This window comes from Bufo gargarizans, chromosome 5, assembly GCF_014858855.1.
Source record: "Bufo gargarizans isolate SCDJY-AF-19 chromosome 5, ASM1485885v1, whole genome shotgun sequence".
Taxonomy (NCBI): Eukaryota; Metazoa; Chordata; class Amphibia; order Anura; family Bufonidae; genus Bufo; species Bufo gargarizans.
The window spans coordinates 217,626,783-217,915,140 of NC_058084.1; the positions used below are offsets into that span (position 1 = coordinate 217,626,783).

The 288,358-nt window shown below is 42.9% G+C and overlaps 3 protein-coding genes across 11 annotated transcripts; 2 read left to right on the forward strand and 1 right to left on the reverse strand.

Moving 5' to 3' along the window:
* The first annotated feature begins 2,633 nt into the window (after positions 1 to 2,633).
* On the forward strand, positions 2,634 to 4,878 carry FIGNL1 (fidgetin like 1). 2 transcript variants are annotated; one of them, XM_044293531.1, is made up of 2 exons: positions 2,634 to 2,690; positions 2,768 to 4,878. In XM_044293531.1, the coding sequence occupies exon 2, from the start codon at positions 2,906 to 2,908 to the stop codon at positions 4,595 to 4,597; it is 1,692 nt and encodes a 563-aa protein (XP_044149466.1). In that variant the 5' UTR covers positions 2,634 to 2,690; positions 2,768 to 2,905; the 3' UTR covers positions 4,598 to 4,878. The 2 variants fall into 2 exon arrangements, with proteins under 2 accessions (XP_044149466.1, XP_044149465.1); XM_044293530.1 differs by having other exon boundaries at positions 2,640 to 4,878.
* Positions 4,879 to 93,226: 88,348 nt separating this feature from the next.
* Positions 93,227 to 240,755, reverse strand: IKZF1 (IKAROS family zinc finger 1). Of its 8 annotated transcripts, none has more exons than XM_044293516.1 (9): positions 240,343 to 240,755; positions 207,998 to 208,051; positions 183,912 to 184,031; positions 146,105 to 146,164; positions 142,068 to 142,328; positions 123,180 to 123,347; positions 119,926 to 120,051; positions 113,881 to 113,985; positions 93,227 to 94,881 (listed from the first exon to the last, which is right to left on the reverse strand). In XM_044293516.1, the coding sequence occupies exons 1-9, from the start codon at positions 240,482 to 240,484 to the stop codon at positions 94,178 to 94,180; spliced, it is 1,740 nt and encodes a 579-aa protein (XP_044149451.1). In that variant the 5' UTR covers positions 240,485 to 240,755; the 3' UTR covers positions 93,227 to 94,177. The 8 variants fall into 8 exon arrangements, with proteins under 8 accessions (XP_044149451.1, XP_044149450.1, XP_044149453.1 ...); XM_044293515.1 differs by having other exon boundaries at positions 113,851 to 113,985; positions 240,343 to 240,754; XM_044293518.1 differs by having other exon boundaries at positions 113,851 to 113,985; positions 142,164 to 142,328; positions 240,343 to 240,750.
* Positions 102,680 to 105,892, forward strand: LOC122938168. The gene is made up of 4 exons (XM_044293523.1): positions 102,680 to 102,800; positions 104,226 to 104,288; positions 104,364 to 104,443; positions 104,598 to 105,892. Exon 4 carries the CDS (start codon positions 104,605 to 104,607, stop codon positions 105,739 to 105,741), a length of 1,137 nt encoding a protein of 378 aa, XP_044149458.1. The 5' UTR covers positions 102,680 to 102,800; positions 104,226 to 104,288; positions 104,364 to 104,443; positions 104,598 to 104,604; the 3' UTR covers positions 105,742 to 105,892.
* Positions 240,756 to 288,358: the final 47,603 nt, after the last annotated feature.

Sequence of the window (288,358 nt, forward strand, 5' to 3'; positions counted from 1 at the left end):
CAGCCACTGTCTAGCCCCCTCCCGTCACCTTACTGACCGTGGCCGCGGCCACAACTAAGCATTCTGTATTCAGAATGCTATTATTTTCCCTTATAACCATGTTATAAGGGAAAATAATACAATCTACACTACAACTAACCCAAACCTGAACTTCTGTGAAAAAGTTCGGGTCTGGGTACCACAGCCGGTTTTTTATCACGCGAGTGCAAAACGCATTGCACCCGCGCGATAAAAACTGAACATCGGAACGCAATCGCAGTCAAAACTGACTGCAATTGGGTACCTAATCGCGCTGGTTTGCCGCAATACACCGGGACACATCCGGACCTAATCCGGACACGCCCGTGTTAACCCAGCCTTACGAATACGATTTAGAACATTGGCATAACACAGTCAGCCTGTTACTGTGCAAATAAGGAACTATCCCGGCAATTCAAGCCAATTTCCGTGGACCTTGCCAGATATATTTGGTGGTGTTAGTTTTCATGAAGTGTATTTTATTATTTACTTGATCTTATTGTATTTTATAGTATATTGTTTTAGATCTCATTTTATTATTACATGTTATACACGTGTGCAGTATAAAATTGTGTGATTTAATTAAATTTAATAAATCGTACAAGTCCAAATGTAGTGTGCTCGCCCAATATTATAGCTTTTATGATATGCAACTTGTTAAAAAAAAAAGTCCTTTTTTTTTGGAGCTTGTGAAAAACGCAGATGAATTTTTCCTCAGAGTTAGCCCATGCATACTGAATGCGGGGACCAGGAGGTGAGCGGGGTAAGTATATTCACTGTAAGGAGCCTGGCATATGGGGGGAGTTTATAGTATTGGATAACCCCTTTAAAGAGGTTGCAGCGCTAACACAAGCACCACATCCTTGTAAAACCACTGATCTGATATTGATCTTGATAATATCATGACATTGCACAACCCCTTTAAAGCGAACATATGTCCACTGTTGAGGCTACTTTCACACCTGCGTTTGGTGCGGAACAGTCTTGTATCTGCACAGACGGATCCGCACCAATAATGGAAACGCTTGTATCCGTTCAGAACGGATCCATTCAAAACTGTAAGTCAATGGGGGGAGGATCTATTTTCAATTGCACCATAATATGTCATTGAAAACGGATCAGTTCCCATTGACTTACATTGTAAGTCAGGACGGATCCGTTTTGGCTCTGCATCGTCGGGCGGACAAGAAAATGCTGCAAGCTGCGTTTTGGTGTCCGCCTGAATTGCGGAACGGAGACAAAACACAGCCAAACTGATGCATTCTGAATGGATGCTTATCCATTCAGAATGCATTGGGGCTGAACTGATCCGTTTTAGGCCGCTTGTGAGAGCTCTATATCGGATCTCACAAGTGGACGCAGAAACGCCAGTGTAAAAGTAGCCTGACGCGAAACATGTAACACGTAACCACTGTAACAGAAATATATTCATACCCCTACATTAACTGAGACCCCATATCAGATGAGCAGTTCAGGTCTACATCTGATGATTGTTTGGGGCTATTTCACAGGCTAAATGCACCACCCATTAGCTGGGAGCAGAAAGTAAATGCAACACTGACCAGAACATTGGCTTAGAGCCAATTTCATTATTTCTTCTCCTCGCTTCTAGGCTGCTCTTCAGGGTTTGTGCACTGACGCACTACATTCTGTCTCTGGAAGTGAGGATAAGGACTGTTGTGCATTAGGCTACTTTCACACTCTCGTTAGGTGCGGATCTGTCATGGATCTGCACAGACGGATCCGTTCAGATAATACAACCGTCTGCATCCGTTCAGAACGGATCCGTTTGTATTATCTTTAACATAGCCAAGATGGATCCGTCTTGAATACCATTGAAAGTCAATGAAGGAACGGATCCGTTTTCTATTGTGCCATATTAGTAGTGAAAACAGATCCGTCCCCATTGACCTACATTGTGTGTCAGGATGGGTCAGTTTGGCTCGGTTTCAACACACTCCAAAGCGGAATGGAGATGGAAAGGAGCCAAACTGATGCATTCTGAGCGGATCCTTTTGCATTCAGAATGCATTAGGGAAAAACTGATCCATTTTGGACGCTTGTGAGATCCCTGAACGGATCTCACAAACGGAAAGCCAAAACGCCAGTGTGAAAGTCTGATCTATTTGCTAATTCTATAGAGCAGGACTTCTGAAAATTACCTTTCTAGACTACTACTGGCAGCAGCATTGTCCTCCTGCCCAGCCTCCCCCACTGACCGCAGCATTGTCCTGCTTTCCACTCCTTCCCCATTAGCAGCACCCTTTTCAACTTCCACACTGACAGTGACATGGTCCCCCTTTCCACCCCTCCCCAACTGGCAGTGACATGCTGAAAGGACAAGTATCAGAAAAGCTTTGAACCTGTGTAATCATGGCCATGTCACCTCGGGTCCTTCACTCCTTAGGAATATCCTAGGAAACTTCATAAAATTTTGCACTGACAGACCAGCCCAGAAAGGGAATTTGCCCTGCAGAACAGATTACCAATGCAGGTCTGTCCCCACCACAGCAAATCTAATAAATTAGAGTGCTATTTTACTTTGTTAGGCTAGCTTCATTTATTATAACAAGTGTATATAATTTCAATTCTATAGTGTTTTTGCTTATTCTTTGCAGGCAAAGCTATGCAGACACCTGACCCCAGCGCTGCTCACCTAAGTGACTGGCAAAGTAAGTTGTTTGCTCTAAATTCTCCCACCTGCTCCCCTGCACAGAAGGCAGATGCATATCGTGGTTTTATTTATCAGATTCAGTATGCATGGGCTAACTCTGAGATCTCCCAGGCATCGGCATCCCACCTGTTCAAGACGTACGCAGAAAGGTATGCTGCCATCGTTGACTCTGACAAGGAGGGGAATGGCCTAAATAACTACGCAGACAGCATTATGTCATTGGCCAGATGTCCACGCAATGACAGTGACAAGTGGCAGTCGTCTTTGACTACCAGTAATGTTTTCGAGTTGAAACGTGTGCAGGAAATTTTTCAGTCTGCTCAATCAGACCTGCAGTCCCAGTCGAGTTCTGCAGATGCATCACTTAGTGAAGATAATGGGGTCAGTACCTTTGGAGATTCATTGGTTACAAGTAAAGACCTCAGCAGTTTAGGACATACAAGCACAGAATGTGACTCTGAAGAGAAAACTAAAGGAAGCTTATTTCAAAGTGCAAAATTACCCACATCATCCAATATTAAATGCACAGATGCAGATATCCAACCAACTGTCCCACATACCAGTAAACAGTTGGTCACAATGCCAGTATTTGCAACTGCTTATACAAGTGTAAGTACTGCTCCTGGGCAAAGCATGTTTTCTGCTGGAAATTTAATAAATGCTGGGAAGAGGAAGAACCTTTGTGCAATCGAGGATGAAGATCAGAGACCAACAACGAGCAAAGCAATCCCAACCATGTGTGGTACACTTGAAGAAGGCGCCTTTAAAACTGCAAAAGAACAACTGTGGGTTGATCAGCAGAAAAGGTATACTAGTCAGTCCCGCAACACAGGTCCCGGAACATATAGTACCGGAAAAAAGTCACTGGGGGCTGTACGGTCTCGTGGACTGCATGGGAAATTTGTTCCTCCAATTGCAAAGAAAGATGATGGCGATGGCTATACCGGTCAAAAAAAAGCTTATTCAGCTAGTAACAGTGAGTCAAATGTGCCGTTTGATGAGCGTTTGAAAAACATAGAGCCAAAAATGATTGAACTCATCATGAGTGAAATTATGGACCATGGCCCTCCACTTAACTGGGATGATATTGCTGGTTTGGAGTTTGCCAAAACTACCATAAAGGAAATAGTATTATGGCCAATGCTGAGGCCAGACATATTCACTGGACTTAGGGGTCCACCAAAAGGCATTCTTCTCTTTGGACCTCCAGGGACAGGAAAAACCCTGATTGGAAAGTGTATTGCATGTCAATCAAGAGCTACATTTTTTAGCATCAGTGCATCATCGTTAACTTCCAAATGGGTCGGTGAGGGTGAAAAGATGGTTCGTGCCCTCTTCACAGTGGCAAGATGCCACCAGCCTGCTGTAATTTTTATAGATGAAATAGATTCCCTTTTATCACAGCGTGGTGAGGGAGAGCATGAGTCTTCAAGGAGAATTAAAACAGAATTCTTAGTACAGTTAGATGGTGCCACAACTTCCTCAGATGACCGCATACTTGTGGTTGGTGCTACTAATAGGCCTCAAGAGATAGATGAGGCTGCAAGAAGGCGACTTGTTAAGCGGCTGTACATTCCTCTTCCTGAAGCCTCAGCTAGAAAGCAAATTATTGTTAGCCTGATGTCTCAAGAGAATTGCAGCCTCTCTGAGAAGGAAGTGGAATCTATAGTTCTTCAAGCTGAAGGGTTTTCTGGTGCAGACATGACTCAGTTGTGTCGAGAAGCGGCCCTTGGTCCCATTCGCAGCCTTCAGATTTTCGATATTTCTACCATTTCATCTGAGCAAGTCAGGCCTATTGCCTATGTTGATTTTCAGAATGCTCTGCAAACAGTGAGGCCCAGTGTGTCGAAGCAGGATTTAGAATTGTATGAACAGTGGAATAAAACTTTTGGTTGCGGGAGATAGAAACCAGACAGTCTAAATATCAAAAGTGAGCAAATGTCCAATTTTTCAGTTCCAGGTCCATTTTTCTTTTAAAGATGTGTTTTTGGGCAAACTTAAAGGCCGTACAGAAATGTGCTATTAGTCCCTCTCTCTTCTTGAAAACCAATTATTTAATGGCAAACAATAGAAATGTTAGTTATTGACCTGCTAGCTATATGATATGTTCAATATGATCTTATGTGCAAGAGTTTATACAATTTATTTGTGTTTCAAATGTCAAAATAAAACGCATTCTAGTTTCACTTTGCTTTTCTCCTCATTACCTACAAATTGACATTACCTAGTTGTATTGTGAACCTAACATGTTTTTACCATTTTCACGTACGATGTCTTTCCATGTTTTCAGTACCTCAATCCCTATAATGACCAGGTCTGAAAAAGCCTTAGGCCTCTAGCACACGAACGTTCTGTGCCCGCATACGGCGGGTCCACAATACACGGCCACCGGCCCTTGTGCACTGCGTATCACAGATGTTAACCATTCACTCAAATGGGTCTGCAATCGTGGAAAGCACGGATCAGAACCCATAGTGCTTCCGTGGTTCTGTCCGTGCCTCCGCACCACAAAAAAATTTAACTTGTTCTATTTTTTTTTTGCGGTGCGGACGGATCACCGACCCATTCAAATTAAATGGGTCGATCCGTCCTGGCCGCCGCACGGACGTTGCCTGTGCATTGGGGACCGCAAATTGCAGTCCCCAATGCACGGAACGGATGCACAACGTTCGCGTGCAAGAGGCCTCAAAGGGAGCCTGTCACCACCTTTTCATGTCTTATAGTGCCATAGATTTCAGTCTTTTACGCTACAAAACCAGATGATAAATTTGCTAGTCTTGCCCTCTTGAAAGTAGCAATGGTGGTGTAGAAACATAAGGTTTGCAGGTCCCCTAAAATGCCAGGGCAGTATAAATACCCCAAAAGTTACCCCATTTTGGATAGACACCCCAAGATCTTCCGTGAGGGGTATGGTGAGTTCATGTAAAATTTTATTTTTTTGTCACAAGTTAGTGGAATATGAGACTTTGTAAGAAAAATAAAAAATCATTTTCCGCTAACTTGTGACAAAAAATAAAAACTTCCATGAACTCACTATGCCAATCAGCGAATACCTTAGGGTGTCTACTTTCCGAAATGGGGTCATTTGTGGGGTGTTTTTACTGTCTGGGCATTGTAGAACCTCAGGAAACATGACAGGTGCTCAGAAAGTCAAAGTGCGTAAATTCGAATTTTTGCACCATAGTTTGTAAACGCTATAACTTTTACCCAAACCAATAAATATACACTTATTGCATTTTTTTAATCAAAGACATGTAGAACAATAAATTTAGAGAAAAATGTATATAGAAATTTATATGGAAATTTTTACAACAGAAAGTGAAAAATGTTGTTTTTTAGCAAAAATTTCAGTCAATTTTGATTAATATCAAAAAAAAGTAAAAATGTCAGCAGCAATGAAATACCACCAAATGAAAGCTCTATTAGTGAGAAGAAAAGGAGGTAAAATTCATTTGGGTGGTAAGTTGTATGACCGAGCAATAAACGGTGAAAGTAGTGTAGTGCAGAAATGTAAAAAGTGGTCTGGTCATTTAAGGGGGTTTAAGCTAGGGGAGCTGCGCTGGTTAAAGGGGCTATCCTAGAAATGTAATGCTTTTTAGTTAGGGCAATTTCACACAAGTGTATTCAGTCTGTGAAATACACTCCATGTGAGAAAAATTTTTCACTGGCTGAACACTGCTCCTGTGACATGAACTCCCAGTATTATAACGATTTAGAATGCAGTGTTTTCCTGCCTGACCTTGAATCCACTGAGCCGTATGCAGTGAGTACAGTTCAGTACAGCTGTGGTCAGACTGGACACAGGAGCAATGTTCAGCCTGGGAAATAATTCTCTCACACAGAGTGTATTTCACGGACTGGTTACACACCTGTCTAATTGCCCTTAAATTTCTGAAGGTCCTCTGTGGGTGGGCAGAACCATATTAAACTCTGTCATTGTCCAGGATGCATTACAATTAGCTCGTGTTCGTCTCCTGCCTAGAAAATAGTACCATAAATATCGCCCCAGAGATACACATGATGTGTAAGGAATTCACAATTTCTTTCTCCGCTGTCTAGAGTGAGACATAGATACATATTTGAAAAAAGAAGTTGAGAAAATCGAGCTCCACTTGGATAAAGGAATATGCTTGCGGTTAAAAACTCATCCAATGATTACAAAATTAGCAGTCTTGTCTACGCGTTTCGGGCTATCACAGACAATTCCAGCCCTTCTTCATGACACGGAAAAACATTAAAAGTGAGACCTTTTATAGGGGAGGGTGCAACTGTGTTCACTAATTGTTTCCACAGGCCTGTAACCGCCCCCAGGAAAAGGTGCCACACCTTCAGTTAACTCTTCTCATGAAAATTAAATGAAAGAAAAAACAAAAATGTATAACCTTATGTTTGCATAGAAAAAATATATGAATAATAACTATGCAAAAACTATGCCATACAAGGATATACATATAAAGAGGATACATGGGATATAAGCTGGATATGTAACAGTATTTTGGCAGGATAAGGTGGAACGTAATGGAAATCAGATCACCAGAGAATTAATTACTATGACATTCTCAGAAAAAGGAGAAATTCACATGTCAAAGCATTAGTGTGTGAATTATTGCTGCATGATCAGATCTAGGCGTTTGTTGAGCCCCTCAGGTTGACGTGTGTTCAGAGAAAAAATCCAAAAAGATTCTCTGTTTAATAGTTTTCTTCTATAATCTCCTCCACGCTTGGCCAGAAAATGGCTCTCAGAAAATGGCAACACAAAAACAAGATTTTGTTTTCAAAAATGCTTTTACTGTGTAAAACTAACAAAAATAAAGACATATTTGGTATTGCCACATCCGTAACAACCAGCTGAATAAAAATATCACCTGATCTACCCTGTCTTGTGAATGCTGTAAAAATAAATAAAAACTGTTAGAACTGTTTTGTCACCTTGCCTTACAAAATGCTTAAGTTCGAGTGATCAAAACATCATTTGTACCCCAATATAGTACTAATGAAAATGTCACCTCATTCCGCAAAAAATGAACCCCTACATAAGACAATCGCTCAAAAATTAAAAACCAACGGCACCTGTAAACCAATCCATCAAAAGCCATATGGCACTCCCTACCTTCTGAGTCCTGCCATGTGCCCCTACAGCAATTTACCCCCATATATGGGATGTTGCTGTATTCAGGAGAAAATGGGTAACAAATTATGGGGGGGCCCAAATTCTAAAGAGCTCCTTTAGGATTTCACAGGGCATTTTTTACGCATTTCGATTCCAAACTACTTCTCACGCTTTAGGTCCCCTAAAATGCCAGGGCAGTATAAATACCCCACAAGTGACCCCATTTTGGAAAGAAGACACCCCAAAGTATTCCGTGTGGGGTATGGTGAGTTCATGTAAAATTTTATTTTTTGTCACCAGTTAGTGGAATATGAGACTTTGTAAGAAAAAAATAAATAAAAAATCTTTTTCCGCTAACTTGTGACAAAAAATAAAAACTTCCATGAACTCACTATGCCCATCAGCGAATACCTTAGGGTGTCTACTTTACGAAATGGGGTCATTTGTCGGGTGTTTCTACTGTCTGGGCATTGTAGAACCTCAGGATACATGACAGGTGCTCAGAAAGCCAAAGTGCGTAAATTCACATTCTTTGCACCATAGTTTGTAAACGCTATAACTTTTACCCAAACCAATAAATATACACTTATTGCATTTTTTTTTAAATCAAAGACATGTAGAACAATAAATAGAAAGTGAAAAATGTCGTTTTTTTGCAAAAATCTCGGTCAATTTTGATTAATATCAAAAAATGTAAAAATGTCAGCAGCAATGAAATACCACCAAATGAAAGCTCTATTAGTGAGAAGAAAAGGAGGTAAAATTCATTTGGGTGGTAAGTTGTATGACCGAGCAATAAACCGTGGAAGTAGTGTAGTGCAGAAGTGTAAATAGTGGTCTAGTCATTAAGGGTGTTTAAGCTAGGGGAGCTGCGCTGGTTAATGATGGATGACTGTGTGATTTATAAATATGTGATTGATGTCAGGCATGTTCTTGTAGTCTGGTACAGACATTATTCATGTAACATACATATTTCACTAGCATAATAAATGCTGACAGACTAGCTGCGCAGAAAATACAGTATGGAAAGTCTCTGCTGTGATGTCTTTTTAGCATTGGTGATAGATGTGCATACAGCAAAAAATCTTGTACCCGAGAAGTCAGAACTACTTGTATTTATTGCGGTCATCAAATCAGAGTTTCAGTGAGTAATATAAAGTGTTACACGCTGCAGCACAATTCCTGCTAAATGTGGGAGCAGATGAGTTGAGTGGGTAACAGTGGTGCAAATTTTGTTCTGTCAATACAGCTTTATTCTTGATATTTTTTTATTGTTACTAATACTTTGAGTAACTGCAAAAAAAAGGGGGTCAGTCAGCACATCCCAATGTGCAGGTGCACACTGCCATAGCTAGAAACATACAAAAAAAAGAGACCGTGCAGCAGCACAAATAAAGTACAATAATGCCAGAGTAATAGAAAAATTCTACGCTTATTTTGCAAATTTGAGATTCTTGGCAAATACATTTCGTACAAAATTATTTGAGTCAGTCTGCCAAATGTCAATGCGATCTCAGTAAGACTGAAACCTAACAGTAAATCCTACCTGTTATGTGCCATAATGGCTACCATCAAATTCAGTGAGTATAGGTTCCACATGCATGCTGAGTCCACACTGCTTTTTGCCATTTTTTGATGCCATAACTGCCTCCATTAAATCCAGGGATGCAGGTGCCTGTCTGCCCCATAGGCTGATTTTAGTTAGAGTAAGTATAAAGCTGTAGCCTGCTCTCACTGTATTTATTGGAATCCATTTGGCATCAGGAGAGGTATAGAGTGGGCTCACCATGCATGTTGGTACCTGCATTCCTGGATTTAATGGAGGCCGTTATGGCACCAAAAATGGTAAAAAGCAGAGTGGACTCAGCATGCATGTGAAACCTACACTCCCTGAATTTTATGGTAGCATTATGGCACATAACAGGTAGGATTTATTGTTAGATTTCCTTCTTACAGAGATCGTCTTGATGTTTTGCAAACGGGCCCAAATAATTTTGTACAAAATGTATTTGCCAAGAATCTTAAATTTGCTAAATAAGCGTAGCATTAGCACCAGAATATTTTCTATAATTATGGTATTATTGTACTCTATTTGTGTTTGCAGTGCTGCTGCACTGTCTTTTTTTCCTGTAATACTTTGAGTAACACATTTCTGTTCAGAAAAGTCATTGCTGTATAATTTAAAAGTGCCCACAAGGTGGTGCTGTGTAGTTATTTACGCTGTTTCTTATAGTTCCTTTTTACACCATTTCTCCTTACTATTTTGACTACAAGTCTTTCTTAGTTGGAATCTACTTTTACATAAATGTTCAGTGGTGAAGAGAAAAACATTTGCGTAATGAGTTTTAGTAGTACGCTTTAGCAATTTTATTTTTCATTAGGAAACGTTTTGCTAGTCCTATGACAGTATGGATTCAACCCAGAGTTTAAAATCTGCACCGTATATCAAGTTTATGTGCGAATTCCAGATGTGCTGTCCACAGTAGTCCTCTAACTTAAACCCAGTAGAGGTGGTTTGGGTTAGTTGAGCTGGTATGATAGAAAAGGAATATACATTATCTTGCTCACGCTTTTGGTTGTGTGCTGGACAGAACAACCAGTTCTGCACATAGTGCAGTCACTGAGGGTACAGGCATCTTTGCAGCGTTGTTCCAGGATCCGACTGTCCTGAGGTAGGAGCTCTATGTCTTCAGTCGTGTTTCTATCTGAAACCAAGAAATACATATTTATTAAAGGGGTTTTCCTGGATTTCACTTAGGAAGAGGCCACAGTGCTCACCAGAGCGTCATGGCCTCTTCAAACATCTGATCTGCCCGGGTGTCCGATCCCCCCCAATAGTCTATCCTGAGAATAGATCCTCAATATATAAATCTGGGAAATATTTTGTCCGCTGCCATAGTAGCTGCTCTAGATTACAATACAGGTTGCAATAAGGCTTATTATAAGACAATATAGATTAGTGTGAATTATGCCTTTATATGTAGACTGTGAAATAAATGCAGCATATTGGCAAGATTTCTTAGAAAACCACATATGGGAGACAACTAGCTATAGAAGGCAAAAAGTTTTCCCCATATTTTAGAACCCTAATAAACTCATCAAAACTATGCACTGACTAAATTTGGATGCGTTCACACCACTGCTTCATTAGATGAGCAGAACAATAAAAATAACGGAAGTGCCCGATTTGGCACATAACTGACCTAAATTCTAGGGATGAGCGAATCGACTTCGGATGAAACATCCAAAGTCGATTAGCATAATATTTTGATTTGAATACTGTAAGGATAAATTAACTGTTAGATTGATAACTATTTGGCGTACTAAGGCTACTTTCACACTAGCGTTTGGGCGGATCCGTTCAGAACGGATCCGTCTGCATTAAAATGGGAAAAAAAAAGCTAAGTGTGAAAATAGCCTCGGACGGATCCGTCCAGACTTTCAATGTAAAGTCAATGGGGGGACGGATCCGCTTGAAGATTGAGCCACATTGTGGCATCTTCAAACGGATCCGTCCCCATTGACTTACATTGTAAGTCTGGACGGATCCGCACGCCTCCGCACGGCCAGGCGGACACCCGAACGCTGCAAGCAGCGTTCAGCTGTCCGCCTGTCCGTGCGGAGGCGAGCGGAGCGGAGGCTGAACGCCGCCAGACTGATGCAGTCTGAGCGGATCCGCTCCATTCAGACTGCATCAGGGCTGGACGGCTGCGTTCGGGTCCGCTCGTGAGCCCCTTCAAACGGAGCTCACGAGCGGACCGATGAACGCTAGTGTGAAAGTAGCTTAAGGTGTATAACACTAACTGCCTGAATAAAGTACGTTTAAAAACATTTTATTGAAAACTGAATAAAAATTGGTTCTCCACCAAATTCAAAAATCAGGCTGGTGGTGCGAGTTTGAGTCTGGAATCTTGTGTGTGTGTGTGTGTGTGTGTGTGTAATAAAAAAAAAAAATAATATATATATATATATATATATATATATATATATATATAATCAGCTCTGCAAAACTCTCACCCCCACAAATATCTCGGTGAAAAGATATAGGGGCTGATAGAAGCCAACACATAAAGTGGGGTGCTTGAAGTCCAGGCCACTATAACTTGGTCTGTCCTAATACAATAAGTGGCCCCAATATAGATTGGAGTGAAGGTACAGCCACTAGTTATATTGTTTAAATGGACCCCCTACCCCACTGAATAAGCGGCTCAACCTAGGTGTGTATCAACTTCTACTGAACATAACAAGGCGCTCTGTATTGCTCAACGCGTTTCTCTGCCGCTATTGCGCGGTATATCCTCAGGAGCAACAGCAACCTAATCATAGAGGGCACTGTTCAGTTTCAACGACATCACTCAGTGGTGAGTGTGCAGTAACATGTATTTCGTTAGACAAAACAAAAACGCTGCACGCCTCTGGTGGTGTGCATGCAACAAGGTACAGCCTCCGGCACTATGACGGCCGCAGTGCGGGCGATTCCAGCGCTGTTTAAATGGAGAACTCTCCGCCCCCGGACATGCCAAGCCTCCAAACCAGGAGCCAATGAGGTGTGTCCGTACTAACTACCACACCTCCTCCTGTCATCATGCTTATGCTATCGGCGTCCAGGGCTCTTGTGTTATTGTGATTCATGCTTGGGTAACCTTACATCTCAGGGAACGGTCATCCACAGGTACAGACCTAAATCTAATAGCGATCTCATATATCCCAACAACAGCTATTTGTAACATGAGGTATACATGTAGCGCTTTACAGATGTATTTGAAAAAATATATATAAGCGCAGCATGTAAAAGATACATGAATAATTTATAGTGGGGACTAATATATATATGCATCAATCTCAATAGAGATAGTGTACTATATAATCCAGGGGAAACTAGTGGTATATAAATGCCACAGTCTCTTCCTGAAGAAACCGCATGTGGAAGGCTGAAAAGTCAGCCTGAATTTGTGGGAGGGGCATCTTACCTTCTTAAGCTCCAGCTCCTCAGGGCGCTTCTGTTCATAAATTTGGTGTGTTCTGAGGTGCACAGGCCGCATGTTACCTCGTTTGTCCAGGTTCAGCCACGGCTGATACTATACTTTGTTTTTGTTTGGTTACCTGGATCGCCCAGGCCGAGTTACATGTTGTGTGTCACCTGGATCGCCCAGGCCGAGTTAAATGTTGTATGTCACCTGGATCGCCCAGGTTCAGCTACTGCAAATACCATGCTATGTCATTTGTCTTGTTACCTGGATCGCCCAGGACAAGCTAAATGTTGGGTGACAACTGGATCGCCAGGTTCAGCCGCTGCTGATACTACGCTAGATGTCATGTTTTGTTGTTAGAATAAGTCTCTGCCTTCATGTTTGCGTTTTATGGTTCGCGGTGGTTAGTGTTTTATGTATGCATGTGCTTCGGATTACTAATGTCTATATTTTCAACGCCTGTTGGCAGTTATGTTCCTTAGGCCACCTTCTAGCCATTCCAATCATTCAAGCCTCTGTATATCCCATCAAGTCCGGCTTACGTTTTAATTACTTATCGTCACCACAACGTCATCGTTCTGGCTTCGGGGGCCCTATGACTGATCCGGCCTCATGGCTCCTGGGGCCCCATGACCGTTTTTCATGTTTTGTTTTGTTTGTTAGGGGTACGACATGGTTGTAGGCTGGTCAGTGTCCCAGGTTTGCTGTTGGAGGGGGTCATGGTTATGCGAGTCCCCAAGGCATTCTGGTACTGCATAAGTGGTTTAAAAAAAGAACATAAGAGGCTCGCCCGAGTGGCTCTTCGCTTATAGGACCTCACGATTGGCACCGACACTTGTAGTTCGCACGGCCATCTGATACTTTTTTCTGCCATAAGAGACTCGCATGCATGGCTCCTCTCATAAAGACTCGCATGAGTGGCTGCTCGCTTATAGGACCTCACGACTGGCATCGCCATTCGCAGTTCACACGGCCATCTGATACTTTTTTCCGCCATAAGGGACTTGCACGCATGGCTCCCGCCATAAGGGACTTGCACGCATGGCTCCCGCCATAAGGGACTTGCACGCATGGCTCCCGCCATAAGGGACTTGCACGCATGGCTCCCGCCATAAGGGACTCGCACGCATGGCTCTTGGCTTAGAGGATTTCACAATTGTCATCGAGATTGGTAGGTCATACGGCCATCTGATCCTATTTTCCATGGCACACCTTTCAGAAGTTTTCTTTGGTTCATTTATATTTTACAGATTAGTACTTGCGCCTCCGGCCCGGGCTCCATGTTCCAAACTTCCGGGGTCCGGATCAGCGAGGTTTTTGGAGTGAACACACGCCGATTCTTGCCGCCACACCCGGGTCGCCCGCCCCACTTACTACTCTGGACGGGTGGGCCCCGGTCACCCCCCTGCACATTTCTATTACGAGCCATCTACTTCCGGGGCTTGATGGCGGTGCGTTCCAGGATGGAATGCACGTCAAAACAGGCCATATACAAAGTAAATAGGGGTATCTAGCCCCTGGGCAACAACGGCCCATGTCTACAAACAGCAAAAAAAAAAAAAAAACCCTCAGCAGGATTATCCAACAACCAGCCATCTCATACGCGATCCCGCCGTGCCACGCAGCGCTAGGTGGGAGGAAGACAGTCCTCCTCAGTCCCCTCGTACAGGGGGAGGGCTCCCGGGTCCCCGTTGGGCTGGAAGGGCGCTATTTTCTGTGCGGCGGTCAAAGAGAGCTGGGGTATCACCACGAGTAGGCTAGGTCGTTATCACACGCCATACACGACCAGCAGTTACTAAACGCTCACTGCAGTCACCTGTCCTATGGTGGCGACAGGGCCACATGATATATGTATGTGCTTTCACGTTATATGCTGTTGTCTCCCTGCTCTACTAGTTCGCCCAGGCTCGCACCTACCTCTGCCTCCTGGTTCGCCCAGGCTCGCACCTACCTCTGCCTCCTGGTTCGCTCAGGCTCGCACCTACCTCTGCCTCCTGGTTCTCTCAGGCTCGCACCTACCTCTGCCTCCTGGTTCGCCCAGGCTCGCACCTACCTCTGCCTCCTGGTTCGCCCAGGCTCGCACCTACCTCTGCCTCCTGGTTCGCCCAGGCTCGCATCTACCTCTGCCTCCTGGTTCGCCCAGGCTCGCATCTACCTCTGCCTCCTGGTTCGCCCAGGCTCGCATCTACCTCTGCCTCCTGGTTCGCCCAGGCTCGCACCTACCTCTGCCTCCTGGTTCGCTCAGGCTCGCACCTACCTCTGCCTCCTGGGTTTGCCCAGGCTCGCACCTTCCTCTTTCTCCTGGTTCGCCCAGGCCTGACATCCTCCCCAGTTATGTTCTCTTTCCCTTACAAACTTTATGGATTTGTCCCCTCAGGAACGTGTCCTGACCGTTCACTTGTACGACATTTAGACCAAGGTCAGGTGAGTAGCCTCTAAGCCCAGGTACGTTACCCAGCACTGCGCCATGCTTCATAACCCGAATGGAGGTTCCATTTTTTGAGTGCAGGCAGTCAAAGCGGCCCTTAGGGGGATCCAGAAGTGCGGGAAAGCACCTCCAGCCCGTAGGCAGCCTGTCTCCGGCGAGATGTTTAGGAGACTGTCGTCCGCGCTGGATGGACATCCTTTTGGGCACTCTCCTAGTTTAGTTATTAAGGCAGCCATGTACCTCGGGTTTTACGGGTTCCTCAGGCCAGGTGAGTTCACCAGCACCTCCCCTAAACGTCAGGGATTGCAGGTACGGCAATTGTCCTGGGTCCATGACCATTTTTGTCCTCTGGCTCCCTTCCACGAAGGCTAATCAACATGTACCTCCCTCGGAGGTCAGGTTCTTTAAAACCTCGAACGATTGGTGTCCGGTCATGGTCCTCCGTCAATTGGTAGCCCTGTTGCAAGATGCCCCCCTAGATGGCCCGCTGCTTCCTTGGCGTGGGGGTTTCCTGACGTCAATCCCGTTCGTGTCCCTCATCAGAACGATGGCTTCAGGTCTCGGTTACAACCCGCTGGCCATCACAGGACACTTGCTCCGAATCGGGGCCCCGTCCTCATCATCAAAAAATGGGGTCCCGGCGCACTGATTAAATGCATGGGTCGCTGGCGCTCTTCTTGCTTCACGAGGTACATCCGGAACCCGAACGTAGAGATTTCCCAGGCTTTCTGTAACCTTGCTCTCTGAGAGGAATTAAAGGTTTTTTTTGGACACTACTACTCTGCTCTCCTCGTCTATTTTTGCCCACTACTAGGCTTACCCTCGCTCCTGGCTTCCGGCACAACACAGCCAGCTAGGTCGGGGGAAGCGCTTTCCCCCTCATCACAGTCTAAGCCTCTCCCATAAATATTATATGCCTATGTGATAATAAGTGTGAACAATGCTCTGCAAACTCCGCTTGCAGCAGTCCACACGCATAGGAACCCCACTATATATACCATATAAATCATGATCATGTGGGACAAAGTACAGACACTCCCCCTCAAATAAAACATGCATAAGATATTGAATCATTGAGGTGCCTTGGTTTAATCGTGTCGAGGGTGAAGGTCCATTAGGCCTCCTTTCTCAGGAGTAAAATGTCTATCACCCCCTCTGGGTGATGTCCTTACATGTTCTATACCCTGGAACATAACACAGTTTCTCATTGTGGGATGGTTGACCGTAACATGTTGTGCAATAGGGAGGGGTATCACTACTATTGTTGATCTTTAATAGGTGCTCCCCTATTCGCCTCCTGAATTCACGTTTTGTTTTGCCCACGTATTGTACGCCACAAACACATGTTGCCAAATATACAACTCCCACTATTCTGCAATTGACGAAGGACTTGATGTCATAGCTGCGTCCAGTAACAGAGCTCATAAACTGACCTCCTTTTCTCATGGCCTTACAGGCAACACAATTGCCACATCTATAAGTGCCATTCGGTTTTCTTGAGGTCAAACAGGTTTCACTAACTGGAAAGCTGAACGCACTATGGACCAATTTGTCCCTCAAATTCCCTCCTCGGCGATATGTCACCCGGGTGTATTCACCCACATCTGGGTCAGATCTCAAAATATCCCAGTGTTCTTCCAAGAGCGCCTGAACCCCTCTATGTGCTCTATCATAGGTCTCTTCAGGAAGAGACTGTGGCGTTTATATACCACTAGTTTCCCCTGGATTATATAGTACACTATCTCTATTGAGATTGATGCATATATATTAGTCCGCACTTTAATTTATTCATGTATCTTTAACATGCTGCACTTATATATTTTTTCAAATACATCTCTAAAGCGCAACATGTATACCTCATGTTACAAATAAACAAGAGAAAAGACAAAAAACACAGCGCCTCATGTGTGGTACCGCCTTATAGATAATATAAATTTATGGTGCGTATTTCGCTTACCGGATTCTGTTGTGAGGAGTCACAACAGCTGGATGTGCCTTAGCTGGTATATTTCCCCACCAGCATCAGGGGATGCCGTGCTGCTGCCTGGGTCTCTTCCTGTCCCAAAGGTTTCAGGAAAGTAGATATGCAGAAAATCTTAAAAATGTCAGACCACTATCCGGCGCTGCAGGCATAGAAATCAGTCCTTGAGATGAATAAGATTCTTTTTATTTAAAGTCAACGCGTTTCAAGGGCGAAGTGCCCCCTTCGTCAGGACAATATATAGAAACTGTATATGAGATCGCTATTAGATTTAGGTCTGTACCTGTGGATGACCGTTCCCTGAGATGTAAGGTTACCTAAGCATGAATCACAATAACACAAGAGCCCTGGACGCCGATAGCATAAGCATGATGACAGGAGGAGGTGTGGTAGATATTACGGACTCGCCTCATTGGCTACTGGTTTGGAGGCTTGGCATGTCCGGGGTTGGAGAGTTCTCCATTTAAACAGTGCTGGAATCTCCCGCACTGTGGCCATCATAGTGCTGGAGGCTCTACCTTGCTGCACGCACACCATCAGAGGCGTGCAGCGTTTTTGTTTTGTCTAACGAAATACATGTTACTGCACACTCACCACTGAGTGATGTAGTTGAAACTGAACAGTGCCCTCTATGATTAGGTTGTCGTTGCTCCTGAGGATATACCGCGCAATAACAGCAGAGAAACGCGTTGAGCAATACAGAGTGCCTTATGTTCAGTAGAAGTTGATACACACCTATGTTAAGCCGCTTATTTAGTGGGGTAGGGGGTCCGTTTAAACAATACCACTAGTGGCTGTACCTTCACTCCAATCTATATTGGGCTCACTTATTGTATTAGGACAGACCAAGTTATAGTGGCCTGGACTTCAACCACCCCACTTTATGTGTGGGCTTCTATCAGCCCCTATATCTTTTCACTGAGATATTTGTGGGGGTGTGAGTTTTGCAGAGCTGATATATACAGTGCTGCCCATAATTATTCATACCCCTGGCAACTTTTGACTTTTGATGTTACTTTTATTCAACCAGCAAGTAATTGTTTTGATGGGAAATGATATAGGTGTCTCCCAAAAGATAATAAGATGATGTACAAGAGGCATTATTGTGGGGGGGAAAAAAACATTTCTCAGCTTTTATTTACATTTGAGCAAAAAATACAAGATGTTACGCACTGTGGAAAATCTCAGAGGACGTGGTCGGAAGCCAAAAGTGACACCTGTGCTGACCAGGAGCATAGTTAGAGAGGTGAAAAAGAATCTAAGGATCACCACCAAGGCCATCCTGGTGAATCTGGGCTCTGCTGTTGGCAGTGTCTCAAGGCAGACAATCTAACGGACACTGCACAATGCAGACCAAGGAGGATGCCACTTCTCCGGATAAGGCACACAAAAGCTCGCTTGGCCTTTGCAAAAGCTCATCTGGACAAAGACGACTTCTGGTCTTCTGTGTTTATGGTCAGATGAAACAGAAATTTAATTGTTTGGTCAGAATGAGGTTTCCTTCACTTGGCGTAAAGAAGGAGAAGCCTTCAACCCAAAGAACACCATCCCCATTGTCAAGCATGGTGGTGGCAACCTAATGCTTTAGGTTTGTTTTTCAGCCAATGGACCAGGGAACCTAATCACAGTAAACGGCACCATGAAAAAAGAGCAATACATGAGGATTCTCAACGACAACATCAGGCAGTCTGCAGGGAAACTTGGCCTTGGGCACCAGTGGACATTTCAGCATGACAATTACCCAAAACACATCAAAAGTGGTGAAGAAATGGTTAGCAGACAACAACATTAACGTTTCTGAGTGGCCCAGCCAGAGTCCAGACTTGAATCCAATTGAGTATCTGTGGAGGGAGCTAAAGATCAGGGTGATGGCAAGAAGACCCTCCAACCTGAAAGATTTGGAGCTCATTGCTAAAGATGAATGGGCAAAAATACCTGTGGAGACATGCAAAAAGCTGGTCTGCAATTATAGAAAGCATTTGCTGTAATAGCCAATAAAAGCTTTTCTATTGATTATTGAGAAGAGTATGAATAATTTTGGTATAGACACTTTTTGCTCAAATGTAAATAAAAGCTGATAAATGTTTTTTTCCCCCCACAATAATGCCTCTTGTACATCGTCTTATTATCTTTTGGGAGACGCCTATGTCATTTCTAGTCAAAAAATGTCTTGCTGGTTGAATAAAAGTAACTTTAAGTCAAAATTAGCCAGGGGTATGAATAATTATGGGCAGCACTGTATATGTACGTGATTCCAGACTCAAACCTGCACCACCAGCCGGATTTTTGAATTTTTCAATAAAATGTTTTTTAAAGGTACTTTTAGTGAGGCAGTTAATAGTTAAATACTGTATGGAGCGAGCGCTCTGTACAGTATTAGAATGTATTGGCTCAGGTAAGCTGAAGTTTATTACTTTCGTGTTCGGTTCCAAGGTACCACTCGGAACCAAACCAGAGTTCGGGAAATGTGTTTTTTTTTACAGTAGAAATTTATGAAGTTATGCGAAGTCTCGCGAGACTTTGCAATGTAATAACTTCGGCTCCTCTGACCCAATACATTCTAATACTGTACAGAGCGCTCGCTCCATACAGTATTCAAAGTATTATGCAAATCGACTTTGGATGTTTCATCCGAAGTCAATTTGTTCATCCCTACTGAATTACATTGACTATATAGAGGTCATTTCAGTTTCTATTCGGGATCCTGCTTTTTTCCACTGTTATTAACGGATGCCCCGAATGAAGCCTCCATCAATCATCTCTTAAGCAGTGACCAAAATAAATGTTGATTCAGGACTACTACAGATAACCCCTTGCCTTAATATAAGGCATGAAGAAAAGAATGTAAATATTTTAGTGTAAAATGTGGCATTTAGCATGTCTGCCAGACCAGGGAGCTTCAGATGATCAGATGACTGCAGAGTGCATGTAGTGAAGAACATGTTAAAGCTCTGGTCACACCTGGCCATTATTTGTTTTCTGACTATCCTGCCTTTTCTCTTGGTTCATCCTTTTCATGAAAATACCTTATCACTTGATGTGCAGGAGGGATGTGGGCCTCATGTCACCGGCATGCTATCATACAGCAGCATGCTATAACATGCTTACTACTGCTTTTCTGTAATATGAAATGGGAGCACACACCATTTACCGTGACGTTTTACATCGTGTGTATCTTGTATTTATATAATTATCAGAAGAGAGGTGAGTGCACATTAAATTATGCTTCTGGCCATAACCTCAGGACTGCTTGGTTAGGGAGTCCCTAAAAGGGGCTAATTCAAAGCCTGACAGTAGTCACCTTAAAATGATGCTCTTCCCATTGGGCAGGCTATTAGTTGGTGATTTCACTGGTTCTATTTACTAGACTGTAGTGATGTCTAATTACAGGCAACCGCTGCAAACATTCTTGCCACTATCACTTTCCCTATATTGCCTCTTGAGGCAATCCAAACTCCAGATGATATAAGGCCCCTGCTATCATTAGATTTGGGCTAGCAATTTAACCCCTTAATGATGAAGCCTGAAAAGTATTTTAATGACCAGACTCTCTTGCATTGTTGTACACATGACGGCTATAACTTTATTTTTTATTTTATTTTTATTTGTTGAGCTACCAAAATAATTTTTGGTCAATTTGTTTGGGCTGTTTATTAATGTTTTAGGTTATTTTTTTTATAATTTGGGGTAAACTACAGGGAAAAAATTTAAAGTTATTTATTCTTTACATTTAGAAACTGACACCACTGACTGACAACTTATTATAAAAATGGGTTCCCTAATTTGTGACTTTCATATTTCATATAGTGCTGCATGAAGGAGGCAGCTGTGACAATGGTTTGGGTTAGTGTGGGTGCTGTTTTTCCTTTTAGTATTTTTGTTTTATTTTCAGGTTTTGATATTTTGTCCCCCAAGAACTAACCAAAGTCCTTTGGTGGATGCACTTTTCTACTCTAACTGGGCCATCCATAGGAGCAGTTCTACTGCCCGAAGAATATTCAGTGATCACATGATAATCAGTTTCACTAGAGGACGTGCAATAATATCACTTGATAGCGGAATATCAAGTGACTTCATGAATTAACTCGTTGCAGTGGTGGCATCCTACTATAGTACCACACTCTCACATTCAGTGAGCTCTTTAAAACTACCAGTTCATTCACAAATGCTTGTAACTGTGACACGTGGCAATGGATGAAACATCTGAATTTGATAATTAAGAGGTGTCCCAATACTCTTTGTCTATATACTTCTCATATATGTGAAAGTTCACATTTGTGGCGCAGAATATGCAAACCTAGACAAAGGGCGAATTTACTAAGCCTCATTTCATACACTGATCTAAGTTCGCAGTGCCCAGAAGTAAGATGCAACAAATTTATTAAGAGGTACAGGGCACCATTGCCTGTCCATGCACTGGAAAATCAAAAGTACACCAACTATGATCCAGCATAGGTTTGCGCTATGAGTTACAAAAGTTGCAACAAAATGCACCAATTTTATATGTCAGTTTCTGGTGTATAGCTAGGCTTAGTAGCATACAAAAAAAATAAAATAGGACAGCAACGCTTACTAGGACAAATGGTCCATGATATGGCGGCGGTGCTCGTGGCGTCAGGTCTCAGCCTCAGGGACCCCTCAAACGTAGAAAAAACTTGAGAAAAGTCACGGCACTCTTAATCTTGAATCAAAACGTAATGTTTAATCACACCGAGAAAATACAGCAACGTTTCGACACAGGTCTTTCTCAACCTACATGTGGTTTACAAGTGAACTTCAATTCCCGTAAAGTGCGCATATTGCCGCTCCTGCTGTGCCCGGAGGAGGTTTACTAACTCCTGGCATAGCATATGGGTACCCTGTGCCCATGCGTTATGCCAGGATTAGGCTAATTTCACACTGGCATTTTGGCTTTCCGTTTGCAAGATCCTTCTAGGGCTCTCACAAGTGGAAAAGGATCCGCTCAGAATGCATCAGTTTGCCTCCGGTCAGTCTCCATTCCTTTTTGGAGGTGGACATCAAAACGCTGCCTGCAGTGTTTTGCTATCCACTTGACGAAACAGAGCCAAACGGATCCGTCCTGGCACACAATGTAAGTCAATTGGGACGGATCCGTTTTCTCTGACACAATAGAAAACGGATCCGTCTCCCATTGACTTTCAACAGAGTTCATGACGGATCGGTCTTGGCTATGTTACAGATAATACAAACGGATCCGTTCATGACGGATGCATGCGGTTGTATTATTGTAACGGATCCGTTTTTACAGATCCATGACGGATCCGCCTAAAACGCGAGTGTGAAAGTAGCCTTAGCTGAGTGGACTCCTGCTTCTGCCTGCTCCGCTAAGCTAAGAGCTGACATGCAGTTCTCTTAGCTTAGCGGAGCAGGCAGAAGCAGTAGCCCGCTCAACTCGGCTAATCCTGGCATAACACTTGGGTACAGGGTACCCATGTGCTATGCCAGGAGTTAGTAAACCTCCGTCGGGCAGGAGCAGCAATATGCGCTGCTGCCGGTACTCACTGCTGCGGTCCCATTCATAAACTTCACAGTCCATACACCGCTGAGCAGTCAGCAGTGTACAGTAATGTCAATTTTAAGCGCACAGGGAATGGTGCATTTTTGATGGGGGGGGGGTGGTGTATGAAAAATACAAAATCCATTAATAAAGTATATTAGAAAAACTATTATTAGGGCATTAGGAACATCTTGGGCTCCTTTCACACCTGCATTCAGGTGTCCGCTCGTGAGCTCCGTTTGAAGGGGCTCACAAGCGGCCCTGAACGCAGCCGTCTGGCCCTAATGCATTCTCAGTGGAGGCGGATCCACTGAGAATGCATCCGCCTGCCAGCGCTCAGCCTCCGCTCAGTGAGCGGACACCTGAACGCTGCAAGCAGCGTTCGGGTGTCCGCCTGGCCGTGCGGAGGCGAGTGGATCCGTTCCGACTTATAATGGAAGTCAATGGGGACAGATCCGCTTGAAGATGACACCATATGGCTCAATCTTCAAGCGGATCCGTCCCCCATTGACTTTCAATGTAAAGTCTGAACGGATCCGCTCAGGCTACTTTCACACTTAGAACATTTTTCTAAGTTATAATGCAGACGGATCCGTTCTGAACGGAGCCACCGTCTGCATTAATATGAGCGGATCCGTTCAGAACGGATCCGATCGAACGCTAGTGTGAAAGTAGCCTTATTAAAATTTTACTCAAAGGTTTAGTTTAAGCAAGATACAATATGAAACATTTGCACATCTGTTTTAATGTAAAAAATAATAATCTCATAATCAGAAAAACACATGTTGCTACTTCCTCTAAGCTTGACAAACCAGTATGTAATATTCTTTTGCTTATAGGCAGGTGTTTAACCACCTCAGCCCCCCTAGCTTAAACACCCTTAATGACCAGACCACTTTTTACAATTCTGCACTACACTACTCAGTTTATTGCTCGGTCATGCAACTTACCACCCAAATGAATTTGACCTCCTTTTCTTCTCACTAATAGAGCTTTCATTTGGTGGTATTTCATTGCTGCTGACATTTTTACTTTTTTTGTTATTAATCGAAATTTAACGACATTTTTGTCACACATGTGGTATCGCCGTACTCGGGAGAAGTTGGGTAATGTGTTTTGGGGTGTCATTTTACATATACCCATGCTGGATGAGATAAATATCTCGGCAACAGACAACTTTTCCCATTTTTTTTATACAAAGTTGGCATTTGACCAAGATATTTATCTCACCCAGCATGGGTATATGTAAAATGACACCCCAAAACACATTCCCCAACTTCTCCTGAGTACGGTGATACCACATGTGTGACACTTTTTTGCAGCCTAGGTGGGCAAAGGGGCCCACATTCCAAAGAGCACCTTTCGGATTTCACAGGCCATTTTTTTTACAGATTTTGATTTCAAACTACTTCGCAGTCATTTGGGCCCCTAAAATGCCAGGGCAGTATAACTACCCTACAAGTAATCCCATTTTGGAAAGAAGACACCCCAAGGTATTTCGTGATGGGCATAGTGAGTTCATGGAAGTTTTTATTTTTTTGTCACAAGTTAGTGGAATATGAGACTTTGTAAGAAAAATAAAAAATAAATCATCATTTTCCGCTAACTTGTGACAAAAAATAAAAAATTCTAGGAACTCGCCATGCCCCTCACGGAATACCTTGGGGTGTCTTCTTTCCAAAATGGGGTCACTTGTGGGGTAGTTATACTGCCCTGGCATTTTAGGGGCCCAGATGCATGAGAAGTAGTTTGAAATCAAAATCTGTAAAAAAAAATGCCCTGTGAAATCCAAAAGGTGCTCTTTGAAATGTGGGCCCATTTGCCCACCTAGGCTGCAAAAAAGTGTCACACGTATCGCCGTACTCAGGAGAAGTTGGGGAATGTGTTTTGGGGTGTCATTTTACATATAACCTTGCTGGGTGAGAGAAATATCTCGACAAGAGACAACTTTTCCCATTTTTTTTTTTATACAAAGTTGGCATTTGACCAAGATATTTCTCTCACCCAGCATGGGTATATGTAAAATGACACCCCAAAACACATTCCCCAACTTCTCCTGAGTACGGCAATACCATATGTGTGACACTTTTTTGCAGCCTAGATGCGCAAAGGTGCCCAAATTCCTTTTTAGGAGGGCATTTTTAGACATTTGGATCCCAGATTTCTTCTCGCGCTTTAGGGCCCCTAAAAAACCAGGGCAGTATAAATACCCCACATGTGACCCCATTTTGGAAAGACACCCCAAGGTATTCAATGAGGGGCATGGCGAGTTCATAGAATTTTTTATTTTATTTTTTGTCCCAAGTTAGCGGAAATTGATTTATATTTTTTTTCTCACAAAGTCTCACTTTCCGCTAACTTGGGACAAAAATTTCAATCTTTCATGGACTCAATATGCCTCTCAGCGAATACCTTGGGGTGTCTTCTTTCCAAAATGGTGTCATTTGTGGGGTGTTTGTACTGCCCTGGCATTTGAGGGTCTCTGCAATCATTACATGTATGGCCAGCATTAGGAGTTTCTGCTATTCTCCTTATATTGAGCATACAGGTAATATTTTTTTTTTTCCATTCAGCCTCTGGGCTGAAAGAAAAAATTAACGGCACAGATTTCTTCATTAACATCGATCAATGTGGATGAAAAAATCTCTGCCAAAAAAAAAAAAAGAGGGGAAAGGCGTCTGCCAGGACATAGAAGCTCCGCCCAACATCCATACCCACTTAGCTCGTATGCCCTGGCAAACCCGATTTTCTCCATTCACATCAATCGATGTGGATGAATAAATCATTGCCAGGATTTTGTATTTATTTATTTTTATACAAAGTGTTTGCCAAAGCATATGAACACCGCCGCCTCCTCAGCTCATATGCCTCGGCAAACGTATCTTTTACTGCAGAGGAGAAATTTCGTCTTGCAGCGCCGCATACACCGACTTTTGTGTAATTGACAGCAGCGCAATGCTTCTGTCAGAATGCACATCAGTGCTGCAGCTAGTCGATCGGTTGGTCCACCTGGAAGGTAAAAAAAAAAAAAAAAAAAAAGAAAAAACCAGGCCGCAACGCAATGAATTTTATTAACTTTATAATAACATTTGAACAGAACATATAAACTTTATTTAGCTTTTTGAACTGAACGTTAATTTTTTTGCTTACCGGTGATTATTATTATTTTTTACCTTTTATAGGACAAACCTCTCCTTCCCCATGGGACAATGTGCACTTTGTCCCAGGTGAAAGGAGAGGTTTGCAGCAGCTGTGTGTGAATGGGCCCTAATAGCCATGTATGCCTGTCCTGTGAGATGCAATCCCTATGCTAGGTGTACCTGTGTGTGGTACTTCCGGAAACACTCCCCTAAGCATAGGGCAGGGTGGTCAGGGCAGTCAGGACAGAAATAGCGGGTGTCACGCCTTATTCCACTCCTGCTACAGACACAACATTTTTTTCGGGGTGGCGGTCGGTTTGAGGTACCAGCAACGACACTGGGGAAATGTCGCTCGTGTAGACTGCTCACTACACTGGTGGATGGGGCCACGGAACCTTTTGGATACAGGAGGTTCTCGATGATCTCTTCCTGAAATTTGAGAAAGGATCCTGTTCTCCCAGCCTTACTGTAGAGAACAAAACTATTTTATATACAGCCAATTGAATTAAATATACAGACACCTTATACCAGCGTCTGGTCCTGCGGGAAAGGAGATAAGGAGCCAACATCTGGTCATTGAAGTTCACCCCTCCCATGAGCGAATTATAGTCGTGGACACAGAGGGGTTTTTCAATGACACTGGTTGCTCGTTCAATTTGGATTGTCGTGTCTGCGTGAATGGAGGAGAGCATGTAAACGTCACGCTTGTCTCTCCATTTTACCGTGAGCAGTTCTTCATTACACAAGGCAGCCCTCTCCCCCCTTGCAAGATGGGTGGTAACGAGCCGTTGGGGGAAGCCCCTGCAACTAGGTCGCGCGGTGCCACAGCAGCCAATCTGTAGTCCCAGACTGTCTTCCCACTGCTCCCCAGGTAGTCAGGGCAACCGACCGGCTCCAGGGTCTGATCTTTACCCTCAGATCCGAAATTTGTGGGTATAGCCTGTGGCCCTTTCACAGAGCTTATACAATTTGACCCCATACCAGGCGCGCTTGCTTGGGATGTATTGTTTGAAGCCAAGGCGCCCGGTAAAATGTATAAGGGACTCGTCTATGCAGATGTTTTGCTCAGGGGTATACAAATCTGCAAATTTGTTGTTGAAGTGATCTATGAGGGGCCGAAATTTGTGGAGCCGGTCAAAAGCTGGGTGGCCTCTGGGACGGGAGGTGCTGTTATCACTAAAGTGCAGGAAACGCAGGATGGTCTCAAATCGTGTCCTGGACATGGCAGCAGAGAACCTGGGCATGTGATGAATTGGGTTCATGGACCAATATGACCGCAATTCATGCTTTTTGGTTAGACCCATGTTGAGGAGAAGGCCCAGAAAAATGTGAAATTCGGAAACTTGGTCGGGTTTCCACCGGAAAGACTGGGCATAATAGCTTCCCGGGTTGGCGGCTATAAATTCAGTGGCATATCGGTTTGTTTCTGCCACAACTAAGTCCAAGAGCTCCGCAGTCAAGAACAGCTCAAAAAATCCCAGGGCCGAACCGATCTGAGCTGTCTCAACCCGAATTCCAGACTGGGTGGTGAAAGGGGGAACTAATGTTGCGGCTGAAGTTGGGGACTGCCAATCAAGGTTTGCCAGCACCTCAGGGACTCTAGGGGATCTACGGGCCTGTCTGTGCGGTGGCTGCGACGGGGTAACTATTGCACGTGCCACCGTACCAGCTTCAACTGCCCTTCTGGTGCTCGCCACTTCACCATGTTGTACGGCAGTGCTGGTACTAGGTCCAGGATGGGCTGCGCTGCTGGTGTATCCCACACCACGTAATCCGACAGCCCTTGAAGCGGATCCTGCGCAACCTGTGGTCTAGCAACACAGGGCCGGGTACGCCTGGTGCGGGACCTCAACCTCCTCGTCCGAACTTTGGGTCAGACTGCCACTGCTTTCTACAGGTTCATATTCTGACCCGCTAGATTTGTCATATGAGGGTTCCCATTCCTCATCCGACTGGGTCAGAAGCTTGTAGGCCTCTTCAGAAGAATACCCCTTGTTTGCCATTTGGTCAACTAAATTTAGGGGGTATTCCCTGAGACTACCCAAGAAAAAAAGCAAGCCTGTCTTACAAATGGGAGGGTAGCGAAGTACCGGAGGCCGCTGCGATTGATAAAAAATATCAAAACTGATTTTTTTATCGCCGCAGCGCTTGTAAAGTAATTGTGCAGTGATCAAAAAAAAAAATTTTTGTCACTGCGGCGGGGCGGGCGTGGGTGAACGCAGGTGTGGGCAACCGATCAGGCCTGATCTGGCAAACACTGCATTTTGGGTGGAGGGTGAGCTAAGGTGACACTAATACTATTATAGATCTGACTGTGATCAGTTCTGATCACTTACAGATACTATGAAAGTACAAATGCTGATTAGCGATGCGCTAATCAGCGAATCAGTGACTGGGGTGCGGTGGGCTGGGCGCAAAACGATCGCTAAACTACCTAACCAAGGGGCCTAATCTATCCTAAAACTATCAGTCAATATCAGGAAAAAAAAAAAAAGTGACCGTTTACACTGATCACTTTTTTCCCTTTCACTAGGTGATTGACAGGGGTGATCAAGGGGTTAATTGGGGTGCTGGTGGGTGATCTGGGGCTAAGTGTAGTGTTTGGTGGCTACTCTCTGTGATGCCTGCTCCTCTGCTGAGACCAACCGACCAAAAGGACCAGCAGAGAAGCCATTTAACACCTTATATTTATAAATATAAAGTGTTAACTGGTATCTGATTTGATTTTTTGAAAATCACCAGCCTGCCAACCACGATCATTGTCTGGCAGGCTGGTGACGAAATACAACTCTAACTTTTGCGTCTCGCGAGATGACGCACCGGCGCGTCCACCCGGAATAACAGGGCTGCCGCCAGGACGCAATCCTGCGTACGGCGGTCCTGAGGAGGTTAAAAAACAAAAAAAACACTAGAAGCAAGTTTAACCCGTAGGATACCAGCACCGTACGGCGTGGGAAATGTAAATTAAATCCTAGCGCCGTACAGCTACGGCGCTCTGATCGGGTGGGGGCAGGAGTTGCGGCCGCCCGATCAGCAGCAGGGGTTCGGCTGTTTCCATTAGCCATGCCCCTGCTGCATCCGTCTGCATTGGTGAAAACACGGATGCCGGCGCATTAACCCTAGCTGTGCTGCAGTCCGTGCAATGTCTTTGTCGGGTCCCAGTCCCCATCTGGTCCTTGCGCTACGGTGACGGGAACTCGATGGCTGGAAAGGCAGCCCAAAGCCTTCCATAGGCATGGTGCGGTCTTCCATGTAAGCCTGTGAGATCCAGCACCCTGGGTCTCACAGTCTGGCTGTAAGTGTATTACACTGTGTAATGCACTTACAGCTAATACATTACAGTACAGATGTATTGTAATGCATTGTAGAAGGGGATCAGACCCCCAGAAGTTGAAGTCCCATAGTGGGACTAAAAATAAAGTTAAAAAAAAGTTTTAAAAATTGTTTACATAATAAAAAAAAATTAAGTTTCAAGTAAAAACCAAACAAAAAAAAAGCCCTTTTCCACAAATTAAGTTATATATAAAAAAAAAATGAAAAATAGACATATTAGGTATCGCTACGTCCATTTTCTGGTCACCTTGCCTCTAATACCAAGGGACATCAAAAAGGCGTATGTACCCTAAAATGATACCCATCAAATCGTCATCTCATCCCGCAAAAAATGAGTCCCTACCTGAGACAATTGCTCAAGAAAAAAAAAATATATATGGCTCTCAGAAAATAGCAACACAAAAATAAGATATTGTTCTTGTCAAAACTGCTTTTACTGTGTAAAACTTTACTGTGTAAAACTATTAAAAAATAAGACATATTGGGTATCGCCGCGTCCGTAACAACCTGCTCTACAAAAATATCACATCATATATTCTGTCAGGTGAACACTGTAAAAATTAAATAAAAACGATGTCAGAACAGTCATTTTTTTTTTTGTCACCTCGCCTTACAAAATGCATAATATTGAGTGATCACAAAGTCATATATACCCCAAAATCGTACCAATGAAAACATCTCCTCATCCCACAAAAAATAAACTCCCATATAAGACGATCACTCAAAAAATAAAAACCAATGGCACCCGTAAACCAATCCATCAAAATCTGCACTGCAAAAGCCATATGGCGCTCCTTCCTTTCTGAGTCCTGCCATGTGCCCCTACAGCAGTTTAACACCAAATATGGGGTGTTGCCGTATTCAATAGAAAATGGGTAACAAATTATTCGGTGCTTTTTCTCCTGTAACCCTTTGTGAAAATGAAAAATTTGGGGCTAAAGCAATATTTTATTGGAAAAAATGAAACTTTTCATTTTCACAGTGAAGTGTTTCCAAATTCCATAAGATGGTTATGGGGTCAAAGTGCTCAGTACACCACTTAATATATTCTTTGAGGGTGTAGTTTCCAAAATGGAGTCACTTTTTGAGGGTTTCTACTGTAGGGGTACATCAGGGTCTCTTCAAATACAAAATGGTGTCCAAAAACCATTTACCAAAATCTGCCTCCAAAAACCATATGGGGCTCCTTTCCTTCTGACCACACTGCCATGTGCCTTGACCGCATATGGGTTATTTCTGTAAACCACAGAATCGGAGTAATGTATATTGAGGTTTATTTTGCTGTTAACCCTTGCTGTGTTGGATTCACAGAAATACCACTTCATCTAAAACATAACCTTTAATGATCTAAAAATAAAAAGCCAATATACCCTTATTACAAATGAAAGAAAAATAATCCAATTCCATTTGATAACTATTCCATTATCAGATGAATGTAGAAGGATTGGCAGTTATGTTATAGGCCTTAGTTGGGCGCAATAGCCCTCGTTCTAGCCCTATATCTGTTGCCTTGCCTGCAAACGGAATAGCCGCCCCAATAGGGGCGATCCCGTGTCTTGTGCCTCCTGATAGCCCTTGGATGACCCTGACACGGGGAGGAAGAAAATTCCAACAATGTGGAATAGGGCCCTAGGTAAGGGCCTGGACTATTCTAAATATCAAAATAACAAACAAGTACCATGCCCCAGGTGGGGTGACAAGAACCACCCAATAAAGAATATAAAACAGTGTAACAGAATAGAATAAGGTGTCCGTAGAAATATCCTAATTGGTACCTAAAAATAAAAATGGGCCCGGGCCTTAAGATTTGCATATTTAGTAGGGTGGAAGTGGTAATTAACTCTTTTCTTGTAGCTTTCATGAAATTTATGTTTGACTCAGCAAGAAGTCTCGCCCAGAGTGAGAGAACCATTTTGAAAGATGATCTTGATTTTTATTTTTTTTGTAATAATGGAGTGTAATTTATTCTGATCATGTCTGACATAGGTATGCGGACCCCCAAATATTTGATATACCGCATTTCCCACCTAAAAGAGAAGCCTACATCTCCTTGACTGGTAGGGTAATATTCAGGATCTCTGAAACTTTGACCCTTCCACTGGCAGCACAGAGGGACATTATAGGGGTTGTCCAACAACTTTTAACGAACCCTTTTAGACTAAGGAAGTGAATTTTTTTTATTAGATTTTTTTTTTTTTTTTTTTAAGGTTATGTTGCTTTTCAGACCTTTCCCTCTTCATTGTCCTCTCATGACAAATGAAGATTCCTCAGATTATGCATTTAAGAGTTTGCCATAGAAAGGCAATACTAGTCTAATCTTGTTGGTGGGTGGAGATAAAAGTGGAAATGACTTCAGACTAGGGGTGGGCGATATAAATTTGTGCCACGATATGGATTCTGTGCATATCGCCGGACCGCGATATGACCACGGAGCGGTAGTGAAGATTGGTTACCATGACAGCCAGGAGTCACGCTACTGAAGTCCTGGCTGCCATGGTATGTTAGTGAGCAGCATTATACTCGCGTGCACCGTGGCCGCCGGTCGCTCCTTCTTCTGTCTGTGCGGCGCATTGCTAATGCTTACAGCATTAGCAATGCGCTGCACAGACCTGTGAGAAGAAGGATCGCCCGACGGCCACGGCGCACGTGAGTATAATTCTGCTCACTAACATACCATGGCAGCCAGGATTTCAGTAGCGTCCTAGCTACCATGGTAACCGATTGGAGCCCCAGCATTACACTGCTGGGATTCCGATTGGAACTGCCGCCTGCCACCAATGATGGGGGGGGGGGTGGAGGGGGACCCTGTGGCCACTGCCACCAATGATTAATACTGGGAAGGGAGGGGGTGGGTTTCAGTTACCAGAGCGGGCTGATAAGAGAGAGAGGCTGGCGGGCACATGAGAGGCTGGCGGGCGGATCAGAGCCTGGGGGGCTGATCAGAGGCTGGGGGGGCACATAAGAGGCTGGCTGCCATGGTCAGGCACAAAGCACAGGGCAGCGGGGAGAGTGTTAAGTCTTATTCACCCTAATAGAGATATTACCAAAAAATGCATTCCTGAGATATTACCAAAAAATACATTAGCCAGTAGAAGCTTGGTCACATGACCCTTATCAGCCAATAGAAGCTCGCAGGTCCTCCAGCCTCCACATACAAAGTTTTACTCCAGGTTTCCATAATAACCCAGCCATTTGTTTTCACTGCTGTAGGAGAGCTTTAAAGGAAATCTGTCACAAGGATAATCGCTATTGAAGTAAAGCCATGGCCTAATAGCACTTAGTACCTTATTTCCAGATGTGCCTTTGTTCCAGCAATAGATGTTTTTATCCTCTGAAAACAGTTTATTGGAAATGCAAATGAGCAGGTGCATCACTCTTGACATATAGATAAATATGAGTCATTAAGTAGCCCCTTCTGAATTGCCCTAATAATGGCGACATATAGATAAACATCTCTCTCACACCACCATTGTATTGCGCTTCAGCTAATGGCCCCCAGCTGTAGGCAGTGTGCTCCGCTTAGACGCACATAAGCGTCATTGCTGCCAGGGAGCAAGGTGGGCGATCACATGACCGGACTGCCTCTAGAGAGAAGAAAGGGTTACAGAGCACATGCGTTAGCGCTCTGGGGCGGGCCGGCTCGTGGGTTCACAATTACGTAACTGCAGTGAGCCGTATTGTACTTTTATTAGTTTTACACATTTGCCCCATCGTTTTAATGAATTTATGAACAAACCTAATTTAATATATAACTATATGCATTTTCAAGATGATAAATGGTTGATTTTCATTATATGCTATGATACCTGGGGCTAGCCCCTCCTACCTAAGGGCAGCCTTCAGGTGATTTTGTTTTTGGCGGTTTTTTAACATGTATATAAACCTGGGATTATTACTAGGCATTGTGATTACTTATTAATCTGATGAAGGGGACAATTTGAGCCCTGAAACGCGTTGTTCTATGTATATACGTTTGTTATGGAAATAAAGAAGATTCACCTTCAGAGACCGACTTGAACCAGTGATTTTGCGCCTGACCAGAATTTCCTTTACCACAAGCACCCTTTGGGGCATTGGGCAAATAGGAATGCTCTCCCATTCTTGTCTAATACAGGCCTCTAACTGTTCAATCGTCTTGGGCCTTCTTTGTTGCACCTTCCTCTTTATGATGCACCAAATGTTCTCTATAGGTGAAAGATCTGGACTGCAGACTGGCCATTTCAGTACCCGGATCCTTCTCCTACGCAGCCATGATGTTGTGATTGATGCAGAATCTGGTCTGGCATTATCTTGTTGAAAAATGCAGGGTCTTCCCTGAAAGAGATGACGTCTGGATGGGAGCATATGTTGTTCTAGAACATGAATATATTTTTCTGCATTGATGGTGCCTTTCCAGACATGCAAGCTGCCCATGCCACACGCACTCATGCAACCCCATACCATCAGAGATGCAGGCTTCTGAACTGAGCGTTGATAACAACTTGGGTTGTCCTTGTCCTCTTTGGTCCGGATGACATAGCGTCCCAGATTTCCAAAAAGAACTTTGAATCGTGACTCGTCTGACCACAGAATAGTCTTCCATTTTGCCACACTCCATTTAAAATGATCCCTGGCCCAGTGAAAACGCCTGAGCTTGTGGATCTTGCTTAGAAATGGCTTCTTCTTTGCACTGTAGAGTTTCAGCTGGCAACGGCGGATGGCACGGTGAATTGTGTTCACTGACAATGGTTTCTGGAAGTATTCCTGAGCCCATTCTGTGATTTCCTTTACAGTAGCATTCCTGTTTGTGGTGCAGTGTCGTTTAAGGGCCCGGAGACCACGGGCATCCAGTATGGTTTTACGGCCTTGACCCTTACGCACAGAGATTGTTCCAGATTCTCTGAATCTTCGGATGATGTTATGCACAGTTGATGATGATAGATGCAAAGTCTTTGCAATTTTTCTCTGGGTAACACCTTTCTGATATTCCTCCACTATCTTTCTGCGCAACATTGTGGGAATTGGTGATCCTCTACCCATCTTGGCTTCTGAGAGACACTGCCACTCTGAGAAGCTCTTTTTATACCCAATCATGTTGCCAATTGACCTAATTAGTGTTAATTGGTCTTCCAGCTCTTCGTTATGCTCAAATTTACTTTTTCCAGCCTCTTATTGCTACTTGTCCCAACTTTTTGGGGATTTGTTGACACCGTGAAAATTTGAATCAACGTATTTTTCCTTTAAAATGATACATTTACTCGGATTAAACATTTGATCTGTCATCTACGTTCTATTACAAATAAAATATTGACATTTGCCATCTCCACATCATTGCATTCAGTTTTTATTCACAATTTGTTTAGTGTCCCAACTTTTTTGGAATCCGGTTTGTGTGTGTGTATATGTATATGTCTGTGTATATGTGTGTGTGTATGTATATATGTATAAATATATATATATATATATATATATATATAAATCTATATCTACAAGTCTACAATAGAGTTGTCTATTATTAGCACAACCCTAAAAGGTGAGCGCCTTTATCTTTTCAATCAATTTACTTTGCTTTGAATGTACTACCCTATTGTGCGCCCCCACCCTCCTTTTTGTTTCTCTATTCCCCTCGTGACCGAGTGGAATTTAGTCACCCGTGGTTTTTAAGACTCTTGCAGGAAGGAGCCCAGACACTCCTGCCACAATGTGTCCACCATCAAAAGACTAACTTAAAACCCCGCCCCAGGTCCCAATAAGCCACGCCCCGATTCTGGTTAGGCCAGGCCCCTCTCACTCCTTAGCTTGCAGGGTTTGAAAAATTGAAGTTAAAAATCAACTTCTGTCAGCTGCAGAGGTGGGAGGGAGGGTGACTTTCTCCCTGCAGCTCACACACAGACAGCACAGTGCTGCTGTCTTAGACTGAGCTGTTCAAAAGGCAATGCCCGCTCCCACTCCTCAACCGACAGGGATGGAAAAAATGAAGTTAAAAATCAACTTCTAGGTCACGCTAAACCACACCCCCGGTTGTTAGGCCACGTCCCTCCACTTAGCCAACAGGGATTGAAAAATTGAAGTTAAAAATCAACTTCTGTCAGCTGCAGAGGTGGGAGGGAAGGTGACTTTCTCCCTACAGCTCACACTCAGCACAGTGCTGCTTTCTGAGAGTGAGCTGTTCAAAAGAACATCCTTGTGTCCATCCAGGCCCTACGCCAGATGGAGGACAGGGAGTCTGAAAGTCGGACTGTCCAGCCTAAAACTGGACCTCTGGCCACTCCAGTGGCAGGCTGCTGTTGAGGTCACAGTTAAGGGGATGGTCTGCAATTGAGGTCAGTGTTAAGAGGCAGATTGCTGTAAAGGCCACTGTTAAGGGGGTGGGCTGCTGTGGAGGTCCAATTTTAAGGGACGGGGCACTGGGGGGGTCAGTGTTAAGGGGTGGTGGGCTGTGGAGGTCACTGTTAAGGGGACGGGGTGCCATGGATGACATTGGTATAGTGGATAGTGTTGATATCTTTTAACGACACACACAAACATGAAAGGAAATAGATTAAATATACCCGAGCGAAGCCGGATCCTTCAGCTAGTGCAAGATAAATATATAATCTGTCCTTGTGTAGATTCTAATCACTGCGAGACCTCAGCACACGTCTTGTCAAGCGGCTTTTGTGGGTGCACGTCCCCTGACAGGTTCCTTCCACCCAAAGAGTTAATGAGTAGCTAGTATCAGTGGTTCGGAGACAGCACACCAGATTCAGCAAATAGCTTTGAATTCAATCTTTATTTTACCAGTGGTACGATCTCATGATAACATTTATTGCTTATTGCAACGTTTCGGGACCAGTTTGGTGCCCTTTGTCAAGCTGTGAGGCCAGTCATTTCATTTTCACGGCGTGCAGGCTGTGGAAATGAAATGACTGGCCTCACAGCTTGACAAAGGGCACTGAACTGGTCCTGAAACGTTGCAATAAGCAATAAATGTTATCATTAATCATACCACTGGTAAAATAAAGATTGAATTCAAAGCTATTTGCTGTCTCTGCTGTGCTGTCTCCGAACCACTGATACTAGCTGTTGTTGTGTAGATATTATGCGCATCTGAATGAAAACTGTAGTCCTTCTGACAGGGTGAAGAGTGTTCACAGGTCTATCAGTTGCATATTTATTAACTGTTTCTGTGACCTACTAACGCCTGCCCTGAACACAGACGACCTACCCAAAGAAGATTCTAAATCCTGATCTATAACCAAATTGAAGTCGCCTCCCAAAATCAGATTTGTCCTTTCTGCAATGGAAAATATACATCATCAACATAACATTTTTCCCAGACAAGCCAAGTTTCAGAAACAGTAAGGGTACTTTCACGGCAGAGGATTCCAGCAGGCAGTTCCATTACTGGAACTGCTTACCGATTCGGCAGTCCGGACGCAAACGGATGGCATTTCTCAGACGGATCCGGATCCGTCTGACAAATGCATTGAAATACCGGATCCATCTCTCTGGTGTCATCTGTAAAAACTGATCCGGCATTTGTTTTTTTTCACCAATTTTAAAGATCTGCGCATGCGCAGAACGGATTTGTCAATGCAGCAATTTTAGTCCGGCACTAATGCATTAACGGAAATTAATGCTGCATCCGGCATTCCGGCAAGTGTTCAGGATTTTTGGCCGGAGAGAACTATACAGCATGCTGCTGTATTTTCTCCAGCCCAAAAACGTAAGAGGGACTGAACTGATGCATACTAAACGGAATGCTCTCCATTCAGAATGCGTTAGGATAAAACTGATCAGTTTTTTTTTTACGGTATTGAGCCCCTGTGACGGAACTCAATACCGGAAAACAAAAACGCTAGTGTGAAAGTACCCTAACCTTGAACTGGAATTAAAAAAAAAATCTCTTCTAGCACCACAGGTGAGAAGGAAGAATGAACCTCTATGAAACCTCCTGATTTAGCTTGGTGATTGAGGCTATTATGCCATGTCGAGTAAAATGTGTACTTAGGGTGCATTCACATGACTGTTTTGCAGATCACGAACGACAGATTCGCAAAACACGGACTCTGGCAGTGTGCACCCTGCATTACAGTGTGGACCCCTTGACTTGACTTGAATGGGTCCGCGATCCGCACAGACCCAGAAGCACACAGGAGCCTTATTAGAAGATAACTTGTGGGTCTGCAAAGAGACCAAACCTACAATGGAGACCCAAATCTCTACACTGACAACTAGAACAAATTAGTAAGGCCTTTCAGCAGGAGAAATTAAGTAGGTCGAATACAATCAAGACTGCCAGAACAACAAATAAAGATCAACACTAGTGTTGAGCGAAGAATTTGAAGCGGAATTCTGTCAGAAGTTTAGGAAAACTTTGATTCTAAATGAATCCGAATTTCCTTGCGCTTCGTGGTAACAAATCATTTTTGTTAAAATGACAGCTGCAAGTATTAGAAAGTGAAAGTAAGTGTGGAGGAGATCAGCCTGAAAATGAGTGTCCATATTAAAGGCAGGTGTAATATATTGCTGCGTGCATCACTGTGTACTACACTGACCTTCATAATTTATCAGTTCTGTTAGCGAAATAGTGACTGTGCATCAGTATTAAAGGCAGGTGTGATATATCGCTGTGTGCATCACTGTGCAGTGCACTGACATTCATAATTTATCAGTTCTGTTAGTGAAACAGTCACTGTGCGTCAGTATTAAAGGCAAGTGTAATATATCGCCATGTGCATCACTGTGCAGTGCACTGACCTTCATAGCTAACTTGCTCTGTTGGCAATTCATTTGTTATACACTTTGGCCAACCGACAGTTGCCTGGGCCCTCCCAAAAAATTGGCAGTGGCAAAAATAATGCTTTAGCCAGCATAAATAGCAGCAGCGGAAGAAGCGGGCGGGGGGGGGGGGGGGGTTGAGTGGCAGCAGCCACAACAGACCAGAGCTGCCACTGTCATCCAGCGGTAGGTTTTGACAAACAATCCCGCTGTACTGGAATGGTTGACTCGCTCTTCGCAATTATCTAAAGTTACAACAGATACACACAGCAAGGAATCGGTGGATTCTCTAACACCATACTTAGTTGACATGGCCCAGGAACTGCCTCTGTCCTGAACCTGCTTCTTGCTTTTGCTGCTTCTTCTGCTAGCCAAGTAATCATAGCCGCCTGCTCTGCTCCGCTTTTAAGCAACGATAAGCTTTGTAAGGACAGTCAGCATGTCAGGTCAGCCCAGATTTGGAGAAGAGGTCCGCTGCGGACTTCTTTAGGCGTGGAGGGGTACACTGACTGCTACTCGGGAGACTACCTATAAGGAACAAACTGGCAGTGCATGGGTTCATATGAAAGAAAATAGTCCTTTGCAATAGGCTTTTGAGTTGGCAAGGAGACTGCCAGTGTTGGAGAGAGACCATAGAGAAGTCAGCAGTTCCTAGAATGCTAGACAGGTCACCCCGATATTCTGATGTCCCATTGTGGATGACCAGCAACTGAAACAGGATTCCCTAATGATGAGGAATCCCTTTTTGTTTCTTTGGGAGCCCCCTCCACAGATGATTTGTGCATATGGCAGTTTTTAGTATCATTCAGTTGACTAGTAATGTTAGCAGAGATGAGTGCCCCTCTAAAGTAGCTTGATACTCAGCTATGTGATTAGAGATGATATCTTTAGTTGAGAGATGGCTCCGCCTCCATGGAAAGGAAAGTGTAGCATAAAAAAGGTGGAGCCACTCTCCCACCTCAGTGAGGTTTCCTGGAGCAGGAGACTTGTAGCTTTTTTCTAGGGACCCTTGACCGGATTATTCTTTTTTTCAGCAAACAGTGCTCAGCTCCAGATCAGCTACTGGTGAGGACCTAAAACAACGATCTTTTCTGGTACACTCGGCTCCCAGGGAACATGTAGAACTCTCTAAGGAGAGGTGCTGATCCCTGCTTCAGCTTAAATTTGTAACCTCTTTGCCCCTAGGAGTAACATGGAGGAGGTCAAGAGGTCGGAAGAAATAGAGACAGAAAGGCAGACGCCAAAGCTTCTATACCGGCGCCTGCCTTTCTGTCTCCATTTCTTCCGACCTCTTGACCTCCTCCATGTTACTCCTAGGAACAAAGAGGTTACAAATTTAAGCTGAAGCAGGGATCAGCACCTCTCCTTAGAGAGTTCTACATGTTCCCTGGGAGCCGACTGTGCCAGAAAACATCGTGGTTTTAGGTCCTCACCAGTAGCTGAGCACTGTTTGCTGAAAAAAGAATAATCCGATCGCCCAGAGAATACTGATATGTGGTTGTGTATGCCGTTATGCCAAAGAATGTGCCTTATGTAGATGCCCCTTGTCGTCTTCCTATCCTAAAAAATTGTGCCAGCAGTGTATCGAGTGGACGCTGGCAGAGGAATCCCCAAATTTTATGAAGGATATTAGGGCCTTGATTAGGTCGGAGTTTAAAGATTCTCTTAAAACATCTAAGAAGTCTAAAAAATGTGAGGAACGGGTGTATTCAGAGGTGGAATCTTCAGGTGATAGTGAAGATGATGGGGAAGAAGGGTCCGAGGATTCGTTTTCCTCAGAAGAGGACAGTGAGAAGAAATTTCTATTTCCAGTAGGTGACACGGATAAACTACTTAAAACTATTAGGGCTACTTTAGAGCTAGAGGACGTTAAGGAAGACAGATCGGTTGCGGACGCAGTCTTTGAAGGATTACGTGAAAAAAAAAATGTTTTCCCTTACATAAAAGCATAACAGCCCTAATAGAAAAGGAGTGGAAAAAAACAGATAGGAAGGTCTTTATAACCAAAAATTTTAAGAGGAAATATCCCTTTGAGGAGGAAGCCTCTACATCGTGGGATAAAGCACCTAAATTGGACGTAGCAACATCTAAATTTCAAGAAGGTCTTCCCTATCATTCGAGGCTATGGGTTTCTTAAAGGACCCATTAGATAAAAAGATAGACTCCTGTCTAAAGAATACATGGGAGGCATCTACCGCTTCCTTCAGACCTAACATAGCAGCAACAGTTACTGCCAGATCTTTGACCATTTGGCTTGACAGGCTAGGGGGGCAGATAAGAGATAAATGCCCTAGGGATCAGATTTTGGCCTCTTTGCCGACTTTACAGAAGGCAGCGGATTTTTTATCTGACACTTCGGTGGAGGCATTCAGATTGTCGGCCAGGTCTACTTCTATTTCAAACTCTGCCCATAGAGCTTTATGGCTTAAGAACTGGAGGGGAGGAAACATGGCTTCCAAACAGCGTCTATGCAGTATTCCCTGCCAGGGACCGTTCCTGTTTGGCCTAGACCTAGTAGAGATGTCGCGAACATAAAATTTTCCGTTGGCGAACGTGAACTTCTGCAAATGTTCGCGAACGGGCGAACCACCATTGACTTCAATAGGCTGGCGAATTTTAAAACCCACAGGGACTCTTTCTAGCCACAGTAGCGATGGAAAAGTTGTTTCAAGGGGACTAACACCTGGACTGTGGCATACCGGAGGGGGATCCATGGCAAAACTCCCATGGAAAATTACATAGTTGACGCAGAGTTGGATTTTAATCCATAAAGGGCATAAATCACCTAACAATCCTAAATTTTACAACAACGTGGTTTAAAACATCCAGTGTGTGTATACGATTCAGGTATGATGTTGTATCGATCAGGTAGTGTAAGGGTTACGCACGCTTCACAGACATTGACAGACCAAGCTCCCCTTTTAATGCACCGCAAACAGTTCATTTGCCCAACCGCAAACTTCCCATTTGCACAAGGTTGGATACCAAGCTAGCCATGTCCCATTGATGTCATTGAAGGTTTCTTCCTCCACTCAGCCACGTACAACACCAAGGGTCCCCGAAAGGTGAATTTAATTGATTTTTCGAACGGGGAGATGGTTAAAAAAAAACGCTGGCTCCCTCCCCTTTGTTTGAATCCACGCCACGGTCACTGCGTCTGCGCCATGCAATTTACTGTCACACCCGATATGAGTGGTATTTTCTGTAGTACTATTCTCATCAGTTTAATCCCTGTTACGTCCCATATCAGGGATTGCCTTTTGTGAAAAAAAATTTAGGCCGGGTACCTTCGACTGCCTTCACAGTGACAGACCAAACTCTGATGCACCAAACTGAATTGATTTTAGGAGCCGGGAGATGGAAAAAGCAGCTTGGTCGGTCCTCTTACTCCCAAGTTGGGGCACTGCGCGTGCGCGGAGCAATGTACTGTGACACCCTATATGTCTTAACTAGTACTATTCCTATCAGTTTAATCCCTGTTACGTCCTCTATCCGGGGACGTGTGTCGAATTGATTAATCATTGTCGAATAAACAACATCCTGAAATAATTTTGTTCTGAGCTCTGTACTTGCTTTGTATTGGAATTGATGGGGATTTTTTAAATTGTCTGCATTATTCCTAATAAACTATTAAGAGACTTTATTATGATTTTTTTATTTTATGTATTAAAAACCCATACAACTTTAAAAAAAAACTAAAATAATGTTTTTTCTATGAAAAATTATCCAGCCGATCGCTTTTAGTCTGATCATAATGAAGCAACGGCCTTATCTGGGGTGTGGCAACATTGCCAACACACTCATAGAGGTGATGATCGCTTCATTGTGAAACACAAGCCCGTTCACCACAACAAGGTACCGATCACGAAGGGTAATTGACACATGTATGTGCCTTTTTTTTGTTTGTTTTTTGCAGCCACAGTGCAGCACTAGAGGCCAGAAAAATTAGCTATGTACACATGTCTGAAAAATTAGGTATTGTTGCAGCCGCTGCTGTAACAGCGGCCGGAAAAATCGATGTTTTCCAGGCAGAAAGGTGACTAAAACATTGCGGCTTGAACCCTAGTTGGTGGCGGAGAATTCACGAAAGTCATCCGGTATGCAGACATTAAATACAGCAGCGTGGGGACCATTTTGAGGCCAAGGCATGTCATCAGGCCTTTTGTTAGTCAAACGTATCCCCCACTGTCATTCCCTTCGGGATCCATGCCTCATTCATCTTAATGAAGGTGAGGTAATCAACACTTTTTTGACCGAGGCGACTTCTTTTGTCAGTGACAATGCCTCCTGCTGCACTGAAGGTCCTTTCTGACAGGACACTTGAAGCGGGGCAGGCCAGAAGTTCTATCGCAAACTGGGATAGCTCAGGCCACAGGTCAAGCCTGCACACCCAGTAGTCAAGGGGTTCATCGCTCCTCAGAGTGTCGATATCTGCAGTTAAGGCGAGGTAGTCTGCTACCTGTCGGTCGAGTCGTTCTCTAAGGCTGGATCCCAAAGAGCTGTGGTGATGTGTAGGACTGAAAAAGCTCTGCATGTCCTCCATCAACACATCTGTAAAGCGTCCTATCCTTGCCGCCGTGGTCGTGGTAGGAGGAGGATTACTTTCACCGTTGTGCTGTGAGATCCCCCTTATAAGCTGTGTAAAGCATATTTTTTAGTTTGGTTTTGAACTGCTGCATCCTTTCTGACTTTTGGTAATTTGGTAACATTTCCGCCACTTTCTGCTTATACCGGGGGTCTAGTAGCGTGGCCACCCAGTACAGGTCGTTCTCATTCATCCTTTTTATACGAGGGTCCCTCAACAGACATGACCGCATGAAAGACCCCATTTGCACAAGGTTGGATGCCAAGCTACTCATTTCCCGTTCCTCGTCCTCACTGATGTCATTGACGGTCTGTTCTTCCCCCCCAGCCACGTACAACGCCACGGGTCCCAGATAGAAGACAACAACGAGCACCCTGGGATGCCTGCTGTGGTTGGTCTTCCTCCTCCTCAAAGCCACATTCCTCCTCTGACTCCTCTTCCTCATACTCCTTTTCCAGCGTTGCCGCAGGTCTGGCAAGTGATGATGACAAGGCTGTTTCTGGTGGTGATGGTGAACACAACTCTTCCTCTTCACGCTCATCTACAACCTGATCCAGCACTCTTCACAGGGCATGCTCCAGGAAGAAAACAAATGGGATGAGGTCGCTGATGGTGCCTTCGGTGCAACTGACTAGGTTTGTCACCTCCTCAAAAGGACGCATGAGCCTACAGGCATTGTGCATGAGCGTCCAGTAACGTGGCAAAAACAATTCCCAGCTCCGCAGAGGCTGTCCTAGCACCCCGGTCATACAAATACTCGTTGACTGCTTTTTCTTGTGGGAGCAGACGGTCGAACATTAGGAGTGTTGAATTCCAACGTGTCGGGCTGTCGCAAATCAAGCGCCTCACTGGCATGTTGTTTCGGCGCTGAATGTCTGAAAAGTGCGCCATGGCAGTGTAGGAACGCCTGAAATGGCCACACACCTTCCTGGCCTGCTTGAGGACGTCCTGTAAGCCTGGGTACTTAGACACAAAGCGTTGTACGATGAAGTTCAACACATGTGCCATGCAAGGCACATGTGACAACTTGCCCAAATTCAATGCCGCCAACAAATTGCTTCCATTGTCACACACCACTTTGCCGATCTCCAGTTGGTGCTGGGTCCGCCACTGATCCACCTGTGCGTTCAGGGCGGACAGGAGTGCTGGTCCGGTGTGGCTCTCTGCTTTCAGGAAGAGGATGGAGTAGAGGAGGTGGCAGTAGGCCTGCCTGCAAGTCGTGGCGGTGTAACCAACTCCGCTGCAGAGCCACGCATTCCATGCTTGGCAGCCGTCAGCAGGTTGACCCAATGCGCAGTGTAGGTAATATACCTGCTCTGACCGTGCTTTGCAGACCAGGTATCAGTGGTCAGGTGGACCCTTGCCCCAACACTGTATGCCAGAGATGCCATGACTTCCTTTTCAATCACTAAGTAGAGGTTTGGGATTGCCTTTTTTGAAAAAAAAAATTGTCCAGGTACCTTCCACTGTGGTGTCCCAATAACAACAAATTTTTTGAAGGCCTCAGACTCCACCAGCTGTTCCGTCAAGCCAGCTGTCAGACGCCGGGCAAGGGGGTGACTCTGTGACATTGGCTTCTTATGCTTAAACATTTCCTTTACAGACACCTGCCTGTGGGCAGATGAGATGGAACTGCTGAAGGTGAGAGACGGAGTGGCGGGTGGTTGAGAGGGGGCAAGGAGGACAGCAGTGGTTGACGTGGCTGAAGATGCTGGACCAGGAGGAGGTTGGTGGCTTTGAGCTTGTGTGCTGCTTCTACTCGTCATCATGTGTTGATCCCATAGGCATTTGTGATGTGCGATCATGTGCCTTTGCAAAGCAGTTGTACCTAGGCGGGTGTTGGATTTCCCACGACTCAGTTTCTTTTGGCACAGGTTGCAAATGGCATCGCAGTTGTCAGAGGCAGACACAAAAAAAATTCCACACTGCTGAGCTTTGCAATGACGGCATTTTGGTGGTGGCAACAGCATGCGTTGATTGGCGTGCTGTCTGGCTGACCCCGGGTGCCGATACATGCTTTCTGACTGTGCCACTAGCTCCTTGCGACGACCTCCCCCTGCTTCCATCTCGTCTCCTCCTTCTCTCTGTCTCCCCTTCTGAACTTTCCCCCTCTTCTTCTTCTCTTCGAGCAGGCACCCACGTGGCAACCACGGACACATCGTCATCATCAACCACTTCACTTATATCTGACACCTCAGCAAAGGAAGCAGCAGCGGGTACAACATCATCATCACTCACACTATACGTCCATGTGTGTAATGCTGCCTGACTGAGACATATCCCTGTTATCTACATCCTCTGGCAATAATGGTTGCGCATCACTAATTTAATCCAACTGATGTGTAAATAACTCCTCTGAGGGATCAAGTGAAGCGGCTGTGGTGGCGGCGGGCGGGAGAGTGGTAACTTGAGAGCAGGTGACCAAAGCTGAGCTGGAGCAGGATGGTGCATCAAGGTTCTTAGCGGAAGCTGTTGAAGATTGGGTGTCCTGTGTAAGCCAGTCAACTATTTTCGCAAAATTTTTTGAGTTCAGGGTACGTGCCCTCTGAACACTGGGCATTATTCCAGGGCCAGTGGAAATTACAGCACCACGACCACGACTGCCCCTGCGGGGTGGCCTGCCTCTGCCTGTCATTTCTTTTTAGATAAGTGGTACTATGTGTGCAAGGTACTGTGCCACCCTATATAAGTGGTGGGCACAGTACAGTCTGTGTGGGCCTGACATACACGGGCTTGCAACTGTGATTATATCACAGAAAAATATTAAATATATATTTTATATCTGCAAGGTATTTGAGTGAATGACACTCTGTAACGTTATGAGTGGAGGCCTAGCCAGTGGCCACAATACAGTCTGTGTGGGCCTGACACACACGGGCTTGCAAATGTGATTATATCACAGAAAAATATTAAATATAATTTTTTTTTTTTTATCTGCGAGGTATTTTCTGTCACACCCTGTATGAATGGTGTGCACACAGTGCTGTCTGTGACTGAGCTTGCAGCCTCTCACACACGGGCAGCCAGGCAACTGCAATATACACTCACCTAAAGAATTATTAGGAACACCTGTTCTATTTCTCATTAATGCGATTATCTAGTCAACCAATCACATGGCAGTTGCTTCAATGCATGTAGGGTTGTGGTCCTGGTCAAGACAATCTCCTGAACTCCAAACTGAATATCAGAATGGGAAAAAAAGGTGATTTAAGCAATTTTGAGCGTGGCATGGTTGTTGGTGCCAGACGGGCCGGTCTGAGTATTTCACAATCTGCTCAGTTACTGGGATTTTCACGCACAACCATTTCTAGGGTTTACAAAGAATGGTGTGAAAAGGGAAAAACATCCAGTACGCGGCAGTCCTGTGGGCGAAAATGCCTTGTTGATGCTAGAGGTCAGAGGAGAATGGGCTGACTGATTCAAGCTGATAGAAGAGCAACGTTGACTGAAATAACCACTCGTTACAACCGAGGTATGCAGCAAAGCATTTGTAAAGCCACAACACGCACAACCTTGAGGCAGATGGGCTACAACAGCAGAAGACCCCACCGGGTACCACTCATCTCCACTACAAATAGGAAAAAGAGGCTACAATTTGCACAAGCTCACCAAAATTGGACTGTTAAAGACTGGAAAAATGTTGCCTGGTCTGATGAGTCTCGATTTCTGTTGAGACATTCAAATGGTAGAGTCCGAATTTGGCGTAAACAGAATGAGAACATGTATCCATCATGCCTTGTTACCACTGTGCAGACTGGTGGTGGTGGTGTAATGGTGTGGGGGATGTTTTCTGGGCACACTTTAGGCCCCTTAGTGCCAATTGGCCATTGTTTAAATGCCACTGGCTACCTGAGCATTGTTTCTGGCCATGTCCATCCCTGCATGACCACTGTGTACCCATCCTCTGATGGCTACTTCCAGCAGGATAATGCATCATGTCACAAAGCTCGAATCATTTCAAATTGGTTTCTTGAACATGACAATGCGTTCACTGTACTAAAATGGCCCCCACAGTCATCAGATCTCAACCCAATAGAGCATCTTTGGGATGTGGTGGGACGGGAGCTTCATGCCCTGGATGTGCATCCCTTAAATCTCCATCAACTGCAAGATACTATCCTATCAATATGGGCCAACATTTCTAAAGAATGCTATCAGCACCTTGTTGAATCAATGCCACATAGGATTAAGGCAGTTCTGAAGGCTAAAGGGGGTCCAACACCATATTAGTATGGTGTTCCTAATAATTCTTTAGGTGAGTGTATATAAAAAGCAGACTGATGTACCAGCCCTGAAAATGGCTTTTTGGGGTGCTGTCAGGATGCTGTTCTTACAGCAGATGAGTCTGTGGACAAAGAACACTGCCCTAGCTAACGCTTTCCCTATTGAATAAGCAGCAGCAGCACTGTCCCTCCTCTCACTGAGAATGCAGCTTCCGAATGAATCTAATATGGATGCTGTCCAGGAGGTGGGAGGGTCTGGGAGGGAGGGTCTGCTGCTGATTGGCTGGAATGTGTCTGCTGACTGAGGTACAGGGTCAAAGTTTACTCAATGATGATGTATAGGGGGCGGACCGAACATCGCATATGTTCGCTCGCCGCGGCGAAAAAGCTATGTTCGCCGGAAACTGTTGGCCGGCGAATAGTTCGGGACATCACTAAGAACTAGATGCCCTTTTAGAAAAGGCAGCAGACAGGAAAAATAAATTACCACAGGAATCCTCTTTCTCACAGTTTAGGACTTATAGGCGTCCCTTTCGTAATTCCAGGGGATAGAGATCAGTTTCCCAGGGCCAGAGGATCAGGGAGTAAGGGCTTCATATTTGGGAGCACCTCCTCTCAGAAAGATAAACTGTCCAAAAAATGACGCCAGGCTGCAGTTAGGAGGAAGGCTAAAAATTTTTCTCTCTGACTGGAAAGAGATTGCAGGAACTTCGGTCAGAAATATTATGGCAGGCGGCTTAAAATTTAAAGGTTTATGGTCACAAAAGAGTCCCCAAACTTGTCAGCAGAAGTGGATCTACTAATGGACAAAAAAGTGTTGATACTGGTACCAAAAGCGGAGTGGGGGAAGGGCTTCTACTCGACGCTTTTCTTAGTAAAGAAACCGGACGGCTCTTTCAGGACAATTGTACATTTAAGACAACTGAACAAGTCTGTAGTTGCAAAAAAATTCTAAATGGAGACCATAAAGTCTGTAATTCACCTAGTTTTTACGGGGTGTTTTATGGCAGTATTGGATTTGAAGGATGCGTACCTGTATATGCCGATGCATCCTTCTTTCCAGAAATTCCTACGAGTAGCTGTGGTAGGGAACGAAAGGACCAGACACCTCCAGTTTCAGGCTATGCCCTTCGGGCTGTCAAGTGCACCAATAACTTTTACCAAAGTGCTGGCGGAAGTAGCCTCATTTATTCGCAGGGAGAACATTCTTTTCCTGCCCTATCTAGACTATTTCCTGATAATCGCGAATTCCCAGGAGAAGTTTCAGAATTCTATTCAGCAGGTGATTCAGATTCTGGAAGGTCTAGGATGGATAATAAATTTAAAGAAATACAGATTAGAACCCAGCACAAACCAAATATTTTTAGGTTTACAGCTGGACTCCTTGCAACAGAGGACTTTTCTTCCGCTAGAAAAGATACAGAAAGTGCGGAACGAAGTTCTAAAAACTCAGGAGAATCTGCGTATGTCTGTCCGGAAGGTTATGTCTCTACTGGGATTAATGACAGCTTGTATTCCAGCAGTGCAATGGGCGCAATTTCATTTAAGACAGCTTCAAGGAGAAATCTTGGAGATAACAAGACGGGAAGGGATAACCTTGGACTCCCAGATGATGCTCTGCAGGAGGTCTCTTATCTCCCTCAACTGGTGGTCGGAGGTAAAGAACTTAAACCAGGGTATCCCATGGAATTACCCAGACCCTGTGGTAATCACGACCGATGCCAGCCCTTGGGGGTGGGGGGCACATTTTCAGGGTCAGTTGAGGCAGGGAAATTGGTCCTTGCTTCAGAGAGATTTCTCCTCCAACAGGAAGGAACTAAGAGCAGTATTGTTAGCCTTAAGAGCAGCCCTTCCAGAGATACAACACAAGCATGTCAGAATCATGTCAGACAACAGAACAGTGGTGTCATACCTAAATCGCCAGGGAGTTACCAGATCCCGATCTTTGATGAGGGAGATAGAATTAATATTCTCAGAAATACAGGTTCAGATAACACACATATCTGCGCTAAATATAAAAGGGAAAGAGAATATTCAGGCCGACTTTTTAAGTCATCATCGGTTAAGACAGGGAGAGTGGTCCCTGAACCCCTTAGTGTTTGCAAAGATTGTGGAGTTATGGGGAACCCCGGAAATAGATATTTTCGCCACCAGGGAGAACAGGCAGGTGGAGAGGTTTTGCTCACGAATCCCCGTTTGGGGTGGATGCCTTTCTCCTAAAATGGAAGTTTCGTCTGGGGTATGCCTTTCCCCCGCTTCAGCTTCTTCTCAGAGTTCTCAGGAAAATAAGAGAGGAGAAATCAGATATGATAGTTATTGCCCCATTTTGGCCAAAGAGGGCATGGTTCTCTCTTCTCAGGTCCATGTCGTTGTTGGAACCCTGAGTTCTTCCCAAGATTCCGAATCTCCTGGTGCAGGGCCCAGTAGTGCACCCGGAGGTGGAGTCCTTACATCTTACGGCATGGAGATTGAAAGGGCACATTTAGTCGATGAAGGGTTTTCTGAAGCTCTAATTTCTACCCTACTTAAAAGCAGGAAAAAAGTGACTAACACTATTTATGCTACTATTTGGAAGAAATTCCTATCCTTTGCGGGCCTAGAAACCAATGTTTGGCCAGACAAAATTTCTACTAGACAGGTGTTAGAATTTTTGCAGCGAGGGCTATCTTTAGGTTTAGCTAAAAGCGCACTATAGGTTAAGGTTTCGGCCCTCTCAGGATTAAGCGGTAGAAGCTTAGCTATGGATCCCTGGATAGTCAGGTTTTTCAAGACAGTGGATAGGGTTGCTCCAGTTAAGGGACCTAGATTTCCCCCCTGGGATTTGAACTTGGTGTTGAAAGCATTAACTAGTCATCCATTCGAGCCTATTGGGAATAGTTCTATCAAAATGCTTACACTGAAATTAGTTATCTTGGTAGCTCTCACTTCAGCACAGAGAATTTGTGAGATCCAGGCCCTGTCTATGACAATACGTGAGGATAGAGTAGTGATGAGGCCGGACCCTAATTTTATTCCTAAAGTCCCTTCCAAAACCAACTGATTACAGGAGATAGTTCTCCCAGTTTTCTTTCCAGAAGTGAATGAAGATTAACAAAAATGGCATCTTCTGGACGTAAGAAGGTGTCTGATCCAGTACCTAGAAATAACCAAGGACTGGAGAAAATATTCATCATTATTTGTCTTGTACGCAAGGGCTAGGAAAGGTAATGCTGCCTCAAAGAGTACCATCGCTAGGTGGATTCGAGAGCTAATTTCCTTAGCATACTATTTTTCTGGTTCTTCTCCTCTGCTTTCCTTGAAAGCTCACTCTACTAGGGCAGTGTCTACCTCCTGGGCAGAAAGGGCCAGTGTGTCAATTGACCAGATCTGCAGGGCTGCCACTTGGGCCTCTCCCTCTACCTTCTATAGGCACTATAGGCTTCAGCTCGACTCTATCTCTGACCTCCTTTTTGGCAGAAAGGTGTTAGAAGCTGTTACCCACCCTTGATTTCCATGTAATCTCTCTCAGTGGTGCTGTCGTGGGGGAGGGGAAAAATGATTACACCCGTCTAATTCCCTCCCTAATGTGGTGGTACTGTGTGGAATTCACGTGGTGAGATGCAAAAAAAAAATAAAAGTAAGCTGTATTAACCAAAAGGGGAGTCCCTCTCATAAACTCACTGAGGTGGGAGAGTGGCTCCACCTTTTTTTTTTTTATGCTACAGGTTTCCTGTCCATGGAGGCAGAGCCATCTCTCAGTGGTGCTGTCGTGGGGTCAGGAAAATCTGATTACCGGTAAGTGTAATCATCATTTTTGATACCTGCACCCTCCTGTTCCATGTCCTTCATGTATGTACCCACCATGGCTGTACTCTGCACCATCTTACCTTCTTCATTGGGACTACGTGCTTATTGACCAGAGCTGAAAAAGGGCTCCAGAGTCAGCCTTTTGAGTTGTGGCAAGGAGCTATGGTTTTTCTCTGCCCGCCCCTATTTTAAACACTCTGTGTTGCAAAAAGCAACATGCAGGAGCTGCAGCCCATCGGTATCTTTTTAGCAGCATCGCTGGGTCTCCTAAGTGATGAATACAATACTAGCAGCCAGTGATTACAGTGCAGTTACGTCTTCTCTGATTGGCGCTGTCTGCATCCCAAATGGTGACTGCAGCAACTAAGATGTTTGACAGAGGAAGACCATGCATGCACTTGCTTTCTGAGCTAAGCTATTGCATAAACAGCTAACTTTAATCTACTTGGGCTGTAGGTCCTGATATGGACCTCACATGAGTTATTATATACTACTACACTATTGAAAGGTAGGGGTGGAGGTGCAATGTAATCCTCTGTACAGCCCAGGAGTCTCACTGATGGTAACCTTTGCAGCTGCCCATCTGCTTTGTTCTCCATAGCCTCCCTTCCTTCATGGCATACCTCTACTTTGCCAGAATAAGGTTATTCATATACTTCCTGACAGTGGGGAACGTACAGCATTCTATACATCCATAAACCTTCATCCTCTGTCTCCTCCACACTAAAGGTGGTATTACACTGCCCGATCTTCAGGCAGTGTGAGCGCCGATGGATGATCTTCAATTGGCGCTCGTTTGCCCGGGCTGATTACACATTCTGATGTAAAATTTCTACTGTAGTTGCTCCTCTCTCATTCTCTTCTATAGATTATCAGACATCTTTCCACCCGAGAAAAGATGCCGATGAACAATCTTTTGCTGGTTGTTTGGCTGCTTGATTATATGGGCCAATTATTGGGTAGGAGAGTTCGTATCCCTGATAATTGGGCCAAAATTGTGCAGTCTAATAGGGCCTTAAAATCTCAGTGCACCAAAAGATTTATGCTAGATCAGAAAGGAGACCAAAGAAGTACAATCAACCCGAGGGGGTCAGAGGACCCCAGCTGAGAGCCCAGTTGCAACTGTGACCACTGCAACAATATAGTTATACCACTGGTCCCTTGTTCAGGATTCTTGTCCCTTGACCAGAGGGAAAGAGCAGCTAAAAAGAGTATACTGTATCTTACTATGGATATGTCTTTTCTGCTGCCTAGTGATTTAAATAGGCACAGTATAATCCTTTAGTTTCCCCTGTCATGGTACTGCAGGAAAACAGAACACATACTACCCAGTTACACCTGATTGTTATGGGTTACAGTAAGAAGATACTTTGCAATAGACTTATTGTCAAAGGACTCTTCTATCAAAAAGGGATTTTTCAAATCGGAGAACCCATTTAAGAATTGTATTTCTATTGTATCCCTATTAACCCCTTTAATATTGATGAGCTATGTAAATTTCCTTGGCAAAACATTATTTATTTTAATTTTCATGTTCAGTTTTCATTTTTCTAAAATTATCACTTGAGGGTAGGTTGGTTACCCAGGGGCTGTTGAAGAAGGGTGGTAGTTTACAGTGACATGATGTCAATCTACTTCCAGGTGTTGTCAACCTCTCCTGCATTAGTGACCACCACTGCTCCCAGGGTCTGTGATATCTTCATGAAACAACCACATCCTGTTTCCTGTCCCACATGCTCATCCTTTTAAAGGGACAGTGATGTTTGCTGTAGAGTATGTTATAGAGTCTTAATTAAAGAACCTATGCAGTTTGTAAAGGTCTTTTCTAGCTTTCAAAAAGACAGCCCATTTATCAAGACTAGCTTATCAATACACCAGTCCTGCTCTGGCGTGAGATGTGACAAATTTATTAAGAGGCAAATACATCTAAATAAATTAGGTGCATCTCTGCCTTGTCGTGTGCCAGATTCTAAAGTCTACTCCAGCTACAGAGCTACAAAGTCACAAATTATAGTGCACATATGGTATGCACCATAATATGTGACTTTCTTTTGCCACAATAGTGGTGTAAAGCATTTAGTAAATGTCCCTCATTGTTTCAAGGAACACATATATTTATGAAAGACGTATCCTACTAAAGCACCAAGTGCCTGAGTGAACATGGGGAGATAGCTGTGACTTGTTTTTGAGATTTTTTTTTTTTTACCGAATTTCATAAAATGTTGAAGGTGCTTGACTTTCAAATTAGGATTTCTTAGATTCTGGAACTGCTAACAAATTCTTGGAAACTTTTCTTGCTATATCTTTTAGAGTTAACTTTTTACACTACAAACTACCTTTACCTTTGTGATATAGGGCTGAGCGTGATACCAAGCACAGCTGCTACACAGTGTACTTGGTAAGCAGAGAGAAGGCCGTGGTGCTCACAGCAGCACCAGTGCCTTCTCAAACAGCTGATCGACAGGGGTTCCGGGTATCAGACCCCCACCGATCGGATACTGATGACCTATCCTGAGGAGTCCAGAGGGAAAAAAAACTGTCTGGTGTAGTGAGCTTCATTTATATTTATAGAAGCAGATAGATAACGTGAGTGTGACCACGACACTTAAGATTGAGTGACTTTAGATTCAGGGACTTCAGTGGGGGACTGCAATAAGCCAGTTTCTTATTCCTACATTATATTGTATTTTTTAGGGGTGCACCGAAATGAAAATTCTGGTCCGAAACCGAAAATTCAGGATGCCCTTGACCGAAAACCGAAACCGAAACTGCCTTTTTGCCCAAATACTTTTAAAATACTTTTTTTTTAATGATATTTATAACAGTGCCATCCACAGACCCCCACCCACCCCATAACAGTGCCATCCACAGACCCCCACCCACCCCATAACAGTGCCATCCACAGACCCCCACCCACCCCATAACAGTGCCACCCACAGACCCCCACCCACCCCATAACAGTGCCATCCACAGACCCCCCCACCCCATAACAGTGCCATCCACAGACCCCCACCCCATAACAGTGCCATCCACAGACCCCCCCACCCCATAACAGTGCCATCCACAGACCCCCCCACCCCATAACGGTGCCATCCACAGACCCCCCCCACCTCATAACAGTGCCATCCACAGACCCCCACCCACCCCATAACAGTGCCATCCACAGACCCCCATTGGTACATATCGGCAGAAAATAGCGGGGAGGGACTGGGAGGAGGAGCTGGGGGCCGTTGCGTTCACTGTGCTCCGGCCCCCAGCTCCAGTAGTTATAAAATGTGTACAATTAATAAGGATTCTATTCATGAGGCCCCCTCTGCAGTAGAACATTCAATATAGCCACATCCTACTCACAGGGCTGTTATCTTAATGCTGGCCGGCCGGGCAGACGAGCGGCAGCGTCACGACTGACGTCACATGCCTGCGCCGCCTCCTTCATTCAGAAAGTAGGCCGGGCACATGACGTCAGTCGTGACGCTGCCGCTCGTCTGCCCGGCTGGCCAGCATTAAGATAACAGCCCTGTGAGTAGGATGTGGCTATATTGAATGTTCTACTGCAGAGGGGGCCTCATGAATAGAATCCTTATTAATTGTACACATTTTATAACTACTGGAGCTGGGGGCCGGAGCACAGTGAACGCAACGGCCCCCAGCTCCTCCTCCCAGTCCCTCCCCGCTATTTTCTGCCGATATGTACCAATATCGGCCGAAATGGATTAGGCCCATTTTCGGCCGATATTTTCGGCTGCCGGAATTTCGGTGCACCCCTAGTATTTTTCGCTTTTGTGGTGTAATCCCCATTTAGTATGTGTTGCACAATTGACAACGCAGTCCAGTGCACATCTTGCATGACGTATGCAGTCCTGAAACAGCCATTCGAGGGTGTATATCTTTGTTCAAGATGTGAGCAAATTACCAGTTTGGAATAGAAAATTGAGTCTCTAAACGGGCAAGTTGCAACACTGAGAGGCATTGACAATTTGCAAAAGAGTTTGCTTCTCACTGAGCAAGCACTCTTTGGGGTAGATGAGGGGGAGGTTGACAGAGAGGAGGCTGAGGAAAGTAAGGTAGTTAGCTGGGTAACAGTTAGAAAGCAGGGTAGAGGGAAGAATGTCAGGGAGGCTAGCCCTGATCTGACACACCCCAACAAGTTTGCACGTTTGGCAGATGAGCGGTTTGTCAATTCAGGGAAGGCACTGCTGCAGCCGGACACTTCCTCTGCCAGTCAGGGGAATGTCAGCTCCAGTAAGCAGGAGAGCAGGGCAATGCAGACAGGTGCTGGTAGTGGGAGACTCCATTATTAGGGGAACAGATAGGGCAATCTGTCACAAAGACCGTGATCGTCGAACAGTGTGCTGTCTTCCTGGCGCTAGAGTTCGACACATCGCGGATCGGGTTGACAGATTACTGGGAGGGGCTGGAGAATATCCAGCGGTCATGGTCCATATCGGAACCAATGACAAAGTTAGAGGCAGGTGGAGAGTCCTTTAAAAATGATTTCGGGGACTTGGATCAAAAGCTTAGGGCAAGGACCTCAAAGTTAGTTCATTCCGAAATACTGCCTGTACCACGGGCCACACAAGAAAGGCAGCTGGAGATTAACAAGTGGCTCAAGAACTGGTGTAGGAAGAAGGGGTTTGAGTTCCTGGAGAACTGGGCTGACTTTTCTATCGACTACAGGCTCTATCGTAGGGACGGACTGTACCTCAATGGGGAAGGGGCAGCTGTGTTGGGGAGAAAGATGGCTAGAAGGTTGGAGGAGTGTTTTTAAATTAGGTACTGGGGGGAGGGAAATTACATTATAGAAGGGGAAGATAGTGCAGATAGAGACCGGAGGCAAGGTAGTGGGACTGGGGGAGGAATGGAAGGAGGGACTAGAACAGTTCAGAAGGCAAGGTGTAGGGTAAAAAAAATATACATAAACCTCTCAATAGTATGTATACTAATGCCAGAAGCCTGACTAATAAAACTGGTGAACTGGAATTAGTGATGTGTGAGGACTATGACATAATGGGAATAACTGAGACATGGCTGGATGATAACTATGACTGGGCAGTTAATGTACAAGGTTACAGTCTTTTTAGAAAGGATCGTCAAAACCAGAGAGGGGTCTGCCTTTATGTAAAGTCCTGTCTAAAACCCACTCTCCGGGATGATATAAGTGAAGGACATGAACATGTGGAGTCACTGTGGCTAGAAATACATGATGCTAAAAACAATATTAAATTACTAATAGGAGTTTACTATAAATACCAGAGTCCACAGAAAATCTACTACTAAACGAGAGACAAGGCAGCAAATCATAATGAGGTGGTTATTATGGGGGACTTCAACTATTCAGATATACACTGGGAAACTAAAAGCTGTACATCCCATAAAGGAAACGGGTTCTTGACAATAACCAAAGACAATTACCTCTCCCAACTGGTTCAGGACCCAACTAGAGTTACGGCCATACTGGACTTAGTATTAACGAAGAGCCCGGACAGAACAACAGACATGCAGGTTGGGGGACACCTGGGAAATAGTGACCATAAAGTAATAACCTTCCAATTATCATTCAAAAGAGCGTTTCTACAGGGAGGAACAAAAATACCAAACTTCAAAAAAGATAAATTTAGCCAATTAAGAGAGGCCATAGGCCTAACTAACTGGGACAAAGTCCTCTAAAATAAAAATACAGCCACAAAATTAGATATCTTTAAAAGCATCCTAAAATCTCAATGTGAGAGGTACATACCGTATGGGAATAAAAGGTTAAGGAGCAAAAAAGAAACCAATGTGGATAAATAGAACTGTAAAGAAAGCAATGAATGACAAAAAGAAAGCATATAAATCACTAAAACAGGAGGGTAGCGAGGAAGCACTGAAAAACTATAAGGAAAAAAATAGAACATGTAAAAAAGAAATCAAAGCGGCCAAACTAGAGACCAAGAGATTAATTGCCAAAGAGAGTAAAACTAACCCTAAAATGTTCTTCAATTATATAAATGTTAAAAAGTATAAATCTGAAGGTGTCGGCCCTTTTAAAGAGTAATGAGGGGGGAGTCGTACTATGTGGCTGTACAGTTGAGCTACGTGGCTTGGTTGGTGCGGGCAGACTCAGGCAATCCGGCAGTGGTGCTGGAAGCAGCGTTGATGGGATCCTTTGAAGCACTTACGAATCTGGCATACAGGGGAGGGGCGGGCTCGGTAGAACACTATTCCCAATCTATGGCTGCGGTAGTGAAGATCTGGGTCAAATGGAGTCCGGTGAGCATTTCTAGAGAGAATATTCCTAGTTGGTCACCCTATATGCCTCTATGGAAAAATAGAGGCTTGCCGGAATTGCTCTCATTAATAGAGTTAGAATTTTGGCCCCCTTGGAAGGGATCCATGCCTATATTAACGACAAACTGGGCTTTCCCAATGTCTGTACTCAGGTGACGAGTCTGCTGGGGATAGCTAATGAGGTTGTTCCCACCAAATTCGTCAGGAAACTATACAGGATTCTCTTGTTTTATGCAAGGAAAACCATCCTCCTCAATTGGAAACCCCCTAAGAGGCCTATGGTGTAGCAATAAAAATAATCAATGCTGATCTTGAGCTATACAAGTTTATTTATGAACATCGAGGAACCCGGGATCGTTTTATGAAAATCTGGGATCCCTGGATTAGTGCCCAAACGCTGATGCCTTAGGTGGCGGCGATATCTGGGCTCTGGCTGATGAAGGAAAGTGTGTATGTGTGGGTGTATGCAGTGCTCTATATTATTCCAGGATATATTCTGATGGGTGCTACTCACAATATCTTGCTATTATCTACTGATGTCATGTGCAATGGGCTAACAGAACACTGTGGTGATTAATCCCATGCTGATCTATGTACTGCTTCTGTGTGATGTGCCTTCAGATGGTATGTTTGTAATACGTTTTGTTAAAATTTAATAAAAAGAGACTATTAAAAAAATGAGGGGGGAGTTGCAGAGAGCGATGAGGAGAAAGCAGTTTTTTTTTTCTCCAGTGTATTCACTGAGGAAAATAAACTGTCAGATGAAATGCTGAATGTAAAAATAAATTCCCCATTAAGTGTCCTGTCTGACCCAGGAAGAAGTACAACAGCAACTTAAAAAAATTAAAATAGACAAATCTCCAGGACCGGATGGCATACACCCCCATATCCTAAGCGAATTAAGTAATGTCATAGCCAGACCCTTATTTCTGATATTTGTGGATTCTATACTGACAGGTAATGTTCCACAGGATTGGCACATAGCAAATGTAGTGCCAATATTCAAAAAGGGTCCAAAAACAGAGCCTGGAAATTATAGGCCGGAAAGTTTAACATCTGTTGTGGGTTTTCTGAGAGATGCTATCTTGGAGCATCTCAACGGAAATAAGCAAATAACGCCATATCAGCATGGCTTCATGAGGGATCGGTCATGCCAAACTAATTTAATCAGTTTCTATGAGGAGGTAAGTTCTAGACTTGACAGCGGCGAATCAATGGATGTCGTATATCTGGACTTCTCCAAAGCATTTGACACTGTACCACATAAAAGGTTAAAACATAAAATGAGAATGATTGGACTGGGAGAAAACGTCTGTATGTGGGTAAGTAACTGGCTGAGTGATAGAAAACAGAGGGTGGTTATTAACGGTACACACTCAGATTGGGTCACTGTCACTAGTGGGGTAAATCAAAAGGAATAAAAATAACCACGTGTCGCCTAACTTCTAATAAGATATTGTATATACTTAAATAAGATGTACACCAATAATAGGGGTTATATATATGTGTGTGTAAAATGGAATCGATATAAAAAATAGAAGCGATATAAAAAATAGATGAAAACTAATACATAGTAAATAGGAGCCCCTTACTAAAATAAAGGAGGGGGACACAGCAATGCTCAGTGCTAATATGATAGAGCCATAAAACAGCTGGTGTATAATATCAGATGAAGCACATAAAAACATACAAAAGGTGATAAACACCGAAACTCACTAAACCAGGGAGGGGTGTAAAGGGATAAAACTCAAGACACCCAAAACAACCACCTCCCTCGCCTGGCTCGCTTGTAGAGTGGTTGGAAGATACGGCAGTCCACAGCTAGGAACTTCTGGTATAATCCTTTTAATAGGTAAATAGGTCAGGTGGGCTCAACGCGTTTCGGGGATAGACAAACCCCTTCCTCAGGAGCAGAACAAGTAGTAGGCTTATACAAGGTATTAGAACAAACAAACATATAGATATAGCAGATCTAAATAAAAAAAAGGGGGCGTGTTTGGCGCCGAAAAGATCGTCGGTGTCATTTCCGGAAGTGGCATCACTAGTTACATATAGAGAACCTGAATACAATTAAATACAAGAGAAACAAAACACACTGTACAGTATACATTAATTCTACATCTGTATAGTCCTAGTGGGGTAACTCAGGGATCAGTATTGGGCCCTATTCTCTTCAATATATTTATTAATGATCTTGTAGAAGGTTTGCATAGTAAAATATAAATTTTCGCAGATGACACTGAACTGTGTAAAGTAATTTACACTGATGAGGACAGTATACTACTACAGAGGGATCTGGATAGATTGGAGGCTTGGGCAGATAAGTGGCAGATGAGGTTTAACACTGACAAATGTAAAGTTATGCACATGGGAAGGAATAATGCAAGTCACCCGTACATACTAAATGGTAAAGCACTCGGTAACACTGACATGGAAAAGGATCTAGGAATTTTAATAAACGGCAAACTAAGCAGCAAAATCCAGTGTCAGGCAGCTGCTGCCAAGGCCAATAAGATAATGGGTTGCATCAAAAGGGGCATAGATGCCCGTGATAAGAACATAGTCCTACCACTTTACAAATCGCTAGTCAGACCACACATTGAGTACTATGTACAGTTCTGGGCTCCTGTGAACAAGGCAGACATAGCAGAGCTGGAGAGGGTCCAGAGGAGGGAAACTACAGTACCCTGAAAGATTATCAAAATTAGGGTTATGCACTTTAGACTGGGGGGGGGGGGGGGAGATTTAATTACTATGTATAAATATATCAGGGGTCAGTGCAGCGATCTATCCCATCATCTATTTATCCCCAGGACTGTGACGCAGGGACATCCTCTGCGTCTGGAAGAAAGGTTTGTACAGAAACATAGAAGAGGAGCAGTGAGACTATGGAACTCTCTGCCTGAGGAGGTGGTGATGGTGAGTACAATAAAGGAATTCAAGAGGGGCCTGGATGTATTTCTGGAGTGTAATATTACAGGTTATAGCTACTAGAGAGGGGTCGTTCTAAACTGAATCTTTATCAAGCAAATCACTTGATCAGATAAAGCTGACAAATGGAAGGCTACCTTTGACAGTAGAGTCGATCAATTAAAATGATCTGGTAATGCCCTTTAGTTTCTCTCCTCACGGTCTTCCAGTAGTTTTTTATTTTTATTTTTTTTATTTTTTACTTTTTCCAAGATCAATTGTATTAATTTTAACATGTATTATGCAATATAACTGTGTAGCCCCAGTTATGGGTCTTTAACACAATAAAAACAAGATATCCCTCCAGGGAAGGAAAACCAAGCAAAGGGGGTGTCCCCATTTTAGAGATCACCAAATCTACCATATAAAGGGGTTCCTATGTCAAAACCTAGCTCTGTTGCAAGTCTTAAATATGTGACAACAGAAAATTCCTAAACCAGTTATCCATCCACAGTCAGCTGTTTCGGGGGCTAACCAGGAGCAATGCTTAGGAGACTACTCAAACAAAACAATAGCAGATCTTGGGGAGACCAGCTACAAAAAATACTGCGGAGCCTCATTTAAGAGTCTCAATGCACTAGTTTTAACATGGCATATCTGCCTCTGCAAAGTAATGGGCGATTATAGACTAATATTAACTCCTTAAAGATGTGCCCTTTTTTTCGACCACCATATTCCAAGAGCCATCACTCCTTTATTTTCTGTCAACACTGGGGGCTTGTTTTTTGCAGGATGAGTTGTATTTTTTAAATGCTCCATTTTGGGGGGTAACCCATGTGGCGGTAAAGCTTATTTTTGAACATCTGCTAGAATAGCAGCAGCTCAAGTAAGAAGGCCACCTCCATAATCATGTACAGAAAATTACAAAATCTACAATGGGACAGTAAAATCTGATTAATACATTTGTTTCAGTATCTGCTTTTAGTTAGTAAAACATTTAGGTGATACAATCTCTTAAACCCTTTTACTGCCAAGTTAGTAACATAGTACATAAGGCCGAAAAAAGACATTTGTCCATCCAGTTCGGCCTGTCATCCTGCAAGTTGATCCAGAGGAAGGCCAAAAAAAACTGTGAGTTAGAAGCCAATTTTCCCCACTTTAGTGGGATAAAAAATTCAGAATAACTCCCTGGATCAACGACCCCTCTCTAGTAGCTATAGCCTGTAATATTATTACGGTACAGAAATATATCCAGGCCCCTCTTGAATTCCTTTATTGTACTCACCATCACCACCATACCAAGTTGTTGCCAATGGCAGAATATAATAGGGGCGTTTGGGTCAGCATCCCCAGGCTTGTCATCGCTGGAGGGCTCAACGACAACCGAAACTCCCAAATACTGTGGCAGGGCATAGGAGCGCATTGTTTCCGCCGTCGATCATCGGTATTGGGTTCAGGCCTAGTAGGCCTGAGGCCTATGCGGTAATAAAGTCTCGGCGCAGGCAGGTGTGATGACGTAATTGTGGGCCTGTGCCGGGACGCAGTACAGAGACGTTTGAGCGCCTGCTTCATCATCCCGGCCCCTACCATCAGTGAGTGAGCGCCTGGACACAGGTGAGTATTTTCTTTTTGTTTTTTGAGAGTGCCAACTTTGGGGGGACATTACTGGGGAGGCACAGGAGGACATATTAGTGAAGGAATAGTAGGGGCAAATTACTACATTGGGCCAATTTGGGAGCAAACTACTGCATGGGGGGCTGTGTGGGGGAAAACTACTGCATGGGGGTAGTGTAGGGCAAACTACTACGTGTGGGGGCAAATGACTGTGGGTCCAGATTGCTATATGGGGGCTGTGTGGGGGAAAATTACAGGAAAATATTATGGGACGTTATTTTTGTGGACATTATACAGTCATTATTACCTGGAGCACAATATAGCATATTATTATTACAGGAGCACTCTAGGGGACATTATAATTGCTGTAGACACTATCGGGACACTTGGGGTCATTTATCAAACTGGTGTAAAGTGGAACTGTCTTAGTTGCCCATAGTAACAAATCAGATTCCACCTTTCATTTTTGACAGCTCCTTTGGAAAATGAAAGGTGAAATCTGATTGGTTGTTATAGGCAACTAAGACAGTTTTACTTTACACCAGTTTGATAAATGACCCCAGTTATGTCTACTGGGGTCATTATTTTTTCAGCAGTATAGTACCTGAGGCATTGGGGAGTACCACGGGCACAGTATTGGGAGAGGCAACAGGATGACATTGTCAGGACACCAGGATGGGGAGGTTGATGGAAAAATTTTGAAATCGAATGTGTCTGAGTAACAAACTCTGTAGAGGCGAGCTGCGGCTGAAAGAATTTGTCATGGTGTTCTGGATCAAACGGAAGAGAAGAGGAAAGAGGTCTACATGACTGTATGTAAGAGGTGTGTGATGCTTTATTCTCCCCCAAGTCTTTTTTATTATAAATATATTTGTGGTCAAGGCTCCGGGGGGAGTGTGGGAACGAAGGAGGAGACACCGGACGTGGTGGGACCTAACTGGCTGGTGGTGTGCCTTTAGCCATGTGACGCGGGTAGCCAAAAAAGGGGGCTAACCCGGGGAGTCTGAGTTGAGGGTGAGACTGGAGATGAGGGAGGGTCGGGTGGGACACTGCACGAGCCGCGATGCCGACACCTGGGAGGAGAGCGTGGGGCCGGCTAAATACCCTACGCCCCTCCCACAAATGCAGGCTGGGAATCCAGCCTGCCATACTTGTGGTCAAGGCTCCGGGGGGAGTGTGGGAACGAAGGAGGAGACACCGGACGTGGTGGGACCTAACTGGCTGGTGGTGTGCCTTTAGCCATGTGACGCGGGTAGCCAAAAAAGGGGGCAAAACATGGATTTAGGCTGTTTATTGAATTGAAAATTTATAAGACCAAACTGGAGAAAGCTTTGGCGATCTCGACTCGTGGATGTGGGATGTAACGGGAGAAACATGTAGATTGCCATCGTCCCATCTTTCGTATGACGTGAGCGGGAACGCCATGTTTGGAAGCTGCGGATGCGGCCCCTATCCGGAAAGAGTGGCCGGAGATGGAGGCAGCATGGAACCCCAGACCTGAAACTATGGAGCGAATGTGCTTGATGAATTGCGCGGATGTCATTGGAAGCACGGGAAAAGGCAGTAGGGGGCTGTCGGGAGTTCTCTCGTGGAGAATGGAGAGTAGCTGATCGAATACCGACACTGGGCACCAAGGATTGGATGAATTGAAATATTCGATCTGGACCGGTGGACCGACTTGGGAGGTTTTGGAGGAAAGTAGAGAGAGGGTGAAGTGGTCTGAACTACGGCTTAGCTGGCTGATTGCTGGCCCTGGGTTCTGGGCTGAGGTGCAGCAGAATTCCCCAGGCCTGAGAAACCCATAGAAGCTGAGATAGAGGGCAGCTTTGAGGATCAGACTTCGGAAAGGGCCAAAAGGACTGCCATCTAGGGCGCCAGAAATTTTTTGGAATAAGTCCCCTGTGACTGGTTGTCTGGAGGGAGTGGGAGGAGAAGAGAGCTTCTGGATGCCTCTCAAGGCCGCCTTGACCGCCTGGGAGGAAAAGAAAGAGGTATGACTGGGGTGACTAATCATGTGATGGTGCTGGATGCCCGCTAGGTAAAGTCTGATGGTGTTGTGGGACAATCGGAGCTCTTTGTGGCAGTATGCCAGGAAGGCCAGGATGAAAGAGACTCTGTCCCTGTCCCCCCTGGGGTGAAGGTGTGCGAACCGCCTGAAGGTGTTCCACCCCGTGAGATAGTTGCGGGCTGAATTGACCGAGAGGGACCTGCGGATGAGACCGTGGGCTGCGGAAATGTATTCCTCTAATCCATGATCAGGGCTTCGAACCCTGGTGGGTTGATCCCGACTCTCTGTGCTCCCGGCATGACCTGAAAAAACAAATTGAAATTTAAACGGGACAGAGCATCGGCTGCGGTATTTTTCTTTCCCTCTATGTGTCTGCAGGTGACATGAAAATTGTACTGGAGAGACAGCCAGGTGAGCTTACGGACCAGACGCATGACCTTCGGTGAACTGGACCTACCCCTGGCGAGGATGTCGACGACTGCCTGGTTGTCGGTCATGAAACACACCGGCCTATTGCTCCATGACTGCCCCCAGATGAGAGCGGCTGCGACTATGGGGTAGACCTCGAGTAGGGGCGAGGACCTGGCAGCCTCCTGGTCCGAAGAGACCTGCGTGGGCCAAGGGCCCGCAAACCATTGGTCCCCGCAGATGGCCCCGAAACCGAGAGAAGCCGCAGCATCAGAGAAAACCAAGGGGGAGGCATCGTCCCACTGAGGGACGAAGAGGGAGATGCCATTCCAGCTAGACAAGAATAGGGACCACATGGCCAGATCTGCCAACGCATCGCGTCCGAGGTAAATGAGGGCATGCTGATCAGAGGCTGTTGGGAGGAGTCTGAGCAGGCCGGCGGTGAATGATCTGCCCTGTGGCATGATCCTGGCGGCAAAGTTGAAGGACCCCAACAGAGACTGGAGTTCCAACTTTGACACCGTGCGGGTACCCACAAGCCTGGCCACCGAGTCCTTTAGCCTGCTTAGTTTGTCCAGGGGAAGGCTGGCCTCCATTTTGACTGTGTCCAGGGTGATGCCCAGAAAGGTGATTACCCTGGAGGGGCCTTCCACCTTCGCTGGGGCCACCGGAACTTTCAGGCGATCGAACAGGCTGAGGAGGCTGACCAGCCTGTCCGGGGCATGCTCAGGCTGCTCGATGAGCAAGAAGTCGTCCAGATAGTGGATGACCCTCGGGCAGTGGACGTGATTGACCAGGACCCAGTGGAGAGCTTGAGCGAACTGGTCAAAGAGCCAAGGACTGCTCTTTGACCCGAACGTCAAGCGGGTGGCAAAATAATATTTTGCCCTCCATTTGATGCCGTAGAACTTCCACAGGTGGGGCAGGATAGGCAGCAACTTGAAGGCATCGGAGATGTCCGCTTTTGACAACCAAGCTCCTGCCCCGACCTGTAAGATGAGCTCCACGGCCTCGTCCAGTGAAGAGTACTGCATGGAGAATTCGTCCGACGGGACCAAGGAATTTAGGCTGGGGATGCTGGACGCATGAGGAGCGGACAGGTCGTAGATCAATCTCTTTTTATTAGATGATTTTTTGGTCACCAAACCTATGGGGCTGACTCGGTACACCGGGAAAGGGGACTCGGCAAATGGACCGATCATGAAGCCCTTCTGTAACTCCGCCTCCAGCAGTTCATCCACCGCTCCGGGATCCGCAAGAGAAGAGAGAAGGTTGGGGCACTCATGAGTGGACTGTGGAAGGGTGACTAGCCCTGTATGGAACCCCTCCGTGAAACCCTGTTTGAGGAACAGGACAAAACTGGGGTCATGATGTTGCTGGAGGAGGGAGAGTAACAGGTCGATGTTGACCCCGCCTAGTCACGGGCGTTTGGCCGTGCGTTGGGAACAAGAGGACTGAGGGTGGGCCCTAAAACAAATGGAGCAGATGTGCAAGGCTTTGCACTTATCGAAACTGCAGAAACCCAGGTTGAAATTGTTACAGATTTGATTCTTCCCTAGGAAGGTGATGGGACGACCTAGTTTGTCCGTGGCGGGGTTGGGTTTCTGCGCTCCAGAGCTGAACAAAGGCCTGGCCGGGGATGGGTTAGGGACATGGGGGCACCAGTCAGAGGAATGGAGAACTGACTGGCAACCGGCACAAGCAGGGGATTTCAGCCCGGCGAAATGCCTGCAAAAGATCTCCATGTCCAAGACCGCCCAGTTGGTGACATGCTGGTGCTGGAGGAACGCTGCTGCCGCTTTGGCGGAGAAGGACCGGTGGTATTCATAAAAAGCGGAACCGCCATATTTGTATCCCAACTCAGTGACCTTGTACATGTATGTGTCCAGTTCCTCCCTGCGGTGGGGATGAATGGAACACACGATGTCCCGGTACAGGCTGAAGGTCAGCATAAACTCAGGGATGGTTAGCTTCTTGTTTAGGCGGACGTCTTTGGACCTCAGTACCACTGACACATCACCGCAGGCGATTGTCCGGTTTTCGACCGTGTCATGTGTGGAGATCAGGATGGCGGCCAAATTGATGTCCTTCCCTGCCAGGATATCCCGCCTGATGTTTTCTGGTATGAAGAAAGCGGGGGCGATGTCGGGCGAAGCAAGGCTCGTACCTGGGGTGTTGGCGTAGGAGGTTGACGGAACAGCTTCGGGCTCAGCGGGAGGAGGAGGCGTGGCAATCGTGTTCTCGACGGCCTGGAGCCTTGAGTCGATGTGCGATATGGAAGATGCCAGGTTGTTGATGGTTGCATGGAGTTGGGTTAAGGAGAGCTGAATCGTTGACATGGAGACCAGGTCTTCAGTGGCTCCGGGTGGTTCGGAAGCCCTGGGTGACTGGGGAAAGAGCAGGCGATACAATTCCGCCTTTCGCGCTGATGCCGAGTGGCGGATCCCTTTCCTTTTGAGCTCGGCGACCAGCCTGGGGACGGTCCAGTGTCTGTAGGACGCGCGGCTGGCTGCCTCGGAGACCGCTGATTCAGGAATGGACATTGAGTCCTCAATGTCCGAAACGTGGGACATGGTCTCGGGGAGAGGGCACGCCGTTTGATTCGGACCCTGTTGGGAGGATCTGAATTGAAAAGACAAACTTATGCAAGAGAACCCCCAGAAGGGGGAAAAACAGGGGAAAATAATAAAAAATAAAAAAAAATCTTACCTTGGGCCCAGCGGAACTTGGGGTGGAAAAAGGGGAACCTGGGAATGAGCAAGAAAAGAACCCGGGAAGGTCCGCAGGGAGGGTGAGACTTGCACCTCGTAACCTGGGATTGGTGAGTGAGGTGGAAATTTAACAGATACCTGCGTGGAGAGGTCTACCAACAACATTTCTGAAAATGGAACTTACGCGGATGACGATCAGGAAAAAAAAAACGAGACCTGAATGGGGAAGAAGAAAATGACAACCTGAGCGGGTCAGGAGCTACACGAGGGTGATGGAACGTGCCGGATGATCGGACTGAAGACCCATGGTGTGCCAGGAGATGGCTGCTGGAGAAGAAGAAGACGGTGCCATGGCCGAGTGGCCCTTGTGAAGCCGTGATGACAAGGTGAAAACGAGAATGGATGTGAGTGAAATATGAAACATGAAAAGCAACAAGGCCTGCGCGGGAGGAAAAGAAGAAGCGAGAGCTGGTTGACCGGTGACTGGAAGGAGTTGGGTCCCGTGAAACGAACCGAAGGCCGAGATGCCTCTGGCGATGAGGCCTCAAATGCCAAAGTGGACTCCTACCAGAGCGACGGCCAGTGAGGCGACATGGCCCGCGCATGGCGGCCATGGAGAGACACACGGGACCCGCGTGTGGGAGGTGAAGAGCCTGACCGTGATATATATGCAAGGCAGGAGAGAAGGCATGACAGGATGGTGAGAGACGAGTTGAACGTGGGTGTGACAAAGACAGGTGAAGGCCCTAACGGGGAAGGCCATGGAAATGAGTGAGTGTGGGGGTGTCAGGCGACCGGCCCTGACATTCCGTGATGGGAAGGAGACGAGAACGGGGTCTGACAGGGCAGGTGGACATGAAACCTGAACGTGCCAGGTGAACAGGACATGAACAGTGACGGAAAACGACAAGAACCTGAACGTATCAGGTGACAGGACATGAAGTGAAAACTGAACGTGACAGGAGACAGGACATGGAGCGAACCTGAACGTATCAGGTGGCCAGACATGAAGAGTGACCGGACAGGAAAGGAGCCTGGATTCAAGGTGACTGGACAAGAGGAGAACCTGCGCGAGTCAGGTGACAGCACATGAAAAAAGAACCTGAACGTATCAGGAGACGGGACATGAAGACGGGCCTGAACGTATCAGGTGATGCAACGAGGAGAACCCGACATGATGGGTGACCAGACACGGAAAAGAACCTGAACGTATCAGGTGACTGAACACGAAACGAACCTGAACGTATCAGGTGACTGAACACGAAACGATCCTGAACGTATCAGGTGACTGAACACGAAACGAACCTGAACGTATCAGGTGACTGAACACGAAACGAACCTGAACGTATCAGGTGACAAGACAGGAACGAACCTGAACGTATCAGGTGATAAGACAGGAAAAACGGACCTGAACGTATCAGGTGACAGGATGTGCAGAGTGAAAAAAACGACATGACGAGAACTTACTTAGGTGACAGGACACGGAGGAGAAACATATCAGGGGACGGCCACGGATATCTTACACGCCCTGGAGCGGAGCCCGGCTGCGACCCTCACAAGGCCGGAGGGCGTCACTTAAGGGAATGCATCCGGGCTCCCAGTGGGGTGCTCCCGGGCGTCGGAATGCGCAGTTGGCCCCCCGAGAAAAAAGGTCGTGGCAGGGGTTACATGGTAGAGACGGTGCGCCCCCTGTTGAACGGCTCAGGGGCGCCCAGCCGTCCGAACATCTGTGCCGGACTGCTGACGTTTCCCCGCTGCCTCAGGAACTGCCAATCTGGGTATGCAAGGTCTGAAGCCCAGATGCACTGTGCTGCAGACCCACCATGGGCACCCAGCCCGTCCTGCCATGTGATTCCAAGACCGGATCCCCACGCCCGAGCGGGGGGAGTGCTGAAGGGGACCGGTCCTGAGAAGCGGCGCAGGAGCGGGCGGGAGATGGGCGGAGAAGAGGCGTGGCGTTCCGGCCGGGTTTGAAGTGAGGCAGCGGGGTGGTCATGCGCGATGCTGGCGGCAGTGAGCGACGGACCCCTCGGCCCGGAGGAAGCCTGGAGGCGCGCGGCAGACTGCGGCCGCGCAACACCCGACCTGTGAAGGAACCGGAGGCACGGAGCCTACTTACCAACGCCGCAGAGGAGATGGACGGAGCCGGGGGACGCGGTCGCCGCTACACGCAGGAGCTGGGAGCCGGAACCGGAAGTCGCACAGGTAAGACGTCACACTGCACGAGCCGCGATGCCGACACCTGGGAGGAGAGCGTGGGGCCGGCTAAATACCCTACGCCCCTCCCACAAATGCAGGCTGGGAATCCAGCCTGCCATACATATATATATATATATTTTAAATTTGGCTCCTAATTTTTTTTGTTGTGGCCTGGGTATTTTTTATTCTGTAGCACGGTGTGCTGCTGTCTCCTAGATGAATGTGATGTTATATGGCCTAGGAAGAGACAGTCGCTCACAAAGCACCGCAGCCTCTTCATACAGAAAAAAATTAAAATAAAATGGAGGCAGGGGCCCAAGTTTGGTAGACAGCCCCGAGCCTACCATGCACTTAATCCGCCCCTGGTTGTTACTATCCTATTAAATCCATGATTATAATCGGTGAAATATTCTTGGTGCTGGACTTGCTTGAAGTCAGGAAGCAGCATGAAAACCTTTAAATCTTGGATCTGTGTGTGTTTGTAAAGGAGGGGGCTGCAAGTGACAGCCTGCTACTATTATCTCTCACCTTGTACAACGTCCAGTGATCCTGAGCGGGTGGTGATAAAGAAACTTTTGTTGATGTTATTATCCCTCTTACTAATCAGATACGCTGAGTACAGTGACCGGATTCCTTGGCGGAGTTCACAAACGCAGATATGAGCCCGGCCTAAGAGAGTGAGAAGATTAAAAGCTGTATTAGCCCAATTCTGCAGACGATTGTCAGGAAGGAAGCATTTCTTCCTGGCAATCACCTGCTTGCTAGCGGAAGAGATCGCTGCTATCACATGCAGTGATCTCCTCCACAGCATGAAGAGGAGAGATTATTATGCCATCCCTTGTCCCTAATGCTGTCACGGATGTAGTAGGGGACAACACCAAAAGACAACAAGAAGGAAGGGGAAAGACACTAGGCCTCACCGCTAGGGAAGGAAAAGGGTCACCACCTATAAAAGCCTGCTCCTTGCCCTAACTCAATGGTAGAGATGCCCATACACAGTAAACTAGAAAACCCTGGGGACCCTCGGATGCCCCAAAGGTAATGATAGGGTAGAGACAACCCGGTCCTTCCCTGGTGAAGGAACGAGCCTCTCGCTGAGGCCTAGTAAACAACCGGAAGGAAGGGGTGATACAAAACACAACAAGTGGAACACTTAACTTCTGAGGATGATGGATGAACAGGACTAGAACCACACTCCAGCTCTTCCAAAACCGAATGAAGCTATCCAGAGCATGGAGTGATGAGATGAGTCAAGTCAGACTAAATAGGGGGAGGTAAAGGTCACATGATCCACACCTGAACAGGAGGTATGGACGTACCAGTAACACCCAGACAAAGTGAAACTAAAAGAGGCTGTCAGATCACTCATGTGCAGCCAGTCTTTCAGACCTTCTAACACCTGTCACAGGTGTGACACATGCTGTCTAGTTTGCCGGCAGCAGATCATGATTAGACAGCATGATGTGCCGCCAGCAAACAATGATTTGTAAGCATGCTTAAAACTTAACTGCAATCAGTGGCAGTATTAGACTGCTGGATCATCGCTAACGAGCATTACTTCGAACGCACATTAACAATTAACTGACCGAGATTCGGCCAGTCTAAAATGCTCAAATTGCACTCAGTGTCATCAAATGCTGGTACACAATGTACTGTACACCAACTTTATAGCTGTGTGTTACATTTAATTAGGAGCTGATTTAAAGTTAGGAATGTATTGATTGATTTCTAAACATCTCACTGTTGACACATTTGCATGGATTATACATTAAATAGGTTGTACATTATGCAGAACAGCTGCAGAAGCCAACAACCTCTCTCTATATATTTGCCAGAAAATGTGGAGTGACTCCTTTTTGAGCCTTGGAAACTGAATCTGTTTTGCAACTGCCGGAAGAATTCTTATTAGGAAACTTTTGGTTTCCTTAATTCTGTTCCCAACGGTTGAGATGTTGAGCAATGAAGCCTCAAAATTTGTCAGGGAGGGGTATTGCTGCTAGTTCCCTGTTTCAGTGAATGTTTTTGGAAACCTCAACTACAGGAATGCAACTGCTTTTAAAGGAACACTGATGTATAAAGATATATCCAGTGTATAAAGAATATTAAAGATACTAGTGACTACTGCTAATACCTATACATCCAGTTCAATATCCATTAAGGCTTCTTTCTAAGTATCTTTTTATTAAGTTTTCAACAGTACAGTAAACTGAAAACAACTAAAGTGAGGTCATCTCAAAACCAGCAATGTTGATACATACTATATCATAAGAAATTGCCAAAAGCGTTTCACAATGAAATCACTGAGAAAGTATTGTCAGGTTACTATGTAGTATGATCACTCCTCAAATTGTTCAGTGATAGGGATATGTTAATAAGTGGTGATATAAACCCTACAAGAAAGAAGAATTGAAGATCTAGAAAGAAGGTAGGAAGGGGTTGGAGGTGGACAAGGGAGGCATCACAGGGCAGAACCTGTATCAGACTATTAAGGCTTCTTAACCGCTTAGTGACCACCCATACGTGTTTTTTTACGGCGGTCACTAAGGGGCCTCAGGCTGGGCCGACACTTTTTCACTGCGGGCCAGTCTAAGCACTGCAAGGGTCCGTGGGGACCCAGCTCTGACATGAGAGCCGTGGACCTGCTCTAACAGCCTAAACCGGCAGGAGTGCCGATCCGGGCTGTTTAACGCTTTACATGCCGCGGGCAAGGCGTCTGCTACATGTAAAACACTGACAGAGGGAGTGGACACCCTCTGTCTCCCATCTGCCCCAGACCAGCCTTGACTAGCTTCTGGTAAAATCAATCAGAATATTGTCTGTTGTAGTCCCCTTGTGGGACTATTAAGTGGTAAAAATTAAAATATGCTTTTTTTTCCATTAAAAATATGCTTTTCAATGAAAAAAACAGAAAAAAAAATGACTCGCACTACATAAATATCATGTAAAATTATTCCCTACGGTGAACTCCGCAAAAAAACACAAAAAAAATGACAGTCGCTTATTTATACTTAGTTGCCACTGAAAAAAACCTAATAAGCGATCAAAAAGCGTCATTTACTCCAAAATTATACCAATGAAAATTACAAGTCTTCCCGCAAAAATCAAGCCCTCACACAGCTCCATAGAAAGAAAAATATAAAAAAGTTATGGGTCTTGGGAAGCGGCGATGCAAAAAGATTTTATTCCTTTTTATTGAACAAAAGTAGTAAAACTGAAAAAATATGTATGTATTTGGTATCACTGTAATCGTACTAACCCAGAGAATAAAGATATTATATTATTTATACCGAAAAATGAACGCTATAAAATTTATAACATGTGGCAGTATTGCAGTTTTTCCCATTTACCTCCCAGAAAGAGTTAATAAAAATTAATCAGAAAGTTATGTGTACTCCAAAATGGCACCATTAAAAACTACAAGGCATCACTGACCTGGTCCTCTCCTGGATCACATCATACCTCACAGACCGGATGTTTAGCGTCTCCTACTCCCGCAACAACACCTTGTCTCATTCCCTCTCTGTTGGTGTCCCGCAAGGTTCTCTCTTAGGACCCCTGCTCTTCTCTATCTACACTTTTGGCCTGGGACAGCTCATAGAGTCCCATGGCTTTCAGTATCACTCCTACGCTGACGACACACAAATCTACCTCTCTGGTCCAGACATCACCACCTTACTATCAAGAATCCCACAATGTCTATCTTCTATATCCTCCTTCTTCGCCTCTCGCTTTCTTAAACTTAACATGGATAAGACAGAATTCATAATCTTTCCCCCATCTTGTTCAACCCCCCCAACAGACCTATCTATCATGATCAATGGCTGCACACTCTCCCCAGTCAACAAAGCCCGCTGCCTTGGAGTGACCTTGGATTCTGCCCTTTCCTTCCGACCGCACATCCAAGCCCTTTCCACCACCTGCCGCCTCCAACTCAAAAACACCTAACTTTGAATCTGCGAAAATACTTGTACATGTTCTCATTATCTCCCGCCTAGACTACTGCAACATTCTCCTCTGTGGCCTTCCATCTAGCACTCTCACACCCCTCCAATCTATCCTCAACTCTGCTGCCCGACTAATCCACCTCTCACCCTATAACTCCTCTGCCTCTGCCAATCCCTTCACTGGCTCCCCATTGCCCAACGAATTCACTTCAAAGTACTAACAAATACATACAAGGCCATAACCTGTCCCCTCCCTACATCTCTGAGTTACTTTCCCGATACACCCCCACATGCACTCTCCGATCCTCACAAGACCTCCTTCTCTCCTCTCCTCTTATTGCCTGTTCCCACAATCGACTCCAAGATTTCTCCCGTGCATCCCCCATACTCTGGAACTCGCTACCCCAACGTATCAGACTCTCACCTACAGTGGAATTCTTCAAAAGAAACCTGAAAACCCACCTCTTCAGACAAGCCTACAACCAGTGACCCTGCTATACCACCATGACCAACTTAACCCGCACCTACTGTGTACTTCTCCCATACCATGTAGATTGTAAGCCCTTGTATGTATGTGCACCCCTTATCATATGTACAGCGCTATGGAATGAATGGCGCTTTAATAATAAATAATAATAATAACTTGTTCTGCGAAAAACAAGACCTCACAAAGCTATATTGACGGAAAAATAAAAAAGTTATAGCTCTTGGAACGCAACAATAAAAAAAGGAAGACAAATGCTTGGTCAGTAAGGCCCAAAACAGGCTGGTCACTAAGGGGTTAATAAAGATAACTTAGTCTAGACTCAGTATCTGCTCTACTTTCTGAAGATTGCTATTAAAACTGATTTACTTGTTTTTATACTTTTAGGAATCCTGGAATTAGCCAGTTAGTCATGTTACTATGATCTCAAAAGATTTTGGGCCCAAGCTTAATGCATAAGTGCAAAGTTCTGGATCCAAAACTCCTCTGCCCCTTTCCTAGTGGTAAAGACATGCTAGGATGGACATTGGATTACATTCTGTCTTTCTCTTCTCTATTTGGCCCAGGCCACCATGTTGACTACTTTCAAAGATATCTCATCTCTGCAGAGTTTGCCACACAGACATCTTAGGTTCCTCACTTTTCTATCACTCTCTCACCCATGGTGCCCCAACAGTGTTATCCTGCTGCTACCCCAATTCTGTGCCCGTTATGCTCTCCAATTCTCCCAGATACTATATTGCAGAAATAATGCTTCCATATAATGCTGTCTCCCCAATTGTAGTAATTCTCTTCCAGAGTGCCCTCATTAGTAATCATGCTCCCTAAGGTGCCCCAGTAGTGATAATGCTCCCATAGAGTGCCTCTGTTAGTAGCAGTACTCCATTTGGTGCCCAGTAGTGGTAAGGCCCCCTATAAGTGCCCCCAGTAGTAATAAGGCACCTCTATAGTGCACCCAGTAGTAATAAGGCCCTAATATAGTAGCCACAGTAGTAATAATGGCCATCTGCAGTTCTCCCGTTCGTATGTTCCCTCAAAAGGACAAAGAAAAATAAATACTTACTTGAATCCATGCCACTGTCTGCAATGCAGACCACAAGCCTATTCAGGCCTACATCTTGAGTTGCTTGTATCCCAGTGGAGGCAGTAGCAATGATGTAATTGCGCTGCCTGCATCCTGGCACAAGTGTTCACAATGACATCATTGTGTCATCTGAGACCCAATGCAGGTGGTCACAATGATGTCATTGCTTCATGTCTGCCAGCATCATTTTACTGCCTAGCAGCCTGTGGCCCATGGAAGAGAACAGCCAGAATGAGAGCCATTGTCTTACGTGTCCCGTAACCTGTATTGTTGTCCTGAGGATGGCAATACTGTTGTATGTGCGGCAGCTACTATGTTCCAGCCTTGGAAAAAACTGCTGGCATCCATGCCCAGATGGTTTGGCCTAGTGATGCCCCTACCTGTGACTTTTTTTTATTATTTTTTATTATTTTGGATGGATCATGTGTTTCATAAGCTACATGCTCCTTTATATTAGACCACAAAATGCTATTATTGTATGTGGATTTAAAGGAGTTTTCCTATAACAAAAAGTGATGACATACAGCTAGGATATGTTATCACTTTCTGATCTGTAGCAATCAGACTGCCAGGCACCTGATGATTCTGAGAATGAAAGGATCACAGGATTGGTTTAGCACTGCACAGTGGACGCTATCACCTCCTGGTCCAAAAAGAACTGGGGCAGATGGTCTCGCACACTTTGATCAAAATGAACTTTACATTTGTGTGTACAAGATATAACAATAATACAGCTCAAAATGTACCTTGTGTATTTGTTTTGCTTTGAAAAACATACGGATGTGCTAATAGATGATTGCAAATTGGAGGCACAACACTTTTATAGGACTAAAATGGTGCCACCAAAGGGCTGCACTGGTTCTGGTCCCAAGTCTGGGCCTGATATAACCATGTAGTAATGGTCCAATGTAAAAAAGAGCGCCTCCCTCTCAGTATATGATATTGCTCTTTGTGCTCCTCCCATGTGTTTTTGGCGCGCTTATAGTTTTTTAAGTGTCTTACTTGCACTAATGTATTACTGAATCTGATGAATGAACCTTTTCAGCCTGAAAAGTATTGTTTGCTTTTGATTGCTATTTGCTACATAAAGAGAATCTGGTTTACGAAAGTTACTGTGACCCTCCACCTCCGTCTACTGTGATTGGGAGAGTGACTACCATAATCACCCTATCCACCACTCTGTCCAAGGCTGTTTTTATTTAGCTGAATCTCACTTTCTGGGAGTTCATTTAGTGGCCAAGGCGTCAAAACATTTTTTTCAGGAAACATGAGAGTAGCAGTTTGTGGCCTCAAGCTGAAGAGATATTGGGCAAGGGCTGATTGGCCATAGACCTTACAGATAAATTTCCCGGTGGGTCGTTGCCACGGCCAGCCAATGGAAGTTTTTGGGTATGTATTTTGTGCTGCTGGGGTAGTATTTTGTGATGGACTGTAGTATTGGTAGTGGCTCTGGTGGGGTGCTATAATGTGCCACAATATGGTATTGCAGGCCCTGCCTTCTATCAATTTGGACCAGACTACAAAACAAGGTCACTTGTAGGCCTCTTTCACACGGGCGTCACGTTTTGGCTCCGGAGGTGTCCCGGGTGCAATGCGGCAAACCCGCGCGAGTAGGTACCCAATTGCAGTCAGTTTTGCGTTCCGTTGTTCAGTTTTTATCGCACGGGTGCAATGTGTTTTACACGCGTGATAAAAAACTGAATGTGGTACCCAGACTTCACAAAAGTTTGGGTTCAAGGTTGTGTAGATTGCTAGGAGACAATCGGGATGGAGACCTGATTATTATTATTTTCCCTTATAACATGGTTATAAGGGAAAATAATAGCATTCTTAATACAGAATGCTTAGTACAACAGGGCTGAAGGGGTTAAAAAAAATATATAATTTAACTCACCTTAATCCACTTGTTCGCGCAGCCCGGCTTCTCTTCTGTCTTTTTCTTTGAGGAATAGGACCTTTGATGATGTCACTGCGCTCATCACATGATCTTTTACCATGGTGATGGATCATGTGACGGACCATGTGATGAGCATAGGGACGTCACCACAGGTCCTTTTCCTGTGCACAGCAAAGATGAAGACAGAAGAGAAGCCGGGCTGCGCGAACAAGTGGATTAAGGTGAGTTAAATTATATATTTTTTAACCCCTTCAGCCCTATTGTACTAAGCATTCTGTATTAAGAGTGCTATTATTTTCCCTTTATAACCATGTTATAAGGGAAAATAATAATGATCGGGTCTCCATCCCGATCGTCTCCTAGCAACTGTGCGTGAAAATCACACTGCATCAGCACTTGCTTGCGGATGCTTGCGATTTTCACGCAGCCCCATTCACTTCTATGGGTCCTGCGTTGCGTGGAAAACACACAAAGAGGAGCATGCTGCGATTTAAACGCAATGCACAAGTGATGCGTGAAAATCACCGCTCATGTGCACAGCCCCATAGAAATGAATAGGTCCGGATTCAGTGCAGGTGCAATGCGTTCACCTCACGCATTGCACCTGCGCGGAAATCTCGCCCGAGTGAAAGGGGCCTTAGTATTTTTTCAAGGGCCACTTTAAGTTACCAGTCCACCCTGATGTTGGGTGATGGAACAGTATAAACATATGATACAAAGCACACAAGTAAGGGCTCTTTCACACCTGCATTCTTTTCTTCCGGCATAGAGTTCCGTCGTCGGGGCTCTATGCCGGAAGAATCCTGATCAGTTTTATCCTAATGCATTCTGAATGGAGTGAAATCCGTTCAGGATGCATCAGGATGTCTTCAGTTCCGGAACGGAACGTTTTTTGGCCGGAGAAAATACCGCAGCATGCTGTGCTTTTTGCTCCGGCCCAAAATCCTGAAGACTTGCCGCAAGGCCGGATCCGGAATTAATGCCCATTGAAAGGCATTGATCCGGATCCGGCCTTAAGCTTAACGTCGTTTCGGCGCATTGCCGGATACGACGTTTAGCTTTTTCTGAATGGTTACCATGGCTGCCGGGACGCCAAAGTCCTGGCAGCCATGGTAAAGTGTAGTGGGGAGCAGTATACTTACCGTCCGTGCGCAAGGATCACGTGATCGCATGGCACGTCATCCATGCGCATGGGGCGCTCTGACGTCATTCTGGAGCGCCCCGGGAGCCACACGGGGACGGTAAGTATACTGCTCCCCCGCTCCCCGCTCCTACTATGGCAACCAGGACTTTAATAGCGTCCTGGCTGCCATAGTAACACTGAACGCATTTTGAAGACGGATCCGTCTTCAAATTCTTTCAGTACACTTGCGTTTTTCCGGATCCGGCGTGTAATTCCGGCAAGTGGAGTACACGCCGGATCCGGACAACGCAAGTGTGAAAGAGGCCTAAATCAAATAAAGAATGGTTGAAAAGAAGATATGTGTTTTGGAATGCCCAAGTCACAGTCCTTACCTTAACTTTATCGAGATGCTGTGACATGACCTGAAGACAGCTGTGCAGTAGGGCTGCACGATATGGGAATTTTGTGCGATTGCGATTAGGGCCCTAAAAATTGCGATAACGATATGCGATGTGATATTTTAAGGGAATTGTGCTAGAGGTCTATTTGCTTGGATTTTCAAGGCAAAAGCACACACAAATTACTGATAATGCAAAGTACAAAATACAAAACTTGCCATTTTCATAATAGCACTGCACAGAACAGATAAACAGAATAAATAGAAGAACATTTGTTCATTAAAATAACGACTTGCCTCCAGCCCCTCCTACCTCCCCATACTGTAACTGATGTATCGCCGGCCGCGCTGTGCAACATAGCGGCCGGCGATACATCCGTGTCAGCCACGTAAAAAGTCAACCATCGCTTTATAAGACGCACTGCCATTTCCCCCCCACTTTTGGGGGGGAAAAAAGTTTGTCTTATAAAGCGAAAACTATGGTAATACAATTGCAGCATTTTTGGGTCGGCCAATTGGCGATTGCGATATGGCTATTTATTGCGATTGCGATATATTGTGCAGACCTACTGTGCAGTGTACACGCTAGTCATCCAAGTAACACATTTGCAGGGAAGGATGATCCAAAATTTCAATTCAATGTTGAAGCTATTGGAAACATTTAGTGGAAGTGATTACTGCAAAATTGGATCAAGTTATTAAATCCAAGGGCTTCTTACTTTTTCTCCCTGCATTGTGGATGTTTACTCAATCTGCCAATATGAATGATACAACTGTGTGTGCTCTTAGTTTAGGCTACTTTCACACTAGCGTTCGGCTAGCGTTCGATCGGATCCGTTCTGAACGGATCCGATCATAATAATGCAGACGGAGGCTCCGTTCAGTACGGATCCGTCTGCATTATTTTAGCAAAAAAAAGCTAAGTGTGAAAATAGCCTAGTACGGATCCGTCCAGACTTTCAATGTAAAGTCAATGGGGGACGGATCCGCTTGAAGATTGAGCCACATTGTGGCATCTTCAAACGGATCCGTCCCCATTGACTTACATTGGAAGTCTGGACGGATCCGCACGGCCAGGCAGACACCCGAACGCTGCAAGCAGCGTTCAGCTGTCCGCCTGTCCGTGCGGAGGCGAGCGGAGCGGAGGCTGAACGCCACCAGACTGATGCAGTCTGAGCGGATCCGCCTCCATTCAGACTGCATCAGGGCTGGACGGCTGCATTCGGGTCCGCTCGTGAGCTCCTTCAAACGGAGCTCACGAACGGAAACCCGAACGCTAGTGTGAAAGTAGCCTTACTTAGATTGTGTTGTCTACGATTGTGACTTGGATAACCAAACAACTAACACAGAAACACCCCTTTTTTTTATTCGAGCAAGGATAAGCCCCACCCTTTTGTGGTCTGCTTTCATGGGGAACTTCCATGATAAAAGAGACTGTTGACTAAAATGTCTCGGACATAGTGTCTCCCATGGACAGAATTCTCAGAAGCAAGCTTCTCCTTCAGCTATTTTGACAAGTCTCTTGAGTTTAGCCTCTCACAATGGCATGAACGCCCTAGACTCAGCTCATGCAACAGCTACAGAACCAGAGGAGTGAAGGGCCTAAACCTAGCATTCAGTTGAGATATTGTTAGCAAACAACTGGATGAGGCAGCATAAGGGCCATTGTGATCTTTTATTGGAGTCCTTGCTTCCTACTCATGCCACTGATTCAAGGGAATGGTCTTATGCAGACTAGATGGTGTCACCAGCAGCATCATCCAGTGAGACGTAGAGAAAAATGTGCTGCCAGATTATGCCAGTGCATTAACACAGGAGGAGCTACTGTCAAGCTTATATTACGCCTGCAGATCTTCAAGGAGATTGCCGGGAAAGGAGATGCTGCTATTTCATGCAAAGTATGGGGAGGAGCGATTGCTAATGCCATTGCTCGTCCCCATACTGAATCACTATATGCCAGCAGCAAATCATGAATACACAGCATAAATTGCTGCCGGCAAATTAGGACTTTGAAATCTGCTTAAAGGTTCCAGTTACCTGAAGAAGAATCATTTGCTTGTTCATTGGGTAATTGGCAGCAGTATTACACTGCCAGATCTGCACAATTATCTGGAGGTGTAAAATAAGCTGCAGAATACAGGCTAGATGTGCTGCCATAGGGGTGTAACAAAGAATGATGTGCTGCCTGGGGAAAACTGGGGAAGGTAGTTGTAGCTGGGAGATGCCTCCATGGCCGTTAGGCCAGATACAGGAAAACGAGAAGGACTATAGGGAACCCCAGTGATCAGCTATCAGGAAACCCAGATTGTTGTACAGCTACTATTAAAATGATATACAATTTCGAGAAGAATGGCTCTTTTGCATAAACTTAGTATGTCCTAAAAGGTTAAAGGGAATGTGTCATCTGTCATTTCTTTCTGCCAAATAAAACCAGATCGTAATGCATATCCTTTTTTCCAATCATTTTTTTATTTTCTGATTGTAGATTTTGTAATTCTGTTTCCTGAATGTGATTATGGGGGCTGCTGTCTTGCCTGAGCTGCAGTTAACAGCATTTCGGGAGAGATGCTTTTCAGCAGTCTCCATGGGTCAGAGAGATAATAGTGAAGGGGGCTAATTGGAGATACTATGGGCGTTTTTCTAGGCATTCTCTGTGACCTGCGATGGTACAAGGAAGGATTAGATAAGCTATGGCAGTCACCTATTGTGAATGGTGGATCCTGTACATAGATCATATCTGTCATTGTTATTCTGTCTGTAATGAAAAACGTGACTTAAAAGGAACCTCTCACATTGAACATGGTGTCTGAGCTGCAGGCAGAGTGTTATAGAGCAGGAGGAGCTGAGTAGATTGATATATATATATATATATATATATATATATATGTATATATATATATACAGTATATATAATATAAGTGTACTTATTTGGGAGACTTTGAGTATCATGTACAAATGTTCAGAATCTGCATGAATTGTGTAAAGTATATGAAGACTCTATCTAGTCCATATACCGACTTATCAACATCAGGGATGCCCAACCTGCAGCCCTCCAGCTGTTGCAAAACTACAACTCCCAGCATGACTTTATAGATGTAGGTTGTCCAGGCATGCTGGGAGTTGTAGTTTTGCAACAGCTGGTGGGCCGCCGGTTGGGCATCCCTGATCTAGATAATGACACTGTGGGAAATTGCACAACTCGTTGATCGGTTCCAGGTATTCAGCTGATCAGCAGGCAAGTGGTAAGTGTCACATGTGACATAGTGGGGAAATCTTTAAAACTCATAAGTTTTCTTAAAATTACTGTGCAAGACGTCTTTGCCTTTGACGTCCTTGCCTGAAGTGAGCCGTAAGGTTAAAAGAGGAGGAAAGAAGAAGTGAAAATCGCCAGATCCATTCAGAACTCACAGGTTTTAAAATTATCCCTTGCTATGCAAATTTCCTGACCAACTGGCTGGTTCCCAGTTATGCATGGGGAGAAGCTGCAGTCACATCTGCTTCCCGTTTTGCCATCTGTTTGGCCTCATCCAAAGCAGCTTGCTTTTCACTGATTAAGCTGTCTTGCTCAACCATTAAGACATACACCCACTCTGGAGGTTGCTCGATTGGGGACACATTCATAACTGCAAAAGCCATACTCATTTTACTCCTAAGAGACAAAAAGGCGTTGGCTCCAGTAATCTACAGCAGCACCCACAGCATAGTACTGTATGTCATCCTATTCCGCATGTATTTCCATGTAGAAATTGTTGTATGTTCCACTAAAGGTGACATTTCAATATGCACATTACAAAAAACAAGATGTGCCCCGGATCATCTCATCTGACAAGGACTTACTTTAAATTTAATACAGCTTCTTCATGTGCATTTTTTGTTTGCAATAAAAAAAGTACCAAAATGTTTCTCAATTGTTTATTGAGCTTACTGGCATCTAAGGGGCATTAGCCTTGTTTCCCATGAGAGATATGGAATAAGTCATGGTCTGTTCACAAAAAAAACTGATGGTTTTGCACACAGTTTAGGGCTCATTCACATGACGGTATGGGCACAGTGCCCGTGTTGCAGTCTGCAATACACAGGGACCAGCCGTGTGAACTCAGTACTGCGGTGCGGACCCACTGACTTGAATGGGTCTGTGATCCACAAAATATGGCCTCATGCACACGACAGTTTTTTTTCACGGTCCGCAAAAACGGGGTCCGTGATCCGTGACCGTTTTTTCGTCCGTGGGTCTTCCTTGTTTTTTGGAGGATCCACGGACATGAAAAAAAAAGTCGTTTTGGTGTCCGCCTGGCCGTGCGGAGCCAAACGGATCCGTCCTGAATTACAATGCAAGTCAATGGGGACGGATCCGTTTGATGTTGACACAATATGGTGCCATTTCAAACGGATCCGTCCCCATTGACTTTCAATGTAAAGTCTGGAGTTCTTTTATACCATCGGATTGGAGTTTTCTCCAATCCGATGGTATATTTTAACTTGAAGCGTCCCCATCACCATGGGAACGCCTCTATGTTAGAATATACTGTCGGATATGAGCTACTTCGTGAACCTCATTTCCGACAGTATATTCTAACACAGAGGCGTTCCCATGGTGATGGGGACGCTTAAGGTTAGAATACACTACAAACTTTGTACAAGACTGCCCCCTGCTGCCTGGCAGCACCCGATCTCTTACTGGGGGATATGATAGCACAATTAACCCCTTTAGGTGCGGCACCTAAAGGGGTTAATTGTACTATCATATTCCCCTGTAAGAGATCAGGGCTGCCAGGCAGCAGGGGGCAGCCCCCCCCCCTCCCCAGTTTGAATATCGTTGGTGGCACAGTGTGCCCCCACCATCGCCCCCCCCTCCCTCCCTCTATTGTATTAAATCGTTGGTGGCACAGTGTGCCAACCACCATCGGCCCCCCTCCCTCCCTCTATTGTATTAAATCGTTGGTGGCACAGTGTGCCAACCACCATCGGCCCCCCCTCCCTCCCTCCCTCCCTCTATTGTATTAAATCGTTGGTGGCACAGTGTGCCAACCACCATCGGCCCCCCTCCCTCCCTCTATTGTATTAAATCGTTGGTGGCACAGTGTGCCAACCACCATCGCCCCCCCCCCCCTCCCTCTATAGCAGTAACATTGGTGGCAGTGTGCGGTCTCAACAGTAGAAGATTCATACTTACCTGCTTGCTGCTGCGATGTCTGTGTCCGGCCGGGAGCTCCTCCTACTGGTAAGTGAAAGGTCTGTGCGGCGCGTTGCTAAAGAACTGTCACTTACCAGTAGGAGGAGCTCCCGGCCGTTCACAGACATCGCAGCAGCAAGCAGGTAAGTATGAATCTTCTACTGTTGAGACCGCACACTGCTACCAATGTTACTGCTATAGAGGGAGGGGGGGGGGGCGATGGTGGTTGGCACACTGTGCCACCAACGATTTAATACAATAGAGGGAGGGAGGGGGGCCGATGGTGGTTGGCACACTGTGCCACCAACGATTTAATACAATAGAGGGAGGGCGATGGTGGAGGCACACTGTGCCACCAACGATTTAATACAATAGAGGGAGGGAGGGGGGGCGATGGTGGAGGCACACTGTGCCACCAACGATATTCAAACTGGGGAGGGGGGGGCTGCCCCCTGCTGCCTGGCAGCCCTGATCTCTTACAGGGGAATATGATAGTACAATTAACCCCTTTAGGTGCCGCACCTGAAGGGGTTAATTGTGCTATCATATCCCCCTGTAAGAGATCGGGTGCTGCCAGGCAGCAGGGGGCAGTCTTGTACAAAGTTTGCAGTGTATTCTAACTAGAAGCGTCCCCATCACCATGGGAACGCTTCTGTGTTAGAATATACTGTCGGAAATGAGTTTTCACGAAGTGAAAACTTAGATCAGAAAAAGCTTTTATGCAGACGGATCTTCGGATCCGTCTGTATGAAAGCAACCTACGGCCACGGATCACGGACACGGATGCCAATCTTGTGTGCATCCGTGTTCTTTCACGGACCCATTGACTTGAATGGGTCCGTGAACCGTTGTCCGTCAAAAAAATAGGACAGGTCATATTTTTTGACGGACAGGATACACGGATCACGGCCTCGGCTGCAAAACGGTGCGTTTTCCGATTTTTCCACGGACCCATTGAAAGTCAATGGGTCCGCGAAAGAAAACGGCACAACGGCCACGGATGCACACAACGGTCGTGTGCATGAGGCCTATGGCAAAAGATAGAATATGTCCTATCTTTTGCAGAGCAGAGGCACGGATCAGACGCCCACAGAAAACCTCTGCACTGCAAAAGACAGAACATGTCCTATCTTATGCCGTATCTTGCAGATCGCAGACCCAATCAAGTCAGTGGGGCCACAAGTTCACACGGCCGGTGCCTGTGTATTGAGGTCCACAACAAGGGCACGATGGCCATATGTTCTTCTGAATGGGACTTGATCAGTTTTGGCTGTGATTGCGTTCAGTTTTCCATGGAGATACAATCAGTTTTTTATGCATTTTTCATGTGCGTGAAGAATGACACTCTACCTCTCCCAGCAACCATCAGTGAAAAACACATTGCATCCCAATGCCTTCTGTTTTTCATGCAGGCACTATTAATTTCTATGTGGCCAGAAGTGCATGAAAAATATAGAAACTATTATTTTTCCTGAACATAGAGGTGCTTGTGTACATAGAACCATGGAAATTAATGAGTTAGGATTCAGTGCAGATGCTGTCCTTTCACACCACGCATCGCAGCCGGGAGGAAAACTTGCTTGTGTAAAAGAGGCCTTATAGTTGTGGGTTTTCTTGTTAAAAGTGTTAATAGGAACTGCCAGTTGTCAGCGAGATCCATGACCAAATTTTTGGCTGTATGCTATTTTAATGTGCAAAATTCCACTTAGACAAAGCAATAAAAATATACCATTAAATGTCTGCGCTTACATTTTGAAAAACTGCAGCATAAATTACATATAGCTAGAAATAACTGTTATACACTTACCTTTCAGGGACGTTACCTGCTTCAGGTCCTTACAGACTAGTCTATAAAGCATTTTGATACAGTACATTCTTCAGTGGCGGACTAGCCATAGACCCTACAGGGAAATTTCCTGGTGGGCCGATACCTGGGTGGGCTAAGCTCTCCTCATGGCCGCCAGTGTGGTACATAACAATCCGATTCTCTACTATGTACCTGGCCAGTGGCGGCAGGTGCCCTCCCCAGGACTGTGATACAGTTGAATACTGTGGCCAGACGGCAGTATATTCTGCTGCCTTGCTAACACTGTGGTATAAGGTTCTGCTGGGGCGGTAGATTTTTCTGCGCTATGGTATTACTGACCCTGCCTACTTCTGTTGTCCCTGTCTTCTTTTGGTGCCCCACTGTCTGTCAGTTTGGACCGACCTGGAACAAGAAGCCACTTGTATTTTTTTTTTCCACGCCCACTTGTATTTCCCAGTCTGCCCCTGACATTCAGTAGTCAGGAGTAATATTTGCTCATGAAATTGAAAAACACAGTAACACATACAAATTCTGGATCAAACAAACAATTTATTTAGTTACTGGAAAGGTATAAAATAGAAAGGTGATCACAGAAGTGTAAAAAGTCTACCCTGTTTGTTCACGTTGATGCAGCAAGGAGTTCTAAATGCAACCCTGCAGTGAAGGAGTTCCCTCCAAACCACTGTTCTAGCGGCTGCTTTTTTTTTTTGTTTGTACAGAAACTGTGATGTTTCTGGAACTGCACCTCAGTGCCATTTACTTGACCGAGCCTCAGCTGCAGTACCAGACACAACTTAGAGACAAGATTCAGTTTTTTTTTTAGGCTACCCGCACACGGGGGTTGGATGTTTTGTGGAGATCTCTGCATTTTTGCCCCAAAATCCGCACGAGCTTGCAGATTTTGATGCAGTTTTGCCTCCATCTTACCCTCATCTGCACTAAAAATCCGCAGAAACAATCAACATGCTGTAGATTTCACCAAGGAAGTCTGTTTAGAAAAATCCACAACATGTGCAGGTAGCCTTATGCCTCATTCACACATCAGTGTTTGGTCGGTGATTCCAACCAGTGATTTTCGAGCCAAAACCAAGTGTGGGTCCAAAACACAGAACCGGTGCAGATCTTTCCCTTCTACCTTATGTCTGTGGAGGCTCCACTTCCGGTTTTGGCTCACAATCACTGTTGGAAATCACTGACCAAACACTGATGTGTGAATGAGGCTTTAGAAGGAGAAAAAAACCAGACCCTTAGTTCTAATCACAGACATCCTATGTAAACTATCGAATTCAAAATACTGTAAATTGTTACTCATTTTATCCATACACATAAATAAAAAAAAGAATATTTATAAAAGTGGTACAAACATGTGAAAGATAGCAAATAAATAATATTTTACAAATGTTTTTTTATGTCCAGTATGCCCTAGCAGTCTTTCCAGAAGTGAAGTTGGTAACATTCTACAATATATTGTATATATAATGTGAGTATAACTACAGTAGGTGATAATATACAAAACAAAAATCAGCTACTGTCGCTGACATATAACACTAGGCTTCAATATCTGTGTGAATTGTTTTGTCAAACAACCAAATAATATAGACTGAATGTGTACCAGCTTAGAAGCCAATGAATCTTGTAATTACCTTTACTTGAGCAAGAAACCATATAAAACAGAAAGATATGAGTTCACAAAGGGGATGCTGAGCACATATGCTCTTACACAAATATATGACGGTTGTACTTTTTAGACCTCACTGCAGGTGCTGATACATGTCTAGCTCTAACATAGTCCGCCTGGGATGATGGCAGCACCTGCACTTAAGTCAAGAAGAGGCACATACATTTGTGTAGAACAGGGATGCTCAACCTGCGGCCCTCCAGCTGTTGTAAAACTACAACTCCCACGATGCCCTTCTGTAGAATAATAGCTGTAGGCTGTCAGAGAATGATGGGAGTTGTAGTTCTGCAACAGCTGGAGGGCCGCAGGTTGAGCATGCCTGGTGTAGAAAAAGGTTCAGCTCTACTTTAGAACCACATTTTCTGCTCATAGTTGTAGGAGGAGAGATGGAGCAGATATTGGGTTCTTGCCTATTTTACATCTGAAACTGAGCAGTTTAAAGACATTATATAGATATATGAGCTAAACCTAACCATATGGGAGGGTTTCAATGTTGTTTTTTTAAACGCATCCAGCAGAGATGATGCGTTAAAAAGAAAATGCTTACATGCACAGACCCATTGAAGTGAATAGGTCAGGATTCAGTCCGGATGGTGTGTTCACACGTATCGCATCCCGAGGGAAAACTTGCTTGTGTGAAATTAGCCTCAACCAGCCTACTTTGTGGAAAGATAGTAAAGTACAATGGAGTGTGACAATGTTCTAGCGTTCTGCCTCAGACTTATCACATGGGAAAACCATATTGCTACATGATAGGAAATTCTAATAAAATGTAAGTTAGAAGACTGTGTGGTTATTTCAAAAACCTTTCTTAGGGCACATTCCCATCAGCATTTTTATTTCCACTGTTCTACTCCGCTATAGGTGCAGAACAAAATAACAAAATTGCCAAATTCAACACATAACTGACTATAATGGGATCTGTTCGATTTACGTTTGGGAGAACGCTTTTTTAGCTGAGAAAAAAAAATGCACTCCATGCACTTAGTAACATACTGTAGTATAAGTATAATCCTGCATCATAATCAAAAAACAAGTCATATCCATAGTAATAGGCAGCACATTGTAATAGTAGTTTAGGTGGTGGGCCTGCTTAACATTCCTTTATGACCTACTCAAAGACATTATGCCCAGTTGACAGACTTTTTTGACAGATTTTGAGGCGGCGGGGGGGACTTCAATAGACTGAAAGAAGCAGGATAGTTATTTTGACAACTGCCCCTCATCCAGGCCATTCTAAACCTATTAGCAGGTGCTGGGAGTTGTGGTTACATGAGGGCACACACACTGCAATCAGGCTCCGGCTGGCCCAGACGCAACACCTCCTTGTTCTTCTCAATCGCCAGATTTATCACCAATTAAGCATTTGTGGTACCACCTGGGATGCCAGCTTTGACAACTTACCAGTGTGCAGGATCTACAGGCCCAGCTGTAAAATTTGTGGACAAATGTGCCACAGGATACCATACAGAACCTGTATGCCTCATTCCCACCGTATCTCATCTTGTATCCAGACTAGAAGCAGCCTGGGGACTAGAGCCTCCTTTCAATTGTACAGTTTCCCCCAATAAACGTATCATTTCACTGTAATATTGTAATCACTTGCATATATCTCCAGTACATTCACACTCACAGAAAGTTTCATTTTTTGGTCAATGAGTGCAAATAAAGACATTTAAAAAAACAGTGCCCCTACATCTGCATATATCTGCCATCGACTGCCTTCAAAAAAGTGTGCCTCACAGAATGCTGTAAATAATTATATTGAAAATCTCAGTTGTGCTTTTCAATACAATTGAGGCTTCCAATGAATCCTGGCCAGAATCAAGTGAAAAAAACACCATCTTGGCATACATTTGGCCATTAAAGACTATGGGCTTGTTGGTATACAGTATTTGTTGGGAAATATTTTTTACTGTATATGAGGACACAGATATGGTGTGAATGGGATCTGATTTCTAAACGATGATGGTTTATTTTTTATTAAAGACTATGCCCACTCTTAATAAAGACTAAGAGTGGGGGTTTCGCCTTGAAACACATCACAAGCTAGCTATAGTGTCACTGTGTGTCCGCTTTCCTATTTGGATACTTTGAAGATGAAATAAAGTTACTCCATGTGTTTCATCCGGTGGTTGGATTCTGCTTTTTCCTGCTGTTTATTTTTTGTAACACACTTAATAACTTTGAATAACGTAAAAATGACACTATTTAAGGACCCTGCACATACAGCAATATAGTACTGCCACAGTGATGTTCCCAAATATAATACATAAAGTATATTACAAAAATGTTCCCTGTCATTGAACCTACATATTAGGGGGGGAAAATAACGGCTATTACACTTTAACTAATAAATAAAAACAATAACATTTTGGAAAGGACTGTAGATTTGTGCCCCTTACATAATAATAATCTGTAGATTGCAAGATCTTTGTGTCCACTTTAATCGCTGTTGCAATATGGTTTTTTAAGTGTATTAGCTTGTTGCTGTTTCCAATTTCCATGTACAATTTTTGTATTTGGCTATAATCTCTAAGCTCCACGCAGAATACCATATATAAAATGGAAATTGGGATATACCTAATGGGACATAACTAACACCTAAGTCTTTTATATATTTCCATTGAAGCATCATCAGTACATGTGTCCTATGGTGAGTTTTTTTTTTAGCAATGTAAAATAGTGTAATGACCAGAGTTTTTCTTTGAGCCCTATTCCACACAAGCATATTACAGCTCCATGGATATTTACATCTATTTAGTGCCAAGAACAGAATCAGATCCTGTAAGATACAGACAAGCTTTTGAAATCTTGCATGACAACATTTTATAATGTCACCTGCTATAAAGGGTTATCCAGCCAGCACGTGATTAGAACCCGCAGCACATGCATGAGTCTAAATCTTTATGGAGAGATTCAGACTCACGCATGCGCTGCAGGTTGTAATCCCAAGCTGGCATCTCGGAAGTGCCAGCCACACGGGATCACATAACCCCTTTACATATGTGACTCCTACCTGGAGCTGTAATATCCTTGTGTGCATGGACCCTACAGGTACAAGCACACAATGCAGATTTGTATGCAGAAAATCTGTAAGAACTCTGCACCAAACCACACATAAATCCACTTTATTTATTGTGGCGTTGGCATGTTGATGTGTTTTTTTTATTGTGGTTTTGCTGCACATCTCACCCTACCATTAAAAAGGGTGAAATCCGCATAGAAAATGCAACAACAATTGACATCCTTCAGATTTCAAAATTAACACAGCAGGTCAATATCCACACCCCCAAAAAAAGTGTACATGAGATTTGTCTAATCATATTCACTTTGCTGGTACTGTACTATGCTGCATTTTATGCAGAAACACAGTGCATAATCTGCACCATGTGCAGGAACCCCAAGTGTTGTATTTTCTTCACGTTTCCTATTTTAGTTGCATTTTTTTGTATCTGTGTTCATTGTTTCAAAATGCTAGCTCTGGAGTTTAGCTGAAACTCTGTGGGAAATGCAGTACACACTTTTTTTTATATATATATATATATATATATATATATATATATATATATGCAACATGACGTTTAAAAAATGGAACATGAAGCTATGGCATTTTTCCATCTTTTTTAAAGTCCGAAAAAAAAAACATCCATGTATTTGTTTTGAAAAACTCCACTAATAAAAAAAAGTATGCATACAGTATGGAAAAACCCGCAAGCAGTTTCTATGGCATTTTTTACTGGTAAAAAATGCCAAACCAAACTCGTATGTGTAGGAACCCTTATTAAAGGGGTTCTGCAGTTTTTATAAACTGATGATGTATCCTCTAGATAGATTATCAGCATCAGATCAGCGGGGTATGACACCCGTTACCCCGCCGATCAGCTGTTTGAGAAGGCAGCGGTGCTCCAGGAGCGCTACGGCCTTCTCACTGTTTACCGCAGGCCCATTGACGTCACGACTAGCATCAACTGGCCTGGGCGGGGCTAAGCTCTGTTCATTTGAATGGAGCTTAGCCCCTCCCAGGCCATTGATACTAGTAGTGACGTCACTGGGCTTGCGGTAAACAGCGAGAAGGCCGCAGCGCTACTGCCAGTGCTGCTGCCTTCTCAAACAGCTGATCGGCAGGGTCCCGGGTGTCGGACAACCCTATTTACTTTATTATTTTCCATTATAACATGGTTGACATGGTGATGTCAGCGCAGGTCCTGCTGAATGAAGAATAAAGGTCCTTCTATCTTCATTCAGCAGAACCTGCACTGACATCACCTCGCTCACCATGTGGTGAGCGCAATGATGTCAGCGAAGGTTCTTTTGCAGGTCCTTTAAGAAGAACAAAGAAGAGGATCCCGGCTGCGCTATCAAGTGGATGAGGTGAATTATGTTTTTATTCTTTTTTTAATCCTCAATTGACATTATACTTAGCATTCTGTATTAAATAATGCTATTATTTTCCATTATAACCATGTTATAATGGAAAATAATAAAATCTACAAAACACGAAACCCAAACTTCAGTGAAGAAGTCCGGGTTCAAATCTGGGTACCACATTCAGTTTTTTCTCACGCGTGTGCCAAATGCATGGCACTCGCGCGGAAAAAACTGAACAGAATGTAATCACAGTCAAAACTGACTGAAATTGCGTGCCTATTTGCACAATTTTCCCTGAATGCACCTGCATCGCATCCGGCCCTCACCCGCGACGTCCATGTGAAGGGGGCCTAACTCTTCCACTGAGTTTAATCAGCGTTCACATCTGTGCTGGAGGCTCCTTTAGGCACCTCCATCACAGATTCCATAGTTTTTAACTGGTAAAAGAGTGTTGCATACAGTGCCATTTCCTATTAAAATGTTAGCTACATCTGCATACCTAAATATAAATCATCAATCAATGAGGTTCATCAGATGCCATTATGTCTGCTGAGCAATGGATTAAGCACTGCAGTTTGCAATGTATAACAGAAGTCAAAATGTAGATGTGAACACAGCTTATGAATAAACCTAACTTTTCAGCAAACTTTGCATATATTAGTAGTACAGGTGAATAAAAGAAACTTTGAAATATATTTTGTAACAATTTTTCTCTCCCTCCTAAACTAACATTCTTTGCTAAATCCATCTTGAGAGTCAAGACAGACTGTGAGCTCACCGAAGGATCAGATTATATGCTGTCTATAGGTGTCTAAGGACAGGGCAGAGGGAGGGTGAATGAGCTGCTAGAGGGAAAAAAAAAGGCATTTGATAAAATATATTACCAAGTTTTTTTTATATTCACCTGTATTGATTTATGCAAAATGTATTGACATGTTTGTAACAATTTAACTTAATATTGCCAATTATCTTCAATATATATATATATATATATATATATATATATATATATACACAGTCATGTGAAAAAATTAGGACACCCTTTGAAAGCATGTGGTTTTTTGTAACATTTTTAATAAAAGGTTATTTCATCTCCGTTTCAACAATACAGAGAGATTAAAGTAATCCAACTAAACAAAGAAAACTGAAGAAAAGTCTTTTCAAGATCTTCTGTAAATGTCATTCTACAAAAATGCCTATTCTAACTGAGGAAAAAGATAGGACACCCTCACATGTATTCCCTCTTAAATTGGCTCAGATCTCACACAGGTATATCACACCAGGTGCACATAATTGGTAGATCGTTACTCTGCATGTTGAATGAGGCTTGCCCTATTTAAACCTCAGACATTTAGTTTGGTGTGCTCCTGACTGTTGAAGTGAGAGTGAGCACCATGGTGAGAGCAAAAGAGCTGTCAGAGGACTTCAGAAAAAAGATTGTAGCAGCCTATGAGTCTGGGAAGGGATTTAAAAAGATCTCAAAAGATTTTGAAATCAGCCATTCCACTGTCCGGAAGATAGTCTACAAGTGGAGGGCTTTCAAAACAACTGCCAACATGCCCAGGACTGGTCGCCCCAGCAAGTTCACCCCAAGAGCAGACCGCAAGATGCTAAAAGAGGTCTCCAAAAACCCTAAAGTGTCATCTCGAGAACTACAGCAGGCTCTGGCTACTGTTGATGTAGAAGTACATGCCTCTACAATCAGAAAGAGACTGTACAAGTTTAACTTGCATGGGAGGTGTGCAAGGAGGAAACCTTTGCTTTCCCAGAGAAACATCGAGGCCAGACTGACATTTGCCAGAGATAAAGTTGACAAAGACCAGGACTTCTGGAATAATGTTCTTTGGACAGATGAGTCCAAAATTGAATTATTTGGACACAACAGCAGAGGACATGTTTGGCGTAAACCAAACACAGCATTCCAAGAAAAGAACCTCATACCAACTGTGAAGCATGGAGGTGGAAGTGTCATGGTTTGGGGCTGCTTTGCTGCAGCAGGACCTGGTCAGCTCACCATCATAGAATCCACGATGAATTCTACTGTGTATCAGAAGGTGCTTGAAGAACATGTGAGACCATCAGTTAGAAAATTAAAGCTGAAGCGGAACTGGACCATGCAACATGACAATGACCCAAAACATACTAGTAAATCAACCAAAGATTGGCTGAAAAAGAAGAAATGGAGAGTCCTGGAATGGCCAAGTCAAAGTCCAGATTTGAATCCCATTGAGATGCTGTGGGGTGACTTGAAAAGGGCTGTACGTGCAAGAAACCCCTCAAACATCTCACAGCTGAAAAAGTTCTGCATTGAGGAGTGGGGTAAAATTTCCTCAGACCGATGTCGAAGACTGGTAGATGGCTACAAGAACCGTCTCACTGCAGTTATTTCAGCCAAAGGAGGTAACACTCGCTATTAGGGGCAAGGGTGTCCTATCTTTTTCCTCAGTTAGAATAGGCATTTTTGTAGAATGACATTTACAGAAGATCTTGAAAAGACTTTTCTTCAGTTTTCTTTGTTTAGTTGGATTACTTTAATCTCTCTGTATTGTTGAAACGGAGATGAAATAACCTTTTATTAAAAATGTTACAAAAAACCACATGCTTTCAAAGGGTGTCCTAATTTTTTCACATGACTGTATATATATATATATATATATATATATATATATATATATGTTATGCTTGTTTGTGAAGTTATCAATCATGGTCAAAGTTTTATCTATGTTAGTTTCTAAAATAGTGAAATATATACATAAACCCCTAGTAAACATATACCCCTAGTATACATATACCCCTATGAATAATCTGGCTCTTCAAGCTCTATACATTGTACGGGTCGGGTGTGATTATGTACAAGAATGTAGTTATAACACTCTACTGCTGGTAGTCAGAATTTTAGACACATACAAAATGGTAATAAAGCTTGTGAAAACAATAAAAGAAAAGTTTCCACCAGAAGCTATAAATAAGCCCATATTATACAATTATGTAGTATGCTACTGTCAGTTTTATAAAGAAATGCAAATATCAATAACCTAATATTTCTGGCCATTATATACTGCAATATTGTAATTTGCCTTAAATACGTATTATGTTCTATAATTAATTCAACAATTAAGTAAAAATTTACAAGGGAACTAGTCTTATTGTTATTAACAGTTCCCATGCCTGTATGCTATTGCATAAAGCGTAACATGAATTATATACGTCAAGATTGGTGTGAAGAATAAGGACTCTTTATCCTGCTTAGGAATGGCCAAGAACTCTTTTAGTTCCATATATATTTATATATAGAGTAGACGTGTACAATGGACTCTAGCTACTTACAATGGTGCAAGTTCTATGTTTCTTAATAAAACACTTTTCAAAAGATCTCCAAAAACCCGATGCTTAAAAATGAAGCACCATGTTACAGTAACAATAAAAATCTTATAAAAATGCACGCTGCCTTAATGACAAAAGTAGTTAAATTGTTTGTTGCTAAGTCTCTATATGCATTCTTGGGTTCATAGAAGTTTCTTGAAAATTCTCATCTTGCAAAACATTTGTGCTTCTTGTAATGAACATAAAAATCATGGCAGAATAGAGTTCGGCTTAACCCATGTTGAAACGGTGTTCACCGCGGGTAATATGTGATGAAAACTCATATCTATCTTGGCTCTGGTAGCCACACATGTTGCATTCAAATGGATCACGGAAACCATGACAGCCCATGTGGATGGTGTACATGACGTGATCCAAGAAGAGAACTCGACAGTGCTCACACTTGTGGACTTTTATTGCCTCACCATTACTGCTGATAACTTTGAAAGCATCTTGAGAATTCTCATTGGCAGCTCTATAGACATCAAATGGCTTGTTTTCTTTGACAGACATACCATTTCTGGTATGAGGTGCTATGTGACTGGTCAGATAAATAAGTCCTCCCCGCTCCTCATTGTTGCTTTCAGTGTCTGTGGAATCTTGACAGCTGTTACTTGGAGAAACTTCTTTCTCAGAAGAAATGGATTTAACCTGGGAAAGTAACAGCAGGTTTTCCACTGCACTTTCATGGGCTGCCTGATTGTTGTGGGATGTGACATCAGCATGTGGTTTGTGTAGGGCATACATTGTGCTAATAGCTGGAACCACTTCAGGTCCACCCGGTGGTGTCTGAACCAGTGGACGCAAGGATTCTGCTCCTAAGTATGTAATTGCATTATTGATTGCCTGATCCATTACATGTGTCTGCATGATGTCATGCTCCTTCTCAAAATTACTGTTGGAATCATATGGTAGATCTGACAGACGTTTATCACCTAAGGAAAACAACATGCAATTAGTTTTGTATGTACATTATATTTAGCGTATTATTTGGTTAAAAAATGTGTCATATATTTGTCATTGTTCATATGTTTACAATGCACGATTAAAAAAGAAAGCATAAGCGTTTTATCTTTTAAAACGATAATACTTACACAATTTTCAGTATTTACTTAAAGTGTATGTACTTGCATTACTTGGTTTAATATATGTAGTTTTATTATCAAAACAAGGTATACTCATAATTTCTGAAAATTTATGATGTTTCACTATCATAAAAATAACTATACAAAGTATTGGGTCTAAGGCTACATGCACACGAACGTATGTGGTACGTCCGTACGGCATCCTTTTTTTTGCGTATCCGTTTTTTTTGCAGATCCATTGTAATAATGTCTATCCTTGTCCACAAAATGGACAAGAATAGGAAATGCTCTATTTGTTTTGCGGAGCTACGGAACGAACATATGGATGCGGATGGTCCATGGTGTGCTGTCAGCATTTTTTGCGGACCCATTGAAATGAAGGGGTCCGCATCCTATCCGCAAAAGAACGGAATGGACACGGAAACAAAATACAGTTCGTGTGCATGTAGCCTAACACAGAGAAATTGCTTTTACTACCTGCCATAAACTAATGTTTCTTCAGAGCACAATAAGAAAATAAAAATACTTTTAACCTTGTATCATCTAATGACAATAAAAGACAGAAATTCACCACAAAGATATATTTTGGATAAAAAATAAATAAATTGTATACTCCCTCATTCTACAGTAAACCTGAGTCTTTCTACCCTTAATGTCTGATATACACTGACAGATAACTAATATCACAGAGTGACTGGCATAAGAAAAAACTGCATCCCAGCTGTGAGAGGTGATAATATTTTGACCCCTTAATGACCAAGCCTGAAAAGACCTTAAAGGGGTTGCTTTTGGGGGGGGGGGGGGTGACCTGCCCGCCTTGCATCATGTCAAATGGTCATATAATGCAAGGATAGCAGATCACCACCACCACAACAATTGGTTGCAGGGACTTCAAACGGGAAGTTTACATCCTGGGACCACAGAGGAGCAGCTGAGGCTGGGGAAAGGAGGAGTGGGGATCCAGTGTTGGGAAGCAGAGGTAAGTTTGCTTCCCTTTGCAAGTCTGCCCAAAGGAGAGAAACCTCACCAATGCTGCACAACCCCTTTAACAACCAGGCACTTTTTTGTGTGATTTAACGGATGTGGTGGTTTAACAATTTAAACTTTTTTATTTGTTGGACTACCAAAATCATTTTTGTGATATGATGTTTTTATGTGACACATACGGCTTTTTATTAATACTTGGAGAAAACAGCAAAAAAAAAGTAATTTTTTTAAACTATATAACTGTTTATTCTTTAAATATGCAAACTGACACCCCAAAAAATTATTTTAATAGGTTCTCTATTTTGTGGCAGTCATTTTGAAATATACTATGAATAATTTTGTGTGAATAGGGGCGTGAGTGGTTTTAATTGTTCTGTTATTTAGATTGTATAATGTATTTATTTTTTTAATATATTTTGGCACATACTATGACCCCTAAGAGGCTATTAAAAGACTTCTTGGGACACTGAAACATTATTTTACTTTGCACTGTAACTGGAGCATCGAAAATACACCAAGTTACAGGGAAAAACTGCCCTTTGTAGGGCCACTGTACACATGCAGTGCTGATCTGGGTCTGCTAAGACTCAGCAGCTCTGCCCTGCCGAGAGAAACCCATCAATGTGATTACAGGGTCCAATTCAAGAAGTGGCATATCCGCTTCCTATACTCAGTGCGTAGCACTCATTGGGTGCTATGTATCTCATAAATGGGAAGGCAGAAGCTGTAATAAACTGCTTTTGTCTTATCCTCATAGCATGAGCTTTAACCCCCTAGTGTATATGTACAGAGCTCTGGATTAAAGTCCAGAACATACAGTGCTTTGTCACTATACAATTTGGCTGTGTGGGTGGAGGAAGATATGGCTTTATGCTAACTGAGCACTAACCAGCTACAGCTTACATAGGTACATAGTTAATATGGCTGAAAAAAGACATAAGTCCATCAGGTTCAACCAAGGGATTTTCAAAAAGAGAGTGAGACCCAGATTTCTACACATTTTCATAAGCATTAGGCCTCATGCACACGACAGTTTTTTTTCACGGCCCGCAAAAACGGGGTCCGTGGGTCCGTGATCCGTGACCGTTTTTTCGTCCGTGGGTCTTCCTTGATTTTTGGAGGATCCACGGACATGAAAAAAAAGTCGTTTTGGCGTCCGCCTGGCCGTGCGGAGCCAAACGGATCCGTCCTGAATTACAATGCAAGTCAATGGGGACGGATCCGTTTGACGTTGACACAATATGGTGCAATTGCAAACGGATCCGTCCTCATTGACTTTCAATGTAAAGTCAGGAGTCCCTTTACTTTCACACTTGTGTTCATAATGCAGACGGTGGCTCCGTTCAGAGCGGATCCGTCTGCATTATATTGTTAAAACATTTCTAAAGTGTGAAAATAGCCTCAGACGGATCCGTCCAGACTTTACATTGAAAGTCAATGGGGGACGGATCCGTTTGAAAATTGAGCCACAGTGTGTCATCTTCAAACGGATCCGTCCCCATTGACTTACATTATAAGTCTGGACGGATCCGCTTGCCTCCGCACGGCCAGGCGGACACCCGAACATAACTTGAAGCGTCCCCATCACCATGGGAACTCCTCTATGTTAGAATATACTGTCGGATATGAGCTACATCGTGAAACTCATTTCCGACAGTATATTCTAACACAGAGGCGTTCCCATGGTGATGGGGACGCTTCAGGTTAGAATACACTGAAAAACTGTGTACATGACTGCCCCCTGCTGCCTGGCAGCACCCGATCTCTTACAGGGGGCCGTGATCAGCACAATTAACTCCTCAGGTGCCGCACTGTAAGAGACCAGGGCTGCCAGGCAGCAGGGGGCAGCCCCCCCCTCCCCAGTTTGAATATCGTTGGTGGCACAGTGTGCGCCCACCATCGCCCCCCCCCTTCCTCCCTCTATAGTTAAAAATCGTTGGTGGCACAGTGTGCGCCCACCATCGCCCCCCCCCCCCTTCCTCCCTGTATAGTTAAAAATCGTTGGTGGCACAGTGTGCGCCCACAATCGGCCCCCCCTCTCCCTATAGTAGTAACAACCATTGGTGGCAGTGTGCGGCCTCCCATCCCCCCCCCCCAATCATTGGTGGCAGCGGAGTTCCGATCGGAGTCCCAGTTTAATCGCTGGGGCTCCGATCGGTAACCATGGCAACCAGGAAGCTACTGCATCCCTGGTTGCCATGGTTACTTAGCAATAGTACAATTGTAGAAGATTCATACTTACCTGCTTGCTGCTGCGATGTCTGTGACCGGCCGGGAGCTCCACCTACTGGTAAGTGAAAGGTCTGTGCGGCGCATTGCTAAAGAACTGTCACTTACCAGTAGGAGGAGCTCCCAGCCGGTCACAGACATCGCAGCAGCAAGCAGGTAAGTATGAATCTTCTACTGTGGTGGGGGGGGGGGGGAATGGGAGGCCGCACACTGCCACCAATGGTTGTTACTATTATAGAGAGAGGGGGGGCCGATGGTGGGCGCACACTGTGCCACCAACGATTTTTAACTATAGAGGGAGGAAGGGGGGGGGGCGATGGTGGGCGCACACTGTGCCACCAAAGATTTTTAACTATAGAGGGAGGAAGGGGGGGGGGATGTGCACACTGTGCCACTAACGATATTCAAACTGGGGAGGGGGGGGGGTCTGCCCCCTGCTGCCGGGCAGCCCTGATCTCTTACAGGGGAATATGATAGTACAATTAACCCCTTTAGGTGCCGCACCTGAAGGGGTTAATTGTGCTATCATATCCCCCTGTAAGAGATCGGGTGCTGCCAGGCAGCAGGGGGCAGTCTTGTACAAAGTTTGCAGTGTATTCTAACTAGAAGCGTCCCCATCACCATGGGAACGCTTCTGTGTTAGAATATACTGTCGGAAATGAGTTTTCACGAAGTGAAAACTTAGATCAGAAAAAGCTTTTATGCAGACGGATCTTCGGATCCGTCTGTATGAAAGCAACCTACGGCCACGGATCACGGACACGGATGCCAATCTTGTGTGCATCCGTGTTCTTTCACGGACCCATTGACTTGAATGGGTCCGTGAACCGTTGTCCGTCAAAAAAATAGGACAGGTCATATTTTTTTGACGGACAGGATACACGGATCACGGCCTCGGCTGCAAAACGGTGCATTTTCCGATTTTTCCACGGACCCATTGAAAGTCAATGGGTCCGCGAAAAAAAACGGAAAACGGCACAACGGCCACGGATGCACACAACGGTCGTGTGCATGAGGCCTTAATGTCATTTACTTTTAAGAATTAATCTAAACCCTTTTTAAAACTGTCCACTGTTCCTGCTGTGACCACGTCCTCTATTCCACAGATTCACAGTTCCTACAGTAAAGATGCCTTGACGCATCTGGAGACTGAACTTTTTCTTCTCCAGTTGGAGACAATGTCCCATTGTCTTTTGAGGGAATTTTACATGGAACAACTTTTCAGCATATTTTTTGTTCGGTTCATTTATGTATTTGTATAGGTTAGTCATGTACCCCCCTGGATGTCTCTTCTCAAGAATAAATCAATGTCATTCTTTTATTATTATTTTTTTGATCCATGGGGGAAAAAATGATCATTTTACATACATCTGCCAGAAAAGAATATACCAAACACCCTTAGGTTTACATGAAAAAGTGAAATTATCAGTAGAATAATAGGCCTGAAGTTTGCAGTTGAACCATTTTTAGATCAATTAACTAAGACGGTGATACAAGGGTTTGCTTCTATAAATGTAGGTGAATGCTTAAACTGATTTAATACCCGGCGCATTATGGCACCATGCCCCTAGGATGACATTTCACAGCTGCAGTTTTTGTTCACTATATAATTTTCACATGTATTTTTACCCTCAGGCATCTAGCGTTTACAAAGACAGCATAGGGAGGACGATTGGTACACACCTCCTCATCCAGTTGGACGTTCTGCTGTATGACTCTGTCTGGGGGGGAAATGGCTTTGTTAGCTGCATGCAACACATCAGTGGCGTGCAGCATCTACATAATTTATTATTTATTATTTCCCTTTCTTTGCGCCTACTCCTGATGAATTACTGGCGTGTGCCCAGCAAGGAAATGCGTTGAGTATGAAGCTGATAGGAAATTAATTATATACGGTAAGTAGCCTATGTGCAGTGAGGGCTTTGTAATAGGGATGTAGCACAGGATGTTCCTGTTATAAGTAGCAAACCTTTGTTGCCTATTGATTCAAGTGTGCCAAATTTAGGCACAGGTGATCAGAAGTGGGCATACTCAGATGTTAGGCTACACTCTGGTCGGGTGTGCCGAACATCCCGTCCCCTCAAAGCACATCGATAACCAAAATAACGACACCACCAACCCACACCAGATTTGAATAAGGTGTATGTGCAAGGTCAGCGATGTATTGAGTTTTCTTAATGTTGCATCTAATATAAGCAGTTAGCCCTTGAACACTGTTTTTTATCAGAGATTTAAATAAAGTTTTTTGTTTTCATTTTATTTTGGAGCTCTATCTTAGTATATAGTTACGACATACTTTTAGATCAACATAACAACATTCTCTGCCTGTGCTCTGGCCTTTCAATAGTCTGTAAAAAAAAAAAAATGGTGAATTGACATAATATCTCATTTAAATGGAGATATTCTGCAAAAAATATCACCACAGGAGGTGATAAATTTCAGATTGTTGGGGATCTAACCAGAGATCGTGAGAATAAAGGGTTCCTGAGTCCCCTCTAAGTGGAGAGGTAGTGTGCTTTTTTGGACCTGAATGGAACAGTAGACTAACATGCTCACTACTGCTCCAATCAGGGAGGCCATTTGGGAACTCCTTGGTCTAGAGGTCAATGGATGGATCCTCAGCAATCTAACATGTATCACCTATGCTGCGACAAGCACAACAAAGAGGCCATTGTGCCGTGTCTTGTCAAGTCAGGTGATTGTACTTGGTATTGCAGTTAAGGACTTTCAAGTTAATGGGATGAGCAGCATATCCAAATACAGCTGCACATATGGACCTGCTGTTGTACCTATGTAAATAGGACTACCACAGACCCTTCCTTCTGCTGATTAACAGGGGTCCCGGATGTCAGCCTCCACTGATTAAACAAATGAGGGGCCATCAATATATACCTCCAAGAAAATCCTATTAACCTTAAAAGGGTTTTCCGAGACTTAAATACTGATGACTTATCCTACAGTAAGGTCCTTAGTATCTGTTTAGTATCAGTCTGTAGTAGCTGTTTAAAAAGACACCGGAGCTCCCGGTAGCGCCACAGCCTTCTCCCTGCTCACCAAGCACAGCGCTGTACATAGGAGTGAATTGGGCTGAGCTGCAGCTAGGCCATGTGAGCGATGAACGTGTCATCACTAGGCCTAAGGAAAGCTAAATGCGGCTGCCTTCTGAAACAGCTGATCAGCAGGGGTACTGGGTGTCGGAACACCACCATCAGTATTTAAGGGCTCTTTCACACTTGCGCTTTTCTTTTCCGGCATAGAGTTCCGTCGTCGGGGGTTCTATGCCGGAAAAAAATCCTGATCAGGATTATCCCCATGCATTTTGAATGGACCTGAACATTTTTGGGCCGGAGAAAATACTGCAGCATGCTGTGCTTTTTGCTCCGGTCAAAAATACTGAACACTTGCCGCATCGACGGATCCGGAATAATAGCCCATTGAAATGTATTATTCCGGATCCGTCCTAACATCTTCAGTTGTTACAACGCGAAGACGGATCCGGAAGTTGCGCCTGCGCCAGGAAGTAGGAAGGGCTAGGCTGGCGCGAAAAAGACTAATCCAGAAATCCTGAAGCAAACATCAACGTTTTTTTTCAGGATCCGTCGTAAAAAAAAACGTTGATGTTGGCTTCAGGATTTCCGGATCAGTATCTTACCATCTGGAAAGAAAACATTATGCGTTCTTACGCATTTTTCCGGATCCGGCGTGTAATTCCGGCAAATGGAGTACACAAAGGATCCGGACAACGCAAGTGTGAAAGAGCCCTAAGTCTCAGAAAACCCCTTTAAATCGATGCAAAACAGAAAAGTACTTTAGCTAGAAAAAGACCGCATTAAAACTACACAAGAATCCTTTGTGTGAATCTGCTAAATGCAGTTCTCAGTATGGCTGAATACAGTTGCGTTACACTGTGGGCAATATATTCTTTACATGTTCTAGTAAAAGAACACACAATATAGTTTTTCCAGTTTACTTTAAGACAAAACAAGAATATGACACATTCAGGTGTTTAAACGCTTTACTTTTGTGGCTTCCTAAACTGTGTTTGCTTGCTAAAGGAGCTGAACTACATATAACCAGACTAGCAAAATTAGAAGACAGGAAACTCTTGGGTTCATGTGTGCTGGGAAATACTGGGCTGGTTATGTGGTTACCAAGGCTGAATATAAACCGCTAACTGAGCAGAGCTATAAATGCTAGGAGCTTTTTTTTACGTATGTCTAGGTAAAATGTTCACATATCTGCTCATGGATTTTTTTTCAAAAGCACATGCATGTGCCTTCACTGTTATCTGCTTTATGCCAGAATACATTTTTTCTAGAAATGTTTCCTTGCTGGCAATCTGATAAAAAAAAATATATATATGCAGCAGGCTGAATCCAGCCTGCTTTTGTGGGAGGGGCGTAGGGGGCTTCTTAAGCCCAAGCCGCCCAGCTCACCGGGTGCATGTCCTCTCTCGCCTTTCGCTTGGTAGGAGGAGTTGCACCTGTCAGTCCTGACTTCCGGCCGAGCTGCCCGCACGTGTGGCGTTTCTGTGCGCCAGAACCCGCCGCCTGGTAAGTTGCCCCAACTGTCCTTCATCCCCCTCCTGTTTCCACCTCCACTCCCCCCCGCGCCACCACCTCTCCCCTCCCGCCGGTCCGCTCCTCCGCCCGCCGTTGCAAGCTGGCCTCCATGCGCTCCAGCGTGGAGCGCATCACGTGGCCGCCGGACGCTTAGGCGGAAGTCGGCGGGGGGGGCGCCGGCACGATCCACCTGCCCCCACACTCGGTCCAGCGCTCCCAGTCCCCAGGGCTCCACAGATCCCCCTCCTACCTGCCGCCTCTCCCCGCAGGGCCCCGCACCGCTCCATCCGGCTCCCCCCGAGTCCATCGCGACTGCCACTTCCGGTCCGCCCACTCCCACAACTTCCGCCCGCCGTGCGTCCCAACGTGGAACGCTCCGCTCCACTACGGCGGGTTGGAGGTTGCCGGGGGGGGTGGCACGGCACCGCACCGCACGCCGGGTCCCTGACATGCTCGGGCATCACTGACCGTCACGGGCAGCATGGCCAAGCAATCCGCAGTGAAACTACTATCAGCCGTGTTTCACACTGCGCCGCTGCCGGACCAACACTTCAAATTGTCAAAATAAAGCCCTTGAGGCCATTCATTTCCCTACACCGTCATGACACACCTCACATTTCAGATTTGCCCATACATACCCATCGTCCCAGGGGGGTGATGGCATGGCCCTCAACAAACCACCCATGAACACTCTGGGGCAGACGCAGCGCAATCCCAGCGCTGCGCTGCCACCAGGTGCCCCCCCACTCACACACCCCAGCACACACCGCTCACAGAGGGGACATCCATCACCACGGCAGTCCCCGCGCAGACCGGCGACCCTTCAGCAACCCTGCCCAGCCCCCCGTCCCAGTAAAAAAGAAAAAAAAAAAAAAAGAGGACAGAAGGAATTATTATTATTAGTTTATTTTTTGTTGTTTTTCTCTCCACCACTTTTCTGTCCGCAGGAACTCCCTGCTCTTTTCTCACCTCTTCCCTCTCTCTCGTCGCTTGTCACACACAAGACTTGTTTCCCTCCGTCCTTCCCACTCCACCGGTCTGTGTCCGTCTCTCTCTTTGTTTTTCCGGGTCACGCAACCCACGTGTTTCAAGGTGGTACGCCCACTCCGGCCCTGGTACGCCCAGGCCCCACCTTGTCCCAGCAGTCATCTTCTCAGGTACGCCCTGAACCGCCCCTCAACCCATCCACCCAGGATCGCCCTGGCTCACATTTCACTCAGCCATCCCTCGCCACCACTCCATCAGTTTCGCCGGGACGCAACCCTACCCATGGCACGTGTTTTCCCATCCCTTGGCTTGCCGCCGTAGCAGTCACGCGTCATTCCCGGCACCGGCCCGGTCACATCCCAGGAAACCTCTGGTCACGCACCAGTTGCGTTTTTTCCCAAATCAATACGTTCGGTCTTGTCCTTTCAGGTGACTAAGCTACTCCGTGAGTGCTCCCTTAGAATCCTTTGATCCCATTTTTTGGTCTTCCAGGTAAGTAGCGGCCACGATTCACTATTCCGGCCGCCCGGCACAGCCAATCGTGGCATCATATACTGTTCTTTTCAGGTGAACCAGGGATAATCTCGGCTTCGCCAGGTCTCATCCGTCCCCTCTGTTCACGGCATTAACAGCTCCAGCAGCTTAAGGTAAGGTTATAAACCACGCCCAGTAAGGGGACCTCGCGTCCTCCGGCCTCGCCCCGACGCTGGGCACCTCCGTCCCGCCACGCGCTTCTCTCTGTAATACCACCCGCACCCACCTCGCTTCCCCCTCCAGCTTCCTTTTCCCTCTTCGTTTCAGCTCCAACATGTCCCACGTGTCCGACATCGGGGACGCTCTATCGATCGTGGAGTCTGCGGTATCGGAACGGGCAAGTCGCTCTTCTTACCGGACATGGACCATCCCCAAGATGATTGCCGAGCTGGACAAGCGAGGAATCCGCCATTCGGCCACAGCCCGAAAGGCCGAATTATATCACCTATTGTTTCCTGAGCCATCTACAGGGTCCACGGAGCAGATCCCCATGTCGACCATACAGCTGTCACTAACGCAGCTACACGCCACGATAAACAATTTGTCCAGTTCCATCTGTGACATGAATACCAGGCTCCAGGCGGTCGAAAGCAGGGACGCTTCACCTGCCGCACCCTCCAGTCCCGCCCCTGGTCCTTCCACTTCCCAGCCATCTTCCTCAGGTAGGTTGTCTGGGCCGCCCGAAATAGCCCCCTCCTTTTTCGTCCCCGAAAACCTGCGCAGGGACATTCTCGCAGGCAAGGACGTGAACCTGGCTGCGGTCCTCATCTCCACGCACGACACGGTGGAAAACCGGACCATCGCTTGCGGGGACGTGTCCGTAGTCCTGAAGGCCAAAGACGCGAGGTTGAACAAAAAACTCTCCATCCCGGAGTTCGTGCTCGCGTTCAGCCTCTACCGCGACATCATCTGCGCAGCACACCCAGCCAGAAGAGAGGAGCTGGACGCATATTTATACAGGGTCACGGAGCTTGGGCACAAATACGGAGGATTTGCATATTACGACTATCACCGGTCATTTTCGGCGAAGGCAGCTGCAGCCCTCGCCCAGTTCCAGCATATTACCAACTGGGCCTCCCTCGACATGGAGCTATTCTGCAGACACTTTGCAGGTCTCAGGTCTCCTTTTTGCTCCTTCTGCCAGTCAGTCCTGCACGCCTCCGATTGGTGCCCAAGCTCCCACGCCTCCCCCCTGCCAAAACAGCAGCCGAGCACTTCGGCCCCCCAGAAACCGGGTCCGCTCCTGGACAAATTGGGTCGGCCCATCGTGTACCTGGGGAAAAACCAGTTGTGCAACAATTTCAACTCCAGCTTCTGCAACTATAGCAAATGTAAGGCGCTCCACATTTGTTCCACCTGCTTCCGGGCCCACCCCCAGTCCACCTGCTCCCAGCGCTCGGCCAAAAGCTGACTGGCCGACATTAATGTCCCCCTTCTCATCTCCCTCCTCAATACCCACCACGATCCCGCCTTCGTCCAATTCCTGCATTCCGGTTTTTCATCAGGCTTCCACACCGGCCTGGTCACCCTGCCTCGGAATTCCTGGGAGACCCCCAATCTCATGTCAGCCATGACGGACCCGGCCTCGGTGGATTCCCTTCTGCAGGTCGAGCTGCAGAAGGGTTTCATCATAGGGCCTTTTCCCACCCCTCCCTTCCAAGTCTACAGGGTGAGCCCCATTGGGTTGGTCCGCAGCAAAAATTCCAATAAAAACCGATTAATATATGATTTGTCAGCGCCTCATGCATCCAGCACCCCGAGCCTCAACTCGTTGATACCATCGGAAGAATACTCCATGCGCTATTCTTCCCTGGACGAAGCCATCCGACTCATCCTACAGGTAGGGGCAGGGGCTTGGCTCTCAAAAGCGGACATTTCGGACGCTTTCAAGCTTCTACCAATCCAGCCCCACCTCTGGAGGTTTCACGGGATCAAATGGAGGGACCAGTATTACTTTGCCACCCGCCTCACGTTCGGGTCAAAGAGCAGCCCCTGGCTCTTTGATCAGTTCGCCCAGGCCCTCCATTGGATCCTGGTAAACCACGGCAACTGTCCCAGAGTCATACACTACCTGGACGATTTCTTACTGGTCGAGAACCCAAACCACGTGCCCGACAGGTTGGAAAGCCTCCTCTGCATTTTTTCCGCCTTACAGGTCCCAGTGGCGCCATCAAAGGTTGACGGCCCTAGCACGGTCCTCACCTTCTTGGGTATCACGCTCGATACCTGCAGAATGGAAGCCAGACTCCCAGAGGACAAACTAGTCAGGCTCCAGTCATTCATTTCTGCTCACATCGGTTCCAGAACCATGTCCAAGGGCGAACTGCAGTCACTTTTGGGTTCTCTCAACTTTGCAACCCGCATCATGCCGCAGGGACGATCCTTCACAGCAAGACTCCTCCAGTTGTTACCCACAGCCTCAACCCAGGACTCGCTGATCCAACTGGACCGTGAAGCCCTGGCCGACCTGGACATGTGGAGGGTCTTTCTGTCAGCATGGAATGGCATCTCCATGTTCGTCCCTCACTGGAGCCCCACCTGCCCGACCGTGTACTCCGACGCGGCAGCATCCGTCGGGTTCGGCGCCTTATTCGGCCACCAGTGGTTCGCTGATTCCTGGCCCTCCCAGATCCTCTCAGACCCTCAAGCCATCCAGTCCTCTCCTCTCCTTGAATTGTACCCCATCGTGGCAGCAGCTCAAGTCTGGGGCAAAGTATGGAGCAACATGCCCGTGCGTTTTTTCACCGACAACCACACGGTCGTCGACATCATCTCCAAAGGCAGATCCAGTTCACCCAAAGTCATGCGCTTCCTACGCAAACTCACCTGGCTTGCCCTCAAGTACAATTTCCATGTTTCTTGCACCCACATCCAGGGTATCAGGAACGTCGCAGCAGATGCCTTGTCTCGCTTAAACCTGACTCTCTTCTTCCAGGTCATGCCTCAAGCCGACAGAATCGGGATTCCACCCCCGGACTTCGGCTCTCTGATCCTGGACTAGACAGGCACCTAGTCATGGCTCATACTCTCATCCGCAAGTCCCTGTCCGAAAACTCCACAAGGAACTACCAGTCGGGATGGAAAGCTTTCGAGGTATTTCGTCACCTTCACCCCAAGGGCAACGTAAGCGAAACCACTTTCATCATGGCTTTCCTGGCATACTGCCACAAGGACCTACACCTCTCCTTCAGCACCATCAGATCGTATCTGTCAGGAGTTCAGCATCACCTCATGATCCGTCAGCCTGACAGCAACCCTATCTTTTCTTCCCACGCCATCAAAGCCACACTGCGGGGTATTCAAAAATGCTCTCACAAATCCGGACCCGCCAGGCAACCCGTCTCAGGGGACCTGTTCAGGAAACTCTCATCCTCCCTAGACGGCAGTCCTTTTGGCCCTTTCAGAAGCTGCATTCTCAAAGCCGCCCTCTACCTAAGCTTCTACGGCTTTCTCCGGCCCGGGGAATTCACCGGCACCTCTCCTCACAACTCAGGCCCGGCTCTAAACCAACTCACCCGTAGTCGCGAGCATTTCACCTTCACCTTGCCAGTCTCCAAAACCTCACAAATCGGGCCCCCAGTGCACATAGAATACTTCCCGACTTCCAACTCCTGGTGTCCCGTGGCCGTCCTCAACGGGTTACTCACCACACTGGGCAATCGGGCTCCCGCCAGCCCTCTCCTTCCTTTCCCGTCACGACCTCTCACGTCCTCGCAGTTTGTCAAACACATTCGCAGCCTCGCGTCCGGGTTAGGGTTCAACCCTCAGGCCATCACGGGCCATTCGTTCCGGATCGGAGCCGCCTCCGCCGCCTCCAAACATGGGGTCCCGGCCCATATCATCCGTAAGATGGGCCGCTGGAAGTCCTCTTGCTTCTCACGATACATCCCGCACCCGAAAGCCGAAATCGCTGCGGCTTTCTCTGACTTAGTTCTGTAGTACCATCTTTTACAATAAAGAGTCGCTCCTTACACCTTTCCTACTCGTATTTTGCCCCCTTTATTTGGCCTACCCTCGTCACGTGGCAACAGGCACACCACCAGCCACTGTAGCTAGATTAGGTTCAGTCACACTCCACAGGCTTCGCGCCGCAGCCAGGACCACAAATATATATATATATATATATATATATATATGTTTTTCTACCCTGTATTAATTATATATATAACTTTAGGCTAGGACTACACTGCAGTCTTGAGCATGACAGCTATGGCGTGACAAAGGATTGCAGTATAGTAAGACAGCCATAGAAATGAATGGGTCACAGTAAAACCCACATTGCAACAGCAGGGGAATCTGGAGTAGTGGTTGCGGGAAATATGCAAGTTTTCCTGTGACCTCATTCATTGCTATGGCTGTCTTGTTACACTGTGATCCTTAGTTGCACGACATCAGTCCTACCCAAAGTCACAATGTAGCCCTAGCCTAAAGCATTAGTCACATATTTGAATATCCATTCTATTCTTGCACATGGACATTCATATGAGAGCCAAGGATGGGATTGAATCCTGTCCTGTTGGAAAAAGAATATTGGCTTTAACCAAAGCATCAGCCCTTGCTTCCAGTAAAAGTAAAATTCTAAGTGGACAACTTATTAAGTGGTTAAGACTCTATGCACATTGCATTCCAGCCTCCCTTTTGAAGGTAGGCTGGAATACTGGGAAAGCTAGCAGCGTGTATATCAAATGTATCAAAGGCCTCCATTAAAGGGGTTGTCTGGGTTCAGAGCTGAACCCAGACATACCCATATTTTCAGCCAGGCAGCCCCTCTAATGTTAGTATCGGAGCAATCTAGCTCAGGGCAAGGACTTTTTTTATTTACAATAACACACTTCCGCCCAGCAGTGTATTCGGTAACTTCATCGGCTCTGGTGGCCCGGCTTTAGCAATGTCCTAGCTGTTTTACAGGCTAGGGCAGCGCTAAAGTCCACTCATCAGTGCCGGTGATGTCACTGGGCTCACTGCTGGACAGAACCCTCCACCTGGCAACCCTAAGGAGAGCCCGGTTCGTCCCCGGGAACTCCTGAAAATGTGATTCAGTGCAGGGCAAAGGAGAGCATTGGAGCATAAAATACTCTGATGCTCTTGTCGGGGGGCTGCCTGGGTGAAATTCTGGATATGTCCGGGTTCAGTTCTGAACCCAGACAAGCCCTTTAACCTGAAGAAGCCAAAAGATTGTCCTTTTAAAATCTTTTGGCTTCTGTCTGGGGGAATGTCTCTGCACGGTTTTAATTAAAGTGTATAAAAGAGCACAGCAATCTGCAGTATACATTTTTTTTTTCCAGAGACCAGCTAAGTGATATATAAGACTGTATGCCAATACAGTAGCAGATGGAGACTTTTGACTGAGGTATATATTGGGAAATCTTCCCGACATACACTGCCAATGAGATGCTCAGAAGTTAGAGGAAGTGAAAGACCAGAAGCCGGTGTGAGCAGTGTTTGGGAGAACTGGTCACAGAATATCCCTAGGAGTTGTCTCGTAGAAGTCTGTTTTATCTACATTTATCTGAACATTGTTGAGCGTTGCAGTATAATATTATTTGGATTTATGTTTGCTATGTGCACAATGCCTAACAACTGCTATTAGGTTAGGATATGCACATTAAGGCTACTCTTTGCTATGTGCACAATGCCTAACAACTGCTATTAGGTTAGGATATGCACATTAAGGCTACTCTTTGCTATGTGCACAATGCCTAACAACTGCTATTAGGTTAGGATATGCACATTAAGGCCACTTTCACACTAGCGTTTTTGCTGGATCCGGCAGGGTTCAGCAAAAACGCTTCAGTTACTGATAATAAAACTATCTGCATCCGTTATGAATGGATCCGGTTGTATTATCTTTAACTCTTTTTTTTAACATTGCCAAAACAGATCCGTCATGAACTCCATTGAAAAATCAGATTTTCCGATGTTGCGGTTTGCTCTCCGATCTGGGAATGCAACTAAACGGAACGGAATGCATTTTGGAGCATTCTGTTCAGTTTTGTCCCCATTGACAATGAATGGGGACAAAACTGAAGCGTTTTTTTCCGGTATTGAGCCCCTAGGACGGAACTCAATACCGGAAAACTTTAATGCTAGTGTGAAAGTACCCTAACCCAGATTAATCAATGTGTTGCAAGCTAAAAATCTGCCATGCATCGCAAGCATTTTTTAAAGTTTTTTTTGTTGCCAGAGTTTTTGGAGGAAAAAACACCAAAATGAACTTCAACTCTGCATTTGCCTCTTCTAAACAGGAATAATTCGCTACTCTTATATAGTCTCTTTTCTGCAAACCTAAACAATTGTTTAATACCTTTAACCACTTCCCAACCACCCATAGACTATAAACGTTTTGGGGTAGTAGGAATTATCTCTGAATGGACGTTTAAGAAGTTGCTTTCAGAGATCGGAGCTGTACGCTAATCGTGCAGCTGCTGTGCTGGGGGCAACCTCATAGAGAAGGCAGGGATTATTCCTGTGTGTCTCTGCCTTTTAGGTCGCTGTATGCACAGCACTGAATGAGCACTGTGTATACAGCATAGAAGCGCTATGCAGCTTCCTGCTCCTTCCCAGCAGTCATGTGACTGCTGGGGCCAAGGGAGTGCAGGAGCTGTCAGGTCTTCCTGAGAGCTCGATCAGCCCTGCAGTGAGGCTGTACAGCAGGCATGCTCAACCTGCGGCCCTCCAGCTGTTGTAAAACTACAACTCCCACAATGCCCTGCTGTAGGCTGATAGCTGTACGCTGTTTGGGCATGCTGGGAGTTGTAGTTTTGCAACAGCTGGAGGGCCGCAGGTTGAGCATGCCTGATGTACAGCATAGTATACTGCTTTACAGCCTCTCTGAGGAGTGTATTCCCCATGTAATTGGGGCTACTATGTCAGCCCCAGTTACAGGAGAAATTAATATAAAAAAAAAAAAAGTAATGTACGACCATATGGAGGACACAAAGGGTAAAATAAAAAATTAAAGTGTTTTATAAAAAAAAAGTTTCACATGTATGAAAATACAACAAAAATAGACATATTTACAGTACTATTACCATGTCCATAAAAATATCACATAATCTACCCCATCAGGTGAATGCCGTAAACAAAAAACAATTAAACATTACATCAAGACATCTTTTTTTGTGACTTTACCTCCCAAAAAACATAATATCAAGCAATCAAAAAGTTGTATGTACCCCAAAATGGTACCAATGAAAAAGTCACCTGATCCCGCAAAAAATTAGCCCTAACACAAGACCATAGCAAGTAAAATATATCGGTCTAAGAAAATATCAAAACATAAAAATGTTTTTTTTTTTATAAAACTGCTTTTATTTTAACAGCGTAAAAAAAAAAGACATATTTGGTATCAACGTGTCTGTAACAACCGGATCTATAAAAATATCACTCCATCAAGTGAACAGTGTAAAAAAAAAAAATTACACCAAACAGCTTTCCTTGGGACCTCACCTGCAAAAAAATAAGATATAAAGCGATCAGAAAGCCAAATGTACCCCAATATGGTGCCAAGAAAAACTACACCTTGTCCCGCAAAAAATAAGTCCCCACACACCTCAGTCAACAAAAAAAAAAGGTAATTACTCTTAAAGACCATTTCAGCAAATTCTATATTAGAAAATCCAGATGCTGGTCCTTCCCTTCTGAACCCTGGTGTAGCCCCAAACAGCAGTTTACGACCGCAATTGGGGTGTTACTGTATTCAGGAGAAAATAGGTAGCAAATTGTGGGGGGATATTCTCCTTTTATCCTTTGTGAAAAAGAAAGTTTGGGCTTAAAGCACCTCCTGGCATATATATACAGACTCCAGGAACCTATGTCTGCACACCGCATCCTCATTAGCCATGTATTTTAAGTGAATTAACATAAGGGTTTTTCTGCATGTTGTGTTGCAGCATCTTACATCTCCATGAACAATGGATTTACCGGCATTGCCTGCTCTGACAAGTTCAGGTGTGTCATGGAGTTTGTCAAAGCAGGAATGTGCCACTGCAGAGAAAAAAAAATAAGTAAAAAAAAAAAATTATCTGCCCCATTCATTAATAAACACATTGGTGACCAGTTGCCATTTCACTCCACTGGTCACCCACCCAGAGATTTATCACAGACCCAGTACGCCATTTCCTACTTCAAGATTTGCCACTGGCCTGTGGCAATTTCACCCCAATGGGGTCTCCCTAAGTCCCATTGGGATCTGTGTTTAGTGATCAGGGATCACAGACCCACAAAAATGTTGCCTGATGCCACTATTCCAGTTTCCCACATCTAGATAGCCCACTGCTCAGTAGCCATTTCATCCCACTGGTCACCTACCCAGAGATCACCCTAGGCCTCACTGGGATCTGTGATTTGTGACCATACGCCACTGCTTGGATGCTTGGATGAATACAAAATATTATGCTCTGACACGGACACTGCCAGCAAATGTGAAGCACAGTTTAAACTTTCATCCAAGCCAAGAGACTTTGACTCGTCCCCCCATCCCCCGTCATTGCTGTAGAGGTCCTGCTCTGCCCAAACTGAAATGGGTAGATGTAGACAATTATAGCCCCTAATGCCAGATTTCACATCCATTTGGTCCAAACTGGCTTTTGCTGGAAGGGGTTAAAATGTGTCTATCTTATTAAAGTGTCATATTAAAGCAAGAACATCTTTTTGTGCAGTGTTTTCACCTGGCACTCTTATTCTCCTGTTTGTGCTCTCCTATAAGGTGGAAGTTGATCAGATCACCTTAATGTATACAAGAGCAAGAGAGAAATGACAATTTATATCGTGATTTATTTTATTTTTTTGCAAAGGCATTTCTGACAGTAGCTGAAACTGTTTTCGTGGCAAAAGGAAGGTCAAATAATTAGATATTTGGAAGAAATTAGAACTTATTAGTAATCTCATAATTCTGGTGAATTCATGTCAATTATTCTAATCTACAGATTCAACTAGTTGCTCACTCAGTTGACCCTTTCCAAACAATAAATCAGTTTCCATCTGTGATTTTGCCTGCCACCAATATAGAAATTTAGTTAATTGTCATTTGCCTTTGCTTAAAATGAAACTATATTAACCAAATTGTTAACCATTTCCTTGAATCATCTACAAGGATTAGTGTTTGTTCATTAGATGTACCTGATATAATCTGATATAATCAGTTTGTGGTACTATATACCCATAATAGTGATATGCTAATGGTTGAAGAGAAGTTGTAGAGACAGTGAGCAAAGTTCTTGATCTTATTATGTTGGTGATCTTATATGGGAAAATTCCTTCTGATTCCTTTTCATCTAAGGCTACTTTAAAGCCCCCAGAAGAGGAACAGCCTGGTGGGGTTCATTGTACCTGGCATAGTCAGATATGGCCGTCCGTCACTGCATCCTCATTGACTACAATAGGATTTAGCCACTTTCCGACATAAATACCTGCCAGGTTTAAAAACTCGGATGTGAAAGTAGCCTAAACTAACAAATCCAATCATTAGGTGTGTGGTTTAGCTATAACATGAAGGCAGATTAGGGCTACAAACTCTTACCAACAAATTTCTGAGGCATACAGCTCTTACGTTTGGCAACATTACTTGCAAGTCTGTCCAAAACAAGGGATCTTTCAGACCCAAGCTTAGATAGGTCTTCTGCCATTTCAGTGTGACCGGTCTCTTCTTTTATTGCTATAATAAAAGGAAATAAAGGTTGTCAAAATGCAGCTCACAGAAAACACAAGTCAGTGACATGTGTGAATTATTTTAAGAGCTGCAAATAATAGTTGGATATGGGTAATATCTATCACTAAGATACATAATCAGCAAGGATAGTCAGTAAGTGTAAGGTTGCAACTAGGATCAATCATTTTCCAAAAATACTGGAAAACATGACTGGACAAAACTTTACTGTGTGTTTTAGCAATAGAAATTAAAGGGCTTGTCCAAGATTTTAATACTGATCCTATCTTCAGGATAGGTCATCAGTATTTGATTGGTTGAGGTCTGACACTCAGTACCACCACCAATCAGCTGTTTGATGAGGCTGCAGTGTACTGGTGAGTGCTGTGGCCACCTCACAGCTTACCAAGCACGGCACAGTACATTGTATAGTCGGTATGCTTTGTATTGCAGCTCAGGACTATTCACTTGAATGGAACTGATTTGCACTTTGGCAATGTGACTTCACTGGCATGGGAAGATGCCACAGTACCGGTGCCTCTTCAAACAGCTGGACGATGGTGGTGCTGGGAGTTGGACCACACCAGTCAGATACTAGTTACCTATCCTGAGGATAGGCTATCAATATCAACATTTCTGACAACTTCCTTAAAGGGAATCTGTCAACAGGAAATTCACAGTTAAACCAGGCACATAGGAAGATTTATCAATGCTTTAAATGTGACTTTTTAAGCTTCTCACCACTTTTCTAAAGTAGCAAGAAAAGGGTGGTGCTTAGCTGAAGGGGTTAGTGCCGCAGCAGCTTGCGGCAATTATGGGTGTAAATTATAGCTCAAACCTATGACAACTTTAGTTTCTAGCACATGAAGGGAAACACATGTGCCTAATTTATTAGGTGGCACCTGCCTCTTAATAAATTTAGGTGCATCTCACTCTGGTTCACAGGAAATGTCCACCTCGATAAATCTCCCCAATTTCTTATAGGGCTAGCTCAGCTGAATGTTATGATACCTTCCACTTAGTGATCTGTAAATCAAGATGGAGAGAGAGGGAACAAGGATGCACAGACTGGCTCAATCTCATCCTTGGTGCACTTAAAGGGATTGTCCCACAAAAATATTCTACAGTTTCCAAACCAGCACCTGGATGTGAATACTTTTGTAATTGCGTGTAAGTAAAAATGTTTTATAGCTACTGAGTTATTTAGTGAAATCTATCTGTAAAGCGCCACCTGCAGTTTGCTCTTTTTCTAATTTCTCTCCTGCTCACTGAGAGGGAAGCACATGCTCAGATCCATCCTTCCACCTATGAGAAAGGACACTATCCCTATCATGACAACTTGAAATAATTATAGCATAACAACTGGAGCAATGAATGGGGAGATCTCAGGACCCATGTGAGGTACCGGCCCGGTTCTAGCTTTGTTAGAAAGAGGTTGTCATGTACTATATCATATATATGATTTTCATTTATACATTAATAATGGGATAACCCCTTTAACTACTCCTTTGCATATGGATTAAAAGTACCATATTTTTCACCCCAAAAAGTGGGGGGAAAATGCCCCTGCCTATTATGGGTTGATATAATAATAATGAGTGCTACTATTATAGAAGCGTTCATTAGTACCAGCGGACCAGGAGGCGGTGAAGGCTTCATACTCACCGCTTCCTGGTCCTCGGCTGTGATGTGTGATCTCATGCTGTGCACATTAGATCACAGCCGGCGGCAGGAAGGCAATGGGGGCTAATATGAGGCAATGGGGGCTACTGGGGGCCTATATGAGAGGCAATGGGGGCTACTGGGGGCCTATATGAGAGGTAATGGGTGCTACTGAGGGCTGGTATGAGGCAATGAGGGCTACTGGAGGCTAATATAAGAGGAATTGGGGGCTACTTAGGGCTGATGTGAGGCAATGGGGACTACTGGGGGCTAATATGAGAGGCAATGGGGCTGCTGGGGGTTGATATGAGGCAATGGGGGCTGATATGAGACTGCTGGGGGCTGATGAGAGGCATCGGGTCCTTATCTGAGGTCTGATTGGAGGTCATTCACATTGGAGTCTGAGCTGAGGTCTGATCTGAGGTCGTGTTGGGGTCTTATTAACACTGGGGGTTTGATTGGGGCTGTTAGCTGTGGTCTGATTAACATTGAGGGTTTGACTGGTGGTCTTATTGTCCTCCTCTAAAACCTAGGTGCGTCTTATGGGCCGGTGTGTCTTATAGGGCGAAAAATAAGTTATTTTTTTTCTCCAGAATGTAGCAATGGTTTGCTAAGTGAAAGGTACTATTACATTCAGCTGAGCTAGTATTACAAGGCATTGTGCTAGGTTTAACAATAGATTTTTCTGAAAACAGATTCCCATTAAACACACACAGTAGATACACGGATCGGGTGTGGAGGATGAGCCTTGCTGCAGTACTGGTGATGTAGGGGTCTTAATTTTGTATTTCAGAGAGAGATGTGTGGCACTCGCCTGTACTATATTGCTGACTGGATTCTTTGAAATATGTTTGTACTATAGATGTGAGCTCACCCTCCTTGTCTTTTATCTGTATCTAATGTGGCTTTAATATATTTTAACATGCATTTTCAATAAAGATGGTAGTTTAATAACGTAGTTTGGGTCTGGTACCTTTTTATGGTTTGGTACGATCTGACCTTCTATTTCAAATAGAGGCCTATTTCTCGGTTTATTCTCTATGCAAATTGTTGAGTAAGTTCATTGACATAGACACTAAAACTAGTTAACTGAATGCTAGACATATAACGCTCCCTAAAACCTCAAGACATACATTTGCACTCTCCCGCCAAGTTTCAGTGGTATTCAGGTCTACTTAGAGGTTGGAAAAGAAACTGTTTTACGTGATCACACTCTCTTGAATCTATCTTGAGGAAGTTGAACTTGCTGTATTTCCTTGAATATATTAGTCTTTGCAGCTACTAGCAGAAGCTAGCCTACAAATGGCTATACCTACTACAGGTAAATTTGCCCTATGCTCGTGTTACACTTACGTTTGTGTGGCAGACCATTGTTGACACATAATGTACACTATACATGATCAATCATAACTGAAATGTATGCATTGTGTGCAGGCATCAAAGTTAAGATTTGAAAATGAAACAAAGCAGGCAGTGGAGAATAACATTTCATGTTTTAGTTGCTGTTTTGTCACAATCTTCATTTAAAGGGGTTAGTGCCCCATTCATTGCTCCAATTTAAAGCTGGCATGTCAGGAGGTGTGCACTTTCTAAGGGGGTGTGTTCTTTCTGCTGCAGCCCTCTCCTTGTAATGGTCACAGATTTTAACAGTAGGACAGTAATTAGGATAATGGAATCAACATTGGGTATAATTACCAGATGTTGATTCCGTTACATATTTATTCCCAGAGAATTCTTGTACAGTCACTCAGAATTGAGAAAGTTCGTTGGAAGAACGAGTGAAACGTTTTCAAGAAATCTACAGTACGTCCAGTTGCCTTGATTTATTCTTTACAGATATACCATGACCTGGATAAATGAGAACCTTCACAGACAACAGTAGATATGGCTTGTGGCAGCTGAAGGATGAAACTGAGCATGAGTTGGTGGGCATGCACATTGCTATACATACAGATTAATCACTAGGGGGCGTATTTATAATGAAGTAAAGAGAGAGAAACTCAAAACGGAAGCCTTTGTAACAGAAAATTATCAGTACAGTACACTATAAAAGTAACACATTTTTTCATGCTGAATTATATAAATAGAACATTTACTGATAGCACAACCTCTTTAAAGAGTATTACACAAAGAATTAAAGGGGACCTGTCACGTTGGACATGGTGTCTCAGTTGCAGACAGCAAGATTCAGTATAACTTCCTGTTCATTCTGGAGTCCAGGAGGTGGTCCTATCAGTGATTGACAGCTATCTCTGTATACATAGTTATAGAGGGGAGGCTGTCAATCACTGATAGGAACTCCTCCCTGAATTAAAAGCCCAGAATGAGTAGGAATTTAAATTAAGGAAATACAATGTATACTCAATTCTTTCCCACAAAAATATATATCAATCTGCTCATCTTCTCGTAATCTGTAACATGCTGCTTACAGATTGCATTGTATTTTCAAGGTGACAGGTTACCTTTAAATAGCATACAGGCAATTACGTAGTAAAGAACTAGTAGGTGAACTACATATATAATATATTATATTATAATTTGAAGGCATATTCGTTTTTGCACAAGCATCACTGATTACAAAATTTGCTGTTTTAACAGCGTACAATAATATGAAAAATGAACTCATCAGACTATGCTGCCCTTAAAGTGACTGACTGACTCACTATGCCAAATGTTACCATTTTTTGGTGCCTTTATGGCTATTAGGAGAGCGAACCTGTGCCCATATGACAGCATAGTATTATGACAGATCGTCTATCAACAAAAGCTGTCCAAACCCTGGAGATACACAGGAGCACATGTATTAAGGCCTCTGTTCTGTCTGGCTGTACAAAGTAATACAACTGAAAAAAACTCCACCTGCTCAATATAATGTAACGAACTACAGATATCCAACAGTATCTGTATGCACCAAATAGTAGTGTGCCTAATGGCAAATTACCGTTCACATTTCACAGCACATCACTGTAGTTCTGTGATGCAATTTTTGCCACACAGCTTGAACAGGTGAAATCATTTGTTTGAACTATACAAGTCACATAGACCACATTAGTAGCTTCATCATCATAAATGCTGCAAGATTCTGGGTAACATTCAGTCTGGGCAGCTGTATCAAAATAAACCTTATGCCCACTGTTAAGCATTTCTATAACAATCCACTATGTAGGTAAATGGTCAACAATGGTTGGAGATTTACCCTGATTCTGGGTGGACCATCCTTAGTAGTCCCTCCTAAGGGCGCATTCACACGACCGTGCCGTGTTTTGCTGTCCACAAATTGGGGATCTGCAACACAAGGATGCCGCCCATGTGTGTTCTGCAATTGGTGGAACGGAATGGGCAGCCCATTATGAAAAATTCTATTGTTGTTCGCAAAATGGACAAGAATAGGACATGTTCTATTTCTTTTTTTGTGGGGCCACGGAACGGATGCGGACAGCTGTTCACATCTTTTGTGGCCCCATTGAAGTGAATGGGTCCGCATCTTAGCAGCAAAAAATGAGACTAGGATGCAGAACCAAACCACGTTCGTGTGCATGAGCCCTGGGCATACCATATGTGCAATTGCACATGGTTCACGGTTGCTTTCCCAATGTTTATTATTTTCCCTGTATGAACTGAACACATTCATAGCTATGAGAAAGACCTAAAGAGAAAGCTCTATGATCAGCTATAAAGAGGAAGTGGCCCATACAGTGTACTGTATGAGGGTCTCATCTCAATTCACCCCTCACAGAAGGGCACTAACAAAATGATAAAAACACATCACAAATCCGACACTCAGGGACTGTACATAAAGAAAATCTATTGGACTTTAGACAGAGTTGCTTGGGGTGCATTAGAATAATATAGTGTGTTTCCCTAAGCATTGCAATATTTAGCCTTAGGGGTTGTTTGGCAAAAAAAAAAAAAAAAACGAGTGGCAGACAGGAACATGAAATAAAAAAACATCACTCACCTTTTGACATTCTGTTCCTATTCATGTGACTGCTGCATGGAGATACAATAACTTCCTACATTCATGACTGATTCACACATTGACTCGCATTTTTGCGTGATCAGTCTTCATTGAAAAGCATAATTGACTATGGTATGCTTGTGTATATTGTCCAAACAGTAACCAAAAGGACACACTTTTGGCATACTTTGGACCCTTCAGAAACCCTACAATATGTGCCTTGTTCGAGTTTTACACCTGCGACATACTAATAATTCTGTTTCACTGTATCAACAAAACAGCAGAAATGAAATAAAAAATGATTTGCTAAATGTTTACTTGTCAATTACCTGAGTAAATGTTATTCTGCAGACCCATAGTTTGCAAGTAGTTATGACATCTTTCTTTGTGTTCTTCCAAGGAGCTGCGTTGTTTGTAACTGCGGCCGCAATAGCCACACTTATGTGGTTTACCTACTGTAAGCCCAAAAAAATATAAAGCAATATTGTTTATTGTAACAGAACTGTTATATGCTAGTCTGATGAAACACGTACAGTATACACTGTGTGCACAATTATTAGGCACACCATATAATCATATTTTCAAACGCCAAGCTGTATAAACTTTAACACTTATTGGATTAAAGGATATTAGGTGATGTGTATTTGTGACTGGCCAATTGTTGGCCCTGTCATCTTTAATGAGCATTGGCAGGAACACACATTAGAGATGATTTGGCAGTGTAATACTGCCGCTGATTACCTGATGAACGAGCAAACACTCTTTCAACGGGCAATTGTGATTTTTAAGCATGCTTAAAAACCATTGTTTGCTGCAAACAACTAGTCAGTATGGGGACGAGCGATGGCATTAGTGATTGCTCCTCCCCATACAGTAAAAAAGCAGCAGTCTCCTCCACTGATGAGCAGGCGATTGCCGGAAATGAATGCTTTCCTCCCGACAATCATCTGCTAGATCGTTTAATCTAATACAGCTGTAATGAGATCAAGACCCTATATCAAGGTGTGCATAATTATTATAATTATTAGGCAGCTTGTTTTCCACTGTCAAAATGGGCCAAAAACTACATTTAACTGTCTCTGAAAAGTTAAAAATTGTTAACGCTTTTAGAGACACGCAGCACACTTGAAATTGCTAAAGTATAGGCACGTGATCACAGAACCATCAAACGTTTGTTGCAAATAGTCAACAGGGTCGCAAGGGACGTGTTGAGAAAAAAAAGACGCAAATTAAATGCCAAAGATTTGAGAAGAATGAAATGTGACAGCACCAGGAACCCATTATGCTCCAGTGCTGTCTTATTCCAGAACTGCAACCTCCCTGGAGTACCCAGAAGTACAAGGTGTTCAGTGCTCAGAGACATGGCCAAGGTAAGGAAGCCTGAAACCCGACCACCACTGAACAAGAAACATAAGTTGAAACATCAAGACTGGGCCAAGAAATATCTGAAGACAGATTTTTAAAAGGTTTTATGGACTGATTGAGATGAGAGTGACTCTTGACGGACCAGATCGATGGGCCCTTGGCTGGATCAGCCAGCTTGGTGGAGGTGGGGTACTGATATGGGCGGCAGATGAGCTAGCTGGAGCTTTTCATGTTAAAGATGGACTCCAAATCTACTCCCAAACCTACTGCCAGTTTTTAGAAGGGACTATCTTCCAGCTGTGGTACAGGAAAAAGTCTTCATCTTTCAAGATTTCTTTTTTATGCATGCATCAAAGTACTCCACTGCATGGCTAGCCAGTAAAGGCCTTAAAGATGAAAGCATAATTTTTGGCCCCCTTCCTCACCTGACCTAAACCCTATTGAGAACTTGTGGACCCTTCTTAAACTGGAGATTTACGGTAAAGATATACAGTACACCTCTCTGAACAATGTCTGGGAGGCTGTGGTTGCTGCTGCACAAAAAGTCAATCGTCAGCAGATTAAGAAACTGACAGACTCCATGGATGGAAGGCTTATGACTGCTAAGGAGGGCTATATTGGTCTCTGATATATTAAAAAAAATTGGGAAATGTCAGAAATGTTTATTTGTAAATTTTTAGTTGTTTGTTTATTACTTTCTCTTTAACAGATGAAAATAAGAAAATAAGTGAGATGGGAACATTTTCCTTTTTTATTTAGTTACATAATAATTCTGCACATTATAGTTGCCCAATAATTATGCACACATAGACATTCTTCTAAGAAGGCCAAAACCTCACTTTTACTTTGTTAAATATTTAGGTTTGAGATTTATTAACATTTTTGACAGTTTTGTAGTTGTATTAATTTTTGTATTAATAAAATGAATCCTCAAAAAATACAACTTGCCTTATAATTGTACACACGGTGTACAGATATTTTATTTGTTTCTAAGAGGGAAACTCACAAGATCAGAAGTTAAATAAAAAGTATAGTACAGTACTTATCCTATTGAAAACAAAACAATATTTAAGGTTACGATTATTTTATAATATTATATATTATACAGTATTCTAAGTTGTCCATTAATGTTCATTGTGCTGCACATTATTCTATATTATAGAATTGCTACTTAAAGTTTTTTTTATCATCTCAGACATTGGTAGCCTAGCTCTAGAATTAGGCCCCCAAATTGACAGAAATCGCGCTGCGCATGTGCCACAAGCTCTCCATTCACTTCTATAGGAGTTCCAAAAATAGTCCCATAGAAATTAATGGGGTTGCACAAAATTACCTAGCCAGTGATCAACTATTCTATAATCTCACAGAAATAAATGGAGGGGTGTTTTCCATACACTTTGGGGGTCGCACTCTGGAGATAGGAGTAAGTCCCAAAGGTGGGACCCGCACCTATCTGACATCGATGGCATATCCCAGCCATATGCCACCAGAGTTTGAGGTGAACATGATAATATAGTTCAAAGCATTAACTGGTCATGTAAGACTTTTCATATTCCTCTTTTTCCATGTTAAAAAAGCAATTTATTTTTTAAAGGCTCAGAGTGGCATAAAAAAAAAAAAAAAAAAAAAAAAAAGACATGCTCACCTCCACCGATCCACCACTTCTCTCATCCCAGCGCTTCTTGGGTCCCTACTGGTCTATGTTTCCTGGTCTCTTTTGAAAGATCGGAAACACCTATTCTGCAAATTACTGGATGCAGTGTTGACCCACCTCAGTCAATGAATGGGCATTTTCTGTGTGCCAAGAGAGGCTGGCAGGGACCAGGGAAGCGTCAGAATGGGAGTGGTGTGGCATTGGTGGAAATGAGTATTTTTTTAGGCCATTCTGTAGGAAAATAAAACAAATATTGATCTAGACCATTATGTGCAGTACTACTACAGACAATAATCCAGAATCGTGGTGATATATTCCCTTTGAGTTGCAGCCTAGACAATTAAATGTTACTTTCCTACATGTGCTGATAAATGTTTCTAATAGTTTAAATTGTATTTTATAAGTAACTATAAAAGTCGCACTTCTTAACGTAATTATCAACAGGAAATCACAAGCATCTTCAGTTATTTTAAAGCTATAGAACTGACTCTTCTAACTTCATATAACCATACAAATGGTGTTGCCTGCTGTTTCCTCCTTCCCCTGAACATCAGGCCCTCTTACCAGAATGTGTCCTGAGATGACCAGTGAGTGCATCTCTGCGTCTGCATGCATAGTTACACAAGTGACACTTAAAGGGCTTTTCACCAGAGTGTAACTTGATGTGGCGAAGGAGATTGCCTTTCTGGGTAAATGAGGCACCACATTGGTTGCATTGAAAAGGTCGCTCTCCTGGTATAAAAACAAAACAAACAAAATTATATACAGATTTAGTAACTATGCATATAAGTAGATTACTAAAACAAATCTATCTACCTACCTACCTATCATGTACTCTTTGTACTTATGTGAGTACAAAAATGTAACACAGTTACAAGAGGAAGATTTCAGCAAGAAAGTTGTTTTCTCACTAGCACTGTATGACTTCCGTCGTCTGCAGGTTTGATAGAACATGAGGCTTTTAGACTAGACCTGCCAGTTCCTTAACGCTTCACTGGCTGGGTCAATTTGATCTGAAAATCTAATTTTTTTTTCTAAATCAGAATGGCACATCACAATGCAAATTCAACCTCATTTAAATAAAGTGACTGCAACATTTTTGTGTTGAAGAGCCACTCTTCCTGATCAGCAGTTTTGGAATAAACCAATATCCAATTTTGTATGTTGTGGCATTTGGTGTTTTTTTTATTTTTTTTAAATGTAGCTTTTTTTTCAAAGGGTCTTTAAAATATGCTACTGAAGCAGCAAAAATAAAAAGGGAACTCATTAAAAATGCATTTCAGGATCACAAGTTCATTTCAGCGTTACATTCTTATATTTAAATGAAAGGCACTTCATTATAGCAGTTATAATAACTTCTTTTCATTTACATTTTCCCATGTATTTTCCCTTTCAATTTCTTCTCCATTACCTGTCTGTCCCTAAGCGGCCAAATCAGGGAGGAGAATGAGAGGGTGAAATAAAAATGAGCAGGCAACATTGTGCTGAGGGACATTATCCATTATCCTTGCAGGATATTATCATGGGGTTTTGAATTAATAGTCTCAAGAGCTCACAAAACTCATAGCCCATGACTGTACGTTTAGAAAAGTGAAAGCCTTCCCAATGAGTATTGGCAATGAATTAGCACTACTACAGTCTTCTTGTTGCGAGGGTCTTCATTGTAAGCTACAAATCCTATACCTACTGTACTATGGAATTGCATGGAAAAAGTTTTTTTTAGTTTATGGCCTTCAAAGAAAAGGTCTGAAGACCTTAGGCAGCTTAAAACTATGCTTTTTCTGGTCCAGTTGGTCGTGTTTCAATAATTGGTTTACAACTCAACTATGTTAGCGACTAAAACCATGTGACTGAAATAATATCTTCTTTTTAACTGATTTCGCCAACAAAATAAGCGTCTTTTCACTAATGGGCAACCAATATAAGATGTTTTTTACTGTAATTGTTCAGTAGGTGAGCACTTCATGCTCTGTAATGAATCTGCTCTAAATAGGCACAGCTTTCTAACCGATGCCCCAATGGGTTTAGGCAGCTGCCTAGCAACATGTAGAGGTGATCACTCCATATCTGCTCTTTCTTGGGTAGATCTAGTGTGGTTGTCTATAGAAGTGGACAAAGCACTATAAAGTAAAACACAGCCATTAAAGGGGTATTCCCACCTCAGACATTGATGGCATATCACTAAGTTATGCCACCAATGTCAAATTGGGGTGGGTCCCATCTCTGAGACCCACTCCTATCTCCAGGATGGGCCACTTGAAGTGAAGGGACAGCAGCCGCTCAAGCGCGGGCCCCCTCTGTTCACCACTATGGGAGTTCTGAAAGTAGAAACGCCCTGACTCATCTATTTCCGCCAGTACCATAGGGGTAAACAGAGAGCACCCTGTGCATGCACAGTGTGCTATCCTTTGCGGTCCCAGTTCGGGAAATCCGCACCTATCTGACATTGATGGCGTACCCTAACAATATGCCATCAATGTCTGAGATAGGCATACCCCTCTTATACCCTGCTGTCAAGTAATGCAGGAAAAGGTATGATTTTACGAAACGGCTTTAATAATTTAAACAGGTAGTGCTAAACAAACAACAAAATCTAAGGAAGTTCAGAAAGGCCTCAGTGAGTATTTGTATGAAATTAGAATTAGAAGGATACAGAGGCACAGTAAGGCCCCACAGACCTCTATAGGTGCTATATTATGGCTTCATATAACTCAGGGTTACATGGGATCTGTCAGCAGATTTGTACCTATGACACTGGCTGACCTGTTACATGTGCACTTGGCAGCTGAAGACATCTGTGTTGATCCCATGTTCATATGTGCCCACATTGCTGAGAAAAATGAAGTTTTTTTAAATATGCAAATGAGCCTCTTGTAGCAACGAGGGAGATGCCGTTACACCTACAGACTCTGCTCTCTCTGCAACGGATATGCCCTCTGCACTTTAATTTACATATATTAACCGCCTCCGGACTGCCTAACGCAGATGTGCAGTCCGGAGGCGACAGCCCTGCGCAGAGTGACGCATATACGCGTCACCTCGCGAGGGCCGAGATTTCCTGTGAACGCACGCACACAGGCGCGCGTGCTCACAGGAACAGAAGGTAAGCGAGTGGATCTCCAGCCTGCCAGCGGCGGACGCTCGCTGGCAGGCTGGAGATGTGATTTTTTTTAACCCCTAACAGGTATATTAGACGCTGTTTTGATAACAGCGTCTAATATACCTGCTACCTGGTCCTCTGGTGGTCCCTTTTGTTTGGATCGACCACCAGAGGACACAGGTAGCTGTGTAAAGTACCACAAAACACTACACTACACCCCCCCCCTGTCACTTATTAACGCCTTATGAACCCCTGATCACCCCATATAGACTCCCTGATCACCCCCCTGTCATTGATCACCCCCCCTGTCAGGCTCCGTTCAGACGTCCGTATGATTTTTACGGATCCACGGCTACATGGATCGGATGCGCAAAACGCATACGGATGTCTGAATGGAGCCTTACAGGGTGTGATCAATGACAGGCGGGTGATCACCCATATAGATTCCCTGATCACCCCCTGTCATTGATCACCCCCCTGTCATTGATCACCCCCCTGTAAGGCTCCATTCAGGTGTCCGTATGATTTTTACGGATCCACGGATACATGGATCGGATCCGCAAAACACATACGGACGTCTGAATGGAGCCTTACAGGGGGGTGATCAATGACAGGCGGGTGATCACCCATATAGATTCCCTGATCAGCCCCTGTCATTGATCACCCCCCTGTCATTGATCACCCCCTGTAAGGCTCCATTCAGACGTCCATATGCGTTTTGCGGATCCGATCCGTGGATCCATAAAAATCATACGGACATCTGAATGGAGCCTTACAGGGGGGGGTGATCAATGACAGGGGGGTGATCACCCCATATAGACTCCCTGATCACCCCCCTGTCATTGATCACCCCCCTGTAAGGCTCCATTCAGACATTTTTTTTGGCCCAAGTTAGCGGAATTTTTATTTTATTTTTTCTTACTAAGTCTCATATTCCACTAACTTGTGTCACATGAACTCACCATACCCCTCCCGGAATCCAAATGCGTAAAATTTTTTAGACATTTATATTCCAGACTTCTTCTCGCGCTTTAGGGCCCCTAAAATGCCAGGGCAGTATAAATACCCCACATGTGACCCCATTTCGGAAAGAAGACACCCCAAGGTATTCCGTGAGGGGCATATTGAGTCCATGAAAGATTGAAATTTTTGTCCCAAGTTAGCGGAAAGGGAGACTTTGTGAGAAAAAAATAAATAAATCAATTTCTGCTAACTTGTGCCAAAAAAAAAAAAATTAAATTCTATGAACTCGCCATGCCCCTCATTGAATACCTTGGGGTGTCTTCTTTCCAAAATGGGGTCACTTGTGGGGTAGTTATACTGCCCTGGCAATTTAGGGGCCCAAATGTGTGAGAAGTACTTTGCAATCAAAATGTTTAAAAAATGGCCTGCGAAATCCGAAAGGTGCACTTTATGGAATATGCCCACCTTGGCTGCAAAAAAGTGTCACACATCTGGTATCGCCGTACTCAGGAAAAGGTGGGGAATGTACCCATGCTGGGTGAGAAAAATATCTTGGTCAAATGCCAACTTTGTATAAAAAATAATGGAAAAGTTGTCTTTTGCCAAGATATTTTACCCAAACCATTTTTCTTTTTGCCCAAACATTTTTTTTTTATCAAAGACATGTAGAACAATAAATTTTGTGAAAAATGTATATATGGATGTCGTTTTTTTTGCAAAATTTTACAGCTGAAAGTGAAAAATGCCATTTTTTTGCAAAAAAATCGTTACATTTCGATTAATAACAAAAAAAGTAAAAATGTCAGCAGCAATGAAATACCACCAAATGAAAGCTCTATTAGTGAGAAGAAAAGGAGGTAAAATTAATTTGGGTGGTAAGTTGCATGACCGAGCGATAAACGGTGAAAGTAGTGTAGTGCAGAAGTGTAAAAAGTGGCCTGGTCATTATGTAAAAAGTGGCCTGTCATTAAGGGGGTTTCAGCTAGCGGGGTTGAAGTGGTTAAAGCATCACTTTTCTTAGCAATGCAGGCACATATGAAAATGGGACCAACAGATATGTCTTTAGCTGCCAAGTGCACATGTAACAGGTCAGCCAGTTTCATAGGTACATGAATGCCCTTTTATACGTCCACGTGCATAAGCATAAGCCCTTGGAGTCCAAGATGTGGGAAAATAACTTTTTTTTTCTATATAGTGCCATCATTTTTCCAAATTACTATTGAACCAACACTCAAATTCATAGTGAATAGCATTCAGTAAGGTCCTCATTCGTCCAAAAATCTGTTCTTCGATGATGCCACAGTCTAATACCCTGCTATATGGGCTACAAAACAATCTAACTAATGGGTTAATTAGTACAATTACTTATTTTAATTATATATCATTAATTATCTATTTTATGATTTTTTTTATATCAAATAGCACTACATCACTATTTTTGTCACCATACCATATTTTCATTCTAACTGAAATGCTAATTTAAAGGGAGCCTGTCATGTGGATATTTGATTATAATCTAACTAATTATATACAATCATTAACTACTAAAAAGTACCTTAGATGTATTCACTTACTGGGGTGACAGATGGTTACCTCATAATATACACACAAAGATGCCACATGGCGCATGCTAAGCTTATTTGAGTCCAGCGTGATGTCAGTGAGTCCAGCGTTTTTTTTAAATTCAGAGCTATAGCCACTCCCCTGCCCACCTGCTGCATTCATATGGAAAATAACTGTCAATCAGCAGCAGGTAGGCGGGGATAGTCAGGAGCTCATAAATATTCATGACTCATCATTATCAGCTGGAGGTTTTCAATACAAGATGTTGGCAGATTGACTGGGTCAATTAAAGAAAGTGACCCAGCATTTTGCTAAGAGAATCAGTCATTTATGTTGCCCTTAGTTAGGACACCATAAAACTGGTGACAGGTTCCCTTTAAAGCAGGATTCTGGGAACAAGTGTACATACAGAAGTCTAGCATATTAAGATACAGGCAAGAATGAGTCTCCTATGACTGACAGGAGGAAAATTTTAAAAAGTCCTGTTACTTTACTTTACAAATCGTTTGTTCGGTCGCTAAACGTTTGAAATTCTGATGTATGTAATCTAACTGGGCTTCCAGTCCTCTGGTGTACGGTTAAATGATTATGTTGATACTGTGTCTTGGAAACATGTGCATCCAGTCTCCTTTTGATTCATATTTAGCAGATATGAAGAATTAATTAACATTAATGAGATCAAAAGGAATTGCTACATGAAGACCTTAGAAGGAAACCTCAGATTTGACAAGTGTTTACCAGTGCATTAAAACTTGATGATTCCAATAACTTCTAGAATTTGACATTATTCTATAACATAATTGCGTCTCCAACAGAAGAGCACATGCATCTCATGCAAATTAAGCATATTTGAGCAAAATCTGAATTTATAGATTTACTGATGTCTAAATTTATCAATAATGAAATAAATGAAAAAATCTATAAATTATTATTATGTAATGTTGATTGGGCTTCATTCGAAAACTAATGCATTTTGCAAAAGGTTTGAAACAACACATGCAAAGATCCAGAATAAAATTCAATTTCTTGGCAGACTGTGAAGTATATATTGTAGTATTATATATTATTATGATAGTATTATTTCAGTTCTGGCTCTCCTTGGTGTTTGATGAGTACATTACGGGCTGCACAAGCAGTGCAGTTAGAGAGAACCTGTCACTGGGATTTTGTGTATAGAGCTGAGGATATGGGTTGCTAGATGGCCGCTAGCACATCCGCAATACCCAGTCCACATAGCTCTGTGTGCTTTTATTGTGTAAAAAAACGATTTGATACATATTCAAATAACCTGAGATGATTCCTGTCCCTGACTCATCTCACATACAGGACTCATCTCAGGTTAATTTGCATATGTATCAAATCAGTTTTTTTACACAATAAAAGCACACGGAGCTATGGGGTCTGGGTATTGCGGATGTGCTAGCGGCCATCTAGCAACCCATGTCCTCAGCTCTATAAACAAAATCCTGGTGACATGTTCCCTTTAAACTTTTTTTCAACAAGGTAGACCATTTAAAATATAAACATGACTATACAGATTTTGAAAATAGGTCCAATAATAATGAATGGTGCATTGTCTAGATAAGAGTAAGGGCTCCTTTACATAAGCAGATTTCTGCCCCTTAATGAGCTCCTATCCCTGATACGGCATGTTGATCGGTGCTCAATAAGTGTCATGCTGTAATATGATTGTTTGTACTCATACAGTTTTAATTATTCAGGAGCACATTCTCTGGTTACACAAAGTGATGTGCTTCTGACAAAATTTAGGTACTGCATAAAAGATGTGAGAACCCAAAAAATAAGAATTTGCTTGTTTGATCGTCGATTAGCCTCATGTTTACGTGGGGCAATGATCATAAATGAGCATTGTTCACTCCCAGTCACCAGAACGGAGTCCATGCAGTTCTGGGGGTGATAACCTCCATAATATGGCACCAGCAAACACAGCATAATAATAAAAGGACTTACTTTTCACCACTGACACACAATGGATACAACATATTGTGCGCCGAAATGGCATATTTGTGGAAAAATTTTGATTTTTACTTTACACCATTACACCAGGTGAATTAATTTTTGTAAAACACATGTAGGCTCAAAATACTTACTATACCCCTTGTTAAATTCTGTGAGTGGTGTGGTTTCCAAAATAGGGGTCATTTCTTGAGAGGGTTTCTTTTTTTTTATTTATCCTCAGTGCTTCTGTAGCTGTCGGCCAGTGCTGTATAAATAACCAAACTAGGCCTCAAATGCACATGGTGCTTTCTCTTCTAAACTCTGTGCCCATACAGCAATTTACAACCACATATAGGGTGTTAGCGAATTCATAAGAAAATGGGTAAAAATTATGGGGTCGTTTTGCTCCTGTTAAACCTTGTGAAAATGAAAAAATAGTTTTTCATTTTCAAATCCAAGTGTTTCTGAATTCTATATAAATCCTATGGGGGTCAAATATCTCACTACACCTCTCAATAAATTCCTTGAAGGGTGTAGTTTCCACTTTTTGGTGGTTTCCACTGTAGGGATACTTCAGGGTCTCTACAAATGCGACATGGTGCCCGAAAACCATTCCAGCAAAATCTGGCCTCCAAAAGCCATATGGTGTGCTTTCCCTTCAGAACCCTGTGGTGAATCCATACAGCAATTTACAAGAACATATAGGGTGTTGCAGTATTCAGGAGAAAATGCATAACACATTGTGGGGTGTTTTTCTACTGTTACTCGTTGTAAAATAGAACAGTTTGGAGCTAATGCAATATTTTTATCATTTTCAAAACCAAGTGTTTCCCCAAATTTTTTTTATGCCTATGGGGTCAGAGCAATCCGTAAATTCCTTAAGGGTAGTGTCCAAAATGGGGTCACTTTTTGGGAGTTTCACTGTAGGGGTACCTCAGGGTGTGCCATGGCATCTAAAACCATTCCAGCAAAATTTGCCTTCCAAAAACCATATGGCACTCCTTCTGTTCTGAGCCCTGTGGTGTGCCCATACAGCATTTTAAGACCACATATGGAGTGTTTCTGTAAACTGCAGAATCAGGGTTATAAATATTTATTTTGCTGTTAACCTTTGCTATGTTACAGGAAAAAATGGATTAATGGAAAATCTGCAAAAAGTAAAATTTTTACACTATCTTAATTTTCCTTTACTTATTGAGCAACATTTAAAGGGTTAACAAAGTTTATAAATCAGTTTTCAATAATTTGAGGGTGTAGTTTCTAAAATGGGGTCAATTATGGGTGATATCTATGTAAGCCCCTCAAAGTCACTTCAAAGTGAATTGTTCCTTAAAGTAAATTTTGGAAATTTTCTTGATTTTTTTTTAAAATAGCCTCTATAATTCTAAGCTTTTTAATGTCCTAAAAAATAATATATTTACAAAATGATGCCAACATAATGTAGACATAAGGTGAATTTTACTGATAACTGTTTTATCACTCTTAAAAACTTTAAATTTACAAAATAGCTATTTATTCAGTAAATTTGGGATTTTCCTAATAAATAAAGGTAAATCATATCTACCCAAATTTACCAATAACAAAAAGTACAATGTGTCCCAAAAAAAAACAGTTTAAAGTCACACATCAGATATGCTAATTTTAGCAGGGTATGGAAGGGGTTAAAAACAAACAAACCATGTGTTTGTTACCATCCCTTTACCCATAAGCATATATGTTGCTGTCACTCTGACATTACTTGTTGTCTTGTCGTTAAAGAGCTTGAGAGGAGTTGGATACAGTCCTGGAAGACCTCGGAGTGTGATACACAACCAAAGTTATTCAGACAGAATTAAATCTGATGGCTGATTCTACCAAATTGGTCACAAAAGGAATATAGGGAAACTCGTTAATCTCTAGACATGATTTCAGGGACTTGGGTAGTAAGCTAAAGGCAAAGACTAGTGCCGAGCGAATCGAAGTATCTGAAGTGGACTTTGATCCAAATTTCAGGGAAAATTTAATTTGCCAAAAAAGCTAAATTTCCTTGTGCTTCGTGGTAACTAATCGATTTTCACTGTAATGGCAGTAAAAAAAAAAAAAAAAAAATCATACCCGCGCGAAGTGACGTATGACACCACCATGCTGGCCAACTTTCATTCTTTTTGTAAATGAAGGCTTTAGGGCACTGAGCATGGTCAGCACTGAAAAGCTGAGGCGCACCTCCAGGTGCACTGAAGGTCTAATTTGGATTTTCACAAGACGGGTTTCATTCTAATCAGCAGGGTCAATTCTACTAGATACTAAACTTGAATTAATAACGATGATACTGCTGACAGGTGATCTTTATCATTAATGACTAATGTCATTTAAAATTAAATAACGGGATGCATCAAAAGTGGCATAGTTGCTTATCACAAGAACATAGTTTTGCCTCTGTTGAAATCACTAATCCGAACATAGATGGAATATTGTGTACAATTTTGGGAATTGTATATAAGAAGGGCATAGCAGAGCAAGAGCTGGTGTGAAAAAGGACAACCAAGGTAAATAAGGAAATGGGTGGATTGCAATACCAACAAGGCAGGTTAACAAATTAAGGATTGCTTAGTCTGAAAAAAAGGTTTAGGGGAGATCTAATTACAATGTACAAATACATTAAGGGACAGGACAAAGATCTTGCTGGTGATCTTTTTATATCTTGGCCGGCTGCCATAACTAGAGGACATCCTCTATGTCTAGAGAAAAGGTTTTACCATCAACCGGGATTTTCTATTATAAGAGCAATGAATGAGATTATAAAACTCTTTCAGAGGAGCTTGTGAGCATCAATTCATTGAAAAAGATCAAGAAGGTTCTGGATGCTCTTCTTGGATACAAAAGTATTGCAGGTTATGAGTACTAGATTTCTGGAGATGGGATGTTGATCCAGGAATTTATTGTGACTGCCATTTTTGGAGCCAGGAAGGATTTTTTCTCCATGAATATGGGGTGATTTGCATTGGGGTTTTATTGTTGTTTTTTTTTTTTGCTTTCCTCTGGATCAACACTGAAAGACTATAAGCTGGACTTAATGGACCTCTGTCTTTTTCCAACCTTACCAACTATGTAAATTTAACTATATATCTGTAATATGGCTTTGTGCATGATGCCATAGGACTTATTCACACAGTACATTTTTTTATGGGTTACATAGTAGCATAGGCTGAAAAAATACATTTGTCTATCCAGTTCAGCCTGTTATCCTGCAGAGTTGATCCACAAAAAAGCAAAAAAACGTCATGATGTAGAAGCCAATTTTCCTCATTTTGGGGGAAAAATTATTTCTCAACACCAGTCAGGCAATCAGAATAACTCCCTGGATCAACGACCCATCTCTAGTAACTATAACTAATATTATTACACTCCAGAAATACATTCACGCGCCTCTCGAACTATTTTAGTGAATTCACCATCAACACCTCCTTAGGCAGAGAGTTCCATAGTCTCACTGCTCTTACCATAAAGAATCCTCTTCCATGTTCATGTACAAACCTTCTTTCCCCTAGATGCAGAGGATGTCCCCTCATTGCGATCACAGTCCTGGGGATAAATAGATAATGGGAGAGATCTCTGTACTGACCCCTAATATACAGTCCTGATCAAAAGTTTAAGACCACTTGAAAAATTGCAAAAAATCATATTTAGCATGGCTGGATCTTACCAAGGTTCCAAGTAGAGCTTCAACATGCAACAAGAAGAAATGGGAGTGAGACAAAACATTGTTTGAGCATTCAATTGAATGAAAATAATGAATAAACTAAAACTGTTTTTTTTTCAGCTGATCAAAAGTTTAGGACCACACCTCCCAAAAAAAACTAAACCCCCCAAAACAGAAATCCAGCTTCCAAACATGAACTCAGTAATGAGTAGCTCCGCCGTTGTTTATCACTTAAAAAATTTGTTTCGGCATGCTTGATGCAAGCGTTTCCATGAGGTGAGTGGGAACATTTCTCCAATTGGTGAAGACGGCCGCACGAAGGCCATCTACTGTCTGGAACTGTTGTCCATTTTTGTAAAGTTTCCTTGCCATCCATCCCCAAAGGTTCTCAATTGGATTTAGAGCAGGGGAACACGCAGGATGGGCCAAAAGAGTGATGATATTCTCCTGGAAGAAGTCCCTTGTCCTGCGGGCATTGTGTACTGTAGCGTTGTCATGTTGAAAAACCCAGTCATTACCACACAGTCATGAGGAATGCTCTCTGCAACATCTGGACATAGCCAGTGGCTGTTTGACGCCCCTGCACTTCCTGAAGCTCCATTTTTCCACTGAAGGAAAAAGCACCCCAGACCATTATGGCGCCCCCTCCACTGTGGCGCGTAGAAAACATTTCAGGTGGGATCTGCTTGTCATGCCAGTAACGTTGAAAACCATCAGGACCATCAAAGTTAAATTCAGAGAATAAAACTTTCTTCCACCTTTGAATGTGCCATGTTTGGTGCTCTCTTGCAAAGTTCAAAAGAGCAGTACTGTGGCGTTCAAGGAGACGAGGTCTTTGAAGAAGTTTTTTGTTTTTGAAGCCCTTCTGTCTCAGATGCCATCTGATGGTTATGGGACTGCAGTCAGCACCAGTAACGGCCTTAATTTGGGTCGAGGATCGTCCAGTTTCTTGAAGGACAGCCAATTGGATCCTCCGGCTCAGTGCTGATAAAAAATGTTTGGGTCTTCCACTTGACTTTTTTGTTCCATAACCCTCAGGATCATTTAAGAAATTCCAAATGACTGTCTTACTGCGTCCCACCTCAGCAGCGATGGCGCGGTGTGAGAGACCCTGCTTATGCAGTTCAAAAAGGGAGAGTTTTTTTGCCTTTGCCATCACAACGTGTGACTACCTGACAGAAAATGACAATGAATCCACATCTTTGCACAGATTTGGCCTTTTAAAGGCTTGTGGTCCTAAAATTTCGATCAGCTGAAAAACAGCCTGTTTCATTTTAATCGTTATTTTCAATTAATTAAATGCTCAAAAAATGTTTTGTCTCAGTCTCATTTCTTCTTGTTGCATGTTGAAGCTCTACTTGGAACCTTGTTAAGATCCAACAATGTAAAATATGATTTTTTGCCATTTTTCAAGTGGTCTTAAACTTTTGATCAAGACTGTATTTATAAATGGTTATTAGCTCTCCTCTCAGTCGTCTTTTTTTCTAAACTAAATAACCTTAATTTTGATAATCTTTCTTGGTACGGTAGTCCACCCATTCCAGTTATTACTTTAGTCGCCATTCTCTGAACTCTCTCCTGCTCTGCTATGTCTGTCTTGTTCACAGGAGCCCAGAATTGTACACAGTACTCCATGTGTGGTCTGACTTGTGATTTGTAAAGTGGTTAGGACTATGTTCTCTTGATGCAACCCATTATCTTATTGGCCTTGGCAGAAGCTGCTTGACACTGGTTGCTACAGTTAAGTTTATTAACTAAAAATGTGTAGCAGTATACTGTCTTTTTTTGTGTTAATTACTTTACACAGTTTAGCCCCTTCGAGACTGGGCGATTTTGTTTTCCTTTTTTAGTCCCAGCCTCCCCAAAGCCATAACTCTTATTTTTCCATTCAAATAGCCATATGAGGGCTTGTTTTTTGTGGGACAATATGACATTTTTAATGGTAGGGCTCAAACGATTACTTGATTAAATTGAGTAATTTGACACAAAAAATTCCTTGATGCAAATTTTTAGCATCGAGGATTCGTTTGTGTCATGTGACCACGAAGTGGGAGTGAAGCGCTTGCTATTACTTACCGCTCCGTGGTCACCCGCCGGCCCTGACACATTGTGATGGTGGCACTGGGGGGCAAGTTGGTGGCACTGGGGGGCAGTTGCTGGCACTGGGGGATAGTTGGTGGCACTGCGGGCAGATGGTGGCACTGAAGGCAAGCTGATGGCACTGGGGGGCAGTTGGTGGCACTGGGGGGCAGCTGGTGACACTGGGGGGCAGCTGGTGACACTGGGGGGCGAGCTGGTGGCACTGGGGGCAGCTAGTGGTACTGGGGTGCAATCTGGTGGCACTGGGGGCAGTTGGTGGCACTAGGGGGGCAAGCTGGTGGCACTGGGGGTCAAGCTGGGGCAGCTGGTGGCACTGGAGGTCAAGCTGGGGCAGCTGGTGGTACTGGGGGGGAAGCTGTTGGCACTGATGGGATCCTGATGGCTCTGGGGCGCAGCTGATGGCTCTGGGGGGCAACTGGTGGCACTGGGGGGAGCCTGATGGCACTGAGGGGGCAGCTGATGGCACTGAGGGACAGCTGATGGCACTGGGGTGGCAGCTGGTGGCAGCTGATGGCACTGAGGGGGCAGCTGATGGCACTGAGGCATCAGCGGATGGCACTAAGTGGGGAAGCTTATGGCACTAGGGGGCAGCTGATGGCACTAGGGGGGCAGCTGATGGCACTGGGTGGGGAAGAGCTGAAGGCACTGGGGAACAGAGATGATGGCACTGGGGGAAACAAATGCACTTGGGCTGATCGCACAGGGGGGAACAAAGGGTGTTGGGGACTGAAGCCAGGGGGTCTGATGAGTTTTTATAAAGGAAAATAGTATAATAATTCATTTTTTCGTATTAGATTACTCGATTAATAGTAAAAAATAGTCAATAGAATACTCGATTTCTAAAATTATTGTTTACTGCAGCCCTATTTAATGGCACTATCTGCAATTGCTCACAATGTAGTGGGAAAATTCCAAAGGGGGTGGAATTATGAAAAAAAAACACAATTCTGCCACATTTTTATGTCACAGTTATGTTTTTACAGCATTTCCTAGCAGTAATACTGTACTGACCTGTTACTTTCATTCTCCGGGTCAGTATGATTACAATGTATAATTTTTGTGTGTGTTTTAATACTGAAAAACATATTTTTTTAAACTTTGGAAAAAACTAATGGGGTCATTTATCAAACGGGTGTAAAGAACTGGCTTAGATGCCCATAGCAATCAGATTCCACTTTTCATTTTTGGAAAATGAAAGGTGGAATATGACTGGTTGCTATGGGCAACTAAGCCAGTTTGATAAATTACCCAAGAATTTTTTCTTTTGCATCACCATATTCTGCCCCCTAAAGCTTTTTTAGTTTTATGTGTACAGAGCTGTGTGAGAGCTCATTTGTTGCATGACTTTTTATTAAATTATTGTGGGAGGTAAAGCAATCAAAAATGGCAAATTGGCCATTTTGACTCTTACATTTCACCATTTCCATTTTATCCGAATTGTGATAAATATTTTTATATTTTAATAGTATGGGCGTTTTTGCACGCAGTGATGCCCTTGAAGTTTTTTAATTGTTTATGTATGTGTTTATGTTTGTACACACACTCCGGCTCCACCGATCGGTTAGTTAGTAGTTACTTAGGTAGTTTTATCTGCAAAAAATTATATTTTACTGTGCAACCCCTCTACAATAAATTTATAATAAATATATTGAAGAGAAAAGGGCCCAATACCGATCCCTTTGATACCCCACTAATGACAGTGACCCAATCTGAGTGTGTACAGTTAATAACCACCCTCTGCTTTCTATCATTGAGTCAGTTACTTACCCACATACAGAAATTTTCCCCCAGTCCAAGCATTCTCATTTTATGTACTAACTTTTTATGTGGCACAGTATTAAATTCCAGGAAGTCAAGAGTTTTTTTTTTTTACCCCTTTTTGAATATTGGCACCACATTTGCTAATCACCAATCCTGTGGAAGAGACCCTGTAATTATGGAGTCCTTAAATATCAGAAATAAGGGTCTGTCTATTACATTACTTAATTCTCTTAGGATATGAGGGGGTATGCCAAGTATACATTTAAACTACTGTATATTCAGAACTGATGTGTTATTTGAAGAAGGAATTATTTTTGATTTGATTAATCCAGTTATATAGTGCATTCACATACCATCTGTTTGGATCTCAGAGTCTATTGACCATTGACTATTCAGCTATTTAACTAAAAAGGTAGGCTGATATATGTCATGTTACATAAATATACATAAATACGTACCATAAAACCTAGTACAATATATACTGAACAAAAATATAAACGCAACACCTTCGGTTTTGCTCCCATTTTGTATGAGCTGAACTCAAAGATCTGAAACATTTTTCTACATACACAAAAGACCCATTACTCTCAAATATTGTTCACAAATCTGTCTAAATCTGTGTTATTGAGCACTTCTCCTTTGCCAAGATAATCCGTCCCACCTCACAGGTGTGGCATATCAAGGTGCTGTTTAATTAGAAACAAAATTCCTCATTTTAAATGGAGACCACAAACATTGCGTGAACAGATATTTTATTTTATGCATTGATAAATAATTCAATTTTTTCCTGTTTATTAATGCAAACAGTTAACAGCTTGTGATCCAAGCATGAAATCAGGTCAAATAATAAAAAGAATGATCAGGATTTGATTTGTAGAGTGACTTATTGTGCTTTCTCCTATACATCTGTTTACATTATGACCTGAAAATGCACTGATAACATTCGAGTGTGGCAAATCACAAGAACATACATTTCTATGAAATTGTTCGGTCAAAAAATAACCGGTAAAATAACTAAATATCCAGAATACTTTTAACACAACCATGCAAACAAAGTTCACATAAAAATGAGCACCACAACACAAATAAAAGCATGCAACAGAGATGAGGATATGTTTGTGTTTGAACATGTAGAATTTCCTAGAGTGGAATTCTAAGTTTCCCATTCCCTCCCTTACTTGGGTGTTTTCTTTATGTGTAATCATTTTTACAATGAATTAACACATAATGCAGTACTTTAGAACAGTTTTCTACATGTGGAATATCTCTTATCAAAAGGAATACTCTCCTAATTCTGCTGAAGACACATCTCCATGATACAATTCATGTACTGCAGACCTGACCCAAGTCTAGAGAACCTGTCTCTGAGTTCACAACTGCCAAAGGAGCAACTCTACTACCAGAGTACCGATGAAGTTAAGAGATCATACTTTATAGAAGGTCAAGAACCATTCAAGTCGTGCAAGATAACAAAAGTAAGGCATTTGCCCATTTATGGCATAAGAAAATTTACCGCTGTGGAAAGGACTATCCCCACCGGCATCTACTACACTTTGAGACATGACTTTTGCTGCTTTGTACTACTACTAATACTACGATAGGTTCAGTAAATAATGATTTAACTCGTTACAACCAACTTATTACTGCCTCTGCCTTCTGTGTTTAGTGCATATCACTCAATGAGCTTTATGCAGTGACTAGAGGATGCGACAATGCAGACTAACAAATAGTGTGGCCAATTTATCACCCTTTTATCATTCATTTTTATGTTTAGAGTTCCTTTACAATTTATAATGATATCTACTTAATGCTCTTAACTTTAAAGGGGTTGTTTCACTGATAAAATAACAAAAGATTGGATACTCACCAAGTAATCCTCTGCCATTTCTAGGACTGGTCCTCACGCCAGTATGTGTTTATAGGCTGCAGTGGTGACGTAGCCACATGGTACCTGAATGCTGTAGGCAGTTACTGAAAGACAGCCATTTTAAAAGTATCTTCCTACCCTACATGCCAAGGTAAACTCTGATTCAAGAGATTTTGTTGAAGATTGTAGGACAGAGAACTGAATATTTCTGTTCTGTGTCATATGTCTAGGATCACTCTATCAATCTCCTGGTAACTAATCACATTATACCCATCATGACAAACAAGGCATTATATACCACTCAATCAAACCAATGTGTGTCAACCAATGGAGACATGGAATTCCAATTTTAGCCCCTCTCAATATTAACCTTAAAGGATTTTTCCAAGATGACTGTGTTTTTTTAACAAATAAGCTCATGTAGTTGATTTCCTAATGTACTGTACATCTTCCTCATGCTGTACTTTTTCAGTCTGGACTCCCCTGACCTATTTTCACCATGCAAGCAATCCTGTATGTAGCACTTCCTGTTGCTGTATCCAATAAAAAGACCTACAAACAAGTTTGGGACTTTATTTTGTTCTATTAATTTATATTCATTATAAAGTACTCTATGAACAACTTTATCTAGTGGTTTATAGGTACACCCCTGAGCATCATTTGCGTGACTACATGGATATTTGTAAAGTAGTACACTGCAGAATTTAGTTTATTACATAGGAATGTGATTTTGTATGTGCTGAAATGTATGTAAGGCCCCACAGTGGATACACAATGTATACTAAACTCCAAAACAGCAGTGGCATGGACAATGTTGTAAAAGAATATGAGATCAATGTGTATTTCTTACATAAGGCTACTTAATTTTTATGGAATTATTTTAACAGAATGAAATATAATCATTATTTGGGAAATGGAAAAATGAACTGGGAAATAGATGTGTTTAATGCCGAATAATAGGTATTCTGGAAAAACATTTTTGAAAAAAATCTCTAAAAACAGAAAGGGAGATATGGAAACAGCAATGGGCTCAGATTCTTCCATTCCTCCAACAGCAACTTGTAAGGCAGCATGCATGCTTGGCCACAACTGTGCACAACTCTTTCACATGGTGGTAGGAAGTGCAAGACTGGGTTCTCCAATTTTAGCCATTAGCCTCAGGACCCAATGGTCTAAAATTTATCACCAATCCTGTGGATTAATGATAAATTAACAACCATTCAAAGCAATTGTTGTTAGGCTGTTTTGATACTTCTGTGTCTATGATGACATCCATGACAAAATGGTCAGTGGTTCCTCCATGAAGATGTCCATGCTTGTTTGCCCTCCGTTTGTCTGTATTCCACGTACACTGCTAGGCTGAAAATTATTCTCTAGAGAATCTACTACCAATGATCTGTAAAAATCACTTACAGAGCACAGATTCCAAATTTTCTTCACTGACCCATAGAGTTCAGGCTGAACTGGATGGACATATGTATTTCTTCAGTATTATAAACTATGTGTACTCTTATGTTTAATGGGAGTATTTGGTCTGCATCACGGACCAAAGTAATGCATGTTTCCATGGTCAATGGAAAATCACTGATGTGTAAAGAAGCACGTTAAAATCAATGGGTAAGTGTTCTGTCCATGGAGAACACGGATTGCACACGTCTGTGATTTATTGACATGTGAAACAGGCCTCTACAGCCTCCAAAAGTCTTCAAAAAACATTTTTAAGATCATGGTCAGGTTTATGACAAGGCTGATTAAGGTAAGACTTTGGAGGTTGTAAAATAATCTTACTTTGGGCAGTAGCTGATGTTTCAGTACTCCCCAGATATATTAAAAGGTTTTCTGAATCTCAACATTTACAGCCTGCTAGATGCAGGTCCCATCCCCGACCCTCCTTTGTGGGTGCTGTGGGTAGAGAGGTGGCTGCACATTTGTGGCTCTTTCCAAATAGACAAGTAAATATGCTCACCTATTTTCTGAACTTGACCAGGGCTATAGCAGAAATCTTGAGATGGGTAGCTTAAAAATTATTTGGTGCCCATTTGAAAGTGAATATATTATCCATTTGAAATATACAATCTTGGGAGGTGGATATGGTAAGCCGAAAGAGGGCATTTTGGGATGGAGCAAAGGTAAACTGTACCAGAAATAAAATGACAAAACCTAAATAGTTGTTGTAGCTTACAGTACATCTTTTGCTTCAGCTTTTTGCAGGAAGTGAGATGTAGATGAAGGTTATGGGCAGAATAACTATTCTATAAAATACATATATAAACTCCCAGACAATAATTCAGACTGCCAATGCTTATCAATGCTGATGTCACAGCTGTTTTGGAAGTGTACAGTTTACATTGTGTTACTGGCCAACTGTCTTATATGAAGCCACATGTTCACTACATTTATAGCATGCCATGACGCATAACTATTTTCGGCCTTTAAAGAAAGAACTATGCCAGGCCTTACCAGTGTGGCTTCTTTTGTGTACCATGAGCACATTGGGGCCGATGCATATTATCCCACAGATATCACATTTTAGTTTTCCGTTAGGAAGTCGAATACCTCCAACTCCTGTTAAGGCTTTGGTGCCTTGTCCGTTCAGTGAGCCATTCATTTTCTCCCCAGCAGCATCAATCATGCGTAAATCTTCTGCACACTCTTCTCCATTCATTTCACAGGCACGTCCATTCTCCTCATCACTGTGGGTCTCTACTTTTATATTGCCAGCTAAAAGAGACAAAGAAGGGAGCAAAAACTCAGTACCACAGAACTGCAGCGGACGCTTATATGTGATTTAAAGGGAGTCTGTCAGCAGTGTAGACTATGTAAAACTACTGACAACACCAGGAAGAGCTGGAAAAACATACTTTATGCGAAGCTTTTATTATGAGGAGTAGTGTGTATATGAGACATATGCTGTGTGTATAGGAGGGGGTGCTGCACTGTAAAGTATTCTATACAATCAGCTGGTTCACAGTCCCTCCCCTTTGTCCTGAGAGACAGCAGTAGGCTGGATGTTGCAGCTGTCACTCAGAGGAGACTCTACGAAGCAGTTCAATGCAGGGAGCACTTCACAGTGAAGTATCACCTCCAGGGAAGTTGTAGGAGCAGAACCTGGTAGAATAAAAGGCCATATATTGAAACTACTCCTAATAATAAAAAATCCCTTTTTAACCCCCTTTAGGAACCTGTGATTTTCCGTTTTTGTTTTCACTCCCTGCCTTCTCTGAGCCAAAACATTTTTATTTTTCCGTTCATGTAGCTGTATGAGGGCTTGTTTTTTGCAGGACAAGTTGTACTTTTTATTGGCACCAATTTCTATTCTATATAATGTAGTGGGATACTGGAAAAGAAATTCAAATGGGGTGGAAAAAGAAAAAAAACGCAATTCTGCCACAGTTTTATGGGTTTTGATTTTACGGCGTTCCCTATGTGGTAAATGTGTGGGCGACATCATTTCCCCAGGTAGTAATTCATCAGTCTTCCCTATTTGCACATGTGCATTATTACAGTTGATGCACCAATGATATAGTGATGTGTTGCAGGTGTAACCAATCTTGTATCTTATGGTGTTTCCATATGTAATTTCCATATTATGGAGTTTATTTCATGTAATGCACAAGGCACTTTATCAATTATGATCATTATGCGTTTTTTGCACATATTTGTATATTGTAGACATGGATCATTTTTAAAGTATCAATCATGTTGTTTGATTAATTGTATGTATTGGCACACCTTTATATACTTGTTATTCGCTGTTCACCAATGCTTGAAAAAGGCTCATGCTTGAGCCGAAACGTCGCTTTTGCCATCACATGGGTGATTAAAAACATTTTTTGAGAAGATACGCTTGGAGTGCAGTCCGATTTTTTCACTTTCTATAAGTGGGTAAGCACCTGTTACCATACTTGGATTTTGCACCCGTTTTTTCCTTTTGTACTATTTGAGGGTGGTGCTGCCAGTGGTTTCTTTTTCCTATATATACATATATATATATAACAACACAGAAAATCCGCGGCACTCCTTGAAGTAAAAAAAAGTGTGCAATTTATTCACACATGTCAGAAAAGACAACGTTTCGGTTCTCTCACAGAACCTTTTTCAAGTCCGGTCCTGTATCGAGGGATCACTGCGGGCACCGCTACAGCTACAGCTGCATATTGAGGAGTGCTGCCTGACCTTTTTCATGGATACATATATATATATATATATATATATATATATATAAAAAATTCTTGCATTTTAATACTGAAAAAAATAGAAACTTTGGAAAAAAGAATTTTTTCTTTTTATCACCATATTCTGACCCCTATAGCTTTTTTATACTTGTGTTTACAGAGCTGTGTGAGGGCTCAATTTTTGAGGGATGAACTGCGGTTTTGATTGATACCATTTTGGAGTGTGTCTGACTTTTATTTGTAAAAAAAAATGGCTAATTGTCCATACGCTATTCGTCGTATGGGATAAATATTTGGGTATGGGCGTTTTTAACATGGTACTGCCATGGGTATGGGTGTTTTTAACATGGTGATGCCAATGATGTTTAATTTTTGGGCTATTTATTTACTTTTTTATTCTAGGGAAATGGGGTGATTTGAATATTTCTATATTTTTATATTTTACAAAAACTTTATTTTATTTTTTTACTTTTTTAATTCACCCAGGGTGACTATAACATGCAATCGTTGGATTGGATTCTGTATTGCATATCTATGCATTACAGAATACTGAATTCCGTATATTCCAGTGCAGTGTTGCCACCTGCAGGCCTGCATTGGAATATATTAGTAATCGACCTGCAAGTCTTGTACAGGCTTAGGCCTCATGCACACGACAGTATTGCTTTTTCAGTGTTTTGCGGTCCGTTTTTTACGGATCCGTTGTTCCGTTTTTTGTTTCCGTTGTGTTTCCGTTTCCTTTCCGTTTTTCCGTTCCGTTTTTCCATATGCCATATACAGTATACAGTAATTACATAGAAAAAATTGGGCTGAGCATAACATTTTTAATAGATGGTTCAGCAAAAACGGAACAGATACGGAGGACATACGGATGCATTTCCGTATGTGTTCCGTTTTTTTGCGGACCCATTGACTTGAATGGAGCCAAGCACCGTGATTTGCGGACAAGAATAGGACATGTTCTATCTTTTCACGGCACGGAAATACTGAAATACTGAAATGGAATGCACACTGAGACACTTCAGTATTTTTTGCTGAACCATTGAAATGAATGGTTCAGTATATGTTCCGTATACTGAGCTCAAAAAACGTCCAGTATACTGAACGCTAAATACTGTCATGTGCATGAGCCCTTAGGCCTATTAATAATACAGGATGCCTCCCTAGGGAAAGGTGGCCCGCGCCGTGAAACATACGGCTCCAAGTTTTAGCGTTTCTAGATGCTGTGGTCACACACACGAGTGGGTGCGGTCTTTAAAAACCAGCCCAAAAAGGGTTTACACCATTAAAAAAGTTTTCAAGGCAACATTTTCATGTTATTTTCAATTATATTTTTTGTTAATTAAATTGATAAAATTAAAATACTTTCCCCATTAACACACACTAGATTAACCCAATATTGTAATTTTAATAATTTTTGCATTGCAGTGTAGCATAATGAATAGATTTACAAATAGAAGTACGTACACCCTGCAAGCTATGGGAATGCTTCTCTTTAACATGCCCTGAAAGAATATTTGCGATAGAGGATAAAATGATTGCAAATCCTAGAAAATCCGGAAGTAACGCATGCTGCAGTCTTTAAACGGCTTGTCCCAAGATTTATGTGTATCTCCTATCCTAGATCTGATGGGTTGGAGTGCAATCGCTGGAAACCCACCAACCACAAGAACAGGGGTCCTTCGTCTCCCTGCATGAATGGAGCTTTGGTTGAGCATGTGCACTGATGATGGTCCATTTATTACTATGGAGATAGCTGAGTGCTGTACTTGGCAGTGCCGTAAAAGTCAATGTAACATAAGTCATGCGTGTGCACCATCTCCCCTTTTCAAACAGGAGGAACCCTGTTCTCATGATCGGTGGGAGTCCCAGTGCTCATATATTTGTCACCAATCATGTGGATAGGTGATATGGAAAATCCCTTTAAGTTTATACAGTTTATCTGTGTACAGTTCTGAAGACAGTATGTGTCAATAGCCTTAGTTGTGTCATTACTATTAATGACACTACTTTGAGACACAACAATGCTACCTTCTGGATGACACAGCACAAACAGATTTTTCTTTCTATAAGAGAAATATTTTTATATGACATGCAGAGGTCAAAGGCATAACAAACCAAAGAATAAATGGCCAAAAACATTACGATGATGGTAATACATAAATTATAAAAAAGATGCAATCCAAAATAATTCCAAGAAACAAATTTATGGCAGTGCATGCAAAACATTACCAATTAAGTGCCCCAAACACTGAATGTGCACTACATATTGCATGCAAACAGAATGTTAACCATGCCACAGTACAGTAAAAATATACTTACGGGAAAAAGTTTTGAAAATGATAGCGTGCAAATCCCTAAACCGCTCCACCTCTCGTACAGCTGCAATACAGAAGGCAAACAGGATGCTGGGTTGAACACGCCACCATCAATACCTCATTGAAGTGGTGATACTGTTCGTCATAGTAAGAATGCCCTCAACTCAAGGTTTGTGAGACAGAAGTCTGCTTTTTGTAATACATGATATGTAGCTTATGTACAATGTGTTATTACAACATGAATTTGTAATTACATTTTTCCACTGGTACAAGGCTCTGCTAGGTAACCAGGGAAACCTAAAAATGCATCTCACCTTTGTATCTTTCTTTTTTTCTTTTTATAAAACAAAGTGTATGCAACCAAAAATATATTTGTGTATAGTTTTGAAGGAATTTTTTGCTATCAATAATGAATATACTTGATCAATCCTAAAGATAGATACATATTATATAGAAATTCATCACCTGACATGAATATTAGGTGATGCTCTTATTTTCTACTTATATAGAGCACACATTTCTGTACAGAGTTTGCCATCATTCTCAACTGCAGCTCACAATCTGAATTCCAAATTAACCTATCACTATTTTTTGGATTGCAGAAGGAAACTAGAGTACAGTACCTGAAGGAAACCCATGCCAACCTGGGGAGAACATACAAACTCTATACAGATGTTGCCCTTGGTTGGATTTGAACCAAGGAACCTAAAACTGCGAGGCAACAGTGCTAAACACTGAGTCAGTGTGCTGCCCAACAAGTGAACATAATGTGATTGTGCACTTCATATACTGCAACACCAAGTCAATCATAAATGTGATAATCTAACACATAAAACATAGTTTGTAAGGATGAAAAAAGACCATACAGTTCAGCCTGTTATCCTGCAGAGTTGATCCAGGGAAGGCAAAAGAAAATCATCAGAATAACTCCCTGGATCAACCCAGACAATTCGTTATATGATGGACTATGGCATATGATGGACGACTATTAGATCAGCCCCACCTTCCTCAGATCACACCCCCATCAGACCCTCCCTAGCCTCAGTGCAGCCCTCAACAGACCCCCCCATCCTCAGACCAGACCCTCAGCAGGCCCTCCCCAGCCTCAGATCAGACCCCCCCAGCATCAGTTAAGCCCCTATCAGACCCCCCAGCATCCAATCAGACCTCAGATCAGATGATATAAAAATAAACTTACCTCTGCCACTTGGCAGATTCACTTACCCTCCCTGGTCTTCTTCCCACCGTTCTGTACTGTACACACATACTGTATGTGTGCACTATGTCCAGATGCTGTATGTATCAGGACACAGAGCGGGGCCAGAAGAAGACCAGTGAAAGAGAGGACAGCCAGTGCAGTGCTGTTCTCACCTCCCTTGCCTCCCGCATGCTAATGACCGCTTCCATAATGGAAGTGGTCATTAGCATTTTCACTATATGCTCTGGCAGAGGGCCACATTAATAGATCCCACAGGTCGTATGCAGCCCGTGGGCAGGAGGTCCCCCCCTGGACTCACATATATTAAAGGAAATCTGTCACCCTGATTTTGGACTAATATCTGTAGTAATACATTATTAGTACTGCAGATAAGGAGGTCAGATCACCATTTTATTTTATTTTTTACTTCTGCCCCTGGTTCCTCCACTGTCAAGACTCAAAGCTGCTGTAACGCCCGTAGGTAGGGACAGACACGGACAGTGAGCCCTGACCTAGAACCCAGTGCCCTTTCCCTACCTACTTGCAGTACAAGCCCTAGGTAGCAAGACAGCAACTGGTCGACAGTCCATATACTACTAAGGTGCAGAGACTCACAAAGACAAAGAGACAAAACACAAAAACAGGGTTGTATGTAAATGGGAAGAAACAGACTATGAACTACTAAATTAGAGACAAAGAGTGGTCAGAAGACAAGCCGAGATCAGAACCAGACTGACAACGCAGTGCCAAATGAGAGACAGAGGGTGGTCAGAAGACAAGCGGGGGTCAGAGGAACGAGCAATCGAAAAAGCACAGGAGCACAGCTGGTGAGTCTGAGATTGGCACCGGTATATGGCCAGGAAGGGGTTTAAATAGAGCACGAGTCCCGGGATCAGAACCGGATAGGTCAGGACTCAGCGCTTCATTAGTCAGAACACAGTATACAGGAATAGATCAGCTGAGCAATCAGCCCACTACTTGTCTCCTCCAGCACGTGCCCACTGTGGGGAGAAAAGGCATTGCATCCTGTTGCTAAGTATGCTGTCACATCAGCAGCAATGCTTAGCAGCAAGTCTCTCCCGAAAACTGGAGCTCTTGCCACTGGAGCCCGGACAGATAAGTTTGTGACAGGCACTAAAATACATAGCGTGGACCGCTGTGCTGTTCTAACATGATGGAAAAGACTCAAGTATGCATGCACAGCAGTCTTTACAATGTATTTCAACAGAGCTCTGAGCACTGACATTGAGGAAACAGGGGGCTGTAGTAAAATAAAAATTAGTGATCTGGACTCCATATCTGCAGTACTATTCATGTATTACAGCAGATAATAGTCCAAAATCGGGGTGACACATTCCCTTTAATACACTGTTTTGGAGGTACTCAAACTTAGTCATTAAAGGGGTTGTCAAACCAGCACCTGGATCAGAATATTTTTGTAACTGCATGTAATTAAAAATGTAGCATAGTCACTGAGTTAATTCAATAAAATCTATCTGTACATCACCAACTTGCTACGTATTCTTTTCCTTATTTCTCCACATCCCACAGTAACATCGCTGAGGTGGACTTATATGATCAATTCTGTCCTTCAACTGTCACCAGCCGGATCTACTGTTGGAAGCTGTGACAGTTACAGGGAGAGAGCTGCAGCTGTGTTATGGAGAGGGCTACAGCATAAGGGTCCATTCACACGTCCACAAGTGTTTTTCGGTCCGCAAAACACAGACACTGGCCATGTGCGTTTCGCATTTTGCGAACTGCACATGGCCGGCCCTCTATCCGTGGCTACGGACAAGAATAGGACATGCTCTGCACTATTTAAATGAATGGGTCTGCAACCTGTTCCGCAAAATTGCAGAATGATGCGGACCCTTTCATATGGACGTGTGAATGGGCCCTAAAGTAAATACTGCCTGAGCTGCCAACTTGAAATAAATCGAGTAAACTGGAGCAATGAGGGGGGCACTGGATCCACGTAAGGTATAAAACTAGTTCTAGCTTTGTTAGAAAGAGAGTCTCACAAACTACATGATTTTTTTTTACATAAATCATGAAATAACCCCTTTAAGTTCCCCACAACTATCCTTCACTAGCAACTAACCACTTCTGCTTTAGGCCACTTTCACACGGTCAGTATTTGGTCAGTAGTGGAACCTAAAAGTATAATGGAAAGATTTGCACCTCTTCAGTGTTTAGGACCAACTACTGGTTTTAGCTTACAGATACTGACCATATAAAAGTGTCATGCAGTCCATGAGCTTGTATACCTCTAAACATGTTCAGAATTTTTAAGCATCCCCAAGATAAATATTCATGTTTTCATTGTCCAAATTCTCCATAATTAAAGTGTACCAATTAAATATAAAACTATTAATAATCATACAATCAGGGGCAGACTGGGAACCTGGAAAAAAAAACAACTAAAAGTGTCTCTATTTTGTAGTGGGGCCCAAAATCACAGAAGGCAGGGTCAACACATATTGTGGCACATTATCCATGGCACATTCCACCTCAGCAGAGCTAAATTCTGTACACACAAAGTACCTCCCCAAAAACTGCCCTTCTGTGGTGGCCTACTCCAGTTGCCTTAGGCTACATTCACATGACTGCATCAGTTTTTTTGCGCAAAACGGACAAGAATAGAATATGCTCTATTTTAATTTTTTTTTTTTTTGCTGGAATATGGAACTGATATACGGATGCAGACAGCACACGGTGTTCTGTCCGCATTTTTTGCGGACCTATTGAAATGAATGTGCATGAGGCCTTACGATGGCAATATAGTTAAATTCAGGAGTCAGGAGGGGAGAGTTAGATCATTATTTACCACAGCTAGCGGCTGTGAGGAGGGCTGAGGTGGCCCCCTGTGCATCAGCCCACCATGAAATGTCCCTGTAGGGTTTATGGCCAATCGGCCCCTGCACACAATAATATTACATAGCATAGTCTGCTTCTAAAAAGCAGTATGAGTCCCCTGTTGTGTTGTAGTTTTCACATAGCTATGCATTTGGAGACAGTGTCCTGAATTATGCAAAGGATCCATAATGATCTATGAAAAACATACATCAGAAGGCCCTTTGCAGTCAACTGCAAATTCAACAACTTTGATAAATTATTGCATTCAAATGTAATGTAGCATGTTTTCTGAACACTGTCCTGACTGATACAGAAAACTGATGATCCTTCCAGTTCCAGACTTTTATCCTGCGAGATCCAAGCTGGGCAGGGAACTTCAGTAGGGTTATGATAAGCTATCTCCCATAGGACAAACATTCACTATGACCGCACCCAGAGAGCTGATGAACCAAGATTTCCTTGAAAAACATGATACTTGTGTAACTAAGTATCTCATAGTGATCCTGACTTTACAAACGCAATGTGGAAGATGCACTGGAAATAGCGCAGAATGCCGTAGAAAGTAGAATATTTTTTTACACTGAGTCATGGTAAATGATTCTACTCACTTAACAAAATGTAATAATACATACAGAATAATTAGAAAACATTGAATCCATGTTATACAAGACACATATTATCCAGGTAAAAAGGCAACTGGCTCCAAAAACTTCATAACTTTTTGCATCTCTTTTACTACTTTAATAAGTGGATTAAATAACATCTTATAATTTGCCATCAGTCTGGCACAACATAATTCAGATAGATTAGGCCTAATGGATGAATTGTGCTCTTCTTGTATGTCTTTGAATGTTGTGTTAAAACTTTTTGGCCATTGCATCGAATGTACTGAGAGGTTTAACATACAGTATAGTGAAATTTATTGCCAATGGATGTAAGTTTAATCTCGCCCTATAGGAAATTCAGAAGTACAAATATTACAGCTAAAGGTGGAGCAACCTGTTGCTATGTAATTGACATGGATGTTGAATAGCAATGTTCCTTAAATTTATGCAGAAAAAACAAAAAAAACGGAGTCATGTGTTTACTCAGGTTCCCTTTGTGTAACGTTAGATTCTATGTACAGATCCCAAACCATTCATTGTGACAAATGCACAATGCACAAGAAGTGCATCTGGGAAGAGCTTTTTTCATAGTTCTGTATGTAAAAGGAAAAAATACAAAATCAATAAAGGAATACTGTCATCCTTTACATATTATACATTGTACTGCCATATTAGAGGGCCATACTGTAAATATTCTACTAGAGATATAGCTTCAAGCTCTGGCAAAATCTGTCCCACCACCAATTACTTTATTCAGAGAAGATAGACAGACAGATAACTATTCAAACATTTGGGAACCCTTTGTCAAAATCCTACTAATATCAACATATTCTGAATGCCAATGTCCCAAATTCAGTAAATGAAAATGCTACTCCAGAAGGAAGGCCTATAGGTACCTATAGGATGCAAGCTGGCATCTCTGTAAGGGTAAGCAGTGCACCCAAAAACTGAAATTAAAGACACTGAAAAATAAAAGACAGACAAGTACAAGAAAATTATCCAAAACACACTTAATGGCTTTTCTAAGACTTTTATACTGATCACCTACCGTCAGGATAGGTCATCAGTATCTGATTGGTGGAGGTCTGACGACTGGGACCCCCATTGCTCAGCTGTCTGAGAAGGCACCAGCACTCCTGTGGGTTCTGCAGCCTTCTCTGTGCACACCAAGCACAGTGCCCTACATTGTATAACGGCTGTGCTTGGTATCGCTCTCAGCCCAATTCACTTCAATGGGACTGAGCTGCTCCTAGGCCACGTGACCGATGAATGTGGCATCACTGGCCTAGGAAAAGCTGAGAGAAGGCTGCACCACTACTACGAGCGCTGCTGCCTTCTCAAACAGCTGATCAGTGGGGGTCCTGGGCGTTGGACCCCCATGATCAGATACTCATGAGCTATCCTAAGGTTAGGTCATCAGTATTAACGCCTCGGAAAACCCCTTTAAGCTACTCAAAGAGACAAAATACACAGCTCACAATATGTTTTATTCCAAATTCAGCACATCTCCAGTTATTGCCAAATTGGTGGACTCAGATTTCTTCCTCCTCCTACGTTTGTACCAGCCAGCTGCCAATGAGATGTCCTCACTGCAGCAACCTGGTAGTGTCCGATCTCTCTATACTCCCATGCCTTTTAACCAATGCATTCACAACTTTGTCAAACCACCCTGGTAAAGCTTCTCATGACAGACAGTGTGTACAGGGTTATATCTAACTTTAACAACCACAGGCTATGCCATAAATGTCCCATAGGTGCAGCTCCCACTTTTGGACCCGCACCTATCTAGAGAGAAGAAATTCCCCACCAGTTATAATGCAGAAATACTGTATGTGAAATTTTAGGTGATATTTTAAGGGGTATTTTTATTTATTTATTTTGCCATAACAATGTCCACCATAGCTTATTGCCAGAGGTAGTCATTCCTGCTCATATTACATGCTCTCCTTATTTCACTTCCATTTTATGTGTTCCCTGAGTCCCTGCTGGGGCAATGTGTGCACTGGCTATCATCCTGATATGGTGAGTGCACATCAGAGTTACACCAGTGCATTGTGGGAATGTGGGAGGATGCAGAAGACAACAGAAGTCATTAGCTGAAGATAAGGTATGGTAGAATTTGGGTTCAGAATTATATACATGATGCAACATGGGTGAGTACTGTGTAAACTATCTCATACACGTGTTCTAAAAGTGAAGTATTTATTTAAATGGCATTATAGACCTGTTTGGCCTTATTACAATATCACTCAATTACTACAACTCCTAGCGACCTGTTCACAGTACTCATGATCTCTTATGTGATGAAGCGGCATTTGCAGCCTCTGGACTTGCTATAGTTATTCCACTATTCCCTATTACAGATTAGAAGAATACCAGAAATATCTAGTAAAAACTGTGCAAAAACTAGAGCATCATTGAATCCCAACATGAATGTAGCGATTACAATCTACATGACATAAGCAGTTTGCGTCATGCACATATGATAAAGTTGATTGTGTATTTAAGGCCTCATACACACAACTATTTGGGTCCGCTTTTGATCTGCATTTTTAGCGGCTTGCACATGGACCCAATAATTTCTATTGGTCCGTAAAAAATGCTTGACATCCGTGTACTGGCCACATCCATATGGCCATTCCACAAATTAAGTGTCCTTTTTGTGGACAAGAATAGGCAGTTCTAATGAAAAAATGCGGCATGTATATGGCCAGTATCCATATTTTGCAGATCCATAGTTGGCAGTCATGTGGATGAGGCCTTAAACTGTATTAAAATGCTCAGACGTATAGTACCAGTATTTGTGGGTAGGTTTATTCTTACTTCTAAATATCCGGTACAGTGCAATAAAAGAAGGCATGTTGGTAATACTGTATTTTGTAATATAAAGATGCAAAATCATCAGTAGTACCTACTAAAAGTGTTAGTTTTATATTCTCTGGACAAATGTAGCCGGTAACACATAAAATGAAGTATCATGGACTATTTTGCCCTGATATTATATGTGTGCAGCATATGAATATATTATTCTTCATTTGCAATCTTTTGGATATATGCAAAGAAAATAAGCAGCAGTTAGGGGCACTTGCATGATAAACACAGTTACTCAATTCTTGCAAAATCCAGCACTCTCCTTGTTTCTATAGTTTCCACTTCCTCACACTGTCCTAAGATATTCCTATTTTCACAACAGCTCTTCTGAACAAGAACCGTAAAGGAGAAGTAGATATTTCTGGTTAAATGCAGGGAATAGGAGAACATTTATTTCTGTTGCTTTAGGGTCCATTCACACGTCCGTTGTTTCTTTCCTGATCTGTTCCATTTTTTGCGGAACAGATCTGGACCAGATCTGTACCCATTCATTTTCAATGGGTCCTGAAAAAAATCGGACAGCTCAATGTCAGATTTTTTTTCAGGACCCATTGAAAATGAATGGGTACAGATCTGGTCCAGATCTGTTCCGCAAAAAACGGAACAGATCAGGAAAGAAACAACGGACGTGTGAATGGACCCTAACTGTCCTTCTCATGCCTCTGCACATGATACCTATGTAAGCTTGCTATGCCTGATATATTGATATATAGTGAGGTATGAGGCTGATTGTCCTGATTTATTTGGCACTTCCATCCTTTGCCATCACTTTTACTCAATACATTTTACTTTTAAGCCTGTAATAGTTAACAGGATTTTCCAAAATCACTTGTATTATCACATCTCAATTAGATATCGTAACGGCAATATAAGGCCTCATGCATGCGGCTCGGGTGTGGACCCATTCACTTCAATGTGGCCGCAAAACATGCAGACAGCACTCCGTGTGCTGTCCGCATCTGTTGCACCGTTCCGTGGCCCCACAAAAAAATATAGCCTGTCCTATTCTTGTCCGTTTTGAGGACAAGAATAGGCATTTCTACAATGGGCCGCCCGTTCAATACCGCAAACTATGGGAGGCACATGGACGGCTTCCGTTTTTGGCGGATCCGCGGTTTTTGGACCGCAAAAAACGGAACGGTTGTGTGCATGAGGCCTAAGCAGCATGAAAATCTCACAGTCCCAAGAAAATGAGCTCCAGTGCCAACTGGTTTAATGATGGTGGCACTATAGGTGCGCAGCAGAATGCCACACTTGATGAGTTCACAGTGCTAGCTATTAACTCCTTAGTGACCTCCCTCTTTTGAACCTTTTTTTTTTTCCATCGATATAGCCATGAGGGCTTGTTTTTTGCGGGACCAGTTATAGGGGGTCATTTTTCAAAACAGAAATATGCCTAAATTAGGTGCATTTCTGAAGCAGATTGCACACAATCTGCGCCTTCTCCCCACTCACACCAGGTCTAAAAAAGGGGGCATGGTGTGGACGGGCAAGGGAATGGGCTGGTAGGTCTGTCTCAGGCCTGTTTCAGGCGTAGAAAATGGTCTAAATATAAGAGCTATTTTTTAAGAAAAGTTTAAGATTTTTTTTTTTTTAAGAAAAGTTTATTTACCAAAAGGTGATATTATCAGGCAATCTTTTGATCGCTTCTATAATATGCACTTATGCAGTACAGTGTATTATACTGTCAGTGCCATATTGACAGTTACCAGAAGGCTGAACAAGAGAGCTCTAGCCTGATAGGGATACACTGCAGGAAGGCCTGGGGCCTTTGTTATGCCCTATGCTGCCATGCAAATATATCAGCACCCTGCAAACTCATTTATAGGGTGTTGATGGAAGACAGAGGGAGCACCCCCTTCTAAACCACTTAGGTCCCGTGGCTGCTATTGACTGTGGTATCTAATGTGTTAAACAGCTTGGATCGGTGCTTCTGCAGGAAGGCGGCATCCTAGCCTAAGGTCCCTTGGTGACCACCATAAAATGGTATATTGGCAGTCACTTAGGGGTTAAAAGTGGATTCTCTGGGCTCAATAGCGCCTATCAAATTATTTTATGGGGCACAACCTGTCAAATGGTAGAAGATGACATGGCTTCTTAAAATGATCTCTCTCTGCTGGTCTAAGAGTGAATTAATAGTTTATGGCCTAGGTTCTCAACGTCTGAAACAAGTACCTCAAGGGGTACATGCCATGTCTCTAGGGGGTGTTTTTTAATGTGTAGCACAATCATAGCCTTGGAGGTACTTAGACCTTAATAGAGAAATGCCCCTTTGTCAATGTCAGTGGAAGGAGCTGAAAAAAAGCGGGGAAAGGGGATTGTTTAATATGTGCAGCTATAGTTCATAATGGATACATATAACAAATGCGTCTACTAGAACAGTGGTTCTCAACCTTTCTAAAGCCGTGACCCCTTAATACAGTTCCTCATGTTGTGGTGACCCCCAACCATTACATTTTTTTCCTTGCTACGTAATAACGAATTGTAATGTAAATATCTGATATGCGGGATGTATGCCAGTCTATTACAAGGTGTTAGGTAGTTCTGTAATTGGCGCTGTGTTGTGGGGGATCTGTGGAGGGCGCTGTGTTGTGGGGGATCTGTGGAGGGCGCTGTGTTGTGGGGGATCTGTGGAGGGCGCTGTGTTGTGGGGGATCTGTGGAGGACACTGTTATAAGGGGGATCTGTGGAGGACGCTGTTATAAGGGGGATCTGTGGAGGACGCTGTTATGGGGGATCTGTGGAGGACGCTGTTATGGGGATCTGTGGAGGATGCTGTTATGGGGGATCTGTGGAGGACGCTGTTATGGGGGATCTGTGGAGGACGTTGTTATGGGGGATCTGTGGAGGACTCTGTTATGGGGATCTGTGGAGGACTCTGTTATGGGGATCTGTGGAGGACGCTGTTATGGGGGATCTGTGGAGGACAGTGTTATGGGGGATCTGTGGAGGACACTTATGGGGGACCTGTGGATGGCACTGTTATGGGGTGGATCTGTGGAGTACGCTGTTATAGGGGATGTGTGCTATGACACATAGGGCCATGAGGGGGGCCAGCATAAGACATATAGCATCTTATGCTGGTCCCCCTCATGGCCCTATGTGTCCCCTCATGTGTCCTAAACTGCGCACATAACTGTCTTTGCGTGTAACATATGTTACTCCTGTGTGAAACAATCTCTATCCTATTTGTAGCGTTATACTACCCTACCTCGTGAGATTTCCCTACCTCCTGACTTTCTGTCGCACTGCTAATGACGTGAGGAGGCGTTCCTGAGTTTTGACGTTCTGTGCATGCATCTCAGCGGAGTTCAGCTTTACATCGGGACACTGTGCATGCGCAGGAGAGCCTTAGTAGGGAAATATTACGGTCCAGTGTGCAAGCGCGGCTAACTCCGGCCGGCGCATGTGTCCCGGTGTGAAGCTGAACTCCGCTGAGATTTTCCATAAACTGTCGGTTTGCGCATGCGCAGATCGTCAAAACTCAGGAACGCCTCCTCACGTCATTAGCAGTGCGACGGGAAGTCAGGAGGTAGGGAAAGCTCACGAAGTAGGGTAATGTAACGCTACAATCGTGCAGCCTTAATAGGAAGCCTCAGGCGACCCCCCCGGAAAGGGCCAATCGACCCCCAAAGGGGTCGCGACCCCTAGGTTGAGAACCGCTGTACTAGAAGGACAGCCAAACAGATCAATATCCATCCTTATTCAGATTATTACAAATTATGACCTGAAAAATGGGACTAAGAAATGATGAGCTCTAACTCTCATAGCATGCATTGCTTCCCTTTCCCTGCCAAGAAAAAATAAACTTTGAAACACTGTGGTTTGCATGTCCTGTAACTGGGTTTCCACATCACTGGCCTATTTGTATAAACAGATGAAGAGGAACAAGCACAAATAATGAAATATAGGATATGGGAAAAAGAGGAAGCATAAGTCACTTAGGCAGCCCAACTGAAATGCAGAGTTATGGAGAAGTGACAGAAAAGGAAGCAGACACAAGGAATAGCTCTCTATAGGATGTCTGCTTTTATTTTTTTATTTTTTTTGTTTTATTATTTTCAGCTTTCTCATATGAATATATCTAGCTGATCAGTATCAATTTAGCAGCGGTTCAAAACCTTGGTCAAAATATGTTTAGCATGAATAAAGTAATCATATCCACAACCACTGTACAATGATTGCTGTGCTTCAGAAAAAATGACCAATTATTGTTCTTTCTGTGTATTGTCAAAGGTACAAAGATTTTGAAAAAACACGTTGACACGGCCTACCAAGTACTGCCGTCGAGAAGTGCTTATGACATTCCTGTCAGGACACTGGAAGACCCTGGCCAGCTTTCTACACCAAGAGAGTGGACCTCAGGATGGCAGACCTAAAATGGCCTTTTTCAGCTAAACACATTCAACAGGACTTCACTATCATACAGCCTGTGTACACTGGGGCCAGAGCAGTGACAGTGACCACATTAGAAGACTTTTCAGAACTGTCTACTTTCATTATTAACAGGAACATGACTCTCAGACATATATATTCCCAACTGTCAGTCAAGAAAGTGCAACAAGCTTCTCTGAATAATTTTTACTAGTTCCTCCATCATGAGCCCCTTGGTTTATTCTGATTCCCAAGCCTGACGTGGAAACTCTTCTAGATATTGGTACTTTAATTAAAGGACACCCGCCCTGATAAGAGCGACCCCGTCCGGAACCTTACCCTATATAAAAATGCCCCTAGTAAGCCCCTAGGCCCCTGACTCACAGGTGATCACTTTATAGATCTATGTGTTTTTGACGCATTATCAAAGTATATTATGAGTATATCGCACCCCTCTGTGTATCACACCTATCGATAGCACACCTATACTAGTGCTTAAAAGGACTTTTGTGGCCCTATTAGCTAGCGTTTAGTGTCCCAACAATCTGTCCCTGCTCCATACAGCAACCTCTCCCTCCACTGGCAAAACACTGAATGTAAAATGGCGGCCAGATTGGGTTTATTTATAAGGTAGGGGGTATGTCCATGTGCTGAAACGTCTCAATTGGCTGTCCTGTCCCACCTGATGGATGTGTTATGGGTCAAAGTTCTTCACAATGTAAAAGAATATGGCGGGCACGAATATCTCCATATGTTCGGCGAATCGCGAACACGAAAAGTTCGCAGCGAAACGACCACCGGGCGAACCGCAATGCCATCTCTATTAAGTGCCAGAGGATTTAGCTCCCTTCATTACTGAGTCTATTTTTATATAATCCTTTTTTCTTTGTGTTGCTTCTTTAAGAGAGGCATGTTCCTAAGATATAACTGTATAAGGACTTGTTTTTTTCTGGATGGGTTTTTCAATGCCGTCATTTTTAAGTGCATATAACTTATTGATAAACTGTTATAAACTTTTATTTTTAAAAAAATTTGGGAGGTGGATTAAAAACAAAAACAAAAAACACAATTCTGCCAATTCTATCTTTTTTTGTATTCTAAATATACACCTTGGCTCTAACCATGTAGTATAAGTAACATGTTATCTTTATTTTATGGCTCAGCTTGATTTATGAAGTTGTCTTAAAGAAAAGCTGTCTTTGTTACATACTGTATATCAACCGGTCACATTGCAACTTTCATTTCTTACAGCGCTCTTGAAAAAGGAAAGCTGTGCCTTGATTGGTTGCTATGGCCAACAAAGACAACGACAATTAACTTTTTTACACAGTCTCATAAATCTCCCTTATAATTTTTATTTCATGACATTCTAAGAGACATAATTTATTGTGTTTTCATAAAAATCATATACAGCATGGGAATAACCTCATCCACATAACATAAAAGAAATGTAAAGAATCACAGAAATTAGCGCCTCCAAAAAGATACATATTATCAAAGTACATCCCCCTACAGTGTCAGTCATCAAGACAGTGATCAGAGGTAAACCAAGCCTGTGGTGGTATATCGACTATCATTTCCTTAAGGCCCATTTTCACTTCCTGAACATCGGGCAGATCATTGCTAACAAGTATTTGTAGGAACAATCATTAGCAATAATCTGCCTGTGTAAAGGTGCCACCGTACAAAAAACCTGTTCATCGGGTAATTGGATCTTTCAGAAATCTTTTCAGAACAAAATGAAATAATCCTTTTTCTAGTCACTTCTCTTTCACCGGATCCCCGCTGTCACTTTCTCTGGATACAACTGAGGTGAAGAAAAACTTGCACGAAGATCTTTCTGCAGTAATTTCAGTTCAAATCCCAAGTAAGCACAGGTTCAACAGTCAATCGCTGCAATTCAATCCCAAGATTATTCCTTTTCCACTTTGATCTCCTAAAGAATTGTTTATATCCAGAGAAAGTGGCAGTGCAGATCCAATAAAAACTTTTTTGACCACTGAGTTAGGTTAAAAGGATGCATAACTTGTTTGGGTTCGGATACAGTGAAGTTGTGAGTTATGTTTTCACATAAAAATCTCTTGGCTTTGACCTTGATTATGTTTTACTACTTCCATTTTTTTCTGGGAGAAACATATTTTTAAAATTTTAGGTCAGCTGTGATATAGTAGAAACAAGAGTCAACAGCCTCTCCATGAGTAAACATCTTTTGGCCATCATAATGATTACGTGGGCAATTGAAATGGCTTTTAGTTTTCCACTGATGTAGCCATATGTTAACTTGTTTTTGTAATTTTTTTTTTAAATAAAACTATTGTGAGGTACCCTTAAATTCTTGATTAAGCTTTATAATGCACTTCAGTACAGTAATAAACTGTCAGGCAATCTTTTAGGCAGTGCCTTTGGTTATTGAAGGGATTAATTCAGTAGCGTTGCCCTGCTGGATCTTACCTGTGATTCTTACAGTGTTCACAGAGCTAAGCAGCATCATTGGGTTCCATACACTGCAAATTTATTTAGTTTAAAACCGGCAATTAAGAACTAAAACTGACATTTAAGGTGGACGTGGCCTGACGCAGCATGGTTTGAGACGCACATGTAAGCGCTCCTGCCGGTATCCTGACAAACACATCCACGGTACCGGTAGTTTGCACGCTGGAACGACAACAGAGGGGTGAGACTTGCGGGGCAACAGAAAGGAGTCCTCTGGAGTAAAGAATAATGCCCAGGAAGGCTAAATCAGCACCCAGACCGGAGCGTGAGATACAGCTACAACATGGTGCCGGTGAGGAATTAGGGGAGGACCCACAAGACAGGCTGAGTCGCGATATAGCTGCACGGCTCAGCAAATATGCCTGCTGAAGGGGAGAGGTCTTCGGAAGAAGAAAGTAGAGATGATGGGGCCCGGGCACATACAACGTTTGGTAAGCAAACAAGGGCTGCCAGGGAAGGCCATGTTTCTTCTGTGGCACACTGTAACACCACTCTCAAATCCCTATCTTTGCAAATGGAGAGCTTAAGAGAAGATTTATTGCTCATAAGGAATGATTTCCATAAAATTGCAGAGAGAACCACTGAAGTGGATAAAAGGGTGTCTGGCCTGGAAGTTGAAACTGGTCCTCTCAAAATGGCGGCCAAGACGACCACTCGTGATATTGCTGTTCTGTTTGGTTCATTACTGGACACGTTGCCTGACGTTTTCTAGTTGGTGGGCTTAAAAGGGGTGGAAGGGAGAGGTTAACACACTTCGGCATTGACTGGTTACCAAGGGTAGTGCAGGGATTGATTGACCAGTGGACTCAGGCTACTATGAGGCATAACTACTGGAAAGTATTTAGAAATGACTCATATTACTAAAATAATTAGCTGGAATGTGAGGGGAATGGCCAATGCGACGAAACGCCAGAGTATATTTACTTACTTGACATGGTTTCATCCAGTTATATACTGTCTACAAGAGACCCACTTGACCAAGCAGGCACTACATACTGTAAAGAAGGCATAGGTGGGCTTCTTGGCGCATGCTGTATTCTCCTCGCATTTTAGAGGGGTAAGCATCTTGATACATAGAAGTGTTCGTTTTGAATGCATGCAGGAACATGTCGACTCTGAAGGGAGGTTTACATGTCTATATTGTACTGTGGATGGAGTGCGAATGATTTTGGTGGTGGTATACATTCCCCCTCCATTCTCGGTGGTTCCCTTAAGAGTTGTATTAGATATACTGGCTCAATATGCAGGGATTCCTTGGTTGATAATAGGCGATTTTAATAATGTGCAGGATGAGGGGGTGGATAGATGTAGGGCGCTCAGTATTGGTAGACAGCCAGGATCATCTCCTTTTTATAACATTATGACAGAGGTAGGTTTGTTAGATATTTCGAGATTACAGCACCCAGCGGAGCGCAGCTATTCATGTAATTCGTCCACTTACTCCTCTCTATCGAGAATTGATTTGGCCCTAGCTAACATCATGTTTTCATTAATACATTCCACGGAATACCTCCCTAGATCCCTTTTGGATCACTCCCCTTTGAAGGTGTAACTATCCTTGTCTGTTGGGACTGAAAATGTAGAGGTGTAATGCTTTCTGGCTGCAAGTTCTAGGCGATATGAAGGACGTTGGGGGTGCATTGAGGGAATATTTTTCCTTTAACACAGATATGACATCAATACATACTATTTGGGATGCTATGAAAGACTTTTTAACAGGGATATTGATCAATCTATTTGCAGAAATCAATCCCATTCTAGAGAAGTGGATGTCCGCAGGCATGAAAAGGTAAAGGAAGCTAAATCGACATTTGTTTCAGCTCCCTCATCGACCTCTAGTATACACTTAAAGGAAGAGCAGGAAAATTTGGGATGTCATTTGCTTCAAGTGGCAGACAGAAAGAGACAATTTTACAAACAACGCTTCTAGGGCATTTACTTTCAGCAATTTCCAAGGCCCAGCAGGGGTCATCCTGCATCACTGAACTAGTGAACTCTCAAGGGCAGAGTAGGAAAAGTACAGGGGAGATCTTGGAGAACTTTTATTCCTCTTTATACTGTATACATCTAAAGACCTCCTGCTCAGAGGCAGAGATAGTGGAATTTCTGGACAGGATTGATCTACCCAAATTACCACTGAAGGATAGGGAAATGTTAAATGCCCCATTAAGCTTGGAAGAATTAGATGCAGCATTAAATACCATTGCAAATGATAATGCTCCATGTACCGACGGTCTTCCGATCAAGGTATATAAAAAGTTTTGCGGGGTATTGCTTCCTGACTTAATAAAGGTTTTCCGGCACTCCCTAGAAGTGGGCTCTCTTCCTGAATCAATGCAGGAAGCACTCATTGTGGTGATACCTAAGCCGGGGAAGGATCCCAAATTACCGGACTTATATAGGCCTATTTCGTTGCTTGCAGCGGACTTCAAGATACTCACCAAGGCCCTTGCGATGAGACTATCCAAAGTGATATTGTCCATAATACACTCAGATCAGATGGGATTTATGCCCCAAAAATCCACTTCTATTAACAGACGTAGGGTCTTCACCAGCCTACAGTTTGGGGTTGACAAAGAGGGAGATAGGGCAATCTTATCACTTGACGCCGCTAAGGCATTCGATAGTGTGGAATGGGGATTTTTGTGGTGTACGTTACGTGCAATGGGCTTTGGTCAGTGTTTTATTAAGTGGGTGCAAACCCTATATTTAGATCCAGAAGCATGCATTAGAGCTAATAGGGGTTTCTTCATTCTTTAGGTTAGCTAGAGGACCCATCAGAGGTGTCCACTGTCCCCCTTATTGTTTGCAAAAGCGATTGAACTACTTGCGGCAGCAATACGTAGCTCTCCAGCGATACAGGGCTTCCACTATGGATCAGTCCATAACAAAGTAGCTACGGATTTATGAGATGTGTTAACTAAACTAAAGTTAATCTACATCAGTAAAGTTAAGCTACATCTGTATGTACGCAGATGACACTCTGCTGTTTTTGGGGGATACGCCGACATCTCTGTTGGAGACCGATTCTGTGAGCTGTCTGGTTTGACTATAAACTGGCATAAGTCGGCACTTATGTTTCTGGACGGTCAAATCTCCTCGACAACTGCTATAGAGAACAATATTCCCTGTGTTAAAACTTAAATATTTGGGGATTAACATCTCGCCCCGTCTGGAGGACTTTGAGGAGCTGAATCTAGCACTATTGCTTGCTAAGTTTAGACTCAAGTCCAGGACATGGTGTAAATTGTCGGAACCTCCTAAGAATGATCATGATGCCCCAACTATTATATGTCCTACACAATGCCCTGGTTTGGATATCACTAGATAGGTTCCAGAAAATCTATTTCATTTTCAGGGAGTTGGTATGGAGAAGAGGTCACCCTAGAATTAAACTGGAAACCTTACAACATGCGAAATCAGCGGGTGATTTGGCACTGCCCAATCCCTGGACATATTACTTGGCTGCACAATGTCAACACTTTAGGGGTGGATAGATCTGGGCACAATGGACATGACTGGCCAAATATTATGTAATAAATTAGGTGGAAGGGAGATCCTGTGGGTGCTAGAAGGGTCAGTAATACCGCTAGTGGATAAACATAATCCGCTTGTTCGACTGATGAGGAAAGTATGGGAAAAATCTAAACAATTGAGAGGAGTTATCAGAGTCACAGAGTTTACTCCCTTATTGAACAACCACATGCTTCCTGAATTTCTCCCTTAAAAGGGCTTTCAAAATTGGCAGAACAAAGGAGTGACCAGATTGAGCGATCTGCTAGACAAGGGGGTGCTTAGAATATTCACCAACCTACAGGAAATCTATAATCTACCAAGAGACAACTTCTATCAATACAAATAAGGCACGCAGTTAACGCTATGTTTAAAAACAGTAGTGTTGTGATACATAAGGATACCTCCTTACAGTTAATGGTCAGGAGAGGAGTTAAAAGGGGACTAATATCCATAATTTACCAAATGCTCTTAGATAAATTCCTGGAGGCACATCCACCGTCCAGAATGAGAGGGTGGGAGAACGATGTAGGTGAGATACCCAAAGAACACTGGGATAACATCCTAGAGGCCATACCAAAAGTGTCACAGTGAAAGTGGGAAATTGTCGCAATTATTCATACATAGGGCTTATAAAACCCCAGTGTTTTTTACATCGTATTGGCATCAGAGCAGATGCAAAATGTCCAAGATGTCAGATGGAACCAGCAGATTTATTACACATGATGTGGCAGTGCCCAAGACTGGATAGTTTCTGGATTGGTGTGCTAGAGTTAATTCACAAAACGTTATTAATACGAGTTCCTCAGGAGCCTAAAATATGTATTTTGGGATACATGACTGAGATTAGAAAGGATGAGACAGATAGGCTAGCAGTGGGAAGGCTATTATATGTAGCCAGGAAACTGGCATTACATTGGATTCAAGAATGTCCCCCAGGATTGGAAGAGTTCCAAAATAAAGCAAACACGGTGCTGACTTATGAGAAAATAGTTTTCATGAAGCGGGGTTGTCCTCAAAAATTTGAAAACCTCTGGAACCGATGGCTGAGCAATATTGGTTAACTCTTAAACGGTCGGTCAATGCTGAAGAGTAGGGGTGGGGGGAGGGAGTTTGGGCATATTGGGAGTTGGGCTTTAAAGCACTGTTATAATGGTAAATGTTTTCAATATCTGAAGGAAATTATTCCCTGTAATCATATGAACACAATGTGTAGACACATTTTGTACTTCATTGTATAAAGGTACTTTAATGATATATATCAAAAGGTATTAATAAAAATGATCTGATTTAAAAAAAAAATAATGACATTTAGTCTTATAGCTGTTGTGGTACTGCCAATGATGGTATGGTATTCTATTTTTCTCCCATTCATAGGGATCGTGCTGTGATCTTCTACCTTATTGCTGTGTCTCTGTAAGGGATGTGGCTCCTAGACACTAATGGGGTCATTTATCAAACTGGTGTAAAGTAGAACTGGCTTAGTTGCCCATAGCAACCAATCAGATTCCACCTTTCATTTTCCAAAGGAGCTGTCAAAAATGAAAGGTGGAATCTGATTGGTTGCTATGGGCAAGTAAGCCAGTTCTACTTTACACCAGTTTGATAAATGACCCCATAAGATTTTGCCAGGCATGGGTGGCAAGCTTTGCTTAGCAGCAATAGATCACTGTAAAACTGTATTTGTGAACTACCTTTTACTCTTCTCAATGTCAGTTGACTCTCACTTACCATATTGGATTACTTAGTTAACTATTTCTGTGCAGACTAACAGGCTTGTAGAAGAGCCTACAAGTCTGTTGATATAAAGTCAGTGTTTTTCAGTGTCAGTTTTATTTTTGCCTGTTTCTTTTTCATGAAAAATAAATAAAAATCATATCTGTCATGAATGGGAATTGAGGGTAGTAATAAAGATTAACAACATATCTTCCATGATGGAATTAGGTAGAAAAGTTGCTCAATATAAAGGCACAGGTAAAAACGTTGTCACTTTGAGCCAGACAGTGCCAAACCAAACTATAACTTCTAGACATCTGGTGTGCTTAGTACTATATCACATGAATGTCTGAACAAACTTAGGTCAGATATCTCAAGATATAAAACATTACATTATATTTGAACCTTGTTACCAAAAAGGAAGCGATATATAAAAAAAAAGTGACACAACAGAGAACATGGACACATTTCATGAAGTGAAAACGTTCAGTTCTTTCTCATCTTTTTATGTTTCAAATAAATGAAAAGTCTAGGACAGAAATAGCATAAAAAAAGTAATTTTAAGAGGCAAAAATTGTACCTTTGTCTTAGGCCTCATGCACACGACCGTATGTATTTTGCGGTCCGCAAAAAATACAAATGACGTCCGTGTGCATTGCGTATTTTTTGCGTAACGGAAATACGGACATATGTAAACGGAATGCACACGGAGTAACTTCTGTTATTTATTTTTTTGACCCATTGAAATAAATGGTTCCATATATGGTCCGCAAAAAAAACAGAACGGACACGGAAATAAAATACGTTTGTGTGCATGAGGCCTTAAACTGGTATTCCTATCTTGGACATTGACATATCATATCACTAGAATATGCCATCAAGGTTAGATAGGTGCTGGTCCCACCTCTGGAACCCACTCCTATCTCCAGAACAGGGCCCCCAAAGTAAAGCAGAACATACCGCACTTGCAGTGCTTGCTCTCCATTCACTGCTATGAGAGTTGTGAAAACAGCCGAGTGTGCGGGCTCGACTATTTTTGGAAGTTACCTACTGCTGAATATAAATCAAACCACACAAGTACATCCACCTCTCCATTCACCGCTATGAGACTGGCTATTTTCAGAACTCCTGTATCGGAGAATGTGCAGCCGCTCTCCCGGCATTCTGAAAACAGGAGTGGGTACCAGCGATGGGACCTACACCAATCTGACATTGTTGGCATATCGTAGAGATATGCTATAAATACCCAGACTGGACAACCCCTTTAGCTATTTAATACTGCAGCTGAGGCCCAGTATGCAACACACGCAACATATTTGGCCGAAAATTTCTGCAACTAAAAATCACTTCAATTTACCTGAATGCGGTTGTTTTTGGTGGGAAGTACACAAATTCTACAAGCCCCATTCACATGAATGGAACAGATTTTCAGTCGCAGAACTTTTCTGCAACAAAATCTGCCACTTGTAAAAACTTCCTGATGCAACTAGTGTAAACTGGTCAATTGAAAACAGACCACTCAAAATATATATTTATTTAAGGTGAGGGTATGTTCACTCGAATTTTTGCTGAAGATAAGCTATTATCTCCATTGTCATTTGTTATCCCGGTGGGTTTTTTCCCCCACTAAAATACCCAATTCCCATGCATTTGCGGCAAAAGGTTGGCAGAGCAAAATTTAAAGGGGTTCTCTGGGAATTATAATATTAGTGCACATAAAACCTGTCCTAATCATAAAGCAGGACAAGTTACTTCAGAACACCGACCTAAAGAGCTGCCTCATCCTCCTCTCTTACTTGTCAGGGATTATGATCCTGAATACAGCTGATAAGATCTTCAGCTAAATCTCTGTAGGAATGGAGTTGAGGAGACATGAAGTACAGAGAGGACGGACAGGACAGACTGTGGTAATGTGGAGCTGTGGTAATGGAGACTGCATACAAGTGCTGCTGCTCATCAGACACATCCCACCTTCCTCTCTGTACTTTATGTCTACTCATGAACTGCATCTCCTGCTGTGTGATTAGTACAGGTGTACTAATAGGATGGTGGCCATTTTATTTCTCCTAATGATTTCTCCCTAGACAAAATGAGCCATTATAATTAATGAATGGTATTTGGGAATATATTTATAGTAAAGTATTATTTAAGTATTTTCATTTTTATATTACCGGAGAACCCCTTTAAGTAATGAGTCTGTGCCTTGCCCTGACAGAATCCTGAGTGTGCGAATATGGCCTAATAGATTTGCAAGATACTTGTGACGGTTTTCAATGTTTTGGAAGACAATTGCAGGTCTCAGAGGAGTGAATCACCTCTATCAGACATTGATGGCATATCCTGTGGGTATGCTATAAATGTCTCAGATGGGAATATCAATTTAATAATTTTTGAACATGGGGGGATGCATCAACACTGGTGCAAAATAAAAGTAAAATAGTTGCTCATGGCAACTAGATAACACCTCTGGAAAATTAAAGCTGCAACTACTTTTCTTTTCATCCAGTTTATGATTGGTTTGTCATTTAAAGGGAACCTGTCATATGGATATTTTATTATAATCTAACTAATTATATATAATCATTAACTACTAAAAAGTGCTTTAGATGTATTCACTTACTGGTGTGACAGATGGTTACCTCATAATATACACACAAAGATGGCACATGCCGCATGCTAATGAGCTGATTTGAGTCCAGCGTGACGTCAGTGAGTCCAGCGTTTTTTTTAATTCAGAGCTATAGCCACTCCCCTGCCCACCTGCTGCTGATTCATATGGAAAATAAGTGTCAATCAGCAGCAGGTAGGTGGGGAGAGTAAGGAGCTCATGAAAATTCAGGACTCATCATTATCAGCTGGAGCTTTTCAATACAAAATGTTGGCAGATTGACTGGGTCAATTAAAGAAGGTGACCCAGCATTTTGCTAAGAGAATCAGTCACTTATTTATGTTGCCCTTAGTTAGGACACCATAAAACTGGTGACAGGTTGCCTTTAAGTACACTAATGGAATGTATATTTTCTAACCCTAGTGTATTTGTACTGTTATACAAATGCAATTTACAAAAAATATGGTATGATTATTTTTATAAATTTCTTTATTATCTCATTACTTCTTCAATTATCCAAAAATAATATTTCCTTTAGTCCATTAGACCCTGATCAGCAAAAATGCTACTTCTCTATAGTTATAATTACAGCTTCACTTGAATTTTGACAAACAGTACTGCAATCCCCACAAATGGGGAAGAGGATTTAGGAATCTGAATACTTATCCTACATTAACATAATTATGGACTTCATAACAAAATCTATTATTATTAGGTGTATTTTTATTACAATGCAGAGTTGGGACGGGGTACACCACTACAGTGCATACTTTTGCCATATTTTATAGCCATTTGCATTGTGAGCTCCTGGATGCGTTTATAGGGCAGATGTGCCTTTGCCTAGGTCTGCTAGGATTTGACTTTGGAAGTAACACACATTACATTTCAAAGGACTGAAATACGTGCAAAAAGGAGGGATCCAAATGTGTTCTATACTTGTATATTCATGCTCTGTGACAAACTGACAAAAAAGACAGTTGCCTCAAAATGAAAGACAGCGACTGCAGCTCCCTGTCACGGTATAAAAAGGAAAGGACAATTCTTATTGCTTTACTGACCCACATATGACATCCTATGTTCCTGGGACCTTCTCTAATGAGTACACATTCAGTTTGCTTTCGCTTGTGCACCTATTATCTCCCAAAAACAGAGGAACTGAAATGTGCTCAGGAACCTGTCGCTTGTTATATCCTGAGGAAGAAACCAGTGCAATCTTGTAACACGTTGGTTTTACACATCTAACAACTACCCAGTTTTCCAAAAGTGCCATTTCACCAGCTGTGCCACTGCTGTACACATCCCTATTTTTCCGGTTTCTCCCTGATACTGCTATACTGGCATGAATGCCAGTGAGGCCAGGTGGCAGCTGCAGAGCCATTCTGGTAAGTCTTAAAATGTGGCTGGACTAAAGGGAGCTTTACCCTATGAAACACTGTTCTTTCCAATTTGTATACAGATATTGAGTATTCATATGACTTCAGAAGAAATATAACAAATCACAGCATGGGCTAAATTTCATTTCCTGATATTCAGGCACCCTAAAAGCCCCAAATTTATCAAAAGTTGTACACCTTATAACAAATTTGTCACAAAGTGCTGTGAAACTTTAAGACTCTTAATAAATTTCTGTGAATGTCTAAAAAAACCATGATGAACAATCGGCAGAAACAACTCGGCCCAGATTTAAGCAACAGATTTGGCAGCAGAATGTATGCAGAAAATATGCCATGTGTCAACATACCCTTAGAAGGTAAGTTCTTCACCATCCATAGCAGGCAGTTGTAATAGCTTAATTTCCACTTTATAGATTTTGGCACTAAATGTCTCATCTCATTATTTACACAGTTTTTTCACCACGCTCGACTCAATGCACCAAAATATATCTTAAACATCTGAAAAAGTAAGACAACTAAGAGTTGGCTTAAACTTTTAGACAGGTAGTTTATGGATGTGCTAGAATTATCATACAACCTCAGCCACTAAGATAATTACACATTTAAAAACTCTCTATCTAGATATCTACCCAGTGTAGCTAAAAGTAAATATCTGGGCCGGCATACGCAATAATTAGTTGTATTTTTATTTTAAATTTTTTTATTAAAGAGGACCTTTCATCAGTTTTGCAAAAGTCTAATTAGGGTGTTACCTTATAGGGCAGCCCCCACTGATGCCATGGCTGTTTTTTTTTTTTCAAAAGACCCCCCCCCCCCTGTATTATAATGAAGAGTATCGGAACGATGAGGAGGAGACTGAGTCTTTCTCAGTGGCCGTCTTCTTGACTGTGACGCTCTGTGCTGCGACTGGACAGTGCTACAGCCAGGGAGAAGGAGACGCCCATTGAGAAACCCTGGCGTCTCCTCTTCCCTGTTCCGATGCTCGTAATTAGCATACTGAGCGGGGAAAATACCGGAGGGCACAGAGGGCGAACGGAGCGGCACCCAGCAATATTAGTAAGCACTATAGGATCCCTGCTTTATGCTCTACCTAACATGCTACCTAACATGAAAGGTCCTCTTTAAGAACAATATGGTCTTATTAGGTTAGTTTCACACTAGTGTTAAGAGTTTTGGCAGGCTGTTCAGGCAGGCAGGGATCAGCATGCTGTAGCTCTCTGGATCTAGCATTGCCGGACCGTACTTGAATGCCCATCGGCCCCTTTAACTATAATGGTGTCCGGCAGAGCAGAGATCCGTCCGCAGAGATACATATAGCCATATGATAAAGTACAAAGTCAGATAAACCAAATTGGATTTATACAGGATTATCCATTACCCACAGTCTCACTATTGTAAGAATGTACAAGGAATCATTGTGGATGATAGGTACGTGTCACCATGGTTCCTGGCCTCGGTGGAGTAAGAGCCGGTTTTTATGTGTCAGCAGCAGTTGCTGTTTGACACTTTGATACTTAGTATAGCTGATCCAGGATGGCTCTTAAAGTGCTGAGTGGGTGACTACTCCCCATGTTCCAGGCCGGGTTTTGCAAGGCATAAAAACCAGCCAGCACTGCCAGGTGGAGAGGATTACCTCCGTCTTACAGTGGAGCTCAGAAGGTCTCTGTGTTGGGATCTGAGGTTTTGTGCCAGACTGGAGGGCTGAGACCCGTGTGCAGGGGGAACAGGCCCCCTAAAGCCTGCTGTGGACTACTGGAGGCAGAACTGCCAACCAGGTGACTTGTGCAATATGAACTTTCCATTGTGTGTGAATTAACACCAAAGACTGCAAAGTGACTTGTTTTATGCAACTGTATAAAAATGCTCTGCATTCACCCCACCCAGGGTATACTTCCGTGGCACCAACATATTCCTCAGCACTTTACAGACATAGTCATCACTTGAAACCAGAGTATCCAGAGGAAACTTATGCAAACACAAGGAGAACATACAAAATACAAGCAAATGTTGTTCCTGGTTGGACTTGGACCTAGGATCCCAGGGATGCAAGGCACCAGTACTAACCAGTCAGCAAACAAGCTGTCCAGTCTATTAACCGCCTCCAGACCGCCTAACGCAGATGTGCGGTCTAGAGGCGGCAGCCCTGCGCAGAGTGACGCATATACGCGTCATCTCGCGAGGGCCGAGATTTCCTGTGAACGCGCGCACACAGGCGCGCGCGCTCACAGGCGCGCGCGCTCACAGGAACAGAAGGTAAGCGAGTGGATCTCCAGCCTGCCAGCGGCGATCGCTCGCTGGCAGGCTGGAGATGTGATTTTTTTTAACCCCTAACAGGTATATTAGACGCTGTTTTGATAACAGCGTCTAATATACCTGCTACCTGGTCCTCTGGTGGTCCCTTTTGTTAGGATCGACCACCAGAGGATACAGGCAGCTCAGTAAAGTCGCACCAAACACCACACTACACTACACCCCCCCCCCCCGTCACTTATTAACCCCTTATGAACCCCTGATCACCCATGATCACCCCATATAAACTCCCTGATCACCCCCCTGTCATTGATCACCCCCCTGTCATTGATCACCCCCCTGTCAGGCTCCGTTCAGACGTCCGTATGATTTTTACGGATCCACGGATACATGGATCGGATCCGCAAAACACATACGGACGTCTGAATGGAGCCTTACAGGGGGGTGATCAATGACAGGCGGGTGATCACCCATATAGATTCCCTGATCACCCCCTGTCATTGATCACCCCCCTGTAAGGCTCCATTCAGACGTCCGTATGATTTTTACGGATCCATGGATACATGGATCGGATCCGCAAAACACATGCAGACGTCTGAATGGAGCCTTACAGGGGGGTGATCAATGACAGGCAGGTGATCACCCATATACACTCCCTGATCACCCCCTGTCATTGATCACCCCCCTGTCAGGCTCCATTCAGACGTCCGCATGTGTTTTGCGGATCCGATCCATGTATCCATGGATCCGTAAAAATCATTCGGACGTCTGAATGGAGCCTTACAGGGGGGTGATCAATGACAGGGGCGTGATCACCCATATACACTCCCTGATTACCCCCTGTCATTGATCACCCCCCCTGTAAGGCTCCATTTAGACGTCCGTATGATTTTTACGGATCCATGGATACATGGATCGGATCCGCAAAACACATGCGGACGTCTTAATGGAGCCTTACAGGGGGGTGATCAATGACAGAGTGGTGATCACCCATATACACTCCCTGATCACCCCCTGTCATTGATCACCCCCCTGTCATTGATCACCCCCCTGTAAGGCTCCATTCAGACGTCTGCATGTGTTTTGTGGATCCGATCCATGTATCCATGGATCCGTAAAAATCACACGGACGTCTGAATGGAGCCTTACAGGGGGGTGATTAATGACAGGGGGGTGATCAGGGAGTCTATATGGGTGATCACCCCCCTGTCATTGATCACCCCCCTATGATTGATCACCCCCCCCCCCCCTGTAAGGCTCCATTCAGACATTTTTTTGGCCCAAGTTAGCGGAAATATATATATTTTTTGTTTGGTTTTTCTTACTAAGTCTCATATTCCACTAACTTGTGTCAAAAAATAAAATCTCACATGAACTCACCATACCCCTCACGGAATCCAAATGCGTAAACATTTTTAGACATTTATATTCCAGACTTCTTCTCACGCTTTAGGGCCCCTAAAAAGCCAGGGCAGTAAAAATACCCCACATGTGACCCCATTTCGGAAAGAAGACACCCCAAGGTAATCCGTGAGGGGCATATTGAGTCCATGAAAGATTGAAATTTTTGTCCTAAGTTAGCGGAAAGTGAGACTTTGTGAGAAAAAAACAAAAAAAATCAATTTCCGCTAACTTATGCAAAAAAAAAAAAAATTCTATGAACTCGCCAGGCCCCTCATTGAATACCTTGGGGTGTTTTCTTTCCAAAGTGGGGTCACATGTGGGGTATTTATATTGCAATCAAAATGTGTAAAAAATGGCCTGCGAAATCCGAAAAGTGCACTTTGGAATATGTGCCCCTTTGCCCACCTTGGCTGCAAAAAAGTGTCACACATCTGGTATCGCCGTACTCAGGAGAAGTTGGGGAATGTGTTTTGGGGTGTCATTTTACATATACCCATGCTGGGTGAGAAAAATATCTTGGTCAAATGCCAACTTTGTATAAAAAAATTGGAAAAGTTGTCTTTTGCCAAGATATTTCTCTCACCCAGCATGGGTATATGTAAACACATTCCCCAACTTCTCCTGAGTACGGCGATACCAGATGTGTGACACTTTTTTGCAGCCAAGGTGGGCAAAGGGGCACATATTCCAAAGTGCACCTTTCGGATTTCGCAGGCCATTTTTTACACATTTTGATGGCAAAGTACTTCTCACACATTTGGGCCCCTAAATTGCAGGGCAGTATAACTACCCCACAAGTGACCCCATTTTGGAAAGAAGACACCCCAAGGTATTCCGTGAGGGGCACGGCGAGTTCCTAGAATTTTTTATTTTTTGTCGCAAGTTAGTGGAATATGAGACTTTATAAGAAAAAAATTTTTTTTTATTAAAATCATCATTTTCCGCTAACTTGTGACAAACAATAGCACCCAGGATTTATTATAACCAGTTCCCAGCCCAACATCCACTACTGCCACCTTTTACTCTGATCACCACATCACTGGCAGTAACCAACAGGTATAACTACAATAGGCTGCTTACCCCACCAGCTGAGAAATTAAATATGGCACCAATAGATCCCCCTCCACAACTACGTAACTCATACTGGCACTGTGTTGTATGTCCTCTGGTCCGGCAGGCTGCCCAAATGATTAATTGGATGCCAGCTGCAGCGTGCTTAGCAACAACATGCTCCATAGTTGCTTACCTTTGGCTGCAAATAAGGAGCTTTATTATTGTGTTGGGCACTAACAGAGGACTTCCCAGTGCAGAGAAGGGCTCGGCAATAAAAAAAATATATATATTTTCATATTAGGAAAATTATTGATTTTACCCTTTGGGGTGGTAATGGAAAAAAGAGCAATTCCGCCTTTGTTTTCTGCAGTTTAAATTTACATTTACGTAGCTAGCATGTTACCTTTTCTACGGTTTAGTATGATTGCAGCTATACCAAAAATGCATAGTTTTATTAGTTTTTTACAACTTTTGCATAAAGATAGCACATCTCATGCAAAAATACAATTTTTTTTTTTTATATCCTCACATTCCAAGAGTCATAACTTATGTGGCTTGTTTTTTGGAACAAGGTGTAATTTTCATGTACCAATGCTTATTTATTTTTTGGGGGAATGGGGTGGGGATAGGAAAAAAAGCAGTTCCATTGTTATATTTTCATTTCTGATACATTGTTTGTGGGGAGGTTTAAATAGCATGTTATCTTTACATGGGTTCTGGCATGACAAAAAATCAGTTTTTTTTGTGTGGACCCATTGTAACAATGCATATTCTTGTCTGCAAAACGGACAAAAATAGGACATATTCTATCTTTTTTGCGCGATTGTGGAACAGACATACACATTTTTGGTGGCCCCATTGAAATGAATAGGTCTGCATCCAATCAGCAAAAAATGGGGATCGGATGGAGTGCAAAAATATGGTCATGTTAATGGGGCCAAAGAGGGCAACTAATCAGGCTATACCTGTTGGACAGCCTAATAGACATACAGTCGTGGCAGACCTGGTGGCATTTGTTATGCACCCGGCTGCCATGGCAATGCATCGCCATCCTGCTGCCCTCCTGCAATGATCTGGACTGGTGTCTTAGCGCATCCTGTGTAGAGTCCAATCGGTCTCTGACACCCATGCCAGGTCATACACTGGTGACGCACCTCTCCGAAACAAGAAAAAGTCAAATTTGTAGAAATAAGCATAAGACTCTTTGCAAAAGCGTAAGACTGTTTGTACGGGCATGACATCTGTACAAGGACTTCTGCCTTCTTTCCTAGATACAAACATGCTAGTGTATCTCATTTTCATTTACTTTATGCTAATGACAGCTGACCCACAATGTCTTCCACTATACTCATAATTTTGGCACTTATTTTTTTATTACATAGGAACTATTGTATGGCTTTGTGCTCTTAGGTGGAAACATTTGCCATCCAAGAAATCCTTAAATGTATTTAGACTGAGAGAATAATACTGATATTCTGTGGTCTTTTATAAAACTCAGTTCCTGTTGAAACCTTGAGAAACTAGCCTTATCTCCTGCTTTATGGGGGCCGGAAGATGTCAGCTGCCACAAAAGACACTGGAGCAACTTCCTCTATGTTCTTTCCAGTGCAAACTGCACAAAAATGTAGCTGGTTAGTCGACATTTTGAGGAATAAACATACTCAAAATCATCAGCACTGAATTCTGCAGCATATGGCAAAGAGGTAGGCTCACACCACTCCTGGAAGCACACAACCAATCAGGGCAATACATACAGTATATCCAGGGAAAGTGTGGCAAACACAAAACATTAAAATTCTCCAATCATCTGATGGAATTACACAAAAACACCTTAGTAATGATAACTTGTCTAAAGCTCAATGCAGCAAGATATCTAGCCTTTAAAGCAAAACTCCCAAATGTCCCAGGACCTAATAACAATCTTTTATGATCTGCTCCTCAGCAGATTAACTGTTTCTAGGCCTGTAAACTGTAAAGAAGATATATAACAGCAGAGAGGATCACTTTCTAACAGATGCTTTTGTATCAGGATCTTCGGTGCACAGGTCGTGCATGCCACATGCTGTAGATGTGTACACGTTATTAATATAGCATCACATATAGGATTATTTTTTAAAGTAGCACCATTTGACAAGAAAGTAAATTCATCTGTAATTTGACAGCTGGTGGGCCTGACTGGTACCATTTATTACTATCTAACAAACTCGGAGGCACAGCCCTATAGTTGGAGCCTATTTGTGGATCACCACAAACGTGTTTACCCATAATAACTTTTATCAAATACCCACAAGATACCACTGCTCAATGCATTTCCATGGAAATGACAGCGTATAGCACTTCGCTATATCTCCAGCACAGAAGCGAATGGAGCAATGGTGAAACATGTGCACAATTCAGATAGGAAACTTGGGGGCTCCCATGGTCACTAAGGGTCTCAATGGTTGGTTCCACCACGATCACTGATAGGTGATAAATGTTTTTTATGGAAAAACCCTCTTTACTACCATGCTTAACAATAAGATTAAGGATTCTTTTGTTTTTCAGACATAGGGGCAGCTTTATCATTAAAACATACCACTACATGTTTGCGACTTTTTAAACATCACTTCATTTTGAGGCTACTTTCATACTAGTGTTCTTATTTCCAGTATTGAGATCCGTCATAGGATGCCGGAGAAAAACACTTCCCCATTGACAATGAATGAGGACAAAACGTAACTGAACAGAACAGAATGCTCCAAAATGCATTCCGTTCCGTTTGGTTGCGCTGCAGTTTTCTTTCACTCATGGGATGTGAAGCAAAACGGATCAGTTTTCTCTGAGACAATCGAAAACTGATCTGTCCCCCATTGATTTTCAATAGAGTTCGCGACGGATCCATCTTGGCTATGTTACAGATAATACAACCAGATCCATTCATAACGGATGCAGATGGTTGTATTATCAGTAACAGAAGCGTTTTTGCTGAACCCTGACGGATACAGCAAAAACGCTAGTGTGAAAGTAGCCTTACACAAATGGCATTTCCCCGCCACCTTTATCACTTTTAATGCCAGTATTCTGGCATAAAAAAAAAACCTAATATGTTCTACAAATGAAATGTATGAGGGTAAATATGTGCCCTTTAATGTATTAGCATTTTATACATGTGACTTTTGATGGACTTTGCGATTTCTAGTCGAAATCCCACTGGGTTATTTCCTTATATTTTAATTCTCCCTATAAATATATCTGAGGTGTTTGGAGCACTGTATATATCACTTTGATTTGCTGGCTTGGTGGTGTTTTGCATAAGGAATAATGAGCAGAGCGGATGTCCTATATGTGGGAGGTGACGCAGGAGAGGGTTACTGATGTGAGGGACATGCTGCACGAGTGAACTGATGACCATATCATTTCAGTGTGAAGAAAGCAAGGAGATAAACATGAGGCCACTCTAGGAAAATACTGCAGTGCACAATAGCTGTGAAAATACCTTGTGATAAATAGAAGGAAAATAAAATTATAAAATTGGATATTCATGGGGAGAATGTATCATTTGTGGCGGTTTTGGTGTCCGTTTTAATTCTGTCTTTGCTTTGTGAGAAGTTGCGCCAAACTTATGAAATGGAGTACAGTAATACTATATTTGGTGCAAGTTAGTTAACTATAATTCATACGGCCCCATAACCAAATAAGATGGTGCCCCTACTACCTACCAGGTGTAAAAAATTTAAACAGCAGCTTAAGTAGCAATAATTACCAGTAGATATAATAGCACCATATATCAGAAAAACAACATTATAGCAAAAAGTCGCCATATTGTTATTCCCCCAAAAAGGTACGATGTTCTTGCGCCTGACTGGGCCCCCTCAACCTCAGGGCCCCATAGTAAGTGCTGTGGCTGCTATAGCTATAGTTACACCCCTGACGCAAGTGCAATGTGGTGTACGCCTATGTCTGTAAAAGTACATCAGGGGGGTTGCCTGGCATGGAAATGCTTCTCTTCTGTCTTCATCTTTGCTGTGCAGTAGGAAAAGCACCTGTGGTGACGTCACTGCGCTCATCACATGGTCCGTCACGTGGTCCATCGTCATGGTGATGGATCATGTGATGGACCATGTGATGCGCGCCGTGAAGTCATCAAAGGTCCTTTACCCAGCTCCTGAAGAAATAAGACAGAAGAGGAGTCGGGCTGCGCAAACAAGCGGATTAAGGGGAGTTAAATTATAATTTATTTATTTTTAACCCCTCCAGCCCTAATTTACTAAGAATTCTGTATTAAGAATGCTATTATTTTCCCTTAAAACCATGTTATAAGGGAAAATAATTACATCTACACAACCTTGAACCCAAACCTGAACTTCAGTGTAGAAGTTCGGATCTGGGTACCACATTCAGTTTTTTATCACACGTGTGCTAAACACATTGCACCCGCGCGATAAAAACTGAACAGCAAAACGCAATCGCAGTCAAAACTAACTGCAATTGCGTACCTACTCGCGCGGGTTTGCCGCAATGCACCCGGGACGCATCCGGAGCCAAAACGTGACGCCCGTCTGAAACAGGCCTAAGTTTTTGACTTGGCTTCCAAATCTACTCCCCTCACACCACTGAAAGAAGACTGATTGCATCTGTGTATTGTCACTGGTTTTCATGGACCTGTAGACTTCTATGGTTCCGTCTGGTGAGCAACACGGACCAAAGTAGTGCACGCTTCCTTTGTTTTTCCACTGACCCATGAAAAACAAGGTTGTGTGAATACAAACACTAAAATCAATGGATATGTGTGCTGTCTGTGAAGAATTCAAACAGCACATGTCCGTAAGACACAGACATGTGAATAATAAGCCATTAGAGCTAAGCACTGGTTTTAATCCTAACTTGTGACTTTCCTCCTGACCTCTTAAGGTGTTATCCAACATACATGTAGATTAGCCTAACATGTGTACCCTAGCGGTGAGTTTCCTCTGTTTTATTATTCGCTAATTTTTCCATAGGATTCTGACACATTTTCCTTTGTAAATGTCATTCACGTGGTTGTATTAAATGACATATTTTACTGACAGGTAGGAAGCCATGCTTGTTGATGATCATTTTTGGGCAAAAGAGCTCTATGCAAAGCAACAGTGATCTGATGTAGTCATGCAGAAGCCTGCTTTTGCCTCAAATTAAATAACATGAACTTCAACACAAATTCATCATTAAAAATGAAGCTTCTCTCTGAAAGGAATAAGGAGATTTTAACCAGTCTATCTTCTTTCCCAACTAAAATACTTCTCCTTAGCTTGCTTCTTGTTTGTTAGTCACAGCAAGATTATGCTAGATAAACTCTGGAGTTGATGTCATAAAAGATGTAGCCAGGAGATAATGATGACTTCCTTTAACAGTCACTGTCTGTACTAAAAACCCACATTTGCACTGCTACTTTCCAGCCTGCTTACTAATTCATGGTAAAAAAAAACAATAGTTTCCTTCCACATTGAAAATGCATACTCACATTTTCCATTACTTTTCTTAAATCCATACATCAGTCCATAGTTTTACATATAATCATGTCATTCTGAATGTGGTGTAGTTTTGGGTGTTATAGTGGCACATTAAATGGTGGCAAATGCTCAAATTAATCAACCATTTTTACTCAGAATAGAGTATTCATTAGAATAAGGGCATATTAAAATATTTTTTGTGGTGCAATTAAAAATTTTTTAAAAGAGACGTTTGGTATCAATCAGTAAAAAGGCATCAGTTATACATCAGCAAAAGTAAGAGGCAGGACTTCAATTCCAGCTACATAGACCATTCTTCTACTCAAGAAGCATGAAGTTGATATACAGTAATTTTAAGCCAGTCCTTCCTCACGTGGTGTCAGGTCTAGTATGGTAGCTATGTTACTGGAGAAACTGAAGAAAAAAGAAACCTGACAATCCTGTGTTTGGAACACCTTGAATGCACAAATAAATATGCTTCGTTGTATGGGAAACCTAAGACTGGATCACAAGCAAATGTCATGCTTTGTAAGAGGCATAAGCCTTCCATCCCAAATATAGGCTACAGCAGACACAATAAATATAGCCAATGAAAATGTAAAGTTATGCACATGGGAAGGAAAAATGCAAGTCACCCGTACATACTAAATGGTAAAACACTCGGTAACACTGACATGGAAAAGGATCTAGGAATTTTAATAAACAGAAAACTAAGCTGCAAAAACCAGTGTCAGGCAGCTGTTGCCAAGGCCAACAAGATAATGGGTTGCATAAGAAGGGGCATAGATGCCCGTGATAAGAACATAGTCCTACCACTTTACAAATCGCTAGTCAGACCACACATGGAGTACTTTGTACAGTTCTGTGCTCCTGTTAACAAGGCAGACATAGCAGAGCTGGAGAAGGTCCAGAGGAGGGCATCTAAAGTAATAACTGGAATGGGGCAACTACAGTATCCTGAAAGATTATCAAAATTAGGGTTATTCACTTTAGAAAAAAGACGACTGAGGGGAGATCTAATTAATATGTATAAATATATCAGGGGTCAGTACAGAGATCTATCCCATCAGCTATTTATCCCCAGGACTGTGACTGTGACGAGGGGACATCCTCTGCGTCTGGAGGAAAGAAGGTTTGTACACAAACATAGAAGAGGATTCTTTACGGTAAGAGCAGTGAGACTATGGAACTCTCTGCCTGAGGAGGTGGTGATGGGGAGTACAATAAAGGAATTCAAGAGGGGCCTCAATGTATTTCTGGAGCGTAATAATATTACAGGCTATAGCTACTAGAGAGGGGTCGTTGATCCAGGGAGTTATTCTGATTGCCTGATTGGAGTCGGGAAGGAATTTTATATTCCCCTAAAGTGGAGAAAATTGGCTTCTACCTCACAGGGTTTTTTTTTTTTGCCTTCCTCTGGATCAACTTGCAGGATAACAGGCCGAACTGGATGGACAAATGTCTTTTTTCGGCCTTATGTACTATGTTACTATGTTAAAAATGTGTCAAGTGGAAACTAATCAATGAAATGCACTACAGTTTACTAACATTTCTCATTTTGATTTGTGTGTGTATGGGGTGGGGTTCTGAGAAACTATTAGCATTACCATTTTGGCGCATTTAATGAACTGGGAATGGCATGTGCACAGGACCAGTACAGTGGCACAGAGTCCTTATGGTTCCACATTATGGAGCCATAGGTGCTCCTTATGCTGCTATAAGGTGCCTTTGCACTGCACCAAATTCATCCATAGAAGCACTGTCATGATATGGCATTCTAAAGGAACATTCCAAGTTTGTATCCAAATATGTACTGTATGGTTACTGTACTATGGCCCATGCAACAAAGATCCATCACAATGCCATGAGCATTAGGCCTTAAACTGAAAAATAAGTAGGAGTGTTCACTCAAATCTGAAATAATTGGTGTTCTCCAGATAAATATTTCTGTGAATCCTGTTGGGAAAACCAGTTATCTTCAATATAATTAATATGTTTCAAATTGGTAAAAACGTACACATCGTAAGCTTGAGGGTTAAAACCTATTTAGAACACAGTTATCAATATGGGAAGACAACCATAGAACTCCCATCATGCTGCAATTCTGAGACAATAGACTGATGTGGATAGAGAAAAGTTTACAGCCAGTGGCGTAACTAGATCTAACTGGGCCCCACAGAAAATTTTGAATAACCCTCTCCCATGCAACCCCCATTAATTTGTCTAGTCAAGATTGCTCTCTCAGACCAGGCTAGGCAGCAGCTCCGTCTGTTTCCTACACGTATATACTGTAATGTCACTGTATAACACTGTTCAGAGGGCCTTGACAATAAAATCTCCTTCTGGGTGAGCCCCTTCTGAGTTCAGGCCCCATTGCAGTCGCTTCCCCTGCTTCTGTGGTTTAGGATGGACAGAATGTTACTGCACATGGAGGAGGGAAATTAGCTTCCTAGGCAAGTATTCTACACATGTCCTATACAGTAGGATACATGCCTGGCAACTGTCCCTCCCAGCATGCATCAGCATCTCACCAAGCCCTTTAACTGCTATTGTGCTATCTGAATGCTAGACGGTAACTTTCTACACCTACAACAGTCAGTGTTAGTAAGAAAATACTATACGTTTAGTAAGAAAATAATGTACGTTTTTCATTGGCCTTTTTTTTGCTTGTAAAAAACACCATGAAATGTATGTTGTTGTTTTTTACAAGCATTTTTTTAGGGGTGGCATTTATTGTTTCACAATAGAGCACATTTATTAAGCTTTTCAAGTTTTTATTTATTTATTTTTAACTCTTCTCAAAACTTTTCAAAAGGTCTCAGCCTCTTAATATATTAGGCACATTTTGTGCCAACTAAGTTTACACTAAAGCATTTGTAAGGACAGTCTTAGTATATCTGCCCAAACTTTTTTTCTATAGAAGAGGCTATAGGAAGGAAAATGCCTGAATAAACGCCACAGCAATTTGCAATTTGAAAAAAAATGACAATGGACAAAAACAAACAAACAAAAAGGCAGGAAACCATCATAACATGCCACAGAACTTTTATATTTTACGATTTATCAACATGTATCATCTGAAGGCTGCAAAAAGATTGAAAACTTCCTCTAAAGACACAGGTTTTTGCAAAAAGATGTAATATGAAACTACCCCAACTTCGCTTTTCATTGAGGAATTAATTTGTGTAAAGCACCACAGAAAAATAATTTTGTTTCGCGTTATTGCCATCTCATAAAGTGATAATACATCATTAGGATCTGCCATAATTTTGTAATCAGGGCATCTGACCTCTGGGACCCCATCAATCGTAAGAAAGGGGGCCAAAGTTATGCTATACGCATAAACTTGTTTAGCAGAGTTGCCCTGAAAGCTTTTCCTGCGGGGCTCTGTCATTGGCTGTGCAGGGGACTTCAGCACAGCCGCATTTAAGTGGAAATCATCCGCTTCTTTCTCAGTATTGGTAGGGGTCCTTTTTTTTAAAACATTTTGGCAAACTTAAAAGACATTCTTAAAACAGAAGGTATTCATAGCCCTATAGAAGCAAATTTTTCCTTGATCTTTTCCTACATTTACATGTGAATCTTGGCCATATCTGAGCTGTGTAAATCTGTAAAATTTAAAACTCCATAAAGTGGAACCAAATGAAGTAAAAACAATTGATATAAAATGCACTTCGTGCAGCAGTTAGCTGTGTATTATTATTGTGATGCCTCCTTCTATGTCAAAAATGGTGCCCCGAAGTGAATGCAGAGCACGCTGCACATGCATGGGATCCCCTCCAGTCACTGCTACGAAACGTTAAAAAATAGCTGAGCAAGTGTGGCTTGCTCTCTATTCACTTCGAGTCCTTGTTCTACAGACAGGAACAGGTTTCAGAGATGGGATGTGCACCTATCAGACATTTACAGCACATGCTATTGGTATGCAATAAATGGAACAATAAGTAAACATACCCTGCAAATTTATAATCACAGCGAATTCAAATAATGTATTAAATATCTCACCAATAGACTTCTCACTCTTGGCAGTCTGTTGTGACCCTGCATTGGTGGAAAGATCCTCAGGCATAGGCATGGGTTCATCACTATCTTCCAAGCCATCGCTTACTGCAGGACTTTGATTTCCTATATATAATGGAAGAAAGTAAACTATATCAACAAATAAAATCATCAAAGATTTTGTACAGAATCTGAACCATGCTTTAAGAATGGGAAAGCCTTTCCCAAAGAAATCTTAGGAAAGGTTTTGTGATCCCAAAGGATGGGGTCCATCTACATACTTGGCTCTAAATATACAGCTCATGCTATAATACATTAATTATTAAGAAGTGCAGACTGTCCGTGCTGCAGAACTAGGTGTTTAGGAGTTTACTTATAAGTTACACCAGTTTTCTATCAGGCTGCATAGAGCTCATTTCTTCCCACCCACTTTTTACAAAAGGTGTGGGTGTGTTGTAAAATGGCAAAAAGTATTTAACATTAACATTCTACAGTACTTCACAAGGAAAGTAAGCAGTAATCATACAAAATGGCACAAAATCAAAACAAAGAACATACGATAAAAGGTTAGAAATCTCTGTTCATTAGAGCTTAAAGGGGTATTCCAACTACAACAGGTTATCCCCTATCCACATGATAGGGTATAACAATTAGATTGACACAGCTCCATTCTTCTATTTACGGCAGCATGCATCCTCAACCAGCCACTCCATTCATTTTGGGGTCAGATCCTTTAATCGTTATCCCCTATCCATATGACTTGTTCTAAATTGAATATTCCTTTAAAATTTCAGGGAGATGGGAGTAGTGACACAAAGTACAAAGCAATAATTTTTGCTCTAGGGACTATACAAAAGAGGAATATAAATAAAAATGCATAAATCTGGCAAATATATAGAGTGCAATAGGACATTTTACATGGTGTCTGCTGTAAGAAGCACCTTTTTATATATGGATGTAGTAGAGGCTCACTATGAACCATCAATTGCTGGAGTGCCGAATTGTTGTAGAGCGGTTGTTTTCTGGAGCAACCAGATCTGTGCATAATACTCAAATGGACATTTTGCAATGTTTTTAAAAAAAATAAATAAATAAGGGCTCATTCAGCAGATCGCCGTATGTTTTGTTCTGCACCCGTTCCAAATTTTTGAGCAACGGGTGCGGACCCATTCATTCTAATAGGACTGCAAAAGATGCGTACAGCACACCATGTGCTGTCCGCATTCGTTGTTCTGTTCTGTGGCGCCGTAAGAAAGATAAGTAAAACTCGGCTCCGTGGCCCTATTCAGGTCTATGGATCCACAAAAATGGAACACATTCCATATTCATTCCATTTTTTGAACACACTGAACTGTACGAAAAAATAAAAATAAATAAATCCGCATTTTTATGCACCGCAAAAAACATACGGTCGTCTGAATGAGCCTTAAATGGATGGCTATAATTTTTTTCATGTCACTCCACATATTCTACTTGCTGTTCTGGCTATATGACTTCTTCCTTTGTAAAGTCTTGCTTAACTTTTCCAGTCAGACCATCACTGCTACCATATGGAGCCACCCTTTAGTGACTCAACTAGAGCATCATATATAACACTAATCAATGCATGCTCCGCTGTGAGAATTTTTATCCAGGCCTATCAAGAAAACAATAGAGCTATCATACTATTACCCCAATTTTACACTTACTATTATGATGAGTATTAGCCATCAGATAGAATCTTCTCCTCACAGCAGCAGTAAAATGAATTAAAATGACAATGAATTGCCTAAATCTATATATCATTTATGTTGACTTCTACAATATGACAATAGTTTCATTTAATTTTCAATTTTCAGTACTGCTGAAAAAAATAAAAAATTCTAAAGGATGTGTCTGTTTAAAGGGAATCTGTCACTAGTTTTATGCAGTCTCCATATTCATGAGCTCATGGCTCTCCCCGCCAACCTGCCTCTGATTGACAGTTTTCTCCATATGAATCAGCAGCAGGTGGACGGGGAGAGCCAGGAGCTCATGAATATGGGGACTCGTTGGTATTCACTGGAGCTGCTTAGCACAAGAATTTAGCAAAATGACTGGAACAATTAAACAAAGTGACCCAGCATTTTATAGTTAGGGCACCATAAAACCGGTAACAGATTACCTTTAAAGGGGTTGTTCTGGATTTTTCTTAGGATAGATTATCAATATCAGATCGGCGGGGGTCCGACACCCGACAGTTCAGCTGTATGAAGAGACGGCACGCACAGTGTGCACATGCCATCTCCCTTCTCTCTTCCTGCTGTATGTCTATGGGACTACAGCAGTGGACAGGAAGAGAGAAGGGAGACGGCACATGCACACCGGACGTCGTCTCCTTATACAGCTGATCACCAGGGATGCCGGGTGTCGGACTCCCGCAATCTGATATTCCTGACCTATACTGAGGATAAGTCATCAATATTAAAAGCTCGGAGAACCTCTCTAAATGTTTCAAAATAGCCTAGTCAAAGCCTAAACCTCAGTTGAAAATCTGTTGTGTGACTTGAAGACTGCTGTACACCAGTGAAACCCATCTTGTTGAAGGACTTGGAACAGTTTTGCCTGAAAGGTATGAGTACAGAATTCTGGGTCTAGTTGTACAGCTGCAAGTCTCTTGGGCCTATTAGAGACATAACCCAAGAGACTTGCAGCTGTAATTGTGATAGGTATGTTATGTCAATTAAATGTACAATCACCCCCCACCCCCACAAAAAAAAAAAATGTAATACAAATTATTCCAGGTTGATATTGTTCCGTTAAATATATCACACTTCTTTTCATTTCACAACTTCAACAGTTACCATCAGATATTAGTTTCATAACAGGCAGAGATGTGTGAGCTATATGAGGTTAACGTGGGCTGCGCTGCTTCATTGTCACTTGTATGTACTGTGGGATTTCGCTCTGGAAGACAGGATTAGCGGACACAGTATAGAGGCAACAACAAGTTCTTTGGATCGAACAGTTCAGTGTTTTATTCACACTTTAGGCAAGTGACAAAACAAGCAGTCATAATCAAAACAAAAAGTCACCTTGTGGTGTTGGTGTTAATTCACACCATGCGGCAATTCTGCCTCAAAGAGTCATTGAGCATAGCAGCACCAACCTGTTTTCACGCCAAACAGGTAGCAAGCCTTCATCCAGACACAAGGCTCCCAGATCCCAACACAGAGACCTCGCTTCTGAGCCCAGTTGCCTATTTAAGGACAGCCAGGTGCTGCCAAAACCCGGACCAGCACTTAAAATCCGGTCCGGTATTTGACCTCACCTGGCTGTAAATCAGCTCAGCAGCACATGCTGGGAGGAAAATACCTGTTTTCCCAGACAAAAATTCTCACTGTGTCACAGTACCCTCGGAAAAAGTGGTGATGCTATATGCATAAGTATTTTGCTACGACAATTTACTTAAAAAAGAGCAGATAACAGTATGCTTGCCCTTCAAATTAAAACAGACCTGCTATAGCAAGCTGCCAGACTCCACAGTTTAAGAGCTTTAAAAAGGACCTTTCATTTGGCAAGAAATTGTGACCTAAGTATCATGACATATACAGCGGCGCCCAGGGATCTCACTGCACTTACTATTATCCCTGGGCACCGCTCCGTTCTCCCGCTATACCCTCCGGTATGTTTGGTCACTTGGTTATAGTAGGAGGAGACTGCCCTTGTTCTCCTGGGCGTCTCCTTCTCCCAGGCTGTAGCGCTGGCCAATCGCAGCGCAGAGCTCACAGCCTGGGTGAAAAAACCTCCCAGGCTGTGAGCTCTGTTCTGCGATTGGCCAGTGCTACAGCCTGGGAGAAGAAGACGCCCAGGAGAACAAGGGCAGTGTCCTCCTACTATAACCAAGTCCCCTAAGTCTCCGCCTACTATAACCCAGTGACCGAAGATACCGGAGGGCATAGCGGGAGAACGGAGAGGTGCCCAGGGATAATAGTAAGTGCAGTGAGATCCCTGGGCACTGCTGTACATATCATGATACTTAGTTCACAATTTTTTTCCAGATGAAAGGACCTTGACAATGCATAGGGTAAAATCTACAACAAATGTGATATTTTCTGCCCCATTCATGTCCCATGTAAATGTACCATAAGGCCCCTTTCACACGAACGATACGAATTGACTCCGGATACGTTCAGGGTGCGTTTAGTGAAACTCGCACCATTTTGAAAGCAAGTTCAGTCAGTTTTGTGTGCGATTGTGTTCAGTTGTTTAGTTTTTACGGTGCGGGTGCAATGCATTTGGATGCGTTTTTCACGCGTGTGATAAAAAAAACTGAACAACATCTCTTAGCAACCATCAGTGGAAAACACATCGCATCCAGACTTGCTTCCGGATGCAAAGCATTTTCCACTGGAGCCCCATTCACTTCTATGGGGCCAGGGCTGTGTGAAAAACGCAGATTATATAACATGCTGCATTTTTTTATGCAATTCAGAATTGATGCATGAAAAAAACTATCATGTACACAGACCCATTGAAATGAATGGGTCTGGATTTGGTGCGGGTGCTATGCGTTCACATAACGCATTGCACCCGCACTGAAAACTCGCTCGTGCAAAAGGGGCGTACGCCTATGACAAGCCCCAGGGTGTATTCAGTTAGGTCTAGTTAAAACCACATTTACAAACCTCATAAAACATGCCTTTTGCCACGTTTTTTAAGGCAGTCTTAGTTTTACAGATGCAAAGAATACACATAAGAAAATTGCCACTAAACTAAATGCATTTTTTTCTGATGTGGTTTTCATGCAGTCTTAACCGCACCACCTGAATATACCCTTAGGGCTCATGCACACGACCGTATGTATTTTGCGGTCCGTGTGGATTCCGTAATTTGCGGAACGGAATAGCTGGCCCCTAATAGAACAGCACTATCCTTGTCCGTAATACGGACAATAATAGGACATGTTCTATTTTTTTGCGGAACGGAAATCCGAACATACGGAAACGGAATGCATTTTTATTACAGGTGAAAAATGTAAAATCAATGTGTTTTACCTGTAAAAACTATATTGATTTAACATGTTTCGCCTGTAATAAAGAAACTGCAGTAAAAATGCATCTGTAGAGCACTGTGCAGAGCAAAGAGAATGGTCTTAACTAAGTAAGAGCCAGTTATGCCACTTCTCTCTACTCTGCACTGATGAGGGGAATTCGCCCAAAACAGCTGTCTGCAGATAAGGTACTGTTTTGGCTAGTACCCAAAGTAATGTTTCAAGGACTGTTTAAAAGGTTGAATATTGCTGGATAGGGCAGCTACCTTCCAACTGGTGGCACCAGTCTTTTTCCAGTGCCTTTATGACTGCTTATGCCTAAAACAGGTTCTCTCCACAAGGAGTGTACCTCTGCAGTACCCCAGACCTGGGGTTATATGCAATGTTTTATATGTATTTTATTATGGTTTATGTTTATGCCATTCATTCCAGCATAAGAGGAATGGCTGGTAATTGTTACGATGCTAGGTATGTGAGAGGCGACAGGTGAGATCGCAGGAAGTATGGCAGAAGGCCCAGGCCTAACAGTACTAACCACCCTGTTCCTCCCCTTTTGGTAGGAGTGGGCTGAATCTACTTCCTGCCCGCAGGGGGAGTTCCTTAAAGATAGTGAAGGAGATAGGAAGCACATGTCAGAGCTCCTACTCCTAAAGCTTGTTACTCAATTCTCCTGTGAGACCATCACTCCAACAAGACTGCCAGAATCAATAACACATGCAAAAGGCTCAATGTGCCTAGACAGCAGAATGATCAGCAGAGTCACAGCTTTACAGACCCTGCTGCAGGTGAAGGACTTCATTTTATGACCTAAAGTAACCAGCAGGCCATACTAACTTCAAGCCTGTATCATACAGAGGACACCTGTATCCACAAGTACTTACAAGTGCCATTAAATTGTACAACGTGCAGTTTCTGGCACCAGATGAAAAGGTATGGTGGCAGGTTGGATGACAATTTAATGGCACTTGTAAGCACTTGTGGATACAGGTGTCCTCTATATGATACATGTGCCACATGTTATATTTTGCTCTGAGTAAAGAGAGACTGTTAGGCCCCTTTAACACGAGCGAGTTTTCCGCGCGGGTGCAATGCGTGACGTGAACACATAGCACCCGCACTGAATCCTGACCCATTCATTTCTGTGTACATGAGTGTTTTTCTATATTCTATATTCTGTATTTTTTACGCAGCCCTGATCCCATAGAAGTAAATGGGGCATCAATGAAAAACGCATTACATCTGGAAGCAAGTGCAGATGCAATGCGTTTTTCACTGATGATTGCTAAGAGATGTTGTTCGCAAACCTTCAGTTTTTTATCACGCACATGAAAAACGCACCAAAACGCATTGCACTCGAGCAGAAAAAACTGAACAACTGAACGCAATCGCAGACAAAACTGACTGACTTCTTCACAGAAGTTCGGGTTTGGGTTCGGTGTTGTGTAGAGTTTATTATTTTTCCTTATAACATGGTTATAAGGGAAAATAATAGTATTCTTAATCCAGAATGCATAGTAAAATAGGGCTGGAGGGGTTAAAAAAAATGAAAAATAATTTAATTCACCTTAATCCACTTGATTGCGCAGCCCGGCTTCTCTTCTGTCTTCTTCTTTGAGGAATAGGACCTTTGATAATGTCACTGCGCTCATCACGTGGTCCATCACATGATCTTTTACCATGGTGATGGATCATGTGACAGACCATGTGATGAGCGCAGTGACATTATCAAAGGTCCTTTTCCTATGCACAGAAAAGAAGAAGACAGTGGGTGCGATCAAGTGGGTTTAGGTGAGTTATATCATTTTTTGAACCCCTCCAGCCCTATTGTACTATGCATTCTGTATTAAGAATGCTATTATTTTCCCTTATAACCATGTTATAAGGGAAAATAATAATGATCGGGTCCCCATCCCGATCGTCTCCTAGCAACCATGCGTGAAAATCGCACCGCATCCACACTTGCTTGCGGATGCTTGCGTTTTTCACTCAGCCCCATTCACTTCTATGGGGCCTGCGTTGCACCGTGAAAAACGCATAATATAGAACATGCTGCGATTTTCACGCAACGCACAAGTGATGCGTGAAAATCACCGCTCGTGTTCACAGACCCATAGAATAGAATGGGTCCGGATTAAGTGCGGGTGCAATGCGTTCACGTCATGCATTGCACTTGCGCTGAAAACTCGCTCGTGTGAAAGGGGCCTAAGAGGCTCGCTGCACCTCCAATTTTGTACAAATTGCTTGGAGAAGGTGTTAAAATCAACACACATGCTAGTACTCCATGGTCGCCTGTAATTTGTAGTAAAATCACTGCATTACTGTAATTCATGGGCATCTTTATTTTGTACTAATGGGACATAAAATTGCAGATCCCCTTGTCTCTCGCAACTCTTGCCTTTGGGAAACATTGAGGACAACTGTAATGTCAAAACTTTACTGACAGTGGTGGGCATCAACCTCTCACAGTGGTACCTTAGCACTAATGAGGTGCTGATGTCACTGATCATTTTACATCAAGTAACAGTGTCAACTAAAAAGGACAACATTTTTATGAATCTATGACATTGTCAGATGGCTCTTACTGCCAGGGCTCGTTTACACAAACGTGTGGGGCAGGCGCATGGGGATTTCAGACCCATTCACTTGAATAGGTTCGCGATCCTTCCGTTACACAAAAAGATAGAGCAAGTTCTATCTTTTTGCGGTACGGAAGCACGGATCAGAACCCCAGAAAGCACTCAGTAGTGCTTCCGTAGTGTTCCATTCCGTCCCACATCTCCGGATTTGTGAATCCATTGAAATGAATGGGTCCTCATCCGCAATACGGCAACGGGCATCACATGTTCGTGTGAACGAGCCCTTAACCAGTAGTGGTATGGTTTTCACTCTAGTATCAAGCTATGACATCTCTGGAATCACTAGTGCAGAATAGTATCAGGAGCTACTGAACATAACTCAAAAGTACCAGTTATAGCACTGATGATATGAATATGCATGGTCTTGATGTAAATCAGTGGGTAATACACTCAACTTTCTGATCTGCCTAGTAGCCTACAGATGGTCCTCTATTAAAAAAAAAATAATAAGAAGAAGAATGTAATAGTAATTTTTCAAGGCCAATACACTGGCCTATTATTCCACTATCCTATCTTCAGTGTAGCCTGCTCTTATCCAAAAAAAATCTACTTTCATTTCTTCTTTTGTTACAGTATGTATTTTACAGTTTTCACATGGGGGAATAAATGCTTGTTTTGCTTATTTCTTTTTAATATTACCATTCCTCCTTCCCCTTGTGACTTTTTTACTCTATGGGAAAATAAACATAACCATGTTTCAAACCTAAAAAACAAGGAAGAGGAATATACACTCATTGACAAAAGAAATAATGCACCAAGAAGATGTTGAGATGAATAACACTTTCTATGTGTTAATGTAATTATGGAACACATGTGGCCCTCGTATCACTACTAGGGGTGACCAACTGTCATAGGCCTCTTGCACACAAATGTATTTTAATTCCCTTTTCATTCCATTTTTTTGCAGACCGTATACGAAACCATTCATTTCAATGGGTCCGCAAAAAAAATTAACATTTTGCATTTGCATTACATTTCATTTTTTCCGTTCTGCAAAAAAATAGAACATGTCCTATTATTGTCCACATTACGGACAAGGATAGTACTGTTCTATTAGGGGCCAGCTGTTCCGTAAAACACGGAATGCACACGGATGTCATCCGTATTTTTTGCGGACTGCAAAATACATACGGTGGTGTGCAAGAGGCCATATGCAAAGGCTCCCCAGATCCTCACACCAGCAGTTGGGCAGTGTGTTGCTTCACAGCAAAGGCAGGATTGAAGCACTTGCTCCATAACTCCATAACTGCATGCTGAGTTTTGAAGCAATCTGACATTTCTATCTGGCTGTGTTATTTTTTTATGTCAATGAGTGTATTGGTATTTTGTGTCTAAATTGTGTTACCAAAAGAACAGAATGCAATACAAAATGAAGAATACATTATTTTACTAAACTTCTAACATTGTTTACAGCCAAATACAGAACTGTACAGAAAAGAATCTTAGCAACAGGTGTCATTAAAATAATATACACAGACATGAAATTAAAAACTATATTAAATAAATCATAACATAAAAGTTTAACTAAGGGTACTTTAACACTAGCGTTAGAAGAATCTGTCAGGCAGTTCAGTTGCCGGAACTGCCTGCCGGTTCCGGAAATCTTTATGCAAACGGATATCCTTTTTTTTTTCGGATACAGATCCATTAGACTTATTCATTGAAATTCCAGATCTGTATTTCTGGTATCATTCGGAATAACGGATCCGGTATTTAATTTTCTAAAGCTAGAAAGAGCTGCACATGCGCAGACCGGAAAAGTGGATCCGGCGATGCAGCAATTTCTGGAACATTTGATATCGGATCTGGCAAGTGCGGTAGTGTTCCGGGATTTTGGCTGGAAAAAATACTGCAGCATTCAGCTGTATTTTGTCTGGTCAAATACCGTACAAGGGACGGAACAGAAGACATTGTGATGCATACTAAACGGATTGCTTTCCATTCAGAAAGCATTGGGACAAAAAGGTATTTTTGGTATTGAGACCATTTACCGGATTTCAATACCGGAAAAGAATAACGCTAGTGTGAAAGTACCCTAAGGGTCCATTAACATGTCTGTAGAACGTGTCCGCATCCGTTCTGCAATTATCCGGAATAGATGTGGGGCAGGAATGGATGCGGACAGCACACAGTGTACTGTCCGCATTTCCGGAGCGCGGCCCCGAAATACCGGTCCGCGGCTCCGGAAAAAAATAGAACATGTCCTAATAGGCAGTTCTATGGGGGTGGTGGCCGGGTGTATTGCAGATCCGCAATACACTACAGACGTGTGAACATTAACCCTTTCATGACCAAGGGTCATTGATGCCCCAGTGTCCAGGTCAAAATTTACAAATCTGACATGTGTCGCTTTATGTGGTAATAGCTTTGGAACACTTTTACTTATCCAAGCCATTCTAAGATTGTTTTCTCGTGACACATTGTACTTCATGATAGTCATATATTTGAGTCAATATATTTCACCTTTATTTATGAAAAGATCCCAAATTTACCAAAAAAATTGAAAAATTCACAATTTTCCAAATTTCAATTTCTCTGCTTCTAAAACAGAAAGTGATACCTAATAAAATATTTATTACTTAACATTCCCCATATGTCTACTTTATGTTGGCATCATTTTCGAAATGTTATTTTATTTTTTTAGGACGTTAGAAGGCTTAGAAGTTTAGAAGCAATTCTTACAATTTTAAAGAAAATTTCCAAAACCCACTTTTAAAGGACCAGTTCAGGTCTGAAGTCCCTTTGTGGGGCTTACATAGTGGAAACCCCCATAAATGACACCAATATAGAAACTGCACCCCTCAAGTTACTCAAAACTGATTTTACAAACTTTGTTAACCCTTTAGGCGTTCCACAAGAATTAAAGGAAAATGGAGATGAAATTTAAAAATTTCACTTTTTTGGCAGATTTTCCATTTTATATATTTTTTTTCTTTAACACATTGAGGGTTAACAGCCAAACAAAACTCAATATTTATTACCCTGATTCCGCGGTTTACAGAAACACCCCACATATGATCGTAAACTGCTGTACGGGCACACGGCAGGGCGCAGAAGGAAAGGAATGCCATACGGTTTTTGGAAGGTAGATTGTGCTGGATTGGTTTTCTGAACGCCATATGTTTTTTGTTTTTCTGCCGATTGTCTTGTGCAGGAGCTCGTTTTTTGCAGAAAGTGTTGAGGTTTTTATTGGTACCATTTTTGGGTACATAGGATTTTTTGATCATTCATTATTACACTTTATGGGGCAAGGTGACCCAAAAATTGGCTGTTTTGGAACAGTTTTCATTTATTTATTTTTACAGCGTTCATCTGAGGAGTTAGGTCATGTGATAGTTTTATAGAGAAGATCGTTACGGACGTGGCAATACCTAATATGTATACGTTTTCTTATTTATTTAAGTTTTACACAATAATAGCATTTCTGAAACCCAAAAAATTATGTTTTAGTGTCTCTATAGTCTGAGAGCCATATCTTTTTTATTTTTTGGGCGATTGTCTTAAATAGGGAATCATTTTTTGCGGGACGAGGTGACGGTTTGATTGGTACTATTTTGGGGGTCATAAGCCTTTTTGATCGCTTGCTGTTGCACTTTTTGTGATGTAAGGTGACAAAAATAGCTTTTTTGGCACTGTTTTTTTAATTTTATTTTTATGGTGTTTATCGGACGGGGTCCATCATGTGATATATTTATAGAGACGGTCGTTACGGACGCGGTGACACCTAATATGTGTATTTTATTTTATTTTTTCATTTTTTTATAGGAAAAGGCAATGTCTTTTTTTATTTACATTTTTTTTATTTATTGATTTATTTTTACTTTTATTATTTTCACTTTTTTTTTATCAGTTCCCTCTTGGATCTTGAAGATCCAGTGGGGCTGATAGTTGTACTATACTTTGCAATGCTCTTGCATTGCAAAGTATAATACTTCCAGATTGCCTGTAGGTGGCAGCACTGGACACCTTTGCCATGGCAACTGGACGCTTTTGCAAAGCGTCCGGTTGCCATGGCAACCATCGGGTGCTGCAATCACAGCGCTGCAGCCCCGATGGTGGAGAGAGGGAGCTCCCTCCCTCTGTTAACCTCATGGATGCCGCAACCGCGGCATCTATGGGGTTACAGGAGAGTGTCAGCATAGAGCTGACACTCTGCTGATGGCGGCGGCTCAGGAATGGAGCCGCCGCCATCACACACAGAATGGGGAATCGGGGGCAGCGCTGGAAGGGAGGGGGGATAAGTCGGGGGGTACAAACTACAGGAGGGGCGGAGAGGCGGCTAGAAAATTAATGCAGGGGGCGGGGAGGGGCGGATCGCATGGCAGGAAGGAGATGAGGGCACAGATCGGCGAGGCACAGTGGGGCATCATGGTCTTAGAGCGGCACAGATCGGGGGTGGGGGTGCATGAGGAACACTATCGGCTTTCAGGCTCTGATCTGCAGAGCGCAGATCAGAGCCTGAAACCGGCATTTTAACACTGCCGCGATCCGATTGGTTAGTCTGCACAGACTAACCAATCGGATCGATTGCCGGCAAGGGGCCACTCTGATTGGTCCCTTGCCGGCATTACTGCACTGTATGCTGTCCGTGACAGCATACAGTGCAGGGGCAGAAGCTTTAATCCAAGCGCTTTGCAGCGCTTGGATTAAAGAGCTTGTTTGACGTTTATATACGTGGTAGCTGCACGGGGTATGTGCAGCTATCACGTATATATACAGATTGCGGTCCTGAAGGGGTTAACATCAATCACCACTCCAGTTGCTCATACAATCAATGAATACATCTTACCAGTTTCTCCATCCAAAACATCAAGGGGGTCATTTATCAAACCGGTGTAAAGTACAACTGGCTTAGTTGCTCAATTCTGGGGTGTGTAGGACTTTTTGATCACTTTTTATTTATTTTATTTTTGTTGAAAATATGCTCACAGTTTAGAGAATAAGATCAATGAACCTGAGTCTATAATGGCATCTGAGAATAGATTTAGTGGCTGTTACTGGGACATGGTTCAATGAGAGTACTGACTGGGATATAACAATACCAGGGTTCTCTCTATATACAGTGGATATAAAAAGTCTACACACCCCTGTTAAAATGTCAGGTTTCTGTGATGTAAAAAAATGAGACAAAGATAAATCATTTCAGAACTTTTTCCACCTTTAATGTGACCTATAAACTGTACCACTCAATTGAAAAACAAACTGAAATCTTTTAGGTAGAGGGAAGAAAAAATATAAAAATAAAATAATATGGTTGCATAAGTATGCACAACCTTAAACTAATACTTAGTTGAAGCACCTTTTGACTTTATTACATATTATAGCATGGCACATTTTGACTTGGCAAGATTTGCCCACCCTTCTTTGCAAAGACACTCCAAATCTGTCAGATTGAGAGGGCATCTCCTGTGCACAGCCCTCTTCAGATCACCCCACAGATTTTCAATCGTATTCAGGTCTGAACTCTGGCTGGGCCATTCCAAAACTTTAATCTTCTTCTGGTGAAGCCATTCCTTTGTTGATTTGGATATATGCTTTGGGTCATTATCATGCTGAAAGATGAAGTTCCTCTTCATGTTCAGCTTTCTAGCAGAAGCCTGAAGGTTTTGTGCCAATATTGACTGGTATTTGGAATTGTTCATAATTCCCTCCAGCTTAACTAAGGCCCCAGTTCCAGCTGAAGAAAAACAGCCCCAAAGCATGATACTGCCACCACCATGCTTCACTGTGGGTATGGTGTTCTTTTGGTGATGTGCAGTGTTGTTTTTGCGCCTAACATACCTTTTGGATGGCAGGTGTATGCTGACTCATATTTAACATGATTTTGAATGTGATTGCTTAATTCTGAACACATCTACATCCCCAGTTATAAGAATGCAACCACATTATTTAACTTTTTTTTTTTTTCCTCCACCTAAAAGATTTCAGCTTGTTTTTCAATCGAGTGGTACAGTTTATAAGTCACATTAAAGGTGGAAAAAGCTCTGAAATTATTTATCTTTGTCTCATTCTTTTACACCACAGAAACCTGACATTTTAACAGGGGTGTGTAGACTTTTTATATCCACTGTAGGAAAGATAGAGAAGGCAAGAAAGCGGGAGGGGTGGCCCTATATGTGAAATATAGCATACAATCTAATCTAATACAAGTTAGCGAGACCAATTTAGAGTCAGTTTGGGTTACCTTGCAGCTTGATATTCATAAAGTAACTTGTGTAAATGTGATATATAGACCACCTGTCCAAGTCAAAAAATTAGATGATCTACTAGTTGAGGGTATAGCTAAAATGAAATTGAAAGGGGACGTTATGGGAGACTTCCTGATGTAAACTGGAAAACCAAAATAGCTAGTTCTGCCAGGAGTACAGATATTCTAAATTCCCTACTGGGATTATCTCTACAACAAGTAGTTGAGGAGCCAACCCGGAAGGAGGCCATTTTAGATTTAGTATTCACAAATGGAAGTTTGGTATCTGATATTACTGTAGAGGAAAGCTTGGGATCTAGTGATCACCAGTCAGTGTAGTTTACTATAAGTACAGTGACTGAGTCACACTACACAAAAATAAAAGTTTTCAATTTTAGAAAAACTGACTTTTCTAAAATTAGATTAGTGGTATATGAGTCCCTATCAGACTGGAACAGTTTCAATGGAGTCCAGGAGAAATAGGACTACTTAAAATTGGCACTATTGAAGGCAACAGATAATTGCATTAGGCTTGTCAGTAAAAGCAAAAAAAGGAAGAGACCACTGTGGTACTCAGCAGAAGTTGCCAAAATCATTAAAAACAAAAATATAGCATTTAGTAACTATAAAAAAAAAAAAAAACGAGGATGACATTTATAAGATTAGGCAGAGAGAGGCCAAGCAAGTTATAGGGGCTTCTAAAGCACAGACAGAAGAGGAATTAGTTCAGTCAGTGAAAAAAGGTGAGAAGACATTCTTCAGATACATAAATGTATAAAGGAAATTAAAACAAGGAATTACCAAATTAAAAACAAAAGAGTGAAGGTACCATATTTTTCGCCCTATAAGACGCGCCGGCCCATAAGACGCACCGGTTTTTGAGGAGGAAAATAAGAAGAAAAAAATTTGTCACCAAAAGGTGTGCTTTTGGTGGGCTTTCAACTAATGGTAGCCTGTGAATGACACTGTTATGGGGGTCTGTGAATGACACTGTTATGGGGGTCTGTGGCTGACACTGTTATGGGGGTCTGTGGCTGACACTGTTATGGGGGCATCTGTGGATGGCATGACACTGCTATGGGGGGAATCTGTGGATGACAGATATATAGCATCTTATGCTATTTGACATCCAAAGATCCCCCCCCCATAACAGTGCCAGCCACTGTGAATGACCCCCAATACAGGGGGTGGGGGCTGGCATCTACACTAGTTTTTAAATTGCATTGTATTCTATTGCACTGGGCCCCGCTCACTGTACTAATCGCATCTACTGTAACTGCAGGCAGGAAATGTTTAACTATAGATATGTTCGATCCAGCACTGAGCAGCCTGTACTTACGATTATAGCAGGCTGGAGGCAGGAGGCTGGGTGGGCGGGCACTGGCAGCGTAACTCACTACGTCACGTGCCTGCCCTGCTTCATTCATAAAGTGGGCGGAGCAAGCACATGAGTAAGAAAGTTATGTTGCCAGTGCCCGCCCATCCACCCGCCCAGCCTCCTGCCTCCAGCTTGCTATGATCGTAAGTACAGGCTGCTCAGTGCTGGATTAAACATATATATATAGTCTGCAGTTACAGTAGATTAGTACAGTGAGTGGGGCCCGGTGAAATAGAATACAGTGACTGCAGCTGCCCCCGCTGCCATTACAAAACTAGAGGCCGGCCCCCAGCCCTTCCTCCCTCCCCACTGATACACACGCCGGCCGCGCTGTGCAGCATGCGGTCGACGGTGTATCGGTGTAAAAACGGCAGCATTCACCTCATAAGACGCCATTTATCTCCCACTTTTTTTGGGGGGGGGGGGGGTTCATCTTATAGGGCGAAAAATACGGTATATGGAAGAAGATAAAGAACTAGCTGACTGCCTTAATGAATACTTCCGTTCAGTTTTTACAAAGGAAAATGAAGGAAAAGGACCTCAGTTAGGAAGGAATGAATCTTGTGATGCATGTGTCTTTACAGAGGAAGAGGTTCTAAGTCAGCTGTCTAAAAGTAATACAAATAAGTCACAGGGGCCTGATGGGATACACCCAAAGCTATTAAAAGAGCTCAGCGGTGTACTAGCAAAACCATTAACAGATTTATTTAACTAATCACTGGTAACAGGAGTTGTCCAAGAAGATTGGAAATTAGCAAATGTTGTGCCCATTCACAAGAAAGGTAGTAGGGAGAAATCAGGCAACTATAGGCCAGTAATCCTGACATCAATAGTGGGGAAATTAATGGAAACCATACTTAAGGAGAGGATTGTGAAACATCTAAAATCCCATGGATTGAAAGATGAAAAACAGCATGGGTTTACTTCAGGGAGATCATGTCAAACTAATCTTAAAGCTCTTTTTGATTGGGTGACTAAAATAATAGATGGAGGAGGTGCAGTAGATATGGCTTATCTAGACTTTAGTAAGGCTTTTGATACTGTCCTACATAGAAGGCTTATCAATAAATTGCAGTCATTGGGCTTGGACTCCCATATTGTTGAATGGATTAGGCAGTGGCTGAGGGACAGACAACAGAGGTTTGTAGTCAATGGAGTATATTCAGACCAAGGTCTTGTTACCAGTGGGGTACATCAGGGATCTGTTCTGAGACCCATATTGTTTAATATCTTTATCAGCGAAATTGCAGAAGGCCTCGATGGTAAGGTGTGTTTTTTTCCTGATGACACAAAGATGTGTAACAGGGTTGATGTTCCTGGTGGGATACACCAATTGGAAAAGAATTTAGGAAAACTAGAGGAATGGTCAAAAATCTGGCAACTAAAATTTAAGATAATAGATAAGATAATGCACCTGGGGCATAAAAACCCAAGAGCAGAATATAAAATCAGTGATACAGTTCTAACCTCAGTATCTGAGGAAAGGGATTTAGGGGTCATTATTTCAGAAGACTTAAAGGTAGGCAGACAATGTCATAGAGCAGCAGGAAATGCTAGCAGAATGCTTAGGTGTATAGGGAGAGGCATTACCAGTAGAAAGAGGGAGGTGCTCATGCCGCTCTACAGAGCACTAGTGAGACCTCATTTGGAGTATTGTGCTCAGTACTGGAGACCATGATTTATCATGACTCTGACACCTCACTCCACTTTCACATATGGCTAAAGTCAGTTTTAGCCAAGTCAGATTTATGATCGGCCCTTTAAGACTGTAATAAATGTGGTTTGACGGTAGCAGTTTATCCGTCAGTAAGCAGCTTTACAAAAGACGCACATCTTTATGAAAAAATCACACGTTTTTATGAAAAAGTCGCATGTGCTATTAAAAAGTCTCATAACATAAGCATGGTGCTCAATGGAGTGAAATTGCGACTTTTTTGCGACTTTTTAAATAGTCCCAATAGTAAATCTGTCTAGAAATTCATTTACATAAGAAACACGCCCACTTTCAGAAAACTGGCGAGCATAGTGCAGAGCAGAAAAAAGTCGCAAATTTGTGCACAGTTTTAGCGTTTCCTCATTTTTTGGGGACTTTTTCACTCCATTATTCTGACCTGAGCTAATGATAAATCTGGCCCCATATCTCCAGAAGGATATTGATACTTTGAAGAGAGTTCAGAGAAGAGCTACTAAATTAGTACATGGATTGCAGGATAAAACTTACCAGGAAAGATTAAAGGACCTTAACATGTATAGCTTGGAAGAAAGACGAGACAGAGGGGATATGATAGAAACTTTTTAATACATAAAGGGAATCAAAAAAACATAGGGATAAATTAGAGGGGCAAAGGTTTAAAAGTAATATCAGGAAGTATTACTTTACTGAGAGAGTAGTGGATGCATGGAATAGCCTTCCTGCAGAAGTGGTAGCTGCAAATACAGTGAAGGAGTTTAAGCATGCATGGGATAGGCATAAGGCCATCCTTCATATAAGATAGGGCCAGGGGCTATCCATAGTATTCAGTATATTGGGCAGACTAGATGGGCCAAATGGTTCTCATCTGCCGACATATTCTATGTTTCTATAAAATAAAGCGACCAAAAGCGGCAAATCTGCCATTTTGATGCTTTTTCCGTTTTGCTGTATGGGGAATGTATTTTTATACTATGGGCATTTTCGAACATGGCAACACCCATGATGTGTATTTTTTACATTTTTATTTTGGGAAAAGGGAGGTGATTAGAATTTTTATGTTTAGTTTTTTTTAAACACTTTTTTATAGTTCCCATAGGGAACTATAACAAGCAACCATTAGATTTCTATTCTCATAGACCCCAATGCACTAGCATTGGAGTCTATGAGAAAATTACTAGTTTCCTATGGAAAGGACTCTATAGGAAATAGTATGCAGAAGCCTCCTGTCATTCACAAAAACAGGGGCTGCTACACACAAGCTCTGGCTCCTCCGATCGCCGCACAGGAGATGGGGAGCATCACCGGAAGCGCGCGCTTTCGGTGTTTCGCGCACTCAGATGCCGTAGTCAGGATTGACCACTGCATCTGAGGGGTTAAATGTCTGCGATCGGCATTACTACCGGTTTCGGACATAAGCCGCGGGTGTCTGCTATAAGAAACAGCAGGCCATCCGCGGCTATGGCACCCACTCCGCTCAGTAGCGGACACCATCTTTAAGGACCCGGCCAGCGCCGTACTATAAAGGCGTTGGTCGGGAAAGCGTTAAATTGCTACTTTGTCTCCAGCTAGGGCTGCCAGAAAATACCAGCCAAGTTTACGCAGGTAAAAAGAGGGTATGGTTTGGGTATATGGCTTAACTGGGTGTATTATTTGGCACCAATGTGTTGATCATATTTTTAGTTTTGCACTTAAAACGTGTCCATTTTTCATTAAAGTTTTTTGCTCCCTGCCTTCCCAGAGCCACAACTTAAAAAAATTTCAGTGCACATAGTCATATGAGGGCTTGCTTTTTGCGGAGCAAGTTGTACTTTCTATGCCTCCATTTAATATTACATAGGATGTAGTGGGGAAAAAAAGATTCCAAATGGGATTGAATTGGGGAAAAAAAACACAATTCCACCACAGGTTTACGTATTTTTCTTTTTTTTTTACGGCGTGCACTATGCATTAAAAGTGACTTGTGCTCCGTATTCTCCAGGACAGTATGAATCCGGTGATATCACATATGTATCATTTTTCTTGCATTTTAATACAGAAAAAAAATATGAAGAACTTTGGAAAAAAATATTTTTTCTTTTCATATTCCAACCCCATATCTTTTTTATACTTATGCCTACAGAGATGTGTGAGGGCTAATTTTTTGCGGGACGATCTGTAGTTTTTGATAATACCATTTTGGTGTGTATACAACTTTTTGATCACTTTTTATTCGATTTTTGGGGAGATAAAGTGAGGATAAAAATGGCGAATTGGCAATTAATTTTTATTTTGACGCCATTCACCATATGGGCTAACTTTTAAAATATTTTAATAGTATGGGCGTTTTCGCATGCAGTGATGCAATATTGCTTATTTATTTTTATTTGGGGGAAAGAGGGGTGATTTGCATTTTTATATTTTTTTATATTCTACAAAACTTTTTTACTTTTTGTTAGGTCCCCAAGTGGACCACAACTTGCAATCATCAGATTGCAACGTATACATATAATAATGGAAATTGCTCCATTATTCTGTATCGAAATCACAAAATCACAGTTCGGTGCTTCCATCTAGTATCCTGATCTGGGATACAGTAATAACCAACCTCGAAGCCTAGTACAGGCTCCGGCTCATTTGAACAGGGCTCTTTCCCCAGTCTCCGGGAAAGCGTGCCTGAAACAGGAGTGCATGCTTCCAGTTTTTAACATTCTCAGATGCTGTGGTCACATTTGAGTGACAGTAGGCATTAACTCCAATCGCGGACATTAGTCGCGGGTGCCTGCTGTATCAAAAAGCTATGGCGCTCACTCTGCTCCGGAGCGGTGATCATCTTTAAAGAACGTACATGTACGACGGATCTCAGGAAGGGGTTAAAATATTTTTTTCCTATTGTTCTCTTACTTAATATTGATGCCTTGTCCTCAGGATAGCTTATCAATATCAGATTGGTGGGGGTCCGACTCCTGGGAGTCGGCTGTTTGAAGGGGCAGTGGTGCTCGTACGAGGGCTACTTCTTCTTTAAACCTATAAGCACATCATCTCCTTTGCAGCAGTGGTGCAGTGTAATTACAAATGCTAGTTCCATTCAACTGATTGCTTTGTAATTACACTGTATCACCTATACAAAGGAGATGACACACAGGTAATTTTAAAGCGGAAGCAGCTGCTTTAACCTCTGATCAGCGGGAATCAGACCCCCGCCAATCTGATATTGATGACCTATCCTGAGCATTGGTCATCAATATTGAAGCACTGCACAACCCCTTTAATATAATAAAGCTGTGTCGGCCTCATATGTGAACAGATGTAATGAATGAGAAGTAAATAACCACAAAGAGAGGAAAAATCCATCCCCTCCACATATTTCAGTGCTGCCCCTAACCTAAGACCAATTGAAAAAATTATTTTTAGCTCAAAGTAAGTACAATGCAATAATTAAAAAAAAGTGCCCCTAAGGCCGCTTTCACACGAGAGTGACGGATTAGCTCCGGATACGTTCAATGAAACTCGCACCATTTTGCAAGCAAGTTCAGTCAGTTTTGTCTGCAATTGCATTCAGTTCATTTTTTCTGCACGGGTGCAATGCGTTTTGATGCGTTTTTCACGCGCATATCACACGTGATTAAAAAAACAGAAGTTTTACAAACATCTCCTAGCAACCATCAGTGAAAATCGCATTGCATCCACACTTGCTTCCGGATGCAATGCGTTTTTTCCACTGAAGCCCCATTCACTTCTATGGGGCCAGGGCTTTTTTTGTGGGAGAAGACATATTTTGTATGGCATTGTTTAATTCACCATGTCTCGTATTGGATAATTTGAAAATAAAAAATTGTGGTTTAAAATAAAAAAATTCCGCCAAGGTTTTTTAGATTTTTAGCGTTCGTGTGCTAAAAATTACATGATGTCCTTATTATGCATCTCAATATGATGACATAGATATCAAACTTGTATAGTTTTTATTTTATCACTTTAAAAAAAATAACCTTCGAAAAAAAAAAAACATTTTCAGTGCATCGCCATAACTTTTTTTACATTTCTATGTACTGAGCTGTATGAGGAGTTTCGTTTGTAGGACAAACTGTAGTTTTAATTGGTACATACAACTTATCACTGTTAGGGCATATTCACACGAATGCATTTCCTTTCCGTGGCCGTTTTTTTTGCAGACCATATGCGGAACTATTCATTTCAATGGGCCCGCAAAAAAAAAAAAAGAATTTAATCCAAGTGCATTCAATTTCCATATGTCCGTATTTCCGTTCCGCCCAAAAATAGAACATCTCCTATTATTGTCACACATTATGGACAAGGATAAGACTGTTCTATTAGGGGCTAGCAAAATACGAAATGCACACAGATGTCATCATTTTTTTTTGTGGATCAGTTTTTTGCGGACTACAAAATACATACGGTCATGTGCATGAGCCCTTATTCAACTTTTTGGGGGTACAAGGTGACTAAATAATGGTGATTTGCTTGTTTTTATTGGCTTTTCTGTTAGGCTACTTTCACACTAGCGTTCGTCGGTCCGCTCGTGAGCTCCGTTTGAAGGGGCTCACGAGCGGACCCGAACGCAGCCGTCCAGCCCTGATGCAGTCTGAATGGAGCGGATCCGCTCAGACTGCATCAGTCTGGCGGCGTTCAGCCTCCGCTCGCCTCCGCACGGACAGGCGGACAGCTGAACGCTGCTTGCAGCGTTCGGGTGTCCGCCTGGCCGTGCGGAGGCGTGCGGATCCGTCCAGACTTACAATGTAAGTCAATGGGGACGGATCCGTTTGAAGATGCCACAATATGGCTCAATCTTCAGGCGGATCCGTCCCCCATTGACTTTACATTGAAAGTCTGGACGGATCCGTACGAGGCTATTTTCACACTTAGCTTTTATATGCTAAAATAATGCAGACGGATCCGTTCTGAACGGAGCCTCCATCTGCATTATTATGATCGGATCCGTTCAGAACGGATCCGATCGAACGCTAGTGTGAAAGTAGCCTTACAGTGTTCAGAAATTAAAAAAATGTTTTAATAGTTCAGACATTTTAGAACATGGCGATACCTGATATGTTTATTTATTTTTTATTGTTTGTATTTTTGCAAAATTGGGAAAGGTGGGTTAGTTAAATGCTAAGTACACCTTTGGCGCATTTTTTTATTATTGCATTGAATTAATTTTGAGCTAAACATCAACCACTGTCTTTGTGCAGCCAGGAGTTTATCTAGGAGCAGGATATGAATTTTCACTCTTTTCTATCAGGCAGCTCAACTGATGGCTCTGACCTTATAAACACTCATTATAGCTAAATTCTTATCTTACTGATAAGTTTTTATGACCTCTTAGTAAATTAGAGATAAGGGTTATTAGATGACCAACACAAAGTGAAAATAAACCTTTGTGACAGAATGACTCAATATTTTTAATAAAGACCAACTGAAAAAATGATTTTAGCCCAAAATGAGTATAACACAATCAGAAAAAAGTTGCCACAGAAAGCTGTACATAGCCTTCAAACTTGGAAAAAATGAAAAGTGGAATCTGATTGGTTGCTATGGACAACTAAGACTAAGTTTTCCTTACACTTTTGATAACTCTTCCCCATTGATTCTGGGCAGTAGATCCATGTTTACACATGACATATGAACGCTCATTTCCAATAATCTGCCTGTGTAAAAGGGCCTTTTGAAGTTGATCTGATAAAAGTTAAAAACTTGGAGATTTATCAAAAGTGGTACAAAGGAAAACTGGCTTTCATTTTTCAGAGCTCCTTTGAAAAATTAAAGAATCAATCTGATTGTGGTCTATGGGCAAGTAAGCCAGTTTTTCTTTGAACCACTTTTGATAAATCTCCCCCTAAATACTTAGGTATACTTGCCCCAAAATGCCATTAATAAAAAGTACATCTTGGAAAATACACAGCTTCATTTAGCCATGTTGGGGCAAAATTCAAGAAAGTTATATTATTATTTATTACTTTGCCAACTATGTCACAAATATCCTATAAAATGTACAAATACAACTACTGTGTGTTCCGCTGCATTCCCAACTTCTCCAGCAGCAATCCTGATGTGTCCATATGATGTGAAGATGTGTGCGATTATGTGACAAAGCCTCCCAGGTCTCAGTGCACTTTCCAGATATCCTTGTGCTAATGCGCATGCACCTGACCCACTGATTGGTGAAACAGCAATATCAAGTCCAATCCGCTCTGTCTCCTATGCTATGCAATACTTTCAAGCGCATCTCCCTAGAGGTCCCACTCAGGGACGTGTGCACTAGAAAGCGATTACCTTTTACAATTATACACAGTCCGTTGCCCTCTTCTTGGCTGTTGGGAGCACACACCATGATGTCATAGGGAAGGTGTTGTCACTGTGCTGAACTCGCCCACAGAAGCACTATCCTAATAAGCAAGATCCTAATAAGCGTGGAGGAACCAGAAGCTTACTGAATATAAATAGTAACGCTGGGCTCACACCTGAGTGTTTTACAGCGCGTTCAAACGCGCTGTAAAACGCTCAACACATGAAAACCAATGCTTCCCTATGGCCCTGGTTCACACTTGAGCGTTTTACAGAGCGTTTGAACGCGCTGAAAAACGCCCTACGCTCCAAAAAGTTCTTGAGCTTCTTTGGGGCGTTTTGTCGCGCGTTCCCGTACATAGACTTTCGGGAACGCGCGACAATGGGCATCGCTTGTCTCTGTATGTGCGATTGTAAACGCTGGTACAATCGCGCATACAGAGCGCTCCTTTCAGAACGCTGAAATAATGCATGTGTAGAGTGGAATGCTTCTGGAACCCAGACATGAAAAAAACACAAGTATCAAAAATCCTCTGGAACATTAGCCAACCCCTTTAAAGTCCTCTGAAGGAATGTTTTCACCAAACATGTCTTCAAGTACTGCAGTCAATTAAATCTATCTGTCCTGTCTATTGACAATGCATTGCTCAAGACATCTTACTTAATGTTCATGTAAACTTTAAACTTGTCCTAATGTTCTTTTTATAAAGTAAAAACTTTATATGGGGTGAAAAACTGAAATACCTATAGGAAACTGTGGTTTATGGGTCATCCCATGGATGTATGAGGCAAACCAGTGGATTCTTTTGCTGAATAAAATCTCCCTATTACCAGTACAACATCAAACATCTTATATGATTCATGCTGTTCAGTTTGAATGTCTCCTCATAATTTTAAATTGACCTCACCTGACATTTGGGTCATATCCTGTGCCTCATCTGTTTCCATGTTTCTCTGATTATCTGTAAATTAAATTTTAAAGACTGTTAATATTTATTTAAATGGACTATACACTAAAATCTATAATTATTAAAATAGTCTTCCTTTACTCTTGTTTCCTTCTATACCTGCCTGGGTATCAGACAGGAACAGACCTTGAACCTTTCAGATGAAAAATAGAATTACAAAGACGTATAAAGAAATATCATTAGTAACACAGGAGGACCAAATTTGTTATTTATTGTTAATTTCCTACTGCATAATAACGCAAAATGCAAACTGACTGCAACAAAATTAAGCAGAAAATTAAATGGCCTTGGGTCATTGTAGGCACAGAATTCATTCTCTCGGCTGATCCATACTTATGTTCCTTTTAATTTACTGAGCATGCATCGATGAACCTTGAGTCAGCTTGGTGACACGCGTACAATCAGCAATCAAAAACGAAAGCAATTTGCTGAAGAATGTCTCATTTGCCCAAGCAAGGCTGCATATCTGAGCAGGAACTGTCGCTGCCTCTATTAATAATGAATACACCTCAAACAGTAGCAGATGGGTAAAACAGAAGCTCTTGTCTTCAACATATAAGGAGTCCCATAATCAGACCATACTGTCCTTCTTCTACTTAGGGAGAAGTGAATCTCCCAAAATAGCAAAACAAGCCCGGGAGAGAGAGACAAACCAGACCTTCCTGTTTAACTTAACAGATGGCTCCACAGCTTTGGAACAAATAGTAGGAAACACTTGCCCCTCTGTTGCAACACGTAATGTTCTCAAGACTTGAACTGCAAGTCGTAGGAAACACAAGGGAAATGCAGACTTATGGGTAGTTGGGTAGAAAGCAAGTAAAAAGTTTGGTTGGCGCTAAGGACCTTGGTGGTGTTATTCTCTGATGTCTTGAGTGCACATCTGGTGGCTACACAGAGAAGTGGATGGAGCTAGATGCCCAAACAACTTATTCCAATATTTAAGAGAATTTTTGAACAAAGCAGCAAGTTTAATCTCTTTCTCTTCACTTATTTCTCCTTACTATCTCTTTCTTTTCTGCTCTCTACATTTACACCATTTGTTATTTATACATAAATATAATTCACCTTTTATGCCTGTGCTTCTAGTAGACTCGGCTATGTGTAATGACAGCAATGCACAGTTTTTGGTCTTGTCTTTTGGCTGCTATCTGTACCCTTTTCTCAAAATTAGTATTTAAAGTCTTAGTACATTACTAGTAAACCTTTCAAATGGGCTAGATAGATAAACTATCAGTCATTTTGAAAACTATTGGAAAGCAATAGTATATAATATTTTTAATTGTCTAACATTATAGGAAAATATCAGTTTGCAATCATTTTTCTTTTTTTTTATATAGAGAACACTACCACTTTCTCCATGCGGGTGAACACCTAATGGGGTTGTCTTATCATGACAATGCCTTTTTATGATGAAGCCAGCCAGGCAATCTTCTTAGCATGCTTTTCCCCTGCTGTTACCACTGCAGGCCTATGGACTGGCTATGAAAAGGGGTCCTAATGTAGGGTCCAGCCCTCTTTATAAGACAAATGAACAAGAGTTTGTGGAATAATACTAAACTGCCTCATTACATAGAATGTAGGAGAGCACATTTCTTTTGTGGATTTTTTTTTATTATCATGTGTAGTGTGAACATGAACTTTTATTCTGCCAGATTTTGCTCCTTAAGTGCACTCTGCACTTCACAGCCTTCACCGTCTGATCGACAGCTGTAATGGTCTCCTGGTTGGATACTACAGCTGTTTCTCAGAGCACAGCGGTTTTTGTGAAGCAGCTCAATGCAGAGAGCATGTCACACTGCAGCTGTGAATCCATTGCACTTGCAGGAACAGAATATTTGCACTGGCAGAATAAAAGATGTTATTCACATTCCTAGTGTTGCTAAAAGCACCACAAAAGGTATGATTGAACTGCTCTCAGCCTCTAGCTATTGCTGTCAACAGTTTTGCATGGTCAAAACTGCTGACAAAATCCCCTTTCATACAAACTGCACAGGTAAAATAAGCTTACAAATTTACAGTACAAAGATCATTAACAAAAGTTAACACCAATAGGTATTCTAGATTCTCTGCAAATAAACTAATTCATATGTCATCTTACCTTTCTACACAAATCCCACCCAAAAAAAATATGATTTAGATTTTTTTTTAAGTTTTGCTTTTCAGACCATCAAATACTCATTACCATGGTAGAGCAGTAGGATACTTAAGATAACATGTCAGTTTTACTGCATAGGGAACACCATAAACTGTGTCAGAAGTTTTTTTCCCAGTTTCAGCCCATTTTTATTTATTTTTTACAGCTTCCCACTACATTGCAAGGAATAATAAATGCTGCCATTAAAAATTACCTACACACTGTCCTACATTGTACTAGTGGTGCAGTGTAATTACAACCATTCACAAGTGAAGGAGCAATATATGGTTTTTGGAAGGTAGATTTTTCTAAAATGGTTTTTGGGCACCATGTTTCATTTGAAGAGACCCTAAGGCCTCTTGCACACAACCGTTTTATTTTTCCGTTTATGTGCCGTTTTTTGCGTTCCGGATACGGTTTGTATACGGAACCATTCATTTCAATGGTTCCGCAAAAAAAATGGAATGTACTCCATATGCATTCCGTTTCTGTATTTCCATTTTTCCGTTCCATTGAAAGATAACAATTTTTTCCTGAATACAATACCTCATATATTGCCGTAAACGGCTGTATGGTCATAGCACCATTTGGCTTTTGGAGGGCAGATTTTGAAGGCACCATGTCACATCTGAAGTGACCCTGAAGTATTGCTACAGATGGAAACCCCCAAGAAATGACAGTTTCCGAAACTTTACCCCTCAAGGAATTTTTCAAGAAATGTAGTGAGCATTTTGACCCAACAGACCTTTCATAGAATTTAGAAACACTTGCAGTGAAAATGAAAAATTAAATTTTTTCCATTAAAATGTTGCTTTAACTTCAAGTTTTAGTTTTAACAGGGGAAAAAAAGCACACACAATTTGTTACCTATTTTCTCCTGAAAACGGCAACACCCCATATGTGATCGTAAACTGCTGTATGGGCACACTGCAGGATTCAGAAGGGAAGGAGTGCCAGATGGTTTTTGAAAGGCAGATTTAGCTGGAATGGTTTCATTCCTTAAGGAACTTATCAAGGGATGTAGCGAGTGCTTTAACTCCACAGGCATTTCAAATAATTTAGAAACACTTGCAGAAATGAATGCGCGACAATGCAAGATCAAAATTGAAATTTTCCACAGATATTGCATTCCAATGCCCCATATGCTGTGCCCAGCTGGTACCATATAAGACTCACACTACACTTCTTTAATTGTTATGCGGGTTCTAATTGGTACAGAAATTCTACAAACGTAGACGTAAGCTGTTGTATGCGCATGTGGCAGGGCTCAGAAGGAAAGTGGCGTCATTTGACTTTTTTGGGCGTTTTTCAGCACTACAGCACATTGGCAGAGATCCTGAGGTATGCGTACAGTGGAAAACCCCAATAAGTGACCCCATTTTGTAAGTAAACTACATCCCTTAAGTTATTTATCAAGGGGCGGAGTGAGCTTTTTGATACCACAGGTATTTTGCAGAAATTAATGAGCAGGGGATGGTGATAAATGAAAATTGCTAATTTTCCACAGATATGGCATTTCAGTGCCCAATATATTGTGTCCAGAGTGTGCCATCTGAAACCATCCCCCTTAAATTGTTAGCAGGTTCTACAGAAATCCTCTTAATGTGGATGGAAACTGCTGTTTGGGTAGCTCTAGCATTTTCTGACAACCATACATTTTTGTTTTTCTCTCAATGGAGCTGTATGAGTGCTATTCTTTTTTTTTTTTTTTTGCAGAGTTGTCATTACCATTGGTTCTATTTTGGGGAACATATGACTTTTTGATTGCTTTTTATTTCACTTTATTTCAGCAACTCTGCAATAGCTTTTTGGGTATGGTATTGTGGTGTGCACTGTGCAAGAAAAATGACACGTAAATGTTTTTCTGCTGTCCATACGATTACAGAGATACCAATTTTATAGTTTTTTTATGCTACTTTTATATAATAAAAGCATATTCTTTTAAATTGTTTTTGTATCACCATTTTCTGAAAGCCATATTTTTGGCAATGGTCTTGTGTGAGGATTACTTTTTCGTTAGTATCATTCTGATGTACATTCGTCTTTTTAGTCGCTTTATATTATGTTTTTGGGAGGCAAAGTGACAAATTAATGGCTGTTCTGGCATAGTTTTTAATATATATATATTTTTATAGCGTTCACCTGAGGAGTTAGATAATGTGATATTTTTATAGAGCTTGTCATTATGGACCTGGCGATACCTAATATCCTAATATGTCTAGTTTTTATTTTTTACTATAACAATTTACAATAAATGTCTTGATGAGGGGAAAGTGTTTGTTTTTGTTTTTTATACCTCAAACTTTTTTTCTTCTTTTTGCCCCCCATAAGGTGAAGATCTTTGGGGGACATTTACCAGTATTTACCAGTATTACCAGTATTAATAAATTAGTATTTACCAGTGAATAAAAATGGCTGGGTTGTTATGGAAACCTGGTGTAAAACTGTGTATATGTGGAGACTAAGGACCTGCGAGCTTCTATTGGCTGATAAGGGACATGTGACCGTGTGTATGGCAGTTGAGATATGAGGTTGGGATATGAAGAGAAAGACCTGCAAGCTTCTATTGGCTAATGTAGGTCATGTGATGTAACATATTTGCATTTTTGGGGAATATCTCGGGAACGGTATGTGCTAGAGAGCTGAGACCCGGTCTAAAACCTTCTCGGACACCTGATGTACTTGTGTGCCAAATTTCGTGATTGTAAATGCGATGGTGCAGATTCCTTTAGCGGACATATATACATAGACACACACACATATACACTGAGCTTTATATATTAGATGGTTCTAAATACAATATAAAGCACTGGGGTGGGGAAGCTGCAATACTGCACATGTTGAAAGGTAGAGGCCAAACATTTGCTTCTCAATCACTGAACATTACAACATTACATTCAGCCTCTTCTCAGCTTGGAATAGATGATAACAAAAAACAATTGACTGTATTTATGTGCAAACCACAAATGTGGACAATAAGTGTAGTGCCCTTTATATCCATCCCATATATTTTTAAAGGGCAAGTGTAATATTTATGTAGTAAAAGTCATTGTTTGTCAGTCATCACAATTACATGGTCAGGGACACAAACCGTAGAAGATGCCATACGCTACTCAACACAGTGGCCACAATCTCTCCTCTCTAATCAGCAGGTCAATGTGTACAGACAATTTGCTGAGGTTCTGGTGTTAATAGCATCAGGCAGCTAGTGTTGGAGGACTGGAGACACATGCACTGACTAATCACATCCTGGACCAGATACCTGAGGAACTTGTAGACACTTGGTGTCCCCTGCAACTTGTAGGCAGATATCAGGAGAAATGAGGAGGGCATCTGCTGCCAGTCACAATCTCCAGTGCTGGAGTAAAAGCAATGCCAGCATTGCACTTTTCTTTCACAAGGAGGAAATCCATGGGGCACCAGGCTAGGACGAACAACAAACATATGGCCTCATGCACACGACAGTATTTTTCCACGGTCCGCAAAAACGGGGTCTGTAGGTCCGTGATCCATGACCGTTTTTTCGTCCGTGGGTCTTCCTTGATTTTTGGAGGATCCACGGACATGAAAAAAAAGTTTGGTGTCCGCCTGGCCGTGCGGAGCCAAACGGATCCGTCCTGAATTACAATGCAAGTCAATGGGGACGGATCTGTTTGACGTTGACACAATATGGTGCAATTGCAAACACATTGACTTTTAATGTAAAGTCAGGAGTCCCTTTTATACCATCGGATCAGAGTTTTCTCCAATCCGATGGTATATTTTAACTTGAAGCGTCCCCATCACCATGGGAACGCCTCTATGTTAGAATATACTGTCGGATATGAGTTAGATCGTGAAACTCAGATCCGACAGTATATTCTAACACAGAGGCGTTCCCATGGTGATGGGGACGCTTCAGGTTAGAATATACTAAAAAACTGTGTACATGACTGCCAGCCCCCCCCTCCCTCCCCTGTAGTTAACTCATTGGTAGCCAGTGGGCCCCCCCTCCCTCCCCTGTTTTTAACTCATTGGTGGCCAGCCCCCCCTCCCTCCCCTGTAGTTAACTCATTGGTGGCCAGTGGGCCCCCCCTCCCTCCCCTGTAGTTAACTCGTTGGTGGCCAGTGGGCCCTCTCCCCTCCCTCCCCCTCCTAATTAAAATCTCCCCCCCATCATTGGTGGCAGTGGAGGGTACCGATCGGAGTCCCAGTTTATTCGCTGGGGCTCCGATCGGTAACCATGGCAACCGGGATGCTACTGCAGCCCCGGTTGCCATGGTTACTTAGCAATTTGTAGAAGCATCATACTTACCTGCGAGCTGCGATGTCTGTGTCCGGCCGAGCACTTCTCCTACTGGTAAGTGACAGGTCTGTGCGGTGCATTGCCTAATGATCTGTCACTTACCAGTAAGAGGAGCTCCCGGCCGGACACAGACATCGCAGCTCGCAGGTAAGTATGATGCTTCTACAAATTGCTAAGTAACCATGGCAACCGGGACTGCAGTAGTGTCCCGGTTGCCATGGTTACCGATCGGAGCCCCAGCGATTAAACTGGGACTCTGATCGGTACACTCCACTGCCACCAATGATAGGGGGGGAAATTTTAATTAGGAGGGGGAGGGAGGGGAGAGGGCCCACTGGCCACCAACGAGTTAACTACAGGGGAGGGAGGGGGGCCCACTGGCCACCAATGAGTTAACTACAGGGGAGGGAGGGGGGCTGGCCACCAACGAGTTAACTACAAGAGAGGAAGGGGGGCCTACTGGCTACCAATGAGTTAACTACAGGGGAGGGAGGGGGGGCTGGCCACCAGCGAGTTAACTACAGGGGAGGGAGGGGGGCCCACTGGCTACCAATGAGTTAACTACAGGGGAGGGGCGGGGCTGGCCACCAATGAGTTAACTACAGGGGAGGGGGGGGTGCTGGCCACCAACGAGTTAACTACAGGGGAGGGGGGGCGCCGGCCGCACTGGCCACCAATGTGTTAACTACAGGGGGGGGGGGTCTGCCCCCTGCTGCGGGGGGTCTGCCCCCTGCTGCCTGGCAGCACCTGCCAGGCAGCAGGGGGCAGTCATGTACACAGTTCTTTTAGTATATTCTAACCTGAAGCGTCCCCATCACTATGGGAACGTCTCTGTGTTCTAAAATACTGTCGGATCTGAGTTTTCACGAAGTGAAAACTCAGCTCTGAAAAAGCTTTTATGCAGACGGATCTTCGGATCCGTCTGTATGAAAGTAACCTACGGCCACGGATCACGGACATGGATGCCAATCTTGTGTGCATCCGTGTTCTTTCACGGACCCATTGATTTGAATGGGTCCGTGAACCGTTGTCCGTCAAAAAAATAGGACAGGTCATATTTTTTTGACGTACAGGATACACGGATCACGGTCTCGGCTGCAAAACTGTGCATTTTCCGATTTTTCCACGGACCCATTGAAAGTCAATGGGTCCACGAAAAAAAACGGAAAACGGCACAACGGCCACGGATGCACACAACGGTCGTGTGCATGAGGCCTATGTCTGCTACTCACTAACATACAGGGAATCAGTGTTCCATGCTCGGCACAAACAAAGTATTAACTTCCGCTTCTGCTAATGAGTAAAGTGTGGACAGACTAGGCAGGCCAACAGTGGGAGCATGAGTGAAAATCTAGCCACCAAGTTTTGCGCTCATAATGAGAAATTGAAAACAAAATTTTAGAAACTTTTGAAAGTTTATTAAAAAGGAAAAGCTAAAGTTTTGCATGGACAGAAGTATTCAGACCCTTTGCTGTGACACCTGAAATTTAACTCTGGGGGCCTATCATTTCTCTTGATCATTTTTTAGATGTTTCTGCACCTTGACTGGAGTCTACTTGCGGTATATTCAGGTGACTGGACATGATTTGGAAATAAACATCCCTGTCTATATAGGGTCTTACAGCTGACAATACATATAAAAAACCAAGCCGTGATGGGGAAAGAACTGTCTGTGAAGCTTAAAGGCAGGATTCTGTGGAGGCACAGATCTTGGGAAGGGTACAAATACCCAAGAGCATTGTGGTTTCCATAATTCTTAAAGTTCGGAACATCCAGGACTCTTCATAGGCTAGCCACACCACCAAACTAAGTATTTAGAGAAGGGTCTTGGTTAAATAAGTGACCAAGAACCCAATGGTTACTCTGGCTGAGATCCAAAGGTCCTTTGTGTAGATGGGAGAAACTTCCAGTAGGTCAACTATCACTGTGGCACTCCGTCAATCTGGACTTTATGGCAGATGAGCCACAAAGAAGCTTCTTGTCAGTAAAAGCCACATGTAAGCCTGCCTGGAGTTTGCAAAAAAGCACCTAAAGGACTCTCGGACTGTGAGGAAAAAAAGGATTCTCTGGTGTGATGAAACCAAGAATGAACTCTTTCGCCTCAATTCAAACGTCATGTCTAGAGGAAACCATACCATGTTCATCACCTGCCCAATACTATCTCTATAGTAAAGCACGGAGATGGCAGCATCATGCTGAGGGGGTGTTTTTCAGTGGCTGAGACAGGGAGACTGGAAAGGGTTGAGAGAAAGCTGAATGGAGCAAACACAGATATACCCTTAATGAGAACCTGAGTGCTTTAAACCTCAGACTGGGCCAAAGGTTTGCCTTCCAACAAAACATTGGCCCACACACAGCAAGGGCAACACAAGAATAGCATTGTCACGACCATGGTCATGGTAGTGACTACGGTAACCGCATGCAGTTGCCTGTGGTCTAAGTCTGGTTATCAATCACAGGTGAGGGCTGAAGTATGTGGCCTCACCTGTGGTTGCCGCTGGCAACAATATTTATGTAACAGCATAGCAGCCTGAGCTGATGCTAGGCAGCTTCTTGTAAGTGCATGTCTATGTAGGTGTGCCTTGTCTCTGTTTTTGTAAACGAGGTTTATTTATAGGTGTACGTCCCCTTTAAGTGGCTGTCTTCCCTTCCCTGGTGTGAGAAGGGTTAGTTCCCTTCCTTATGTGTGAGCACTGGGTGTGTCTGTGTGGGTGTGGCTACATGGGCTATTTAGCCTCAGTTGAGACCTGATGTCTGAGGGGTACTCCATGCATGTTGCTGGAGTCATCCTCCTGGTCTTTTACCATCTGCCAGTGAGGGCCACCCTTGTGGTCATAAATGTTGTTATGTGATGTTAAGTTTATGTTTATGTGGTGTCTGTTATTATTGCAGCTATGGTTCTGGCCTCCTGTGTGTTTATTTGTGCTGTGTCCTTTTATGTCTGTGTGTGGATTTCAGCACTTGAGCTCACGGATCCAGTCAGTGTGTCTGTGGCAGGTAGGGGTGGAAGTCTTTCTCTCTCCTGCCATATCCATAGTCTGTTTATGTTTATATCCCCTTGCAGCTTGGACAGTTTAGACTCCTGTTTCTCCGCGCCCAGGAGGAACAGGTGGTCTACCCAACTACTAGCTCAGGGATCGGCGGAGGGTGAGTAGGGATCCGAGGTTCCTGAGCATGAGTCCTCCTACCTTCAAGGTCGGCTCATGCAGCTAGGAGTCAGGGTCCGATTAGGGATGCGTTAGGAGGTGACCTGCTCCCTTATTCTGTTGTCCTGACCAAGTAGCGATTAACATCTCATGGCATCGCACGGCTGAGGGTTTCCCCCATCCTCAGCCATGACAAGCATAGAGACAGCACTTTGAATATCACTCAGTGCTCCAGCCAGAGTCTTGACTTTAATCCAATCGAACATCTCTGCTGAGAACTGAATATGGCTATCCATCGACAATCCACATCCAACCTGACAGATCTGGAGAGGATCTGCAGAGAAAAATTGCAGAAAGTACCCAAATCTAAATGTGCAAACCTTGGAGACTGTAAATGCTGCCAAAGGTGCTTCAACTAATGCTACTTTCACACTGGCGTTTTGGTTTCCGTTTGTGAGATCCGTTCAGGGATCCCCCAACGGTCCAAAACCGATCAGTTTTGCACTTAATGCGTTCTGAATGGATAAGAATCCGCTCAGAATGCATCAATTTGGCTCCGTTACGCCTCCATTCCGCTTTGCAGGCAGACACCAAAAGCTGCTTACAGCGCTTTGGTGTCCGTCTGACGAAACTGGGCCAAACGGATCCATCCTGACACACAATGTAAGTCAATCGGGATGGATACATTTTCACTGACACAATATGGCACAATAGAAAATGGATCCATCCCCCATTGACTTTTAATGGTGTTCAAGACGGATCCGTTTTGGCTATGTTACAGATAATACAAACTGATCCGTTCTGAACAGATGCATGCGGTTGTATTATCTCAACGCATGCGTTTGTGCAGATCCATGACGGATCCGCACCAAACGCGAGTGTGAAAGTGGCTTAAGTACTAAGTAAATGGTCTGAAACTCTGGATACTTATGTCAATGCAAGAGTTTTTTCCTTTTCAATAAATTAGCAAAGATTTTGAACATTCTGTTTTCACGTTCTTATTATGCGGTATTGAGTGAAGAATGATGGAGAAAAACTAATTTTTTTTTAATACAAGGCCACAACATAAAAAAATGGGAAAAAAGTGAAAGGGTCTGAAGACTGTACCTGCTCTCTACCACTCCATTTCATTTATTAAGACCAGCGATTTAGACACTGGTCTTGAAGGGATTCTGTCAGCTAGTTTGAGCCTATAGAGCTGAGCACATGTGCTGCTAGATCGCCACTAGCACGTCAACAACATTTCCCATAGCTCTGAGTGCTTTTATTCAATCAAATAAACGATTTTATATATATATGCAAATGAGGCTAGTAAGGAGCCCAAGAGGCTGTTACCAACGTTTCAGGAGCCCAGCCATGCCCACTGTGAAGTAGCCCAGCACCGCCCCCCGCCTCCGCATTCCCCCCAGGGAAAAGGAGCAGAACCTCGGGGTGCAATGGCAGCGCCTAAGGGGCTCATTAGCGTAACATAAAAAGGGTTATTTCTCTGAATATGGATCACAGATCAAGATGGTGCACAGTGTACTGGAATCAGAGGAGAAGCAAGCATCTATTCAGTAAGGATTCTTTCCCAGAATTAATTCCCTTTTCTTCCCAGAATTCCAGAGGAGCATGTATGGCCTATAAGTCTTCTCACACTGACTAAGGCGCTCTGTACCCAAGGCGAAATAGTACCTTGCAAATCCTAACTTGGCCTCTCACCCAGTTAAGCCAGTACTCTCTGCTCTGCACTTATGAGGGGAAATCACCCCAAAAAAGCTGTCTGCAAATGAGGTACTGGCTTATTTATTATCCAAGTCATGTCTCAAGGCCAATTTAAAGGGTCGAACATTTACTTATAGGATACCTGCCTTACATCTGGTAGAATCAGAAGCAGATCTTGCCAAGAGCTCATTTGCATCTCTTTATTCCCGGGAGGTTTTATTGAAGGTATGTGGCGACAAGTTCGTTTTAACCACTTAAGGCCTGGGCTCATTTTCCCCTTAAGGACCAGGCCATTTTTTGCAAATCTGACCAGTGTCACTTGTGTGAATAACTTTAAAACGCTTTTACTTAGGCTACTTTCACACTAGCGTTCGGGTGTCCACTTGTGAGCTCCGTTTGAAGGGGCTCACAAGCGGCCCCGAACGCATCCGCCCAGCCCTAATGCATTCTGAGTGGACGCGGATCCGTTCAGAATGCATCAATTTGGCAGCGTTCAGCCTCCGCTCCGCTCAGCAGGCGGACACCTGAACGCTGCTTGCAGCGTTCGGATGTCCGCCTGGCCGTGCGCAGGCGTGCGTAGATACGTAAAAAACATACGGACGTCTGAATGGAGCCTTACAGGGGGGTGATCAATGACAGGGGGGTGATCAATGACAGGGGGGTGATCAGGGAGTCTATATGGGGTGATCAGGGGTTCATAAGGGGTTAATGAGTGACAGGGGGGGGTGTAGTGTAGTGTAGTGGTGTTTTGTGGTACTTTACTGAGCTACCTGTGTCCTCTGGTGGTCGATCCAAACAAAAGGGACCACCAGAGGACCAGGTAGCAGGTATATTAGACGCTGTTATCAAAACAGCGTCTAAAATACCTGTTAGGGGTTAAAAACATCTCCAGCCTGCCAGCGAACGATCGCCGCTGGCAGGCTGGAGAGCCTGTCTCTTACCTTCCGTTCCTGTGAACGCGCGCGCCTGTGTGCGCGCGTTCACAGGAAGTCACGGCTCTCGCGAGATGACGCGTATATGCGTCACTCTGCGCAGAGCTGCCGCCTCTGGACCGCGGATCTGCGTTAGGCGGTCCGGAGGCGGTTAAAGACCAATTTAGGTCTGAAGTCACTTTGTGAGGCTTACATAATAGAAACCACCCAAAAATGACCCCATTTTGGAAACTACACCCCTCAAGGTATTCAAAACTGATTTTACAAACTTTTTTTAACCCTTTAGGTGTTCCAAAAGTTATTGGCAAATAGATATGAAATTTCAGAATTTAAATTTTTTGTCAAATTTTCCATTTTAATCTATTTTTTACAGTAACAAATCAAGTGTTAACAGCCAAACAAAACCGAATATTTATTGCCCTGATTCTGTAGTTTATAGAAACACCCCATATGTGGTCATAAGCTACTATACGGGCACACGACAGGGCGCAGAAGGAAAGGAACACCATATGATTTCTGGAAGGCAGATTTTTGCTGGACTGGTTTATTTACACCATGTCCCATTTGAAGCCCCCCTGATGCACCCCTAGAGTAGAAACTCCCCAAAAAGTGACCCCATTTTGGAAACTACAGGATAAGGTGGCAGTTTAGTAGGGGCCTTTTTTAGGGTACATATGATTTTTGGTTGCTCTATATTACATTTTTGTGAGGCAAGGTTACAAAGAAATGAAATTCTGAAATTTCATCTCCATTTGCCAATAACTCTTGTGGAACACCTAAAGGGTTTAAAAGTTTGTAAAAATCAGTTTTGAATACCTTGAGGGATGTCGTTTCTTTGATGGGGTAACTTTTATGGAGTTTCTACTCTAGGGGTGAATCAGGGGGGCTTCAAATGGGACATGGTGTCAAAAAATCAGTCCAGTAAAAACTGCGTTCCAAAAACCATATGGCGCTCCTTTCCTTGTGCACTCTGCCGTTTGGCCATACAGAATTATACGACCACATATGGGGTGTTTTTGAAAACTACAGAATCAGGGCAATAAATGTAGAGTTCTGTTTGACTGTTAACCCTTGCTTTATTAATGGGAAAAATTGATTAAAATGGAAAATCTGGCAAAAAATTGCTGTTTTGGCACTGTTTTTTTGGGGGGGGGGGGGGACTGTGTTCATTTAAGGGGTTAGGTCATGTGTTATTTTTATAGAGCAGATTCTTACAGATGCAGCAATACCTAATATGTCTACTTTTTAACATTTATTTAGGTTTTACACTATAATATCCTTTTTTTTTTTAAAAGAAAAACATTTTAGTATCTCCATAGAGAGTCAGTTTTTTTTTTTTTTTTAGCCTATTGTCTTAAGTAGGGGCTCATTATTTGCGGGATAAGAGGACGGTTTTATTGGCACTACTTTGGGGTGCATATGACTTTTTGATTGCTTGCTATTACACTTTTTGTGACAAAAAAAGCAATTTTATTTGTCACCTTACATCACTAAAAGTGTAATAGCAAGCGATCAAAAAGTCATTACCACCCCAAAATATTGCCAATAAAACCGTCCTCTCATCCCGCAAAAAAATTAGCCCCTACTTAAGACAATCGGCTAAAAATAAAAAATAAACTGACTCTTAGACTATGGAGATACAAAAATATTTTTTTTTGTTTAAAAAAGGATATTATAGTGTAAAACCTAAATAAATGTTAAAAAGTAGACATATTAGGTATTGCTGCATCTGTAAGAATCTGCTCTATAAAAATAACACATGACCTAACCCCTCAGATGAACAAGCCATTTTTTACACCGTTTTTATTTTATTTTTTTGACTGTGTTCATCTGAGTGGTTAGGTATGGAGAGCCATAGTTTTTTTATTAATTTTTTTCTGGACGATTGTCTGTGGCCGAATAGAATTAAAATTGGGGGGAATTATAAATGTAGTACTCCATGGAAGTTTAATACTCCCTGAAGCAACTAATAATGCAGAGGCCCGGATGATCAGGGCACTTGTCACACTGAGTGGTGGTGTCCTTCCGTATCCCCCTCCGGTGACACACTCTGCACTTTTTTGGGGACCGTCCCTTCTTTCCAGTATCGGGGACCACACCTGGAAAGTGTTGCGCTCTGCTCTTTCCCAGTCAGAAAAGATCAGGGCCTTGAGGACTGCATCATAGAACTGCAGGAATTTCCCTGTGTTGCCAGCGCTCCGGGACAGCACAAAAGAGTTGTACAAGACAACCTGTACCAAGCAACTTTTTTGTACCATGCCCGGGTTTTGCGCATGGCATTATATGGCTTGAGGACTTGATCAGAGAGATCAATTCCGCCCATATACCGATTGTAGTCCACAATACAATCAGGCTTGAGGACCGTTGCCGCTGTACCTCGCACAGGGACAGGGGTGATGCCGTTACCGTGAATTGTGGACAATCCAAGGACATCCCTCTTGTCCTTATATCTGACCAGCAACAGGTTTCCACTGGTAAGGGCACAGGTCTCACCCCTGGGGATAGGTACCTGGAGGGGGTGGGTAGGGAGGCCACGTTGATTTTTCCGCACGCTTCGACAAGCGGACGTGAATCTGGTGGTGAGGGACTGGAACAAGGGGATACAAGTATAAAAGTTATCCACGTACAGGTGGTAAACCTTATCTAGCAGTGGGTGCATAAGGTCCCACACAAGTTTCCCGTTAATACCCAGAGTGAGGAGACATTCTGGGGGTTGAATACAGGAAACTCGCCACTCGTACACACAAAACTTGTAAGTGTACCCAGAGGTACTCTCACAAAGTTTGTACAGCTTCACGCCATACCTCGCCCGCTTAGAGGGAACATACTGGTGGAAAATGAGTCTCCCCTTGAAAGCAATGAGAGACTCATCAACAGTGACCTCCCTTCCAGGTACATAGGCCTCGCAAAATTTGCTGCATTATCTGCATAATGCAGGCATTTACGGATGGCCTCAAAACAGGAACCTGTCATGGCCATACAGTAGAGTGGGGTCTGGTAGAGGACGTCCCCACTCCAGTAATGCCTAAAACTGTTTTTTTTTACTAGGCCCATGTGCAGCACGAGGCCCCAAAACGTCCTCATCTCGGCTGCACTGACCGGAGTCCACCCACCGGATCCTAGCCAAAAAGGAGCCCGGGTGTTGAGCAATGAACTGTTGGGCGAACAAGTTTGTTTGCTCCACCATCAGATTCACAAAGTGGTCACTGAAAAAAAAAACTAAAATTGTCATATTCAGTGAAGCCCAATGTGGGAAACTGGATTCCTGGTTGGCCAACAAAATCAGGAATCACGGGCTCAAAATCCTCTGGGGTACACCATGCAAGTTCACTGGTAGGGGGCTCAGGTGGACTTTTCTGGTGTGCTAGAAAACTAGTACGAGCCCCAGAGCTGCTCATACTAGTGTGGGCCACAGGGTCCCTGGCATGGGGGTCCCCTTGCTCCGCTTGGCTCATCATCAGCCTTGGGGGCTCATTATCATCACCAGATGATGAGGAGGACGTGGATGACAAGAGGAAAGTGGGGTCGTCCTCATCCTTACTGGGGCTCTCGGAGTCGGAGGCAAGCACGGTGTATGCCTCCTCGGCCGAGAATGTCTGGCGGGCCATAGGGGAGTGTGTGTGCGCGTGTGTGGAAAACGTTATTTAGTGTGCGTGTGGGCACGGGTGTTCGCGAACTTACCTAACAGAAAAAAAAAAAAAGAAAGCCCATAAAAATGGGAAAAAAATAAAAGATTCAAACTTGCTGATCAGTGGTCCGAAGCAGATCAGCTGTGGGATGGGCGATGCGCTAACAGTGGCCGGACGCTAAGAGTGCCAGCCACAGTCAGCGCACGCACACAAAACAAATGTGCGTGGAGGGGGTGGGGGGGGGCAGGGGGGCAAGCTATAGCACCCCTGGGGGGTCTAGGATCACACAGCTGAGTGTGCTGTGGACCCCAGACACCCGATCAGGGTAATGCAAAAATAAAACTTTTCTTCCCCTAAACTTTCCCTGAGTATCCCTGCCTAATCTAAGCTCTCCCTAACCTGTCCCTAGGTACCTTTTTAGTGCCAGATGGCACTATGGTGGCTCAGTGGGGGTGCTGGGCTCAGGAGCTGGACGACGGGCTGCTCTCTCTCTCACTCCAGGAAGCAGTGTGGAGGAGGAGAGCAGAGCTGGGGGAAGTTAACCCCCGCCACCTGTCCAGCCAATTGGAAGCGATCCTGAGAGGTGATGTCACCATCACCTCTCAGGATCTAAGGATGGTGATTGCTGGTGTAGTTTTCATTTCAGTGTTAGGATACAGTTTTTTTCTCTGATGATATATTATTTGCTCATTGACCAGCTACGGTATAACCATGAAAAATGTCCACAAAGTTGCACAAAGCAAAACATTTGGAGAAAAATAGCAGTGCTCCAGACTAAAAAAAATACCTAGTAGCCATTGGCTCCTGAACTGAAAAATTTAGGAGCCAAATCAAATTTTTAGTCGCCAAATCGAAACAGAATCAAAATTTGGGTATCGTGACAACGGTTGTTTTGATACCAAAATTTTAATTTGCTTTCAACACCAAAAAAAGCCGCATGCATTTCACATTTTATGAAACGTTCGGCCAATAATAGAACAGTCCTATCCTATTTTTGGGGTGACAAGGTTACTAAAAAATGGCAAATGCTCACCGCATAGGAGATATTTTTTTAATAATTTAATCGTTTGGACAGCGCTATTTAATATGTTTATTTATTTATTGTTTATATATTTTATATGTAAAATTGGGAAAGGGGGTATTTAAACGTAATATTTTAGGGTACTTTCACACTAGGTTTTTTCTTTTCTGGCATAGAGTTCCGTCATAGGGGCTCTATACCAGAAAAGAACTGATCAGGTATATCCCCATGCATTCTGAATGGAGAGCGATCCGTTCAGGATGCATCAGGATGTCTTCAGTTCAATCATTTTGACTGATCAGGCAAAAGATAAAACCGCAGCATGCTACAGTTTTATCTCCGGCGAAAAAAACAGAAGATTTGCCTGAAAGCCATAGGAATGTATTAGTGCCAGATACGGCATTCAAAATACCGGAATGCACCCGCACTAAATCCGGACCCATTCACTTCTATGGGGCTGTGCACATGAGCGGTGATTTTCACGCATCACTTGTGCGTTACGTGAAAATCGCAACATGCTCTATGTTGTGAGTTTTTCACACAACGCAGGCCCCATAGAAGTTAATATAATAAACATTGGTGGCGCAGTGCGCCCCCCTCAATATAATAAACATTAGTGGCGAAGTGGGCGGTGCCAATGAGGGTTAAAAAATAAAAAAAGAATTAACTCACCTCCAATTGATCGTCTCCTGTTCTTTCTTTAGGACCTGTCAAAGGACCTGTGGTGACATCACTGTGCTCATCACATGATCCATCACTATGGTAATGGACCATGTGATGAGCTCAGTGACATCACCACAGGTCCTGAAGAAAGAACAGGAGACCAGCAGCTACGCGATCAATTGGAGGAGGTGAGTTCATTTTTTTAATTTTTTTAACCCTCACTGGCACTTCCCACTGTGCCACCAATGTTTCTTATACTGGGGGGGCGCACTGTGCCACCAATGTTTCTTATACTGGGGGGGGGGCGCACTGTGCCACCAACGTTTCTTATACTGGGGGGGGGCGCACTGTGCCACCAATGTTTATTATACTGGGGGGTGGGGGGGGGGGGGCGCACTGCGCCACCAATGAAAATAACTGACCTGTTAATACAAATACAAGAGGAGGGTGCCTGAATCAAATAGCCGGCACCCGACCTCTGACAGGGAGCTGCGATCAGCGGCAGTTAACCCCTCAGGTACCGCACCTGAAGGGTTAACTCAACTGCCGCTGATCGCAGCTCCCTGTCAGAGGTTGGGTGCCGGCTATTTGATTCCGGCACCCTCCTCCTGTATTTGTATTAACAGGTCAGTTATCTTCATTGGTGGCGCAGTGCGCCCCCCCCATACCCCAGTATAATAAACATTGGTGGCACAGTGCGCCCCCCCAGTATAATTTTATTTATTTATTTTTTAACCCCTCCAGCCCTATTGTACTATGCATTCTGTATTAAGAATGCTATTATTTTCTTTTATAATCATGTTATAAGGGAAAATAATAAAATCTACACAACACCTAATCCAAACCCGAACTTCTGTGAAGAAGTCCGGGTTCGGGTTTGGGTACCAAACATGCCGATTTTTCTCACGCGCGTGCAAAACGTGTTACAATGTTTTGCACTTGCGCGGAAAACGCACCCGCATCTTATCAGGGCCAAAAACATGACGTCCGTGTAAAAGAGGCCTTAGACCTAGATTTTATCACCAGGGGACAAGTTGAAGCTTGGCTCTGGGTCATGGGACAACCCCTTTAACATAGGCAAAGTATCACAACTTGACTTCACCTGCTTCCCGATGATAAATAAGGCAACAAACCAACATACACAACAGGAACACCCACAGCTGGATTTCTTAAAATGAGTAAAAAATAACTTTAGCCTGTCCCAGACTACTGATAAATGTGTCTTACAGGTAAAAGGACAGAAACTTCACAATTTACTACAAAACAAAGACAAAACCAGAATGATAGATAAGGTTCTTACAAATAAGCATGCAGCTATTTTGGGTCTTGAGGACCCAATTTGTTGGTTTTTCATCGCTGCTCATGGTGTCATATAACCCAATTATAACCTATCCTTTTTGTCATTAATTAATAGATTAGTCTCATCTTGAAGAAATATTAAAGTTTATTAGTGGAATATAATTGGCCACATTGTGCCTAATGTTACCTGTACTTATTACATTAAAGGGAACCTGTCACCTGGAAAAGACAATTTACACTAATCACAGAACCTTAAAGTATCTCTCATAGTGTGCCCAAAGATGTATTCATATCTTCTTTCTGCATTATGCTGTCTCATAAAATCGACTTATAAAACTGTGTTTGGCACCTTTTTGAAGTCGTGCTGAAGTCACGCGGGCAGCGGCCTCCTTGACTCAACCGTCGGATAAGCCCGCCCCTATGCCGCTCCTCCGCATATTGATGGACATTTTTCCCTCTAGCCGTGACCACGCTCTTCTCGCGCATGCGCCGTGCGTGTCCTGCCGCAGCGCGATCCCGGCTACGGTTCCCTCCCTCCCTGGCATCTGCATGTTCACTGCGCCTGCGCTGCAGTGCAAGCAGACAGTGATCAGGCTCACGCCGCAGAGGAGAAGCGATGGGCGCGAGCGCGCTGTATAGGAACGGCACAGGTGCAGTGAACATGCAGATGCCAGGGAGGGAGCCGTAGCCGGGACCGCGCTGCGGCAGGACGCGCACGGCGCATGAGCGAGAAGAGCGTGGTCACAGCTACAGGGAAAAATGTCCATCAATATGCGGAGGAGCGGCATAGGGGCGGGCTTATCCGACGGTTGAGTCAAGGAGGCCGCTGCCCGCGTGACTTCAGCACGACTTCAAAAAGGTGCCAAACACAGTTTTATAAGTCGATTTTATGAGACAGCACAATGCAGAAAGAAGATATGAATACATCATTGGGCACACTATGAGAGATACTTTAAGGTACTGTGATTAATGCAAATTGTCTTTTCCAGGTGACAGGTTCCCTTTAAAACTCCATTGTTAAAATCATAAACCATTAACATATATGAATAACCAACAACAATTAGTCCGCCCACAAGGGCGACTTTACCCCATACTCAACACCGTTACATTTATAGGGATAAAAAAGAAGATGGGGGCATTAGGAGTGGGTTTCTTCACTGCCACTTACGTCAGTGCGCAGTAACGTTCTTTTCTCTTATTTTATAGGTACCTTCTCATGATCGTCTGTTGCTGTATCCTCCAATCAAGTTTCTCCAGTGGTTTCTTATGCCAGTACCATCCCCATCTGAATCCAGGTGAGTAATAAAATAACTGTAATACTTGCACATGTAAATAGTGTGTTCATGACACCATGTCCCCCCTATTTGTATCCACAAATATGGATTAGTCAGAGTCATAACATTATAATTTTTGTAGATTTTTTTTGCTGTATTAAGGCTTGTTTTTGTGGGATGGTTTATATCTTTCATTGTCATAATTTGTGGATACATTATAAAGAAAAAAAAAACTCAATGTCAGTTTAATTACTGTGATGCCAAATGTATATTTTTTATGTTTTACTATTTTTACAATGAAAACACTTGCTTAAAAAATCATTTGTTTTTGTGTTGTCATATTATGAGACTCATACAATTTTTATTTCCCCATTAACCGATAGGTCATCATTTATAACCTAGAAAACCCCTTTAAGGTCCCCAGCTGCCATTGAAAGCCATGGGCACATTGCTGTTAGGTCGAAATAACCCCTCTGTCTATCTGACTGCTGACGTGTTAAGTGGCTGGGAGAGGCGTTATCTGCGATCCCATCCACTGCAGTAGACTGTCAGCTGTGATATATAGCTGCGGATGGTGTAGGAACAGCTCTTGTGCCCTCACCAACCCTGTGCTGTACATTTAGGGTCTTCTGCACTAACTGCCTAGTGACAGAGCTCTAAATGTACTTCATAGGTTGCCAAAGGGATAAAGAGGTTGAGCAAATGTAGCAATACACTACGTGCAGAATTATTAGGCAAATGAGTATTTTGACCACATCATCCTCTTTATGCATGTTGTCTTACTCCAAGCTGTATAGGCTCGAAAGCCTACTACCAATTAAGCATATTAGGTGATGTGCATCTCTGTAATGAGAAGGGGTGTGGTCTAATGACATCAACACCCTATATCAGGTGTGCATAATTATTAGGCAACTTCCTTTCCTTTGGCAAAATGGGTCAAAAGAAGGACTTGACAGGCTCAGAAAAGTCAAAAATAGTCAGATATCTTGCACAGGGATGCAGCACTCTTAAAATTGCAAAGCTTCTGAAGCGTGATCATCGAACAATCAAGCGTTTCATTCAAAATAGTCAACAGGGTCGCAAGAAGCGTGTGGAAAAACCAAGGCGCAAAATAACTGCCCATGAACTGAGAAAAGTCAAGCGTGCAGCTGCCAAGATGCCACTTGCCACCAGTTTGGCCATATTTCAGAGCTGCAACATCACTGGAGTGCCCAAAAGCACAAGGTGTGCAATACTCAAAGACATGGCCAAGGTAAGAAAGGCTGAAAGACGACCACCACTGAACAAGACACACAAGCTGAAACGTCAAGACTGGGCCAAGAAATATCTCAAGACTGATTTTTCTAAGGTTTTATGGACTGATGAAATGAGAGTGAGTCTTGATGGGCCAGATGGCTGGATTGGTAAAGGGCAGAGAGCTCCAGTCCGACTCAGACGCCAGCAAGGTGGAGGTGGAGTACTGGTTTGGGCTGGTATCATCAAAGATGAGCTTGTGGGGCCTTTTTGGGTTGAGGATGGAGTCAAGCTCAACTCCCAGTCCTACTGCCAGTTTCTGGAAGACACCTTCTTCAAGCAGTGGTACAGGAAGAAGTCTGCAAGGTAAGAAAAACATGATTTTCATGCAGGACAATGCTCCATCACACGCGTCCAAGTACTCCACAACGTGGCTGGCAAGAAAGGGTATAAAAGAAGAAAATCTAATGACATGGCCTCCTTGTTCACCTGATCTGAACCCCATTGAGAACCTGTGGTCCATCATCAAATGTGAGATTTACAAGGAGGGAAAACAGTACACCTCTCTGAACAGTGTCTGGGAGGCTGTGGTTGCTGCTGCACGCAATGTTGATGGTGAACAGATCAAAACACTGACAGAATCCATGGATGGCAGGCTTTTGAGTGTCCTTGCAAAGAAAGGTGGCTATATTGGTCACTGATTTGTTTTTGTTTTGTTTTTGAATGTCAGAAATGTATATTTGTGAATGTTGAGATGTTATATTGGTTTCACTGGTAAAAATAAATAATTGAAATGGGTATATATTTGTTTTTTGTTAAGTTGCCTAATAATTATGTACAGTAATAGTCACCTGCACACACAGATATCCCCCTAAAATAGCTAAAACTAAAAACAAACTAAAAACTACTTCCAAAAATATTCAGCTTTGATATTAATGAGTTTTTTGGGTTCATTGAGAACATGGTTGTTGTTCAATAATAAAATTAATCCTCAAAAATACAACTTGCCTAATAATTCTGCACTCCCTGTATACTGTATGGAGGCTGCTGAATTGAAAGCCTGCTCATGTAAGGTGCTGGGGGCAGTCAGTTATGTCTCACATTGAGAAGTCCTGAGTATTGTGAATATAAACTAATAGCCAAAGGCCTCTTTCACACGGTCAGTATTTGGCCAGTATTTTTGTACTAGGAATGGGTCCAAAACAGAAGAGGCACAAATATTTCTATTATACCTTTTCTCTGTAGGTTCCACTTCTGGTTTTGGCTTACAAATACTGACCAAACACTGATGCAAAATACTGACCATATAATGGCCATGTGAAACGGGCCTAAATACGTTTTCTGCTGTTATTACCGAACAGTTTGCTTCTCAGCCCAAATATTTTCCAGTTGTTTGGTAACAGAAGTCAATGAGTGGGAGAAGCAGCAGAGACCCTCTGTTTCATTAAGAATTTTTTATGGAAGGGGCATCAAGAGGGGCATCAAGGAAAATTGTTCTCCCCTTTTATGGCTCTTTCAAGTGAGTTCTCCATCTGAATGCAATGCATGTAGCAAACGTATAGCATCCGGACTGAATCCTGACCCATCATTTCACATGAGCGTCGTTTTTCATGCATCATCTGTGTGTTCAGGAAAAATGACATCATGTTCTATATTGTGCGTTGGACCTTCTGTGAAAAACAGAAGGCATCTGGATGCAATGCGTTTATCACTGATGGTTGCTTAAGAGATGTTGAGTGAGTTCTTCACAAGTTATAAAAACGCATAAAAAACTGATTGCATCTGCACAGAGAAAAACACGGAATCACTAAACACCATCGTATACAAGACTGATTGAACTTGCTTGCAAAACAATCAATTTTTCCGGAACAGATCCTGACACAATCCGTACCACTCGTGTGAAAGAGGTCTTAAGCCTCTTTCACATAAGCGAGTTTTCCATCCGGGTGAAATGCGTGAAGCAAACACAGCATCCAGACTGACCGTTTTCCACACATGATCTCTGCATTCGGGATAAATCGCAGCCTGTTCTATATTGTGTGCTTTTCACGCAGCTCATGCTCCATAGAAGTGAGTGGGGCTTGTGAAAAGTGGAAGATACTCGGATGCAATGCATTTTTGACTGTTGGTTACTAGATGTAGATTGTTATTCTTCAGTTTTACTTCACTTGCATGAAAAACGCATACAGTCCAGATACAATTCAGATGGGAAAAATGCGCACACTGAACTCAATTGTAAAACCATCGGTTTTTGCCCAAACACAATCTATATGTGAAAAGGGCCTTAAAGTTCTTTAATTATTTCTTTAACGTTCCACTTCACACCTAGCAGTAACATAAACAGGAAAACACCATTTCCTGTTCTCATTTGCCTCCTCGCCTTTTTATCCTCTGTGCTGTGTTGCAAAAGGATCTGAAAACTTAAACTTAAACTGAAACTTTAAAGATTAAAATTCTAGTAATAATGTATAACTATGTGTATCTAATTCAATTCAGAAATCTCAAAATCAAAAAATATGTGATTTTATTGTTTTATCAGTAGATCAATCAATAAAACTTTAAGGGGAACTCAATATTCATAGAAAACATTTTGTAGAATGTTTGGCTGGTTTTTTTTTTGTCTTCATTTTGGCAGTACTATGCCTTTAAAAATGAAGTACAAAATATTTCCCTTCTATAGGAGTCATCAGAAATGATAAGATCTCCTGTATAGCTGTGTGATGTGTAATGTGATGCTCTCACTGAGTCACTAGCCCCTTCCCTCTCTGGTTGCAGTGATGTGCCTGACTAAAAAGTTGAAGGGGTTTTCTGGTACTTAGATATTGATGGACTAGCATCAGATTAGATCATCAATATCAGATCAGTGGGGATCCAACACTCTGCTGAATCAGAAATCCATCAGCACCGAAAACTAGTGGACGGAGCCAGAAATACAAGGGTCTATCCACTGTGTAGTGGTTGTGTTCATGTTCTGCAGTAAATGGAACCTGAGCTGCAGTATGGCGGCGCTAGAAAGCAAAAAACAACGGACGGAGCCTTCCATCCACTGTATAGTCTCCAACGCCAATGGCTGCCTAAAACAGATGATCGTTGGGGGTGTCAGACCCCACTCATCTAATATTGATTGATGACTGATCCTAAGGATAGGCCATCACTATCCAAGTCCTGGAAAACCGAGAGACTGTTTGCCGTGCTAAAAGTCCAAACAAAGAGAAAGTTTAAGACCCAGGACAGGAAGCAGAATACATCATATGACTTTCAACCACCCAAAAATTACATTGAAAATTCACATATAAGTTGTTAATAAAATAAAATTTGATGACAGCATTATCCCTTTAACCCCTTAGTGACCAACCTGTTTTGGACCTTAGTGACAGCAATTTATTTTTTCATCTCCACATTACAATTGCTAAAAAAAAAACTTTTTTTTCTGTGGATTTAGCTTTATTTTATTTTTTTGCAGGACAAGTAATAGTTTTGAAAGGCACCATTTTGGGGAACACATAACTTACTGATTAACTTACTTATTAACTCTTTTTGAGGGCGATGGGAAAAAATAGCAAGACTGCCAGTGAGTTTTTACATTTTAAATTTGAAATAACATTATAACTTTATTCTCTGGTTGAGTATAATTACATTGATACCAAAGACATATAGGGGGTCATTTATGAAACAGAAATACGCCTAGATTAGGGGTATTTCTGGTGCATATTGTGGACCAAATCTGCAACTTCTCCCCGCTCACACCAATCATCATTTTCTACGCCAAAACGCCAGTCTTAATTAATTAACCTTAATTTTTCTTTTAAGTTTTACTTGAAAGAGAGATTTTTCTCCTTTTTCACTGATGGTTGTATGTAAACCTTCAGGTATTTTTTCATGCACGTGAAAAACACATCAAAACAGATTGCACCCATGCGGAAAAAAACTGAACAAGAGAACGCAATCACAGACAAAACTGACTGAACATGCTTGCAAAATGGTGCGAGTTTCACTGAACGCACCCTGAACGCATCTGGGGCCAATTCATATTGTTCGTGTGAAAGAGGCCTTATACAATGGCCAATCCTTAGTAAAGGTCATCAATTTCAGATCAGTGGGGTTCGGCACCTGATATCCCCACCGATAAACTGTTTTCGGCAGCTGCTGAAAACAAACAGTGGATGGAGCCAGTGTACTGCAGTTCAGCTCCTATTAAGTGAATCAGCTAATCAGTGGGAGTGCAAGTTGTTGGACCCCCACCACCACCAATCTGATACTGATATGAGGGAAGTCTTGTAAAGGGGTTCTCTGGGAATTTAGGAAATGAAAATACTTAATTACTTTATTTTAAATATATTCCCATATACCTTTCATTAGTTATAATTGCTCATTTTCTTTTAGGAGCAATCATTAGGAGAAAAAAAATGGCCGCCATCCTATTAATACAAACAAAACCTGTCCTAATCATACAGGAGGACAAGTTACTTCCAAGCACTGAAGTATAGAGCTGCCCCATCCTCAGTTTAATATAATCTTCAGCTGAATCTCTGCAGGAATGGAGTTCATGAAGAGACATGAAGTACAGAGACGACAAACAAGACAGACTGTGGTAATGAAGAATGCATACAAGTGCAGCTGCTTCTTATCCACATCACCCCACCCTCCTCTCTGTACTTCATGCCTCCTCATGAACTCCATTTCTACAGAGATTTAGCTGAAGATCATATTAAACTGTATTCAGGATCATAGAAGAAGATGAGGCAGCTCTTTGGCTCACTGCTCTGAAGTAGCATGTCCTCCTGTGTGATTAGGACAGGTTTTCTGTGCACTAATAGGACGTTGGCCATATTTTTTCTCCTGATGATTGCTCCCTAGACAAAACAAGCCATTATAATTAAACCATCACTGACTGTATTGTTTGCTTTTTTATATGGCATGGTGTGTGTAGTAGTAGTGACAATGCAATTCAAATATTATAGTTATACAGAATTTAGCGTCCCTAACTTTTTGCAAGCTCAATTTAGGGAAGCTGTAATTTTATTTTAGCATTAGGATGTGCTAACATATTTACTTCAGTAAATTCTTCAACTAAATGTGCGTGGATTTTTACAAACCGCATTCCGATGTACAGAACAGTCACGACTGTCTGCAGCAAACTTGCCATGCTGAACCATATTCATGCATTCCATGGATTATGTTGAACAACATAATCCATGGAAATCATGGAAATATATTAATCTCTTAAGGATCAAGGACATTTTGGGGAAGACTTTTGGGTTTTTCCCTCCTTGCCTTCAAAGAGATATAACTTTTTATTACTCACACAGCCATATGAAGGATTTTTTATTTATTTTTTGCAGGACAGGTTGTACATCTTGGGGAGAGTTCACATCACGGTTATTTTTCTATTCTTCTGATCTGTCAGAAGAACCAAAAAAACAGAAAAATAACTGTGATGTGAACTCTCCCTTAATGAAGCCATTTAATGGTTTATATAGTACATTGAGGTACAATCATTTGTAAAAGTTGGATCAGTAAAAGTGGAGTACTAGTTCTTCCCTATATGTCTATATGGCTGTGTAATATACAAGGAAATATAACGGCTCGATATTATTGGGCCAGTGTTAAATGGCACCTCCGTCTGTACCTAGTTTGCAAATAAAATGCAACAGCATCCATCTGGACAGATACATTGTAGTTCATCCAAATCTCTTCCCAATTTCAATGGAGCAGATGTCCTAATCCTAAATATGACATAAATTTAGGCAGGGTGTCCAGACCTGCACCGGATTTATCACAGGGGCTCAGGCTGGGTGATAAATCTGGTGCAAAGATGGACATTTTTCTCAGACTCTCTACCAAATATTGGTTGGCTTATTTTGAGACAGGATTTGACACCAGAAGTGTGGCACAATGTGGGTACTAAATGCTGCATATTAGTGCGCCCCTTTAAGCCTCACCCCCTTGTTGGGCTAGGCGCAGATAATTTCTCTAATCATATATGCGCCAGACTGAATGTTTGGAGCAAGTTATACCAAAATCTGTGTGCACTCACTATGTAAATGTGGGCCAATAGGTTTTAATGTTATTTATTAAAACTAATTTGATATTTATTGTATATATGACCTATGAAGTCATATTAAAATGCTCGTCCAGGACCAGGAAAACCAGTCTTATGTATTACAGCTCATCCCCATTCAAGTGAATGTAACTGAACGTGGCATAATATATTTGGCACTTTAGACACATTTTTTATGTCTTATATCATTTAATGCCTGGCATATATTCACACAAATTTTTTACATCTTTTAACTCCTTTAGCCCGATACCCTTTTTTTTTAACTCTTTTTAAAACTATTAAGATAAGTGTAAAACCTTTATAAGACACATAGTTGTTTTGGCATTTTTTTCTGCTAAAAAAAATCATAACACCACTAGTGTTTTATTTGCATACTGCATGCGTTTTTATGGTATTTGGATGCCACTTTTATTTATCCTCTCAGGCATTTTTAACCTACAGATAAGGGCATGGTAAAGCGCCATTGTCTCAACATGCTGCAAGAAACCAAACTGAAAAACAAAACACTTGCAGCCCAAAAAAATAATGCATGTGTGTTCTGCATTTCATATTTCCCAGATAATTTTTGTATTTGTTTTGCAAAGAAAACACAGGTGCAAAAACCACAACTAAAAAAGTACTGAAAATTCAGTTAAAAACTAATAAGTGAATCTACTATTAAACAGCAACCTTTTTGGCACATTTGTGTTAGAAATTTGGCACTTATGTGTCCAAAGACCTTCAGAGTTCTAATGATGCCATGTTCTTCTTAGGTTATGACCACATGTTTAGGTTTTTTAAGCAGTTTTAAAAGCCAAAATCAGGAGTGGAGCATAAAACAAGATAAAGTATTAAGGACAGATACGACTTCTCTTTTTTGATTTCACTCCTGGTTTTGGCTCAGGAAACTGCATGCAGAAACCTGACCGTGTGGCCGTACCCTGTCCTTGCTCTACATTCCCTCAATTCAGGCACCTATTCCCAACGTCCAGAAGGAAGTTTTCATGTCTCATTTTTAGCACAGCTCCATACTACCAATTATCATCACAGTCTAAGGCCTCTTTCACACTACAGTATGTTGAATTCAGTGTTTTGCGTTCCGTTTTTCACGGATCCGTTGTTCCGTTTTTTGCTTCCGTTGTGGTTCCGTTTCCGTTCCGTTGTTCCGTTCCGTTTTTCCGTATGGCAAATACAGTATACAGTAATTTCATATAAAAAATTGGGCTGGGCATAACATTTTCAATAGATGGTTCCGCAAAAAACGGAACGGAAACGGAAGACATACGGATGCATTTCCGTATGTGTTCCGTTTTTTTTGCGGACCCATTGACTTGAATGGAGCCACGGACTGTGATTTGCAGCCAAATATAGGACATGTTCTATCTTTTCAACGGAACGGAAAAACGGAAATACGGAAACGGAATGCATACGGAACACATTCCGTTTTTTTGCGGAACCATTGAAATGAATGGTTCCGTATACGGACCGTATACGGAACGCAAAAAAACGGACCGTATACGGAACGCAAAAAACTGTAGTGTGAAAGAGGCCTAAGGGTACGGCCACGCGGTCAGGTTTCTACATGCAGTATTGGAAGCCAAAATCAGGAGTGGACCAAGAAAGGAGAGAAAGTATAGAGGACATATATATGACTTCTCCTCTTTTTTGAATTCACTACAGGTTTTGGCTTCCAAAACTGCATCAAGAAACCTGACCAAGTGGCCGTATCCTTACTATATAGTCTTACACAATTCTTCTAAGGTACAGCTTGACACCTGTAAAGAAGCCCACATAAATATATGTAATACATAAATAATAAAAGTAAACTAATGAAATAGCAATTCCATGTGAAGTTCAGAAAAATGAGCACTCTTGCTAAACTTTCCTAACTTTACAATAGAGTCAAGGTGCCCCGGTGGTAGATATGGAATCTGATATTTAGATGGGGCACCACACCCTCTGACGCATAATATCTATGATCTATTTTAGGCCTCATGCACACGACTGTATGTATTTTGCGTTCCACAAAAAAACAAATCCGCAAAAAATACAGATGACGTTCTTGTGCATTGCGTATTTTGCGGAACGGAACAGCTTGCCCCTAATAGAACAGTGCTATCCTTGTCCGTAATGCAGACAGTAATAGGACATGTTCTATTTTTTTGCGGAACGGGAATACAGACATAGGGAAACGGAATGCACACGGAGTAACTTCCATTTTTTTGCGGACCCATTGAAATGAATAGGTCCATATACGGTCCGCAAAAAAAGCAGAACAGACACGGAAAGAAAATATGAGTCCTTAACCTCCTGCAAATGTTAATATATTGAAATAGTCATAAATTAAAAACGTAATCATAAGGGGATGAAAGCTAAGTGTACATGGAAACTATGCTTCATTATATGGTTTCATATTGTAGGGTGGTACACTATGGAAATTTATGGTCAGTCTGACTTTGTATCTAGTAAATGTATAAGAAAAAAAAAAGTGAGACATTTCACTTCATACGCTGTTCTAAAGAGACAGAAAATGAGAGGTTGCAATGATGAATCCTAAGTAGGTGAATATTTGAGCATACCCTTCAGTGACCTGCTCCCTGACAGACGACCATCTGCAAACACAGAGACCATAACTTTACTCATCAAGGTCTAATAGGTCCACAATATTCACTGTTCCTGGGTTTAGCCGTAAAGACAGCGATGCTCCTATATACGACCAGTAGCACAGTTTGTTTCTGTAGTTCATTTCAATGCACTTTCTTATCTGTCCAGCGTCGTTTCACAACTTCCTTAAACCACCCTGTTCCCCATTTCTCTATTTGTCATGATATTATTTTGTTGTGCTTTGCATACAGTATATTACTTATCCTGGTAGATTGGGTTTACACACATATTGCTCTAGTATAGCTGCAAATAAATGTATGCAAGTAAATATGTTATTTTTAAGATTTTCCTGGTAGAATATATCGGAACTGGCATCCCCACTTGTTAATAACTCCTAAGAAAAGAACGCTTTTTCAGCCAAAAAGTCACCTTTTCTTATCATTTCCCATTTATACGTACATGTGAAGATAATGTGAGAAATGATAAAGATATTGAAATCATCAGATCACAACTTTCTTAAGACAACCCTACAAGTTACTGTACGCGTACAATGTAAGAAAATAATTTATGGGAAGGATAACAACATGCAAATCAAAATGATAAAGCAACTGAAATTTATCTACACGCTCATCAAATTACCTTCAGGATTGTAAACTACAAACTTGTAAGAAGTAGTAATGTCTGCTCCAAATAGCATTTGCTGTTTGTTTTGTCAGCAGGTGAAATAACGCATGTAGAAGAGTGTCAAATAATCACTTTAAGATTAATTGACCTAATTATGTGTATAAGCAAATGACATGCGGAGAGGTCTATTTACAGAGGAACACTAGGAACGATCTGGGAATGACAGTGAATGCTAACGCTCATCTTATCGGATTCAGGACAGGTTAGATTAGTGCACAACATGGACATTATCTGAAAATGTCAATGAAATTACTGAAAAACAGGACAAACTAACTGGAATAAAGTTAGGAATGTGAAAAACCAGAGTGCAAAAAAACTCTGTATATAAGACACATACATAATCGTGTACAGTGCTCGTGTATATCAGCACGTGTGCACACTAGTGTAAACCATATTTGTCTTTTATATATATATATATATATATATATATAGTAGTGTTGAGCGCGAATATTCGAATCGGGAATTTTAATCGCGAATATCGGCACTTTGAGAATTTACGAATATTTAGAATATAGTGCTATATATTCGTATTCGCGAATAGTGTACAATATTCTAATCACGAATTTAGCGCAAATATATTGCATTGCCGATTTTTCCAATCAAGTAAACAATGACTGGAGATCATGAATTCTTGAAATTGCAAATTTATGGCGAATATTCGGCCAAAAATTCACAAAATATTGCGAATTCGAATATTGTCTATGCCGTTCATCACTAATAAATAGTTATACATACAATATATACTTCTACCAAACTTTTAAAAACCACCAAGTTCAGAACTAGGAAAAAGGTGGCACCAAAGCCCCTCCAACTTGTAGATATAAAAACTAATGTGAAATTATTCTTTGTGTGTACAGTGCCAGTATATTTCTATAGACAGCTATATATCGCTGTCTGCTTTTAGCACAAAAACTATTTTATATATATAGAAGCATTATGTGTGTGAATACAAGATGACTGCTAGGTAATTACATAGATACATATTGGATAGATAATTAAATGATTCGATTATTAGACAAAGAGCTAGCTAGATGATAGATAATTAATTGATGGATGGATGGATAGATGATAGTTAGAGAGCTAGATAGATAATTGATGGATGGATAGATAGATGATAGTTAGAGAGCTAGATAGATAATTGATGGATGGATGGATAGATAGATGATAGAGAGCTAGATAGATAATTAATTGATGGATGGATAGATAGATGATAGTTAGAGAGCTAGATAGATAATTGATGGATGGATGGATAGATAGATGATAGAGAGCTAGATAGATAATTGATGGATGGATGGATGGATAGATGATAGAGAGCTAGATAGATAATTAATTGATGGATGGATAGATGATAGATGGATAGATAAATAGACAGACAGATTAGAAAGTAGCAGTACACTAGGCAGTGTTGGTGTGCTGAGGGTATACAATTTGGGGACATTTTGCACTTGTGGAACTCCCTGCACATGCAGTAAAAGTTGTACAGGGCAGGATAAGCACTCGCTGCCTACAGCCCATGATGTACCAGTGCACCAGGCTGGGGGGCATCCATCCATCCATCCAGATACACTATAGCACATGTGGAGCAGACAGAAGCCCCAGTGAAGCGCAGGGCATCCCTCCTTGGCGCGGCGCGTTACCTGCTCTGCCGTGGGCTGGCTGTAGACAGCTCTCCCAGTCCCCTGCAGCTGCTCCATGTGCTGCTCTGAGAGGCGCCGCAGGATGAAGCTCAGGTCTCAGTCCCACCCCTCTCCACTCCACTTCCTCATTCCAGTGCAACATGACAGCAGCCTGGCATGTCCCGTACTGAGCTGCCCGTGCCCGCCACTTCCATTTAAAAGGCGACCTGACGGTGTCTTGTCAGCTGAGAACACACCTCCCCTGTGAGAGCGCCGGACACTGGTCCCCGGATGCTGCAGGTGCAGGTTACCTCAGACTGCAGTGCTCGCTGGCTGCTGCACACACTGGCGGACGGAGAGACCTGCTGCTGCAAGGTGGACTTTACATGCCCCACATTTGTCCAGCAATGTCTGGGGCCGAAATTCCCTTCCATTCATATGAATTGGGTTGTGTTGTGGCAAGCACATGGCTCCCTACAAAGAAATCTGCAGCATCTGAAATGACTGTTTTTGAGCAATATTCAAAATTTCTGTCATTGTCCCTTTTCAAGAGCCAAAACCTTTTCATTTTTCTCCCATTGTTGCCTCTGGGGGCTGTTCTTTGTGGGACAAGTTGTAGTTTTTAAGGACACCATTTTGGGGAACATATTTGTCATCAACTTTTATTAACCCTTTCTAGGAGGACTGAAAATAATAGCAATAGCCACAGGTCTTTTAAAATTCAGGCATAAATAAATGATAACTTTACTCTGTGGGGGCAGTACAATTACAGGGATGCCAACTATATATAAGGAGACATTTATCTTCCCCCGTTTGTCAGAAAACTGGCATCCCAAAGTTTGGCACCATGGTGTTATTGCATTTTTCAGTCCCAGATAAGCAAAACCACCAATTCTGGCTTTTTATTGCATTCTTCATGAGGCATAAATGATACCAAATATAAAAAATAAAAAAATAATACATTTTTCTTCATTTAGGGATTTTATTTACAGGGATTGTCCGGGCTTCACTTAGTGATTGTCTATCCTCATAATAGGCTATCACTAGCTGATCAGCGGCTGATCAGTAGTTGGGGTGTAGCTCGATCACCAGTTGGGACAGGAGTGCAGTGACAAGCTACAAAGTTAACAGAGGTGTGTAATTTCAACGACAGCTACACCTCGGCAGAGGTGTGGGGTGTCAGACCCGTGCTGATCAGCTAGCGATGGGTTACACTGAAGACAGGTTATCACCTACTAAAGCCTGAACCAACCCTTTCGTTTTTAATCACTCTGTCCCGAAATGTAGTACAGTGTATCATGCAGTGGAAAACAAAAAACTAGACATTGCCTAATAGGCATACTCAGAAGGCTGACCTGGGGATAAGGTGGCCAGACATCCGGTTTTAGGCCGGACTGTCCGGTTTTCTGGATCCCTGTCCTCCATCCGACGCAGGGCCTGGACAGATGCAGGGATGTCCTCCTTTTCAGTAGCTTTTAAGCATTGCGATGTCTGAGGGTGAGATGCAGCCACAAACGGAGGCTTTTGTCACTCCCAGGCAGTCACTGTAGCCCGCTGACATGGTTCTCTGTGGCTAACTGAGGGGGAGAGAAGCACTCCCAGCCTACCCCCAGCTTACCTTTCCATTTTCCAGTTCCTTTTTTCTTTTCTTTTACTGGCAATGGGGGCAAGCCCTCAATCACATTTGTGTGGCTGCCGATGGGTGACAGAGGGAGCCCCATCCCTATGAAACCACTTAGATGCAGCAGTTGTTCACAGCATCTAAGGGGTTAAACGTCCTGGAATGGCTGTTCTGGGTCATTCGAGCAGGAGCCTGGATGTCATAAGACAGCTAGCTCCTGTTCTTCTCTTCCCTGCCTAATCTAAGTGCAACATTTAGATGATGCCACCTTAAAAAGCAGTGGCCTAGCCTAAGGCCCCTTAGTGACCGCCAATTAAAGGTGTATTAGTGGTTACTATGGGTCTGTTACCATTGGAGATTCAGGAACACATTTGCTTCGGATCTATGCATGAAACGTTATACCATGTTACTATGAACAGAACTGAATAGATGGGTTTCAGAAAAATATAGAAATGAATCCTGGATTGAGCAGAAATCCATATCATTCCAAAGGGTTCACATACTTTTTCTTGCAACTGTATATGGACACAGGCTGTGTGCGCACCGTATCACGGATGCAGACCCATTCACTTCAATGGGTCCGCAATCTGGGAGATACAGTGCTATGTGGAATGGAGGCACAGATCGGAAGTGCTTCCCTGGGTTTTCTGTCTGTGCACTACTTTTTTGTGGTGTGGACCGTCAGATGAGGATCGCGGACCCCAGTCAAGTGAATAGGTCCGTGTCCACAGACGGCGGGCACACAGTCAATGCCCTTGCATTGCAGACAACAATTTTTAGTCCACAGCATGGGCATGGCCGGCACAGGGTTGTGTGCATGAGGCCTAAGGTTTAGGAGTCTGTTCACAAAGCATTTTCCATGCCAAAATCCACTGCAAAAAACACCTAAAATAACTGTCCATTTAAATGGAGATCCGTGTAGTGGAAAAATTAAAGAATGAGCATGTTCATTCTTGGTGCCGTTTATGTGCCAAAATAGCAGCTGGTGTCCATATGCAGATTAGCCCGTTTCAATATCGCTGCATCCGCAGGTCGATCCCAAGCATGCAAACTGCAAAACCACAGCTGAAATAGGAGTCCTTCTTGGATTTCCACTATGGATTCTGTAGTTAACATACACTGATATTATGCTACACACCGTAAAGCGACACTGTCCGTGGACTTGAATACATTTAGCTTCTCCAGTGTTTTTCTACAAATATGTTCGACATTGCAGAAGGGGATGGCATTAGCCACGGGGAACATTTATAAGACCAGCATATTGCACTCCAGCCTTTATCTATTCCCTGCTGGCGTCAGCTGCACCACAATTATTAAGGGTCGCATGCCTCTTAATAACTATGGCACATATGTGCAGGTCAGTGCGTCAAAACAGAAATCTACGCCAGCACGACAGGTGGTGTACATTTCTGGCATGATGTATGCTAGTTTCCTGACATAGATTATAGTACATAAGCCTGTCCAGTGGCCAGCTATGGGCGCCACCACACTTCCCACTTACTGCCCTGCTCTGCCCAATTTTTGGAAAAGATACAAAATTTTGCGCAAGCATGAAGTTCGCTAAACACCTCCACATTGTTGTTTCATACATGTTTAGGCCTCATGCACACGACCGTTCTGTTTTTTGCGATCCGCCTTCTGCAATTTGCGGAACGGAACAGGTGGCCCATTGTAGAAATGCCTATTCTTGTCAGCAAAACGGACAAGAATAGGACATGTTATATTTTTGTTTTGCAGGGCCACGGAACGGAGCAACGGATGCGGACAGCAAAAACTGTGGCTTGGATGCAGACCAGAGCAACAGTCGTGTGCATGGGGTGCAGAAAAGGGAAGAGGTGAGGTATTCTGCAAGTGTGCAACAGTTTGAAGGAAACAGTGGGGGTCACTTACAAACATTTTTAGGCCAGCTTTTAGTGTAAAAATAGTCGCAAGACCCCTTTAGCGATTCTTTTAATACCTGTGCAACAATATTTTGTTGCACTGGCGTTTTTACACTGTGCTCGCTATTTGGGAGTGACAGGGCGGAAATGTTGGCGAACAGATAGAAGTGTGCCTAATTTATGACGAGGCGCGCTCTTCTTAAATTAATCAAATCCTCGAGCAGCGCAGGGGGAAACAAAGACCGGCGTGAAAAGCTAGTCTTTGTGAGTAACCCCCAATGACTATGAAATCCCATCCACCACTGTATAAAGGGATTATTTGTGCTGGTGACTTGTGATCTGTGGCAATTAAGCAACATGACACCTAGTAATGAGATTTCTTAAAACAGGACATTAGTTGCAACATTTCCCTATAAGCTGTTGCTTCCAAAATATTTCACCATTCCTGTTTCTCTTTGCTTTCCTGAAAAGTGGAGAAACTCAGAATTTCACAATGGGAATCATTAGCACCTCTGTCAATTCATGATTCAGGACATATATTTTAAAATTGCTTAAAAAAGAGCATATTTTAAAATTCCTTAAAACTTGATAAATCACATGTTTTGGAGAGTTAGGTTCTTTTCACACCAGGCTTGGGACATTCATGGGCCTCTTGCACATGAACGTGTGCACCCCGTTGCCGTATAGCGGACCGCATTTGCGGATCCGCAATAAATGGGTGCCGTTCCGTGGGCATTCCGCATCACGGATGCGGACCCATTCACTTGAATGGGTCCGCAAATCCGGAGATGCGGAATGGTGCGGACCGGAAGCAGTGAACGGAACCCTACGGAAGCACTACGGCATGCTTCCGTGGGGTTTCGTCCCATACTTCCATTCCGCAAAAAGATAGAACATATCCTATCTTTTTGTGGAACAGCCAGATTGCGGACCCATTAAAGTGGATGGGTCCGCGATCCGCTGCAGCTGCCCCACAAACGGTGTTCGTGCAGCAGGACCACGGGGCGCACATGTTTGTGTGCAAGAGGCCTAAGGCAGGGGCGTAACGATCGCGGTCGCAGAGAGTGCGACTGCGACCGGGCCCGGCGGGAGGGAGGGCCCGCTGCAGGCCGCAAGTGCTTGCGGCGGCGGCGGGTGGCCGGGCCCTGTGACTGTGTTAAGTAACTAATCTGTTGATCACCGACACCTGCTGCTGTTCGCAGGTGACAAATCATCGCATCCGCATCGCAAGTCTGAGATAGAGAGGGAGGGACCCCACTTAGCTGCTGCCGCTCCTCTGCCGGGCCCTCCCTCAAGCTACACACACGCCCACAAATACGCCTCTCGCCTCACCACATGATCAGGCACTCAGGCAGGTAGCTAGGACACGCACGCCGCGGCCCTCTCTCCTCATACGTACCGCTGGTCTGGAACTTGAAGCGGACTCGTCAGGTGACCCGACCCTCCCTGCGCCCCCGCGATATGAGTCTGCTCTCTGACGTCACCACGAGAGTAGACTCTAGGCGCGCAAGAGCCCGCCACATCTGAGACTTGAAAGCGCGGCAAGCGCCCCACGGCCCCAGTGTCAGCCAGCGCGCACTCACCTGAGAGTCTGAGACTGAATGAGAGAGAGACCGGCCGGCCGGCTGACCAACCGACCAAGTAGTCACCCTCACCACTCCAGACTGTCCAGACACGAACCATCAAGGCCAGGGAGAGCGCTGGGCGTTGCAGCAGTCAGAAGTACCATCTGCCTGGACTGGTCTGGTCTATAGACTGGTAGGTGGTACTACTAGGTAGTATTAGTAACTAATGTAAATGATTCATCCATCCATCCATCTGCCCCAGGCCCCCACCCACACCCTGATTTCAGACATCATTATCGACGGTCCACTGATCATCCATCTATCCGCCCCACCCCCTGAATTCAGACATTATTATTGTCTGAAATCAGGGCCGGGGTGGATGGATGGATAGTGGACGGATGGTAATAATAATGTCTGAAATTAGGGCCTGGGTGGGGCGGATGGATGGATCATCAGTGGATGGTAATAAATTATTGCTGTGACAGGTCCATCCATCCATCTGCCCCACCCGCACCCTGATTTCAGACATTATTATTACCAGACCGAACGACCGACCAAGTCACCAGACACGAACCATCAAGGGCGAGCGCCGGTCATTGCAGCAGAAGTACTCCAGCAGGACCATCTTCCTGGACTGGTCTATAGACTGGTAGGTAGTATTAGTAATGTAATGATTCATCCATCCTACTGCCCCACCCACACCCTGACTTCAGACATCATTACCGTCCACTGATCATCCATCCATCCGCCCTACCCCCTGAATTCAGACATTATTATGGTCTGAAATCAGGGCCGGGGCGGATGGATGGATGGATAGTGGACGGGCGGAGTCGTGGGGTGGGCGGAGTCTTGGGGTGGGGGGCCCCGATTCAAAGTTTGCCCTGGGGCCCATAGAACTCTAGTTACGCCACTGGCCTAAGGGATATTGTTTTCTTTTAGAAAAGAAAAAGTATGCTCAATTCTATGCAAAAGAAGTATCAGACTATAGTAATCAGTGCGGGGAAGGGGGAATAAGTGTAGAAACAGGCACTTTAATAAAATATATTACAACGTTCACTATTATCACCTACACTATTGAATTAAGTTTAGGTACTCTTTAATGGAAACCTTCAGCAGCAGGTTCCCTGGTTACAAATAACTAGATATTTCTCTGAAATGCTGCAACATTTCATTGAAAACCTACAGCTTCTTCCTCCCCTCCGACTAGTGGATCCACCATAAGCGGACACCTTCAAATGCGGACACACTCCAAAATGGTGTCAATAAAAGCTACAGATCGTCCTGCAAAAAATAAACATAAACATCTCATACATCTCCATAGACATAAAATTATAGGGGTCAGAATATGGTGATGAAAAAAAAAAAAAATTCAATATTTTTTTTTTTGTATTAACCCCTTAACCACCTCAGCTTCCCTAGCTTAAACCCCCTTAATGACCAGACCACTTTTTACATTTCTGCACTACACTACTTTCACAGTTTATTGCTCGGTCATACAACTTACCACCCAAATGAATTTTACCTCCTTTTTATCTCACTAATAGAGCTTTCATTTGGTGGTATTTCATTGCTGCTGACATTTTTACTTTTTTGATATTAATCAAAATTGACCAACATTTTTGCAAAAAAACTACATTTTTCACTTTCGGTTGTAACATTTTTCAATTAAAACTACATTTCTATATACATTTTTCTCTAAATTTATTGTTCTACATGTCTTTGACAAAAAAAATGCAATAAGTGTATATTTATTGTTTTGGGTAAAAGTTATAGCGTTTACAAACTATGGTGCAAAAATGTGAATTTCCGCGTTTTGAAGCAGCTCTGACTTTCTGAGCACCTGTCATGTTTCCTGAGGTTCTACAATGTCCAGACAGTAGAAACACCCCACAAATGACCCCATTTCGGAAAGTAGACACCCTAAGGTATTCGCTGATGGGCATAGTGAGTTCATGGAAGTTTTTATTTTTTGTCACAAGTTAGCGGAAAATCATTATTTTTTTTATTTTTATTTTTTTACAAAGTCTCATATTCCACTAACTTGTGACAAAAAATAAAATTTTACACGAACTAACCATACCCCTCACGGAATACCTTGGGGTGTCTTCTTTCCAAAATGGGGTCACATGTGGGGTATTTATACTGCCCTGGCATTTTAGGGGCCCTAAAGCGTGAGAAGTAGTTTGGAATCCAAATTCGTAAAAATGCCCTGTGAAATCCTGAAAGTACTCATTGGAAATTGGGCCCCTTTGCGCATCTTGGCTGCAAAAAAGTGTCACACATGTGGTATCGCCATACTCAGAAGAAGTAGGGTAATGTGTTTTGGGGTGTCTTTTTACATTTATCCATGCTGGGTGAGAGAAATATCTCTCTAAAAGACAACTTTTCCCTTTTTTTTTATACAAAGTTGTAATTTGACAGAGATATTTCTCACACAAAGTTTGGGTATATGTAAAAATACACCCCAAAACACATTGCCCTACTTCTCCTGAGTATGGTGATACCATGTGTGACACTTTTTTGCAGCCTAGGTGCGCAAAGGGGCCCAAATTTTAATGAGTATCTTTTAGGAGGACATTTTTAGGCATTTGGATTCTCACACTTTAGGGCCCCTAAAATGCCAGGGCAGTATAAATAACCCACAAGTGACCCCATTTTGGAAAGAAGACACCCCAAGGTATTCCGTAAGAGGGGCATGGCGAGTTCCTAGAATATTTTTTATTTTTTGGCACAAGTTAGCGGAAAATGTTTTTTTTTTTCCTTTTCCTTACAAAGTCTCATATTCCACTAACTTGTGACAAAAAATAAAATTTTACATGAACTCACCATACCCTTCACGGAATATCTGGGGGGGTCTTCTTTCCAAAATGGGGTCACATGTGGGGTATTTATGCTGCCCTTGCAATTTAGGGGCCCTAAAGCGTGAGAAGTAGTTTGGAATCCAAATGCGTAAAATGCCCTGTGAAATCCTGAAAGTACTCATTGGAATTTGGGCCCATTTGCGCATCTTGGCTGCAAAATAGTGTCACACATGTGGTATCGCCATACTCAGAAGAAGTAGGGCAATGTGTTTTGGGGTGTATTTTTTACATATACCCATGTTGGGTGAGAGAAATATCTCTCTAAAAGACAACTTTTCCCATTTTTTTATACAAAGTTGTCATTTGACAGAGATATTTCTCTCACACAGCATGGGTATATGTAAAAATACACCCCAAAACACATTGCCCAACTTCTCCTGAGTACGGCGATACCACATGTACGGTGGCGTAGCTATAGGGGTCGCAGCGGTCGCAATTGCGACCGGGCCCCTAAGTCAGGGGGGCCCATGGGGCCCCCCAGGAGATAAGCTGTAAATCCCTGGCCCAGGTAGTTTACAACACTTGCGCGGCGCCGGCGGCTAAGTTCACAGAGGGGCGGAGGCTCAGCCAGAGGAGAAAGGAGGTTTTTTCCTTGTTGCTATGGTGACGGGGACGCTTCTGCAGTGCAGTCCTGGCTCCGCCTCCTTGAACCCGTGCGCAGGAAGTAGCCGTCTGATGTAAACGGATTGGACGCTGCAGGCAGCGCATATTCGGCCGCACCGCTACTGGCGGAAGCAGCTGTCACGGGATCTGGCGGCGGGCCTGAAGCAGGAAGCGACGAAATGGCGGGTGACTTGGTGATCGGCTGGAGCATTTTCGCGGTGGTGCTACTGGTAGGCGCTGTGTGGTATTAGGGGGCTAGAGGCGAGCTCTGGCATACGGTGCCTGCCCATCCAGGAAGTAGAAGGCGGTGTCGTACTGCAGCCTGTGCCATGGGGTAAACAATGCTGGGGAACCGATTGCGGTACCGCACACGCGTCTACTCATCTGAGGTTGTAGCTGTACTGAGCAGCTGGGTGTGGCTTCATACAAGTGGGCGTGACTTGACTGTGAACTGTACTTTGGTAGCAGCAATCTCCTTCAGGCAGCCTGAACCACTGTCCACTACTGATGACTCTCCAGTGCCCCCATAATAGTCCCCTAAGAGAATCCCGCACTGTCCACTACTGATGACTCTCCAGTGCCCCCATAATAGTCCCCTAAGAGCATCTCGCACTGTCCACTACTGATGACTCTCCAGTGCCCCCATAATAGTCCCCTAAGAGAATCCCGCACTGTCCACTACTGATGACTCTCCAGTGCCCCCATAATAGTCCCCTAAGAGAATCCCGCACTGTCCACTACTGATGACTCTCCAGTTCCCCCATAATAGTCCCCTAGGAGAATCCAGTGAGCAGGTGAGTGTTCACCTAAGCGGGACCAAATGAGGTGAGTTCCCGAAGATTGGGGGCATTCCTATTACTGGCTGGCACTAATTGGGGGCATTCCTATTACTGGCGGGCAGAGCAGAGGCGCTCAGGATTAGCACAGCATCAATGATGTGTTAATTTTTTTTTATGGGGGGGGGTGATGCCGTGCTAATCCTGAGCGCCTCTGCTCTGGCACTAGTTTGTGTGACCGTGACACTGACATGATGGGGCCGGGGGGGGGACAATGTAAATGTCTGTACTCTGTATGTGACATGGGAATGGGGCCAGGCCGCCAGGAAGGGTTGTGTGTCACATTCTCCCCCCCCCCCCGGCCGACCCTTCCTGGCGGCCTGGCCCCATTCCCATGAAAAGAAAAATAAGGTAAAAAAACATCTACCGTATGCCCAGGAGGTGGGTGCGGTAGGTGCATTGCGTGTTTGCGTGGGAGCTCTGGAAGGGGTGGTGGGAGGCCCGATAGATATGTGGGGGCTGGGGGGGCCCATAATTTTTTTTTGCTATGGGGCCCATGCATTTCTAGCTATGCCCCTGCACATGTGTGACACTTTTTTGCAGCATAGGTGCGCAAAGGGGCCCAAATTCCAATGAGTACCTTTTAGGAGGGCATTTTTAGGCAAGTAGACATTAGGTATGTCTGCAGCAACCATGACCTAACCTCTCAAGTGAACACAGGAAAAAAAAAAAAAAAAAAAACGATGTAAAAAAAAGCCATCACATGACCTTACACATGAACACCGTAAAAAATAAAAACGGTGTCAAAAAAGTCATTTTTTTGTCACCTTACATCATAAAAAGTGTAATACCAAGCGATCAAAAAGTCAAACGCACCTCAAAATAGTACCCATTAAACCGTCATCTCATCCCGCACAAAATGAGCCCCTACATTAGACAGTCGCCCCAAAAAATATAAAAAAATATGGCTTTCAGAATATGGAGATACTAAAAAAATGTATTTTTTTCAAAAATGCTTTATTATGTAAAACTGAAACAAATAACCCCAAAATTGTCATATTTGGTATTGTCGCCTCCGTAACAACCTGCTCTATAAAAATAGCATATGATCTAACCTGTCAGATGAACATTGTAAAAAAACAAAAATAAAAAAATAAAAACAGCTATTTTTTGTTACCTTACCTCACAAAAAGTGTAATATAGAGCAACCAAAGTCATATGTACCCTAAAATGGTATTCAACAAAACTGACACCTTATCCTGTAGTTTCCAAAATGGGGTCTCTTTTTTGGAGTTTCTACTCTAGGGGTGCATCAGGGGGTCTTCAACTTAAAATTATCCCAGTGAAATCTGCTTTCCAAAAACTATATGGTGTTCCTTTCCTTCTGCGCAATGCCGTCTGTCTGTACAGCAGTTTACGACCACATATGGGGTGTTTCTGTAAACTACAGAATCAGGGCAATAAATATTGAGTTTTGTTTGGCTGTTATTTCTATTATGTAAGCCTCACAAAGTGACTTCAGACCTGGGCTGGTCCTTAAAAAGTGGGTTTTGGAAATTTTCAGAAAAATGTCAAGATTTGCTTCTAAACTTCTTAGTCTACTTTCACACTGGCGTTTTGGCTTTCCGTTTGTGAGATCCGTTCAAGGCTCTCACAAGCGGTCCAAAACGGATCAGTTTGCATTCTAATGCATTCTGAATGCAAAAGGATCTGCTCAGAATGCATCAGTTTGCATCAGTTCAGTCTCCATTCCGCTTTGGAGGCGGACACCAAAACGCTGCTTACAGCGTTTTGGTGTTTATCAGTTGATACTGAACCAAACGGCCAAACCGATCCGTCCTGGCACACAATGTAAGTCAATAGGGACGGATCAGTTTTCTCTGACACAATCTGGTACAATAGAAAACGGATCCGTCCTCCATTGACTTTCAATGGTCTTGGCTATGTTAAAGATAATACAAACGGATTCGTTCTGAATGGATGCAGACGGTTGTATTATCTGAACGGATCCGTCCATGACGCGAGTGTGAAAGTAGCAGAAGCCTTTTAGCGTCCCAAAAAATGTAATTTACAAAATGATGCAAACATAAAGTAGACATATGGGAAATGTAAAGTAATAACTATTTTAGGGCTCTTTCACATCTGCGTTCTTTTCTTCCGGCATAGAGTTCCGTCGTCGGGGCTCTATGCCGGAAGAATACTGATCAGTTTTATCCTAATGCATTCTGAATGGAGTGAAATCCGTTCAGGATGCATCAGGATGTCTTCAGTTCCGGAACGGAACGTTTTTTGGCCGGAGAAAATACCGCAGCATGCTGCGCTTTTTGCTCCGGCCAAAAATCCTGAAGACTTACCGCAAGGCCGGATCCAGAATTAATGCCCATTGAAAGGCATTGATCCGGATCTGGCCTTAAGCTAAACGTCGTTTCGGCGCATTGCCGGATCCGACTGTAGCTTTTTCTGAATGGTTACCATGGCTGCCGGGACGCTAAAGTCCTGGCAGCCATGGTAAAGTGTAGCGGGGAGCGGGGGAGCAGCATACTTACCATCCGTGCGGCTCCCAGGGCGCTCCAGAGTGACATCAGGGCGCCCCAAGCACATGGATCACGTGATCGCATGGCACGTCATCCATGCGCTCTGACGTCACTCTGGAGCGCCCCGGGAGCCGCACGGACTGTAAGTATGCCGCTCCCCTGCTCCCCACTCCTACTATGGCTACTTTATTAGCGTCCTGGGTGCCATAGTAACACTGAAAGCATTTTGAAGACGGATCCGTCTTCAAATGCTTTCAGTACACTTGCGTTTTTCCGGATCCGGCGTGTAATTCCGGCAAGTGGAGTACACGCCGGATCCGGAGAACGCAAGTGTGAAAGAGGCCTTAGGAGGTATCACTATCTGTTTTAAAAGCTGAGAAATTGAAATTTAGAAAATTTCAAATTTTTCCAAATTTTTGGTAAATGTGGTATTTTTTTATAAAATTAAGATGAAATATTTTCACTCAATTTTACCACTGTCATGAAGTACGTGATGATAAAACAATCTCAGAATGGCTTGGAAAAGTAAAAGCGTTTAAAAGTTATCACCACATAAAGTGACACGTCAGATTTGCAACAAATGGCCTGGTTTTTAAGGTGAAAAATGGCAAGGCCCTGAACGGGTTAAAACACAAGAAAAAGTATATAAATGTGTTATCGTTGTAATCGTAATGACCCAACATGCAGATGGAAGCGCTCCTTACTGGAACGCAGGGGAGCCAGCGCTCCTTTTATTCACTAACTGCAGCTCATCTCCCTGCACTCCTTCTGTCCTCCAGTCCTGGCCCAGCAGTGACGTCATGACACACATGTGTCTCACTGCTGCATCGGGCTGGTAGAGAGAAGGACCGCAAGGCGATGAGCTGACCGGCGTGGTCATTATACTGTATGGGGAGGCACTGGGGATTACTATATTTTGTGGGGGGCACAGGGATCATTATTCTATGTGGGAGCCTCAGGGGGATATGTAAATGTAAAAATATGTTTTTTTTTTCTGTATTGGTATAGTGGGTGGGTGGCATAGAAAGGATCTGCTCTAGCTGCCAAATACCCTAGGCATGCGTTTCCTCACTGCAAAATTCAAAAAAGTGAATAGCTGAGTTGCAGCTGCTCACCCCATCCCCCGCGCAACAGAAACAGTCCGAAAGCCACCCGAGCGAACTATTGATGACCCGCTAGTCAGAGGAGGCTGGCAGCACATTGACATCATAAGCATAAAGTGCGGCAGTATGTTTGTGGGGCAATGTGCCTCTAACTCAGCAATCCTCTCCCAGTCTGCAGTATATTGTATAACAAGTAAGATATATGATTTTAGGAAAGAAAGGGGGCCCCCATATGTTGTTACAATCACCCAGGGATTAAAGTCTAGATCCAAATCTGTGTTGGAGGGATGTTTCTAATGAGCCTTATTTAATCTAACGTTCACATCTGCATTTTGTTTTTAATTGTTCTGCTCTAACATGGGAGCAGAACAGCGAAAATACCGGTAATTGCTGACACAGTGGACAAAAAAGTGCACAATGCAAAATATGGACTAAAAATATGGACAAAAAAGTGCACAATGCAAAATGTCATGTTTTTGGGCCACATACCCCGCAAAAAAATTTATAAAAAAAACTATCAATAAGGTGTATGTAGGCAAAATTTTTAAAAACTGTGAGTAGACCAGAGGGACTAAAACACTGGGCAGGTAAAAAAAATAAGTAGGTCAAGGACTGATTCACATATATCCACTCTGTAGCATGCTCTGTCTATTGTATTTGGCAACATCTATAATACATGCAGTTTCATTGCCACGTGCATAATGCAAGATGCCCCAAGGGGGCCCACTGATACTTTATCGCCCAAGGGCCAACATGAACCTGGAGCCGGACCTAGGTTTTATACCTTGAAATCTAGGTGAAATGAGAACAGAAATAGGGCAAGATCACGTCAACCAGTTCTTAGTTAAAAGTTGTTCGAAATTCTTTTTTTGCTGTTTATGAAGATAATGGTTTTTATTAGTGATGAGCAAAGTTTTCAAAAATTTGATTCAAATGATTCGCCAATTTTATTTTATTTTATCCAATTCGATCCAAATTAATTTGTCACGTTAAAAATTAGCGATTACCTGGCTACTGGGAGCGTGTATCTCGGTGTACATCACTGTGCATTGCACCAACATGCATAGTTAGTCCTTTCTTGTGGTGACAACTACTGTGCGTCAGTATGACAGGCAGGTGACAGGCGTCACTCTTAGGGCTCATGCACGTGACTGTATGTATTTTAGGGTCCGAAAAACATGAATATGCAAAAAATACGGATGATGTCTGTTTGACGTCCATTTTGCATCCGTTTTTTAAGGATCCATTATAACAATGTCTATCCTTGTCTGCAAAACGGACAAGAATAAGACATGTTCTATCTTTTTTGCGAAACGGCCATGTGGACATATGGAAATGGAATGCACATGGAGTAATTTTAGTTTTTTTTTGCAGACTCATTGAAGTGAATGGTTCCGCAAAAAAAAAAAAACGGAGCGGACGTGGGAAAAAAATAAGTTCATGTGCATGAGCTCTTGGATGACACTGGCAGTCCTGGCCTGTAGCCGCAACTGCTGCTACCACGCCATCCTTTTTCTGGTGCTACTTATGCCAGCTCCAGAAACATTTTTGCCGCTGCCCATTCCCTTGGAAGCCCCTGACACCTGTCTGTCAGACATACTGTACTTTAACATTAACTGTAAAGGGTAAAATAGCAGCAGGGTCAGGGTGAAATTTCACCCTAATTACAGAATCAAGGATAAATGGATTTACTTATGTATAAAAGAATGTGAACAACCTAAAATCAGTGGCATTATAACGAGTAGTCATTTTAGAAAAAAATTGACTCGATACCTCGAATCGCCACGAAATTCAGATTCGCTGCGGATAACATTTTTCCTAAAGTTTGGATCGAATTCCTCTTTGTTAACTTTGATTCACTCAACACTAGTTATTTGTATTATTATTAATACTAATAATCATTGAAGAAGTTTTCATATAGATTTGCACTAAAGATGGGGAGATTAGAATTGTGTGTTTGTGTGGTTCATGTGCTTGGCAGAACACATTGCTGGATTAGTTGTCCTTTGCTATGCTGCATGCAGCACCATTCTTTTTGTTGGAGGCGCTGAACAAGGCCTCCGGCACAAACCACGATACAAATGCAGGCAAACATTCAAGTCAAGAACACCTGATTGGGGTTTCATGGCAAACTGCTCCTCTTCTCACCACTTTAGAAGTAAAAAAGCCCCCTATATAATATATATGTGACAGTCGGAGAGGCTGTACAGAGAGCGATAACAGTGAAAGTAACAGACAGTTGTCACGCTTCCTGTTCTCACTAGCCGTCCGTCACCCTCCATGACACAGAACTAGGAAGTTTTCATCTTGCTCATGACTTACAGCAAGTGCTGTGACCTGAGTATTGCAGCAGGATGTACAATCCCAGTTACAAAAGCCTTGATGTTCTAGTTGGCCCTCAGTTCAATTCAGGACATATGAATATATATATGGCCATAGACATAATATAGCTCTGGGGCAAATGGGCATTTTAATTTTTACTCACAATGGTTAGTGTTCTGCAGTAAAGTTCAACACAGACATAAGATATTTATGTGCAGACTGTGTCCGGCACAGAGCAGCCTGCTGGATCTTGCAGGATCCGGCATTGCAGGATTCTCTACTTCAATGATGACTAACCTCCGACATGCCAGCTATGGTGGAACTACAACTCCCAGCATGCTCCATTCATTTCTATGGAGTTCTGAGAACAGCTAAGCAAGTGTACAGTACATCTTGGGAGTCGTAGCTTTACCACAGCTGGAGTGCCAGAGGTTAGCCATCACTGCTTTACTTCATCGCCAGATCACTATAGACTGCAATGAGTTCCGGCAGTGCTCTGGCTGCTTTCTGGTGTTAATAGCACCTAGATGGGACAAACCCAGGCACTCAGCATATACAAAAATATATATCCAAAAATATATCTTTATAGAAATCGATAAAACAAATAGATGCAACTACATGGAGAGTGCACAAAACACGTCGAGACATCAAGTTATAGCATTGCAAGTAGTGGAAAAGGTGGGATGGAGAAACAAGTATAAATAAATACAAAATCAAGCCATGTGGCTCCCCCACCTAGATAACTATGATTCACAATATATACACAATACAGACCCGGCTAGTGGCACCTCCAAGAGACCTGACGAAGCTTCACAAAGCGAAACCCTGGTCGGGTGAATTGATTTGTATACACCGCATGTGATTTTATCCTTCTTGTAAGTATAATAAAAACCTTGCAGTTGGAACCTCGTGTGAATGTACTTCACTATTGTTGGCATCTTGATTTCTCATAAGGTTACCTGGAGGAGAGGTGTACTTAAGTGAGCTGATCGCTTACCCATATGCAAGAAATTCCTGTGAGATCTGGAAAGGAGGATTTTTCAGCTCTGTCCGGGTGCAGCGCGGTCGTTTAAAAGAAAACGTGTCGATAGATGTGAACATTGCCCACTTCACTACTGGAATTCGCGACGCACCGAAAGAAAGGCAACGTACCTAAGGCTGTTTGATATATTTTATATATATTTTATTTGCTCAGCTATCATGTGACCAGCACTCTGACTTTACAACTGACACATGATCTCATGTGTGGATCAGAACTCAGTTTTTCTCTTTATTCATATGAGTGAAACTAAGGCTCACAAATATATAACTCAGAAATGCAACCTGCAGTAAACATAATACATACCTTTCTAATGGACCATTGAAGAAAAATGTTAGTTGGAGTACTTCTTTAAAGGACACAGTCTATCATGCAGGAGAATATCACTGCTGTTATATCAATCATAATTTAGAGTTAAGGGGAACCACTGGCACTGCTATGAATGCACTATGATTTGGACTGTTGTGAGGCACTGTAGCACTTTTATGGGTTGCTGTGGCTGGGACTGTTATGTGTTTTCTCGGGATCAATATGTTTGGTTCTAGAGAATGGAACATATTATCTCATGTTATGTGAATGCCTTGTGGCCAGGATTGTTTAATATCTATTTTTATTGGAAAACATCTTGCGGACACTTTTAACACTTCCCCTTACAGATTGATCAGAGTCAATGGAATGCTACTTTTGCCTAGATAAAGACTCTATTTAATCCCTCATAATTTTAGTTATACATGCTTCATTGCTGCCTATACCATATGAGTGATTGAGTTCATACTTGGCTTCTCTGCAGAGGTCACTGTCACAGACTTAAATATTTGGTAGATAGGATGAGGTGGAATATTAGCTGCTCTGCAGAATAGCAGACACGGTTTTCATGCAGTTCCTAGAGATGTAATGGACCAGAAAGAAATCATAATGATATATACATGCTGCTTCTTTCAGCTGAATTAGGGAAAGTCTTTAGTTACTCGATTTCATCATTTGATGCCGGCATGTTATTTTAGTAGACCTGTACAACAGATGGGATAATCCTGTATCTAATCAGCCCATTATAAAAATGCATTTATTCTTTATTGGGTTAGGGAGATTAAATATTGTTTTCTTCCTCAAAATTATTTTGGTATTTAGAAAATCTCTTGACAGAAGTCTTATTTAGATTGAGTTTACACTTGTACACAGGCATATGCTGTTTTAGGCTAGGTCTACACGACGACATTTGTCGCGCGACATTTTGTTGCACTAATGTCCCGCGACAATTTTTATAATGGCAGTCTATGGTGTCTCAATGCAACATGCTGCGACTGTGACGCAACAGTTGCAGAAAATCCATTCGAGATGGATTTTTCTGCAACTGTTGTGTCGCAGTCGCAGCATGTCGCATGTTGCAGTGCGACACCATAAACTGCCATTATAAAACTTGTTGCGCGACATTAGTGCAACAAAATGTCGCGCAACAAATGTTGCGCCCTATCTGTCGCGCGACATATGTCGTCGTGTAGACCTAGCCCTGTACTCCACGCAATGGATGTCAAGTTTCTGCATGCAGTTTTGGAAGCCAAAACCAAGAGTGAATTCAAAAAAAGAAGAAGTCATATCTGTCCTTTATCATTTCTCTCCTTTCTTGATCCACTCCTGACTTTGGCTTACAAAACGGCATGCAGAAACCTGATAATATGGCTGTACCCTTATGGTTTGTCCAGTGAAGCAAGACTTACATCATATGGAAACTTAAAAAATAGATGCCCACAGATATGTTTGAAGAAGCCTTAGATATAAATCTTTGGATAATGCCATAGTTTGTATTCAATACATTTGAAACATCTTTTCGAGATGCTATTTCATTATATCTTTCTTTTCCTGTAGTTCGGTGAGTGCTGTGATTTTTTATTTTTTTTTCGAAGCAAAGTTTAAATTAAACTAGCAAATAGCAGACGCTACCTGAAACTACATTAATTAGCCAAATCAAGGCCTCGTGCACATGTTAAGGGCTCATGCACACGACCGTTGTTGTTTTGCAATCCATTTTTCATGGATCCGTTGTTTCGTATCTGAGTTTTTTTTTTCTATGATTTAAGTCCTTTTCCGTTCCATTATTGCACAAAACATATCCGTATGGTTTCCGTATTTGATCAGTTTTTGTGGATCGGAAATGAAAACAGTAACTTATTAATCACCAAACACATGAGCAATATGGGCTGGGCATAGCATTTCTACAGTATGGATCCGCAAAATACGGATGACATACGGATGTGTTCCGTTTGAGTTCCGTATTTTTGGCGGACCCATTGAATTGAATGGAGCCTCGGACTGTGATTTGCGGACAATAATAGGACATGCACAACTTTTTTGCGGAATGTAAATACAGAAACAGAATACACACGGAGTACCTTCCGTCGTTTTTGCGGACCCATTGAAGTGACCACAATTTGCGGTCCAAAGCACGGGCTTCACACAGTCATGTGAACAAGCCCTAAGAGAGTTGAAATGAAGTGCACCTGCTTTTACAAGAACACATGTATAATTTGTATAAAGCACTGTTGCAGTGGGTTACCATTGAGCCAGTTGTGGTGACCACTCTACCTATCTCAAATGTTGTGCAGTGTGATGAATGATGTTGATGAACTATCCTCAGGATAGGTCCTCAATATCAGATCAGAGGGTGTCTGACTCCCGCCAATCAGCTATTTGAAGGGATTGCAGCCCTCATGCAAGAGCTGCATCCTTTTCAATGTAACTGCACTGCTTGTAAAGGCAGTTCATTGTAAATATAGCTTCCTCTACCATTCAAATGAAATGGACGAACAGTTGTAATTACACTGCACCACTGATACAAATGAGATCGCATAGAGAAAAGGATGCAGTACCTGCACGAGCGCCACAACCCTTTCAAACAGTTGATCAGCAGGATGTCAGGAAATCGGACCCACACTGATCTGATATTGCAGACCTATTCTGAGGATAAGTGAAGGCAAGACACATGTTAAGATTCAGAAGTGCCCGAGACTGAGACAGAGCTGGGAAGCTGCTGCTGGAAAAAAACCAGCATGAATCCCGTGTATAACTAGCCAGCAGTGGAGGTCATTAGTAATAATCATAAGTACAACAACTCAGGGCATAGATATTGCCACAGAGCAGCCCAGCATCCCAGAGGATATGAGGCAGCATAAGAGACAGGCCTGTTACTAGGAGAGGGCAAACAATACTATGCGACAGACTGTGTGTGTTACTGTGTATTTTGAAGGACATACTGTAACTGAGAAGAGTGGCAAAGACACTGCAACATGACAGTGCCAGTTGGAGACATGCTCATTTGCATATAAATAAAAACACAGAAATCTCTGCGACTGTTTAGCATACAGACATAAGAAAGGTATCATTTTAATCAGCATGATGAGCCCCACCAGACAGTATGTCTGGTTAAATATGGTTGATCCTGGTGACAGAGCCACTTTAAAGGCATTGGGAAACATTTATCAATGTATATATGCCAATAGTGGTGTAAACAAGTCGCAGATTATGGCACACATCGTATATGCACTATAATTTGTGACTGTTTAAGTTCTTCAGCACTTCAGAAAAGAGGTGGGGCTTAGTGAGAGGAGAGGGGCTTGTAGCAGGTGTAGACTTCAGCATCTGGCAGGGCAGAGATGCGCCTAATTTATTAAGAGGCATCTTCCTCTTAATAAATTAGGCACATCTCACGCCATTGCAGGGAGATCAAGACTGGCGTATGTACACCAATCTTGATACATTTCCCTCATTGAGTTATATTTGCATGTTGCCACTAAAAGAGACAATGCACCAAATTAACCTATTGCCTCTAACTAAGCTTGTTCCCTCATTGAGAGACCGTAACCTAAGGCAGTTACCTGTTTTAAATTTCATTATGCTTGTTATATATTCGTCGAGTAAAATTCATATTTTTTAATTTGCAACTGTGTTTACTTTATTCCTTCTGTACCATGGAGGAAAACTTTTTTCCATCTGTTTTAGGCCTTAGTACACTCATAATGGTAATTAAACATGCCAAAAGATCAAAGGTTCTCACTGTGCTACATCAGTTGTGCATACATAAATAATCACTGTCAACAGTTGCATAAGGCTACTTATACACCTGCGTTAGGTGCGGATCCGACTAATTGTTAGTCAGACGGATCCGTCCTGACTTTACATTGAAAGTCAATGGGGGACGGATCCGTTTGCAATTGCACCATATTGTGTCAACGTCAAACGGATCCGTCCCCATTGACTTATGTTGTAAGTCAGGACGGATACGTTTGGCTGCGCACGGCCAGGCGGACACCAAAACTCTGCAAGCAGCGTTTTGGTGTCCGCTTCCAGAGCGTAATGGAGGCAGAACAGAGCCAAACTGATGCATTCTGAACAGATCCGCATCCATTCAGAATGCATTGGGGCTGAACTGATCCATTTGGGGACGCTTGTGAGAGCCTTGAAATGGATCTCACAGGAGGACACCGAAACTCTAGTGTGAAAGTAGCCTTAGTAGTTGCAAAGGTTTGAAATGACCATCAAATACTTAAAGGGAGCCTGTCATGTGGATATTTGATTATAATCTAACTAATGATATACAATCATTAACTACTAAAAAGTACCTTAGATGTATTCACTTACTGGTGTGACAGATGGTTACCTCATAATATACACACAAAGATGCCACATGCTAATGAGCTAATTTGAGTCCAGCGTGATGTCATTGAGTCCAGTGTATATTTAATTCAGAGCTATAGCCACTCCCCTGCCCAACTGCTGCTGATTCATATGAAAAATAACTGTCATTCAGCAGCAGTTGGGCGGGGAGAGTCAGGAGCTCATGAATATTCGTGACTCATCATTATCAGCTGGAGCTTTTCAATACAAGATTGACTGGGTCAATTATAAAAAGTGACCCAGCATTTTGCTAAGCGAATCAGTCACTTATTTATGTTGCCCTTAGTTAGGACACCATAAAACTGGTGACAGGTTCCCTTTAACCACTTCAACCCCGCTAGCTGAAACCCCCTTAATGACCAGGCCACTTTTTACACTTCTGCACTACACTACTTTCACCGTTTATTGCTCGGTCATGCAACTTACCACCCAAATGAATTTTACCTCCTTTTCTTCTCACTAATAGAGCTTTCATTTGGTGGTATTTCATTGCTGCTGACATTTTTACTTTTTTTGTTATTAATCAAAATTTAACGATTTTTTTGCAAAAAAATGAAATTTTTCACTTTCAGCTGTAAAATTTTGAAAAAAAAAAACGACATCCATATATAAATGTTTCGCTAAATTTATTGTTCTACATGTCTTTGATAAAAAAAAATGTTTGGGCAAAAAAAAAAAATGGTTTGGGTAAAAGTTATAGCGTTTACAAACTATGGTACAAAAATGTGGATTTCCGCTTTTTGAAGCAGCCCTGACTTTCTGAGCACCTGTCATGTTTCCTGAGGTTCTACAATGCCCAGACAGTAGAAAACCCCCACAAATGACCCCATTTCGGAAAGTAGACACCCTAAGGTATTCGCTGATGGGCATAGTGAGTTCATAGAACTTTCAAAACTTGGCAAAAGACAACTTTTCCAAAGATATTTATCTCACCCAGCATGGGTATATGTAAAATGACACCCCAAAACACATTCCCCAACTTCTCCTGAGTACGGAGATACCAGATGTGTGACACTTTATTGCAGCCTAGGAGGGCAAAGGGGCACACATTCCAAAGAGCACCTTTCGGATTTCACCGGTCATTTTTTACAGATTTTGATTGCAAACTACTTCTCACACATATGGGCCCCTAGAATGCCAGTGCAGTATAACTACCCCACAAGTGACCCCATTTTGGAAAGAAGACACCCCAAGGTATTCCGTGAGGGGCATGGCGAGTTCCTAGAATTTTTTATTTTTTGTCGCAAGTTAGTGGAATATGAGACTTTGTAAGGAAAAAAATAAATAAAATCATTTTCCGCTAACTTGTGACAAAAAATAAAAAATTCTAGGAACTCGCCATGCCCCTGACGGAATACCTTGGGGTGTCTTCTTTCCAAAATGGGGTCACTTGTGGGGTAGTTATACTGCACTGGCATTCTAGGGGCCCATATGTGTGAGAAGTAGTTTGCAATCAAAATCTGTAAAAAATGACCGGTGAAATCCGAAAGGTGCTCTTTGGAATGTGTGCCCCTTTGCCCTCCTAGGCTGCAATAAAGTGTCACACATCTGGTATCTCCGTACTCAGGAGAAGTTGGGGAATGTGTTTTGGGGTGTCATTTTACATACAGACGTGGACAAAATTGTTGGTACCCTTTGGTCAATGAAAGAAAAAGTCACAATGGTCACAGAAATAACTTTAATCTGACAAAAGTAATAATAAATTAAAATTCTATAAATGTTAACCAATGAAAGTCAGACATTGTTTTTCAACCATGCTTCAACAGAATTATGTAAAAAAATAAACTCATGAAACAGGCATGGACAAAAATGATGGTACCCCTAGAAAACACAGAACATAATGTGACCAAAGGGACATGTTAATTCAAGGTGTGTCCACTAATTAGCATCACAGGTGTCTACAACCTTGTAATCAGCCATTGGGCCTATATATATGGCTCCAGGTAATCACTGTGTTGTTTGGTGATATGGTGTGTACCACACTCGACATGGACCAGAGGAAGCAAAGGAAAGAGCTGTCTCAAGAGATCAGAAAGAAAATTATAGACAAGCATGTTAAAGGTAAAGGCTATAAGACCATCTCCAAGCAACTAGATGTTCCTGTGAGTACAGTTGCACATATTATTCATAAGTTTAAGATCCATGGGACTGTAGCCAACCTCCCTGGACGTGGCCGCAGGAGGAAAATTGATGACAAATCTAAGAGACGGATAATCCGAATGGTAACAAAAGAGCCTAGAAAGACTTCTAAAGAGATTCAAGGTGAACTTCATGCTCAAGGAACATCAGTGTCAGATCGCACCATCCGTCGTTGTTTGAGCCAAAGTGGACTACATGGGAGACGACCAAGGAGGACACCATTGTTGAAAACGAATCATAAAAAAGCAAGACTGGAATATGCCAAACTACATGTTGACAAGCCACAAAGCTTCTGGGAGAATGTCCTGTGGACAGATGAGACAAAAATCGAAGTTTTTGCCAAGGCACATCAGCTGTATGTTCACAGACGAAAAAATGAAGCATATCAAGAAAAGAACACTGTCCCTACTGTGAAACATGGAGGAGGCTCTGTTATGTTCTGGGGCTGCTTTGCTGCGTCTGGCACAGGGTGTCTTGAATCTGTGCAGGGTACAATGAAATCTCAAGACTATCAAGGAATTCTAGAGAGAAATGTACTAGCCAGTGTCAGAAAGCTTGGTCTCAGTCGCAGGTCATGGGTCTTGCAACAGGACAATGACCCAAAACACACCGCTAAAAACACCCAAGAATGGCTAAGAGGAAAAAATTGGACTATTCTAAAGTGGCCTTCTATGAGCCCTGACCTCAATCCTATTGAGCATCTTTGGAAGGAGCTGAAACATGCAGTCTGGAAAAGGCACCCTTCAAACCGGACACAACTGGAGCAGTTTGCTCATGAGGAGTGGGCCAAAATACCTGCTGAGAGGTGCAGATGTCTCATTGACAGTTACAGGAAGCGTTTGATTGCAGTGATTGCCTCAAAAGGTTGCGCAACAAAATATTAAGTTAGGGGTACCATCATTTTTGTCCATGCCTGTTTCATGAGTTTATTTTTTTACATAATTCTGTTGAAGCATGGTTGAAAAACAATGTCTGACTTTCATTGGTTAACATTTATAGAATTTTAATTTATTATTACTTTTGTCAGATTAAAGTTATTTCTGTGACCATTGTGACTTTTTCTTTCATTGACCAAAGGGTACCAACAATTTTGTCCACGTCTGTATACCCATGCTGGGTGAGAGAAATATCTTGGCAAAAGACAACTTTTCCCATTTTTTTTATACAAAGTTGGCATTTGACCAAGATATTTATCTCACCCAGCATGGGTATATGTAAAATGACACCCCAAAACACATTCCCCAACTTCTCCTGAGTACGGCGATACCACATGTGTGACACTTTTTTGCAGCCTAGATGCGCAAAGGTGCCCAAATTCCTTTTAGGAGGGCATTTTTAGACATTTGGATCCCAGGCTTCTTCTCACGCTTTAGGGCCCCTAAAAAGCCAGGGCAGTATAAATACCCCACATGTGACCCCACTTTGGAAAGAAGACACCCCAAGGTATTCAATGAGGGGCCTGGCGAGTTCATAGAATTTTTTTATTCTGGCATAAGTTAGCAGAAATAGATTTTTTTTTTTCTCACAAAGTCTCACTTTCCGCTAACTTGGGACAAAAATTTCAATCTTTCATGGACTCAATATGCCCCTCAGCGAATACCTTGGGGTGTCTTCTTTCCAAAATGGGGTCAGTTGTGGGGTGTTTGTACTGCCCTGGCATTTGAGGGTCTCCGCAATCATTACATGTATGGCCAGCATTAGGAGTTTCTGCTATTCTCCTTATATTGAGCATACAGGTAATGAGATTTTTTTTTTCCGTTCAGCCTCTGGGCTGAAAGAAAAAAATGAACGGCACAGATTTCTTCATTCGCATCGATCAATGTGGATGAAAAAATCTCTGCCCAAAAAAAAAAAGGAGGGGAAAGGCGTCTGCCAGGACATAGGAGCTCCGCACAACATCCATACCCACTTAGCTCGTATGCCCTGGCAAACCAGATTTCTCCATTCACATTAATCGATGTGGATGAATAAATCATTGCCGGGATTTTTTTTTTTATATATACAAAGTGTTTGCCAAAGCATAGGAACACCGCCTCCTCCTCAGCTCATATGCCTCGGCAAACGTATCCTTTACTGCAGAGGTGAAATCTCGTCTTGCAGCGCTGCATACACCGACTTGTGTGTAATCTGACAGCAGCGCAATGCTTCTGTCAGAATGCACATCAGTGCTGCAGCTGGTCGATAGGTTGGTCCACCTGGAAGGTAAAAAAAAAACAGGCCGCAACGCAATAATTTTATTAACTTTGGAACAGAACATATAAACTTTAACTTTTTGAACTGAACATTAAACTTTTTGCTTACTGGTGATTTTTTTTTTTTTAACCTTTATAGAACAAACCTCTCCTTCCCCATGGGACAATGTGCAAAGCGCAAATCGCCCAAAGATGTGGCGAAGTGCGTTATGCACTTTGTCCCAGGTGAAAGGAGAAGTTTGCAGCAGCTGTGAGTGAATGGGCCCTAATAGCCCTGTGTGCCTGTCCTGGTGAGATGATCCCTATGCTAGGTGTACCTGTGTGTGGTACTTCCGGAAACACTCCCCTAAGCATAGGGCAGGGTGGCCAGGGCAGTCAGGACAGAAATAGCGGGTGTCACGCCTTATTCCACTCCTGCTACAGACACGACATCTTTTTCGGGGTGACAGTTGGGTTGAGGTACCGGCAACGACATTGGGGAAATGTCGCTCGTGTAGACGGCTAACTACACTGGTGGATGGGGCCACAGAACCTCCTGGGTACAGGAGGTTCTCGATGATCTCTTCCTGAAATTTGAGGAAGGATTGTGTTCTCCCAGCCTTACTGTAGAGAACAAAACTATTATACAGAGCCAATTGAATCAAATATACAGACACCTTCTTATACCAGCGTCTGGTTCTGCGGGAAACTAAATACGGAGACAACATCTGGTCATTGAAGTCCACCCCTCCCATGTGAAGGTTATAGTCGTGGACTGAGAGGGGCTTTTCAATGACACGGGTTGCTTGCTCAATTTGGATTGTCGTGTCTGCGTGAATGGAGGAGAGCATGTAAACGTCACGCGTGTACTCCATTTCACCACGAGCCCTTCTTCGTTACACAATGCAGCCCTCTCCCCCCTTGCAAGACGGGTGGTAACAAGCCGTTGGGGGAAGCCCGCGCGACTAGTTCGTGCGGTGCCACAGGCGCCAATCTGTTCTAGAAACAAATGCCAAAATGGTACCCCTTGCCAAATAAGGGTGACACCAAGTCCCAGACTGTCTTCCCACTGCTCCCCAGGTAGTCAGGGCAACCGACCGGCTCCAGGGTCTGATCTTTTCCCTCATAGACACGAAATTTGTGGGTATAGCCTGTGGCCCTTTCACAGAGCTTATACAATTTGACCCTATACCGGGCGCGCTTGCTTGGTATGTATTGTTTGAAGCCAAGGCGCCCGGTAAAATGTATTAGGGACTCGTCTACGCAGATGTTTTGCTCTGGGGTATACAAATCTGCAAATTTCTGGTTGAAATGGTCTACGAGGGGCCGAATTTTGTGGAGCCGGTCAAAAGCTGGGTGGCCTCTGGGACGGGAGGTGCTATTGTCACTAAAGTGCAGGAAACGCAGGATGGCCTCAAAACGTGCCCTGTACATAGCAGCAGAAAACATGGGCATGTGATGAATTGGGTTCATGGACCAATATGACCGCAATTCATGCTTTTTGGTTAGACCCATGTTGAGGAGAAGGCCCAGAAAAGTTTTAATTTCGGAAACTTGGACTGGTTTCCACCGGAAAGGCTGGGCATAAAAGCTTCCCGGGTTGGCGGTTATAAATTGTGTGGCGTACCGGTTTGTTTCGGCCACGACTAAGTCCAAGAGCTCCGCAGTCAAGAACAGCTCAAAAAATCCCAGGGCCGAACCGATCTGAGCTGTCTCAACCCGAACTCCAGACTGGGCGGTGAAAGGGGGAACTACAGGTGCGGCTGAAGTTGGGGACTGCCAATCAGGGTTTGCCAGCACCTCAGGGATTCTAGGGGGTCTACGGGCCCGTCTTTGCGGTGGCTGTGACGGGGTAACTAATGCACGTGCCACCGTACCAGCTTCAACTGCCCTTCTGGTGCTCGCCACTTCACCAGGTTGTACGGCAGTGCTGGTACTAGGTCCAGGGAGGGCTGCGCTGCTGGTGTATGCCTCACCACGTAATCCGACAGCGCCAGCCCCACTCTGCTGCCCTTGAAGCGGATCCTGCGCAACCTGTGGTCTAGCGACACGGGGCCGGGTACGCCTGGTGCTATCAGGGACCTCAGCCTCCTCGTCCGAACTTTGGGTCAGAGTGCCACTGCTTTCTACAGGTTCATATTCTGACCCGCTAGATTCGTCAGATGAGGGTTCCCATTCCTCATCCGACTGGGTCAGAAGCCTGTAGGCCTCTTCAGAAGAATACCCCCTGTTTGACATTTGGGCAACTAAATTTAGGGGTATTCCCTGAGACTACCCAAGACTACCCAAGAAAAAAAGCAAGCCTTACAAATGGGAGGCTAGCGAAGTACCGGAGGCCGCTGCGGTTGCTAAAAAAATATTAAAACTGATTAATGTGAAGTACCGCCGTGTAAAGTGAATGTGCAGTGATCAAAAAAAAAACATTTTTGTTACTGCGGTGGGGCGGGTGAGGACGAACGCACGTGTGGGCGAGCGATCAGGCCTGATCGGGCAAACACTGCGTTTTGGGTGGAGGGCGAACTAAAGTGACACAAATACTATTATAGATCTGACTGTGATCAGTTTTGATCACTTCCAGATACTATAAAAGTACAAAATGCTGATTAGCGATACGCTAATCAGCGAATAAGGGACTGCGGTGCGGTGGGCTGGGCGCTAACTGATCCCTAAACTACCTAACCAAGGGGCCTAAACTATCCTAAAACCTAACGTTCAATACCAGTGAAAAAAAAAAGTGACCGTTTACACTGATCACTTTTTTCCTTTCACTAGTGATTGACAGGGGCGATCAAAGGGGTGATCAAAGGGTTAATTGGGGTGCAGGGGGTGATCTGGGGCTAGTGTGTGGTGTTTGGTGTACTCACTGTGAAGCCTGCTCCTCTGCTGGATCCAACCGACCAAAAGGACCAGCAGAGGAGCAGGGCAGCCATATAACAGATCATATTTACTAATATGATCTGCTATATGGCTTCTGATTGGATTTTTTTTAAAATCATCAGCTTGCCAGCCGCGATCATTGGCTGGCAAGCTGATGACGCGACCCCCCTTGAAGAAATGCCGGCCCGCATTGCGCATGCGCGGGCCGGCTAAGCACGTCATCTTGCGTCTCGCGAGATGACACGCCAATGTGTGATTGTGCGCAGCGCTGCCGCCTCCGGACCGCGGATCTGTGTTAGGCGGTCCGGAGGCGGTTAAACAGTTTTTCAAATCATTGTTTGTTGGTGGTGGAAATGATTCCATGTAGCTGGGCCTTATTGCTGTGTTCACACACTGATGTTCCTCCATGCAACAAAGTGCCTTGGCTACATATAATTCACAGAACAGTGATATAATTCCCAGCTTTCCTTCAGCTTGCCTGGCTGCCAAAATACCTTTTAATTTAGTAAGATTGAGTATACTTTAGCCATACTTTGGGGATTGTAATTTATTACTTCTCCAAAATCTTTCATAACCTTGGTGGGGTTACTAATTCAATTTACAGTCCTTAAATGATCACTGTCATTTTAACAGGCTTTGCATAAATCCTTAGTACAGGTGACTATAAGAAACTTTGTTATATAGCTAAATGCCTTTTTCTTCCTTCCCCAAAGACTCCTTTGGGCATTATGTGCGCCTCTGTCTTTTAAATAAGATATTTTTGTCTTGTCTCTCCTGCTGCAGCTCAATCCTTATCCCCCTCAATTTTCCATAGACTTCTATTGGCATCATTCAATCTTATCCTTCAGGATCAAGATGGATTTAGCAGATAATGTTAATTTAGGAGGGGGAGAAAGAAACATATTTCTGTGATAAGGTATATTACATAGTTTCTTATATTCATATACACTATTGATTTATGCAGAGTTTGTTGAAATGACAATGACTATTTCTTATATTCTCTTGGGAAAATATCAAAGAGATTGATTAAAGAGAACCACCAAATGCAGTGCAATCGGCATCCAGCATGTTATAGATATGAAACAGCTGAGCAGATTTATTTATAGTTTTATGGGAAAAGATTCAGTTAAACTTGTAATTTATACACATGGGGAGGGGGGGGGGGGAAACAGAACTGGTTTGCACATCCACAATGCTATGCTTTGATCTAACTTGCTTATCAGCGCTATATTAAAGTGTACAGCCCCCCCATACTGCATGCTGTACAAGAGGCATTAGTGTACATTTTGATCAAAAGGCATAAGCCCACTCACCACGCCAAGGTCGCCTCTTTTGAGTGGGACCTACTCTGACAAAAGGGCGCAGCGCAGTGCGGTGACAAAGCGGTAATGCCCTGGTAGGCGGCAGGAGCCAGGAGTCAAAACAGCATTCCTGCTGTCTGACAATGCCACCCTTGTGGTCATTTGGGAAGTGTAGCCAAGCCTACTTATAGATATATATCATCATGTGGGGCACTTTGTTTCAGTGTGAACAAGTTGTGTTTTGATGTGTATAGCCTGGAATTTTTTACGGTTACATTCTCTTATATTTTCCTAACCCTTTAAATTCTTATATTCAGAATGCTGTCCCGTCTGTGGTTGCAAGACCACTCACAAAAGACAAGACCGTTCAGTCATCCTCCATTCATTTCCACAGGATTTGAAAAGAATAACATAATGGCTTCGACAAACAGAACAATACTCTTAAACAAATGGTTCAGAAAGTCCTGAAAGCAACACTGTATGACAACTATAAACTGTGTTCCTTATATTTAGCAAATAATGCCTACACTCATGATGACAACCGTTGAAGATTGCTAGCAAAAGCCATTCTTACTATTTTTCCAACGGTTTCCAACTGTCTGTCAAGACAGTTCTGAATCCGCTGCACAGCCCAATACTAGCCGGCATACAATAAAACATTCACACTCTCCACAAACACGATTCCGTTTGTGTGACTGCTAACACAAAAAAATATAATGACAGTCACTATGACAGTCATTATGACAGTCACATCTACTACCTCTTCAGTTTCCTATTACCAACTTGTCCCCCAAAATGTATCCATGCCAAATATAATATATTCAACAACTGCTTTGGTAAGGCAATTTTCAGCCGAAAACTAAAAGGAGCCTTTCTCAGAACGAGGCAATACCACAAAGAAAAATGGTGTACTACTGCCGCTGCCTCAACAGAAACCAGTGTGATATCTACAAGCACAACAACCATGTCATCTGACCAATTAGTTGTTCAAATTCACACCAGTGACCAACAAAAGTCGAGAAGTACAACCTCCACTTCATGGTGTCTGTCTTATCCAATGTCCACAGCTGTAACTATGTTGCCCTATAAACCAGTGTAGCTGGCCAGCTAAGACCTGTCCTAGGTTGCTAGTTTAGCTTATATGTGTATACAGCTAGACCTGCCAATAGCCTTAATACAGTTCCTATGTTTATGTGTTAAAGACAAAAGCAGAGTTATTTACTGTGGCATCATGTTTTGGATGTCATATAACTGTTATATTTTGCGTTCACAGAAGCAGAAAAAGATAATATGCCTTTAAGATTCATTTTGTAATGTAAGGTAAGCTCAGTGACACAGCAGAAACAACAGAAAGCATAGTGTTAATCTGTTGTTGCCGGGCAGAAGTCTAGACCAATCACAGCCAGCTTCTCACACAGCAAGAGTTTTCACCAATCACAGCCAGCCTCGCACACAGCCTTTCTGGGAATTCCCATAGAAGGAGCTGCTAGAATCATGATTCACCAGAGACAGGAGCTGAAGAGACATTCGCTCCACTGAGAGCAGTGTTTTTATGGAAGCAAAGAGGCCAAAATAGTTCCACCAAATTCAATTGCAAATTCAATAGAAAATACAAATTTCAAGCATACAAACCGGATTCCATACAAATTGCATACTGCAAACTGCAAACCAAGTTGAGGAAGCAGAACTATTAGTTAGACCTCAGATATGCCTCTCAGAGAGATCATAAAGTGCTTAAATAACTTGAAGTGAGAGTACAGCTACTCAAGAGAGAAATATATCCACCATTTTATGTTGAATGACAATATTGAACAGTTGAACCACCATCTTAATCATACAGCCATTTTGTGATATCTTTTCAACACGTGTTATGTACATGGACTATCTGCTGCGGAGGCGGCAGTGATATATGAAGAAAAGTTGAAGTTAATAAATAAGTTATTTCAAGCATTTGGTGTGCTCTTTAAACCTACTGTTTCCATAGACCGGCGCTAGAGAAATTACAGAGTAATAGACAGTCTGGTTAGACTAAAAGTCTGAGATATCAAATTTACTCTAATGCCACAGCGCAAAAGGCACTTCATAGTGCTGCGCCTGCCACAACCAGCCCAAAAATCAGAATTCTGAATCACAAGTACACATTCATATACGAACATCAAGCACCACCTCAAGTTTTTGTCTACATCTCCAAATTATTAAGAACCAAAAACCAAAACGTCCTCCGAATGTAACATTTGACATCAAGGAAAAAGTTCAGCCTTGGTCTCCCTTAGAATGTGAGCCAAACATAGAATTGCCGACTCCACAGCTGTCACCGATTTTTTAAGACATTGAAGAATTATCACCTATAGCAGCTTCTGTGGTGGCTGCAGAAGTAATAGATGAAGATTGATGAACAATTTCAAGATCTCCAGCATGAATGTATCAACCATGCAACAGAGGAGAAGTATCTTGTATTTGATTGTTCTTTTTGCTCCCTGTTGTCAATTGTTCCGTGCCAAGCCACATCAACGTGTAATGGAAAATTGGTCTCATTGTACAAAAGAAAAATTGGAGGCATACATTTTTTCATTGTGAAATGTGCCAATGGTCATATTAAAAAACTGTGGCAGAGCCAACCAAAACATGGATGTAATCCAAATGGCAATGTTAAATTATCTGCAGCTATTGTCCTCAATGGGTCAAGTTTCCACAAGATAAAGCTTTTCTTTAGCATTTTAAAAATGCAGGCCATTGGAAAGTCAAGCCACTACAAAAAGAGTTTGTTTTTCCTGCAATTGATCACCAGTGGAATAATTAGCAACAACTAATTATGTCTGCGATAAAAAAAATACTCTTTGTGCTTGGCTGGGGATGGACAATCAGATAGTCTGTGATTCTCAGCCAAGTACTGCATTTATTCTTTGATGGATTTTATCACAAAGAAGATAGTCAGCTTCACAGTTGAACAAGATATACCCCCACTAACATTGGTTGGTCTTGAAAAAATTGGATTACAACACAATGTAGATGTCCTTTTACACCAGGGCATTGACATATATCTAATTGCCACAGAGTGACATATGTCTGTACGCAAGCTGATGCTTGAAAAGTATTCACAGATTAACCGTCAGTTGGACGTATGGCATTTGCCATAATCAGTAGGATATAAAATACCATCTTAGCCCATTGGGTACAAGCAGTGAAAAAGCATGTGTGGTGGTCAGCTCGAACCTGTGTTAAAGATGGTAAACAGCTTATACTGAGATGGAAATCTTTACTGAATCCCATGACCAATGTACACTAATGGACAGAACCCACAAAGTAACCACTATTCCTAAAGAAAAAATAGCTAACACCAACTGCGTTCCGCCACCTAGTTTCTCCGACTCACCCCGCCCCCCTTTAGTTACTGGGCCTGGCTGGCCCGCTGCTTAGGCTGCGCCGCTGCTTACTTAGACAGTTTACAATCATGATTGCTTGCCTCTCAGTCCCTGCAGCTTCCGGCACCTCCGGCTCTCCACTGGCTCAAGCCTGCCCAGCTCCCTCCCACCACTGACAGCGGCGGAGAGAGTGAGAGAGCCGAGGAGACGCCGATTCTACAGTGGCCCCAAACCCCACCCCCAGGCCGACTCCATTACAGCCTGTCTGCGGCCCCAGACCCGGGGGCTGCTGGGCTGCTGAAGGCGCGGGCGGCAGTTTAGTGTCGTGGGGTGTCGGCACGAGCAGGAGGCAGAGTGGCACCAGGCAGGAAAAGGAAAAAGGTAATTTTTGATTTATTTCATTTTTAAATTAAAAAAGATTGAATTGGCCAATTAGGGGAACAGGGAAGGAAGGGGCCAGGCCAGGCTGCGCTGCCCATGTGTGGACTAGGGCGGCCGCGGGCACTGGCAGCCTGGCTGTCACGACCATCACTGGCAATGGTATGGTGGCACTAGGCAAGGCAGGCAGTAGCACTGACACACTACTTGGGGCGGCGGGCCCCCTTGTGCCACTGCCTGCCTTGCCTGCCAGTGCCCTAGTCCACACATGGCCGGCGCAGCCGGGCCCCATCCTAAGTTCCCCCAAGCTGGGGGAACTTAGGATGGGGCCCGGCTGTGCCAGCCATGTGTGGCAACTGGAAACTAGTGTCACTGGCAGGCAAGGCAGGCACACTACTTGAGGGAAGGATGGGGCCAGGCTGCACCGCCTACCTACCCCCGCCACGTGACTTCCAGTTCGCACGCCCCTACGCGCAGGGACACAGCGCATGCACCCAACTGCGCATGCGCCCTCAGGGGTATGGAGATTTCACGGTCTTTCTACTTGTGAAATCTCCATCCTGCCCTGTGCAGGGAGGATAATAAGATTTTAAGTTTTTATCCTCCCTGCACATGGCGAGAGGGAGATTTCACAAGTACAAAGACCGTGAAATCTCCATACCCCTGAGGAGTGGGGTTTACACAAGAGGAGGGGGGTTCTCTAAAGGGGCGGTTTTAGGGGACGGTCCTAGGGGTGGGTAGGGGCATGGCCAGGGGGAGGGGGGTGAGTTCCACCACCTTTTCTCTGAGAAAAAAAGCCCTGCTCCTAAGAGATTTAAATCATCTGACTTGTTTCTGTCACACAGGTGAACTCGAGATATTCCATAGTGTGTGCCTAAAATATTGTCCAAAAAGAATTATATACTATTATATTTACCTCATGATTGCATGTTCTCAACTAGCTGCCCGTGATCGCAACAGAAATGTGGATCAAGTCAGGGCTGTATCGAAACATGCCACCACTGCAAATGATCCTGAAGGCACCAATTTACATTGAGTTGAATTTTCAAAGGGATGTAAAGCATGGGTGGTGAAGGCTATGTACGAGTGTTACGGTGGGGAGTTTCCCCCCTCTCCCTACTGAATCCCGAAAGGATGCGGAAATAAACACTAGGCCTGGACACTGGGGACAGGGAGCAGGTCACCTCCTAATAGCACCCGATCCTAGCCCTGACTCCTAACCGTATGAGTGAAACCAGATGGTAGGAGGGCTCATACACAGGAACCTAGGGCCCTACTTACCCTAATGATCACTGGAAGTAATTGTCAGGACTAGAGATGACCTGTTCCTTCCCAGATGACGAACAAGCGACCGGACCAAAAAGAATTATACCCTGTCCACCCAATGAGGGGGAGGGGGGAGATATATACTCCTGTGGATACTCACTTTGAACAGGTTATGATTAAGGACCATGAAAGGTCCAAACCATATTAACCGTCCATGGTGGCGGGTGTAGATACATGCTGTACGTGATTCTATTTTGAAGACCAATAAAGGTGAACAACCGCGTGGATTTACCTGTGTGCTGGAACGTTTCTTTTTTTGTATTGCAACAAAACTTACTGTCATGTCCTAGAGAGGGTCCATCTGACCCCTAGAACATTACACCACAACAGTAAGACACATAGAGAGATGACAGTGAGAAGCAAACTGGATGGGCAGGTAAGAGTCCAGTAGCAACAATAACCACTGACCCGAGAAAACCGGAATACTCGGTCATATAATTTACATGACCACTATAAATTACATTGAATTGAAAAAATTCCTGAAGAAATTCTTCAAAAATACACAGGATTTACAGGAAAAACACTACTGTATTAATGCATTAATTCTCTCCTTAGGTTTAATCCCATCGGATGACATGTTTTTAGCTTGAACATCCAAAATGTCTCCCGTAATAGGATCTTATTTTTTGTGACCCCTGCTCTGGGAGAGGATGTTACTTTTTCGATAGATTCTATTATAGGAGGCATTTTGGATGTTCAGGCTAAAAACATGTCATCCGATGGGATTGAACCTAAGGAGAGAATGAATGCATTATTACCAATTATTCAATTCAATGTAATGTACAGTGGTCATGTAAATGTACAACTGCGGTATGGGCCATTTGTATATGTCATATGCTCATAGAAAGTATCTGTGCATTCCCATGGACCTAGAACGGAGATTCTTATTTATGCACTACCATTTTGAAGTCTGTTCACATGGTGTGTTTTTTGAGTCCACATGATTTATTGTGGCTGTTCCAGGCTGGGTATTATGCTGCAGTTTTTTCTTTCTTTTATGAGTGCTTTTAACTATATGTTCCTCTGCAAACACTCCATCTGTGTTATATAGATACATATGGTTTGTGAGTGAGGTGTGGTTTTTATGTGTTCAAACTTTCTTATTATTCTATGACAGGTGAAGGTGTTTAAGGGTGTGCCTCCAGGAGGGGTGGGACCTCTATACCCTGTCCACCCAATGAGGGGGAGGGGGGAGAGATATATACTTCTGTGGATACTCACTTTGAACAGGTTTTTACTAAGGACCATGTAAGGTCCGAAACATGTAAACCTCCGTCTACGGTGGTGGGTGTAGATACATGCTGTACGTGATTCTATTTTGAAGACCAATAAAGACGAACAACCGCGTGGATTTACCTGTGTGCTGGAACGTTTCCTTTTTTTGTATTGCAACAAAACTTACTGTCATGTCCTAGAGTGGGTCCACTTGACCCCTAAAACATTACACCACAATAGTAAGACACATAGAGAGATGACAGTGAGACGCAAACTGAATGAGCAGGTAAGAGTTCAGTAGCAACAATAACCACTGACCCAAGAAATCCAGAATACTTGGTCACTTACCTGCCATGGCTGCTGGAAGGCACACGAGCAGTCCACACCACAATGAACTGGAACCATGAATATGTACTGGTACCGGAACACCGTACCGGACTCAGTACAAAACAACAAACACAGGAACCAACTCACCAGCAACTGCCTGAACCCCCAAGCAGACAGGATGCCTGGTAGTTCCAGGCAGAGCTGCTCACTGACTGGTTGTTCCCCCTCCGGGGAACCCTGGCGCCCTCTCACCGAAGGCACAGACAGACAGGGAAGAGTCTAACATCCATTCCATGCAGGACTGTACACATCAAAGACAGGCCAGACATGGAACAACAACTAGATATAACAACGCAAACCCTGAACATAACCCACACCATACATAGAATAGGGAAGGTCAAAACGAGGAGACATTGATGTCCCACAAGGTGGCTCTCAAAGACTGGGCAGGTGGAAGACCCAGGACAGGAGCGTAGCTCCAGCACCAACAGAATCTGGAGTGCAACTAACCCCAGACTACCAGCCACAGGCTAAATATCTCCAAGTGACCACACCCCGCCAGAAAGGAAGTAACCAGGAGAAAGGAGTAAAGCACACACATGCTGCAAAAACAACACCTTGCCCCAGGCAACCAGCATGCATGGCTAACTTGTCATGGCGAACAACAACACGACCGTGACAACAAGCCAACCTCACAGGAATTCATGAATGAGATTCTTGAAGATGTTGTGCATATTCTCCGAAAATAACTCATCCATTATTGGCATCCTAAGGCTGGTTTCACACGGGCGTTGCGGGAAAAGATGCGGGTGCGTTGCGGGAACATGCGCGATTATTCCCTGCAAGTGCAAAGCGTTTTAATGCGTGAGAAAAATCGGCATGTTTGGTAACATGGTTATAAGGGAAAATAATAGCATTCTTTAATACAGAATGCTTAGTAGAAGGTCTAAAAATAAATAAACTCACCTCCTCCAATTGATCACGTAGCTGCCGGTCTCCTGTTCTTTCTTCAGGACCTGTCAAAGGACCTGTGGTGACGTCACTGAGCTCATCACATGGTCCATCACCATGGTGATGGATCATGTGATGAGCACAGTGATGTCTCCACAGTTACTTTGACAGGTCCTGAAGAAAGAACAGGAGACCAGCAGCTATGCGATCAATTGGAGGAGGTGAGTAAAATATATTTTTTAACCCTCTATTGACCTTCTAATAAGCATTCTGTATTAAAGAATGCTATTATTTTCCCTTATAACAATGTTATTAGGGAAAATAATACAGTGAATAGAATTTCATCCTAGCAACCATGCGTGAAAATCGCACCGCATCCGCACTTGCTTGCGGATGCTTGCGATTTTCATGCAGCTCCATTCACTTCTATGGGGCCTGCGTTGCGTGAAAAACGCACAATATAGAGCTTGCTGCGATTTTCACGGAACGCACAAGTGATGCGTGAAAATCACCGCTCATGTGCACATCCCCATAGAAATAAATGGGTCTGGATTCAGTGCGGGTGCAATGCGTTCACCTCACGCATTGCACCCGTGTGGAAAACTTGCCCGTGTGAAAGGGGCCTAAAGCTGCAGAGCTACCAACGAATATATCTTCTGTCCCAAACCAGATAAAAGCAAACTAATTTAACGGTGCCAAACCCATTTTCAGTTTTAATTTTTTTTTTTGTTAGGTTAAGCTACTAAAAGGTTTTATACTTTTAAAATTTTTATTTCCATGTGACAAAAAAGGGAAAAAAAACATTCATTTGTGATATACCAAGGACTTCAGCAATTTCGACACTATTAAAGAACATTTGATAACAGGTTGCTATTGTTAGAATATTACTAATTCAAATAAAATAGTCTGCTATGTAAAAACTACATTTACTGTTCATGTTTGTAGCACTGTTCATTTTAGGTGTGTTTAAGACCAGTGGCCATAAATCAGGGAGGTTGTTACCAAGGGAACAGTCTGCTAGATTTGACTGCATTCTGTCATTGCTGGAAGCAACGCATCGCTGTCTCATGCCATTCTCTATAATGGGGACCGCTGTCAATCAACCCTGCTAATATTCTGACAAATCGACTGGACAAATACTGCTGCGTCGACAGGTTTTCATCCTGTTTCATCTCCATATGGTTTAGGGACAGTACACATCACTGTTTCATTTCCCGTTCTTCAAATCCGAAGATATGCACATTTTGAGCCATTTCAGTCTGAGACCCTTTTTTTTTTTATGGGGAAAAAAAGGTTCAAGCATTCAGTATTTTTTTTTTACATTGAAAAAAGGGATTGGGGACAGAATTGGCTTGAACTGATGTCAAATATGCATAACTGATGCACAAGATCAGTTTTTCTTTTTAAGAATCCTTGAAATTTAAATTTTTTCTGAAATTCTGGCAGATCAGAATAACGGAAAATGAAATGGTTACATGGGTGTCAGACTGATCGCCACAGGACTCCATAATGGTGAATTGGCCTGGCGTTGGTCAGTTAGCTTTTGGGATTGCTAGATCACAACATCTCAGGCAGGCTGCTCCCCTGCTGGAAAATATATAAATGCAAATATGAAACAGCCTTTATACCATTTCATTTCTTTAAAATTTGTATTGTTATTTAATGTATTTGTTATATTACACAAAAATTCTATAAATCTTACAGTCTTTTTCCTGTGTTGTCGTTTCTTACTTTTGTTTTAATTTAAATAAATTAAAAACAACTCCTTTGAAAATAATATCTTTATCCACGCAAAAAAGGTCCAATTTAAAAAATAAAATAAAATCGGAATAAACAACACACATAACATCAACCGATAAAATGTAGTATGAAATATAAGTGATATGCACTTAAGTACAAAATTTTTTAGCAGAAAATATTATTAAAACAAAAAGGGTGTACATACATCTGGATAGCAATTTCAAATTGAATTGAAATTTTGGTTTGTAAAGTAAGTGTTGTTTATACTACATATTATAGAATTTTCCCGAGAAAATGGGCATTTCAATGGTGATTTCTGGATTTTGTATATTATATATATCGTTAAATATGAGAATATGAAAAATATTGAGTCTATTTTACAGTATGACTATGGTGATAGAAGATGGTAGTGTTATTAATAAAATATAGTGTACACAGCCATGTAATAGAAACCTGTATTACATTCAAGAAAAAAAATACTTATACATTTTATTGTTTTTAAAAAATAAAATAAACCAAATACTAAAAATTATAATTATGAGCTCCATGTTTTCTGTTTTGAGAAAAGCAAAGAAATCCAGTATATTGTCCATGTGGGTCAATCGATTACGGTGTCCGAATAGACCGTACACCCAAAGTTGGTCTTACAATCTGGGTGGTGAACCATAACAATGATGGTACACATGTCATTCACTTGACTAAAAAGCTTACTCACTAATGAAGTCCAATGAAATTTGTAATTTTTAAAAGTTGTAACATAACATTTATTTTGATATAAATAGTCAGTGGGGAGGATTCATAAAATGTTCACAACTGATATCTGGCGTTAATGTGGCTCATCTTTTGAAGAAGATGCAAAAGACACACCACATTAACGTTTTAGCCCATACACGCCACTATTATATAAAGTGAGTGGACAGGGCCATGGTCAAGGGCAGACGGTTGAGCTTATTCAGGTATCATGAGCTTCGGCTGCCAGCAGATTAACTGATGAAGTCAGTCAATACAACAATATTATAATTTATATTGACATCTAATTACACATGGCACAATTCCAACATCAAATTATTTACTGTATTTAAAAAAAATGATGTGCTTGATTAGTAAACATTGAACAAGGTGTCATATTTTGCAGTAAAGTAGGCTGGTAAGTAAACTTAGTAGATGTAAAAACTGTTACCGATTTTCATGTAGTTTGAATTCACATTGTGCGATTTGGGCATCGTTTTCAATTGCGTACTGTAGTTTAACCAGTTAATTGCAATCAATGACTTTGCTGGTAAAAAATTCATGTAGTGCTACACAAGGGACGGTTATCAATAATCGAGACATTTGGGTGTACTCGCGGCAGCATAAACTTTCCTCCAATGTTGGCATGGTTTTATAGTTTCCAGATTTGCACCAATTGGTGTTTTGCAGACGACTATCAGAATCTTCAACAGGACATTATCACGATCGGCATAACTGTCACATACGTGACACGGAGGGAGGAAAAGAGGGAGGCCCTGCCCTAGTGAGAGGGAAGGTGGTGACCCCTGACTCACCTTGCGACTGGCGCCTGGCTGCCCTGTCGTCCCTAGACGGGTTCCTCACCCGTACGCCGATCACGTGCCTAAAACCCTGGCTTTCCCTAGGATGAGCCCTAGATAGTGAACAGGGCGGTGGGAACACTAGTCCGCACCACTAGCTCTAAAGGAAAACACCAAGGGGAGGACAGACAATACAAACTAAACATATAATCCCAGGAGGGCAACAACAGGAGACAACAAAAGCCCAACAGGGATCCGGAGGGTAGCACTCTGGAACAACAACCAGATTCTCAGCTCCAGTGGGTCAGCATAGATGTTCAGGCAGGAAGCTCTATAACTGGCAACAAGAGAAGTGTGAGAGGAGAATATAAGGAGTTTGGGAGTGGCAGACAAGAAACAGCTGAGGAGGAGAAGCTACGGATCCCTGAGTGAGACAAAAAGGATAGCAAGGCAAACACAGAAAACAAACACTAAGAAACACCGTGATCTTTAGACATAGAGCGCGCAGCCACCCGCTGCGACTTCCTGACCCTGGGTATAACGGAGTCAGACGTGGCTCTTGACACCCTCGTGACAGTACCCCCCCTTTCACGAGGGGCCTCCGGACACTCAGGACCAGGTCTCTCCGGATGAGAGACATGGAAAGCCTGAATCAACCTGTTGGCGTTTACCTCTGACGCTGGAACCCACATTCTTTCCTCGGGACCGTAACCCCTCCAATGCACCAGATACTGAAGAGAGCGGCGGACCCGACGAGAATCAACAATTCTGGATATTTGAAACTCCAGATTACCATCCACAACAACAGGAGGAGGTGGCAGAGGTGATGGTTCTAGAGGTGGAACATACTTCTTGAGCAGCGACTTATGGAAGACGTTATGGATCTTAAAAGTCTGAGGTAGCTCCAGGCGAAAAGCCACAGGGTTAATGACGGCTACAATTTTATAAGGACCAATGAACCTAGGACCCAGTTTCCAAGAGGGAACCTTCAACTTAATATTCCTAGTAGACAACCACACATAGTCATTCACTCCTAGGTCCGGACCTGGCGACCGTTTCTTATCGGCCATGCATTTGTATTTACCACTCATATTTTTCAAGTTAGCTTGCACCTTCTGCCATACCGATGAAAGAGATGAAGAAAACCGTTCCTCTTCGGGAACCCCAGAAGACCCCCCCTCTTTGAAAGTACAAAATTGGGGATGAAAACCGTATGCACCAAGAAATGGTGACTTGCCAGTGGATTCCTGACGGCCATTATTTATGGCAAACTCGGCTAACGGTAAATATGATGACCACACCTCTTGGTTTTCAGATGCAAAACACCTTAAATATGTTTCTAGGTTTTGGTTGGTACGCTCAGTTTGTCCATTCGACTGAGGATGGAAAGCTGAGGAAAAGGATAAGTGTACCCCTAAACGGGTACAAAAAGCTTTCCAAAACTTAGAAATAAACTGGGTTCCCCGATCCGAAACCACATCGGAAGGGACCCCGTGAAGCTTCACGATTTCACTGATAAACACCTGAGCAAGAGTCTTAGCATTAGGAAGTGCGGGTAGCGCAATAAAGTGTACCATTTTGCTAAACCTGTCTACTACTACCAAGATAACTGTTTTACCCGCAGACAAAGGTAAGTCAGTGATGAAATCCATTGATAGATGTGTCCATGGTCTATTGGGGATGAAAAGTGGCAATAAAGACCCTGCTGGACGTGTATGAGAGACTTTCGCGCGTGCACAAGTAGAACAAGTAGACACGAAATCTATTACATCCTGACGCAACCTTGGCCACCAAAAACAACGAGACAATAGCTCCAAGGTTGCTTTACTACCCGGGTGCCCAGCAAGTGCCGAATTATGATGTTCCTTCAATAACTCAAGACGCAGGTTTAACGGTACAAACAATTTCTCTGAGGGGCAAGAGGCCGGGGCGTCCCCCTGGGCCTCTAACACCTTTCCCTCTAGAACAGAGTGTACAGCAGAGACAACCACTCCTCTTTGTAAAATAGGTACCGGATCACTAACATTACCCCCTCCAGGGAAACTACGAGACAATGCATCTGCCTTGGTATTTTTTGCCCCAGGACGATAGGTGATTACAAAGTTAAATCTGGTAAAGAATAGCGACCACCTAGCTTGTCTAGGGGTGAGACGCTTAGCCGATTCTAGGTACAGAAGGTTTTTGTGATCCGTAATTACCGTGACGGGGTGGATTGCTCCCTCTAAGAAGTGACGCCACTCTTCAAACGCCAGTTTAATCGCCAACAGTTCCCTATTTCCAATATCATAGTTCTTTTCTGCTGCAGATAATTTTTTGGAAAAGAAAGCGCAAGGACGCCATTTGCCAGGAGACGGACCCTGAGACAATACAGCCCCCACTCCCACCTCCGACTCATCAACTTCAACAATAAAAGGCTGGGAGACATCAGGTTGAATTAGGACAGGTGCCGAGGTAAATCTCTCTTTTAGAGAGGAAAATGCAATTTTAGCGGCGTCAGACCATTTAGAAAAATCAGTCCCCTTCCTAGTCATGTCAGTAAGGGGTTTAACGATCACTGAATAATTTTTAATAAACTTTCTGTAGAAATTTGCGAAACCCAAAAACCGTTGTAGAGCTTTAAGGTTCTCAGGAAGATCCCAATCTAAAATTGCCTGGACCTTCCCAGGATCCATACGGAAACCTGAAGCAGATAATAGATATCCCAGGAATTGTATTTCCTGAACGGCGAAGACACATTTTTCAATTTTCGCATATAATTTATTCGTCCGTAGGACCTGCAGTACTTGCCTGACATGTACTTCATGTGTTTTCAGATCAGCCGAATAAATTAAGATATCATCTAGGTATATGACTACAAACCTGCCGATGAGATGACTAAAAATATCATTAACGAAATGTTGGAAGACAGCAGGGGCATTGGTCAGACCGAAAGGCATGACTAAATTTTCGTAATGCCCCTCAGGGGTGTTAAAAGCTGTCTTCCACTCATCCCCTTCCTTGATACGAATCAGATTGTAGGCCCCCCTAAGATCAAGTTTGGAGAACCACCTAGCACCCGCAATCTGATTAAAAAGGTCAGGAATGAGAGGAAGAGGGTATGGGTCTCGGACGGTTATCCGGTTTAGCTCACGGAAATCTAGGCAAGGACGCAGGCCCCCATCTTTCTTTTTAACAAAGAAAAACCCTGCAGCCACGGGTGAAGAAGAGGGTCTGATGTGTCCCTTGGCCAGACTCTCGGAGATATAATCTTTCATGGCTTGTCTCTCGGGACCCGAAAGATTATACAACCTGGACTTGGGTAATTTTGCACCGGGAATCAGGTTAACCGGGCAATCATAAGGACGATGAGGTGGTAGCTTCTGACAACCCTTTTCAGAAAAAACGTCCTCAAAGTCCGAAATAAATGTAGGTAGGGAAGCTATGGAGGCGATTAAGCAATTGTTATTTAAGCAATTCTCTCTGCAATGCTCACTCCACTCCAATATCTCCCTGGCCTGCCAATCCACCACTGGATTGTGCGCTACCAACCAGGGAAGACCCAATACCACAGGAGAGGGAAGGCCCTCCAGAACGTAACATAAAAGACGCTCCTTATGGTGGTCCCCTACCCGAAGATGTAAGTTATGGACAACGTGAGTGAGGTTTCTCTGAGACAGAGGAGCAGAGTCAATAGCGAATATGGGAATGGGTCTCTGCAGCGTACAGAGAGACAAACCCATAGTGCGGGCAAAATGGGCATCTATCAAATTTACCCCTGCACCACTGTCTAGAAAAAAAGAAATAGACTCCGTCTTAACACCAAAAACAATAACCGCTGGCAACACAAATTGAGATGTTCGTATGGAGGAAACGTATACCCCCGGCTGACATCCTCCGCACAGCCTGGGGTTAGTAGTTTTCCGACGGTCTTTTGTTTTTGGGAAAAGGAGGGACAGACATTAATGAAATGACCCTTCCCCCCACAGAAAAAACAAGCCCCCCACCTACGGCGAACCTCAGGCGGACGGACCTGACGAGAAGTTCCTCCTAGCTGCATAGGCTCATCCAAGTCAGTACAGACTAACTGCTGCTTGGGAGAGGTTACCGATTGCTCAGGAATTTTCGATCTCTCCCTAAGACGTCTATCTATCCTGATAGAGAGGGACATAACAGCATCAAGGGAAAGGGGGGTCTCATACAGCGCCAGCGCATCCTTAACCCTTTCAGATAACCCAGAGCAGAACTGACTCCTGAGAGCCGGGTCGTTCCACTGAGTATCCGTAGCCCACCTGCAGAACTCTGAGCAATATTCCTCTGCTGGCCGATCTCCCTGTAGGAGTCTCCGTAACTTCGACTCAGCCAGGGCGACACGGTCAGGGTCATCATATATGAGACCCAAAGCCCCAAAAAATCCCTCCACTGACCGGAGAGCCTGGGAACCAGGGGGTAACGAGAACGCCCAGGATTGCGGGTCCCCCTGAAGCAGGGAAATAACAATCCCCACCCGCTGTTCTTCATTACCTGAGGAGTAAGGGCGCAGCTTAAAATATAATTTGCAGGCCTCACGGAACAACACAAATTTGTCCCTTCCCCCAGAGAATCTGTCAGGAAGAACAACCTTGGGTTCTGTAACAACCTGGTTACCCATAGCAACCGCTGGGCTTACGGTCTGCTGCATTTGCTGCTGCTGTTGGAGGACAGACGCCTTCAATCCTGCCACCTCCAAAGACAGGCCTTGAAGCTGTTTTGCCAAAGCAGCAATAGGATCCATATTGGATTCTAAGTAGAGAAAAAAAAAAATTTATATATATATATATATATTTTTTTTTATCCTCAAAAAAAATAAGGGCCAGTTATAATATCACGATCGGCGTAACTGTCACATACGTGACACGGAGGGAGGAAAAGAGGGAGGCCCTGCCCTAGTGAGAGGGAAGGTGGTGACCCCTGACTCACCTTGCGACTGGCGCCTGGCTGCCCTGTCGTCCCTAGACGGGTTCCTCACCCGTACGCCGATCACGTGCCTAAAACCCTGGCTTTCCCTAGGATGAGCCCTAGATAGTGAACAGGGCGGTGGGAACACTAGTCCGCACCACTAGCTCTAAAGGAAAACACCAAGGGGAGGACAGACAATACAAACTAAACATATAATCCCAGGAGGGCAACAACAGGAGACAACAAAAGCCCAACAGGGATCCGGAGGGTAGCACTCTGGAACAACAACCAGATTCTCAGCTCCAGTGGGTCAGCATAGATGTTCAGGCAGGAAGCTCTATAACTGGCAACAAGAGAAGTGTGAGAGGAGAATATAAGGAGTTTGGGAGTGGCAGACAAGAAACAGCTGAGGAGGAGAAGCTACGGATCCCTGAGTGAGACAAAAAGGATAGCAAGGCAAACACAGAAAACAAACACTAAGAAACACCGTGATCTTTAGACATAGAGCGCGCAGCCACCCGCTGCGACTTCCTGACCCCGGGTATAACGGAGTCAGACGTGGCTCTTGACACCCTCGTGACAGACATTGATGTTCTTCATTCGAGCCCCATTGTGGCTCATTTGTAAAAGATGAAGGATTGAGTCTATTTTCCTCTAATTCCTGAAAAAATTACCAATTTTTTGGCCCAGAATATTTTAAATGCTCATGTCTCAATAGCCATAGGCTATATTAATTCTGTTTATAGTCTATTGTCTAAAATGTAGCCTTTATTTTTCACTTAAAAAATACTAAGAAATAAAAATATTTGTGTTAATGTTTCAAAAAAGCCTAAATGTGACATTAAAATATCCAAAGCTCATATGTGTTTTTGTTTTTATTGTATTTTTTTATATTTTGCTGAATGTTTGATATAGTAGTTTATATATTCTGTGTATGTACACTGTAGGTATATCCATTTTTCTACAGATTTTTAAACTGTTATGTATTTGAATTATACAATAAAAGAGATATCCTAGTTTTACTAGTAAATCTCCTGGAAGCTCTATTAACTTTGTTTCTTTTTCAGAACACTTTGTCTATCGATAGGTTGTTCTCCTTTTGCAACATTATTGTCTGTTGTAAATAGGTCAATCGTCCACTCTTAGGGTACTTTCACACTAGCGTTTTTCTTTTCAGGCACTGAGTTCCGTCAAAAGGGCTCAATGCAGGAAAATAACTGATCAGGTATATCCCCATGCATTCTGAATGGAGAGTAATCCGTTCAGGATGCATCAGGATGTCTTCAGTTCAGTCATTTTGACTGATCAGGCAAAAGATATAACCGCAGCATGCTACTGTTTTATCTCCGGCCAAAAAAACTGAAGACTTGCCTGAATAATTTTTTTTCCCATAGGAATGTATTAGTGTCGGATCTGGCATTCAAAATACCGGAATGCCAGACCTGTCCTTCCGGTCTGCGCATGCGCAAACCGAAAAAAAGGCAAAAATAAATAAATGCCGGATCCGTTTTGCCGGATGACACCGGAAAGACGAATCCGGCATTTCAAAGCATTTTTCTGACTTATCAGGCATTTTTAAGACTGATCAGGATCCTGATCAGTCCTACAAATGCCATCAGTTGACATACGTTTTGCCGGATCCGGCAGGCAGTTCCGGCAAGTGTGAAAGTAGCCTTAGTAGTATTCATTTTACTAGAGATATCAATTTACTGGAGATTTCTCTATATACCCTATCTCAAAACATCTATATTCTACATTTAATCATCTGCTCTAATTCCTCAAGGGAGCGCCTGCAGAATGCTTTCTTTTATAACACATACATTCTTTGTGATTTAAAAACATCTAACTAGAGGCTCCCCTGACATGTTTCGCCACATGTGTGGCGTCTTCAGGGGTTAGGAGCATCTAAACCGAGTGCTCCAATTTTCATGTCTTTTTATGTTTCAGCATATGTTTTCGGACTTTTTCACTTTTCCTTTTCTCCTTATACACATGTCTTAGAACTTAGGCTTATTATTCCTTTGTAAGGTACATTGCGCATGCTTCTTATCTTTGTCCATTCTTCTTATCAATTTAATGTGCATGTCTTTGGACTCTTTTATCATTCCATCCCCACATTTGTTTGGGACATTCATTTTATCAGATATATATGAAATGATATTTTTAATTTATTATTAATTCATGACTGGAAAGAGTATAAAAATTGAATCATGAGGTAATTTTAGGATTTTTTTATATATATTTATTCAATGAATAATTCCTCAAAAATTTCTCTATTAGTTACAGTAATTCCTCAACTTCTAAATTATCTTCTATGTTATATATATATATACAGTTGCAAGAAAAAGTATGTGAACCCTTTGGAATGATATGGATTTCTGCACAAATTGGTCATAAAATGTGATCTGATCTTCATCTAAGTCACAACAATAGACAATCACAGTCTGGCTAAACTAATAACACACAAATAACTAAATGTTACCATGTTTGTTTTTATAACACACCAAGTAAACATTCACAATGCAGGTGGAAAAAGTATGTGAACCCTTGAATTTAATAACTGGTTGAACCTCCTTTGGCAGCAATAACTTCAACCAAATGTTTCCTGTAGTTGCAGATCAGACGTACACAACGGTCAGGAGTAATTCTTGACCATTTCTCTTTACAGAAATGTTTCAGTTCAGCAATATTCTTGGGATGTCAGGTGTGAATCGCTTTCTTGAGGTCATGCCACAGCATCTCAATCGGGTTGAGGTCAGGACTCTGACTGGGCCACTCTATAAGGCGTATTTTCTTCTGTTTAAGCCATTCTGTTGTTGATTTACTTCTATGCTT

Bases quoted from the DNA above. Each gene is read 5' to 3' on its own strand.
- LOC122938168 (XM_044293523.1), top strand. From the start codon at position 104,605: ATGTCCCACGTGTCCGACATCGGGGACGCTCTATCGATCGTGGAGTCT.
- FIGNL1 (XM_044293530.1), top strand. From the start codon at position 2,645: ATGCAGACACCTGACCCCAGCGCTGCTCACCTAAGTGACTGGCAAAGT.
- IKZF1 (XM_044293515.1), bottom strand. From the start codon at position 240,484: ATGTTGCACTGGAATGAGGAAGTGGAGTGGAGAGGGGTGGGACTGAGA. The intron at 208,052-240,342 runs GTAACGCGCCGC...TTTAATTTACAG, and splicing joins GCCAGCCCACGGCAGAGCAG to ATAATCAGAGAAACATGGAA. The intron at 142,329-146,104 runs GTAAGTATATTT...TGTCTCTTTTAG, and splicing joins CATTTTCAAAACTTTTTCCC to CTGGCAATATAAAAGTAGAG.